General features: G+C 43.5%; 6 protein-coding genes across 12 annotated transcripts; 4 read left to right on the forward strand and 2 right to left on the reverse strand.

Annotated features, from left to right (window-relative positions):
* Positions 1–14,953: 14,953 nt before the first annotated feature.
* Positions 14,954–52,080, forward strand: Urgcp (upregulator of cell proliferation). 4 transcript variants are annotated; one of them, XM_057771113.1, is made up of 6 exons: positions 14,954–15,174; positions 33,180–33,201; positions 33,600–33,670; positions 38,530–38,580; positions 38,817–38,855; positions 42,330–52,080. In XM_057771113.1, the coding sequence occupies exons 4-6, from the start codon at positions 38,547–38,549 to the stop codon at positions 44,912–44,914; spliced, it is 2,658 nt and encodes an 885-aa protein (XP_057627096.1). In that variant the 5' UTR covers positions 14,954–15,174; positions 33,180–33,201; positions 33,600–33,670; positions 38,530–38,546; the 3' UTR covers positions 44,915–52,080. The 4 variants fall into 4 exon arrangements, with proteins under 4 accessions (XP_057627096.1, XP_057627093.1, XP_057627095.1 ...); XM_057771110.1 differs by having other exon boundaries at positions 15,082–15,174; positions 33,175–33,201; XM_057771112.1 differs by lacking the exon at positions 14,954–15,174 and adding an exon at positions 28,908–28,956 and having other exon boundaries at positions 33,175–33,201.
* A 1,100-nt stretch (positions 52,081–53,180) lies between these two features.
* On the forward strand, positions 53,181–59,152 carry Mrps24 (mitochondrial ribosomal protein S24). The gene is made up of 4 exons (XM_057771115.1): positions 53,181–53,294; positions 53,372–53,440; positions 53,527–53,638; positions 57,035–59,152. Exons 1-4 carry the CDS (start codon positions 53,256–53,258, stop codon positions 57,316–57,318), a joined length of 504 nt encoding a protein of 167 aa, XP_057627098.1. The 5' UTR covers positions 53,181–53,255; the 3' UTR covers positions 57,319–59,152.
* A 7,800-nt stretch (positions 59,153–66,952) lies between these two features.
* Positions 66,953–207,950, reverse strand: LOC130876329 (ankyrin repeat domain-containing protein 36A-like). Its single transcript, XM_057772858.1, has 29 exons — positions 207,742–207,950; positions 206,639–206,753; positions 206,131–206,304; positions 195,919–196,025; positions 193,493–193,630; positions 192,142–192,199; positions 187,559–187,662; positions 174,062–174,128; positions 161,629–161,751; positions 161,429–161,532; positions 159,251–159,308; positions 123,323–124,369; positions 121,706–121,799; positions 118,256–118,329; positions 115,217–115,582; positions 111,383–111,543; positions 103,320–103,490; positions 100,392–100,425; positions 99,902–100,022; positions 99,338–99,684; positions 98,210–98,309; positions 92,005–92,206; positions 88,790–88,964; positions 88,052–88,122; positions 87,549–87,642; positions 83,077–83,180; positions 77,134–77,263; positions 69,204–69,395; positions 66,953–67,207 (listed from the first exon to the last, which is right to left on the reverse strand). The coding sequence occupies exons 1-29, from the start codon at positions 207,948–207,950 to the stop codon at positions 66,953–66,955; spliced, it is 4,995 nt and encodes a 1,664-aa protein (XP_057628841.1).
* On the forward strand, positions 89,925–91,197 carry LOC130875972 (DNA fragmentation factor subunit alpha-like). The gene has a single exon (XM_057772324.1). It carries the CDS (start codon positions 89,994–89,996, stop codon positions 90,831–90,833), a length of 840 nt encoding a protein of 279 aa, XP_057628307.1. The 5' UTR covers positions 89,925–89,993; the 3' UTR covers positions 90,834–91,197.
* A 13,859-nt stretch (positions 207,951–221,809) lies between the features above and the next one.
* Positions 221,810–234,739, forward strand: Ccdc117 (coiled-coil domain containing 117). Of its 4 annotated transcripts, none has more exons than XM_057772569.1 (6): positions 221,810–222,154; positions 222,568–222,621; positions 226,544–226,606; positions 228,253–228,477; positions 228,856–228,993; positions 231,143–234,739. In XM_057772569.1, the coding sequence occupies exons 1-6, from the start codon at positions 221,973–221,975 to the stop codon at positions 231,378–231,380; spliced, it is 900 nt and encodes a 299-aa protein (XP_057628552.1). In that variant the 5' UTR covers positions 221,810–221,972; the 3' UTR covers positions 231,381–234,739. The 4 variants fall into 4 exon arrangements, with proteins under 4 accessions (XP_057628552.1, XP_057628553.1, XP_057628554.1 ...); XM_057772570.1 differs by having other exon boundaries at positions 222,571–222,621; XM_057772571.1 differs by lacking the exon at positions 226,544–226,606.
* A 2,298-nt stretch (positions 234,740–237,037) lies between these two features.
* Positions 237,038–241,528, reverse strand: Xbp1 (X-box binding protein 1). Its single transcript, XM_057773261.1, is given in 6 exon segments — positions 237,038–238,210; positions 238,536–238,619; positions 238,622–238,681; positions 239,516–239,650; positions 240,475–240,571; positions 241,272–241,528. Coding segments are annotated over 6 exon segments (1,140 nt in total). The 5' UTR covers positions 241,478–241,528; the 3' UTR covers positions 237,038–237,652.
* Positions 241,529–243,793: the final 2,265 nt, after the last annotated feature.

The raw sequence follows: 243,793 nt of genomic DNA on the forward strand, positions 1-243,793 counted from the left end.
ACTCTGATGTAGCCTCCTTAACTTGAATTCTTTCTGTAACCACATATATGTATATATGTTTGTGTATAGACATATTTACTATATGCTGTGTGATATGAGAGTTAATATTAGTAATTAGATTAGAATAAAGGGACCAAGATGATTTAAGGTTAAGTACCTGATATTCTAGTGTGAAGACAGGAACTCAGATCTCCAGAACCAAAGAAAATGCTAAGTGGGTGTTGCAACTATAATTTCAGCCTCAGAAGACAGAGGCAGATTATACACAGTCAAACTGACTAGGGAGGCTAGCCGATGTTAAGTATTTTTCCTTAAATGACCAACCTCTCTGCCAATACAGTAATCCCAATCAGACCAAATCAGACCAAATTAAAAGATGCCCAGGTTTAATGGCTGCCAGCACTCTCAGGTGGCCCCCAGGAAAACATGGAGAGGGAAAGAGGGAAAAGGAGAGACCACAGAAAAACCGAGAGACCATGTGTTCATTCTCTGGGGGGCAGTTTAGATAGCCTGTGGGAGTGGTCTTGACCTTCCCTGGGGAGGGGCCACCATTTCGTGGGCTTTCTTGACCCTCCCTGGGGAGGGGTCACTTTTTTTTTTTCTTTTTCAAGACAGGGTTTCTCTGTGGTTTTGGAGCCTGTCCTGGAATTAGCTCTTGTAGACCAGGCTGGTCTCAAACTCACAGAGATCCGCCTGCCTCTGCCTCCCAAGTGCTGGGATTAAAGGCGTGCGCCACCACCGCCTGGCGAGGGGTCACTTTTTGGTAGGCTTTCTTGGAGGTGGAGTTTGGACTGAGGCAACTCCCAGGGGAGGGAGCTTATACCAGGAGCTGGGGTGAAGCCCTCAGCCAAACAACCATATTGACCTGAGCTCTGGGTTTGATTGATAGACCTGCCTCCTTGAATAAAAATAATCGATGGTAATAATTTCTGACATCAACATCAGGATTCCACATATACACATGCATGCATGCACACATGTATGTCTACACATGCATACACACAAGAAAAAATATTGTCATGAAAGGACCTGCATTTGCCTTGGCTAGATTATCAATAACAGGATTATTTGGCTGCCACTGAAGCCATTGAATCTTGTGAATTTATTGATACTTGATAAAATTCTGACACTGTAGAGAGATACATGTTTGTCTGTGTTTCTGGCATAGTATGCTTACAGTGCTCACTATATAGTAGAGAATGACCTTGAACTTTTATTTTCCTGCTTCTACCTCTGGGATTATAGGACTTTGCTACCACATTCAGTTTTTCCCATTTGTAAGCTTTTTATTTTTCTGTAATAAGCTTTTTATTTTTCTGTAAATGGTTTTTGTGTGTGTGTAATTGGCTTGATAGAATTTTTAGTCCTATTCTATAGTATTAAACCACCATAGAAGTGATTAAAATAGGTTTCTCTCCCCTTTTCCTTCCTTCCCTCTATTTTTTTGTTTCTCCCTCTCTCCTTTCTCTCTTTCCTCTTTCTTTTTTCCCTTCTCCTTTCTTCCCATCTTTCCCTTCCCTTTCTTTCTTTCTTTCTTTCTTTCTTTCTTTTCTTTCTTTCTTTTCTTTCTTTCTTTCTTTCTTTGGTGACAGGGTCTCACTAGAAAGCTCAGACTTGTCTCAAACTCACTAAGAATTCCCCTGGCTGGGCTGTGAACACACAGTCCTCCTGCTTCAACCTCCTGAGTTGTGGGACTACTGATGTGAACTACCATTTAGTTCTGGAGACCTAACCCAGGCAGGCAGTGTCGGTGTTCTAAGAAGGTCACTCCAGAATAGAGTTCAGGCCTTCTGACTGCAGGGAGGAACAGTTTCTATGAACTTAACCCCAAACAGCTGTGCAAAGGCATATTTTTTGAAGACTTATTTATTTATTATGTATATAATAGTGTTCTGTCTGCACGTACACCTGCACACCAGAAGATGGCACCAGATCTCATTACAGATGGTTGTGAGGCACCATGTGGTTGCTGGGAATTGAACTCATTACCTCTGGAAGAGCAACCAATGCTCTTAACCTCTGAGCCATCTCTCCAGCCCTGCAAAGGCATATTAATTGTTACACTATTGTTGTTGGGTTTTTTTTTGGGGGGGGGTGTAAAACAAGTTCCTCATACGAAAACCCCTGATCTTATCTATATGTTTTCTGAATGAAAACATCACACCCTGCAACTTTAGTCATTGTTGTGTACTGTTTGCAGTACCCAATAATGCAGGATGCTCCTGGTGTGCCAGGACCGTCTTATGACCAAAGCCATGCAAAGGCTGTGCAGCTCCTTCAGAAAAACAGCTCTATAGCTAACAGAAAGCAATCATTGTTTTCCACAATGATTTCTTCAGGGTATAGGTACTTATAGAACAACTGTTTCACTCTAATGTTTACCCTAGATACAATGATTCTACTAGTTTTTCCTCTACAGGCAGTCTACAAACTGACTGTATTCCCAGCCTAGCGTACAATCCCTTTAATGTGCTGTTGGATTCAATTTGCCGGGTTTTTGTTTTATTTTTTTTAGACTTTTCACTATGTAGTTCAGGCTGGCCTCAAATTTAGGATCCTTCTGCCTCCTGAGTACTAAAATTACAAGCAAGCTACTACTCCTGAAGAGAGAGTGGAGAGGGGGAGAGAGAGATTGAGATAGAACCCAGAGCTTTACACATGGTAGGTGTTCCAGCTCATACTCATTTAACTAGAAACTATGTGTATGTCTGTGTGGGTATGTGCACAAGTGCAGGTGCCCATGGAGGTCAGAAGGTGGCACTGATCCCCTGGATCTGTGTTACAGGTGTTTGTGAGCCTCAGATGTAGGGAACCTCTGGAAAATTGTGCTGTGCTCTTAACTGCAGGCTCCAGCCTCAACCCAGACCATTTTTAAAAACCACCTTTTCTTTCTTTCTTTCTTTCTTTCTTTCTTTCTTTTCTTTCTTTCTTTCTTTCTTCTTTCTTCCTTCCTTCCTTCCTTCCTTCCTTCCTTCCTTCCTTCCTTCCTTCCTTTCTTTCTTTTCCTCCCCTCCCTCCCTCCCCTCCCTCCCTCCCTCCCTCCCTCCCTCCCTCCCTCCCTCCCGGCTGACCTCAAACAATCAGAAACCTACTTGCGTCTGCCTCCCAAGTGCTGGCCAGTTCAGGATTTCTGTAGCTAAATTCTGAGGAGTATTGGTCAATCGGTTACTCTCCTTATCTAGTTTTATTTTACCTCAATGCTTGTAGTAGGAGCTGTGGGCTGTGTTCCTGCCGCCCCATCTCCTGGTCGCCTGGCTAGCTTATGCCCTGAAATAACAACACACAAACTGTATTCTTTTAAACACTGCTTGGCCCATTATATCTAGCCTCTTCTCAGCTAACTCTCGCACCTGGACTAGCCCATTTCTAATAATATGTGTAGCACCCCAAGCTGCGCTTACCGGGAAGATTCTAGCCTACATCCATCCTGGGTCGGAGCTTCATCGCATCTGCCCTGGAGAGCAGAAGCATGGCATCTAAGCTCACTTCCTCTTCCTCCCAGCATTCTGTTCTGTTTACTCCACCCACCTATGTTCTAACCTATCAGGGCCAAGCAGTTTCTTTATTAATTAACCAATGACCTTCCTCCATCATTTCCCCTTTTTCTGTTTAAACAAAAAAAAAAGGAAGGCTTTAACTTTAACATAGAAAATTACATATAACAAAACAGTTATCAAGTAAAAATTAGAGTTACAATATTTATATCTACTTTATCTTTTACCATAACAAAGGAAAACTATAACTATAACTAACCATTCTTTAACTCCATCAAAGACTCCAGAAAGATACAATGTTACCTAAGCAAACAAGAAATAAGCAACTTCCAAACTCTAGAAATGACAGAGACATTTCGCTGCCTGGACAGTCACCCAAAGTTCTTTTGTACCGCTGGGGCATCCATCTTTGGCCTTCAGGCCCATAGTATCAAGAGACATTTCCATGAAGCAGGAAATTTCAAAGGCAGTTCAGTCACTATCTGTGTCCTGCAGAATGTCTCGCAGACTCTTTCAAGAATCAGGAACCCCGAAAGATCATCTCACCTTTAGGCAAGTTCTGCAGTCCTCTCTCTGTGGGTTCCTTGTGTCCAGTTTATGCAACAGTCCAGGCAAGAGCAGTTTCTTGCCCAAATGGCTATCAAACTCCATAAGGATCCTCTTTGATGCCAATCTTCTTCGTGAAGTAGATTGGTGCTGCCAGGAGCAGAGTGTCCCATTGTCATGAAAAGTCCTAAGTTATTAAAACATTAAATAGCATATTCCGTAGTCTTTGAAAGATATGAACAATGTCTATTTAAAATATATTTATGTACATATAGAAAATCTAACATGACTACAAACTTGACTATTATAGATAACTATTCATTAACAATTTATATATATAACATTTTTACATGAGCTACACAATCACAATACCTTAATCCATATCAGAAATACATATACATGTAACAAAATTGACCTTAAATTTAAATCACTAAAGCAAAATCCATATCAATGCAAATTATTCATACCTATATCATATCCCCCTTTAAATGTAAAAGAACATTTATAAACAATATTTGGGAATATGGACGTAGTTATTTCTCTCCAAACTGCTTCCTGCTGAATGGGGGCACTGTTAATCAAATATTTCAGGGTATAACCTGTGTGCTTGGTTCATCTCAGTCATCAACTGAGTGAAGTAATTTTTTGAAGGTGTTCACAGCAACCTTTTAGGAGGGCGTGGTCTATCATACCATATTGGGATGGAAGCAATCCACAGGGTGTCATCGTCTGTGAAAACAAAAGAAGAATCTCTTTTCCAAAGTATCATATCCTTAGATCCAAATTCTGAAGTCAAGGTATTTTCAAAATATCTATGTTGGATTAGTTCAGTAGCAGTTATAAACAAATATCTTTTAGCAGCTATTGCTCTTTCCTCAGCATTCAAATAATTCAAAGAGAGCATAATAGCGTACAGTGTCAAAATTCTCTGTTTATTTTCCATCTTTGTACGGCTTTATTTTAACTCTATTTTGTTTATTTTTACTTTTTGAGACAGGTTTTTTGTATATCTTTGTTCTGGAATAACTCTGTAGACCAGGCTGTCCTTGAACTCTCAGAGATCCCCCTGTCTCTGCCTCCCAGGCATTGGGATTAAAGGTGTATGCTACCACACCTTGAAGTCACAGAGTTCAACTCCGAGGTCAATCTACCTCTGCCTCCCAAGTGTTGGGATTAAAGGTGTGTACTACCACACCCAACTACTTTCTTTCTTTTTTTTTTTTACTTTTAAGAACTTTAACTTTTAGCTTGCATATATTTTTAACACACTGTAAATCATTTAAACGTTTTCTTCAACTTTGAATCTTTCTTTTACTGAATATCTCTCTTTTTGTGACCACATGAGTCTTTAATTTACTAAGCAATATCGGTAGGACTAAAGCCATAGCTTTGGCGGTTAGATCCAGCCTATTCCTTAGCTTTCCAGCCTCATGGCAGAGGTACCGCTGGAGCCATTTTTATTGCCACAACTCTGTGGTGTTTCAAGGTCCTTGCCAGCAAGCAAGCTTCAGCAGTGTGTGCTTGCAAACCACACTGAATCGCCTGCGTGAAAGAGTCAGAGTTTGCCCTGGCAGGACACCCCAGAAAGCCAGCATTTTAAAACAGCACAACTTTTTTCCTGCTACAGCTGAAAACTGAAAAGCATTCATTCAGCTTTTCATCAACACCGTTTAAGTGTTTCGTGGCAGGACCTCTTAAGAGAGCTGCAAGTTTTTACAGCTAAAGCTGAGTCAGGAAGCCTCTCTTAGATGAGAGCGCTTGCTTGCCTCTAGCAAGCAGAGCAGACCCAAGAAACTGCTGCTACCAAGAAAACATGCTTTATTCTTTCCCAAGCTTTCTCAGGCTTTCTGTGGATATAGTCGTCCACACATTGGGGGCCATTTGAAGTGGGAGCTGCGGGCTGTGTTCCTGCCGCCCCATCTCCTGGTCGCCTGGCTAGCTTATGCCCTGAAATAACAACACACAAACTGTATTCTTTTAAACACTGCTTGGCCCATTATATCTAGCCTCTTCTCGGCTAACTCTCACACCTGGACTAGCCCATTTCTAATAATGTGTGTAGCACCCCAAGGTGCGCTTACCGGGAAGATTCTAGCCTACATCCATCCTGGGTCAGAGCTTCATCGCATCTGCCCTGGAGAGCAGAAGCATGGCATCTAAGCTCACTTCCTCTTCCTCCCAGCATTCTGTTCTGTTTACTCCACCCACCTATGTTCTAACCTATTAGGGCCAAGCAGTTTCTTTATTAATTAATCAAAGACCTTCCTCCATCAAATGCTCCCTTTCTTTCTTGTATTCTTTATTAGAGTAATGCTGGCCTTATGCAGTGAATTAGGAACCTTTTCCTCTCTCGTCTGTTTGTTTTATTTTAGCAGGATTGGTGTTAATTTTCTAAAAATTTGGAAGAACTTCCTAGTGAAGACATTTGGTCCTAGACTTTGGAAGTTTTTGGTTAATGATTCGATGTTTTCATTTATTTACTTCATTTGGATTTTCAGGGTTTTTGTTTTATTTACACATGTTGGCATGACCATGAAGTTCAGAAAACAGCTAATGGGGGTTTGTTTTTTTTTCTTTTACTATATAGGTTCTGGGGATCAAATTTGGGTCCTCAGACATGGGAACTGGTACCTTTATCTGTTGAGCCATCTTGCTTGCCCAGATTTTCAGATTTTTGATTTGGTTTATATTATAATTTGAATGTGAAATCATCCTCCATGGCTTATGTGTTTGTGTACTAGTGACACTGTTTTTAGAGTTGTAGGATCTTTTGGAGACAGGGCCTGACCTAGCTGGAGGAGGGAGCTATGGAGTACTATGGTCTATAGCTTAACTTAGCTTCTGGCCAGTCTCATTGTTTCCTGATAGCCAATACATTGTAAGCAGCTGTCTCAATGCTCCTGATATCATTCTGTGTATGCCATGATAGACTTACTCTCAGACTATGAGCCAAAACAAATTCTTCCCCTCTTAAATTGCTTTATTTTGTCATAGTGATAAAAAAGTAACTAATAACTTCAAAATAATTTATGTTTCTGGGAATTTGTTCATTTCATTTGTATTATCTAATTTGTTGGTGGCATCCAGTCTGTTGATCGTTTTGATAATCTGAGCAAACAAACTCAAAAAATGAACCTTGACAGCATTGTGCTAAGTGAAACTCGTTGGTCATGAAGCACAGATTGATCCCATTAGAGAGAGCCCCAGAGAAAGAACATGCCAATAGCCACAGCAGAGTAGAGCTCATAAGCAGGGAAAGTGGGAATGGAGAATTATTGTCTAAAGGTTACATTTCTGTTCCAGATGATGAAAAGTTCTAAAATGAAAAAGGTGATAGTTACTTAATGTTCTCAATTTACTTTATAGCATGCTTGGGTTAGCATGGTAAAGAATGGATAAAAGTGATTTTTTAAAAAAATTGATTTCTTTTCATTACAGATTATGTGTATTCATACCTAAGATGTTACACTTACTCAGAAATTATTAGTGCAAACTGACACAATTCACATATAAAGACTTCAAGTGAAATGAAATGTCAAAAAAGAAACCATGTAAATATGAGACTGGGAATAGATAACTAATATATTTCTAAATAATGCTATTTGTCAATTAAAATGAATACTACACTTTACCAAATACCAAGATACTTTTTCATTTTATATTCTACATGAGATGTATAAAATGGGATGCTTTTTTTCCCTCGATGAATAACATCGTATGTCTCTTTTCTAGGCAATAGACATAGTTCTGAAGTTCTGACACAATTAAGAATGCAGCACAGGGACCTGGAGCTAGCTCAGTGGTTTAGAGCCCTGGCTGCTTTTCCAGAGGACTTAAGTTGGCTTCTCAGCACCCACGTGGTGTCTCATATTTGTAACTCTGGTTCCAGAGCATCTATGGTCTCTTTTTCCCTTTGAGGACACTGCACACATGTGGTAAGACAGACATGCATGCAGACAAAATAGTCATATGCATAAAAAAGAATGCAGTGAAAGAGCCTGAAAGATGAGATGACTCAGCAGTTGAGAACACATACTCTACTTGGTGAGCACCCAAGTTGTGTTCCCAGCACCCATGTCCAGCAGTTCTCAACCAATTATTGTGACTCAAGGTCAAGGGGGACACAATACCTCTGGCTTTCACAGCCATCTGCAATCATGTGTACATGCACCCACACAGATATATGTACACTTAATTACAAATCTTTAAGGAAAATCTTAAAATGAAAACTGGGAGTGGTGGCATGTTCCTCCAATCCTAGCACTAAAGAAGGTAGAACCAGTCAGTTTAAACAAAGTTTAAAAATTAAGTTAAAAAATAAATAATAAGTTGAAAATATGAGTTATTTTGTTAACTATTTCTGTTATTTTGTTTTATTTTTTTGAGACAAGGGTCTCACTGTCTAGCCTAGAATTCACTATGTAGATCAGGTTGTGTAGGTAGGGTCTCTGTGACCATGGCCAGCAGAGTGACAAGTGGACAAGGTAAGACAATTTGTTTCAGCAGGACTCAGTAGCCTGTGTTGGTTCAAACTTCTAGGCTCTGAATTTGGGTGGTTTATTTTAAGCATATGTAAGCACAACACAATTTGGTGAAAACTATCCTGGTGATGATTAACTCAATCCTGTGTACACAACAAAGTCTCCTTGAGGAACAAAGTAAGCTAAATACAGACCAGGCGAGAATACATCGAAACACTGTAAAGGACATAAAGATTGGCTAGGAGAGGGTTCCAGTGCTGGGAGAAGTTTCTGGCCACATAAACAGTGAAGCAGTCACTAGGCTAGGAAGCACCTCAGCTTTAGCCTTCTGAGAAGGCAATAGGTGCTGCATTCCTTCTCTTGAAGGAACAATCCTGGCTGCATAACATTCCAGGTTCTCATACTGCTCATCTGCCAGCACAAAGACCCCTATGCCTCTTATATGGCTATTCTTGAACTCACTCCTGCGTCTGCTCCTGAGTGCTAGGGTTTAAGGTGTACCACCACATCCCACATTTTAAAAACTTTTTTTTAAAGAATTTCCCTTTGTAAATAAATTTGTAAATTTTTTTTTTGGGGGGGGTGTTGTCGGGGACCAGCTTTGACAAGTATACCACTTACCAGGGTAGGGGCATGAGGATTAGAAAAATAATACAGAGAACAAAGAAGTGAAAATAATAAAATAGAAAATATAGGATAGTACTGGAAGGGAGTTCCAGTAAATACTTAAATTGCCTGTATTTAATTTCCATTTGTTTAAAATACCCCAACCCCAAAAGGTTGGAGTAAGATAAAAACAAAACAAAACATGCATTAGCATGATACAAGAAAATGAACTTACAGGCTACATTCTTAGTTAAACATTCTGTTGCTAGAACAAGTTAGGCTCACACCCTAGACCAAAACATTCTGTAGGTGGGCTGGAGAGATGGTTCAGTGGTCAAGGGCACTGCCTGCTTTTCTTAAAGGTCCTGAGTTAAATTCCCAGCAACCACATGTTGACTCACAACCATCTATAATGAAATCTTGATGCCCTCTTCTGGCCTACAGGCATGCATGCATGTAGAACACTGTATATACAATAAATAAATCTTAAAAAAAAAAATTCTGGAGGCAAACCACTCCATGGGTGAAATCCATTGTTAACTCCCTAAGGAAGTAGGAACTTAGTAGGATCCTTAGACTTTTGATTGGGGTAGAAACATCTTCTTCTCTATTTCTGAAATACAAGGTCTGGATATTAGCCACACCCAAGAGAGAACAGAAGCTCCAACTCTCTGACCTTTGGTCAGGGTGGAATGGCAACAACTTTGTACAAGCTGAAACTCTGACCTTCAGACAAGGTAGAAACAGGCTCACATTTTTGGGCCTCGTGTGTGTGTGTGTGTGTGTGTGTGTGCCTGTGTGTGCATTACTTGGGCTTAGAATTGGGAGAGGAGGGCTACTTTGGCTAAACCCAATATAACACACATTCTGGTCCTAAGTAAACATAGTTGATGTCTTATTTTGACCATCCTTGCTTAAGAATCCCTAGGAACAGTCTTATTCTGAGATTCCTGGAGGAAGGATCACCATTTCAGACTGAGGTAGAGGGCAAATCCAGTCCCGAGACCCAACCCAGTCCTGGGACACTGGCAGACCAGGACTGAGCCAACAACCTGACTCAGAGTCTGCGATCTCCACCAGAACCGGAGTGGGACTGAACAGCTACCTAGGACACAGAGAGAACAAGCTCCACCAGGAGCAGAAGCCAGGAGCAAACCCAGTCCCAGGACACAGGCGGATCAGGATTGAGCCAGCGACCAGATCCAGAGTCAATGATCTCCACTGGAACAGGTACAAGGGAGTAACTGCTGAACCAGTGAGCCAGAGACTGCTGAGGGTCTGGATGTGAATCCGGGACCTTCAAGGGAGTAGACCTAAGCCAACACCCCGGTGGGTCTGGGCGAGTCTAGGACCTCCCAGGAACTAGGCCTGAGCCAGGACCTCTGCCAGGCTGGGCGTAAGTGAACCTGGGTCCTCCGAGGGAATAGGCAGGAACCAGAGATCTTGGCAGGGCCAGGCGTGAGTCTGGGATCTCAGAGAGAGTAGGCCTGAGCCTGGACTTCTGTGGGTTCGGACATTGGTCTGGGACATCAAAGGGAATAGGCAGGAACCTGGACCCCCTGCGGGTCTGAGTGCAAGTGTGGGACCTCTGAGGAAGTAAGCAGGTCCTCTGCAGGTTCGGGCACATCCGAGCCTGGAAACCCACCCCCCAGGCATTAGACCAGAACCAGAAACCTTTCCAGGTCCAACTCCAACCCAGGGACTTCTGCAGGAAGGAATCCAGACCAGGGTTTACAGAAACAGATCAAAGTCAGAAGCCTAGGCCAAAGTAGGCCTGAGACAGCAAACTCCAAGGGAGCAGAGCAAAGCACAGGAACGCTGAGCTATCTCCAGGAACAGGAGTAACCAATGGGGTAACTAGAACTGTGACACTGACTGTACCACGAGGAACAACATCTGAGCTTTGGATTCACTGGCACCTAGAAGATTGTTCAACAGGAGAGATGGCTCAGAGGTTAAGAGTACTGACTGCTCTTCCAGAGGTCCTGAGTTCAATTTCCAGTAACCACATGGTGGCTCACAGCCATCTATAATGAGATCTGGTGCCCTCTTCCGGCATGCAAGCATACATAATAAATAAATGTTGTGTACATAATAAATAAATCTTTTTTTTATTAAAAAAAAAGATTGTTCAACAGAATCTCAGACAGCCCCAACCACACCTATTAGAAGAAAAGATGAGTAGAAAAGGTAAGATCACATGCTACACCACAAAGAGCAACACAATACCAGTAAAACCTAAAGGCCCTACAGTGGCAACCAAATATGGATGAACCAGAAGAAAATGATCTAAAAAATAACTTTAAGAGAATGTTTGAAATTCTTAAAGATGAAATGAGAAATTTCCTTAAAGAAATGAAGGAAAAGACAAACAAAAACTTGGAAGATATCATCAAATCACTTAAAGAAAACCAAGAAAAAGAAATCAAACATATAAAAAAAATTATCCAGGACTTAAAAACTGAGATAGAAAAAATAAAGCACAAATCATGAGAAAAACATCAGAAACTACAAATGTAAGCATGAACAGCAGAATACAAGAAATAGAAGAGAGAATCTCAAGTGCTGAAGATACAATAGAGGAAATACACTCATCAGTTAAAGAAAACATTAAAGCCGGGCGGTGGTGGCGCACGCCTTTAATCCCAGCACTCGGGAGGCAGAGGCAGGCAGATCTCTGTGAGACCAGCCTGGTCTACAAGAGCTAGTTCCAGGACAGGCTCCAAAGCCACAGAGAAACCCTGTCTCGAAAAACCAAAAAAAAAAAAAAAAAAAAAAAAAAAAAAAAAAAAAAAAAAGAAAAGAAAACATTAAATCTAACAAAAGCTTAACCCAAAATATCCATGAAATATGGGACACCATGAAAAGGCAAAATCTTAGAATAATAGGTATAGAAGAAGGAGAAGAAGTTCAATTCAAAGGCACAGAAAATTTATTTAACAAAATCATAGAAAACTTTCCCTACTTAAAAAAAGATATGCCTATGAAGATACAAGAAGCTTACAAAACACCAAATAGACTGGATCCAAAAAAAAAAAAGTCCTCTCGCCACATAATAATCAAAACACTAAACATACAGAGTAAAGAAAGAATATTAAGAGCTGCAAAGGAAAAAGGCCAAGTAACATATAAAGGTAGACCAATCAGAATTACATCTGACTTCTCATTAGAGACAATGAAAGTCAGAAGGTCATGGTCAAGCATTGTGCAGACATTAAGAGACCCGCCCATTAAAATCCCAGCAAAATTCTTCAAAGACCTCGAAAAAACGGTACTCCATATGGAAAAGCAAAAAATCCAGGATAGCCAAAACAATTCTGTGTAATAAAAGAACTTCTGATGGCATCCAATCTCTGACTTCAAACTCTACTACAGAGCTACAGTACTGAAAAAAGCCTGGTATTGGCATAAGAACACACAGGAGGACCAATGCAACCAAATAGAAGACCTGGATATCAATCCATACATCTTCAAACACCTGATCTTTGATAAAGAAGCAAAAAATATCAAATGGAAAAAAGAAACATATTTAACAAACGGTGTTGGTATAACTGGATATCAACATGTAGAAGAATGAAAATAGACCCATATCTATCACCATGCACAATACTCAAGTCCAAATGGATCAAAGACCTCAACATAAAGCCAGCCACACTGAACCTTATAGAAGAGAAAGTGGGAAGTACACCTGAACGCATAGGCACAGGGAACCACTTCCTAAATCCAACCCCAGCAGCACAGACACTGAGAGAAACAATTAATAAATGGGACCTCCTGAAACTGAAAAGCTTCTGTAAAGCAAACGACACAGTCAACAAGACAAAACGACATCCTACAGAATGGGAAAAGATCTTCAATAACCCCACATCAGACAGAGGTCTGATCTTCAAAATATACAAAGAACTCAAGAAATTGGACACCAAAAAAACACATAATCCAATAAAAAAATTGAATACAGACCTAAACAGAGAATTCTCAACAGAGGAATCTAAAATGGCTGAAAGACACTTAAGGAAATGTTCAACATCCTTAGTCATCAGAGAAATGCAAATCAAAACAACTCTGAGGTTCCATCTCACACCTGTAAGAATGGCTAAAACCAAAAACACTGATGACAATTTATGCTGGGGAAGTTGTGAGGAAAAGGGAACACTTCTGCATTGCTGGTGGGAATGCAAGCTGGTACAACCCCTTTGGATGTCAGTGTGGTGATATCTCAGGAAATTAGGAAACAACCTTCCTCAAGACCCAGTAACACCACTTTTGGATATATATCCAAAGGACGCTCAATTGTGCCACAATGACATGTGCTCAACTATGTTTATCAAAGCCAGAACCTGGAAACAATCTAAATGACCCTTGATGGAAGAATGGATAAGGAAAATGTGGTATATTTACACAATGGAGTACTACACAGCAGAAAAAAATAACGACATCTTGAATTTTGCAGGCAAATGGATGGAACTAGAAAACATTATTTTGAGTGAGGTAACCCAGACAGAGAAAGACAATTATCACATATACTTATTCATAAGTGGTTTTTAAACATAAAGCAAATAAAGCCAGCCTACAAACCACAATCCCAGAGAATTTAGACAATGCGGACTCTAAGAGAGACTTACATAGATATAATCTACATGAGAAGTAGAAAAAGACAAGATCTCCTGAGTAAATTGGGAGCATGGGAACCTTGTGGGAGGGTTGAAGGGGGGAGGGGAGAGACAGGGAGGGGAGCAGAGAAAAATGTAGAGCTCAATAAATATCAATAAAGTATTTTTAAAAATCCCTAGGAAAAGGAGCGTTGTCAGCTTTCCTTTGTAGATCTTTACATGTCTTCTGAACTCGGGCAGTAACTGTTAGCTTTGTTTTCCTAAAAGGACAAGAAGGCCCAGAAGCACTGCATGGGCTCTCCTTGGATGAAAGAAGGGAACGAGGGACTCCGGCCCTGGAGAGGCAACTTTGACTAGTAAATTGGTGGAGCCCAGTTCCAGCCTAGATATTCTGACAGCTGAACAAAGGGCTTATCTCTGTAGTGTTTGATATTCTTAGTGGTGAAGAGAATATTAATGTTGGGCCCTGCACCACACAGTGGTGCACACTTTTAATCTCAGCAGCCCGGAGGCAGAAGCAGGCAAACAGAACTCCTTGAATTCAAGAATATCCTGGTCTACACACCGAGTTCTTGGAAGGTCAGTGTTATACCGTGAGAACCTGTCTCAATAAAAATAAGAAAGAGAAAGAACATGAAGTTAGGAAGGTGGGGAGGATCTGGGAAGGAAAAGAATATGACCAAAATATATTGCTAGAAAATTTTTTTATTGAAAAAAAAAAAAAACCTAAAGCTATAACACAAAAATGCCACCAGCAACGGTTTTCATTGCATGGCCCAAAGCTTTTTATTAGGTATTTTCTCTTAGAAGATACTAGTTTTTGAAACTAATTTGGCAGGGACTGAAATCAAGGCTCAAAATTTTACGTGCCCAAGTATTTAGAGCTTGTAGGTGACGTTAGAAAATCTCACTGTACAAGTTCCAAACTCTATACTTCAAAGTAATGCTTAATATCCATACATTTTTTCAAAGGGGGTAACCAGTTCGGAAGCCAATCAGAACACCAAAACACCACCGCGAACTAGTAGCAGGAAAGACATTGTTTTCCTTAATAACAGTAACAACCTTTAGACCCCAGAGCTAGAGAAAGTGCTTTTCTTACAGAAACTAACATCAGAATGCGGGGGTTGGAGGTGAGCCCGCCGCTTGGCAGCCAGTCAGTGGCCCCGGGGCAGGTCGGGCTCCGCAGGTGAGTTCCGGCCTCCGGGCAGCCGGCCTGGCTAGAAACTGCTGTCTCAAGTCCTCAGGGCCCTGGGCGTCCTCTCCCTCGCTCCAGGCGCCGGCCTGCCCTCACCCCGAGTTCGGCCCGCGGCGCCCGACGCCCTAGCGGAGCGGGCGGGGGCGGCCTGCAGGCCCCTCCCCGGCGCCCAACGGCAGCCGCGCAAGCAGCGGAGGAGGCGGGAGCGCCCAGGCCGCTGCGCTCATGGCGTCGCCCGGGTAAGTGAGGCGCTCCGGCTGTGCAGGGGGCGCCTCTGGGGTGAGGGGCGGGCCGAGCCGTGCGTGTCCGCGACCCGGCGCCCCCTCTGCTTCAGCCTCGGCCAGACCCCGGGTGACCCTGTCCCGTCAGGTGCCTGTCCGCGACCCGCGGCCTCCCCCGCCGACCTTGGGCGGTCGTGGCCGGGCCAGGGTCTCCCCGCGGGGTCGCCGGTGGGACCAGCCAGGCCAGCGGCCGGTTAGGGCCCGGGAGCCCGAGAGATGGAGCCTGGGTCAGAGCAGTGGGAAGGCTGAGGGAGGGGACTCGGGGTCCTGGGTCTTTCCCGAGGCCGCAGAGAGGCTTAGCAGGCCTGACGTTTGTACTTGCTTGCGTTGGAAGTTGATGCTTGGGTTCACTGTCGTTAGAACATCCCCAGGATGTTCCACAACGTCAGGGTAAGGTGGACTCCGCTGGACCCTTGTCCAGAGTCGGAAAGCTGATCCGGGATCTAAGGCCCTGCCTGTGTTTGAGGGGGCCTTCTGTGGGATGGTTACACTTGTTCTGAATATTACCTAATTTCCTTTTTTCTTTTAAAAATAATGTTCTTTCTTAGGAAATTACAGTGACATATATAGTTTGTATTTATTTGATGAAAAACTACCTCAACAGTTGATTTCACTAGTTACTACTTGCAAGATCTGAAATGACAGAATTAGACTAATGGTTTTGTGTCACAGAAAGGAAAATGGGATTCAAGGTCATAGTTTTAGTTGGTAAACATCCTTTTTGACTGTACTCCGTCATTCAGAGGATCTTAGCCCCAATAGTACTGGTAGTAGTTGAATCTGTGGATCATCGCAGTTCAGAGGGCTTACAGGTGCAGGAGGACTTTTGGGTGGAGCATGTAGAAGTTAAACCTCCCACAAAGAGGTCTGCACTGTGCTGTGAGGTGATTTGGCTAGGCACAGTGGTCTGAATGAAGGTGAATGAAGCAATCTGAACTTGATCCAGGCCTGCAGGCGCCAACCAGATCATGGGCAATTTCCACCTGCCTAAAGCCTTTCTAAGCTTGAGGGCCAGCGGGCACTTCTGTGACCAGGCCTTTTCATTGCCAGCTCAGTATCTAGTACTTTGAGCTCATAAGGAGAATAAACAGTGACCCATCCTGGGAAGGCCAGGCTGATGGACCCAGAGGGTAAGGTCCCTGCATTCTTGACCTGCCTGTTAGGAAGGTGTGAGATAGAGCCTCTTGGAAGCAGCGTGGAAGTGTTTGAGCCTTTTGGGGCTTCTATTAGGCTTATAGAAATCATCACATGTTTCGTGTCAAAGCACAGTGCTTTGTAGACATGAATCAGGGGAGGGCCTAACTGTTGGATCAAAATTCTGTTGGTCAGTGATGCTGGAAACATGGTATGTATAGGGAGTGGTATTTGATGTAGTGATGCTGGAAACATGGTATGTATAGGGAGTGGTATTTGATGTTTGTGGTTCTAGTAGTTGCGAGTGACCCGGTGAATTTGAGGTGTATAGTAATTTGTAATTTCCTAAGGTGTGTCTATTAACAAAACTGAGGTCATAAAACTCCTAATAGACTTAAAAACTCTGTGCTTATTTGCTTTGATATGCATACACTTCCTGACTATAGTTCACGTCTCTAGATTTTACCCCCAACTGTCCTCTTTAATAGGCTTCTCTGTAGGTGACAGAATTGCCTCCTGGGACTCGTGACCTGTCAGATAGCTGCCTGTAATTTTTTTTTTAAGCTGGGGTCTGGCTGATGTAGTCATGGCTGGTCTGGGGCTTCAAGCTCACAGAGATGTACCTGCCTCCGATTGTTACCATTAAACCTCCTCACTACGTTAGATGTTTTAGAGAGCGAGGGTAGAGCAATGCATGGCAGAGATGGACAGAGCTGGTCATGGGGAGCGTATGTCCCCATGTCTGTTGTCTTTTGCTAAGTGCTGATCTGAGTGATTGGATGATAGAGTTAGAGGGAAGGGAAAAATGGGAACTTGTTTTTGAGGATCTTACAGATGTGGGGTTAAAAAAAAAAAAGATGTGCTTGAGAAATGACCCATAACTCACTGTGTCCTGAAAAAAGTAGAATCTAGACTGGTAGAGAAGGTGGGGACCATGGGCTTCTTGCCCACCACTGAAAGGCATTTTTAGTCAGCATGACCACGGCTCTGGGAGAATCCTCGGAGCAGCAGTGTAGAGTGGGAGAGGCACAGGAGACACGACACAGAGCTCGCCCAGCTGCCACCATCCTGCCCACTTCCTGACCCGTCTCGCCCCTATTACTAATCAGCTGGCTAGGGTCGTTTTGCTCTGCTGGAATAGAACTCAAATCTCTTCACGGGCTAGTCTTTGGCAACCTTATTTCTCTCTGTTTGGTCACAGCAATGGCTGCGGTTATGGCGGGGAGCAGCAGCAGGTAGTACCTTCTCATGTTAGAGCCCTGGGCAAGCTTTAAGTGTTGAGACCCTTATTCCCACAAGGGTATAGTATGTAGGCTTCAGAACTTAGGGTTCTTGGTGCTTAAAACCGCTTAGGCCTAGATTCTCATATCGTTGCCCCTTAAGATAGATCCTGGAACTCTGCTGGCAACCAGAGCCTGCTGTTTTTCTCCTGGCTTCTCAAGCCCTTTTAGCTTTGTCCAGTCTTCGTTCTTTGCTTTCCCTCTCTGCCTCCACTGCTCTTCTTCCTGCTCTGCCTGCTTCTTCATCTGCTGACTGTTGAGGTGTCGCTACCTCTGCTGCTGTTCTTTGCCGTCGCTGGTATTTATTCCTGTTACCAGCTCAGCCTAGACTATTGGAAATGGGTAAGAAAAGAAAATAGTCAAGGAAACCTTTTATTGAGCTTAATGTCACAAAAGCAGGGAGGCTGCGCTAGAGAGTGTCTGACTGCTAAGTGAGCCTGAGTGGCCTTCTTCAGGAAGAGAAAAGTGCTACTTAAAGAGTCACATTGCCCCCTCTCCCAGTGTCTTTATTCCCATGAAAATGAAGGCGTGCTCTCATGAACTTAAGGTTTTGGTTAAGCTAGAGTTAAGTTTGGTTGTAGAAGGCTTCCCTGGCATGTACAAAGTCCTGGGTTCAATCCTCAGCACTGCATAAAGTGGGCCTGGTGGCTCATGCTTGTAATACTAGCACCTTGGAAGTAGAGGCAGGAGCACAAAAGTTCAAGACCATCACCCTCTGTTAGAAGAGGTCAGCCTGGGATTCATGGTAACCTGTCTTAAAAGGAATTTAGTGATTTCAACAGTGCTTACATTTGTTCACTGCCCAAAGGAGAGGTAGTGGGATCTCTGCCAGCCTCACTCTCTCTCTTTCCATCTCTTGTCTTCACAGTATGCAGATTTCCACCTACCTAGATCTTCCTGTCTTGTCAGAGATGCTTCTCTTTGATGGTTGGAGTGTCCCCAAGGCTTTGTAGCCCATCTCTGCTAATCTCAACATGTATATATTCTGCATTGCCATGTCTGTTTTTGTGGGTTTAACTGTTGATTCACAATTCACATGTAGGTTTCTCGGAGTCTCTGTGGTCCTTGAAATTGTGTGCAGTGTTTTCCTGGAACCAAAATCTAGCTATTATGGGCTTCAAGGTGTGTAGCCCAGGCAGGCCTTGAATTTATGATCCTCCAGCCTCCGACTCTGGAACGCTGGGATGACTGACCTTCACCCTGTGCTCTACCCATCCTATTTTTAAAAGCGTTCTCACTCTGCACAGTGCTGCATCCATCCAGCCTGAATTCCCTGGTTCTTAATACTTTCTCCTTTTCCTCCTCCTCCTCTTCCTCCTCCTCCTCCTTTTTAGTTTGGGGGGTATTTATGCCGTGGGTTCCATAGGAGTCAGAGGAGAACTTCTTTCTTCTCTTTGTCCATTCTTTGCTTCCACTTTTGCATAAATTCTGGAATTGAATTCAGGGTGTCAAGTTTGCACACAAGCACTTCTTCAATTTTTTGTAGGTCTGACTCTCTCTCTCTCTGGTTTTTTGAGACATGGTTTCTCTATATAAGAGCCCTGGTTGTTCTGGAACTCGCTTTGTAGACCAGGCTGGTCTTGAACTCGCAGAGATCCACCTGCCTCTGCCTCCTGAGTGCTGGTATTAAAGGTGTGCATCACAGCGCCTGGCTAAGACTGTCTTTCTTAAAATAATAGTGCAAGGGCTGGAGAGATGGCTCAATGGTTAGGACCACTGACTGCTCTTCCAGGGGACCTGGGTTCAATTTCCAGCACCCATATGGCAACTTGCAACTTTCTGTAACATTTTAAGATCTGACAACCTCACACAGTCATACATGCAGTCAAAACACCAATGCACATAAAATAAAAATAAATAATTAAATAATAAAATAGTAGTGTCAGTTCCCCCATTATTTTGAGAGGATTTTTTTCTAAATCTCCAAAACTGTGGCGAATATCAATCTATTTGAGACAGGGTCGCATGCAGACTGGGCTGACCTCAAGCTCAATGTGTACCCGAGGATGACCTTGATGCACTGATTTTCTTGCCTCTATCTCCCAAGTACTAGGATTGCAGATGTGCGCTACCACACCCAGCCAAGACAGCAAACCTTTAGACATTTTTCTTTTTAGATTTGTTTCTGAATATTTTGCCTGCATAAGTATGTATGTATGTATGTATGTATGTATGTATGTGAACCGTGTGCATGCCTGGTGCCTAAGGAAGTCAGAAGAGAGCTTCAGAACCCTGGAAACTGGAGTTATGGATGGTGTGAGTCACTGTGTGGTTGCTGAGACTTGAATCCAGGTCTTCTGCAAGAGCAATAAATGCCCTTAACCCCTGAACCATCTCCCCAGCTTCTAGCAATTTTTTTGTATGCAGTTTTTCTTATACACAAACATTCCTATGATATAATTTCTAAATTGCTAACTAGTAATAAAAGTAAAACATTTGTAACAATATACTATAATAACAGTTTGCAATTGAAGTCATTAGTAAGTAAAATAAGAGTCACTTGAACACAAGCTATGATACTGTGACAGTTGACCTGGTAATCAGGAAGATTATTAAGTGACTAACCAGTTGGTGACATATGTCAAGATATGCTAGCAAAGGGGTGACTCATGTCCTGGGTGTAACCGGACTGGAGGCAGACCTTCATGCTATTCAGAACAGTATGAACTTTGAAGCTTAGGAATTCTTTTTCTTTTTTCTTTTTTTTTTGGGTCTTTCAAGACAGGGTTTCTCTGTAGCTTTGGAGCCTGTCCTGGAACTAGCTCCTGTAGACCAAGCTGGCCTCAAACTCACAGAGATCCACCTGCCTCTGCCTCCCAAGTGCTGGGATTAAAGGTGTACGCCACCACCACCCAACATATATATATATAGTACTTATTTCTCTTTTTTATTTATTGAGTTATTCTCATTAAATCCTGACCGATGTTAAATGGATTTTTTTTTCAGAATGAGTTGATAAAATGGTACCTATATTTTATTTAACTTTCACTTCTTTTTTTAAAATTATAAACTGATTGACCTAGTATCTCAGGTTTCTTATTAACTCTTATAACTTATATTAGCCCATAATTCTTATCTGTGTTAGCTATGTGGCTTGGTACCTTTTTAGATGAGGCAGTCACATCTTGCTGTCTTGCTTCTTCTACAGCTGGGTCACGACTGCAGACTCAAATATCCCTTTTTTGTTGTTGTTTTTTTCAAGACAGGGTTTCTCTGTAGCTTTTTAGAGTTTGGAGAGTACCCTATAAACTTTCCTTTTTGTTCATTGCTCGTTTTTTGTTTTTTTGAGAGGGGTTCTGGGGTTCAGCCCTCTGTCTGAACTACATCTTGCTTAGGTCTCTTTACTTTTTATTTTGAGACAGGGTCTCACTACTGTTCAGACTAGCCTTGAACTCACTCTGTCACTTAGGCAGGCCTTGAACTTGTGATCCTCTAGTATCAATACTGGAATGGGTTGGGTTACAGGCTTTTGCTACCCAGGCCTGCCTTTTAATCTGTCTGCATAAGAATGGTCATATTGTCATAGTGTTTTGTGTTTATTTTATTTGGCCAGCAATATGTCTTTTTATTTTTTTTCAAGACAAGGTTTCTCTGTGTACCTCTGGCTGTCGTGGAACTTGCTCTCTAGAACAGGCTGGCCTCAATCTCAGAGATTCTCCTCTGCCTCTGCTGGGATTAAAGGCATGAGCCACCACACCTGGCTAATAGTATGTCTTGGAGCCGGGTGGTGATGGCGCACACCTTTAATCCCAACACTCGGGAGGCAGATGCAGGCGGATCTTTGTGAGTTTGAGACAAACCTGGTCTACAAGAGCTAGTTCCGGGATAGGCTCCAAACTACAGAGAAACCCTGTCTCAAAAACAACAACAACAACAAAATAGTATGTCTTGGAATTCTTTCTATAAGAGACACAGATAGCTACAGTTTGGCAGTTGTGTTCTATTCTGTGGCATGGTTATAATATTCAGTTAAGAATGGTTAGGTAATGGGCTGGAGAGATGGCTTGGAGGTTAAGAGCACTGACTGCTCTTCCAGAGGTCCTGAGTTCAATTCCCAGCAACCACATGATGGCTCACAACCATCTGTAATGAGATCTGGCGCCCTCGTCTGGTGTGTGGGAAGCAGAATGTTGTACACATAATAAAAAAAAAAAAAAAAACTCGTTAAGAATGGTTAGGTAATGCTGCCCATCTGTACTCCTAGACAGTTCAAGAGCAGATACAAAGAATCGGTCTTTTTGCTGAACTGTGGTGGCACAGCATCCTTAATCTGCACTCTGGATGCAGAAGCAGGCGGATTTCTGAGAGTTTGAGACCAGCCTGGTCTACATAATGGGTTTTAGGCCAACCAGGGCTATATATTGAGACTTTATCTCACAACCCAACCTCTCCCCGCCCCCCCCCCCCAAAAAAAAGTTGGCTCTCTTGGATGGAGATCTTGGCCATTTTAAAATTGCTACCACCCAAGTAGCCTATAAATGGCACTATTTTCCTCTTTGCTGTTGATTTTCAGAGTTCCTTAGACCGCTGCACACGTAATAACCTCCCCAAGAAGTAGGGAGCTTTCTCCCTCGCCCCTTGCATTTCTTCAGTAATATTCAGTCCCAATTTATTTGATCTGATTGGCAACATTGAATTCTAAGCATTCATATTTCACAATACCCGATTTGCATGCAAATGAACTCATACTCCTCAACTTTTGATTTGTGCTGAGATCATCACACACAGAGAAAGGAAGCTATTCAGGCTGAGGAAGAAGAGGATGTGGATGTCAGGGGTACCAAGTTAGACAGGTGGAGGAGGTCCGGCTGAGTGGGGCTGTGTGAGGAAACTTAGCTAAGGCAGGAGTATGGTGTTCAGGGTGAGGTGATTTAACCGTGGCTAGGAACCCAAGGCTGGTGCCTGAAGAGGAAGGAGCCTAAGAAGGACTCTCCCTCCGTCTCTCCTCCATTATTCCTGTTCCTTTTCAGTCTTTTCTCTCTGCCTTTTTTTTTTTTTTTAAAGATTTACTTATCTTATGAGTATGAATGTTTGTTTGTGCACCATGGGTGTTAGACCCCTGGAACTGTAGTTACGCGGTTGCAAACTGCCCTGATTGCTCTTAATTACTGAGCTGGCTCTCCAGCTCCTCCTCTCTGCCTGTCTTATTCCTTCCTTCTTCCTTTCTCTTGTCCTTTTTCTCCCCTCCCTCCTCTCCTGCCTTCTTCCCGCCTCTTTCATTCCTACACTCTTCTCAGGTTCTGATCTTACTTGATCTTTGTAATCTCAACTGGAGACCATGTGTCTACTTTGCTCCCTCCCCCCAGGACGTCCTCACTGCTGAATCCTCAGAGCAGTTAAAAGCAGTTGCTTTAGCATTTGACTGGACATTAAAAAATACCTGGGGCTTTATTTTAGTCTCTTGTGCTTCCTAAAGATACTCAGTATGCATTTGTGGGAGTGGAAAGGCTTGTCTTTCCTGGTGCAGGCTGGATTGAGTAGGCCAGATATTGGGGGTTGGGGAAAGAGCAGAGAGACTAACTTGCCACACTTGGAGAAAACAAGATATTTGTCATGCTTTGAGGGAAAATCTAACAGGAACGCTTTTGTTGCACAGATGCTGGGTGAGCCTTCAGCATTCAGACTTGCAGTGGCTCCATGAACCTAGAATCCCCATATGGGTGCAGTTGGTGATCTAGCAGTGGGAGCGTAGGCCGGAGTGTTCTGGCTCTGCGGGGCAGTTCATCATCAGTCCTGCTGTTGGCCTCTCTGTGCCTAGAAACAAACCAGAATCCCCGAGTCAGGGACTTCACAGGCCAGAGAGTGCTCTTAAATTTAGATCAGGCCCACTTCCAGAAAGTGTGCTGTCAGGCCCTGTTCAGGATCTTGACTGTTTAATCTTCATAGCAAGCTTATGCAGTGGGCACTGCTACTGTACCCTTCCCACGGAGCTTTAAGGTAACACTTGATCCAAAATGAATTTGTGTGTGTGTGTGTGTGAGAGAGAGAGAGAGAGAGAGAGAGAGAGAGAGAGAGAGAGAGAGAGAGTGAGGTGTGTGTCTGTGCTCTGTGGAGGCCCACGGTTGATGTTGTGTTTGTTTCTTCAGTTGTTTCCTTCCTTCCTTCCTTCCTTCCTTCCTTCCTTCCTTCCTTCCTTCCTTCCTTCCTTCCTTCTTTCTTTTCTTTCTTTCTTGACAATGTCTCTCGCTGAACCTGAAATTCATCCATTCATCTAGGCTGCCTGGTCAGTGAACTTCAGAGATCTGCCTATCTCAGCCCCGATTTCCCTCCAAGGCTGGAGTTGCAGGCATGTGCCTGATGGACAGACCAAAGAAACGGGTTCACTCAGGTTTATTGGGTTAATGGCAGGACCATGGATGAGGGGCTGCTTAGAGGAACACGGGTGATTCAGGAGCAGCTGAAAGGTCCTGGGAGCAGGGGTGGGACTCAGAGCTGCGGCTTGTAGGCAACTCCACTTGGCACTCTCGTAGGTACTGCTTTTATTCTTATTTATTTTGTATGCATGTATGCATGAGTGTGTGTGGTGGTAGTGGGGGGCATGTCACAGGACACACATAGAGGTCAGAGGACAACTTGTGGAAGTTGCCTCTCTCCTTCCACTGTGTGAGTCCCAGGGACCGATCAGCTCGGGTCATCATGCTTGACAGCAAACACTTTTACCTGGTGAGCCCTCTCCCTGCCCCTTATTACACACATGCACATGAACACACGTTCACACACACATTACCATATGCATGTGGCATATGTGTTTTGTGGTGTATATGCATATATGTGGAGACTAGAGGTCCATGTTGTGAGTCTATTTAATCAACTCATTATATATATATAATTTCGTTATTTTTTAATACATTTTTATTGATATTTATTGAGCTCTATATTTTTCTCTGCTCACCTCCCTGCCTCTCTCCTCTCCCCTTCAATCCTCCCACAAGGTTCCCACATTCCCAATTTACTCAGGAGATCTTGTCTTTTTCTACTTTCTACTTTCCATGTAGATTAGATCTATATAAGTCTCTCTTAGTGTTCTTATTTTTGTCTAAGTTCTCTGGGATTGTGGTTTGTAGGCTGGCTTTATTTGCTTTATGTTTAAAAACCACCTATGAGTGAGTATATGTGATAATTGTCTTTCTCTGTCTGGGTTACCTCACTCAAAATAATGTTCCATTCATTTGCCTGCAAAATTCAAGCTGATGTTATTTTTTCCTGCTGTGTAGTACTCCATTGTGCAAATGTACCACATTTTCCTTATCCATTCTTTGATCAAGGGGCATTTAGGTTGTTTCCAGGTTCCGGCTATGACAAACAAAGCTGCTATGAACATAGTTGAGCACATATCCTTGTGGTATGATTGAACATCCTTTGGATATATATCCAAAAGTGGTGTTATTGGGTCTTGAGGAAGGTTGTTTCCTAATTTCCTGAGAAATCACCACACTGACATCCAAAGGGGTTGTACCAGCTTGCATTCCCACCAGCAATGGAGGAGTGTTCCCTTTTCCTCACAACCTCTCCAGCATAAGTTGTCACCAGTGTTTTTGATCTTGGCCATTCTTACAGGTGTAAGATGGAATCTCAGAGTTGTTTTGATTTTCATTTCTCTGATGACTAAGGATGTTGAACATTTCCTTAAGTGTCTTTCAGCCATTTTAGATTCCTCTGTTGAGAGTTCTCTGTTTAGGTTTGTACTCCTTTTTTTTTTTTTTATTGGATTATGTGATCTTTTGGTGTCCAATTTCTTGAGTTCTTTGTATATTTTGAAGATCAGACCTCTGTCTGATATGGGGTTATTGAAGATCTTTTCCCATTCTGTAGGCTGTTGTTTTGTCTTGTTGACTGTGTCCTTTGCTTTACAGAAGCTTTTCAGTTTCAGGAGGACCCATTTATTAATTGTTTCTCTCAGTGTCTGTGCTGCTGGGGTTGGATTCACGAAGTGGTTCCCTGTGCCGATGCGCTCAGGTGTACTTCCCACTTTCTCTTCTATAAGGTTCAGTGTGGCTGGCTTTATGTTGAGGTCTTTGATCCATTTGGACTGAGTTTTGTGCATGGTGATAGATATGGGTCTACTTTCATTCTTCTACATGTTGATATCCAGTTATGCCAGCACCACTTGTTAAATATGCTTCTTTTTTCCATTTGATATTTTTTTGCTTCTTTATCAAAGATCAGGTGTTTGAAGATGTGTGGATTGATATCCGGGTCTTCTGTTTGGTTCCAGATCAGCTCATTTTTATTTTAATTTTTAATTGCGTATATATGGATGGCAGAGTATGGATTTGTGCATGAATGTGGTGCCTGAGGAGGCTAGAAAACCAGGGTCCCCAAGTTTGAAGGTAAAGATGAGCCTCCCCATGTGACATGGGGACCTGAAGCCATCTCTCCAGCTTCCTTATCACTTCTCCCCGTACTTCAAGCCAGGATCTCTAACTAACCCTGGAGCTCGGTGATTGAGCTAGTCTGGTTAGAGCTGCAGTTTATTGCTTTTGTAGCTTGGGGAGGTCCTGTGGCTCTTGTCACTACCTGGGCTTCCTGAGCCTTGTAAATGCCCCTTCCCCCTAGGAGGGAGTAGACACAACAGATGTTTTTGCCCCAGACCTGGTGTAGGTGCTGTTGTATGTTCTCCCAATCAGATATGTTGAAGCCGGAGCCCCTGTGAATGTGACTTTGGAAACTGCATCCTTGTAGATGTGATTAGTTAAAATGAGGCTTCTACAGGATTAGGGCGGTCTCTGGATAGTATGACCATTGTTTTTATATGAAGCAGAGAAGAATCAGGCACATAGAAAGGGAGCTGTGAAGACTGAGGTGATGAGGTGACACAGCTGTTGAGCCACACATACACTGTGCTCATTTCCTGTGGCTGGTGTCACAAGGTACCACTGTTGTGTGATAGACTTTTCTTACAGAGATGGAGCACACATCTATACTCACCCCAGATCACGGAGCCCATGACAGACCAAGTACTGATCCCAAGGAAGTCCAATTTGATGATCCAGTCAGTTTTATTAGGGCTACGTACAGGAGCAGAAATGACTCAGAGGCAGCTGCATCACCACAGCCCATCCTGCATGAGTGACAGCTCACGGAGCTGGGACCTGAGCCCACTGCTCAGCTGCAGGAGGCTCCACAGATAAGAGTGTCCTTTGCAGCTCCAGGAAGCAGAGCTGGTCTCTGCTTCTGTCAGTTGCCTGGTCTGGTCTGACCCTCTTCTGGGATCCTGCATTTGCTCCCTGCTTCTTCCAGGCTGCTGGGCTTGTCTCGGAGTCTTCTGTGCTGCGTGGTTATCTTTACTGTTTATTCTTGGGAGGGAGGGGCCAAGTGAATCTGCTTAGTTTCAGAGACTTCCTGAATTTGTTTTGGGTTGTTTACTTTCTGTCGGTAAGGAGCTTCTCTGAAGGATGGGGTATTTCCCTGGCCCCAGAATAGTCTCCTTTCCCTTTACAACTGTGTCTTAAGAGCTTTCCCTCCAAGATGGGAGGTTACTGCTATGCACCAACTACAGATAGGTACCTGACAAAATGCTTGTTCTCACCATTCTGGAGACTTCCAAACCCAAGCGTTCTGGATGACTGTGCACAGTACTTGACTTTTCTTGACTTGCACGTGTGTGTCCAACTTGTCCTCTCTTCCTAGGAAACTGCTCACTCTGTTGAGGCCCACCCCACCCCATCATGACTTACTCATCTTCTCTATAGCTCTGGATGGACTTGAACTCACTAGATAGGTCAGGCTGCGAGTTCAGGCTGCCATCAAACTAGCCATAAACCTCCTGCTTCGGCATCCTAAGAGCTTAGATTACAGGCATGAACCACCTCACCTGACTGTGACCTTATTTTAATTTAGCTAATTAGGCTTGCAAGGATATTGTTTCCAAGTAGGGTCACAAACAGTTCAACCCACAGCACACATCCACAGGGTTTTTAAACATTTATATCTCAGAGCGAATGTCTTGGGATATTGTTTTGCTTTAGGTTGAGGTCCCCAGTTAGCACCAAAGGAAGAGAGGAACTTTAGGCTTTCCTATACTTTCTGGAAATGGAGGGCATAAGGGGAAGGGAACTTAAAAAATAGAGATGTTCTTTATTATCCAAAGCAGTTAGTAACCCCTAGTGTTTACAGTTGGTGAGTGGTTATCTGTGCTTACTCTAAGTCAAGCTTCTTTGTGCCCACTGTAGGCTAATTGGTACATGTGTTCACCATAGGCTGATTAGTACCTGTGCTCACTGTAGGCTGATTGGTACACGTGCCCACTGTAGGCTGATTGGTACATGTGCCCACTGTAGGCTGATTGGTACATGTGTTCACTGTAGGCTGATTGGTACACGTGCCCACTGTAGGCTGATTGGTACATGTGCCCACTGTAGGCTGATTGGTACATGTGTTCACTGTAGGCTGATTGGTACACGTGCCCACTGTAGGCTGATGGGTACACATGCCCACTATAGGCTGATTGGTACATGTGTTCACTGTAGGCTGGTTGGTACACGTGCCCACTGTAGGCTGATTGGTACATGTGCCCACTGTACGTTGATTGGTACACGTTCTGTGCCTGTACTTAGCTATGCTTGTCAACTCTCAGTGCCATAAGAAAAAAAAAGATGAAACAAAAGTTTTGCAAAATCAAAAAAGGAAGCAGCACATGTTGGGGTCCCAGCCATATTTGATAATGTGGGCACACTTCTCTGAGCCCTGCTTCCCTCTTTGTAGTTTGGTTGGGAGCCATATGAGCTGCCGTAAGAGGCCATAGACTGAATGCATCAGTCACAACCATTGGCTACTCTTCTCACAGATCTTGAGATAGCCGATTAGGTTCGTGAGATTTGGTTTTTGGTGGGGGCCCTGTTTCTGTGCCTGCAGGGGAGAGTGGCCCTTTTGAGAGGTCACCCATCCCGTCACATGAAGGCCTCACCTTGTAGCCTGCCTTGATCTAAGCTATTTATAGATCTCAAGTTCAGATATAATCACAGGGGGAAGACTGCAGCGTAAGTACTTTGAGGGGCACGACAGTCTGTCAAACTGCTAGAGGACATCATGTGTTTAGTGAAGCTGCAGATGGAAAGGCACTAGCAACAAGGCTGACTCTGCCTCCAGTTAAACCTGATACTTCAGGAGCAGCAGTGGACCTGCAAACCATGGTTTGCACATCCCAGTTGTGACATGGTTTGCCAGCAGGAATCGAAGCCCAGAACTTGCCAACAGACACTCTTCTATGAGCACGATGGCGAGGCCATCCTTTAACTGCTGCGTGCTTACCGTTTCCTTGTGTAGAACAGAAAGGAGTGAAGTCAGACTCCTGTCCTGAATACCGGACAGAATATATGTCCTAGGGGTGAGTGTCTAGGCTTGGAACATGGCTGGACCAAAGTCCTGAGCTGTAGAAACCTGCTGCCTGGCTTAGCCCTGCCTGAGATCCTCTGGCAATGTCTTTGAACCTCTGAGCCAAGCCTGCAGCTTCTGTTCTGAGTAACTGGGTTTAACCAGACACACTAAATTTATGTTTTGTTTAGTTAGTGTGTATGTGCACATGCATGAGTGCATATGTACCTGTGTGTACACCTGTAAGCATGCAAGCATGTGGAAGTCGGGACAGCTTGTTCTCTCCTTCCACCATGTTGATTGTGCTCAGGTTGTCAGGCCTGGCAGCAAGTACCTTAATCCTCTGAACATCTTGCTGACCTCCTGCATCCTTTCCCTCTGTTCGTTTTGTCTCACTTGTCGTCCTGCCCTCAGACCAGGGCCTTGCACATGCCATGCAAGTGCCCCACCACTGACCTACATCCCAGCCAGACTCTCTTTTTTCTCTTCCTTCCTTCCTTCCTTCCTTCCTTCCTTCCTTCCTTCCTTCCTTCCTTCCTTCTTTATTTTGAGGGCCTCTTTTGTTAATTAATAATCCCATTCTTGAGAGCTTTTCTAATCACCTTCCAAAACCCCACTCCAAATACCATCACGTTGGTTTTAGGCTTTGGGCATAATGAACTTTGAGGTACCAAGTACATTCAGCCTGAGAGTCAGTTGCTTTCTTCCTGGTACTTCCCCCTTAAGCCCTTCCATCTCTGTTTTCTAAGAAATAAGATATTTCTGTTATATAACCACAGCATAGTTAACATTGATTGGACCCATATTTCTTTCTTTCTTTTTTTTTTTTTTTTTGGTTTTTCAAGACAGGGTTTCTCTGTGGCTTTGGAGCCTGTCCTGGAACTAGCTCTTGTAGACCAGGCTGGTCTCGAACTCACAGAGATCCGCCTGCCTCTGCCTCCCGAGTGCTGGGATTAAAGGTGTGCGCCACCACCGCCGGCCCCATATTTCATTTTTATTTTGCTCCAAAATTTCTTCTTCAGGATATAATCTAAGATCAGCTGTTATGTTTGGTTTTCTGGAATGATTTCTTTGTCTTTGACATACATGTCATACTCTATCTCTCACCCTCTGGTATAATGCCATTTGCTTTCAGTTTATTATGGCCTGGTTTTGCCTTCCTGGACAGAACACTTAGAGGCCACAGTGGGTCAGTGGGTCCACACTAAGGCCTGACTTCATTGTTAAGATTAGTTTGGATCAACTCAGAAGCATCACGAGCCCTGTGGTAACTACTGTTGTTGTTTTCTCCCTGCAGCTCTCAGGGACACTCTAGGGCTGAGCAGACCTTGCTCCCCATTAGCCCTGCTGGCCCTTCACTTTTGCTTGGCACTACTCTGATTTCAGCAGTTGAAGGGTGGTACTGTTCCTTGTTTGTTGGTTTGTTTGTTTGGAGACAGGGTTTCTCTGTGTAGTCCTGGCTGTCCCAGAACTTATTCTGTAAACTGGGGTGGCCTCAAACTCAGAGATCCACCTGCCTTTATCTTTGCCTCTCAAGTACTAGGATTTAAGGTGTGCGCCATCACTGCTGGGCTTGATGGTACAGTTAATGTTGAAATGCTTCCACTTTTATTATTATTCTGTGAGTAAGAGTGCTTGAGCTATTTATTACCTATATGGACAAATTCATTTGCTTTTCAGGATTTTGTTTTGTTTCTCTTGTTTATTTCTTCTGAGACAGGATCTCACTATGAAGCCGTAGGCAAACTCACAAAGATCTCCTTGCCTCTGCCTTCTACATGCTGGGATTAAAGGCACGCACCCCCACTACTGAATTGGTTTTCAGTCTTTTTTCCTTTTTAGATTTATTTATACATATGAATGTTTTTCCTGCACATGTATATCATGTGCACCATATGCCTGCTTGGTGTTAGAAGAGGACCCCGAAACTGACGCTGTGGATGGTTGTGAGCCACCATATGGGTGCTGGGAATAGAACCCAGGTCCTCTACAAGAGCAATGTGTGCTCCTAATCACTGAGCCATCTCTCCAGCTCTGTCATTTTACTGATTATATTTTATTCTTTTCCTGGTCTTTTTATTCCAGTTTTGGTAAGTGGGAATTCCTTGAGTGTAGTTGGAGGCTGTTTGTTCCTGGCTGTCCAGACTCAAAATAATCACACAGAAACCATATTATTTGAAATACTGTTTGGCCAATAGTTTAAGCGTACTTCTGGCTAACTCATATCTTAAATTAACCCATTCCTGTTCATCTGTGTATCAACACACGGTCGTGGCCTATCGACAAAGTTTCGGAGGACTCCAGAGGAGGTGTCTTGTCTCCAACGGCAGCTACATGGCTTTTCACTTGACTCCGGCTACTCTCTCTATATATATATCTCCCAGCCTGGCTGTATTCTGTTAAGCCATTGGCCGAAAGCAGCTTCTTTATTAACCAATAAAAGCAACACACATACAGGACTTCCCACACCACTTGAGCAGCTGCATAAATTCAGAGACATCCCTAAGACTTTGTAGAGTTTCTGTTCATCCACACCTAAATGATTGGGTCCTCTTCTCTCCCTCAGTCAGTGTTAGCCAGCATCTCCAAGAAGTCCTGAGTTCTTGTGTGAGAAGTGACAGTAAAGAATGACATGCTCACTTGGGAGGCAGAGGCAGGCGGATCTCTGTGAGTTTGAGACCAGCCTGGTCTACAAGAGCTAGTTCCAGGACAGGCTCCAAAACCACAGAGAAACCCTGTCTCAAAAAACCAAAAAAAAAAAAAAAAAAAAAAAAAAAAAGAATGACATGCTCATAGCTCCGTCTCTGTCTGACACAGAGACAGGAAACACACATGTACAACAGACACGCATGGACATAGGCATGTGCACACATCTGAGTATGGATGCCCAGTATTCATGTGTTCATCTTCAGTCAGAACCTTTACCTTCAGGTTTACTTGTTCCCACTTTTCTTCTCTCTCTCTCTCCTCTCTCTCTCTTTTGTTGTTGTTTTCTTCTTCTAGGTTTCTCTGTGTAGCCCTGACTGTCCTGAAATTCGTTCTGTAGACCAGGCTGGCCTCGAACTCAGCTCTACCTTCCTCTGCGTCTGTGTCCATGCTGCCCTCCCTGCCCCCAGCTGGGATTAAAGGTGTGTACCACCACCGCCTGGCCGCTTGCTCTCTTTTTTAAAGAATTGTGTGTGTGCATGCATGTATGCACTTGTGTTTATATGTGTATGCATGTATGCATGTACGTGTGCATGTCAAGTGTACATGTGTGCTCATGGGTGTGTGTTATGTATGTGTGTGTTATGTATGTAAGGTACTCTTATGTGCACATGTGGAAGTCAGAGGACAGCTTTTCAGGAGTCTGCTTTCTTCTTCCATCTTGCTTTTGAGATGGGGTCTCTCCTCTGCTGTTGCTGTCCTTTTGGTTACCGTAGACTGGCTGGCCTGTTATCCCATCTCTGCCTTCAGTCTCATCTCTTGCCAGAGGAATTTTGGGGTCTAGGGGCGCTGCTGCATCTAGCTGCTGTGTGGGTTATCAGGGTGGAGCTCGGGTGCCAGGTCTGTCAGCAGTCCCTTTGCCTGCCGAACAGTCTCTGGCTCATGTTTGCTGTTCCTATGACACACCTAAAATGATTTAAAATTTTTATTTTTGAATACAGGGTCCATCTTTGTAGCCTTGTTTGGGCTTGGAACTTGCAATTGTCCTACCTCAGCTTCTGTACTGTTGGGTTGGGGGTTATAGATTAGTGGTAGAGCATTTAACATGTGGGTGGCCCTGGATTTGTACCTCAGCCACACACATCCACAAAATGAAAACAAACAGAAATGATCACCCTTTCCTGCCTACACTGTTTGTTTGAGACAGGGTCTTGCTGTCCTTGAAACTGAGATACTCCTCCTCAGCACCTTGAGTGCCGGGTTCCAGGTGTGTGCTACCACACACAGCTCTACACTATGGACATTTGGGGATGAACATTTCCAGATCTCTCTCTAAATGTCCATAATTTAATCATCTTTATATTACATTATCCTATAACTCATTCCCTACTAACTGGCATGCCTTTAGTGTTTTTCCGTAATAGTTCGCTTAATGCTGCTCCACTCACAAAAAGAAAATCGTAGCCTCTTGTGTGCTGATTGCAGAGCAGGACTGTAATTCTGTCACGGGGCGTTGGTAGCTTTTGCTATAGAATGGGGAGCTCACATGAACATCTTTGTAACTAAGTCTTCATTTTTCCCTTAGGATAGAAGTGGAATTACTGGTCAAAGGGTATGTATGTTTTTAAGTCTTTCCGAGTGGCCAGCAGCTCTGGTGGTATTTACAGGCTAGTGTGTCTCCATTAGACAGTACGTTGGAGTCATAGAGAATACTTCAAAAGCAGAGATGCCCAGGACCACCTCCCAGAGGGTCTTATTTCATGGAACTGCGATGGATCCAGAATTTATAGTTTTAAAAGATTTTATTCTTATATGTGTATGTGTGGGTGCTGGGAACTGAATTCAGGTCCTGCAGAAGAGTAGTATGTGTTCTTCACCACTGAGTCATTTCAACAGCCTGAGTTAGAGTTCTTAAAAGCTCCCCAAAAGTTATTTATATGCAGAAAATTTGATTAGGTGAAAGTGGTAGTATATTATTTTATTGATAATTTTCTTCTGAAAAATTTTCAGGCATTCAGATCTGGGAGAAGTGGCCCCAGAAGTAAAAGCTTCAGACAGCCAAACATCCGTGGCAATTGCAGGTAAACCAGACTGGACCATTCTAAAATAGCTGGGTTTCTTCTGTCTGTTGGGATTCTGGAGTCTGCACTCTTCCTGGGCTGGGTTACTCTGGACCTCTCAAACAAACTCAAGGCTTTGTTTCTCTCTGTAGAAAAGATTCCATCTTAAGATGTTCAAATCTCTGCATACTTCATTGGTGTTATTGTTTCTTTTCTTATAAAGCTATAAGTTGTGCAAATACTAGACCTTTACTGGAGACACAGGTACATAACATGTAAATATTTTGTCCCATTGTGTTTACCTCCCACTGTGTGTATGTCTCTGTGTTGTGTGTTTTGTTGTTGTTGTTTTTGCTGCTCGGACTCAAACCCAGGGCCTCAAAGTACAGAGTACTGTGCCATTGAGTACATTCCCAGCTCTGCTTTTACTTTTTTCAAGACAGAGTTTCTCTGTGTAGCTCTGGCCATCCTGGAACTCACTCTGTAGACCAGGCTGGCCTTGAACTCACAGAGATCCGCCTGCCTCTGCCTCCCGAGTGCTGGGATTAAAGGTGTGCACCACCACCACCACCAGGCTTTCACTTTTTATTTAAAAGACAGGTTCTCACTAAATAGCTCTGACTGGCTTGGAACTTACTTTGTAGACCATACTGGCCTCAGATTCACAAAGATCTGTCTGCTTTTGCTTCTGAGTACTGGAACTAAAGGTGTAGCCACAATGCCTGTCTGTTTTCACTTTCTCGATATTTTTCTTTGATGCACAATGTTTTTACTTATCTTTTGCTTTTGTCAACTGCCTCTTTATTTTTCTTTTTTTTTGGTTTTTCGAGACAGGGTTTCTCTGTGGTTTTGGAGCCTGTCCTGGAACTAGCTCTTGTAGACCAGGCTGGTCTCGAACTCACAGAGATCCGCCTGCCTCTGCCTCCTGAGTGCTGGGATTAAAGGTGTGTGCCACCACCGCCCGGCCAACTGCCTCTTTAGTATCACATCCTAGAATCCAGCATGAAGTCCAAGGTTATAAAGATTTACTCACATGTCTTCTAAGAGTTTCATGATTTTGGGGGGTGGGGTGGGGTTCAAGACAGGGTTTCTCTGTGTAGTTCTGATATATCCCAGAATTTGCTCTGTCTACCAGGCTGGCCCTGAACTCAGAGATCCGCCTGCCTCTGCCTCTGAGTGCTGGGATTAAAGGCGTGCGCCACCACCTGGCTTTGAGTTTCATGATTTTTAATTCTTATGGTTACATTGTTTATCCATTTTAAGTTAATTTGTTGTGTATGGTGTGGGACCACCTATGAGCTTTATTCTAACCAGCATTAACAGCCTTGAGGTGTCAAATGGTAGATGTTTATTTACTGCTTAGTAACAAATAGCCTATGTCTTGATGGAAAATTAGCAAGCATGTGTTAGGTACTGTAATAATCGGGAGAGAAGGATCACTTTGTTTCAGTGAGAATGCTTTAATACTCCACTGTCGAGGCTTATGTTGAGGGGCCAGCCACCCTAAACCTCTCAGGATTTAGAAAGAAAGCTATAGCAGGTGAAAACTGACTAAAAAGGCCTGAGGGTAAATAAATTAATTCACATGTGTTCTATTTATTTTTCCTGTGCTTCCTCCAGTGCTTTCTCCAGTGCCCTCTAAATGTTCCTCTTGATGTTTCTTGCTGTTCCCTTTCAATGTTTCTTCTCAATGTTCCTCCCAATCCCAACTGTTTCCAGTTTATATATCACACAGGCATAGTTAACAATTCTCTGGTAAATAATGGTGATGCTAAGTATGCATCTCTTGGGGCTAGCAAGATGGATGAAGTAGGCACCAGTTGTCTTACTATATGTCTCAGAGGGGGCGTGGCTATGGATACCTCCCCTATAGATACCGGGAGGATTAAGTCAGTACAGAATCCTAAAACGGGAAAAGGGGTTTGTGTACGAACTGGTTAGGCTACAAGTCTGTGATTAATAATTGTAGAGAAAAGTGACGCAGTGCTGCTGCACTTTTTGAGCACTTCTGTTTCAGTGGTGGCTGGGAACACAGTATTGTGGTAATGATGACAACCAGCATAAGCTGCAGAGGGAAAGCAGATGGCGCTTGGCCCCCCTGGGGCCAACAGGGTGCTGTGGGGTGCTGTTTCCTCCGGTACCCAGGTGAGAAGGAATTCCTTCCTCTGGGGCTGATTGAACAATCTAAGCTTTTTTCCTGTATTTCTAGGGGTGAAGGCACAAACAGCTAATTTTCTAGACTAAGATCTTGCGTCAGGGAAATGGAGGTGGAAGTAAGCACAGAATATTAGCAGCTTGTCAGGGTAGAGCAGAGACCAGTAGGTTACACTCTCCTGAGTCGGCTGTCGGAGATTCCAGGGCCGCCCAGACCTATCAATAAAGGTAGATGAGCTCTCCCCCTGCTCAATGCCTGTTCCGTTGAGGTGCCCATGTGGTCCAGAGCAGAGGTCCCTTCCTTGTCAGAAGTGCAGTCCGTGAGGTTTGGTTGAGTGAATGCTTTCACACCAGGGCCCTATCCAATTGCCAGTACAGAAAAAGTCATGTCTAAGGAATGATTTATACACTGCTGGGATGTCTCGGGATGAGCCCACTATGGAAAGGAGGAAGGCTATGGAATGATTTATACACTGCTGGGATGTCTCAGGATGAGTCCACTATGGAAAGGAGGAAGGCTATGGAATGATTTATACACTGCTGGGATGTCTCGGGATGAGCCCACTATGGAAAGGAGGAAGGCTATGGAATGATTTATACACTGCTGGGATGTCTCGGGATGAGCCCACTATGGAAAGGAGGAAGGCTATGGAATGATTTATACACTGCTGGGATGTCTCGGGATGAGCCCACTATGGAAAGGAGGAAGGCTATGGAATGATTTATACACTGCTGGGATGTCTCGGGATGAGCCCACTATGGAAAGGAGGAAGGCTATGGAATGATTTATACACTGCTGGGATGTCTCGGGATGAGCCCACTATGGAAAGGAGGAAGGCTATGGAATGATTTATACACTGCTGGGATGTCTCGGGATGAGCCCACTATGGAAAGGAGGAAGGCTATGGAATGATTTATACACTGCTGGGATGTCTCGGGATGAGCCCACTATGGAAAGGAGGAAGGCTATGGAATGATTTATACACTGCTGGGATGTCTCGGGATGAGCCCACTATGGAAAGGAGGAAGGCTATGGAATGATTTATACACTGCTGGGATGTCTCGGGATGAGCCCACTATGGAAAGGAGGAAGGCTATGGAATGATTTATACACTGCTGGGATGTCTCGGGATGAGCCCACTATGGAAAGGAGGAAGGCTGTGGAATGATTTATACACTGCTGGGATGTCTCGGGATGAGCCCACTATGGAAAGGAGGAAGGCTGTGGAATGATTTATACACTGCTGGGATGTCTCGGGATGAGTCCACTATGGAAAGGAGGAAGGCTATGGCTTCACAAGACGTTTACAGAATTGACAAATTCCATCAAAAGACGGGTGTTCCCGAAGCTCTGCAGATCGGGTTTCTCATTGGAATACACTCCCGTGAGTCTGTCTAGTGGTCTGCTAGCTGTTCTGTTACTGTATCATGCTTGTGGCTCACAGTGCCCCACTTTCACTTCCTCCACCTGGGCTTGGGACAGTTCTTATAGGATGTGAGTTCCGTGGTAGAGGCTGAGCCATGCTCTGCCCTTGTGCCCCTCAGACCTGCTATGTCAGGCTTACCCCTGAGTCACAGTTATACCCCCTCCTTGCCTTTTTGTTTTATTAAAACATAGTTTGTTAAATTGCAAATATTGGTCTGAAACTCAGTGTAATCCAATTACTCCTTTAACTTGCTACTTTCCCGAGGGGCAGCCTAGGATTACAGACATGTGCCATTGGGCCAGCCTCTTAAAAAACTATCAGTCTTACATAGTGCTGTACAGCTATAATCCCAGCACTCAGGATCCAGAAGCAAATGGAGCTCTGGGAATTTGAGGCCAGCTTCACCTCATAGCAAGTTCCAGGACATCCAGAGCTACATAGAGACCCTGTCTCAAAGCAACAACAACAATAACAACCCCCCCAAACCCCAATAAACAAAAAAATGTTTATTTTGCCTGCATTTATGTACACTATGTGTGTGCAGTGCCCACAGAGGCCAAAGGAGGGTATTGTTTCCCTGAACTGGGGTCACAGGCAGTTATGAACCACCTTGTAGGAATTGAACCTTGGCCCTCTCTGCAAGAGCATTGAGTGATTTTAACCTTGGAGCTGTCTCTCCAACCCCTATACTTGGCTATTATTTTCTTCTCTAGTTATTTTTTCTCTCCACACTACATTTTGAATTCTTTGGGAAAAAAATATTTTTCTAGACTCTTATTTTCACTTTGAGTAAGTATGTTTTTAATTTCTGGACATTGTGATTTGATTCTTGAGTCCTTTTGTGTTTTTATTCAAATCATCCTGCTTCCAATAGCCACCCCTCTTTATTTCTCTCTTTTTTTCCAGAAAAATTATCAAAAGAGACAGTTTAAAGTGTTAGATTTATCCCAGCAATTTGGAGGCAGAGACAAGTAGATCTCTGTGAGTTCGAGGCCAGCTTGGGCTACAGGACAGCTAGTACTATGCAGAGAAACCCTCAAAAACACAAAAACCAAAAAGGTTTATCTATTAATTACGGGAGATCATAAGATTGATTAAAAAAAACATATTAGAGCTGTAGCTTTATTTCTAGTCTTTGTTTCTGTTTAAGTTTGGCTTATTCCAGAATCTAACCTGGAGATACTTCTGCTCCTGAGTATGCTCACTGTAGTCCCAACAGTCGGCAGAGGCTGCTGCAGACTTCTTAGTAGAAAAGCTCTAACTGCTAATGAAGTGAACGTCTGTACCCTTTCTTTCTAGATTTGGAATGGAGAGAAATGGAAGGAGATGACTGCGGGTTCCATTATGGAGGTAGAGACTGTGGGACTGAGGACAGGCTGGGTTGGGAAGGTGAGGGTGTGAATGCAAGTGAAAAACAGCTAGGACGCGATGGTTTGTTTGTGTGGTTATATTTCTAGGAATTACAGCTTTGGTTTTTTAAAAAGAGGGTTTGGATTTGTTTCCCTTAATTTACTTTGTCTGTCTATTTGACATTAATTTCAAGTTATTAAATTAACCCCTTTATTTCCCTTTGTTTTTTCTCATAGATGGTGCAAACGAGGCTCAGGATAGTGACTTCCCGACAGGTCTGCCTTTTCTCCTTCTTTTCCAGCTTTCCATTCTATTGGAGGAGGGCACCCTATAGGTGGCTAATTCTTAAACTTGTCTATATCACATCAACTTGGGTATTTGACTCTAGACCCTTCTTGTCTATCACCCCTTTATGAACTATTAGTAATGTTGCTAAAAACCAAACCACTGGGAACTTACTATGGAGTAACCAGTTATTCCTTTAACTAATTTATACTGTCACCGTGAGTTACTGTCTTTGTGAGTGGAGGCTTCCTCATGTATCTTATTTTTAGCAAGTTCCTGAAGTGATTCTAATGTCCAGTTATCAAAATTTAGGAACTCTAGCAATAGCTTCATTTGCATATTGCAAACTTGGGCCCAGAGTTGCTGAATGGTCTGCTAAGGGTATGGGTACATATGTAGAATGAGTTTATTTTTTTGTGGTTTTCCCAAGTTGCTTTGATGATCATGCTGTTTAAGCAACAATGGTTGTTGTGTGTGCCTGGCTTCATTTGGGCATAACAGGGAAACCTGAGTAATAGTTATGTAGATTTTCTGCCAGCAAAGTATTCCTGTGTAGTTTTTCTGTTTTTATTTATTTTTATAATTATATTTATTTTGGGCTGGAGAGATGACTCAGTGGTTAAGAGCATTAAGAGCACTACTTGTTGCTCTTGCAGAGGACCTGGGTTTGGTTCATAGCACCAACTTGGTGGCTAATAGCTCTCTGTTACTCCAGTTCCAGAAGGATCTGATGCCCTCTTCTGGCCTCTTTGGGTACTGCATGCACATAATACACAGTCAAAATACACATATACATAAAAGAAAAATAGATTTTTTTAAAATTAAAATTTGAGGATCTGTTTTCTCCTTCTGCCATGTGGATACCAGGGATCAAACTCAGGTCAACAGGTTTGGAGGTAAGTGGTTTATCTGCTGAACCATATTACCAGGCTAGTTGTTCTGTTTTTAAAACAAATTTACAGCATCTACCCCCTCCCCCTGTAACTTCTCAGGTGATCCTTCAGCCATATTGCTGTAGAACTCAGAGCCCTGAGCTGGCAAGATGGCTCACAGGTAAAAGTGCTGGCTACCGAGCCTGATGACCAGAGTTGGCTCCCCAGGACTCCTGCAGGTTTTCTCTCACCTCTAGACATGTACCATAGCTCACCTGTACAAATAAGTCTAGAAGCCTGAGCCCTAAAACCAATGTTATTGGACACTTATGGTGTTATATGTCTGTAGTCCCAAGCTAGATGCAGAAAGATCGAATCTATTCACAGGTTTGAGACAAGACTGGGGAACACCATCCCCTCCTCCCCACCTTCTTTGTTAAAGAATAAGAAAAAGAGCTAGAAATATAGCTCAACGGTGAAATACTGCCTAGCATGTTGGTTCCATTTCAGTACTGCAAAATAAATAAATAAATACATATATAAATAAATAAGAAGTGAACCACTTACATTGGGTATGAACATTGGTAAGCTGCCAGGCCAAGATCTGGATACAGTTAGAATTTTATGATCATTAACTTATAAAGTTTGCATTATACAGGGTGACATTCAGTGTCTACCAGGCCTCAGTCAACACCAGATGTCTTATTGTCACTGCATTAGTCAGGGTTCTCTAGAGTAATGGAACTTACAGAATGAAGCTTTATATAAAGAAAGGGGATTTATTAGAATGGCTTGTAGGCTGTGGTCCAGCTAGTCCAACAGTGGCTGCCTATGAACAGAAGGTCTAAAGATTGACCAGTAGTTGGTCAATCCATAAGGCTGGATGTCTGAGTTTGTCTTCAGTATATGCAAGAATCCCAAAGGAGTAATTCTAATGCAAGTGAAGAAATGGACTTGCTAGTAGGGTGAGAACAAGCAGACAAACGGCAATAACTTCCTCCTTTTGTGTCTATATAGGCTTCCAGCAAAAGGTTTGGTCCAGATTGGAGGTGGGTCTTTCCACCACAAGAGATCTGGATTAAAGGTGTGTCTTACCACCTCAGACTCAAAGATCCAGATTAGAATGGATCTTCCCAGTTAAAATTAAGCAAAAATTCTTTCAGGTGTGCCCTCCATTTTTTGATTTTAGTTAAATTTCAGATGTAGTCAAGTTGACAACCAAAATATCCTTCACAGTCACCAAAACCCAAGTAATTATACAGGGAGTGATAGTTTACACATACACCCCTAATGGTTTTGAGTCTAGAATGTGTAGATGGAGTTTATGTTCTGCCCAGTCCCGCAGCCATTGAGTCCCAAAGAAACAACACATAGGCTTATATTAATTATAAACTGTTTGACCTACTAGCCCAGGCTTATTATTAATTAGCTCTTACAACTTAACCCATAATTCTAGCCAGGCAGTGGTGGCGCACACCTTTGATCCCAGCTCTTGGGAGGCAGAGGCAGGCAGATCTCTATGAGTTTGAGAGCAGCCTGGTCTATAAGAGCTAGTTCCAGGACAGGCTCCAAATCTATAGAGAAACCCTGTCTTGAAAAACCAAAAATAAATAAATAAATAAATAATAAAAAATTAACCCGTAACTCTCACTTATGTTTAGCCATGTGGCTTGATACCTTTTCTCAGTAAAGCATTCTCATCTTGCTTCCTCTGCGTCTGTGTGGTGATCTGCCTTTTCTCTTCCCAGAATTCTCTTAGTCTGGTTTCTCTGCCTATACTTCCTGCCTGGCTACTGACCAATCAGTGTTTTATTAAACTAATATTAGTGACGAATCTTTACAATGTACAAAAGCTTTATCCCACAGTAAGCATGAGTTACATAATGAGACTGTCTTAGAATATCAATGCTCATTGGGTGTGGTACTGTGTGCATCTAATCCCAGTGCTCAGGTAGATGTATAATTGTGAGACCCTCCCTCCCTTACTCCCTCCTTATTCTCTCTTTGTGTTTCTTTATTTTTTTTTCTCTCTCTTTTCTTTTCTTAAGATAGGGGTCTTTCTGTGTGACCATGACTGGCCTGGAATGCTCTGTGAAGACCAGGCTAGCCTGGAATTTGTAGGAGATGTACCTGCTTCTGCTTCCCTGGTACAGGAATTAAGGCATGAATCACCATGCCTGGCTGTAGATTCGGTTTAGTTGTGAGTCTGGGTGTATGGATGTGGATGTCAGTGCCCGCAGAGGCTGTAGGATCTCTGGAGTTGGAGTCACGAGTAGGGTGAGCTACCTGAGAAGGGTCCCAAGAAATGAACTCTGGACTTGTGCTCTGCTCTGGAAGAGCAGTATGTGCTTCTAATCATGGAGTCATCTTGCCAGCCCATCTTCCTTCCTACAGTTAGTGCCTTACATGGTTTTAGTTAGGTGGCACAATTGATAGAGGGTTTTACTTTCTACTCCAGTCTCAGCAAATCCTGGGCCCCTTGGGCCTGCACCTTGTTCTGAGGAATGTCCTTTCTGCTAGGCTTTTCTCCAGCTCTACCTTGGCCCTGACTTGAAAATGAAGGCTAAACATTTTTATTTCTTTTCCCTTCAGTGGAGAGAAGCAGGCTTCAGGAAATGCTGTCCTTGTTGGGACTGGAGACATACCAGGCACAGAAGCTCACCCTCCAGGACTCCCTGCAGATCAGTTTTGACAGCATGAAGAACTGGGCTCCTCAGGTTCCCAAGGACCTTCCTTGGCATTTCCTCAGGAAGTTGCAGGCCCTTAATTCTGAAGCCAGGAACACCACTATGGTGCTGGATATGCCTCCAGATGCCTGGCCTGCAGAGAAAGAGAGCCAGATGGAGGAGGAGATGATCTACTGGGACCCGGCTGAGGACATGGCTGCTGATGACATCTACTCCTTCTCTGAGCTGCCCATGCCTGACACACCTGTGAACCCCCTGGACCTTCTCTGTGCCCTCCTGCTGTCTTCAGACACCTTTCTGCAGCAGGAGGTCCTACTCAAGATGTCCCTCTGCCAGTTTGCACTCCCACTTGTATTGCCTGATTCAGAAAACCACTACCACACTTTTCTCCTCTGGGCCCTGCGGGGCATTGTGCGGACGTGCTGTTTCCAGCCCCCACGGGGCCTTGGGAGTTTTCGAGAAGACAGCGTGGTCCTGTCCAGGGTGCCCACCTTTGCCTTCGTGCGCATGGATGTCAGCAGCAACTCCAAGTCCCAACTGCTCAATGCCATCCTCAGCCCGGCTCGCCGGCAGTGGGACTGCTTCTGGCATCGGGACCTCAATTTAGGCACCAATCCTCGAGAGATTGCGGATGGGTTGGTAGAAATCTCCTGGTTTTTCCCCAGTGGTAAGGAGGACCTGGATGTTTTCCCAGAGCCTATGGCCTTTCTGAACTTGAGAGGTGACATTGGGTCTCACTGGCTGCAGTTCAAGCTCTTGACAGAAGTCTCCTCTGCTGTGTTTATTTTGACTGACAACATCAGTAAGAAGGAATACAAACTGCTGTACTCCATGAAGGAGTCAACCACAAAGTACTACTTCATTCTGAGTCCCTACCGGGGGAAACGGAACACAAACCTGCGCTTCCTCAACAGGCTGATTCCCGTGTTGAAGATAGACCACTCTCATGTCCTTGTGAAGGTCAGCAGCACCGACAACGAGAGTTTTGTGAGGCGGATCCGAGCAATTATATGCAGTGTGGCACGCTCTCCCTGCAGGAGGCTGTCTGTGGAGGACATGGCGCACGCGGCACGGAAGTTAGGCCTCAGAGTTGATGAGGACTTTGAGGAGTGTCAGAAGGCGAAGGAGCGGATGGAGAAGATTATCAGGAAGATCAAGGATGTGGATGCCTACAAGAGAGACGAGCTGAGGCTGCAGGGAGACCCTGCAAGGAAGGCAGCCCAAGTCGAAAGGGAGTTCTGCCAGCTGCAGTGGGTCTCGGAGCCCCCAGAGAAGCGCCGGGCTGAGCTGAGACGGCGGGTCCTGGAGCTCCGCGTGCAGCAGAATGGCCAGGAGCCCACCTCAGGGGTGCAGGAGTTCATTCTGGGGATAAGCAGCCCCTCCCTGGGTGAGAGGCAGTACTTCCTGAGGTGGATGGAGTGGGGGTTGGCTCGACTAGGCTCGCCAAGACCAAGACAGCCTCCAGAGACGCTTCTCACCCTGAGACCAAAACTTGGTGGGGCCTCAGACTTGAATGAGCCCTTCTGGCCCGAGCCCTTGGGAGTGGAGCACTTCCTGCGGGAGATGGGGCAGTTCTACGAGGCCGAGAGCTGCCTGGTGGAGGCAGGGAGGCTGCCTGCTGGCCAGAGGCGCTTTGCCCACTTCCCAGGCCTGGCTGTGGAACTGCTGCTGGGTGGGCTGCCGCTGGAGCTGGTCGATGGGGCCACCCTGAGCATCCCTGTTCGCTGGGTCACTGGGCTTCTCAAGGAGCTGCATGTCCGCCTAGACAGGAGATCTCGACTAGTGGTTCTCTCCGTGCTGGGGGTGCCAGGCACAGGGAAATCTACACTCCTTAACACCATGTTTGGCCTGCGGTTTGCCACAGGGAGGAGTTGCAGTCCCCGGGGATCCTTCATGCAGCTCCTCCCTGTAGCTGAGGGCTTCAGCCAGGACTTGGGCTGTGACCAGATTCTGGTCATAGACTCTGGGGCTTTGATCAGTGGGGCCTTGCCCTCTGCTGGAGACAGGTTTGAACTGGAGGCTTCCTTGGCCACGCTGCTAATGGGGCTAAGCAATGTCACTGTGGTGAGTTTAGCTGAGATGAAGGACATTCCACCAGCTATTCTTCATGCTTTTCTAAGGCTAGAAAAAACAGGGCACATGCCCAACTATCAGTTTGTCTACCAGAACCTTCATGACCTCTCTGTCCCCAGCCCCAAGCCGAGAGACAGGAGGCAGCTCCTGGATCCGCCCAGCGACCTGGGCAGGGCTGCTACCCACATGGAGAAGCAGGGCAGCAGCTTCCGGACACTGGCAGGCCTGGCAGAGAGGCAGCATGTCTGGCACATCCCAGCCCTGTGGCATGGAGCACCTCCCATGGCCGCTGTGAGCCTGGGCTACAGTGAGGCCATTTTTGAATTGAAGAGATGCCTGCTAGAAAACATCAGGAATGGCTTGTCCAACCAAAACCAAAACATTCAGCAGCTCATCGAGCTGGTGCGGAGGCTGTGAATGTCGTGAGGGTAGGGCCTCCTGCTGTGGCCTGTTGGGCCAGCAGCCAGCAAGGCTGTGTTTGGTACCTGAGGGTTGGCTGGTGCTTGCTGCACCTGAGAAGGAAGACAGGAGTTAAGGGCCTCTTCACAGTTTAAGATGCAGTCCCAGACTGGCTCAGAAATATTGAGAATAGAGGCCCAGGGCGGGGTGATCCAAGCAGTGGTGTTCTCTGTCCCTATCCCATGTCGAGGCTCCTGGGAGTTGGCCCTTTGGGTAGCTGCCCCTTCACTGGTCCCTGGAATTAGGGAACAGCTCCCTTAGTCACAGCAGGTGCTGGCAGACAGGGATGTTGTGGGTTGTTCTGAAGAAGCAAAAGAGGCTTTGCTTCCATTCAGTCCACCGGTCCTTTGTGGACCAGCCTTCAAGGTTTCGGTGATGCGGCACCCAAGTGCAAGGCGCTGCCGTGACACTGAGCTTGCGTACTGGTGTGTGAGGCGCCCTGACCCTTGCCCAGGAAGTGTTCGTACTGGTGTGTGAGGCGCCCTGACCCTTGCCCAGGAAGTGTTCGTCAGTCACCCTTTTGTGCTCCAGCACTTTGTCACACTTTCTCCTCAACACTTCATGGCACATTGTCACTTGTGTGTTTACTGTCTGCCCCTCGACTGTGAGCTGCTTGAGGGCAGGACCTAAGCACCATACAGCTCTGGGTCCCTAGGACCTGGCACACATAGGCGCTTAATAAATGTTTGTTGAATTAATGAGTGGAATGAATCCTCCAATGATAGTAGCGTGTAGGTTTTGCCTCTCTGTGCCTTCCTTGTCCTTGTGCTCAGGACAACCTTTCCCTGAGGAGGGGTCTGGGAGCAGGCTGTTGCCTGGGGATAATGCCATCATAGTAACTTTTCAGCACTTTAGTCCCTGCCCCATGTGCAGTTGACAGTAGAAAGTCCCAGACTGCCGTCCCTGCATGGCAGACATGAGTAGAGAGGACCTGCTTGCTGTGCATTTAAACCTTCCCCAGCATTCTGACCTCTCTCTGCAGCAAAGTAGCCACCCTGTGAGGGACGGCCTGGAGCTCGTCCTCTCTGATTCTTCAGCTGGAAAATCAGCCGTTACTCCACTGAGTTTCAGAGCCCCACTCCCCTACAACTCAGGCCTAGGAGCTTCTGCTTAACTGTGCCTTGCTGCAGAGGCTTTGGAATTTCTTTTGCTTGTTTCTTGTCAGAAGTCAGGCGGTGGCCTGAGAGCCTCCCCTGTGTCTTATCCCTTGATCCGGTGGTGGGTCTGGACATGTGGGCAGAGGGAAGCAGTCCTGAACCATGGCAAACTGCTATCAGACCCGGCTAGGAAAAGGGGACTCTGGCTCTCAGACCTTGAAACTTTGACCTGCCCAGAGCATTAAGATGACCGTACTGTGCTGATTCAGTTGGAAGTAACAAACCTTTCTTTACCTTAAGATTCACTTCTGCCAGCTGGGCGTGGTGGTGCACATTTTTAATCCCAGTACTTAGGAGGCAGAGCAGGTGGATCTCTGTGAGTTTGAGGCCAGCCTGGTCTACAGAGCTAGTTCTAGGACAGCCAGGGCTACAAAAAACCAAACAAAATCCAACTAGTAAACAACAATAAAAACAACAAAAACATCCTCCCCCTTTTCCTATGCGATCTACAGAAACATCCCTGGCACCTTCCCGCACTGCAGAAATTTCACCCAGCATTCCTAGCACCAAATTTACACTGAAGCACAAGAAATAACTCTCGGAATTGTTGTGGACAGAGGGCCTGTGCGGTAGCTCACAGGGCACAGGCACTTGCGGCAAAGCATGGCAACTTGGATTCAATCCCCGAACACACGTAAAACTGGAGGAGAGAACCCTCCATAAAGTTGTCCCCTGACCTCCACACATGCCATGCCATTGCCATGCCACCTCCCCCGGGATGCACATCACACATGCTAATAATAAAGCTAGGGCATTCACCTTCAGAGTCCCACTCTTCTTTCTTTTTTCAAGACAGGGTTTCTCTGTAGCTTTGGAGCCTGTCCTGAAAGTAGCTCTTGTAGACCAGGCTGGTCTCGAACTCACAAAGATCTGCCTGCCTCTGCCTCTCGAGTGCTGGGATTAAAGGTGTGCGCCACCACTGCCGAGTCAAGAGACCCACACTTAGAAGTTCAAGATTGTTGAATTTCAACCAGTATCCTTAAAGATGGTGTCATATTGTTCCTAAAGTTGAGACAAGGAAGTCAGGATTGATGACAGTTGAGAAGGATTCTTTAGCTGGGGTTATTGGTGCATAGCTGTGATGCCAGTGTTTGAGAGACAAGGATTTTCAAAGCCCAGGGTCAGTCTGAGTTATACAGCAAGACCCCCCATCTCCAAGAATATAAAGGTGTATACAGCAAGACCCCCCCCATCTTCAGGAACATAAAAGGTGTGTTTTACATGAAGTCTGTCCATAGCCTCGAAATAAAATTCAATCTGGATTCCTAAGATTTATATATATTCAGAGAGTTGTTAGTTTTATAACTTTCATTAGCGTTTCAAAGAGACAGTGTATGGGGTTACATATCTGTATTCTGAGCATTTGGGAAACCGAGGAAGGAGAGTAGTTCAAGACCAGCTTGGGTACATGGTGAGACCCTATCTAAAGTACCTCGACCACTCAAGAGGCAGAGGCAGGTAGATCCCTGTAAGTCCAAGGTCAGTCTGGTCTACATAGTGAGCTCGGACCCTGTCTCAAAACAAACCAAAAGGCTAAGTAACATTAAACGTCTTAATAAAGTTACTCCACCTATCATCAGGACCCAGCTGCTTTATGTGTCAAACCTGGACAACAAACTCGTCTTGGTGAGGCATTCAGGGGGCTCCCCTGCAAGCAGGACATGTTAGAATTCTGTGACTGTTAGCGAAGCCAAGAGAGACCATTGGAACAGAAGAGGTCAGCCTAGGCTGGGTGACTTCAGGAAGTCACTTGCCTGCTCCCCCTGCCTATTTGAAGGGCTGGCATTTCTAGCCCAAGACCTAGGAGAGGATTCAGGACTGCTCTTGACAGTCAAACTGCAGCTGGACCCTGAGTAATTTCCCGGACTTGGGCAGCAGGCTGTTCAGCCTTCCTAAGTGCCCTTGGCTCTGATGTCAGGGGAGAGCATTCTCGGGGCCCTGGAGCTGAAGTTAAGTGTGGTGTGTGCTAAACCGAGCCTCCACAGGAAGAATGAGGTAGGAGGCTGCACAGGCTTCCTGTGGTGCTGCTTTCTGCTTTAGCTTGTGGGCTTCAGTGGTTGACTTCTCAGGAAAAGTGCTGGGTTCTTGTTTACTGATTGGGTAAGAGGAATTACCAGGAAGCAGGCTTACAAAGTGAGTGTCAGCCCCTCTGAATTGATTTCACTAAGTGGTAAAGAACACCCAAGGCTGGATTGCATGGTTTGGGAGGCCAAGGCGAAATGACCATGAACTAGAGACCAGATCGGGCTCCAAGGGAGAGTGACAAGACAGCTTTCTGGACTCCCGTGACTCCTGTGTTCTTGGCTGGATTGTTGCTCTTGTACAAAGTCACCCCACAGCTCAGCCTTTGAACACTGTTGCTTATGCAGGGACAGACAGATCATTTTTAAGACATCTGGACTGCAGCTAGGGCCTTCCTCCACCTGGTGGACCGGGCAGAAAAGTGCTATGGTCTTTCCCTCAGAAAAGTGCAGATAGCGGTTTGGGTCATCCTCCCCAAAAGATGAGTTAAGACACTAGTTCATGGGCTGGAGAGAAGGCTCTGTGGTCGGGAGTGCTTGCTGCTGCAGAGAATCCGGGTTCTGTTCCAGCACTTACATGGTGGCTCATAACTGATGCCCTTTTCTGGCCTCCCACGCAGCACCAGGCACAAATACATGCATGCAGGCAATAATCACACACATCATCATCATCATCCCAAACTAGTTCACAGCTCCACTGCAAACTGTAATCTCTGAGGGGATTTCAGAAAGCACATGCGCCTGCTTTCTCACGGAGATGAGGCTGGTTGCGCTCTTGTCTTCTGAGCGCGTAGGCTACTGGCTGTCAATGCGAAGAACAAGAACTCATCAGAGAAAGCAATGCACCCCTCCAGCTTGGCCTTGAGCCTGGAGGGGTATTGTGGCCATTCATGTGGGGATCACTCCTAACTGAGGCTGCTCCATACCCAGCAGCCACTCACCTAGCCCCAAAGGCTGGGGTCACCCCCTCATACTAGCATGATTCTAAATTTTCACCGTACCAAAAGTGGTTCAGGAACTCCAGATATGTCAAGAGCACAGGTTCTGAACAAGGCCTGCACCCGGCTACTGTATCTGGAGCCTCCACCGTCTCATCTGTAAAGCATGATGTCTGGGAGGACAGAGTGCATAGGGTAACACAAGTGCATGCTGTAGAAGAAATATCTCCCTTAGAAAGTCCCCGCCTGGAGCTGGGGAGCTGGCTCAGTGGTTAAGTCCACTTTCTTCTCTCCCAGAGGCCCTGCACTCGTAGCATCCATACCAGGCAGCTCACAAGATCCAGGGGACCCTACATGCTCTTCTGGCTTCCACAGCACCTGCACACACTGGACATACCCTCATGCTCTTCTGGCTTCCACGGCACCTGCACACACCGGACATACACTCACAGACAGCACACACAAATGTTAAAAATGAAATTTCTACTGGTTGGGCTGGGGAAATGGCCCAGGAGGTAAAGAGTTGGCTGTGCATGAAGATCAAAACTGGGAGACCTAAAATCCTCAGAAAAGCTTGTCATCCCATTGCTTAAGGGAGGGAGGCGGGCCTGGCTTGGTGATGCATGATGCAGAGGCAGATTGCTTCTGTAGGCCAGTTAGAGCTTCACATCTCATCCAACAAGACAAAAGGAAAAGACAGGAGCCCTGGAGCAAGGCTTCAGTTAATACAGTGAGGAGTGATGGAGGAAGCCTCTCCCCCACCCCCCCAGCATGCTGGTGTCTTTAATAGAACACATTGAACTGCTTGGAGGGACACAGAAGCCGAGCAGTCTCCATGCCCTGCTTGCAGGGACACAGAAGCCGAGCAGTCTCCATGCCCTGCTGCCACCCGAGTGGAGTCTATGGCTTCACTTTTATGAGACTCAAGGCTCTGTTCTTTCTCTTCTTCAAAGGCCAAAGAGAACAAAAACAAAAGAAACCAAAGGCTCAGTCAGCCAGACTCAGGACACTAACGTCTCTGTGGGAATATGGTATTAATTTTTGCGTTTTTATTTTTTCTCTTATGTGCATCAAGGCTTTGCCTTCATGTATGTCTGTGTGAAGGTGTCAGATCCTCAGGAGGTGGAGTTACAGACAGTTGTGAGCTGCCATGTGGGTGCTGGGAATTGAGCCCAGGTCCTCTGAAGAGCAGCCAGTGCTCTTAACTGCTGCGCCATTTCTCTAACCCCCCATTTTTTTCAAGTGCTGGGGAGGAAGCCCAAAGCCTTGCACATGTGCTGTGGCACTGAGTTCCACCCCCCGCCCACAGTAACCATTACTGACCCCATTTTACATGTGAGGAAGCTTGGACAGAGGGAGCTTGTCCTTGCTCACGTTATACAGCAAGGAAGTGAGTTCAAGTTTGGATCTGGGTAGTTCAGATGATGGATACCATCTCTTACTCCATGCTGGAGCAAATTTATATAATTTGTCAAACTATAAAATCATCACACTTTATGAAAACTTTAAAAAGGAAAACATCTTAGAATTATTTATAAAAAATTACTAGATTTTACATTTGCAAGTGACTGGATCTAGAAAAAGGCCACGCCCCTGTAAGTCCATTACCCAGTATCTGAAACAGCTGGAGGCTGCAGTCTAAAAAACATCAAGAATAAAATACTCCCAGTGAGCTTCAGATGAAGGAACCAGATTCAGTGGTCAAAGAAATTTTAACCCTCAAAACACAGACGGGAGCCGACAGACTGGTTGCTCTGCCTCTGCCTCGCGGTCATCGCGGGCACTAACCATTTAACTATTTCCCACCCTGGAGGGCCAATCCTTTTCCCTCAGGAAACACTGGTGTGTGAACCCCACCAGCTGACCCAGGCATCTCCTAAACAGTTTCACACAGTTGAGGTGGACAGAACCAATTCCAGCTGCCAGTCATTAAATGCTCTCTTCTGTTTGTACATGACAATGGCCTTGAACTCAAAGCAGTCCTGCTTCAGCCTCCCAAGTGCTGGGATTATAGGAGTAAGCCATCATGCCTGACTATTAAAAACCTTCCTCATCCTAACAGCTCAAAGAAGTGGTTATTTTTTAAATTTTTGTATATGTGTGCATGTATGTGCATGTGTGTGTGTGCTAACTCAAGGGGCATGTGGAGCTTTGTGGGGTAGTGTCATAGTTTCTGTTCTATTACTGTGAAGAGACATCATGACCAAGGCAACTCTTACAAAAGAAAGCACTTAATTGGGGGCTGGCTTACAGTTTCAGAGGCATTTATCGTCATGGTGATGGCAACACACAGGCAGACAGGTACAGACACTGTGCTGGAGAAGTAGCTAAGAACTTACATCTGAACCCCAAGTTGCAGGCTGAGGTGGGAGCTAGTTGGGCTTTTGAAACCTCTAAGCCCATTCCTAAGTGACACAATGAGGCCACACCTTTTAATCCTTCCCCAACAATTCCACTCCCTGGTGATTGGAGCCTAATGGGGCCATTCTCATTTATACCACCACAGGGAGGTCCTCTGGTCCTTCTACCTTTACAAGGGCTCTGGGGATAGAACTCAGGGCAACAGGGTTGGGCAGCAAGTGCCTTATCAGCTGAGCCATGTCACTAGCCCTTATGGGTGAGATATTCCATTTCCACATAATGGAACCCAGGGTGAACTGTACAAATGTAACATGTTTGCCTCTTGGCGAGCACAAAGTCAAAATAAATACAGCCAAGATATAAGAGTAGAGAAAGATTTATTATTACCTGTGGCCAGACAAGGTGGTACACACCTAAGGAGTTGGAAGGCAGAGGCAAGAGGATCAGGAGCTCAAGGTTAGCTTCTGGTACACATTGAGTTCCAGACAAGTATGGGCTACAGGAGACCATGTCTTGAAAAACATTGCCTACCTGCCAGAGGCAAGGTAGCAACAGAGTTATTTCCAAAGCAGTGCCCTTTCTGAACAGGGAAGGAGTGAGGATTTTACCCAGAGAACCTGTACATGTTGTTATAGGAGTTGGCTTAATCGTAAGTACTATCAGGGGAGTGCATTCCCGACCATGCTCTTTTGGTTTAGTTTTGAGACAGGGTCTTTCTATGTAGCCCTGGTGGCCTGCAAATGTAGACCCATCTTGAACTCCTTACGAATCCATCCTCCATCCGCTTTTGCCTTGCAAGTCGTAAAAGTGCTCATGGCCACTCCCATTTTAAAATCCTGGTTTAAGAAGGAAAAACAGTAGACATTTATTTGGGTATGGTTAGCCAAAAGTCATGGTGCATAAACTTAAAAATGTAAAGTTTTGGATAAGAGAGATTCATGCACGCTCGGTTTGTTTCCTGAGCATTTATCTGAAAGAAAGGAAAGGGTGCCTCTTTTTTTCTTATTTTAGACAGGATTTCTCTCTGTAGATCACACTGACCTCCAACTCAGAGGTTTGCTGGCTTCTGCCTCTTGAGTGCTGGTATTAAAGGCATATACCACTAAGCCCTGCTGGAAAGGATGCCTTCAAGGTGCTGTTTAAAAGGAGTTCGCTTCTGAAGGCGCCTGCCATTCTTAGTAGATTTTGTTATATAATGAGAGCGAGACAGCAGAGTTCATCCATGTACTTACTTTAGAACAGTGAGTTCTAAAGTAAAATATCCACGGTGCTACCCCGCTCCCCGCGCCTTTAATAATTTCTGAATACTAATTACATCTGCACCGCTTTAGCTTGAGCATTCGCTGGCCCTGCCACATCCTCATAAATCTCCTTGCCCTTTAAAAACTGTCTTCCTTGTCTGGCTCTGCCGCTGAGACACACCTCAATACAAAGCCTCTCTTTCCCCTCACTTTAAAAGATTAGGAGTCAGCCCAGCCAGCAACCTCTTCTCAGGGATCTGCTCAGACGAAGGCCAACGACTGTATTCCCAGGCCAAGGGAGGCTGATGCTGGGGTTGCAGGCAAAAACGCTGGCTCGGGTGGGAGCACAGAAGGGCTGGCGCGAAGCCTCGCCTACCACCTGCTCCTTGAAGGTAAAAACCTCATGTTTTATATCATCAAATTCTCACATTTAAAACCCAACAGACTAGCGGGCGGCACCCCGACCCGCCCACGCCACGCTGCGCTCCGCCCCTGCCCGGGTTCCTCCTATTGGTTCTTGCCCCGCGGCGCCTCCTTCCCGCGGCTGCGCGTTGGCGCGTCCCGCTCTGCTCCAGTCCAAGATGGCGGCGTCCGCGTCCGTCCGCGGGCTGGGGCGGCGGGTGAGTGGGCCGCGGATGGGCGGGCTGGAGAGCTGGGGGTGCCGCCCGGTGTCCGCTCACTCTCGGTCTCTCCGCAGGTGCTGGCGTGCAGCTGGGAGCTGCCTTGCGCCTGGCGCGCCCTGCACACCTCCGCGGTCTGCGCCAAGGTGAGTGCAGCGGGCCGCCCCGCCGGCTGGGGGTCTGGGGGAGAGGGAGGGAGCCGGCTGCCCCGTGACCGCCCCTTTGCTCCTAGAACCGGGCGGCGCGAGTCCGTGTGGCCAAGGGGGACAAGCCGGTGAGCTACGAGGAGGCGCACGCCCCGCACCACATTGCGCACCGAAAGGGCTGGCTGTCGCTGCACACAGGTGAGGGCACCCGGGATGGATCACCACCCGGTCTGACTGAAACGGTGGCACGGGTGACACTTTAACCTGTTCTTTAAGGCAAAGATCCGAATTTTTGGGTAATGGGGCCAGACGTGATGGCAAACGCCTTTAATCCCAGCACTCCGGATAACTCGGGATTAGCCAGGGATACGTAGTGAGACCTTGTCGCAAGAAAAAATAAAGTTAAATAAAAGTAAAAGATAACGAGTTATGGGGCTGGAAAAATAGGATTAGTAAAGTGTCGCTCGCGCATGGGGACCCGCCCGGCTCCTCAATGTAAAACTGGTGGGCCTGCGCCTACAGCTCAGGGCTGTGAGAATGGTGGCGACAGGCCGCCCTTGGGGTCACTAGCCAGTCGGTCTCGAAAGAGCTGCTGTCTTGCCAAAAAAAAAAAAAAAAAAAAAAAAAGTAACAAGTAAATGCAAATGGAGAGCGACAGAGGATGCGTTGGCTGTAATCCCTGGTTTCCTTCATATGTCCATCGAGGAGCACACCTGCACGCATTACAGTGTGACCCACAGATTAGGATGCGTTCCTTGTTCAGTGAGAGTTAAGGTCTCCATTGAGCTTCCAGAGAAGGCAGTATCTGCATGCCTACAAACAAGATTCGACATTACTTATAGAGATGTGAAAGAACTCAGAGGCGAAGAGGTAGTGGAGTCTGCGCAGAATCCTAGCCCAGGGAAGAGAGCCCTAATAATGCAAAGCACAGACTGCGCAGACGCACCACACTCGGTCTTTGTTACTCACCCGTGCTTGCAGACGGCTGTTTTCTCACCCTCTCCTGCTTTTTATTTTTCTCAATTTACATTTCTGTATGCATTGTGTGTGTGTGTGTGTGTGTGTGTGTGTGTGATTTGTCACAGTCGGTTCTCTCCTTCTACCTTATGGGTCCCAGGGATCGTTACCTGCAGAACCATGTTACGTGAGTCTGGCGGTGCGCCTCAGGCTGCCTGGAACTCCCAGTGCTGTGCGTTTAGGTGTGCACCCTATCATCAGCCGATTTATTTATTTTTTAGATACTGGAGTTTCAACTCTCAGTCCTTGTGTGTGTGTGTGTGTATTTAATAATCTGTATATATGGTATTCATGTGTAAAATGTCTATACCTGTGTTTGTACATGTGTGAGTGCAGGTGTATATGTATGACGCTGCATGTATGTGAAAGTCGAGACATCTCAGACCAGTGCTTACCTTCATCATGTTTGAGACAGGTTTCTTTGTTGTCAGCAGCTGTGGGTGCCAGGCTAGTTCGCATGTTTCTGGGGATTCTCCTGCCTCTGCCCTCCATCTCACAGTAGGAACATGGGGATTACAGCTGCTGGTGCCCACTGTTAAGGCAACCTAGGTGTGAGTTCTGGGGATCTGAGCTCAGGTCCTCACAGTAGTACAGTAGTCTGTACCCCTCCCTGGTGAGCTGTCTGCCCTGCTCAGATTAAAATTCATCTGTAACCTCAAAGTCATTCAAGGTCATTCAGGGGAGTGGCAGAGCAAGGCTCACTTGTGGGTTCCCAGCTGAGGTAAAACAAGCTTAGGTGGTAAATGTGTCATTTTGGTCTAGAGCCATATTTCAACCATCACTGTACCCTATACTGGGGATACGACACTTTGACCCCGAAATGCTGTCTCATGTTCCTGTGAGCTCAAGATGACTGACATGCTTTATGGAGAAAATGTTTATTTAAACTTTACTTAGGCCTGGGTTATTAGAGCTCAATATTAGTGAGTCAACCATATATATTAGCAGTGCCTTTAAATAGAAGGACACATAAAATTAGTTATGTATTAATCTGTTGACTAGAGGCGTGTTGTACAAAGCTTGCTGTGAATGACCACTGGGGCAGTGGCTCAGAACTCACTCGCTCAGTGCGTAATAGTGTAGATAGAACGTAACTGTTGTGAACTAATGAGAATGTGTTCAGCATGTGCTCTCATCTTGAATTAACATTCAATAGGATGCACATGTAAAACATTTAAAATGCAGTTTCTTGGGCTCAATGCCCAGCCCTTTCCATCCCATAAAACATGTAAGATACACCTTTGAGTCCCTGAGGTCAGAGTCTTTGAAACTATACTGCATGGCTGCCGGTACCCAGGTGCTGAGAGCTGCCGTGACTATACACAGCAGATGACAGCTAGTATTTAACAAGTCGACCCACCAGACGTATAACTCCCTGTTGGGGAGCCTCACCTGGTGAAGTCCATGGGGTCACTGGCTGTGGAAACCGGTTGCTCCTGTCTGTAATTTTTCTCATGTTCCACTTCATTTCTTCCCTAAGAACTGTTGTGGGTGTTTTCCCACTGCTTGTGTGTTTTTCTCATGTATATATTCCATCTATTGGGTGTACATACAGCTGTGGATGGTCAGGAAGATGATTTCTGCTTAATCTTTGTAATTCTGACGAATAGAAATAATATTAGGACATTTTGCATTACTCAGGCTGACATAGGAGTCTCAGTCACAAAGATAATGTTTTACATAGACAGCTAACTTTAGACTCCGGAACAAATTCATAGCAGGCTGGTTGCCCCTAGAGACAAATGCACGAGGTCATTTCCCCTGGCATTTTGCTGATTCAGGGTCAGAGCTTGAAGCAACTTTAGTAGACAGCTCCTTGCAGCAATGGACTTTCTGCACGTATTTCCTACGACTCAAGGTCCAGCTAATTAACTGTTACTGTTAAGTCTTGGATTCCAGTGTCATTTTTTTGTCTGGGAAAGAGCTACATGAATGACCAAGCGTTACTCACTGGCCAGTCAATGTGACTTCTCTAGCCTAAGAGGAACTATGTGACTTACCATGTGTTGTGAGAATGGGTCAGGCCCCGAAAATGTAACCTAATTGTCCAGAGTTTGACAGAGCTGAGGAAGGGTTCAGGGAGAGAGAGAGAGATGGAGGGATATAGAGCTAAGTGGAGAAGCTGCCGTGTAGAGCAATGGCAGGGTGTCTGTCTTCTGTCTGCTGTGGCTTGTACTCCAGCCTCCACCTGTCACGTTGCTGTAAGAGTGCTGGGCTTGCAGATGTGTGCGATTGCATCTGGCGTTTTTGTGGGGAGGTGTGGACTAATGAGTTTAATGGATTACTTCATGGACGAGTGCACAGGGACTCAAAGGCAGCTACAACACTGAAAGTGCATCTGGCTTCTTAAGGTGTGCTTTGGGGCTTGAACTCTGGTTGTTAGACTTTCACAGCAAGCGTTTTTCCCTGCTGAGCCATCTTGGTATCCTTGTGCTTTGAATTTTAAGATGTTGGTCTTCCTCCCTCAGAAGAAAAGGGAAATGGCTGGGGCAAGGATAGAACTGAGTGTCCAGACCTGTTGAATGTCAGGTCTGGTGGATCTGCACCTGGCTGACTCTTCTATTGCATCCGCTTCAGGTAACCTGGATGGAGAAGATCACGCTGCAGAGAGAACACTGGAAGATGTTTTCCTTCGAAAATTCATGCTGGGCACCTTTCCAGGCTGTCTGGCTGACCAGATCGTTCTGAAGCGCCGGGCCAACCAAGTGGACATCTGTGCCCTTGTCTTGAGGCAGCTGCCAGCACACAAATTCTACTTTCTTGTGGGCTACAGTGAGACTCTGCTGTCACACTTTTACAAGTGTCCTGTGCGACTCCACCTTCAAACTGTGCCCTCCAAGGTTGTGTACAAGTACATATAAAGGCGCTGTCTCCTGATCAAGGTAGTGTACAAGTACATATAAAAGCGCTGTCTCCTGATCAAGCCGGAACCTGCAAAGATCCAGAGAGGTGAAATAGATCTCAGGATGGCGGCATCAGCTCCAAGCTGCTGTTGAATAAAGACCCTGCTAATGTCTTGTCCCTTTCTGTCTCTTTTAAAGATTTTACTTTTAGTTTTATGTGGGTTGGTGTGTCTGTGTGTTCATGTGAGTGGAAAACATTGGATATCCCAGGAGCTGGAATCACATGACTGAGCTGCCCAGCGTGGGTGCTGTGTTGGGGTCTACACTGGGCTGGAGACTGCCTGGAGGTCTTGATGTTGGGATGTAGGTGTTTTGTCCCTCAGCCAGGGTGGTGCCAGGGCCTGGGGGCCTGTAGTGTAGGAATTGGTACTTGGCACTTCCCACCTAGTTATGTGGTCAGATGCTCCATTTGCTAATCCGTGGTGAACCTTACTGAGAGGGAGCCTGAGATACCTGGGCTCTGGTCCTGTCAGATATCCTGTCTTCTGCTTCCCTGAGTGAGGGGTGTGAAGAGTTGTGTTGCTGGTAGCTCTCCTGACCCAGCTTTTGATTCCTGTCATCTCTGTTTTGGTCTTCAATCTTCTCCGTGGGACTGGAACTCTGACCCAAGTGGTCTGGACCAGTGCTGAGAACTGACCTGGGTCCTCTGCAGTAGTTCTTAGCTGACGAAGGAGCCATCTCTGTAGCTGTCTTTAGTGGGAGCGTGAGTGAGGGTCTCAGAGGCGCACAGGGTTTGCAGGGAACTTGAGGTGATGTGATATACTTCATAGACATCCTTGTGCAGGAACTTGACCTAAAGGGCCACTTACAGATTTCTACAGTGGGGCGAAACCTCCAAACCCTTAAAATACCTAAAAGGCAGGCTGGAGAGATGGCTCAGCGGTTAAGAGCATTGCCTGCTCTTCCAAAGGTTCTGAGTTCAATTCCCAGCAACCACATGGTGGCCCACAACCATCTGTAATGAAGTCTGGTATCCTCTTCTGGCTAACTGTATACATAATAAAAAAAAAATACCTAAAAGGCTCTAGTTTTAGATCCTTTTTCTTTTGGGCCTTAAGGAAACTGTAAGTTCTGGCTAAGTCTACTAAATGTTAAGTCGAATATTAAATAGGTGTGCTTCCGATATGAGTTGATGTCAACTATGTCCCGGGGAATGGGACCCCGTGCACTGACAATAGGTGACAGTAACCTACAGGGTTATGTACTAGCCTGAAGGCACATTTAATTTGTAATTTTATTATTTTAATTAACTTTTATGTGCATTGGTGTGAAGGTATCAGATCCCCTAGAACTGGAGTTACAGTTGTGAGCTGTCATGTAGTTGCTGGGAATTGAACCTGGGGTCCTCTGGAAGAACATCCAATGCTCTTAACCGCTGAGCCATCTCTCTAGTCCCTAATTTTTGAGACAGGATTTCAACTCCATAGTCCTGGCTGGCGTTGAACCAACAGGTCCTGCCTCTGCCTCACCTAGCACTGGGATTAAAGGTGTGTGCCACCACACCTGACTCTGGGATGCCCTTACTCCCACCGTCTATCTCAAGCATCATTCCCTCCTGGAGAAGAGGAAATGTGTTCATTGCATCTGACTTCAAGATGCTGAGTAACTTAGGATAGAATTGCTAGAAGGGAGATGTGAAAAGCAGGTCTTGCTGGGGTGGGAGTGAATGAGAGCTTTCCAGCCACTCGGTCACTCAAAGCTCCAAGAAGCGCTCACAGATCTGTACTCCAAGGGCCAATAAAAGCTGGGGAGATGCAGGAGTGGGAGGGAGCTTCAGGCTGTTGGATCTTGTCCAGGCTTTTCTGAAAGTCAGAGTGAACAGATACACTGAAGAAAATGTGACCACATGGATGTGACCTTATTTGTTTTCACCAAAGGAAAGAAATTGCTCTCGTTAATTTTCCGGAAAGCCGTCACAGTGTGCTTGTCCCAGATACATTCCAGTGTTCACAAACTACAAAGTGTGGCATTCAATTTTCAAATATTGAAGCTTTTCTAGAGATACATTTGTTGTTATAAATTGTATCTTCCAAAAGTATTTGAAGGCCAGGCAGTGGTGGCTCACCCCTTCAATCCCAGCACTTGGGAGGCAGAAGCAGGCAGATCTCTGAGTTAGAGGCCAGCCTGATCTACAGAGTCAGTTCCAGTACAGCCAGGGCTACACAGAAAAACCCTGTCTCATTTTTTATTTTTTATTTTTTTGAGACAGGGTCTTTAGATAACCCTAGTCATTAGGGAGGAAGCTTCCTGGTCAGTATCAACTTGATTTCTCCACATCCTCTGACCAAAGCTTGTCAAAAGAAATACTTTTAAATTTTTCTCTTACCCCCACTTCCTCCTCTACCCCCTTCTACTCTCCTCCCATAACCAACCCTCTCTTGTATGATAGACTTATGCAAGGAGGTTTATTTATTTAGAGACAGGACCTTGTTTTCAGCTGAGGCTTGCCTGGAAAGACTTGAGACCCTCCTGCCTCCACCTTCTGAGCTGTGTGCCTGGCTTACAAGCATGTGCTACTTACTAGCCTTCCTCCCTCCCTCCCTCCCTTCCTGTGTGTGCATGTGCGTGCGTGCGTGCGTGCGTGTGTGTGTGTGTTGGGGGGCTATCATGTGGAAGTCAGAGGACAGCTTACAGGAATCTTCTTTCACCGTGGGTTCTGGCACAAGCTCCACCCACAGAGTATCCATCCACTCTGCATTTTACTTTCTAGACTGCATTTATTTAACCTGTGTTTACACATGTGTAGACAATATTTAGTTTCAAAGACAAGGCAGCACCTGCTTGTTGAGACCATGAGCTGTATTTGTTACACAGCAAGAGGATAATGAAATCGAAGCTGGAGGGTTGTGGCCCTGAATGATTTTCTACACCAGGTGCTTTTCCTGAAGCTCTGCTCGAGGTTTCTTTTCAGCCACACAAACCCAGGTAAGGGCTGTAGGGTCACTTGTTTGACATCCATTTATTATGCCTTGAAATTTCTTTTTTAGGTCATCCTTGGTTGAAATTTGCATAGAAAATTTTATTTCTCAGAGGTGCTACTTATGGATATCTTAAATGGGGGGGGTATAGTAAAATACGGGTAAAATGAAAGTAGAGAAGGGGTGTGGACCAGGGAAGCCAGGTACTGGTGGAGGATGGAACCAAAAGGAAGGATGGACAAAGAAGCTGTTTGGGAACCTATGATCGTGCAACCTGTCTTAGTAATTTTTCTACTGTTGACTAAACACGGTGGCCGAAGAAGCTTAGCGTTTGATTTTGTAAAACTTTAAGACAATTCTGAAGTCATTTCTGACAATTCTGAACCCTCTCAGCCTCCATGCCTTAGTGCTTCCCCTCCTCCCCTGGGAACCAAGGACCTAACAGCTACACATGGACGTATGTTCTCCAGAAATTGGGGCAAGATGACCTTTAAGATGTTGAGTCAGTTCCTGAACAATTATTACCCATACACGTATGTTTTGATTCAGTCCCTGGGAAATGGGGTCAAAATGACCTCCTACCTCATCTGATCTGGCAACAGCTCTCCAGCCAATTATTGGTAATAGCCCTTTCGAATAAGCCAATCATAATGGTCAATGAACACCCCTTCCCCCCCCCCCCCCCCCGCTGCTTCTCCTTTAAAAGTAGCCTGTACCAGCTATTCGAGGTCTCTCGGCTTTTCGAATGCTGAGGGACCCTGTCATGACAGAGTTAATAAAATCCTCATGCTTTTGCATCAGCTATGGTGTGAGAGGTGGTCTCTGGGGGCGACTCCTCCTCGGTGTTTGGATGCTAGGGTCCAACAATTTGACTTCTGGTTTCAGAGGGTTAGAGTTCATGGTGGCAGACTGCAGGAACAGCTGAGAGCGCAAGCCTTGATCCACAACCACAAAGGACACACACACGAGAGGAGAGAGAGAGAGAGAGAGAGAGAGAGAGAGAGAGAGAGAGAGAGAGAGAGAGAGAGAGAGAGAGAGAGATGCAGTGGGGATGAAGTTATTTTGGAATGAGGGGAATGAGTGTTTTGAAACCTCAAAGCCCATCCCACACCTCCACAAGGCCAAGGCCATATCACCATATCACCATATCACCTAATCCTTCTCAGTTTTACCAACTGGGGACCAAGTATTCAAACATGAACTTGGTTGTCTAGAGCTGGTATTTAAAGAGCCTGGATATCACTGCCTTCTTAGGAAAATATCATCCAAATGAAGGCAAGAGATACTTTATTTTAAAAGTGAGCAAGAAGAGGCGTGTCAGAAACATCACCTGACTTCAAGTTACAGTGCAGAGCCATGGTAAGAAACAAAAGAAAAAAAAAAACCCAGCATGATAATGGCACAGAAACAAACATGTAGACCAGTGGAATAGAAACCAGATGTTAGCCCACAGCAATACAGCTGTGTGAGTCTCAACAAAAGCGCCTAAAACACACACTTTGTAAAGAAGCAGCAAGCATGCTGGGAAAAGTGAAGACATAAAGACTAAGATGACATCTCTATGGTCCACACTATGCAAAAAGCATCTCAAAGCAGAACAGATGTTAATGTAGGATCGGAACAGTGGGAAGGCTTCAGTGTAGAGGGATAGGCAATCTGTTCTGTATAGGATTTGAGGAGCTCAGGGCATTGCGAGAATTACCAAACCGGATTATGTAAAATTTAAAAGCCCCCACACACAGTGAGGGAAAGCGATTGTACAGAAGGGAGAAATACTTCCCAGATATTCAACAGAGGATTGAGACACAGTACATATAAATAGCTCAAAATCTTAATGCCCCCCAAACCAAACATTCCAATAAACACATGCACAAAACAAACAGAAACCTTTCAGTTGAGGGTGTAGAAACTGCCAGCAAATACAGGAAGAAATGTCCTCTCCTCAGTCACCAGGGAAACACAAATCAGAGCACATGGAGAGCCCATCTCTCTCCATTCAGAAAGGCGAGCATCAATAAAACAAGGAACAAGCAGCTATGAAAGTATTTGCTGGTGAGGAAGTAGGCAAAATATCCCTTCTACATACCGGGGGAATGTAAAGTGCTTTGTTTGCTATGCAAATTAGTACGGCATGCCCCTGTATATTTTATTATATTATATAGCATACAATCATACATTACATTATATAATAATAACCAGGGGTGGAGATATGGTTCAGTGGTTAAGAGCATTGGCTGCTCTTGCAGAGGACACAGTTTCAATTCCCAGTACTAAAGGTGACTCACAGCCAGTCCTAAGGGCTCTAATGCCCTCTTATTCCCTCGTAGGCACTGAACACACACACGCACACGCTTCACAAACATATGCACAGCAAAGCACCAATACTCATATAAATAACTAAATGAATACAAAATACATAAACAAATGTAGAACGATTGACAGTGCAGCCGTGCCTCTTCAGGGTGTGTACTAACATGAATAAAAACTGACAATACAGTACTTGCTTGCATCTGTCCACAGTGGCACCAATCACAGGACACAAGATACAGAATCCATCCAGGCACCTATCAACAGGTTCATTGGCAACTAAATACTCTGTATGAGCATGATAAAAGTTTCCAGAAAGAAAAATGAAACCATGGTGCTATTTATTTTTTGCAGGAAAACAGAAAAAATAGACTGTGATCATGCTAAATGAAATATACCCCAACAGAGGTATGCATTACAGGTTGTATTCCAAGTGTGAAATTTAGGTGCATGTGTATGTGTGTATGGGACAGTGAAATAACAGAGGACTGTGTATGTGTGTGTCTGCGCCTGTAGGACAGTGAGGTAAGGATGCAGAAGGGGAAAAGGATGAGGAGTTGCATGGCTGTATGATCGTGTCATACTAGACCTCAGTTGTTTGTACAATTATAGATAAAATTCAAATACATGCTAACTCAACTATCCAAATTGCACTATGTCAACAATGAATTTGTACAGTAATGACTGCAAAATAAGATAAAGTCGCAGTAGCATAATATAGCAATTGGTGATATACTTGTATTTAAAGAAACTGAAAAATAAAAAAGAATTTAGTTTTCTTTAATGTTATATGTGTTTTCTTACTTCATATAATACATTTATATCATTTTCATTTAAATTAAAACTACGTGTGGTTGTATGCTTGGTTGTGAATCATTTTCTCTGGTTGGGATGTCAACCCTTTTGTGCTGCTGGAAAACTGAAAGTGTCATGAATCACAACCGATTTAAATTACACAGACGCCAACACAAAGCATCACGCATCACTCCTCTAATTAGAGGCAGTGATACTCACTTCCTTGAATCAAATTTTACTGTAAGTTATATCATTGTCAGGGTCTGGTGCTAGCCTGGACCAGACCCCAACATGAACTATCTCTCTTATTAATTAACTATCTCATATTAGATAAACTATCTCTCATCATTTTTTCACTTGATTTGCATTTATAAATAAAGTTAACATTATTTCTTTAAATATGTTAAAATTGTTTAATTCTTTATTTTATTCCATATGCATGTTTGTTGTCGGTGGTTTCTGTCCTGCCCGGTTCCCACAGTTATTAGGTCCCAAAGAATCACAAAGAGGTCTACATTAGTTATAAACTGATTGGCCCATTAGCTCAGGCTTTTATTAACTATTATAACTTATATTAACCCATTATTCTTATCTATGTTAGCCACATGGTTGGGTACCTTTTTTAGTGAGGCAATCACATCTTTCTTCTTCTGTGGTTGAGACAGGACTGGGGCTGAATGGGCTTCCTCCTTCCCAGAATTCTCCTGTTCTCACTGACCTGCCTCTACTTCCTGTCTGGTTGTGCTGCCTATACTTCCTGCCTGACTACTGGCCAATCAGCATTTTTTAAAAACATAATTGATAGAATATAGACAATTGTCCTGCACTACATGTTTGTCTGCATGTGTGTACACACATGCATGAAGATGCCTGTGGAGACCAGAAGCGGGTGATAGATGTCTGGGAGCTGGAGTTACAGGTGGTTGTAAACCACCTGATAGGAGTGCTGGGATCCTCTGACAAAGCAGCAAATGCTTTTTGAAAAAGTATATTTTATGTATTTTTAAAAATTTCTTTCATAAAATATATTTTGATCATATTCTTTCCCCTTTTCTAATTGCTCTCAGATCTCCTCCCTCCTCCCAAACCACCTAATTTCATGTTCTCTTGAAAAAACCCCAAAACAAAAAACACAATAAAAAGCAAACCAAAATAACAATAAAAAAGCACACACACAGAGACATACACTCACACACACACACACACACACACGCACACACAAACCCATGCAATTTGTTTTGTATTGGCCCTTGTATCATAAACTTGCTACTTACATATGTATGTACATTCAACACAATTAAGATATCAACCTTTAGCTCTCTATAAATGTGTATTAATGACTTGATTCACATGATCCAGTGGGAATGTGATGGCTAAAGGAAATGCGCTCTGTGCTAGGCATCTGCCTTTGGTACCCACCAGTCATTCATCTCTGACTTAGTCCTTGGAAGATAAGTTCCTAACAACATTGACTCAGTGACCTCCACCATGACCATCTACTTGCTATGATATAACCAACTGCTTTTTTGTTTTGTAAATTTTTTACACAGATATCCAAAGATTATTTTGAGTCACTGTAGCCACTTAAACTTGGCAGAACAGACCAACTTTTGCTTGCTTGAAGGTCTTGTGGTTTTATAAAAGTTTTAAAAAAACCTTTCCCCATACCCCTCCTTCATGACATGCCCAAGATTCCGCTTTAAGGCTGTCATCTTGCTAGCAGCTAATCAGTAAGTCTTTTAACAATAATTGGACTGAGTCTACAGTTTTTCCCAGGGGTCACAAACTCCATAGCAATACTGTCACGAAGCTGCTCATTACAAGGGACTCAGAACAGGCTTTCCCTCAGAATGCTTGGCCAAACTCTGTCCTACTGGAGAGGTTGTGGACTGGCCACCTCCAGTCTCTCTAGTCCCATGAGACTGCAGACTTCAGAATGTATCTCCTTCTCCAAGCAACTCGTGTCTTAAAAGGAGTCACATGATTGAACAGAATTGTCATTTAGACAGTGCCTTAAGGGTAAAAATGCCACTATACACAACTATAGATTTAAAATTATTTTAAATAAACGTTTCTAGAGAGTTTCTGAACTAACCGGGGACTAACAAGTGAGAGAGACAACTTAACAGGAAGGTAGCACTGTGCCTTCTGGAGGGAAGGGGACCACTGACAATATTCTTGAACATGGGGCAGGAGAGATGGCTCCACAGTTAAGATCACATTACTGCTCTTCCGGTGGACCTGAGTTCAATTCTTACCACCCACATCTCAGGTTCACAACCAACTGAACTCCAGCTCAGGGGGATCTGACCTCTGGCCTCTGTGAATATCTGCACTCATGTGCTCTTACCCACACAAGTGCACATATTTAACAAAATTAAATTAAAAAGTCTTGATGATGCCATGAACATGTTTGTTTTAGGAATTTTTATTCCTTTAATTTTTATGCGTATGGGTGTTTTGTCTGCTTGTACGTTTGTGTACTGTGTGCATGGAGTGCGTTGGGATGCCAGGGGGAGGCACTGGATCACTTGGGACTGTGGTTATGAGCTGCCCCGTGGATGCTGAGACTTGAACCTGGGTCTTCCGGAAGAGCATAAATGCTGTTAACCACTGAACCATCTCTCTAGCCCTAATACTTGTACTTTAAGGAGTAAATTTATGTGGATGATGGGTATAATCGTCTGTTTAACTATAAAAACATCATGCTATACATACATTTATTAGTAATTATTGTGCTCTTAAGTATACTTAATTAAAAATAAAACTGAAAACCAATCTAGAAGTAACTTGTGTTTTGTAAATTGGCTTAGGACTTAAAAAAACCCTTCCTTGAAGTCATTTCACGCTTTTGCTTTTACTCTCGGCGCAGTTCACCTGAACCCTGGGCAAAAGTCAGTATTTGGCACTGAGGGATGGTTGAGAGCAGCAAACTCTGGGGGTGACCAGCGGGAGTGAGAGTGGCTCTCCCGAGTCCATTATTGTGACATCACCAAGCCAACCTGGGGGGTCCGTTCTTTCTGAGGTTCACACACCCCTTCAGACTGACCATGCGGTTATTTTGATGATTTTATCAATTTTTCTTCCTTCATTTGTGTGTTCCTTTCCTGTGTCATAAGCATGTCTTTATACCATCTAGAAAACCTGCCAATGACAGTTGTCAACAAGGACCCTTCAATAAATGACACCAAAGATCCCAATCCAGGAAAGTCTGCCCCATGTAAGAACATGGCAGGGGCATTTGTCATTACTCCTTGTCCATCGCTGTTAAGTTGTAACACTCCCCAAATAGTTACACATGTTAAGATTTCTATTCAATAAAATGGCAAAAAGTAGTTTAATAAGAACATAAATGCCGTATTTAGGAAACTTTAGAATATTAACCTAAAAGACTAATGAACCATGTTAGCTACATGAAAGCATTGGGGGCAAAAGGCCACAGAAACCCAGACTGAGAAGGGGAAGAAACGAGAGCCTCCCCTAATGCAGTCCAAGGGCACATTCATTCTCTAACTCCGAGTCTGGTCCCCGGTACCCGTCGACCTGTGGCAGAGACAAACCAACAAGCTCTGCTATTTCCGCGGACTCGGCTGGCTTGCTCGCCCAGCTCTCTTAGCAGGGGCTGTGTCCTGGCAAGGCAAGCTCTCCAGCACAGCAGTGCTCGGTGGTGCTCGCTCGGAGTCTCCTTCCCGGAGACTGCGCTGAGCTCCCCTCGTGGATTCCAGCTGAGATTCCAGGGTCTTAATTCTGAGTTCCATCTCACCTATTGTGACCACTTCATCCGCATCTCTTAAATCCTTAGTTTTGTTTTGATCTCTTGCTTGGATCTAAAGCAAAAAGTACAAAATTCCAAAATAATTAATCTTCGAACAACTACTTTGCTCTTGTTCCCTTTAGTTAAGAATCATCAACTCACAGGTAGTTGTAAGTATGTTAAATAAGATGCTGGGATTTAAAATTTTTATTACTAATGTCAACTGCATTATATTTAACACATAAAGCCAGCATGGTAGCACGTGGGAGACAGAGGCAGGTAGATCTCTGAATTTGAGGTTAGTCTGGTCTATATAATGAATGCCTGTCTCAAACAAAACAAAACAAAACCCAATTAAAGCCGGGCAGTGGTGGTAGATGCCTTTAATTCCAGCACTCGGGAGGCAGAGACAGGTGCATCTCTGTGAGTTTGAGGCCAACCTGGCCTACAAAGCAAGTTCCAGGACAGCCAGAGCTGTTACACAGAGTAAACCCTGTCTTGAAAAATCATACCCACACCCCCCCACAAAACCCCAAACCCCCAAACCAAAAACTATTAAAAAATTTAAAACATAAAAATAGTAAATTGTTTTCCTTTGAACCTGGAGCCCTGTGTTCTGAGTCACCCTCATGCTAGTTCCAATGTAGTTTCATAAGTCACAGAACAAAAGAATCAACTCAAAAACATTTTAAAAACATAACTGTAACTGAAGGAAATATTTAAGAGTGTGTTTTAATTTTCACATAGAACTTTTTTCTTCTCAATTGTCTTAAGACACAAATGATTGTCTAATTAAAATATTGTGGAAGATCAATAATTTTTGTAAATTTGTCTTAAGACACAAATGATTGTCTAATTAAAATATTGTGGAAGATCAATAATTTTTTGTAAATTTGTTACTAACCTAGACATATCTGGGACGGAGGAACCTCCCTTGACACATTACCTCCATTGCACTGGCCTGTGGGCAAGGAGATGTGGAGACCAAGCCTGCCCTGCTTCACTGGAGTTCCTGAGTTGGTTTCTTTCAGTGTGAGTAGGACCTGGAAACCTGTTAGAAACACGTTCCTCCTGTCTTAGGGTTGCTATTGCTATGATGAAACCCCAGGACCAAAAGAAGTTGTGGAGGAAAGGGTTTATTTGGTTTACATTTCCAAGTCCATCGTGGAAGGAAGTCAGGGCAGGAACTCAGGACAGGACCTGGAGACAGGAGCTGATGCAGAGCTCAGGGGTGCTGCTTACAGGCTTGCTCCCTATGCCTGGCTCACCTGCTTCCTTATAGAACTCAGGATCAGCATCCACAGGTGGCACCACCCCTAATTGGAGGCCAGCGGCCCTCCCCACCAATCACAAATTAAGAAACCCAGATCTTGTGGAGATATTTTCTTTGTTTTATTTTGTTTGTTTGCTTGTTTGAGATGGTTTCTCTGTGTAGCCCTGGCTGTCCTGGAACATCTGTAGCCCATGCTGGCCTCGGACTAAGAGATCCACCCGCCTCTGCCTCTCGAGTGCTGGGATTAAAGGCGTGCGCCACCCTGCCCATCTGGAGGTGTTCTCTTAACTGAGGTTCCCTCCTCTTCGATCACTTTAAGTTGTGTCAAGTTGACATAAAAGTAGTCAGTTCACCCCTCCCCTCGCTGTTTTCAGTCAGTGGTTTGTTTTTTGTTTTACAGCAATAGAAAAGCAAACCAGAACAATGACACACACTGAAAACTTTGAAGAGACAGACGCTGTTCAGAAATCTACAAAGTCGGGCTGGAGAGATGGCTCAGAGGTTAAGAGCACTGACTGCTCTTCTGGAGGTCCTGAGTTCAATTCCCAGCAACCACATGGTGGCTCACAACCATCTGTAATGAGATCTGGTGCCCTCTTCTGGCCTTCGGGCATACATGAAGGCTGAACACTGTGTACATAATAAATAAATCTTTAAAAAAAAAAAAGAAATCTACAAAGTCAACTGCTGTTATGGGAAGAGGAGGAGACGCAAGGGATATAGTCCACATTACCGCTGTGCTAAAATGAGTTCAAGCATGTCGCTCTGTTCGGGTTACAGGGCTCTCACCACCTACCGCGTGCTCCTGCATCAAGCTTCTGCAGTGAAGAACTTCTTCTTCTAAGTTCTTGTGGTTCTCGAGGAGGCGTCCGCACTTCTTTTGTTCTGTTTTTATCGCTGCTAGCTCCTGCTCCATGAACTGAAGCTTTACAACCGTGTGTAGATACTTGTAATATGTAGTTTCCCAAGTTTCTCTCAGCTTGTAGAGCTGTATGAGTAAAAAATATGGTTTCACGGTGAGGGATGTAAACTGAGACAGCTAGTCCAGGGCAAAGCCAGTGGACAACCGATGCCCGCTCAGCTAGTCCAGGGCAAAGCCAGTGGACAACCGATGCCCGCTCAGCTAGTCCAGGGCAAAGCCAGTGGACAACCGATGCCCGCTCAGCTAGTCCAGGGCAAAGCCAGTGGACGACCGATGCCCACTCAGCTAGTCCAGGGCAAAGCCAGTGGACGACCGATGCCCGCTCAGCTGTAATAAACTAAAGCTACACTCTATAACAGACTGTTAGAATGTACTCCATCTAATTAGCCTGAATTAAACCCAGCAGAATGACAAAAATATGCTCTTTACACAATCCTCTTCATCAGACACACCTGAATCAAGCCATCATTTTCCACGCCTAAGTTTATTCTTTCCTTAATAACATGGTAAGTTACACACCAGCAGTGCCTGTAATTTCTTTTCTTCCTCCCTCTTTCTCTCCCTCCTCCCTTCTTTCTTTTCTTTTACTTTGTGTTTTTTTTTTTTTTTTTTTTTGAGACAGGATTTCTCTGTGTAGCTCTGGCTGTCCCAGAAGTCGCTCTGTAGCCCTAGCTGTCCCTGAATTCAAAGATCTGCCTGCCTCTGTCTCCTGAGTGCTGGAATTAAATCCTCCACCACCTGGCTAGCAATATGTTTGTTTGTTTTTAAAACAAAAATATTCTGATTCAAGAGCACTGCCTTGCAAACTTTTGACTCATTTCACAAAACACTCATCGAATGACGATCGCGACAAACTGTGGTTGGCTGTATTGGGGTGATAGGAGAGCAGGATAAGTGGGGTCTAACTAAACTTCCCTTTGTTATAATAGTGGTCTGTGGTTGTGGTTTTACAACCCGACCCATGAGTGTGAGCTTGTTTTACTAACTGGTCTCTAGTATGGGTGGTTTGTTAACACAGGATCTCACTGTGTGTCCCTCATTAGCCTGGAACTCTGTGTAAACTGGTCTGGCCTGAAACTCACAGAGATCCATTTACTTCCCAAGTGCTGGGATTAAGGCTAAGTCTGATATAGCTAGCACATGGATTTCCCTAGGGGAGCAATACTTAGTAAGTTATTGCTATGATCATAATTTCCTTGCCATGTTCCCTGGTTACTACAGGATGTTTAGGGGCTGTACTCTGGACATGGGCTGACCTATTGCCCTGTAATCTTGGGTTGAGTGGTGCGGCTCTAGTGGGTTAGACACGAGGAGGTGAAAGAAGGAAGTGTGGTGCCCCAGAATGAAGTGGGTGCTGTGAAGAGGGTCAGCTTTGGTTCTAGCACAAAGTCAGATGCCAGGTGCTTATCACTTCCTCCTTGCTGGGCAAGAAAGAGGCTCATAGGGCCTGGGAAGCCGAGGAAGCCCACAGGCTCGGGAAACTCACTCAGATTACATGGTAGGCAAGGCCTTTCCCAGAGGTTTGAAAGCAGGAATTGCTGCAGAGAGATGCTCTCCAGCAGCGCGGCCTTCATGCTGTGAGGGGAATATGGGGGAACACCGCTGCCTTTGAATCACCCGTGTTCCTGTCAGTTACAGCAAATCCGTTAGGCTTGGGTAGAGCTTTTTATTTCTTTTTCTTTGTTGGTTTTTGAGATAAGGTCTTTCTCTTACGTAGTTAAATCTGTCCAGAAACTCACCATGTAAACCAGGCTGGCTTTGAACTCACAGAGAACCACCTGCTTCTACTTCGTGAGCAATGGCATTAAAGGCATGTGCCTAGCTTTGGATTCATTTTTTTTTTTTTTTGGTCTGTCATCTAGACCCCATCTCTCCAGAAAACTCACACAGCACCACATCAAAAGAGAATCTAACTGTCAGCTGTAAGAGTCGCTTAACTGAAGCTGACATCGTGTCCCTTAGTTGGTAAAACACGGATGTGAGCTAAAAGGAAGCGATACAACTTAAATGCTGTCAGTGAACTGGGTCCACAGATTCTGTGACCACGATTTGAGGAAATGAGAGCAAAGAGGGAATTATTAGGGGAGAGCCCAACTGTTTCAATGGAGAAGAGAGAAAGAACCAGCCATCTTTAAAGGCCAGATCTTACTGTGTTTCAGAATCAGCAAGGAATAAGCTGGGCACATTAACTTCGCCAAATAAAGAGCTTTCCATCCCTGAGAGCAAAGGGACTGAAGGGGGGTTAACCCCTCCTCAGCTGCATGCAGGGGAATTAACCCCTCCTCAGCTGCACCCAGGGGGCCTAACTCCTCTTCAGCTGCACCCAGGGGGCCTAACTCCTCTTCAGCTGCATCCAGGGGAGCTAACCCCTCCTCAGCTGCATGAAGGTCCTGACTTTTTACAGTCAGAGCCCCAAGTGGGATCAGGTCAGAAGAATAACAGGTGACACCATAGCAACTGGAGTTGCTGATAGCTTTTTGACTGCTCTTCCTTGATTGGCCCCATTTCTAACCTTATTTGCATGCCAATCAGGGCCCAGGGCCCATAATTTCTTATGTTCTGGGGCTGCAAGAACAGAAGGCTTGAGAACTCAAGGGTGGAGTCCGCTGCTACTCTGGTCTGTGAACTGCAGGCTTGCTCTGCAAGAGACTGTTCCTGGCTGGCACCAATGGTGTCTAAGAGCCTTCCAGCTGTGACATGTGCAGTCACTTGCTTGGCACCTAGAAGTCTGCTGAGGGCTTACAGCTGGCATACAACCAACCTTTCTCTGTGGGCATCCTGTTGCCATGGAGGATCTTGGAACTCTTATTTTCCCATTCATATTGTTATTCCCTCTTGGCAAATGTTACCCTTAATTTTCCTTTGCTGTTTTCCAGCAGAATAGGTGACAAGAGCAGGAAGGACAGTCTACTATGTCTTCTACTGTCCCTTTAAGAAGGTGAAGATCAACCAGACGAGCAAACTAAACACATCTATAAGAGCTGAAGAAATAGAAACAGTCATCAAAAGTCTCCCGACCAAAAAAAGCCCAGGACCAGATGGTTTCGGCTCAGAATTCTACAAGACTTTCAAAGAAGAACTAATACCAATATTCCTCAAATTATTCCACACAATAGAGACAGAAGGAACATTGCCAAACTCTTATTAGGCTACAATTACCCTGATACCCAAACCACAGATAGACATTACTAAGAAAGAGAATTACAGACCAATCTCACTCATGAACATTGATGCAAAAATACTAAATAAAATACTAGCAAATCGAATCCAAGAACACATCAGAACCATCATCCACCATGATCAAGTTGGCTTCATCCCACAGATGCAGGGATGGTTCAACATACGAAAATCTGTCAACGTCATCCACCATATAAACAAACTGAAAAATAAAAACCACATGATCATCTTATTAGATGCTGAAAAAGCTTTTGACAAAATACAACATCCCTTCATGATAAAGAACAGGGATACAAGGAACATACCTAAACATAATTAAGGCAATATACAGCAAGCCAACAGCCAACATCAAACTAAATGGAGAGAAACTCCCAGCAATTCCACCAAAATCAGGAACAAGACAAGGTTGTCCACTCTCTCCATATCTATTCAATATAGTTCTTGAGGTCCTAGCTAGAGCAATAAGACACCAAAGGGAGATCAAGCGGATACAAATTGGAAAAGAAGTCAAACTCTCACTGTTTGCTGATGACATGATAGTTTACATAAGCGATCCCAAATTCTATCAAGGAACTTCTACAACTCATAAACACTTTCAGCAATGTAGCAGGATACAAGATTAACTAAAAAAAAATCAGCATCCCTCCTTCACACAGATGATAAATGGGCTGAGAAAGAAATCAGAGAAATATCATTCTTCACAATAGCCACAAATAGCATAAAATATCTCGGAGTAACTCTAACCAAACGAGTGGAAGACTTGTATGACAAGAACTTTAAATCTTTGAAGAAAGAAATTGAAGAAGACACCAGAAAGTGGAAAGATCTCCCATGCTCTTGGGCAGGCAGAATTAACATAGTAAAAATGGCAGTCTTACCAAAAGCAATATACAGATTCAATGCAATGCCCATCAAAATCCCAGCAAAATTCTTCAACGACCTTTAAAGAATGGTACTCAACTTCATTTGGAAAAGCAAAAAACCCAAGATAGCCAAAACAATCCTGTACAATAAAAGAACTTCTGGAGGCATCATGATCCCTGACTTCAAACTCTACTACAGAGCTACAGTACTAAAAACAGCCAGGTATTGGCATAAGAACAGAAAGGAGGACCAATGGAACCAAATAGAAGACCCGGATATCAATCCACACATCTTCAAACACCTGACTTTTGATAAAGAAGCAAAAAATATCAAATGGAATAAAGAAAACATTTAACAAGTGGTGGTGGCATAACTGGATATCAACATGTAGAAGAATGAAAGTAGACCCATATCTATCACCATGCACAATACTCAAGTTCAAATGGATCAAAGACCTCAACATAAAGCCAGCCACACTGAACCTTATAGAAGAGAAAGTGGGAAGTACACTTGAACGCATTGGCACAGGGAACTACTTCCTAAATAGAACCCCAGCAGCACAGACACTGAGAGAAACAATTAATAAATGGGACCTTCTGAAACTGAAAAGCTTCTGTAAAGCAAAGGACACGGTCAACAAGACAAAATGACAGCCTACAGAATGGGAAAAGATCTTCACTAACCCCACATCACACAGAGGTCTGATCTCCAAAATATACGAAGAACTCAAGAAATTGGACACCAAAAGATCACATAATCCAATAAAAAAAAAATGGAGTACAGACCTAAACAGAAAACTCTCAACAGAGGAATCTAAAATGGCTGAAAGACACTTAAGGAAATGTTCAACATTCTTAGTCACCAGGGAAATGCAAATCAAAACAACTCTGAGATTCCATCTTACACCTGTAAGAGTGGCCAAGATCAAAAACACTGGTGACAACTTATGCTGGAGAGGTTGTGGGGAAAAGGGAACACTTCTGCATTGCTGGTGGGAATGCAAGCTGATACAACCCCTTTGGATGTCAGTGTGGTGATTTCTCAGGAAATTAGGAAACAACCTTCTTCAAGACCCAGTAATACCACTTTTGGGTATATATCCAAAGGATGCTCAATCGTGCCATAAGGACATGTGCTCAACTATGTTCAAAGCAGCTTTGTTTGTCATAGCCAGAACCTGGAAACAACCTAAATGTCCCTCGATCGAAGAATGGATAAGAAAAATGTGGTATATTTATACAATGGAGTACTACACAGTAGAAAAAAATAACGACATCTTGAATTTTGCAGGAAAATGGATGGAGCTAGAAAACATTATTTTGAATGAAGTAACCCAGACACAGAAAGACAATTATCACATGTACTCACTCATAGGTGGTTTTTAAACATAAAGCAAATAAAGCCAGCCTACAAACCACAATCCCAGAGAATTTAGACAACAATGAGGACACTAAGAGAGACTCACATAGATCTAATCTACATGGGAAGTAGAAAGTAGAAAAAGACAAGATCTCCTGAGTAAATTGGGAGCATGGGGACTTGGGGGAGGTTTGAAGGGGAGAGGGGAGAGGCAGGGAAGGGAGCAGAGAAAAATGTAGAGTTCAATAAATATCAATTAAAAAAAGGAGAAGGTCTATACCGGAATGAAGTTATCGCTTCCACCCCAGCAACTTGTCACAGAAGACAGCTGGCATAAGCCACACACTCCTGAAAAGAGTTCTCCCCTGAGAAATCGACTTGATTTGGTCCTGGCATGCGGGACCCAAAGCAAACTCCCGTGTTTATGATCAATTGAATCTCAACAAAATGCTGCAAAATCATTCTTAAGAACAATATTTTTAGCCGTGGTGGCACACGCCTTTAATTCCAGCACTCAGAGGCGGGCAGATCTCTGTGAGTTCGAGGCTAGCCTGGTCTATAAGAGCTAGTTCCAGGACAATTTTTTTCCAACAAGAAATGATTCTGGGGCAACTTGGTATCCACACGTGAAAAAAAAAAAAAAACAAGTGCTGGTGACTATGAAACACCACTAATAAAATTCACTCAGAAAGCAACATTAAAAGTATGAAATGAGATGCACAAATTCTAAGAAAAGTACATGGGCACACGTCGTCGTGACTGAATCAGGCAAAACTTTGTGTTAGGACATTAAAGCCTAAACAGCTGAGCAGACTCCATCACCATGCGCCAGTGTGCTTCAGAGACACTGCCAAGGAGTGCAAAGGTGAGAAGAAGAAAATACTTGCGCGTTCATGTGCCTGATGAAGAGTTCACATCCAAGACATACAAAGGACCACAAATACCAGTGAAAAGTTAACCAATTTAAGGCCGGAGAAACAATCTAGCTAGACCTCCTCTATGAGATACACTAGCGGCCAATAGACCCGTGGAGACCCCTGTGCTCCACACATTAGGGGAATGTAGATGTGACCCACCCACCATGTCATGGAAACTTGGTTTAGTTAAAAAGATGGAAAAAGTCAGTGCGGTGGTTCACACCTTTAATCCCAGCCCTGCAGGGACAGGGGCAGGGGCAGGGGCAGGGGCAGGGGCAGGGGCAGGGGCAGGGGCAGGGGCAGGGGCAGGGGCAGGGGCAGGGGCAGGGGCAGAGGCAGGTGGGTTTCTGCAAGTTTGAAGCCAGCCAAGGCTGTATAGTGAGACCGTGTTTCAAAACAAACGAACAGAAGTAAAAAGATGGAGTGAGTGTTGGCAAGGAAGTGGAGAAGTTGTAGTGTCCTTCAGGACTAGTAGACAGAAGAAGGCAGTCACTGCAGAAGGCACACACTGCTGGTGGCTCCCCAGAAGAGCAAGTGCGCCATCACGTGACTCAGCCAGCCAAGAGAAAGGAAGCCGCTTCGTGCAGAACTTGGGCTCCGCACTGCCAGAGCACCGTTAATAATCAAAGCTCAAAGTGGGGACAACCCAGAGGTCCATTGATTGGTGAGCATGTAAACAAAATGTACAGCTTACCCATATAACGGGACGCTATCGGCACCGAGAGGAAACGAAGTGCTGACAGATGTTCCAATGGGCGGAACAATGAAAGAATGAAAGGAGCAGGATGCCCAGGCAGCCAGGATGCAGACTGTGAGTCTCTCACACACCGTTCAGATAGACGACCTTGACAGCAGTTAAGTGTACTGGGTTCCTTAAGTCTCAGCATGAAACAGCAATTGCTGAGAGGTTTAGGGCATATTTGGATGATAAAAATACTGAAAAATTGAGGTGATATTTGTGTATCTGTGAATATACACCGTGTTACTGAATTGTAACACACACTTCAGCTGACTGGCTTTCCCAGGCTGTCAACTACAGCCCATAACGCTGCTGGCAAACAGAACCAACAAAGGTGCTTATGATTGTGACATTGTAACAGTAGACTGTTTGTTGGTAAGTCATCTGCCAGCATTGAGAGGGGCTGGAGAGATATGGCTTGGTAGTCAGGAGTCCTTGTTGCTCTTCCAGGGAACCTGAGTTTGGTACCAGGTATCCACATGGTGGCTCACAATCATCTGTAACTCCCTGCCCTTTTCTTGCCTCTGAGGGCAGTAGGCATGCATGTGGTATATAGACAAACAATAAAATAAATAAATCTAATAAATAAGATATAAAGAGAATCATCACAACTCACCTTTAATAGAAAAAAATCCATTTTATTGATTTCAAGTCAGTGAAGCTGTTTTTTTTTTAAAATCTTTTACTGGCCACTGAATATATTTATCCAAAGCAAGAGATATTGAATCTTACAGATTATTGAAATTACCTCATGCCTTAGTGTACTAATTGGGATATGCATATCAAATTGGCTGGTGTTTAAATCTCCAGGACCACTGAGTTCTCTGCCTTCATGCTTATTTAGCTTCTTTTTTGTCTCCTCAAAGAGTTTCTTAAATCTGTAAGAATGTACAGAATTGGCATATGAGTGTTTCCAGCATCAATATTTAATAATTTAAGCAGACAATATGCAATATCATAAAAGGAGCAAAACTGTAAGTTATGAATATCTCATTTGTCTCAGCCTAAAATGATTTGAAAGCATTTAATGAAATTATAATCTTTAAGTAAATTTTTTTGTGCACGTGTGTTTTGCTTACATGTATGTATGTGCACCACATGTGTGCCTCATGTTCATGGAGGCTGCAAAAGGATGCCCAATCTCCAGGCCTGGAGTTACAGATGGTTATGAGTCACCATGTGGGTAGTAGCAACTGAACCTGTGTCATCTGGAAGAGCGGCAAGTGCTCTTAACCATGGAGCCATCTTTCCTGCCTGAAATTATAATCTTATTTTTTAAAATTAAAATAGAATTACATAGTTTTTCTCCTTTTTTTCCCTCCCACCAACCTTTCCCATGTACCCCTCTTTCTCTTTCTTAAATTCATGGCTTCTATTTTTTTTAAAAATTGTCACATGTATTTAGTTCTAAATATATACATATACCTGCTCAGCACATCTAATGTTACTTGTATTGGACAGCCAGGTGGAGGGCTCTTCCCTGGGGAAGACTGTTTCCTCCACTCCCAGCATTTCTTATGGCCTGCAGCTGAGGCTCTACAGGCTCCCTCTTCCATGTTAGTGTGTCATGCTGACGAGAGTTCATGGCTGCAGCTTGTTGACACTCCATCTCACAGCAAGCTCCATGTTCCTTTGTCTCTTATAGCCTTTCCACTCTTCCTCTGCCCTGATTCCTGAGTCTTAGGTGCGGGAGGTAAGTTAAGATGCACCAGCTGAAACTGGGCACCACACAATCACTTGCTCTTTGCATTTTGATCAGTTGTGAATTTTTTTGTAATTGTCTCTGTTTATTGCAAAGAGACATTTCTTTGAAGAGGTGTAAGAGCTACACTTATTTGTGGGTGTAAAGAGGAATGTCCAGAACATAGTAAGGAATCACACTGGTTTAGTAAAGTAGTGGTTGTAGGTGTTCCTCCAAGATCCATGACTTCACTTACCCTGTGTGATTGCTTAGGTTTCCATACCAGGCATGATTCCCCTTTTGTTGAGTGGGCCTTAAGAGAACTGTTGGTTTCCTCTAAAGTAGTCATACCACTACTGCACCCTTACGGATATTGTGTTGTGCGGGTTGTTGTAGTTCATAGGCATCCCAGCTAGGTAGGATTATTGTTGTTCTCCCTCCTTGAAATCTTTCATAGCACCTTCTGATACCAGAAAAGATAGGGAGGAGGCATTCAGGTCAGCTCCAGCTCAGGGGTTCCTGGACCCTGTTGGTGTGGGAGTTCCTTCTGTCTATGTGTTGTTTTTATTGGTTAATAAATAAAGAAGCTGTTTTGGCCAGTGGCTTAGCAGAATAGAGCTAGGCAGGGAAAACTAAACTGAATGCTGGGAGAAAGAAGGCAGAGTCAGGGAGAAGCCATGTAGCCCTGCTGGAGACAGATGCCAGAACTTTACTCAGTAAGCCACAGCCTCATGATGATACACAGATCACAGATTAATGGAGATAGGTTAATTAAAGATATAAGTTAGCCAGAAATACGCTTAAGCTATTGGCTAAACAGTCTTGCAAATAATATGGTTTCTGTGTGATTATTTCAGGTCTGAATGGCTGAGAACGAACAAGCAACCTCCTACAACAGATTGGTGCTCCATTGTGTACTAGCTAAATCCACATAAAACCTGAGAGGGCTTGGAAAGGAATTCTAGACACTAAAAAACAAAGTTTAGCCTCATTTTTTTTTTTCGGGATGGGCTCTGTTTGCTGGTCATGGCTCCTTTAAGAGAGGTTTTCCTGATTCAGCAGTAGAAAACAAAAAAACCAAACTAAAACAAAAAGCCCCACATGATTTTGAAACTGTGGCTTCCTGGGCTTGTTGCCACCTGAACTCTGGCTCTTTCAGGAGGCAGAGCATTTAAATGGGGTTTGTGAGCAATGTGTTACAAACCACTTAACGGAGTGACATAGACCCACTGCATACTTGGAGCTGGGGCGGTGTGCACAGCTAGCAGAGATGGTGAACATGCCTCCAACATGTTGGACTGGGCAGAGCCAAAAGGCAAAGCATCCTTGGCCCTAACATTTTAAGAAGCCTTTCTGGTCAGAAAAGGATTACAGATACACAATAAGGATAGATTCAGACATAACGAGCTCTAAATGAGACACAGTGTGTATAAAAAATTTAAGTAGGCTTGGGAGAGAGAAGAAAAAGAATATAGAGTTATAAAAAGAAGAAAATGGTTAAAAAAATAAAACAGAGTCTTTAAAGAGACAGAGTAAACTTGTAGAAAAAGTAATAAAAATAAAGAAAAATAAGCCATGTAAAGATGGAATATATACAGAGAGTCTGGATTATGTATATTATTGTGTTTTCTTTGAATTTTTTTTTTGACTGCACAGAGACATTTGATTCTGGGGACTGCTAAGCTAAAATAACATATATTTTTAAAAGGTTTTTTGACTTCAAAATTTGAGTCTAAGGATATGTTGCTTTGGAAAAAAGGTTCTGCTTTTGTTTCCACAGAGGATGAGAACCTGTGGATTAATTCTATACTAATGTGGTTTGATGGACCAAGACCCCCTGAAAGGTTGCCTTGAATACCCCCAAGAATTATTTTCCTCAACGAAAAGCAGGAAGCAGTTTGGAGAGAACTACATCCATATTCCCAAATATTGTCCATAAATGTTTGTTTACATTTAAAGGGAGATATGCTATAGAGATTTGCATTGGTATGGATCTTGGTTTATTGATACAAATTTAAGGTCAATTTTGTTATACTGTGTATATGTATTTCTGATCTTGATTAAGGTATTGTGTTTGTCCAGCTCATTAAAAAATGTAATGTATAATTAATAAATATAGGTTAATAGATAGTCATCTATAATAGTCAAGCTTGTAGTAATGTTAATTAGGTTTTCTAGATGTACAGAGATATATTTCAGATGAATAGAGATTCTTCAAATCTTTCAAAGATCTTCAGAATATAGTATTTAAGATGTTTAATAACTTAGGACTTTTCATGACAATGAGACACATCTGCTCCTGGCAGCACTAATTACTTCAAGAGGACAATGGGCATCAAAGAGCCTTCTTATGGAGTTAATTAGCCATTTGGGCAAGAAACTGCTCTTGCCTGGACTGCTTGATGTTATGCTGTGTGAACTGGATATGCAGGACCCACAGAGAAATGATTGATGAATCTTGCCTAAAGGTGAGACAGTCCTTCAGGGATCCTGCTTCATGAAAGTGACTGCCAGACATTCTGCAGGACACAAAAGAAACTGACTGACAAACTGCCAATATAGGCAGAACTGTCTTTGAAATTTCATGCTTCATGGAAAAGTCTGCTGGATACTATAGGCCTGTGGGCTGAAGATGGATGCCCCAAGGGTACAGAAGAACTTTGGTGACTGTCCAGGTAGCGAGATGTCTCTGTCAATTCTAGAGTTTTGGAAGTTGCTTACAATGCACTTCTTGTTTACTTGGGTAATATTATATCCTTCTGGAGTCTTTGATGGAGTTGAAAAATAGATAATTATAGTTTTTCTTAGTTATGATAAAAGATAAAGTAGATATAAATGTTGTAACTGTAATTCTTGCTTGATACCTGTTTTGTTATAAGTGATTTTACTATGTTAAAGTTAAAACCTTCCTTTTTTATTTAAACAGAAAAGGGGAAATGGTATGGGAGGTCCTTCTGTCTATGTGTTACTTTTATTGGTTAATGAATAAAGGAGCTGCTTCAGCCAGTGGCTTAGCAGAATAGAGCTAGGCGAGGAAATAAACTGAATGCTGGGAGAAAAAAAGGTGGAGTCAGGAGAAGCTATGTATCCCCACTGGAGACAGATGCTGGAACTTTGCCTGTAAGCCACAGTTTTGTGGCAGTACACAGATTAAAGGAGATGGGTTGATTTAAGTTATGAGTTAGCCAGAAATACACTTAAGCTATTGGCCAAACAGTATTGCAAATAATATGGTTTCTGTGTGATTATTTTGGATCTGAGCAACCTGGAATGAACAAGCAACCTCCTACAACACCCTGTGTTTGAAGTGCTTGGTGTTTTCCACAATAGAAACTTACTTATAACCTCTAGGAAATATCCAAGGTCAGTATCCACAGTCTATACTGTTTTTGGAGTCTCTTGGATAACTCTGACCAACAACTCAAAAATGGGCTTCCTGTGTCTGGTGTTAGGGTTTTTGTTAGATAGTCTATGACTCTTGGGTAAATTATAAACTTAATAAATAATATTAAGAAAAAAAATTCATGACATTTATATCACATGAGGAATAAGTGTTAGAGCAACATTTGTGTTTTTTATAATCATTACTATCCATTTTAGCATGAAACACACACAAGTTATTAAAGATTATCTGTAATGCAGAGATTAGTAACTGGGGTAAAGCAGAAAAACATACTTATATACAAATGCCACTGCGAGATGCAAATACACGCTGGTAGTTGTTTACTCTGGTACACGAGAAGAAGAGGAAGAGCACGCAAAAAGCCCTGAGGGAGGACGGGAGTTTAAGCGCAGTGGTTGAAGGAATGCTCACTATTCAGTAGTGTTCTGCTCAGTGCCCACGGATTTGTCAAGGAGCTGCCATTTCACTTCCTACTGATTTCAAGTCCATTCCATTGTGATCCCGAAAGAATCAAGAAATCATTTTGATTTTTTTTGTATTTATCAAGATTTTCTTTTCTTATCTTTGGGAATATGATATGGGCGTCTAGATAGTCCACAGTTGTTAGTGGGAGTATTCTGCAGGAGTCTCTTAAGCCCATCTTGATCTACCTTTCAACTTAGCCCAGTTTTTAGGTTTATTTAAACTGTGAGCCTGGGCATCACATGCACGTCTGTTTACAAGTGTTCTGTATTCTTGAAAGAGAATTTGTTAATTTGCATGGTCTTTGCCATCTCTTCAAATTCGTCTTAAATACCACTCAGTCAGATGAGCATTTAGATGCTCCTAATTGTTTTCCAGCTCCCATTTGCTTGCTGTATGTCCCCCATCCTTCCATTCTCAGTATGTATATTTGACTGTACTATGTTTCTTATAGATGGTAGGACTATTGCTATCCTTACTAAGGTCAAATCAGAAGGGTCACTCCAGCTTCAAAGCTCTTCAAACTGACTTTCACTGAAAAGTTATCACAGATCTACCGAGGCAAGATCCCCCAATACCTCCATCTTTTATTGATAGACAATCCCAGGAACAACCTTGACAATCTACAAGCAGTTTGTAGAATAGCATCCAAAGAACCCGACTGAGATGTAATCCAAGGGCTGGAGAAATGACCCTAGGCTTAGGAGCTCTCCCTGCTCTTGCAGAGGACGTGAGTTTGGGTCCCAGCATTCACATAACAGCTCACAACCACCTGCAACTCCAGTTCCAGGGGAGCCAAGACCCTCTTCTGGTGGGCACCAGGCATGCATGCAGACATAACACTCATATACATAAGTTACAACACCAAGTGCTCATCCCTAAAATACATGCACAGGAACAATATGAAGTGAACCCAGGAGGTTGTATTTATACATACATACATACACACACATATGTAACAATAAAAATAAAAGAAAAAGAGGCTATGAACTTGGGAGAGAATTGGGGGACAGGAGAGGAGTCAGAGGAAGGGAAAATAAAAAGCAAATATGGCACTCATATATGAAATCCTCAAAAATATGAAATAATAAAAATTATGACAAAACTAATTAATGACTGAAAAGATTTAAAATTCAAGATCTTACCCAGTTAGCTCTATCATCAATTCCTCACTTTTATACATCTGTTTTTCCAGAGCACATTCTAGAGATTGTGTCTGCTGAACGAGCTTCTTTGTTTCATCTCCAAGCTTTAAAAAAATTATAAAAATATTAAAAAAAATCAGGAGTCTTAGTCTTATTTTATAAAATCATCTTTTATAAACTTATGAGTAAAATGCTTTTGTACAAGTCTGTAGCATTCCACTTAGGGTCAAATCAAAAAATAACTTCTCAAAAGCGGCTCTCATCTATTTATATATTTATCATTAATTTTTAAAGAAATTTATAATTTTTTACTTGCCCCACCCCATGTGTGCTCATGTGTATGATGCATGCCACGTGTGTGCAGGAGCCTGCAGAGGCCAAAAGAGGGCGTCGGAGGTACTGGAGCTGCAGCTACAGATCGTTGTGAGCCACCAGAGTGGGTGCTGGGAACTGAGCCTGGATCCTCTGGAAGAGCAGCCAGTGCTCCTAACTGATGAGCCATCTCTCAAGTCCCCCTCATCATTACTTTTTATAGAATTTACATTTTTTTGGTGTGTGGTTTTCTTTTTCTTTTTTAAAAGAAAACAAACTATCTTTTTTTTATTTTACCTACCAATCCCAGTTCTCACTCCCTCCCCTCCTCCTATTCCCTCCACCTTCCCTCCTACCCCACCTCCATCCATTCCTCAGATAGGGTAAAGTACAGTACAGTGCTTTGAGGAAGGACCAAGGCCCTCCCTACTATATTTAGGCTGAGCAAGGTGTCCTTCCAAAGAGAATGGGTTCCAAAAAGCCAGTACATGCAGTAGGGGTAAATCCTGGTCTCACTGCCAGTGGCCCCTCAGTCTGCCTCAGCCTCCAACTGTCACCCACATTCAGAGGGTCCAGTTTGGCCCTATGCTGATTCCTTCCCTGTCTGGCCAGAGTTGGTGAGCTCCCATTAGCTCAGGTAAGCTGTTTCACTGGGTGTCCCCATCATGGTCTTGACCTCTTTGTTCATATCCTCACTCCTCCCTCTCTTTGACTGCACTTTGGGAGCTCAGCCCAGTGCTTCACTGTGGGTCTCTGCCTCTGTTTCCACCAGCTGTTGGATGAAGGTTCTGTGGTGACATTTAAGATAGTCATCAATCTGATTATAGGGCAAGGCCAGTTTGGACACCCACTCCAATATTGCTTAGGGTCTTAGCTGGGGTCATCCTTGTGGATTCCTGGGAATTTCTCTAGTGCCAGGTTTCTTGCTAGCCCCATAATGGCTCCTTCAATTAAAATATCTCTTTTCTTGCTCTCTATCTGTGTCCTTCCCCCATCTCAACTATCCCATTCCCTCAAGTTCTTCTTCCCCCTCCCCTTCTCTCCTCCTCCTCCCCTCCCAACCTCCCTTTCCCCCCAACCCCCGTGCTCCCAATTTTGTCATGAGATCTTGTCTATTTCCCCTTCCCAGGGGAATCCATATATATTTTCCTTAGGGTTCACCTTGTTGCTTAGCTTCTCTAGGATCATGAACTAGGTTCATTATCCTTTGCTTTACAGCAAGTATCGACTTATAAGTGAGTACATACCATGTTTATCTTTCTGGGTCTGGGTTACCTCTCTCAGGATAGTGTTTTCTAGTTCCATTCATTTGCATGCAAATTTCAAGATATCTTTTTTATTTCCCCCACTGAGTAGGACTCCATTATGTAAACGTACCACATTTTCTTTATCCATTCTTGGGTTGAGGGGCATCTAGGTTGTTTCCAGGTTCTGGCTATTACAAATAATACTGCTATGAACATAGTTGAATAAATGTCCTTGTAGTATGATTGAGCATCCTTTGGATATATGTCCAAGAGTGGTATTGCTGGGTCCTGAGGTAGGTTGATTTCAAATTTTCTGAGAGACCATCATACTGATTTCCAGAGTGGTTGTACAAGTTTGCATTCTCACCAGCAATGGGGGAGTGTTCCCCTTACACCGCATCCTCTCCAGCATAAGCTGTCATCAGTGTGTTTTTGATCTTAGCAATTCTGAGAGGTGTAAGATGGAATCTCAGAGTAATTTTGATTTGCATTTTCCTGATGGCTAAGGATGTTGAACATTTCCTTAAGTGTCTTTGGCCATTTGAGATTATTCTGTTGAGAATTCTCTGTTTAGATCTGTACCACATTTTTTAACTGGATTAACTAATTTCTTGAGTTCTTTATATATTTTGGAGATCAGTCCTCTGTCTGATGTGGGGTTGGGGAAGATATTTTCCCATTCAGTAGGCTGCCTTTTTGTCTTATTGACTGTGTCCTTTGCTTTAGAGAAGCTTCTCAGTTTCAGGAGGTCCCATTTATTTATTGTTGCTCTCAGTGTCTGTGCTACTGGTGTTATATTTAAGAAGTGATCTTCTGTGCCCATGCATTGAAAGCTACTTCTCACTTTCTCTTCTATCAGGTTCAGTGTGGTCAGATTTATATTGAGGTCTTTAATCCATTTGGACTTGAGTTTTGTGCATGGGGATAGATATAGATCTATTTGCATTTTTCTACATGTTGACATCAAGTTATGTCAGCACCATTTGTTGAAGATGCTTTCTTTTATCCATCATATAACATTATATAATTTCAGCTTTTGTCAAAAATCAGGTGTTGATAGTTGTGTGGATTAGTATCTGAGTCTTTGAATTGATTCTATTGGTTCACCTGTCTGTGTTTAAGCCAATACCAGCAGAATTTACATTCTTATAATTTGTTAAGTCATCTCACCTGACTTTAGGAAGAGAAAATATTCATTCTCTGGAAGAATTCTCCTGGAAGTTTGAAATTTTCTTCTTCACTTACTATTTTTCTTTAAGAAGTGTCTTCATGCTAACACTACACAGTATAAAATTCTGCTTGATTCCTCGGGATTCCCTACCATCCTGACTTAACCCTCCCAGTGGGTTCCAAAATTCCTTAACACACAATCTATCTAAAAATCTTTTTGTCATCCAGCACCTTCTACTAACTTAAAATCTGATTTTAAAAAGGATTTGTTTTATTTTATGTACATGTGTGAGAGTCTGTATGTATGTGTGTGTACCTGATACCCATGGAGGCCAGAAGAGGGCATCAGTTCCCCTGGAACCAGAGTTACAGATGGTTGGGAACACCACACAGGTTCTGGGAATGGAACCTGGGCCTCTGTATGGATTCCATCGGAGATGCTCATGGTGTTCTAGCCCAGTCCTTGTGGATTACCACCCATCATCCCCTACTGCACGGATTCCGTCGGAGATGCACATGGTGTACATTTCCTGCTGGTTTTGGTTGGCACTACTTTGAAAGCCACACTTTTCAGACTTTGGCAATGTGGAGCTGTGGTCCAGAATCTCTGCCTTGCTTCTCTTTTTAGGTAGTAGACAGTTTTAGATGGATAGATAGTTTTCATGCACACATCACCAGCCGTTTCCCTTTCTTTTCCTTTGCTACACTGACAGCCTGGGGTAAATGTTCTGAAATTCCCTTTCAGGTGGAAACTAAACAACTATATAGCTGGAGGCCATTTTCCACCCACCCCAGACAATTTGCACAAAACTGTTAAATTGCATATGTAAAATATCAGCTCTGGTAATCTCTGGCATATTGAGGACACTCTGGGTAGTTAATGGCTGCTGATGGAGCCGGGGGTAAAAGCTCATCTATTTTTTGAGTTATAGTAGGCCTCCCAAGAGGCTATTGTTTCTAAGCCTAATTCCTTATACATTTTGGGGCAAACCTGTAAAATATGCCTCATTTTTAAAGGTTTATTTTACTTTATGCATAGAAATGTTTCGTGTGTACTGTGTGCATGCCTTGTGTCCCTGTAGCTCGGAGATGGTATCAGATCCCACAGAACTGGACTTACAAGCAGTTTTGAGCCATCATGTGGGTGTTGGGAATGAAAACTGGGTCCTCTGAAAGAGCATCAAGTGCTTTTAACTGCTAAGCCATCTGTCTAGCCCCTGCCTCATTCTTTTTGAATAAGCTAAATAGGCCTGAAATCCTGCTATACAACTCTCAAACTTCACTGTTTCAATTCAGTACATTTCTGTCCGACACTGAGTAGAAGGATGTCCTTGGCATTCTCATACACAGAAGACCCTTCAACATATTCTCCTTTCTGTTGTGTGAAAAGCATCGGAATAAATGGGGCCAGTTTCTAAGAAATCTCGAATTACTTTTCAGTGCCCCTTCCTGATGTGGAAGACTGAGAGCCCCAGTTTCTGTGATGTTGTCACTAACAACGGACCCACACAGCACCTGCTTTTCAGAGTTACCAGGTTACAGGGGCTCCAGGTGGCATTCACGCTGTCGTCATGTGATGGTGAAGCTGGGAAGGCAGCTTGGGAATCAGGAGGGAATCTTCTGTCTAGGATTCTACTTGAGTGATGGCCAGCGAGGGCTCTACTACCCAGACAGAAGAGACTACAGCATGAACACCCACCTAGAGAAGACATTTTTAGTATGGCAGAAGGAAACAAGACTCACCAAACCTTCGTGCAGCAGTTGATTCTGAATCTGTTCAAGCTTTGCTGATTGCTCCCTCAGTGTAATTTTTAACTTGGAAAGTCGAATTTCAAGCCTAAAATGCATTTGGTACTGATTTGCATATATAGTTTTAAAAACATCACAATTCCTGAACTAATATCTGAAAGAATAATTTCATTATTAATGTCTGAAAAGCATGTGGTTTGGAAATTTTCATCTTCTTCCTGCTGTGTTTTGTGGATAATGTGCATAATACTGTAAATTTGCACATTTATTTTTTGCAGGGTTTGGAACTAAACCCTTCAACTTGGTACACACAGACATACCAAGCTGTCCAGCTGAGCTACATCCAAGACTTAAACAATGCATTTCAACCATCATAATTCTGAACGAGTTTCCTGGCTTCCCCAAAGGGCATTCATTAGCATAAGGGTTAGAGTTCCTATACTACACTGTTCTTTCTGCAGAGCTCACAGGAATCCATGCGCCACCCTGCTTTATACCTTTGTAAGCTGGCTTGCGTCTTCCCAGAACTCTGTGCTGTCTCTGAGAGTTGATTCTGTAGTCCCTGCAACTAAAACGAGCAATAAAAGAGGAAGCTGTTAAGACCATCGGTCTGCCCTTTACCCTGAACACTGCCCATGGGAACGTCTGCTCTGTAACTGTAGAATTAACTGAGTTGTAACAGCAGGACTTTATTTCTACCATGCCCAAATCAATATTATCTGCCATCTACAGAAAATTAACGGATGTTTACTCTAACACTGAGGCACGTATTATTGGGTATTACTGGATATGCAAATTAATACAACTGGTAAAATATGGAAATTTGTATGTCTGAATTTCCAGAAATACCTCAAAACCCATAATTTGGAAAACTGACTTATATATATGAATGATCACAGGAATATATATGCTAGTGATGATAAAAACTAACATGATATTTTAGATGAAAACAAGATGTTTGTTTTAGGAAATGATTTGAGAGATGTTCTGTTTTAGCTATAGTTTGGGATAACTATTTAAATTTAATCTTCCTACTTTTAATTCATTGATGAGGTGCAAGTCTCAAGTTGGTGTAACCGCATGCTTTCTTATTTTCAGTGATGAATTGGCAAGCAATACTTTTTTTTCCTGATAATTTTCTGCTAGTCACAAGTATCTAAAACCACATAAAACTGAAGCAAGCCAACTAATATCAAGCCCTGAGAAATATCGACTTTTACTCACAATGAATTTACCTGTCTCAAATCGTTTTCTATGGCCTTTGCGTCTGCAATCATTTTCCCGATTTCTGGCTGTTGGGCCTGTTCCACATCTTCACTGTATTGCTCCTCTCTTCTGCTCAACTGCATCTTCTCTTGTTGAAACATGGACGCAGCATGTTCTAGCTTCTCACCTGGTTTCAAGGGGAACCTGAAGTATTAAAACATATTACAACTAATTTTTAGGAAAAACGTTCATCGTGGGATGTGATTTTATTTTACTAACAGACCAACTTATTGATTTATTACCTTTCAAAATAACTGAGTAAGTTGACTTGAAATAAAATGTCATCATCATACAATGTGCCAGATGTGCCTCACCAGAATTGCCTCACCAGATGTGCCTCACCAGATGTGCCTCAAATGATTCTCATTGCAAAGGAGAACTTCCAGATGTTCATACACTGGGCTCTGTCTGTAGCCATAACCCAAGACTCAGAGGAGGAATTTAGTATCCGTCATCTCTCATTCTGTTTGTTGCTAACACTTTAAGCATATCTCAGTATTATTTATTGCAAAGGAAGCTTGATGATCTTTTGTGAACAATACATGACCTCCTCATTCAACAGCATTGTAGTTCATAGAAATATGAATTAATTTTATCAATGTATGAAAGAGATATACTTAATAAATTAACCAGTGATCTCCACTTTCTTTTTATTTTATTTGTGTTAAAAGTACAGATGGGGCCTAGGGTTAACAGCCTCTAGAGGGCCTGTCATTCATGACTACCGTTGTTGGATCCCTAGCAATGTAAATAAGTAAATAATTCAAGAGTATGTTTAAAAATATTTGAGTTGAGCTTTTCCCTTCTCTCCCTTCACTGTTGCACACGCTGCAATAAACCTCGCCACGAGGGTTTTGTTGTGTCTTGCGTCCTCCTTTCGTCTCCGAGAAGAATACTCCCCTGAGAAGAAGAAGAACAGGCCGCGGAGAAGCACAACACTGACGAAGATGGAAACACTCCAGAACACTCCAGAAACCACAGGACTCCGGTAGTGCCCTGAAACGCACGCGATTAGCCAGCACTACATCTCCCGGCGTGCCTTGCTCTCATGTCACTTGTTGTGGCGAGAACTACATCTCCCGACAGGCCACAGGAGGAGGGGTGCCCGAGACCTGGAAAACGGCTCTGGACTGCCCGCGATTTCCCAGTCTATCAGGTTGCACTTTGAGGAGGATGGCACTGTCGCGGGGAGCCAGCAACACGGACCCGGTCCCGGACCCGGACCCGGACCCGGACGATATCCGGCCTCTCAAGCCGTGTCTGCTGCGCCGCAACCACAACCGCGATCAGCACGGCGTGGCGGCCTCCTGCCTCGAGGAGCTGAGGCGCAAAGCTTGCGAAGTACTGGCCATTGATGAGTCCCTGACACCAGTCACCCTGGTCCTGGCAGAGGACGGCACAATAGTGGACGATGACGACTACTTCCTTTGTCTCCCTTCCAATACCAGGTTTGTGGCATTGGCCTGTAATGAAAAGTGGACGTATAACAATTCGGATGGAGGAACAGCCTGGGTTTCCCAAGAGTCCTTTGATGCCGACGAAACAGACAGCGGAGCCGGGGTGAAGTGGAAGAATGTGGCCAGGCAGCTGAAAGAGGACCTGTCCAGCATCATCCTGTTCTCAGAAGAGGACCTCCAAGTGCTCATTGACATCCCGTGTTCAGAACTGGCTCAGGAGCTTTGCCAAAGCTGTGCCACTGTGGAACGGCTCCAGGACGCGCTCCAGGAGGCGCTTGACCAGAGAGAGGAGGCCCGCCAGTCCAAGCAGCTCCTAGAACTGTATCTCCGGGCCTTGGAGAAGGAGGGCGCCATCTTCTCCAACCAGGAAGAGCCCAAAGCCGCCCTCGGTGGAGAAGTGGATGCGGTGGACACGGGCATCAGCAAAGAGATGGCTTCCGAAGTGGCACTTACAAGCCAGATCCTCACTGTGCTGAAGGAGAAGCCTGCCCCAGAGCGGTGCTTATCTAGTCAGGATTTGGAGGAATGTCTCGGTGGGGAGGGATCCTCTGCCTGAGGAACAGCAGAGCCCCAAACGCCCCAGACAAGACCCCAAGTAGCTCCACCGGAAGCACGCTTTGCTGAGGAAGCCCTTGGTTTTGTTAGCAGTGAACAACCTCCCTTCCCACTGTACTGCCTCCGCGCTGCTCTACCTCCTGCCTTCCAGGATGCTGTTGTAGCAGAGGTGGCCACGCCCTCCAGAAAGGCCGCTCAGTGTCCTTCTATGTAGGGGAAGCCCCCCCAGCCAATCACCTTGCTTGTAGGGCGGGGTCCCCTGAGGATATTTCTTACTAATAAATATTCCTGGTGTGCTCCCCGCCTTCCCTTTTGCTTTCCTGTTCTTCGCCGGGAACCTTGGTTCTGTAAGTCTTTTAATTATTAAAGCCTAATATTATATTATAAAAAAAAATATTTGAGTTGAGAGATGATTCTTTCATACTCTTTGGCTGGAGCTATCAATAAATATTAAACTTTCTTTAGAACAAGTAACTGTATTGATCCAAGCCTTTAAAAATGATTCCTATACTTTGAACAAGTAATTATATATGGATGATTTTTCCAAAATATTTAGAAATTTAGAAAATAAAGTCCAAATGGTATTTCTTATAGCATCAATTGTAACAGAAAGTTCTGAGAATGATCACAAATTCTCAGTCCTGAGTGAATAATGGAACTCATCATAGCCACTTGAATTTCAGTTTTAAAAATTGTGACTATATTTATTTAAAATGCGCATACCTAAATGAGTTGGTTCCACTTTCCCCTATAATTCTACACTCCACAGGACTGAAAATGTTCTCCTCCTCTAGGGCACTAGACCTTACGCCAGCAATGAGAATTCTACTTCAGATCTACAACACAATATGATGGCTCAACTGTTTCTGCAAGACTAAGGTGTCACAGGGCTGGAGAGATGGCTCAATGGAGAAAAACACTGACTGCTCCTGCACAGGACCCGGGTTGGATTGCTGGCCCTCAGAGAGTGGCTCAGTCATCTGTAACTCCAGATCCAGGCAATCTGATGTCCTCCCTCTTCTGGCCCCTGGGGGCACTGCATGCCTGTGGTACACAGATGCACATGTAGGCACACACACACACACACACACACACACACACACACACACACATATATACATATAGCATGAAAATAAAATTTTTAATTAAAAAAACAAAATAAGATACCATGCCTCAAAGTGCAGAGGTCTTCCCATTCTCCTCCTCTATGCGGTAACCAGGATTTTGTTTCCGTTTGTTCTCTCTGCACTCCGCTAGCCCTGTTTTCCATGTTCTCAAGTTTTCTTGTAAGCAGTTCACAGTGGCTGTTCTTAAGCTCCATCAGTCTTTCATACGAATGAATCATATCCCAGAGTTTCAGCAGGCTGCTAGAGTCTGTATGAGAGAGGACAGCTCGAGAATAAATTACACACGGGCATATTTTGTACATAGGGACCACGTCTTCACATCAGCCACTCATACGCTGAACAACAAGCACCATGTGCCTCTAACGTAGGCTGGAATCCTGCAGATAAAACAAGCGAGACCTTGTGTGGTGCCCCCCCCCCCCCAGCAGCCTGACTACATCTGGGGTTGACTAAAAGCCAAATCAGTAGACACACCTGTAGCGTTTTTCTTAGTTAAATAATTTAGAAGTGGGAAGACCTACTTCTAATCCAGACCTTCTGAGGTGGGAAGATGCCCCTCTAATCTGGACCACACCTCCTGCTGGAAGCCGATAGGAAGGATGTGGAGAAGGAAGCCTGCTCTCTCTGCCTGCCTGCTCTCTAGCAAGTCCACTCCTCCACTGGCGTTAGAGCCTGCGTCTTCAGGGTTCTAGCATATGCTGAGGGCCAGCTCAGTTCATCCAGGACTGAACAACCACTGGATTCCTGGACCTTCTGTTGGTAGACAGCCATTGTTGGACTAGCTGGACTACAGCCCGTTAGTCATTCTAGTAATTTCCTTTATATAAATGTATTCTTTCTATGAGTTCTGTCACTCCAGAGGACCCTGACTAATACACCTCATTTTTGTTTAGTTTCAAATCTAGAGGAGAAATGACACAAAATGTGCATTATATATTCAGATAAATGAATGTTATATATTTAGATAAATGAGCATTATATATTCAGATAAACACTGAAAGAGACAGTCCTATGATCACCTATGAAAATTAATATAAAATGAGCTCAAGGCAGATGTGTCAAGGAGGAAAAAGCTACCCTGAGAAATGGAGGATGAGCTGGAATCTGACACGGAGAAGGTGAAGCTCTCTAGCTGGTCCGTTCGTTTATGGAGATTCCATTGCAATCTACTTCCAGTCAAGGTGCTGTAACAGATACGGATTGCATTTCAACATGAAACAAGAAAGCCAAAACAGCCAAAATATTTTCTTTGACAATTTTTAAGATAATGGATTATGATGATAACAATCTATGATTGACAGAAAACAGATGAGAAAGGTCTCCCAGTGTCATCTCTCCCTGTAAAGTGAGGGTCCAGGCAGAAAACAAGGATACCGAACTGATGTCGAGTCTCCTGGATTCTCTGTGGTGAGGGAGGTGAGTCTGCAGAGATCACAGGGCAGAACGCAGGAGGGAAGAGAGCAGTGTGGCAGGACACTGCAGATCTGCGACCCCTTCAACAGCAGAGGATGACAAACGCTGGTGCAGGAAGCATCTGCAACTGATGGAAAGACCTGGAAAGCTTCCAGGGAACTGCAGAGCCCATGGACTGCCTGGAGAGTGTCCACTTCCAGCAAACAATTGAATAAAATCTTAAGTTAGGGTACAATAGGTTAGCAAAAAGGTTCTGTCCACATTGCAGAGAACTGTGAACAGGATTAGGAAGGGTGCAGCTGTTTAATGTAACTTAAATGTAGCTGTCTTAGTTACTTCTCTATTGCTGTGATAAAACACCATGATCAAGGCAACTTATAAAATTTTAATTTGGGGCTAACTTTCAGAGGGTTAGAGTCCACTGACTGTCGTGGCTGTGAGCACAGCAGGAGGCAGGCACAGTACTGGAGCAGTATCCCAGAACTTACATCTTGAGACAAAGCCAAGAGGCAGAGCGAAAGAGACACACCAGGAGCAGTACAGCTCAAACAAATCCAAATCAACAGGAACTAAACATCACGGCTGTGAACAAATTTAACTACAGTTTACACTTGAACAAGGCATGTTCAAACAGTGTTGGTCTATGTACACATTGTGTTTTTTGAAATGCATTGAGGTTTCACATAATCTGAAAAATTCACAGAACCACATACCATAGGAATATTGAAAAAACTTAGGATGCATGTCATGAATGTATAAAATATACATTGAAAACAGTATATCTTATAATCTGTTAATAAAGGAAACATAGGCGGCCATAGCAAGCAGTTGACTGGAGTTATGAACATACTTCTGCCCCTAAGGGGAATGACCTGAGGTCAAGACATAAAAACTAAGGTAACAAAGCCATGTTCTCCAACTGCACTGCTGCAGTGACCTAACACTGCCTCCTGCTCTTCCTGCTAAGCCCCATGGGAGGGCATTTGCACACTGCGGAGGGCACCTGTCTAGAGAAGTTTGTCTAGAGCAGTTTGTCTCTCAGATTGGCGATTGCAATCCAAAGGACCTCTCATAGCTCTCCCACACAGAAGCTGGGTCCGCCGGCCATTTGTGTTATCGCTAAGAATTCCGTTCAACAACAGTTCCCTAGGAGTTCTATTTTAGAAGCCTAAAGATGCTTGTAAATTTTGAATTGTCAGTGGTTGCTACTTCTATGTCCAGTAAAATGTTATTGAAGACTCAATAGATTCAAGTAATTATGTAGAATGAACATGATTGAAAACTTCAGAAAGACAGATTGTCAGGCTGAATAAAAAGTAAGCTACATCTTTACCCTGTAACAACAACAGCAACAGACAACAACAACAATTACCTAAGTGCTAGAGAGATGTTCAGAGGTTCAGACTACTGATTGATTTTGCAGAAGGCCTGAACTGGATTCCCAGCACCCACCTGTAACTCCACTTTCAGGGGATCTGATGCCATCCTCTGGCCTCTGCTGGTACCACACACACATGGTGAGCATACATACATTCAGGCATGCACACATACACATAAATTCAGTTTCAAACTGCAATGCAGTGCAGGGCCATGAACTCACACCAACCCTGAATATCTGCATAAGACCTGAAGAAAATCAAGACAGTCAACATTCCAGCATGGATGGGGAGGATACAGCCAGGAGGTTGTGTCCTGCTCAGTTTGTGCATTCAGGGACAGTTTACAAACACAAGACACAAAATTTGGTCACAGTGCCCAAAGAAATTCACAGACACCATCTGAAACCCGCCTACTCAGTAAGGGATTAGAGCAGACAGTCCGTGGGACAGTGTGGAGCATAAGTATGTCTCCTCATGTCAATACACCCACTAAGACCAGAAGAAACTGTTACAGGCTTATTAAGTCAAAACAATTTAAGCAATGAGAAATGTGTTCCCTGAAGATAAAAAGATCAAATTGGAATTTAATGATTAAAATTTAATAAACATTGACAAAAGTATCGAAAAGACAGTTTATTAAAGAAGATAAACAATTCAGGCCTAATGTGTGATTAGTTTCTACTGTAAACTTCAGATAACGTAGACTCACCAGGGAAGAAGGAACCTCAGCTACGCCATCAGACTGGCCTGCGGGCATTCTGTATGGCATGGCCTTGATTGCCAATTGGTGCCGGATGCAGAGCTTGCTGTGGCTTGTGCTGTCCTAGACAGGCAATCCAGACTGTGTAAGAAAAGCTAGCTGAGTGTGAACCCATGAGAGTCAGGAACATTGTTGATGGATTGGGATCTAGAAGTGTGAGCTGAAATAAATCCAGGTGCTTTCATTTGCATGGGACATCAAAGTGACAAAGGAAACCAGTACCACAGGTCTGTAATCCCAGCTACCCAGGAGGCTGGGGCAGGAGTAGCAAAGGTCATTTAGTACCTGAGCCAGGCCGGGAACTCAAGGTCACTTGAGAAACTTTGCAAGACTTTCTTTTCTTTTTAGATTTACTTATTTTATGTATGAGTGCTCTGTCTGCATGTACAAACCTTACTCCAGAAGAGGGCATCAGATCCCACTGTAGATGGTTGTGAGTCACCATGGGGTTTCTGGGAATTGAACTCAGGACCTCTGGATGAGCAGCCAGTGCTCTTAACCTCTGAGCCATTGCACCAGCCTGACCAAGAGTCTTTCAAAGTAAAACAGTAACTAGAGTTGGAGCTATAGCTCAGTGGTACAGCATATGGCTCGCGTGCACAAGGGCCTAGGCTTAATCCCCAGAACCACACACATGCACACACAGAAAATAAATACATGGAAAAGAAGCTTAACATTGAATCTAAAAATAACACTGATGGGGGAGGTGACAAAGCCCAACTAGACACCCTGTGCTAACAAATAAAAATCTCCACATCAGGAATAGGTTACCTCTTTTTGAGTTGTTGGCCAGTGGGGGCCTCTATTGCCAATACTCTTGGCTTGACAGTAAGACCATATTGCTGAAGACAGCACAAACTTGAGTAACAACATGGACAAACCAAGCTGGTACTCAGCTGGAGGCCTCATCCCAATGGCTAGCTTTCACGGTACTAGAAGGCGCCATGCGTGCGACTGGAGAAGTGTAGTCATTTCACCCAGCTGTGAACCCTGCAGCCTGCAATGACCGGCCTGACAGATGTGCCTACTGGACAAACAGTGGCATGAATGTCATTGGATGAGCCAACCAATTTCTGATTGGATCTAAGGTTTACGCCATGAGGTGGAATCAATACCTGGCACTGTTAAAGGCACCAAGAATCTGCAGCTGGGTAGGTCAGAGGAAGAATCTGAAAGAGGAAGGCCCTAAGGAAGAATCTATAACTATTGCTCTGCTAAAGGAACATAGCGTTAAGACGACCCCTAATGACTTACTGCTGTGCACATAAATCAGAGCATCTCTCAACCCTCATCAGAGAAGTTCCTCCTTGCAGTAGATGGTGATTAATACAGACTCTCAGATAGTCAACATGGAGGGAGTGTGAGACTGTGGAGAGCTTGGCTCCATGGGGGCACACACATCACACCCCTCCCCAGGGGTCTTTGAGGAAGAGTGACTGGAAAATCCCAAGAGGCAGAGACTGTGGCTAACATCAAGGCCATAGCAGGGCAGTTACACATATGAAGCCATAATGGTTGTCATGGTATGCAAAAGACACGCACGACCTCAAGCAGAAGAAAAATCTCAGCATTAGGAGAAAGCGAACATATGATCCCACTGCTAGCTCAGGAGCTACTGATGTTTGATAGTGGTGGGGAGAGAAAGAGAGTCAGTTTTCTTTAATGATGGGACCCCCTGGCAGGTCACAAACATGACAAGGCAGTTCCCAGCCCCAAGACTAACTGGGCATCATGGGGTAGAAGGAGCAAAACCCAAAGCTCGGGGGAAATGGAGAGGAGGGTGGTTTATGCAAGGAGCTGGGGAAGGATGGGTAATATGACCAAAATACATCATATGAAATTCTCAAAGAAGTACTAAAAATATTGTTTAAAAAAACGACACTGATATTCACAATAGCCACTTACTAGAATGGTGGAAATAAAAAAGGCCCATGATAATACTATGCAAAAATACAGAGGAATTTAAGTCTCCTATGTTGGTAATGAAAGTAGAAAATGATTCATGTACTTTTCAAGATAAATTAGTAGCTTCTTAATAGGAAAATAGAAGACAATTGAAGAAATAGCGGTGGAGGAAGATACATTGTTACCCATGTTGACAATGGTGGTGAAGTATGTGTTTAAACCTTCAGACACCTAACACATGGCACATGTAATTTATGTACATGTAATTTATTTTGGTCAAGAAGACCCCAGCAGAGTGACTGAAAACACATGGCTCTGGGACTGTAACAAACATCTAAGGGTAGTGGACTGACAAGAGACCCACAGAAAGCTAGAGCAGTCAGGGAGAGCGACCTCTTGGCCATGAGAAGTGACAGCATATGACAGGTTCCGAATTTTCAAAATAGAGAGTTCTAGGGGCAGATGGATCAAGTTCAAAGAGGTGGAGTTCTACAGTTATTACAGCCCGCTCCACTGGCTGCAGATGCCTCTCACAACAGGTGCGGCGCAGTGGGCGTCCACAGAGCTCTTCTGCTGGGATTTGAGGTGGTTCTCTGTCTAGAATGGTAGAGAGGGCATCGCCTAGGGACCCAGAATACAGACACTTCAGTGTTCTGTGACTCAGGACTGAGGGATGCATAAATAGGACCCAGATGCAGCAGATGCCTCCTGTTCACACAGCGCCCTGTCTCATGCTCCTTCACAGCGCTCACTGAGCCGCAGATGGACTCACGGCAAGCACGGGGCTACTCACCATTTCCTGCGGCTGTTGCATTTCCTGCGGCTGTCGCAGAAGGCTGACTTCGGCTGTTGACTTCTTTCATTTCATTAACTTGATTTACTTGGGTTTCCATCTGTAAAACAGCACTATTTCAAAACGTCCCTGAATTCCTGGAGTATGTAGTAAATACAGAAAAGTGGTGGCTTTAAACTTTGACAAAATGCATAAGCAGAAATGTAATTCTAGATAAAATTGATTTTGTCAAAGGAAACTCTGAGTAACATCTCCTGGTTATTAATAATTAATCATTTTAGAGACAGGATTTTACTATGGCCTAGAACTTTCTATGAGATCAAACTGGCCTTGAACTCACAGAGATCTGCCTGTCTCTGGGATTAAAGGTGTATGCCACCACACCCAGCCTTTGCGTCTCCTGTTTCTTGATTTCTTTTTTCAAAAACATTAACTCCTTTGCAAAAGTCTTTTTGAGTTACCTCCCTAATATATTTCAGTTGATACAACATTATATTGTCTTTGATAACCTATCTTTTTAAAAAGTTTATTTATTTTTAGTGTTCTGCCTGCTTGTATTCCTGCAGGCCAGAAGAGGGCACCAGATCCCATTATAGATGCTTGTGAGCCACTCTGTGGTTGCTGGGAATTGAACTCAGGACCTCCAGAAGAGCAGTCAGTGCTCTTAAACTCTGAGCCATCTCTCCAGGCCTTAAGCCAAGTTAAGCATTTAGGACAAATTAGGATTAAGTATAAACAATCAAAGCCTCACAGCATACAGAGAAAGCTGTTATTTCTAGCTATCTGACTCACAGGACGGTTTCCCTTCACTTCTGCTGGAATCTCACTTCCTGTCTTGTTGGTGTTAGACTAAGAGGGGCTGTGTAGAAAGGGTAAGCCTGGCTTTACCTAGCCAGTCAGCTGGACCTGCAGAGCTGGTGAACAAGCTCTTTTGCTCTTTGCAGTCCTGGTTTGGGGATCTCTGGGCATCTGTGTTCTAACTGAAGTTTCAACAGGATGGATGAACTTTGCGGTGCCTACCAACACAGGGTCTCATTTGATTCCCTTCATCTTCTCCATTGCCTTTCTCTCTGTCTCAGGCAAGGGGGAGGCTCCTCAAGAATCATGGCCTACATTCCAAGTACATACTTGGGTCTCCCTGTTCAGCTTGTTCCTCTGTACCCTGGTTTGTAGCACCCCTCCATTGCTCATCCTTGCGCAGTGGGCTGGGATACTGCAGTGGACGTCCTGGGGTGACCAGATGCAGAAAAGGGGATACTGCAGTGGACGTCCTAGGGTGACCAGATGCAGACACTGGGGCTGCAGTGGACGTCCTAGGGTGACCAGATGCAGACACTGGGATGCTATAGTGGACGTCCTAGGGTGATCAGATGCAGAAAAGCGGATGTTGTAGTGGACGTCCTGGGGTGACCAGATGCAGACACTGGGATGCTGCAGTGGACGTCCTAGGGTGACCAGATACAGACACTGGGATGCTGCAGTGAATGTCACATGGTTACAGATGCAGACACTGGAAACCTTTGCCTGACTTTGGGCTTTTACAGGCTTCTTCAGTCAACTTTGGGAACATTCTCCAGCTCCTCATTTCCCTCCCCCCAGGCTCATGATTCTGCTAATTTTGCAGGTAAATTGTGTGAAGGAGCCTGGGCCACGGACAGTCTCTAGAATGGATAAGATCCGCTGCGTATTTACTGCCTTGAACTGAAACTACCAGGACCTGCAAATCTGCAGCGATCATATCTCTTCCTTCCTCAGCATCAGTCTCCACGGCCTCCAGGGAGGAGCGACTCCCTGGGTTACCCTTTTTGGCAGCCTGGCACACAAAAACATAGCCACACTCCTCTGGTTGAAACTCTTATTGTTCACACAATAAAACCCAGCTTCCAAAACCTTCCTTGCCACGATGATGTCTGTGGGACAGACACTACCCTTGTGAGGACTCACAGGCCCGACTCACTACCAGACACCCATGGTGCAGGCTTGGGGTGGGCAGTCCTGGCAATGGGCACGGGGAGGCTGCAGGTTCACATCCTCACTGCTCAGGGTTGTGGTGATGCCCATGGCAGGTGTGATAGCTGTAGCTCCTCCAGTGTGATGTCACTCAGCCTGCAGTCCAGGTTCCCTGGTCTGCTTTCCTCCCACAACCAATCAAACTACATTTCTGATTATTCGTTTACAGTACCTTGTGCTTCTCTTTAGCTTGTCTCTTTGTCAGCCTTAAAAAAAGGATAAAAACTTTTCAGGCAAATGTTAAATATATAAAACACAAACACTGTTGTTTTATATAACAGCCTCTACAGTTATATTTTACTTCGCATATCCATAATAGTTATATTTGATTTAAAGTACAATCCTTTCCTCTAAAGTGTATTCAACTATAAACAGAAGTTAATCTTAAGGGATGAATAATAATAGTTAGTTCTAATTATCAACCTGACACAACCGGGGTCACCTGAGGTGAGACTCAGTGGGGATTTCTAGATCAGGTTGGCCTGAGGTCATGTCCATAGTGCACAGTCCTGATTAAACATTAAATACTGTGGGAAAACTCAGTCCATGGTGGGCAGCACCATTCCCCATACAGTGGATCCTAGACTGTAGATGAATAGAGAGGGGGCTGAATATAGAAACTGCACATGCATTCCTTTCTGCTCTGGACTTTGGGTGTCATGGGACTAGGTGTCCAGGCTCCTAGCACTGTGATAATCCCTCAGTGATGCAAAGTAGCCTGGATAGGGAGATCAAAATTAACCCTTTCTCCCTTAAGTTCCTGCTGCCTGGGTATTTTATCCTAGCAACAGAAATAAAACTAGAACACTACTAATATTGTAATGAAGAATTACATTTGGATCAAAGTTTTTCAGTAAAGCCAAATGGAAAAAAATTATCATTTCAGCACAAGGTTTCAGTCTTATTGTCATAAAAAGACAAAACCAGAATTACAGACAGTAAAACGTATTTAGAAAGCATTACTTAAGTTCTCTTCTAGAGAAATCCCCTTTTCAAATATTTATTTAGTTATTTATTCAAAGCTCATGAATGGTCTGCCTGCATCTATTTCTCTACATGTGTGCCTGGTGCCCCCAGAAGCCAGAAAAGGGCTTTGGATCCCTTGGGACTAGAGTTACAAACCGTTCTGACCTGGAACTTAAATCTGGATCCTCTTGCCTACTTACTGAGAAGCCCCTCCCTCCCTACTGAGCCATGCCTCCCACCCAGAGACACCCCTCTTCATAACTGGAGTTACTGTTCTCCGTCTACTATGCAGTTGGTGCACGGTACCCTAAGCACTCTCTGTGTGTCTCGGCTGTTCTTTCCCTCACGACCTGTGTGATGCTGAACTAGATAATTGTAAAGGGGATGGAGGTGGGGAAGGCAAGCCACCATGTGAGTGTACACTGAGAACCGATTGGTTCAGAAGTGAACCTCGGAACTGCTGGGGTTGGACGATACTGTTTAAATTATAAATGCCACGTGCCACGACACGCTGTGGAAACAACAGGAATTGTGAAGTAATATACCAGCGAAGGAATCAATGTTTGCTTGCCATTTGTGGTTAAAATTACAAATAGTAGCTTCATTATCTTGCAATTAACCACAAAGGCTGAAATCTGCATGGTGTCAGAGGCTTGTAAACTCAGCCACACATTACAGCGTGATTTCCAGGTCAGTCTGGGAGGCTTAGAAAGACTGTTTAGTGGTTAAAAAACAAGTCACAAGATACATGGGACAGAGCTCAGTGGCAGAGGGCTTGCTTAGCAAGCATGAGGCCCCAGGTTCAATACTGCCATCAAAGCTTGAAGAATATGAATAAATTAACAGAATTCGGGGGTGGGGGAAGGGCAAATTTGTCATTCTGTTTTCAATGAAATTAAGTTACATCTAAAAAAATAGTTCAATATGTGTCTTACTGCTCATGGCCCCTTAGCCTCGCTCAGCTCTCAACGCACAGCAGCAGCACTGTTTGTACAGCTTCATGAAAGACAGTTCCGCATGCACTGACTTTATTATTCAACAACAATAATCCCTGCCACACCGTTAACGGTTTACTTAGCTACTGCACACAAGGAACATCTCTGCTCATCTCCAGAATGTATACAACAACCTTTAAACCGAGAAACTTCAACCAAGGGCAGCCGGAAGCCTACAAAACCAAGGTTCCTCATGATGATTCTTAAAACACACGGAAGACGATTCAGTTCTTAGCATGCCTTGGGTGTCTCAATACTCTGTTATTTTATAGAAGTTAGAGTTGCTTTATAGCTGTTTTATAACTTCCAGCCTTATTTTAACATCTGATGATATATATATATATATATGTGTGTGTGTGTGTGTGTGTGTGTGTATGTGTGTGTGTGTGTGCCCAAGTGTGTCTATGTGGGGTATGTGTACGTGAGTGCTGGTGTCCAAGGAGGTCACAGGAGGGCACCTGACACCCTGGAGCTTGAGTTACAGGTGCTGTAAGCCCCCACCTGTGTGGGTTCTGGAAACCAAATTTGGGTTCTTTGCATGAGCAGCCACTCTTAGTCACAGAGCCATCTCTCCACCTCCACAGCCTCGCTTCACGGCGTCATTCCCATTGGCAAGTAGAGTCACATTCCCTTTCTGATCGTTTCTGCATGAATGATCTCTTTCCTCTCTGTCTCTCTCTGTGTGTGCACACAGGCATTTACATTTATACAAGCTCAAATTACAGTTTACTCTTAGCGTGATACAATGTATTAAGATTTCAAATACTTTGTCATACAAATTTCAGCTATATTCCCTGCCTTCTACACTGGATCTCTTTCATCTTCGTGCAAAGATCTCCTAAGACAGGGTCATTTTAAGAGGGAAAAGGAAAAATGTTTTTAAACTCCACCCTCTTCTTTACCAGTTGCCACCCACTTCTCTGTTACTTTTCTGAGGAAAAGCTCTCCAGGGACCTGTCTCTCCTGTGCACTGTCTGGCTTCGTTGACAGCCATTTATTAAAGTCACATGTCTGCCCCTTCATCTTCCGGCAGCACGGGCAGGGAGGTGCGCCTTATCCCTAGTGTGATGACTGCTTTATTTTGGAAAGGGAGCCCATTAGCATTCCTTCACAGGAGGTGAAGAATTGACAGATTTTACCTTCCTTCATCCCGGCCCATTTCACTCAGATGGTGGCCTTCCTTCGCCAGCAGCAGGCCAGCAGCTTCTGGAAGGGACTTTTCAAATACTGGTGTGATCGCGGGTTGTCTGGGGGTCCGTGTTTCCCTTCTAGTTTTCTTTATTTCTTTCATACACAAGTCAGAAACACTCCTTTGAAAAAGTCAAAAACATCAACATTTCTAGCACACCTGCGCAACATTTTAGCTCTTCTCCATCCGAATCTATTTAGTAGTTGTAAAAACAGAAAACACCAGGTAATGACGAGGAAAGTCCTAGTCTTCTTAACATAGGCAAACCTAGGACTATGAGTTCATGAATCAAGAGTTACGTCTGAGCATATACAAGGCTTTTTGTAAAAACAAAAGAGCTCATCAGGCATAAATTGTGGAAAAACTAGTTATAGGGACTTTAGAAGGTGAGAACTCTTGTTGCTTCTGCATAAGACTCAGGTTTGATTCCAAGCACCTACATGGTGGCTCACAACCACCTATATCTCTACTCCAGGGGATTCATCACCATCTTCTGGTTCCCATGGCACTGTACATCCATGGCACACATATATGCAGGAGAACATCATACATATAAAATAAACAAATTTAGAAAACAAATTCTAGTCATGGGATAGAATGTAAGCACAGAGACTAGGCATTAACTATAAACTTAAACAGGAAAACCTAAAACACAAAGACATAAGCTAGAGATGAATACCACATTAACAGGAATGCCATGCTAAAAGATTGATACTCACAGGAATTATGCAGGTGCTAAATTAGATTTTGCTTTAAAATATAATAATTTTAAATATCACAATACCACAAGACATATAAGATAAAGTGAAAAACTGAGGAGCTATCTTTGGGGGCAAAACCTTAATTTGAAAATACATCAATATACACAGTTCAAATATCACAATATAGTGATTTGTTTTCATTTTGTGTAAAATAATTTGACTAATTTTGTACACTTCATGCCAAGCTTCTAATCCTATTTAAAAGGGCTGCATTTGTCCATAGACTGCCGAAATTCTCTTTTCTACGGACTCTCAGACGCTGTGACTGACACACACCTACAAACATTTATCAAGACGCTGAGCTTCGCACTGGGATGTTCTCACTAATAGTATGTTCTAGTCCTGAAGGTTCTAAAGGCAAACCTCAGGCGTAATTTTTCTTTATGAAGATTTTGTGTAGCTCACTCTTCTGATAAAACCCAAATCCCTACCTATAAGACCAGTAGAGACTCAGGAGGGCGGTCATTAACTCATTCAGAGCCGAACTCCAATAACTACTTGTGATAAAAGCAGGCACTATGATTTTCTCTTTGGAAAGTTTATTGAAAAGAAACCAAATAAAAAATGTCTGGCTAAGGTTTCCTCAAACATCAGGAAGGGACCAACCTGTTTACCACTAGCTCCGTAAGACAGTTTGTCCTCTGTTCAGCCAGCCAGAGCCACTGACTCCTTGCCAGTCATTGCTATATTACCTGCCAACCAATCAGCAGGCTGAAAACCCCATGTCCCTGCAGACGCCAGCCAGTCCCCCTTCTCAGGATTGGTCTCTAAATGCTGACTGAATTCCAAATGCCATCGGCTACTGCCATCTTACAGGCTGGCCAAGCTGTGAAGGCCACCCTTCCCCAGAGCCTGTAAATTAAGCCAGATACCCTGGCAGCAATCGCTGTCCTCAACTGCACAGCTGCTCTTTACTAATGAAGGTGGTAGGTTCAAATCCCCAGTTTCTTCAAGATATTCAAGGGGTTAGTGCTTTCACAATAATTTAGACTTCATTTTACTATTGTTATACTTAGCTTTAAATACTTATTTATTATTGCTGTGTATGTGCATGTGTGTGCATGTGCCACGGAGCATGTGGAGGGAGAGGACAAATCTGTAGCAACTGTTCCCACGCCCCACCTTTACGCAGGCTTCTGGGTTGAACTCTGGTCGTCACGCTTGCCGAGGAAACACCTTTACCCACTGAGCCATCTTGTTGGCCTTTGGTTTTAGTAAAATACAAACAGATTTTGGAATTTATTCAACACGGTTTGCCATAGTGGAAACTATCATAAATATCAGCCAAAGAATCAAGACTCATGGCTGCACTGTTGGATCTTCCTGTGAGAAAATGGTTTAGTGTGAAGGATATGGGCCACCATGCCGCAGAACAACTCACAACGCACATGTCTGCAAATTTAGATGATAGAAACTGACCCAAGGGAAGAATTTTGAAAATACAGTTAATCAAATGTTTAAAACAGTCCCAGGGGAAATGTCATTCACTGACTTAATAGATGCTTATTGGGGAACAACTTACTGTACGCTATTCCGTTTGTACTCAATGCGTTTGTAAAATGCTGAAAAAGAAATCAGAAAAACAATCCCATTCCAATTGCCTAGAGGGATACACACCTTTTTAATGAGAAGAGCAGCCCAACAAGAAGGAACAAAAATACGACATAAGATGGAAACAAAGCAGGAGAAACTGGAATTAATATGTTGATGTTAAAAGGATCCACTAAACTTGCTTAGGAAGTATTGAGTCACACAAAGTGGAATTGGCCAATGGAGAATTCCTAGGTCTCTTCCCAGTGTGATCCTGCTGGGCAGTAGGATGACCCTGGTTAACATCTGGGTGTGAGAGAGGACCCTGGTTAACAGTTGGACCGGAGGGAGGACCCTGGTTAACAGATGGACAGGAGGGAGGACCCTGGTTAACAGATGGACAGGAGGGAGGACCCTGGTTAACAGTTGGACAGGAGGGAGGACCCTGGTTAACAGTTGGACAGGAGGGAGGTTACTGGTTAACAGATGGACAGGAGGGAGGACCCTGGTTAACAGTTGGACAGGAGGGAGGACCCTGGTTAACAGATGGACAGGAGGAAGGACCCTGGTTAACAGATGGACAGGAGGGAGGACCCTGGTTAACAGATGGACAGGAGGGAGGACCCTGGTTAACAGTTGGACAGGAGGGAGGACCCTGGTTAACAGATGGACAGGAGGGAGGACCCTGGTTAACAGATGGACAGGAGGGAGGACCCTGGTTAACAGATGGACAGGAGGGAGGACCCTGGTTAACAGTTGGACAGGAGGGAGGACCCTGGTTAACAGTTGGACAGGAGGGAGGACCATGGTTAACAGTTGGACAGGAGGGAGGACCCTGGTTAACAGCTGGGCAGGAGGGATGACCCTGGTTAACATCTGAGCAGGAGGAATGACCCTGGTTAACAGCTGGACCTGAGGGAGGACCCTGGTTAACATCTGGATGTGAGGGAGGACCCTGGTTAACAGCTGGGCAGGAAAAACAGCCCTGGTCTGTCTTGGGATGACTATGGCAATATTTTTTACATTGTAAATCTTCCCATTTTTCCAAATAATCAAACCTTGAAATTTCTGTCTCTATAGAACATGTTTCATTACTCAAAGTGTAACTTGGGGTCATGAAACCACAGAAGTTGATGTTGTCTTTTTTTGTTGTTGTTGTCGTTTGTTTTTCCAAGACAGAGTCTCTCTGTGTAGCCCTGTCTGTCCTAGAACTCACTTTGTAGACAGGCTGACCTTGAACCCATAGAAACACGCCTGTCTCTGCCTCCCAAGTGCTGGGATTAAAGCCCTGTGCCACCACTGCCCGGCTCCAGTGGGTTTCTGTGTGGTGCTTTCTGTGCACTCTGCAGATCTAGCGGTACATGAGTATTAGAGTTTCTCCTTTATTGATCTTTAGGTTGTGGAGTGATTTCTCATTGGGAAGACATATTGTTTCCATGCAGAAAGACCCTCTGTGTTTCTGGCAGTCAGTAATAATATTGTGGAAAGGGCTGTATGACAGGAACTACGGACATATAGATTTGATGCAGTCTCAATACAATTTTTAAGATGTTCTTCACAGAAATAGAGAAAAGTTTAAAATGATGAGGAATCAGGAAATACCCTGAAGAGTAAAACCCTGAGCAGAAAAGGTGATGCTGAAAGGATCACAATACTTTACTTCAAAACATACCATGGGGCCACAGCAGCAGGAAAAGCACCAGACCGACAATGAAAAAGAAAGATAAACCCCACGGAATAGAATGAAGGACGCAGAAGAAACCCTAGCTACTACCACCTGAGTGCTGACAACGGTACCCAAAGTAGCCATTGGAGAATGGAAGTTTCTTCCATAAACAGTGCTGTGGCAATCGGGTTTCCACCTTTAGAGGAAGGAAACCCACGTCTCCCCTGCACAGCATGCAGTCAAGTGACTCAGACACCCAACCAGGAGGCCTGGCATGTCTGAGGCAGCCAGAACAACAGAGGAAAACAGGCATTTCTGAAGAGACTCTGATGGCGCAGTCTCATGAAATAGTAACAAGAACTTACAGCTGGGGTTGCTTGAGATTTGCAAGTGTCTGCACAGCAAAGCAAACTGTTAACAGAGTGTGGAGCCACATCCAAGAAATGAGGACTCCTGGAGGCTATCCTCTAACCTCTGCTCACATCAGGACAAGCACACACACACACACACACACATACACACACACACCACACATCACACATGCAATAATATTAAGTCAAATTTAGCAAGTTTAATCACACATGGACAAACAAACTGATCACATTGCTCTAAAAGGAAGAGTAAATGGCCAAGAATTATATAAAATTTATTTATCATCCTTACCCATCAACAAAATAAAACTCACAGACTGGAGATGGCTCAGCACTTAAGAGCACTTGCAGCTCTTGCAGAGGACCCAAGTTGGCTCCCAGCACCCACATGGTGAGTTATAACCATATGCAATTCTATTCTTGGACATTTAACACACTCTTCTGGTCTCTGAGGGCACACACACACACACACACACTATACTACACTCATATACATGCAGATAGAACACCCACACACATAAAAATAAATAAAAAGAAACTCATAACTACATTGACAGCTCATCTCACCCAAGAGAGAACTGCTATCATCAAAACAATAAACAACAATCAGTGCCAAAGACTAAAGAAAACCCCGCCCCCAACACTGTGGGCGTGAAAGAAAATTAGAACAGCCACGCTAGAAAGATCGAGGCAGAGGCTCCTCAAAAACTGGAAATGCGAGCCATGGATTTTTGTCTTAGTTAATGGTACCAGGAATGAGTTCCTTCTTAGGGAGAGAGCTCTAAATCCCGTTATGTCAGCAGTGTTCATGCAACGATGGCGCCAGCGGCGCTCTCCAGGCCAGCTGGTGCTGTAGCTCCAGCTCTCACAGACGGGCGAGACTGCTGATTACTCTTCCCCATGGTAACGCAGACAGAACCTTCCAGCAGCATGCAAGCGAGCTGTCGGGATAGATACTCCAGACGGGCAACACCTAGGTTTCTCAGGGTTCTGTCACTCAGTATGTGGTGTCTTAGCAGCAGAGTCTCACTGTCAGGTTCTGGAGGGCAACAGCGCAAAGGCTCCAGCCAGAAATATCGGGGAAGGGAGTCTGCCTGTCACCGGGATGTTTTCTAACAGCCTATGGTGTCTGTGAGGATCATTGTCCCCCATTATAGAGTAACTCCATTTAAGCTTTTATATCTGTACATGCATATACTTTAGGGAGCTTCTACAGTAGCTGGTTTCCGTAAGACATTTTCAAAGGCCCTCCCCACAGCCCTCTCCCCCAAATTACCCTGTCACATTATCAGGTGAACCAGGCAGTATTACTTTGCTAAAGATGATATAGCATTAAACTGCCCCTGAGTTCTTTTTTATGCACTGATTTCTCAAGCCTCATTAGAGCAGTAGGTGGTCAGAGATGCATGTCTGACCAACGTACAGAAAGATCGTGGAGTGCCCAGCTCTAAATGCGACATCTACCTCATGCTTCCTGTCCCCAAGGCTTAGGGGTCATTGCAGAAGGGGGAAAAGACAGATTGTAAGAGTCGGAAGGCGTGGACACCTACAGGAAACAGTATTTGCTGGACATGACAGGACCGCGCCATACATGAATTCACACTGCCAACTGTGCAAAGGACCTGTACAAAGTCAACCCAAGCACAGTCCCAGCATGGATTGTGGGGGAAGATCATGGAGTCCCATGCCATGTCGAGAAGCTATTGGCTGTTGATGGCTTCTGAGGGAGGAACAGTTAGCTTTCTTCAGAGGTACGGCCCCCTGAGAGACTGCCCCCTCCACGCTTCAGCAGATGGTGCCGCACCCATGCACATATAGTCGGCTCTAAAGAGACTCAGTGATTTTAGAGAGAGAGGGAGAGAGAGAGAGGGAGCGCACATGGAGTTGGGATATAGTCGGCTCTAAAGAGACTCAGTGATTTTAGAGAGAGAGGGAGAGAGAGAGAGGGAGCGCACATGGAGTTGGGAGAGAGAAGGATGGTGGCTAAGATAAAGACTCCATAACAACAAGTTACAAGTAATTCTGAAAACAAAATTCAACTTTTATGAATTTTTCCTGCAGTCACTGAGATAACACAGTGATAGACACTGAAATGAATTTTCTTTAAAAGGGATTACAGATGGGCATGGTGGCGCACACCTTTAATTCCAGCATTTGGAGGCAGAAGCAGGTAGATCTTTGTGAGTTTGAGGCCATCCTGGTCTACAGAGTGAGTTCTAAGATAGCCAGAGCTAACACAGAGAAACCCTGTCTCAAAAACAAAGCAAATCAAATCAAAGCAAAACAAAACAACAAAAAAGGGGTGATAGCACGCCTGGAGGTACTTTCAGAAACAGGGTCCAGAGTTTTGACTGTACCTTGTTTCGCTTAAATACACATCAACAAATTTGCTGACGGGCAGTACCCATGGCACAAGGAAGCTGGTCTTTGGTCTTTGGGTTTGATGGCTGCTTCCTTTGCTATGCTGGGAAGTCAAATCAGGGCACCAAGTACATTAGGTAGAACTCAGTCCCTGGGTCATTCCCGCACCCCCTAAATAAAGTTAGTGAGGAACAGAGCCACCCCCACTTGCTTATCATCCACAGCAGATTCCAAACTATTGAGGCAGTAGAGACACATGTTCCATCAGGTAGAAAGAAGTATTAACGTCTTTTAGTCCCAATGAACATATTAAACACACTTTAGACCGTTTATTGTAGCTTCTACCTGGTACAGTGACATGCTACGTGTGCAATCCCTCAGCAGCACTCAGACTCAGATGAGAGTCTGGGTGGATCCCTAACATGTGATGTGTAAGGAAGGGAAACTCAGTGGCTTATGATGCTGCCAACAAGGCAGGAGACCAGTAAACACGGTGGCTTCGCCATTCAGTCTAACAACTCATTTATTTTAAGTGTGTTAGTGTTTGCCTGCATGTCTATCTGGGCACCACTTGCATGCTTGGTGCCAGGGAATGCCAGGATGCTGTGTCCCCTGGAACTGAAGTTACAGACAGTTGTGAACTGCTGTGTGGGTGACGGCAATTGAACCTGGGTCCACTGTAAGAGTAGCCAATGCTCTTAGTTGCTGAGCCATCTCTCTGGTCCAGAGCTCATTTCTTAAATAGTTACATACTACAGTATTTTGTGAACATAAAGCTATAAATGCATCCTCATTGATAAGTACACTAGCAAAAGCACCCGTACATACTTACAGATATGCAAAATATTTATACAAACATTTTAATACATATGTCCTGTGTGTTCACATTATATAATGACTATGTAGCCACCTATTTGTGTTGTATGCAATATGTAGTAAATATGCATTTAATATGTAATAAAGTTGTATATAATATATAAGAAATAAAAAACATGGTTTTTATGTGCTTCTAAGCCATATTTTCCGGTCTCAGAAGGACCCTGCTCTAGAAATGAAGAAATCATCAAAGAAATACTCAATTGTCCTAATTACTGTACCCAGTCAGGTCACTAAACAACAGTGTGCAAGGATCATCATTCATTGTAGTCATCCCTTTCTAATTAAAAAATGCCTATCAATTTAACTGGATAAATAGTATCAAATTACTTATGTACTTCTGAGAACCATGCAGAACCTGAACAGCAGCAGTAGAAGTTTAACCTGAATCAGGGTTAATTTTCAGGAAAGAACGAAGATTAACTATGGAGCATTCCTACAGTCTCACTTAGCAAGCTCATCTTTCTCTTCAGTAGGAAGCAGCTTCTCGGTCCTTCCGCCTTTCCTTCTGACCATCAACCCATCGTCTCTACAGTCAGTGACCATAAGACACAGAGTCTCTGAGACTTCCAATTCCAGACTCGGCCGCTCCTTGCTCATTTCTTCAACCTTTGAGGCAAGTGTAAGCAAGGAGAAATGTTACTGTTCAAGAAAACTAACTTTTGTTGTTTTCATCAGGTGGCTCTTACTTTCACTGCATGATTTTAGTGCATAAGAAGATTTTTTGTAGGGCTGGAGAGATGGCACAGGGGTTAAGAGCATTTGCTGCTCTTGTCTTTGGTTCAGTTCCCAGCACCCACCCACATGGCAGCTCACAAAGTCTGTAACTCTAGTCCCGAGGGATCCAGCATCCTCTTCTGTCCTCTGAGGGCACCACACACACACATGTGGTGCACATATGTATGCGAAGGCAAAATATTTATAAAGTAAAAATAGATATATCTCTTTAAAAGACTTCTGCTTCATTTAATTTAGCATTAAAGACTTGAATTTTTTTTGTAAATTCTGCTTTATTTTTTCTGTTTGATCTAAAAAAAAACAAAACAAAACAGATTTTTAAGTTCTATACTACAAACCCTGGACAGGAGTGAAGCAACCAGATACCTGTGACTGGTATCCCAGCTTTCTCAGGTCCCCCAAGACTCTGATGTCCACAAATCAGCAGGAAGCAGTCTTGAGAACTCAACGCCCCCACCCCTTAACCTATCATGCCTAACTCCTCGCCCTTTTATTATAAGAGAAAGATGGGAATGTTAAAATTATAAATCTGCTGGCCTTGCCTGTCACCTAGTACCCTGTCCCTTTAAGAGACAAACTCTGCTCACCCCCAGTCTCCTCCTTCCCACCAGAGGCAAGCTGATCTGGAGCCTCCTCTCCTCTTTCTGTCTTTCTTCTGAAGAGGCAGCCTCTGCCACTCCCTTCCCCCTTCCTCTTTCTTTTCTTTCTCTGTCCCTCTCTCCCTCTTTCTCTCTTCCCCCCATAACCCCTTACCCTTACACCCTTCCCAATACCCACTAAATAAACTCTATCCGCCCCCCCCCCGCCCTCCACACACACACAATGGGCACTCTTAATTCTCTGTCTCAGTCTTTTCTGTCTAACATTTGCATTGCCTGTTTGATGTGGAAGAACTGTAAATGACAGGGGAAAACACGCCATCTTTAGGGTTTACTGCTGGGATGGCACATGGACACTCAGATTCTGAGAATGTGCCATCATAGGTGTAAGAAGCAGAAATGAGCGTCTCCTCGCTGCATAGCCATTCTCTCCCCCTTTAAAGTTGACAACATTCTTTGTAAAAATCACTTGGAGACTGGGGTAGCAAAAGACGTGAAGCTGCTGACTGAAATAGATGAGCCCAGTTCTGCTGCTGAGCAGTAGGCGAGGCTGCGAGCTGATTGGTTCACACTCTGGAAAAGATCAGTCTCGCAAGCGGGACAGGTACCAACTGTGATATTTCACGAGTGGGATGTACCTGCCGGTTCTACTTTAGCTGCGACCGTTCATTCTAAGCTTTTAAGGGCCACCGTGTAGCACTTCACACCACCACCAGACAGTGCAGTCCCACAGTGCTCCTCTGGTAAGTGACCCAACAACTCAGTCAGCTGGATGAAAGAGAAGCGAACTGTGTGAGAGTGGAGGAAGCCCTGAGCGAATGAAATCCCGAGTGAATCTGCGTGGTGAAAGTGTACTGTAGACACCGGCATGCCATGTCCAATGTCTCAGGCCACGGGAGTGACAGAGCTTCCCCGGGCTAGGCTCGGGATGGCAGACCTCCCTGAGGAACCTGAATGTGAATGTTGACAGTGAGTCAGTCGCCACAGCGCCCTCCTCAGACGGCCTGGAGACGCTCCCTCCAGAGCCTGCTCTTTGAGCTAGCTAAACCGGCCTCCTTGGCCCACCTGTGTCCTGTAACCCTGACTCTCTGTTTATCTGAGTAATCCGCCTCAGCTGTCTGCAGTAACCCTGCCTCCTTGTCCAAGGGTATCGTAAACACACTAAACAGCCAGTGCTTCGGCCTCTCCACCCTTTGGGATTTGGTGGCCAATCCACCAGATCCCAGATTCCCTGTACCCGTCTTTTCTTCAGTCCCCTCCCTGCCCCAATCAGGTCAATCCTGGGAGCTGCACGAGGATGCTGCCAATTTACAAAAATATTTTAATATTTTCTAGGAGGGAAAATGTCTACATTTATTTTTTTTCCAACATATCTCCAGATTTTTACGAATCTTTATCCATCTCAGAACTCAGCATTTAATCTGGATCCAATATATTTTTGGCTGATGACGCATGTTTGGATATGGATATAAGAGCATGCTTTCTGAAGCCAGCTTTGCTAAATAAATACCATGTATGGGACACTTTAACAAGGACAGTTTTTGATTCATGTGAAGCTGTGGACATGTATATACCCGCTCTCAGTTTCCCCAAGTATTTATGTGGGAATTCCCGCTTCCGACAGTCTGAACAGAAACGTCCAGCTTGCACACATCAAATCTCAAGATGTGCTGGTGTGAATTTGTCACCCTTAGAGACATTGTTATTTCTTCTCATTCATTGCTTGGTTCCCACCAAGTAACTTATCCTCAAGCCAATGCAAGGACATCTGTCAGAATCCAGACAGTATGGTAGAACTCCTGTAGGTTTATCTTAAGTCAAAAGATCACATGACATGGGATACACTGATTTTCTAGAAAGATTAGAATTGATTGGTGAGAAATCATTCTGAAAATATTTTCTTTAACTTTTATTACTTAGCTAGTAGAAACCACCTCTACTTAGCCTCTCTCTATAGCCCTGGATGTCCCGGAACTAGATGTGTAGACCAGGCTGGAATCATACTTGCAGAGACTGTCTGCCTCTGCCTCCCATGTGCTGGGTAAAAGGCATGGACCACCATGCCAATCTATACAGAAGCTTTTCACCAGCAAAAATAAGTGAAATCAAGTTTTGAAAATAAGATTAGCAGCATCGTTTTGAAAATGAAAATTTCCTTTCTTTTTCTTCTTTAAGCGAGGGTCTATTTCTGCAGCCCCAGCTGGCCTTGACTCACAGAGATCCACTTGCCCGCAGCAGTTGGGCAATCCCTGAATTATTATATTATCTTACCACTGTCTTTAGTTGCAGAAACACTGTGACTAAAAATTATTATGTTATGTTTATGGGTATTGTGTGTATTTATTGCTTGCATGTGTGTCTGACACCCAAGCAGGCCAGAAGAAGGCATCAAATCCCTGGGAACTGGAGTTACATATAGTTGTGAGCTGCCATGTGGGTGCCGGAATCGAATCTGCATCCCCTAAAAGAGTAATCAGTGCTCTTGACCACCAAGCCATCTCTACAAACCCTGTGTTCTGTTTAATTTCAGTCAGGGCTCATTTCTTTGAAGTATGTAAGCCTCTGCCCTTCTGGTTTACTAGGCTTGGGCTCTGTCTCATATTTCATTCCCAGCTCCTGCTTTTAGCACGCCAGTATCAAGCATGTACTTCCTTACATTTCAGTTCTAACACTTCCGGGGACTTTATAGACTTGTCTTCCTGAATCACAAGCACCCCCTTGTTTGCAAGCAAAATGTATTTATTGTTTGCTTCTAATCATCAAACGCGCGGGACGGCTGGCAAGCGCACGCTCAGAACAAGGAGGCGTTGGAGCCGGGACGGTAGGGCGTGCTCAATGTACTTGTTCTCAAGGTCGGGAAAGTCCACGCAGCTTCAGATGTGCCCTCCAGACACACCTTTACCCTCACATTTGGCAGATTATTTGCTGAGGTTACAGGTAATTACCTGGAACTGAGTTCTTCCCCTACAGCTACCCGGAAGTGGTTCTTTGTCAGGACAGATGTTTCCAAACACATCCCTAGCTGTGTGCTGTAACTCACAGCTGTGTTTGTCTGGCTCTCCATTATTCCCTGTTAGGTCTCGAGTGATGGACGCTTTCTCACGGGCTTTCCCTGCAGGAACTTCCGGATGGACAGGCACACACTCTCCATCAGATTTCTTGTTTATTTCGGGCTCTTCAGACATTTTCTCCAGATGCAAAGTGGGAGGATGGTTTTGTGTGCTTTCCTTCTGATACTGAGGGTGGGTTGGCCTGGCTGGATCTGCAGATGTGTTTTGTGTTTGGGGGCATGTCTTTGAGAGGACTTTATGCTTCAGGAGCCACAGGATACAGATAAAAAAAATAGTTAGAAATAAATATATAGTTTACATTTAAATTTCTTAACATATGTCTAGATATCAGAAATCACTGAGCAGTAATTTAAAAAGAGAAAAATAATAATTTACTTACCCAATATGAACTGAAAAAGTTATGTTAATCACTGTTGTTTGGACAAAACAATTATGAGTTAAAATAATTATTAATAATCCTCTGTGGTGTTAACTTACCAAAAATGAATTACTCATTTTTAACATTACAAATTTGTCCTCATAAAAATATTTGACCTAGGGGCTGGAGAGATGGCTCAGAGGTTAAGAGCATTGCCTGCTCTTCCAAAGGTCCTGAGTTCAATTCCCAGCAACCACATGGTGGCTCACAACCATCTGTAATGGGGTCTGGTGCCCTCTTCTGGCCTGCAGGCATACACACAGACAGAATATTGTATACATAATAAATAAATAAATATTTAAAAAAAAATATTTGACCTCACTGGGCCTCAAAAAGAGAGCATGCCTGTAGCCTCAGGTCACTGTCTGACAGGTAACAGGAAGCCTGAGATTACAGACGGACCCAAAGCTTTGCCTTACTAAAGCCTCAGCAGTAACACCATCACACAGAAACAAATTACCAAGTTGTAATTTTAATCGCATAGCAACATGCTGTTGTACAGCCTCATGGGCTCAAGTGTCAAGGTTTAATATGCTCTAACGGCCACAGAAGACAGTGAGTAACACAGCCTCCACTGCACTCTAAATCTCTATGCTACCCACGGACAAAGCCACTCTCAGCCTTTGTCAGAGGAGCCTGTCCTCAGGACGAACAGTGGGTGATGCCGTTGAACCCTGGAGTCCAATCACCGAGGAGTCGCCCCAGAGACCACTCTCACGCCGCAGCTGATGTAAAAGCAGAGGATTTTTATTAATTCTGTTATGACAGGGTCTTTCAGCATTTGGGAAGCCAGAAAGACCTTGAATAACTGGTACAGGCTACTTTTAAAGCAAAAAGTCACAGAAACAAGTGGGGAGTCTGGGGGCTGTTCTTTAACTATTATGATCGGCTTATTCAAAGGGCTATTACCAATAATTGTCTGGACAGTGGTTGCCAGATCAGGTGAGGTAAGGGGGAACATCTGTGGGTTACTTTGACCCCTTCCCAAGGACTAAGTCAAAACATCTGTGGACATCTGTGGGTTATCTTGTCCCAATTTCAGGAATGGAGCTCTATTTGAAGAACACTCACAAGGACATAGGGAGATGGAAAATTTCCAACATTTCAGTACGTGCATGTGTAGTTGCTAGGTCCTTGGTTCCCAGGGGAGGGGGGAGCACTAATGCTGAGAGGCCTCAGAGTTGTCAGAAATGGCTTCAGAGTTATTTTAGAGTTCTACAATGCAAAGGTTTCCCAGGGTGCTGAGAGTAAGTGGCTGCAGAGTGCTCAGCCATAAACAAGGCATTCATAGCGGCCCCTTCAAGACTCGGGGAACACTGTGAAAGGGAGGCAGAAAGAATGTAAGGCTGAAAGATAGGGTGGCAACTACGAAATGTCATCCCAGACTGAACACGATTATCAATCATTAACTTGCAACAGCTATGGCTGCCTGCATTGGGCTTACACAAACCTGACCAGTCAATGATCAGTCACGGAATGGGGAGGGTCTCAGGGAGTCTACCATTTACTGCTAACTATTGGGAGAAGGGAAATCATGGTCTTTACTTGTGTACCCACAGCTGAGCCCACCGAGAATCAACAGCTCTGGAAACATGGTCATGCAGACACCCCTTGTAAAACTCAGTGGGGCACAAAACAGCATAAATAGACTTGGATGTGAGAGATTTTGGGGAATGGTGGTAGATAGGGGTGGCAGGGAGATGGGAGGGTGGGGGGGCAGTAGGCATTGTGAACATGAGGGAAATGTTCTAAAAACAGATTTAATAAAAATGTATCACAGCATGCATTTGGCACCAATTTGACAACACAGAAAGGGGCGATTGATACAGCGTATACCCTAACTACCGTGAGCTGTCTCCCAGCAGTATGGGCTTATCGTCAAGCCTCTCTCCTTCAATACAGATGCTGAAGACAGTTATCGACCAAGAGACAGCATTAATTCTTTGAATTTCCCACTAGCTATTGCAGATATGATAGAGTAAATTTAAGCCACAGGGAATGATCTCCAACAGTGGCCATCATTGTCAGGTGTGTGGAAATTCAGCTACACAGGTCTGTGGCTCAGAACTGACTTCTCTCTATCCCAAGAGGATGCTACACACAGAAGCAGGGAAAATATTCAGAAAAATCCTTGTTCTCAAGCAACATGTTTTAACTGACCATACTCGGAGAGTATACTGCTTTATAAATAGTTAAAATGTTTCAAAAATTAAATGTCAAATATGATATAAAAATTTCTTCTGAGCCAGATGTGGTGGCACACGCCTTTAATCCTAGCACTGGGGAGGCAGAGGCAGGTGGCTCTCTGTGAGTTTGAGCTCAGCCTGGTCTACAGAGGGAGTTCAAGGACAGCCAGGGCTACATAAAGAAACCCTGTCTTGAAAAACAAAAACAAACAAAAATTGCTTTTGAAAGGCTATTATGAAGTTTGGAGTATGGCACATTATTAACACAAAGGAAACACGAACGAGAATTTATATTAAAATTGCGCATACTTGCAGCTGGGTATTTTCAGTGTCATCAAGACTCTTTTGTTCTGACTGGGTTGTCACCTCGGAGTCCGACTCTGCTGTAACACATATACAAGTCTCTTAAAAAACTATTCACTTAGAAGAGCAGCACTTAAAAATAGATGAGAAGGATAAAATACTAAAAGAATAATGGTTATTGTCAATTTCCAAATTAAAAATTTAAATCAAGCTTAATACGCAGGTGGCTCCTTTATTAGAAAATATTTTATAAGCAAACTATTCTATGCACACATGCATGTGCACACACACATACACACAAACACGCAAACACATGAACACACATACACACGAACACGCATACCCACGAACATGCATACACAAGAATACACATTCAGAGATACACAAAGACACACTCACACACACCCCCTTTTGTGATATTGGGCTTGATGAAGCCTTCTCCTAAATGGCAAAAACTGTGACTACCCCAAACCCGACAACAGCTGTTCGGGGGGGGGGGGGGAGCGTCTTCTCATCAGCCATGCTGGAAAGATTCTACAAACCCAAAGCTTTGGCTTTGAGAACAAAATCCTCAGAAGCAAACATTAAAACAGGAGAGTGGGAAACACACAACCACACCATTTTTGTCTTAACATAATACATTTTAGACAACCCGTGTTATCAATCACGGATTCCAAAATTAATAGGATGTTTCTGCACATTTATATTTGAAGACCCTATTCCTTATATCACACGTGTTTTTGTTCATTTCGAGACAATTTCCCTTTCTTCGCTGCAGCCCAGGTCCCACAGATGACTGTACAGATGAACAGGTGTCCTCCCTATGAGCCCCTTATAGTTTGTTTGTCTCCAATAGTGGAACAAGTTATTAAGTAGTACTCAATTCCTGAGTTAGCTCAGCTGGTAAAGGACCTGACGAGCAAGCACAAGGACCTGAGTTCAAATTCCTGGCAGCTACTTAAAGCTGAGTAAGGTTGCACAAGTCTGTAACCTAGCATGCTGGCCAGCCACTGTGGATAAGTGATGAACTCTGGGCTCAGTGAAAGATGATGTCTCAAGAGATAAAGTGGGGCCAGGTGATGGTGGCGCATGCCTTTAATCCCAGCATTCGGGAGGCAGAGGCAGGTGGATCTCAGTGTGTTCAAGGCCCTGGTCTACAAAACAAGTTCCAGGACAGCCTGGAGAGAAACCCCATCTTGAAAAACAAACAAACAAAAGAGAAAGAAAGAAAAGAGAAAGTGTGGGTGAAGTTGGGGCAGCAAGATGGCTTAGTGGTAAAGGCATCTCCTCTCAGGTGATCCCTGACACTCATGTGATATAAGCAGGAAACCAACTTCCACAAGCTGTTCTCTGAATGTGTGTTATGGCACATTCCTGTGTGTGTGTGTGTGTGTGTGTACACAAGATAAACAGGTATTAAAGAGAAAAAGAAGATGAGGTAGGAAACAATAGTGGAAGTTGTTACACATCAACCTTTGGCCTTCACACTTGTGGTACACACACATATAACATACTTAGTCACACACCACAAACATGTGTACACACATTTGTTTTAATTTCTTTTTAAAAATATTTTTATTTATTTATTATGCATATGAATGTTTCATTTGCTGATGTGGGATTCCCCTCTGTATGCTGTGAATATCATTGGTTAATAAAGAAACTGGCTTGGCAGAGTAGAACTCGATGGGGAAAACTAAACTGAGTGCTGGGAGAAAGAAAGCAGAGTCAGGAGAAGCCATGCAGCCCTGCTGGAGACAGACGCCAGAACTCTACCCAGTAAGCCAGAGCTTCGTGGTGATACACAGATTAATTGAGATGGGTTAACTTAAGATATGAGTTATCCAGAAATACACATAAGCTATTGGCCAAACAGCATTGTAAATAATATGGTTTCTGTGTGGTTATTTCGGGGATGAGCAGCCAGGACAAACAAGCGGCCTCCTACATGTGTGCCTGGTGCCTGTGAAGATCAGAGAGGGCATCGGATCCCCTGGAACAGGAGTTACAGGTGGTTTTGAGACATCATGTGGGTGCTGGGAATTGAACCTTGGTCTTCTGCAAAAGCAATTAGTGCTCTTAACCATTGAACCATTTCTCCAGCCCCTTGTTTTATTTTCTATCCCATGAATTCTTTCTTTTTTAACTTTTGAGACAGTGTCTCTCTATATAGCCCTGGCTGTCCTGAAACTCATGATGTAGACCAGGCTGGTCTCGAACTCACAGAGACCCACCCACCTCTGCTGGGATTAAAGGCACGTCCCTATGCTGTTTTTTTCCATGAATTTATACAAGCTTCAGGCACTGAACACTCAAGGCTGAAACAGACTTTACAGACAACTGCTGTGGAGCTGATGCTTGAGTCCGGATTTCAGAGAAATAAATGATCTGCCCAGAGAACAGCAAAGGGCAAGGCAGGACCAGGAGCAGCAAGACACACGCTTGCCTAAAGACGAGGGTCAGAGATCCCAGACAACAGGGCAGAGGTGGCAAGGCTAGACACTCTCAGGAAGATTTTAAAAGCCTTGCATGTGTTTACCACTGGCATGGGGACTTGTGTCCTCAAGCTTCACAGCACTCAAGAAGGCACCGGATTAACTGATACGCGGGTATATGCAGTGAAGTAGTCAAACAGACCGGGTGTCGGGGAAGGACCCCGACTGATGGATAATACAGTCCCACATCTGCTGGTCAGCATGTGCACGCTCGCACGGTTCAGCCTGGGGACTCCAGAGATCGGCCACCTTGGAACCAGAGGCCTGCTTCCAAAGTGTTCACTGCTCCGTCTGGACTCCGGCCTCAGGCTGCCCTGATCAGACAACTCACATTAAGATTGCCAAAGGAATTTTAAACTCTAGTAAGATATTAAAGGCCTATGTCTTTTTCTGATTTCTTTATGACTGATCCTATGTTTTCTTCTCTTGAGCCTCTGAAATGAGGAGAAAAACAGTTTCCACGACACTGAACTGTGTACCTACGTGGCCAACCACACACATTTAAATTTATTTATGATTAAAACTGTAAGACAACTATGTGACCTGGCACCTTAGGTCTCTGGGGGACTCTCAATGGCGGGAAAGGCAGGAGTGAGAGAACTTGGTTCTGTTTGAGGTCTCTGTCTTCGTGAAGAGAAGGGTTCCAATTCCCCACCCTTCACTGGGCAGGAGAGCCTGTGGCCTGCATCCACACCTGCCCCACTGGCCTTTCCTTTCCTCCCCTTTTCCCTCCCATTTCTTAGTCCTAACTTTCCTCAGATCTTAGAATATCTCGACATGGAATTAATAATGAGTATTTAGTTGTGCTCTTGGTTGTTGAAGGATAGACACCCGTTCCCACTTTTATTGTCCTTTCCTTCCTATGCGTTTAGTTGGTACATTGCTTTGGCTGCAGGCCACATTTCTGTCACTCAGCGGGTGAACACGATTTCCAGTGACTTTCAGGACGAGCTGCTCTTACCTCTTGTGTGCTCATTTTCTAGATAGTTCCCCCTTTGACCCGTGGCATCAGAAGAGATCCCCTCACACTTGTTTGGTAGATTCTCAGAGACACTCTGAAAAAATTAATATCCATAATTATTCTGCAAAGATCCAATCGTTTCATAAGAAGGTATCTGAAGTTTTCTTATTAATTTTTTTATATTTTTCCTTTGTTATTAAAAACCATTGGCAATAAAAATATCACACACCAAAATTAACCAGATCCAAAGACAACAAAAGTTAATAACTTCTTAATGAAGTTCCTATCTCAAAAGACATTGTTTTAAAATTAAATATATGTTGAGTTCCAGAACATCTCTGTACAGCATCTTCTGTATGGTTTGTAGATCAAGCTAATACTTTTTCTTTATATGGTGACCAAGTCTTGCATATTAATCATGGGGCCCATGGTCATCACATATATGAACCAGCGTGAATGGTATGCACACCTCAACAAGTGATATAGGTGGGTCTTCTGTCTTAGGATCCCAGCTTCCAATTTGTATTTGCAGTGAAATTAAATGTATATAGAGAAATTTTAAATAAAATTTTATATGTATATTGCCTTTAATATAGATGAGGGCAGAAAAAATTCTATATCTTTGAGGCATACACACACACACACACAATGTATAGTGGTTGGTGACCTCATCACACTGCATACTTACTTCACCCCTACCAAGTGCTTGGGTCACTAGCCTGTGCATAACCATACCCAGAAAACCCCCGACCCTGCTCTGGTAGTTAAGCTCCGTATTTGCTATGATGAGAGGCACCAGATTGTATCCTGGTGGACATAGCACAGGGTGGAGAACCTTCATTTAGACAAACAAGAGCTTAGATGACCTAGGTATACAGGGAAAAATTGACTAAAATGTGAAAAAAAACCTTTATGTGAAACACCCCTAAGAGGGGCTGGAGAGATGGTTCAGGGAGTAGGAGCCCCGCTGATCTTCCAGAGGAGCCAGGTTCAATTCCCAGCACCCGTGCTGTAGTTCACAACCTTCTGTAGCTACAATTAGACATATGTGTAGGCAAAACACACACTTAAAATAAAAATAAACCTAAAAAAGACTATTATGCAAATATCAAACCTGCCATGAATTCTTTCTTTGTTACATAAAGACCACAAAGTATTTCAAGTCTAGAGAAAATGAATGTTAGGAACAATTACTTCTACACAGCTTGGCGGCACATGCCCTTAATCCCAGCACTCAGGAGACAAAGGCAGGTGTATCTTTGTGAGTTCAAGGCCAGCCTGAGATACACAGAGAAACTCTGTCTCGAAAAACCAAAAACCAAAGCAACCAACCAAACACAACAACAACAAACAACAGTTACTTATTAAATATTTACAAAATGCCAGGTGCTTTTACTATCTCAAGTGACACTCAAGGTGGTTTAGGGAGCTGATGTCATGGCATTGTCTTCCATTGCTTAGGAAATAGAGCAGTCTACATGGCTATGAAATATCATGCATAAATAACCAGATATATGGCTAGGCAATATCATGCCTAAATAACCCGGTCTTTACTAGTGAACAGTTTTCACTAAGAGAAAATCAGAATGAAACTCATGTCAGCAAAAGAGCAACTACCTGGTTTTCAAGGTTTACTTTCTCCCAGGCCAGGATTTCTTCCTCTAATATTTGGAACTCACTGTTGGACAGCCTGTCCTGACTATCTTCATCCGCCAAAGCGCTTGCGGTCCTGCCACCAGGCGGCGCGGCACTGGCGGTTCTCACCGTTTGCGCCCGGGGCTTCTGGGTCAGGTCTGGTGTGCCTTTACTTTTCTTGTGAGTGTCGAGAAGGGTAGAATCACTCCAACTGTTAAATTCGCTCGTGTGACTCCTTTCTGTGGATTCTGGAAGCCTTTTGGAGTCACTGGATTTCGACATGTGTCTGCTATCCAACTGCCAGGCCATGCGTTTTGGTCTCAGAGTTTTTTGAAACTGGCTCTTGAATGCACAGCCGTCTTGCGTTCTGGCCACACATACTTCTGGGCATTGGCCTCTACTCTTTCCACCTTCTGTAGTTTTAGAAGATTTCTCCTCGCTTTTATGAAGGGATTCTTCTATTTCGGACTTGTTACTTTCATAGTCTAATTTATGTTTCATTAAGGGAGATTTAGTAACTGACTGGCCACTGTGTTCCAAGGCCTGAGAGAAAGAGGGAGACGGAAAGATGTTTCTAAGGCCACCTTCCTTCTGTCTGGGATAGGTCTGCAGTGTTACAGCGGCCAGTGCAGCAGCGGTGTCTCTGTCCTCACAGCCAAGCATATCCCAGGCCAGTTTAGGGGTGGCCGACTTCAGGGATGTTTTTCCTGTAGAGTCATCCTGTGGTCGCTCTTCCTCATGGTGAACAGTAATTTTGACAGCTTCACAGATCTCACCGACCTTCTGGCCTAGCTTATTTGTGGCAAGCTGTACAGTATCTTCACCTTTCAATCTGTCTCCTTCTAGTAACACTCCCTTGAGCACTTGCTGCTTGGCAGATCTTGAATACCCATCTTCTCCATCAGAAGCCGTGCTCCCCTCTGGCTCCTGGTCTTGCTCTTGGAGTTGTAAAGGTGGGGAGTCCCTCTGCTTGACTTGATGCTGGGACGCTCTCTGTGCCAAGGAATGTTTCTCCAGCTTATCCTTGTCCTTGGAAGTTATAGGGCATGAACAAAAATCATTAAATAATTTAACACGTACCTTTAGCTTTTCATAATATACATTTAGTTACACAAAAATCACAACAAGCAAGACTAACAAATAAAACTAGTTTAGGGCTGGTGAGATGGCTCAGAGAGTAAATAAAAGTGTGTGCCACCGAAGACTGACAACCTGAGGCCAACCCCCAGAACCCATAGGGTAAAGAGACAACCAGGACCCCTGTTGTTCTCTAATCTTCTTGGGGTGCTGAGACATGTGCACGTGCCCACACATACAGTAAATATGTATAAAAAATACCTCATTTACATTAGTCCTCCCAGGAGACTTAACACTATCACTACTATTTAGACTAATCCTCACTCGGTATATGTTAGGTAATTTTAAATACTACAAGGACATTCTCACATAAAAAGATTTTATTTCGAACCAAAAGCTACGGAGAAACCCTGTCTCGAAAAAAAAAAAAAAAGATTTTATTTCACCATTCTTTAAATATTGAGCCCTGATGTTCACTGACATTTAGTCTCTGAAAATCACTAACTGAATAGTCTGAGAGCTAAGATATTCACCTTCAAAACGTGACACCGTGCGTGCAAAACCAGATTAACATAGAAGAAAGCCAATTTCAACATGATGTTTGAATAGCCTGCAATTGTGATGGTTTCCTAAGTTTTCCTGGGCAAGATACAGCTTAAAGAAGAATGGCAAGCCTTAATAAAAACTCGAGAATAATAGAAACTCAAGAACACTGATTTATCAAATATCTAAAACAAGCCAGGTCCTTCTCTGTGCTTTTTAGTATGAGAAGAAAATAACTTTGGAGGTGACGGTCCTACCACCGGCTTCCCTCTTCTTTCAGAATAGTGAGAACCAAACTATGGAGGGCTGGGGAGATGCTCAGTGGTTAAGAGCACTTCTAGAGGACTGGGGGCTTGTTGGGGTCCAACGCCCCAACAAAAACTGTCTCTCTGGACCGGTGTGGAGGCGCAGGAATAACTGAGACACAGTTCACACAGCAATATCAGAAGGGAGTCTCAGGGTTCATTCAAATCCTGAAGATCACCCGTGTTCATTTTCCAAACATCTTTTATCCCCCAAGGTAAACTGAGGGGGAAGTTCATTAGCATTCTGTTTCCGGGGTAGCAGCACTAAAGACACATCCATGGTGCTGTCACTAGCTTGGAATTGACAGTTCTTTGCAGGCGACCTCCATAGTTACAAAGGAGGAGCATCACAACATCAGCATCCTGAGCTCAGGATACAGCCAGTCTGAAGATGCTTTTAGCACCTCTGCTGCTATTGTGGCTTGAGAGGCGGGTTGCTGATACAGTGCAGAAATATGTGGCCTGTATAATATTGCCCCAGAGGAGTTCAATTCTCAGCATCCGCATGGTGACCCCAGTTCCAGGCCTCTATGGGCACTTCATACAGGTGGCCCCCAAACATACAAGCAGGCAAAACACCCATAGACATAAATAAAACTGATAATAAATAAAACTGATAGTCTGAACTTCCTTTCTGAATCTCATTAGGACTCTTACACAGCAAAATATGCCAAAGAATCATAGTAACCTGGAATCATTCTTCAGACTGTAGATAGTAGTCACAGCCCATAGTGATCCTCGCAACTTCTACGGCCGCATTTCTGTACCCTATATATCATAACGGTTTTATTAAAATGAATCTTACACAGTGACAGAATTGTCCTAATCATCAGTCACCAATCCCTAGTACTGAGGTAGCAAGCACACACTACCTGTTAATTCTACAGGAGGGACATGAGGAAATAATTGTGGGCAGAAATGTCACTGTATGTATCCTAGGCTGACTACCTCAGCTCTGTGTGGTGGGATAACAGGCACACCGGTGTACCTGGCCCCCTTTCATGCTGTAACACCACGCGATGTTTATTTAGAAATAATAGTGACATTAAGAAAGAAAATATTTCAGAATCTCAAGGCAATTCTTCGTCTGTCTCCTTGACTAATCCTAACATACATGTGATATCTATAGAATGGACTCACAAGTCCATGAATTACAACAATTATTACTGTGATTTGAAAAGCATTTTTGACTAGCTCCAGTCATCTCAATGAAACGAAACAAACAGCAAAAGAAAACCAGAGATTTGAAACCACTTCAGAAAGACGGTCAGGCTACAAATGAAGATGGCAAACAAAGCGTGCAGACAGATGGGCCTGTTTCTCACAAGTTTGTCTGCTCTATGAATGATGGTTCCTCTGCTGTACGAAAGCTTTTCAGTTTCATGAGGCTCCACTTATTTTTGGTCTTTGTGCTTGTGCTGTTGAATCCTGTTCCTCATCAATAAGTTTAAGCCTATTCCTTGCATTCTCCCCCATCAGTTCCAGGGTATCTGCCCTTAGGTTGGGGTCCTCGACCCATATGGAGCTGAGTTTCTGCAGGGTGATAAATGTGAATCTATTGCATTCTTCTACATGTGGCTGTCCAGTTTGATGAGCACCATTTGTTGATGATGCTGTTTTTTCTCCAGTGTGTATTTTTGGCCTTTGCTTTTAGTAAAAATCAGGTGTCTGAAGATGTGGACTTGTTATGTGTGGTTCTTTGTTTTGATCCCTTTGATAAGTGTGTCTGTTTTTAGGCTGAAGATAATTTCTTCAGTTTCTGTGAAGAACTGTGTTGGAATTTTGATGGGAATTGCATTGAATCTGTAGATTATTTTTGGTAGGATGTTCATTTTAATTATATTAATTCTAATCATTCATGAGTGAGGGAGGTCCTCCCATCTTCTGATGTTTTTAATTTCTTTCTTCAATGTCTTAAAGTTTTTATTGGACAAGTCTTCCATTTGCTTGACTAGAGTAATTCCAAGATATACATTTTTAAAGTTGTTCAGTTGCCATGAGTTTGTATACTTTCTGCAGTTTCTGTTGTTGAGATCCAACTTTTATTCATGGTAGTTAAGACAGGATTCAGGACACTATTTTAATTTTCTTATACATATTGAGATTTGATTTGTGTTCCCAGCAAGTGATCAATTTTGGAGAAAGTTCCATGAGCTGCTGAGAAGAAGGTATATTCTTTTATGTTTGGGCAAAATGTTCTCAAGTATCTGTTTGGTCCACTTGGTTTATGATGTCATTTGTTTTGGCATTTCTCTGCTTAGTTTGTATCTGGATGACCTGTCCACTGGTGAGAGTGAGATATTGAAGTTACCAACTATCACAATATGTGATTTGAGGTACAGTAGTGTTCCTTTTACAAACTTGGATGCTCTTGCATTTGGAGCATAAATATTTATAATCGCAGTATCTTCTCGGTGGCTTTTTCCTTTGATGAGTACGTAAGTATCATCATTGTAATAGCGCCTGACTTCTTAATGGAGACTTTGAAAGCCAGAGAAGCCTGGGCAGATGTTTTACAAATCCAGAGATGCCAGACTAGAATATCCAGCAAAAACTACCAGTCACAATCAACAGAGAAAGAAAAACATTCTGTGATAAGACCACAGAAGTTTCTATCAGTCCAGTTCACCAGAAGATACTAGAAGGAAAACAGTCTGAAATGGCTAATCACACCCAAGAAAACACAAAGAATAACAATCCTAAGCCAGCAAAACAAAAGAGGGGGAAAACTCCCACAATAACAAAATCAGGAATCAATAAACAATTGTTTCCCTATCCCTTGTGATTAGTCTTGGTTTGAAGTCTATTATGTCAGATATGAAAATGGTGACTTCTACTTGCTTTTTGGGTCCATTTGCTTGGAATACTATTTTCCATCCCTTTATTCTGAAGTGATATCTATCCTTGTTGGTGAGGCGTGTTTCTTAGATGCCACAGAAAGGTAGATCCTGTTTTCTAATACAACCTATTAGTCTGTGTCCTCTTTGTGGGGGATTCTTTTTAATACCTTTTTTATTAATTAATTAATTAATTTAATTATTAAAGATTTCTGCCTCTTCCCCGCCACCACCTCCCATTCCTCCCCCCAATCAAGTCTTCCTCCCTCCTCAGCCCAAAGAGCTAGCAGGTTTCCCTGCCCTGTGGGAGGTCCAAGGACTACCCACCTCCATCCAGGTCTATTAAGGTGAGCATCCAAACTACCTAGGCTCCCACAAAGCCATTACGTGCAATAGGATCAAGAACCCATTGCCATTGTTCTTCAGTTCTCAGTAGTCCTCATTGTCCGTTATGTTCAGCGAGACCGGTTTTGTCCCATGCTTTTTCAGACCCCGGCCAGCTGGCCTTGGTGAGTTCCCGATAGAACATCCCCATTGCCTCAGTGTGTGGGTGCACCCCTCGCAGTCCTGAGTTCCTTGCTCATGCTCTCTCTCCTTCTGCTCCTCCTTTGGATCGTGAGACTTCAGTCAGTGCTCCAATGTTGGTCTCTGTCTCTGTCTTCTTTCATCGCCTGATGAAGGTTAATATTCAGGAGGATGCTTATATGTTTTTCTTTGGGTTCACCTTCTTATTTAGCTTCTCTAGAATCACGAATTATAGTCTCAATGTCCTTTATTTATGGCTAGAAACCAAATATGAGTGAGTACATCCCATGTTCCTCTTTTTGGGTCTGGCTTAACTCACTCAGGATAGTGTTTTCAATTTCCGTCCATTTGTATGCAAAATTCAAGAAGTCATTGTTTTTTACTGCTGAGTAGTACTCTAATATGTATATATTCCATACTTTCTTCATCCATTCTTCCATTGAAGGGCATCTAGGTTGTTTCCAGGTTCTGGCTATTACAAACAATGCTGCTATGAACATAGTTGAGCATATACTTTTGTTGTATGTTAGGGCATCTCTTGGGTATATTCCCAATAGTGGTATTGCTGGGTCGAGAGGTAGGTTGAACCCGACTTTCCTGAGAAACCGCCACACTGCTTTCCAAAGTGGTTGCACAAGTTTGCATTCCCACCAGCAATGGATGAGAGTGCCCCTTTCTCCACAACCTCTCCAGCAGAGGCTATCATTGGTGTTTTTGATTTTAGCCATTCTGACAGGTGTAAGATGGTATCTTAATGTTGTCTTGATTTGCATTTCCCTGATTACCTAGGAAGTTGAGCACGATCTTAAGTGTCTTTTGGCCATTTGAACTTCTTCAGTTGAAAAGTCTCTGTTCAGCTCAGTGCCCCATTTTATAATTGGATTGATTAACCTTTTACGGTCTAATTTCTTGAGTTCTTTATATATTTTGGATATCAGACCTTTGTCAGTTGCAGGGTTGGTGAAGATCTTCTCCCAGTCAGTGGGTTGCCTTTCTGTCTTAGTGACAGTGTCCTTTGCTTTACAGAAGCTTCTCAGTCTCAGGAGGTCCCATTTATTCAATGATGTCCTTAGTGTTTGTGCTGCTGGGGTTATACATAGGAAGTGTTCTCCTGTGCCCATGTGTTGTAGAGTACTTCCCACTTTCTCTTCTATCAGGTTCAGTGTGTTTGGACTGATATTGAGGTCTTTAATCCATTTGGACTTGAGTTTTGTGCATGGTGATAGATATGGATCTATTTTCATTCTTCTACAGATTGACATCCAGTTTTGCCAGCACAATTTGTTGAAGATGCTTTCTTTTTTCCATTGTATACTTTTAGCTCCTTTATCGAAAATCAGGTGTTCATAGGTTTGTGGGCTAAAGTCAGGGTCTTCTATTCGATTCCATTGGTCAACTTCTCTGTTTTTATGCCAGTACCAAGCTGTTTTCAATACTGTAGCTCTGTAATAGAGTTTGAAGTCAGGGATGGTAATGCCTCCAGACGATCCTTTATTGTATAAGATTGTTTTGGCTATCCTGGGTTTTTTGTTTTTCCATATAAAGTTGATTATTGTCTTCTCCAGATCTGTGAAGAATTTTGATGGGATTTTGATGGGGATTGCATTGAATCTATAGATTGCTTTTGGTAGAATTGCCATTTTTACTATGTTGATCCTTCCAATCCAAGAGCAAGGGAGGTCCTTCCATTTTCTAGTGTCCTCTTCAATTTCTTTCTTCAAAGACTTAAAGTTCTTGCCAAATAGATCTTTCACTTCCTTGGTCAGAGTTACCCCAAGGTATTTTATGCTATTTGTGGCTATCGTGAAAGGTGATGCTTCTCTGATTTCCCTCTCTGCTTCCTTATCCTTAGTGTATAGGAAGGCAACTGATTTTTGGAGTTGATTTTGTAACCTGCCACATTACCAAAGGTGTTTATCAGCTGTAGGAGTTCTTTGGTAGAGTTTTTGGGGTCGCTTATGTATACTATCATATCATCTGCAAATAATGAAAGCTTAACTTCTTCCTTTCCAATACGGATCCCCTTGATCCCCTTATGTTGTCTTATTGCTATTGCTAGAACTTCAAGCACTATATTGAAGAGGTATGGAGAGAGTGGACATCCTTGTCGTGTTCCTGATTTTAGTGGGATGGCTTAGAGTTTTTCTCCGTTTAATTTAATGTTAGCTGTCGGCTTGCTGTAAATAGCTTTTATTATATTTAGGTATGACCCTTGTATCCCCAATCTCTCCAAGACCTTTATCATAAAGGGGTGTTGAATTTTGTCGAATGCTTTTTCAGCATCTAATGAAATGATCATATGGTTTTTTTCTTTCAATTTATTTATATGGTTGATTACATTGATAGATTTGCGTATGTTGAACCAGCCCTGCATCTCTGGAATGAAGCCTACTTGATCATAATGAATAACTTTTCTAATGTGTTCTTGGATTCGGTTTGCCAGTATTTTATTGAGAATTTTTGCGTCGATGTTCATGAGTGAGATAGGCCTGTAATTCTCTTTCTTGGTTGGGTCTTTGTGTGGTTTTGGTATCAGGGTAACTGTAGCTTCATAAAAGGAATTTGGCAATGACTCTTCTGTTTCTATATTGTGAAATACATTAAGGAGTATAGGTATTAGCTCTTCTTGGAAGTTCTGGTAGAATTCTGCATTGAAACCATCTGGTCCTGGGCTTTTTTTGGAAGGGAGATTTTTGATAACTGTTTCTAATTCTTCCCGACTAACAGGTCTATTTAGATTGTTCACCTGGTCTTGGTTTAGGTTTGGTATATGGTACTTATCTAAAAAAGTGTCCATTTCTTTTGCATTTTCCAGTTTTGTGGCATACAGGCTTTTGTAGTAAGATCTAATGATTCTCTGAATTTCCTCTGTGTCTGTGGTTATGTCCCCCTTTTCATTTCTGATCTTATTTATTTGCGTGTTCTCTCTCTGTCGTTTAATTAGTTTGGATAGGGGTTTGTCAATCTTGTTGATTTTCTCCAAGAACCAACTTTTTGTTTCATTGATTCTTTGGACTGTTTTCTGTGTTTCTTCTATTTTGTTGATTTCTGCCCTCAGTTTGATTATTTCCAGTCTTCTACTCCTCCTGGGCGCGTCTGCTTCTTTTTTTTTCTAGAGCTTTCAGGTGTGCTGTTAAGTCCCCAATGTATGCTTTCTCCGTTTTCTTTAAGTGGGCACTTAGTGCTATGAACTTTCCTCTTAGCACTGCTTTCATCGTGTCCCATAGGTTTGAGTATGTTGTCTCTTTGCTTTCATTAAATCAAGGAAGACTTTAATTTCTTTCTTAATTTCTTCCTTGACCCAGGTGTGGTTCAGTAGTTGACTGTTCAGTTTCCATGAGTTTGTCAGCTTTCTGGGGGTAGCATTGTTGGTGCCTTCTAACTTTAATCAGTGGTGATCTGATAAGACACAGGTGGACACTGATATTTTTTTTGTATCTGTGGAGGTTTCCTTTGTTTCCAAGTATGTGGTCAATTTTCGAGAAGGTTCCATGAGCTGCAGAGAAGAAGGTGTATTCTTTCCTATTTGGGTGGAGTGTTCTATAGATGTCTGTTAAGTCCATTTGATTCATTACCTCCAACAATTCTCTTAATTCTCTATTAGTTTTCTGTCTGATTGACCTGTCTATTGGTGAGAGAGGTGCGTTGAAGTCTCCTACTACTAGTGTGTGTGATTTGATGTCTGCCTTGAGTTTTAGCAATATTTCTTTTACGTAAGTGGGTGCTTTTATATTAGGGGCATAGATATTCAGGATTTAGACTTCATCCTGCTGAATTGTTCCTGTTATGAGTATAAAGTGTCCCTCTCGATCTCTTCTGATTGATTTTAGTTTGAAGTCAGTTTTGTTAGAAATTAGTATGGCCACACCTGCTTTTTTCTTAGGACCATTTGCTTGAAAAACCTTTTCCCAACCCTTTACTCTGAGTAGATGCCTGTCTTTGTGGTTGAGATGAGTTTCTTGCAAACAGCAGACTGTTGGATCCTGTTTTCATATCCAATCTCTTAGCCTGTGCCTTTTTATTGGTGAATTGAGACCATTAATATTAAGTGATATTAATGACCAGTGGTTGTTAACTCCGGTTATTCTTATTGCTTTTGGTAGAAGAGTTTGTGTGTCTCCCTTCTTTGAGTTGTGCTGTTGAAGGGTCGCTAGATGCCTGGGTTATTGTAGGCAGTGTTGGCAATGTTGGATTCCTTGGGTTGTGATTTTCCTTCTATTACTTTCTGTAGGGCTGGATTTGTGGCAACGTATTGTTTAAATTTGTTCTTATCCTGGAATGTCTTGTTTTCTCCATTGATAGTGAATGATAGCTTGGCTGGGTATAGTAGTTTGGGTTTGCATCCATGGTCTCTTAGTTTCTGTAGTACCTCTATCCAGGAACTTCTGGCTTTCATGGTTTCCATAGAGAAGTCAGGTGTAAGTCTGATCGGTTTACCTTTATAAGTTACTTGGCCTTTTTCCTTTGCAGCTCTTAATATTCTTTCTTTAATCTGTATATTTTGTGTTTTGATTATTATATGGCGAGGGGACTTTTTTTTTGATCCAGTCTGTTTGGTGTTCTGTATGCTTCTTGAATATTCAAAGGAATAGCTTTCTTTATGTTGGGAAAGTTTTCTTCCATAATTTTGTTAAAAATGTTTTCTGGACCTTTGAGCTGTGCCTCTTCTCCTTCTTCTATCCCTATTATTCTTAGGTGTGGTCTTTTTATTGTGTCCCATATTTCCTGAATGTTTTGTGATGAGAATTTGTTGGTTTTGGTGTTTTCTTTGATCAGTCCATTTATTTTCTCTATGGTGTCTTCAGAATCTGAGATTCTTTCTTCTATCTCTTGTATTCTATTGATTATGCTTGTTTCTGTAGTCTCTGCTCGTTGACCTATATTTGCCATATCCAACTGGTCCTCAGTTTGTGTTTTCTTCCTTGCTTCCATTTCAGTTTTCAATTCTTGGACTGTTTCCATTACCTGTTTGATTGTTTTTTCTTGGTTTCCCAGGGTATCATTTACGTATTTACTCATTTCTTCAAACTTTTTGTTATACTTCTCATCCATTTTTTACATGTTGTTTAAGGGACTCTATTGCTTTCAAAAAGTCAGTTTTTTTCCTCTTCTCCTGTGTTAGGGTATTCAAGTCCTTGTGTTGTAAGATCATTGGGTTCTGGTGTTTTCATGTTGTTTTTCAGATTGTTGGGTGAATTCTTGCCTTGGCTTCTGCCCATCTCCTCTTATCGATGCTATCTATTGGGTTTGATTTAATTGTAGCGGGGCAATCTGCTCTCAGTGCGGGCTTCACTGTTTCTTGCCGGCACTATCCCGCATCCAGTGCCTCCATAGCCTGGGCCCGCCTGCCCGCCGGTGCCTCCGCTGCCTAGGCCTGCCTGCTGGTGCCTCCGCCACCTGGGCCTGCCTGCCGGTGCCTCCGCCACCTGGGCCTGCCTGCCCGCCGGTGCCCTTTGTGGGGGAATTGAGACCATTTATATTGAAAGTTACTAGTGAGCATTGTTTCTCTGTTGATTGAGACTGATAGTTTTACTGGGTATAGTATTCTCGGCTGGCATTTCTGAGTTTGTTAAACAAGTCTCCGTTGAGAAGTCAGGTGCCACTGTAATGAGCCTGTCTTTATAGGTGGCTCCTTTCCCCCCTTCTTTGTTCTTTACATTTAGTGTCTTTATGGTTATGTGTCATGGGGACTTTCTTTCCTGGACCTGCTTATTTGCTGTTCTGTATGTCTCTTGTACACTGATAGGCATCCCTTCTTTAGGTTAGGTACATCTTCCATATTTAGTTGAAAATATTTTCTGTGCCATTGCCCTGGGTTTCTTGTCTTCTTTCCTTGCTATTCCTAGGTGTGGTCTTTTTTATAGTGTCTCAGATTTCCTGGATGTTTTGTGTCTGAATGTTTTTGGATTAATTTTTTTTTTTTAAAAAAAAAATAAGCTACCCAGTTCTTCTATCTTGTCTTTAATGCCTGAGAGTCTCTCTTCCTTGTCTTTTAATCTGTTGGTGAGGCTTACCTCAGAGCTTCTTGTTTTGTTTGACATGCTAAGTTTTTCATTTCCAGTTTTATTTCAGTTTGGGCTTTCTTAGTGATTCTATTTGTTAAATTCTACTTTCATGGTTTATGTTGTTTTCATTATTTCTTTCAACCATTTGCTTGCATTTCTATGTATCCATTAAGACATTTACTAATATTCCCTCTAAGGTCTTGAACATATTCATAATTGCTATTTTGAAGTCATTGTCTTGTGCCTCCGCTAAATTGCTTTTCTCAGGGCCTATTGCAATTGGGTTGCTGGCTTCTGGAAGAGGCATATTGCCTTGAATGCTTGTGTTTTTGTTCTGGGGTCTAGGCATCTGGAGTGATGATATTTGAGGTGTTACTTGGTGTAGATGTCTGGTCTCATTTTTGTTGGTTGGATGATTGATTCATTGGTTGCTGTTGCTCGCCCTGGGTCCTGGGTGATGGCTGTGGAATCCATGTGTTTCTATGGGGTTGAGTGTTTCCATGGGTTGGTGGGTAATATAAAGGCATGGAGATGAGCGAGAAGAAAAGGGTAAGGGGGCAGCAGGAAAGAACTAGAGGGACCCTGGGTCCCCACGAAGGGGTGGAGTCCCCAAGAAGTGGAAGTGAGGTGTGAGGAAGGCTTCTGCCGGAGAGAAGAGGATGACAGAGTTAGGGAACCTGGATCAGCCAATTTATGTGATGTGAGAATGGAAAACCTTATTTTAGAATCCCTGGTTTTCCTAATTCTGTATCGGCAGCAGGCACACAGTTCCTACTCCCTAGCTTTGTCATATGCCATGGAAGGTAACAACTTGACAAAAAGCTACTAAAATCATTCAAATCTTCGATTTATAAGCCTTCAAATACTTTCCAGATACTGTTCAAATTCTGGAAGCTTGGGCCCAACGCTGACACACTTCACTGCTCAGTTACACACTCAGCTGTGGCAACGCTGACACACTGCACTACTCAGTTACACACTCAGCTGTGGCAAAGCTGACACACTGCACTACTCAGTTACACACTCAGCTGTGGCAACGCTGACACATTGCACTACTCAGTTACACACTCAGCTGTGGCAACGCTGACACACCGCACTGCTCAGTTACACACTCAGCTGTGGCAACGCTGACACACCGCACTACTCAGTTACACACTCAGCTGTGGCAATGCTGACACACTGTACTGCTCAGTTACACACTCAGCTGTGGCATTCACAGATGCTAAATCTCCAAACGTGGGTTCTTTGGGGTCAGGAGAATATAACTGTGAGGGTTCCTGGGTTTTAAAGCTGGCAGAGTTTTATGTTAATATTTAACTGTCAGTATTGAGGCGCGGTAGCCGTGTGGTGGAGCACTAATTACAGACACTTGGGTCTGGGCTCTAACAGCCCAATTAAAAGGGGGAAATGCAATAAATACTAATGTCAATCACGCTTTTTGCGAGGGTTACCAGGTGGCTTTATTAGAGGAGACCCTTGAAAATGCAGACGGGGCTTTCCAGAGAGGTTGTAGACTCTGTTGCTCATCTTGCTTTCATTCTTTGATGACTCTTAGAACACACCACGACCCCTAAGTGGTCACTGCATATCCTACATGTCTTTCTGCAACATGGTGGCATTATTAGGAGAAGACAAATCTGAATTGCACACAAAATACAACATCTACATTTTAAAATGTTCTTTCTTTTCGAAGTGTCGCAGATGAAGAATCCTGTCCAGTGTGGCTCAGGAGATGGACTTCCTACCATGCCCTGAAGATAGATTGTAGGAATACAGCCGACCCCTTCATTACTACGCTGCAAATGATGCTTGTTTTTCTTTGATATAATTAATTTTCCTACAGTCCCACAGTACGGGCTAGAAAGATGCACTGGGCAGTTAAGAGCACTGGCTGCTCTTCCAGAGGTTGGTTTCCCAGCACCCACACAAAGCCCCTCACACAATCCACACACAACTGCCTAACTCCAGCTCCAGAGGATCTAACACCTCTCTCACCTCCATGGAAAAGAGCACACGGTTACACATATGCACGCTTGCACATACACAATATAATAACAAATCTTTAAAAAACTCTACATGCTAATAAAACAAAAAACATTGAAGTAATAAAAATTTACATGTCTCTGCTAGGTAGTTAGAACATGGGACACCAGAAAAATTCTTTGATCACTATGATAAGTGACTATATTAAAATTTTTTATTTTTTTATGTGTATGAGTGTTTTGTCTGCATGCATGCCTGGGCACCATGTGTGTACCTGATTTCTATTGAAGTCAGAAAAAGGTTGCTGGGAGTGGTGGTGCACTCTTTTAATCCCAGCACTTGAGAGGCGGAGGCAGTTGGATCTCTGAGTTTGAGGCCAACCTGGTCACAGAGTGAGTTCCAGGACAGTCAGGGCTGTTACACAGAGAAACTCTGTTTCACAAAACTGAGGGGAGGAAGAGAGAGAGAGAGAGAGAGAGAGAGAGAGAGAGAGAGAGAGAGAGAGAGAGAGAGAGGAGAGAGAGAGAAAGAAGAAGAAGAAGAGGAAGAGGAATGGAAGGGAAGGAGGGAGAGAGGGAGGGAGGGAGAGAGGGAGGGAGGGAGGAAGGGAGGGAGGGAGAGAGGAAGAAAAGAAGGAAGGAAGGAAAGAAGAAAGGAAGGAAGGAGAGAGGGAGGGAGGGAGGGAGGGAGGGAGGAAGGAAGGAAGGAAGGAAGGAAGGAAGGAAGGAAGGAAGGAAGGAGCATCTGAATCCCGGAACTGGAGTTACATATGGTCGTGAGCCACCATGTGGTGGTGGGAACCAAATCTGGGTCTTTTATAAAATCAGAAAGTGTTCCCAACCACTGAACCAATTCCCCAGTTCTGTGACTACAATTTTTGTAAGCAAGAGGACAATAAGAGTTGTATTGGTGTCATTTAGGAAATGGCCCAAAGGTATATTTGTCCCAAGAATCCCCCCAATTTTAATTATTTTATTGTGGGGGGGACATTTAGCTAATTTAAAATTCCCATCCCTGTTTTTCCTACCATTTCAACCCCCACTGTCACAGAGTACTTCTCTTCCTTTGTGAGGGTTCCAAGGACAAACCAATTGACTAATTCTAATTACGGAAGCTATTTTCTCTAACTAACTTTCAATATAAAAGGATAGTAAGTAGATTATTATTGAATTTAAGAATAAATGCTAAAACAATCCACACTCAGAACAAAAAGATTAACCTCAAAGGATCTTACCTTTGTTTGAAAACCACACCCTTTCTTTCCTGCTGTGGTCTCAGGGTCCCTGGGGTCTCGTCTGGTGGGGAGCCTTCGGAAGGAAAATATGGAGCAAAGAATGAGTTCTGGTTCTTTGGAACTGGCTCACCCCACCTGTGATAGTGTCAGGCACACGAAACTGTGTTGTGTAGAAAACCTACTTCTCTATGCTGAGGTTCAACAGCTCATTCTACACTATAGCCATTCTGCTTTTCTCAGAGAGAAGCTAGCAGTGTTTTTGTACTGGTCTTATGAAGAACCTATGTGATTTGAATGTTTATCAATGACAGTCTTCTAATCCATTTTTAGGTAAACACATATAAAAACATTTCTCTTTAATGAATGAACAGGTTAAAAACTATCCATTCGGTAGTTTTTCATAGGAACCAGGGAATGCTATACTAATAATTGTATTATTTGATTAAAATAAAATGTGGTTGGTTATGAAATGTAAGAGATAAAAAGGTCATATTTAAGAGTTTGAGAAGAGTTACTGAGTGCAGGAGACTATATAAAATTTAATAAATATGTCCCAAATTTTTGATTCATCATGAATATGATGATATAGACCCCAAATATTCTAAACTCATCAGCGTTACTAAAAGCAATCTGATCCTCCCTGCTTGGTGTCTCTATCCTTGGAAATGGCCGTGAATTTGCCTTTTAATTACACTCTCATCTTCAATGGCCTTCAGGATTCTCCTGTACACACTTCATCTTTAAAGCCCTGACCTCCAGAGTGATAAATAAAGGCTACTGTCCTTAGCCCTAAGAACATGAGCTCAGATTGCATTGCCGCCACTTACTGCGCTCAGTCCCTAAAACTGTGACACCACATGGACTTTCCATAGGGTCGACACGAGCAAAGGAAAACACAGCTGTAGCAAATGAAGACAAAGTAAAGCAGGAAAACAAGAGCATCAAGTGCGCTCACCGTTGATGAGAGCAGAGTAGATAAAATTTAAGGAAGTGGGCAGGAGTAGTAACTCCAGGGAGATACAAACAGGGAGTCAGGAAAATAAAAACCAAGGGCGGCGGTGGCACACGCACACCTTTAATCCCAGCGTGTAGGAGGCAGAGGCAGGCAGATCTCTGAGTATGAGGCCAACCCAGTCTACAAAGTGAGTTCCAGGACAGCCAGGGCTACACAGAGAAATGCTGTTAAAAAAAAAAAAGAGAGTAATTCAAATAGCTTCTGGACAGATTTAAACACTGATAGGTGAACATTCTCTACATGTAGAAATGATTTACTTCCAGGAAAATAATTTCTCTCCAGAAGCTGCATGATTTTTTTATGTATAAAATTGATGGTACTATGGCCACAGGTTTGAGATCTGCCCTCAATCCTTCAGAGGTGAAAACAGGCATTGGTTATGACTGCAGCTGTAAAATTATTAAGACTGGGATTAGAGTTCACTAAGCTTGTTTGGAACACTCTGTGCGTGAGTTGATGTTATATGAAGCAGTTTCTTGGGTCTATTGATTATGAGGAAGAGCAGGAAACACCCAGAATGTGCACAGGCCAATCACATGGGTCAGCTTCCTGGTGGTTACAGAAGCCACCTACTGGGGGAAATGGGTTATGACAGACAGCATGCATACTCTGCAAAGGAGCCGGGATGACTGAAATAGTGCCAGGCAGGTCACGTGGCAGGAGCCGGAGAGCACTAACAAACACCAGTCTCTTTTTCTGAGCTCAAATAAATCTTTAAAACCCTACCTTAGGATCGAGTAGGATTCAGTACTTTCAACTGATTCTAAAGGTAAAGGAAAAATACATTGTTAGTCAGCAATATAAAATAATAGAAAAGAGATGAGTATAATGTATTAAAAGTGTATATCGGATGACTGGGAGTATGATAAATTTGGAGCCATACATCAAGAGAATTCTAGTGACAGGCAATCCACTCTTCAAAAGCCTAGGCTTCCACCCGTCTGTGAACTTCAAAGCAAAAGAGGAAGAACCTTGTCAGTGCACAGTGACCATGACTGTCACTGCACACCACCAGACCGACAGACATGACATTATCAGAAGAATCAGTGTGAGAGGCTGACAGTGTCAAGCAAGTAATGTGACTGCCCTGGACTAATGGCACTAGGACCAGTGCTAAGGGTGTGTGCTTTTTTATTTTTAAATACTTTTTCATTTTTATTTTACTTGTGTGGATGTTTTGCCCACATACAAATCTGTGCACCTCCTGTATGTCTAGGGCTTGCAGAGGCCTGAAGAGGGCAGTGGATTCCCTGGAACTTGAATTACAGATGTTTTTAAACCATCATATGGGTGATGGGACTTGAACCTGGATCCTCTGGAAGAGCAGCCAGAATCACAACTGAGTCACCTTTCCTCTTTGTGAACTTGTTTTGGTATCACACAACACAGCTACTGCAGGGCTTCCAGGGAAACTTTTCAGCTTCCAATAAAAAGCCCTGCCATAAGCAACACTTGTAAATGGTCGTGGTCCTGTAGCTTTGCAAAATGTAACGGGCAGAGGAGGAACAAGGATCCTTTTCAGTCTCCAGACTCCAGCAGAAGGAAAGATGGAGAAGCATCAAGACACTGCTCTTGTTTGGGAACGCTAACAACTCTCTCAGTTCTAGCTGTATCCTCTACTGTGTGTGCGGTGGAAATGGCTCAGTTGTCTGCCATGAACTATCTCACGGGAAGAACATTCCTTGACAAGCAATTCACTTCTTACCATACTTACAGCCAGAGATAGACTTAAGATGTACCACTGAGGGAAGAAAGTTGTTATCTGATATGAAAAATATAGAAATAAAATCATCTCATTCAGGCTTCAGAATAGGTCAACATAGGGCTCTCTGTATATAAAGAAAACTTTCTTTACATCATCATGAAAAATAAGTAGTGAAACTCTCTCAGCTTTTCCCCAGGACGTATGATCTACTACACTCATAGACAAGTAATATATACTGCAGAGTGCAGTGTGTGTGTCTCTCTGTGTGTGGTGTGTGTGTGTGTGTGTGTGTGAAGTATGACTTCCTTAGCGTGTTGTTAGCTGTGATGGTCTGAATGAGAATGGACGAAGTTTGAACACTTGGTCCCCAGGTGGTGGTACTGTTTGGGAAGGATGAAGGAGTGTGTCCTTGTTAGAGGAGGTGTGTCAGTAGGGATTGACTTTGAGGTTTCAAAGGCCCGTAGCATTCCTAGTTAGTTCTCTCTGTCTCATATTTGTAAATCAAGATGAAAGCTCTCAGCTGCTGGTCCAGTACCACGCCTCCCTGGCTGCTCCCATGTCCTCTGTCATGATGGTCATAGACTCGAAACTTCTGAAACTGTAAGTCCCAAATAAACTCTTTCTTCTATAAACTGCTGTGGTCACTTAACATCAGTAAGAATGTAACAAGACAGGTGTTAAGTTCAAGCCCCATCACTAGGAAATAAAACAAAGATGTTAAAATGTAATGATTTCTAAAGGAACTTCACTAGGTTATAAACTTACAGACTGTGCTCACGTTCATCCCTTGCATTTTTCACGTGTAACAGAGTGTCTCTTATTCAGATTTGTCCTAGTGAGTGTCAGCTGTCAACCTGACACAACCTGGAGTCTTCTAAAGGAGTCTCAATTGAGGAATCGCCTACCTGCGGCCATGTCTGTGAGAGACTGTCTTGTTTGATCACTGATGTGGAAGGGCCCAGCCTACCGTGGGTGGTACCACCCCTGGGCAGGTGGGCCTGAGTTGTGTAAGAAACCTAGCTGAGCATGAGCCAGGGAGTAAGCGAGTAAGCAGTGTTCTGCTTGAGTTCCAGAAGAGCAAAATAGAACAGACCCTAGCCTTATTTCCAAAGGAAAGATAGACATAAAAGTCACCATGATGACCATTTTGTAAAGTACGACTTCCTAAGAATATATTCTCCAACTTTTGCCATGGGTGACGGGATGTAATTGAGCAGGATGGCCACACTTCTCCTGGATATTACAGCATAGAGACATTCCTCTCAGCCGTTCTCATCCTATTGCATATCTCCAAAGAAATCAAGTTCTTGACACATATGAAAAGCATTCCATCAAAGTTTACATCTATAAATAATAATAAAAGAAACTATAGAAGGCAGGCGCATTTCAATGGGACAGCACTTATCCAGAAGTGGGGAAGCCCTAGCTTCAACCCAGGACCACAAAAGGAAAACAATGTTTTCAAGTTACACTGTTTTAGAAACCAAAATATATTTAATGATTAACTCATTTAAACAGTTGTAATTCTAGACAAATAAGCAATTTAAAAATACAAAAATCAGAAAAACCCTGTCTAGAAAAAAAATACAAAAATCATTTTACAGGTTCACTTTGTAAATGCCACTATTATGATTTTATTTACTTCTTACTTTTTTTAAATCAAAAAAACATTATCTAGAATAACTTCTATTCCAGGTCTTACCTAGAATGCTTTCTTGACAACTTTCAAGTCTCTTTTCTTCATATTCTAAAACATCTTGTCTTTTTCTATAAATAAGAAAAATGATAAGCAATAATTACTATTTTAGTAGAGATCTGAAAATATGTAGCACAGACTTTAATTTCTTTAAAGAATGTTCATTAAATAAGGAGAAGTTGTCACCTATATTTCAAATGTATAAACTCTTAAAGTTTTGTGGCATTTGCAATTAAACAAATGGATAAAGACAAGAATAAGACCAACTGATACAGCCACTAACCAATGTCTCAAGGTCACACACCTACCAAGTGTAAAACCTAGGAATTGAATGGACTCTTGTGTGAATCTAAAATCTATGTGTTCTTGTTATCATCCACCTATTACCTATGTTCACTGATGAATGGTTAATGCAAATAAAGACAGTTTACCGCAACTTCCTGTGCTCACTACATGTAAAGTCTAAGATACTATTTTTAAAAAAAATGTAAAAAGACCTAAACTGATTCTAGTAGTCACAATCAAATGTCACTCAGAAATACCATCAGGTGAACATCCCTCAGAGACAGTACTCTGAAGCATGGTCATCCAAACAAGAAAGCGTTTCAATTCCTGTTATGTTTAACAATGTACTTTCATAAGACATGCACATTAGAAGCAACAATGAAAAAGAATAAGATGTTTATGCTCAATATTGAATAGAATATGCACAAGTCTATATTTACAAAATAGTAAGACTAATGTGGAATCCTTTAGCATCATGTAACATAAGACCATGCTGTGAATAACGAGCACCATGCATCATTAACAAAAGTATCAATTATTTTCAATACTTCTTCTTTGTGCCTGTGATAAATAGTTTGTTTATAAATTAGTTATGCTTTGAATGATAGTTTGAATGTAGTTGGCTCCCATAAACTCATAGAAAGTGATACTATTAGGAGGTGTGGCTTTGTTGGAGGAAGTGTGTCATTATGGAGGTGGGCTTAGAGGTCTCAGATATGCTCAAGTTACATCTAGTGTCTCAGTTCACTTCCTGTTGCCTGTGGATCAAAGATATACAACTCTCAGTTCCTTCCCCAAAACCATGTCTGCCTGCATGCTGCCATGTCTCACCATGATGATAATGGATCGAATCACTGGACTGTAAGCAAGCCACTACAATGAAATATTGTCCTTTATAAGAATTGTAGTGGTCATGTTGTCTCTTTACAGAAATAGAAACCCTAACACTAAGACACTTTGTTTTGATAACTATGTCTCATAAACTAAAAATGAAATTTGTTTCTCTCTATTTAGTTTTTCAGATCTCAGCACTGACTACAACCACCCCAGAGCACAGTAAGGCTGTTACTCAGAGAAAAGAAGAAGTGGGGGTACCTCTCTAGCTTGACAGCTTCAGTTACTGAAAATCCTTTTATCTGTGATTTGTTTTCCTCCAGAGGAGCTATAAATGATACGAGTTCATCCTGTACAAAACCAAAAACAGTAACTCAGTAACTCATAAAATGACACATATTCAACATAATTAAAAATCTCCTAACATGATAGTGTAAGGAAGATAGAAAATAAATGATATCTCTTCCCTCCATTTGGGCCTTCACCTGTGCAGTTCTTTCCCTGTGAAATGCTGCTCCACAACTGGGGCCATCACACCTTCTAGACTCAGTTCACAAAGGAATACGAAAAAGTCTGTATCTCAAACAGAGGGAAGATGTCACAGATCGCCAAGTGAAAGGAGGGAAAACAAAGAGCAGAGAGAAGTAGAGGGAGGGGAAGCAGAGGCCACATCCAAAAGGCACAAACCACAATCCTTACCAGCTCAAACCTAGTGGAGGATGTAGGTGAAGCAGCGACTCTTCTATGGACAGGTCAGTTAGTGATGAAGAGAAATCTCATGTGTTGTTGCTACATGAAACATGGAAAGGCAAGGCGATAGATCATCGCTCTTTAGACAGCAATCAAAGATACTCAGATGTGTAGAATACCAGAAGAGTGTAACATTTTCTGGCAACAACAATCGAAGAACTGAAGACGAATGCAAACGGGCAGATGCGTTCTATTCAGGACTCTCAGGTATGAGTCAGCAGCTCACAGAAATAGTCAGCAAGATGGCTGAGAAAGTCAGACATGTGGATGACAGGGTCACCAACATGGACATACAACTCAGCAGGAAACTGAGATTATTTCCCCACCAGAAAACACTTAAGCTTGATAAATACTTTCAGCAAATTATCAGGATACAAAATCAACATATCAAATTCAGTAGCTTTTCCACATGCCTATAACAGACTAACCTGATGTGGGATTCCCCTCTGTATGTTTTATTACCATTGGTTAATAAAGAAGCTTTTTTGGCTAATAGCTTTGCAGAGTAAAGTCAGACAGGAAATCTGAATAGAGATATAGAAAGAGAATAGATGATGGAGTCAAGGAGACGCCATGTAGCTGCCGAAGGAGAAAGATGCTAGAACCTTACCAGTAGGCCACAGCCTCATGGTGATACACAGAATAATAAGAAAGAAGTTGAATAAGACACAAGAAAATAAAAAGATCTCCTGTGCTCTTGGGTAGGTAGAATTAACATAGTAAAAATGGTAATCTTACTAAAAGCAATCTACAGATTCAATGCAATCCCCATCAAAATCCCAGAAAAATTCTTAACAGACCTCAAAACAACAGTACTCGACTTCATGAAAAAACAAAAACAAGGATAGTCAAAACAATTCTGTAAAAAAAAAAGGAATGTCTAGAAGCATCACAATCCCTACCTTCAAACTCTACTACAGAGCTACAGTAGTGAAAACAGCCTGGTATTGGCATAAAAAGAAACATGTAGACCAATGGAACCGAATCAAAGACCTGGATATCAATCCACACACTTAGAAACATCTGATCTTTGACAAAGAAGCAAAAAATATAAAATGGGGAAAAACATATTCAAGAAATGGTGCTGGCATAACATTCTATCAACATGTAGAAAAATTCAAATAGATCCATATCTATCGCCATGCATAAAACTCAAGTCCACATGGATCAAAGACCTCAATGTACAACCAACAACATTAAACTTCATAGAAGAGAAAGTGGGAAGTACACTTGAATGCATTGGCAAAAGAGACCACTTCCTAAATAAATCCCAGTAGCAGTGACACTGAGAAAGAATTAATAAATGGGATTTCCTGAAAATGAGAAGCTTCTATAAAGCAAAGAACACAGCCAACAAGACAAAATGGCAGTTACAGAATGGTAAAAGATCTTCACCAACCCCACATTGGATAGAGGGTTGATCTCGACAATACACAAAGAAGTCAAGAAATTGGTCATCAAAAGAACAAATAATCCAATAAAAAAATAGGGTACAGACCTAAATAGAGAGCTCTCAACAGATGAATCTAAAATGGCTGAAAAACACTCAAGGAAATTCCCAACATCCTTAACCATCAGAGAAATGGTAATTATAACAACCCTGAGATTCCATCTTACATCTGTAAGAATGGCCTAAGATCAAAAACACTGAAGAAACTTATGATGGAGAGGATGTGGGGTAAAGAGAACACTTCTGCATTGCTGGTGGGAGTGGTACAGCCCCTTTGGATATCAGTATGGTGATTTCTCAGAAAACTAGGAAACAATCTACTTCAAGACCTAGCAATACAACTTTTGGGTATATACCCAGGGATACTCAATCATACCACAAGGACATGTGCTCAAGTATGCTCATAGCAGCATTATTTGTAATAACCAGAACCTGGAAACAATCTAAATGCCCCTTGACTGAAAATGGATAAGGAAAATGTGGGACATTTATACAATACAGTACCTCAAGCAGAAAAAAAAAATAATGACATCTTGAAATTTGTGGTCAAACGGATGGATCTAGAAAACTTCATATTGAGTGAGGTGACCCAGACCCAGAAATAAAAATATAATATGTACATATGTAGGGGTAGCCCCAGCCATTCACCTTGCTTGTAGGGCGGGGTCGCCTGAGGATATTTTTTACTAATAAATATTGTTGGTGTGCTCTCCCGCGGCCCTTCTGCTTTCCTGTTCTCCACTGGAACCACAGGTTCTGTGAGTCTTTCCCTAATCAAAACTGAATATATTCTTATAATTTCTGTCTGCCTTCATTTACGCCATTACATACATAAAGGAAAGAAAGTCAGCCCACAAATCACAATCCTAGAGAACCTAGACAACAAAGAGGACCCTAAGAAAGACATACATGGATCCAATCTACATGGGAAGTAGAAAAAGACAAGATCTCCTGAGTAAATTGGGAGCATGGGGACCGTAGAAGGGGAGCGGGGAGGAAGGGAAGGGAGCAGAGAAAAAATATAGTTCGATAAAAAAAAACAACAAAAAATTCACTACAAGACAGGTGTAACACTTTTAACACCAGCATTGGGAAAGCAGAGGCAGGAGGAATTCTGTGAGCTTGAGGCCAGCCTAGTCTTTATAGTGAGCTCTCAGACATCAAGGACTACATAGAGCTGTGGTTCTAATCTTCCTAATGCAACTCTTTAATGCAGTCCCTACTGTGCTGACCACAACCATAAAATCATTTTTGTTGCTACTTTATAACTGCAGTTTTGCTACTGATTTTGAATTGTAATGTAAATATCTGAGATGCATATATTTGATATGCGGCCCTGTAAAGGTGTTGTTGAACCACAAAGGGGTTGTGGCCCACAGGTTGGGAAATGCTGATATAGAAACACCCTTTCTAAAAACAAAACAAATCAACAACACAAAACTCACATAGGAAGGTTTTCTCTTATGAGCTCTCCACATAAAAATGGTAATAGAGAAGGCACTGCATAACTTAGTATAAATACTGAAAAAGCTGAAGTTAGGACAAAAAATTAATCTAGTAAAGCAGCATTTTACCTTAGCATCCTCCTCTTCTGTAGGATCGGAATCATTAGTATCAGGTTCCTCGAAAACCCTTCAGAGTGAAAACATACAATAAGACATGAGTTTGGGTCTTTGAAAAATCCTGGAGCATGATCAACTGGGTATACTAAATGTATTTTTACCTGTATACTTTAAAGTTAATCTTTGTTTTGAAAAAAGTAAAGACTTTAGTGTCCTCCTCTGCCTCCACTTCTCTCTTCAAAGAGTGACAGACAACCACAGAGTTCCCAGGGGTTAAGAATGATTAGAAACTGGGTGGGCAAATTTCCTCTCTCCAAAGCTGACTAAAAAACCAGTTACTGGTTCACATGCTTTTTACTACATGAAGTGGGAGACACTAACATAGTAGGGAAGAAGGTGGAGAGAGACATGGTCTCATCTTCATTGTCTGTCACTGATTAAACAGTAAACTACACAATTAGAGATGGCAACTTTGGCTCTATTTATAGAAACAATGTATTTAAAAGACCCTATTGCTTATCTTCAACCCTAAACAACACAGGACATTCCTAAGACTAAATGTTGGAAAACTGTGTTGGGTATTTTATGTCATCTTCACACAACGTAGGGTCATCAAAGAGGATGGAACATCAATTGAAAGGACTCCTCTGTGAGATCGGGCTGTATGCAAGCCTGTAGGGTATTTCCTTAATTGATGATTGATGGAGACCCAGTCCATCCTTGGTAGTGCCATCACCCCTGGACTGGTGTTCCTGGGTTCTATAAGAAAGCAGGCTGAGCAAGCCACGAGGAGCAAGCCAGTAAGCAGCATCCTTCCATGGCCTCTGCACCAGCTCCTGCCTCCAGGCTGCTGCCCCATTTGAGTTCCTGCTCTGACTTCCTTCCGTGGCCAACAGTGATGTGGAAGTGTAAACTAATAAAGCTCTGCAGTAGATGGGGACAGAGCAACTCGAGAGCAGAAAGAGACCTTGAGCACATGGCTTGAGCTTAGAAAAACTCAAAATGGCATTGTTTTAAATATGTAAATCTCTTTACAGGATCTCCCCTTTTCTCATTTGATAGGGAAGACAGTACGTTTAATTTACATTTTCCACACCAGACAGAGTTTTAAAAGTGTCAAGAATGTCATCAGACTGCACCACAAATATCAGGGTTCTCCTGTATGGTTATTTCTCTCCCATTCTGATTTCAAAATATTATTCAGGTCCAAATTAAACATGTAAAACCATTTACAGAAAATGATAATTTTAATTAGAACAATTATAATATTAGTCTTAGTAAATCCAATTAATAATGAAGATGAGAGTGAGGTAGACACTGAACAAAATGTAAACTTATATCAAATAATAATAGTCATATTCCCTTTCACATTACAGCACGTTCAAAGGCTGGGGAGCTGGGGAATCAACCCCAGTGTCATGTGACTTTAAACCTGACTCTCCTCATCACCCACGTGATTGATCTTCACTAAGGAAAATATATGCACAGAAAGCGATTTTATCCATACTTTCCAAGCCAAATAAAATGGAAACCTTCACAATTCACTACAGAGGAAGAGGAGAAAAATACTGACTGGAGTGTGGCAGTCACGATTAATGGTCATTCAGAGATAAAGTAACAGGGATAGTCTTCAAAGACAGCAACTCACAATAGGGTTGTGCAACGAAAAAGTATACTCAGCAGTGTGGTGGTGGCGCATGCCTGTAATCCTAGCACTTGGGAAGCAGGGGCAGGTGGATCTCTGTGAGTTTGATTCCAGTCTGGTCACAAGAGCTAGTTCCAGTACAGCCAAGACTGTTACACAGAGAAAGCTTGTCTCGATAAATCAAAACAAAATGTATAGTCAGCACCAATTTGTATTTAATGACTCAATTTTATATAAAAAATAAAAAATAAATAATTTGTATTTAATTTACAGGAAAATGTGCATTAGAAATTGGGAGTCAAAATAAAGCACAAAATTTAGGCCAACATGGAATTGAACACAATAATGCAAACTCTTTACAAAACAGGAAATTAATCTGAGAATCACTTTTACTGTTGATTTAGCTTTGTTTTGATAATTCACACTGTATTCTCATCACTGTGTGCTAAATTTCTCCTATAACTCTAATGTGTCCAGTGCACGTGGCTCTCCCCTCTTCTGATCACCACTAAGCTGGTTTTACTTAGAGAAATGAATACCTGTACCTGGCTGGCTGCTTGTATGTCTGTACGTTTGCCTCATTTCCTGTAAAGAATACCACGGGATGTGTGTTTTTCTCCAAAGAAACTGACCGGGATTTCATGTCTTCCTGTATTAAATAGTAATAATAATTTTAAATTATTTTAAAAACACAACATTATATACTTTTCAGCTAAGCTTAAAACCTTGTTAAAACACACTTTACCCTCCATTCGATTGGGTTGTAGACTGTTGGTTGCCTGGAGAACTTCATGGGTTCAGGCCAATCTTTTGGATACCCAATCCAGAGGCTGGATTCAGTGAGCAGGGGTGATGGGACCACTGGAGACTGTACAGAGAAGAAGTGTGGCGGTGAGCATGAGAGAATCAGCTCCTGACACCCACCTGCCATCCCTGCCACTGCTTGGAGGAGGGACACTGCTCCAAGGAAGTGCACAGCACAACTGGCTGCAGTATCCTGACATCACAAACGGTGAACACAGGGACTGAGTCTTCCACATCACTTAGAACCCTGCTCTCAGAAAGCATCGTGCAGACAGGCGGATGACCCAGACAACAAAGATTGGCAGGTCTGCATCATCAGGCCAGGGACACCTGTAATGATATTGTGTTTGTATTTTAATATATAAAGCTTGCCTGAAGACTAGAATGCAAAACAGCCACACTAGTCAGCCATACAGGCCAGCAGGTGGTGGCACACACCTTTAATCCCAGCAGCCACACTAGAGAGCCATGAGGCTGGGTGCTGGTGGTGCACGCCTTTAATCCCAGCTCTAGAGAGGAATATAAAGTGGGATGAGTCAGGAACTTGCTCTCTTTCAGTCTGAAGATTTCATAGATCTCTCTAGTGGCTTGGCAGCTTTGCTTTTCTGATCCTCAGGCTGAACCCTAATATCTGTCTCTGGTTTTTATTATTCATGCTACATTTGTTGTACAAAGTTTGGGGTACAAATTCACAAGAAAGCCGTTTGCCTGAAGATTTTTTGCCACTGGCACAGGCTGCAGCTCCATGGAGGCCTCTAGCTACACCAGGGTAGGCTTTCTTGTCTTTTCTCCCCAAGTCTTTGAGCAAGTGTGGGCTTTTCCTGTTGTAGCCTCTCTTAAACAGTCTCCAGCTGTCCCCCAAACTCCAGAAGCACCTGGGCTCCAAACACAATAGGACTCACGGGCCCTAGGCTGGTTCAGGCAGTCCCCCCACCACACGGGCTTTTTCTGAACAACCCCCTGTGTATTTTTCAGACAGTCAAATCTCTCTCTCTCTCTCTCTCTCTCTCTCTCTCTCTCTCTCTCTCTGTCTCTCTCTCTGTCTCTCTCTGTCTCTCTCTCTGTCTCTCTCTGTCTCTCTCTGTCTCTCTCTGTCTCTGTCTCTGTCTCTGTCTCTCTCTCTCTCTCTCTCTCTCTTTTCCACTGAGGATTTTGGGCTCTCCCTGAACCTCCTCCTTGGGCTGCTCCCAAGGTAGGTAGCTGCCTTGAAAGCCAGCCAGGCTTTTACTGTTCTATGCAGCAGCAATAATTTTCATATCTTCATCAACATCCTCAGTAGATTTGGTAAGACAAATTGGTGGTGTTGGAGGTCCTTCTATCTATGTGTTGCTTTTATTAGTTAATGAATAAATAAAACTGCCTTGGCCTATAGCAAAGCAGAACTTAGCTAGGTAGGAAAAAACTAAACTTAACCCTGGGAGAAAGAAAGTGGCATCAGGGAGAAGCCATGTAGCCCCACTGGGAGCAGACACTGGAACTTTACCTGGTAAGCCACAGACTCATGGCAAAACACAGATTAATGGAGATGAGTTAATTTAAGATATGAGTTAGCTAGAGAAATGCTTAAGCTTTTGACCAAACAGCATTGCAAATAATATGGTTTCTGTGAGATTATTTCGGGGCTGGGCAGCCAGGAACGAACAATCAGCCTCCTACAACAAATTAGGAATAATTAAAGGGAAGAATGATTTGAAAGAAAGAACTTTTCTCCAACATTAAAAATGGGAAAAACCATTACAATGGAAGGATTTGAGTGTCTGTATAATAATATGCTATATTGTTTGAAAATGGAAAAATTAAATGAGAAGGTATTTAATTTAGAGATTTATGTAATATCAATTGTAAACATTATCAACCGTATCATTTTTGTCTTATCTCTAAAGAAGTTGGTTAATCTGTGTGCTAAGATACAGACTTAAAAAAGCCTAATGAAACAAATCACAGAGATATTTAAATCCAGATCAAGGAATTTCATGGAGAACCAATGTCAGTGTTGCATGATAAGAATAGAAAGGAACAGCCTAAAGTTTCAGACAACCAACTTTAATATATCCAGTAACCTTACAGAAATTGCCAAACGGCAGAGGCTCTCTCTGTTACAGTTAACTGGACTGCTGAGCCAATGTTAGATTTCAGGAGATTCAAGGAAGCAATTGTCTCATATGGCATGCATTCACCTTTTGTGAAGCAAATGTTAAATTTGTGGTTAGCTTGCAACAGAATTCCCCCTAAAGTCAGGACAGAATTGGTTAACGGTGTTTTAGAGCCTAGTCCACAATTACAGTGGAGTACTTGGTTCAGAGAAGAGGCTAAGATTCTTGAACAATGGGGTAAAGCTAGAGGTAGGGAAATCTCCCAAGATCAAATTCTTGGAGAAGGAGATTATGCTACTACAGAAAGGTGATCTGCATATGATGACTACTCCCTGAATTCATGTCATGCAGCAGCTTTGAATGCCTGGGACATAATTGGAGAAATAGAAAAGAAAATGGAGTCATTTTCTAAAGTTATACAGGTCCCAAAGGAAACCTTTATGGATTTCTTACAATGATTGACTTCAGCAGTAAATACAATGATATCAAATTCAGAAGCTAGATAAATAACAATTGAATCTCTGGCTTTCAGCAATGCCAATTCGCAACACAAAAGGATAATCAGGCTGTTAAAGGCAAGGTCAGGGCCTCTGGAAAAATGGATTTGAGATACAATTAATATTGAATCTCAGGACCATGATGATGCATGGATAGCAGAGGTGATTTCCAGAGGTTTGTGAAAAAATTGAAATGTCAAATGTCATAATTCTGACAAATGAGATCATCCTAAATGGGACTGTAGACAGGGCATTCTTAGAAATAAACAAAGATAAAAATTAAAAATATGAATAAATGATGTTGTTGTTCAAGGTCTAGTAGACACAGGTGTAGATGTATCAATAATTTCATCAAAATCTCAGTATTTAAATTGTCCTCTTCAGGACGTAAATATTCAGTTTTTAGGGACTTGAACTCTCAGGTAAAGCAGAGCATGACATGGTTAAAACGTGTGGGGCTAGAAGGACAGAGAGGAATATTAAAATCATATGTGACTAATATAGAAATGAATTTGTGGGTGTGTGATTTGTTACAGCAATGGAATACTCTGATTAAATTCCCATTTCTTAGAAACAAACCATAAAAAAATATGTTGCTGAGAAAAGTATTACAAGATATCATAAAGAAGTTACCACCATTTAGGTTGTACAAGAACAAGTACAATAGGCACTGATATTTCAACAGCACCAAGAGCCCTACCTTCAGAACAGTTGACAGACAAACCTGTATGCGTTAAGCAATGACCTTTAACAATAGAGAAACTGCAGGCTACTTTTAAATGTTTTACATTGGATTGGACTTTTGTATATTGTATATAAATTTTATATATTGAGGTTGATTTTGTTAGAACACACTACATATACATTTTTACTCTTGTTCAAAGTATTGTACCTATACAACTATTGAACAATATAACACAAATTTCTAGTCCTTGAAAATTATTATTACCAGCTGCTTAGGATAAGGAGGAAATTCATGTTAGTAGTTAAACACCTGTTATAGTTGAACTTGTAGTCACATTAGATATGTTTTCAAGGTTAAACAAAGTATATTTTAGATAGACAGGTCATCTTCAAACACTTCAGAGATATACAGAACATGACATTTAAGATGATTTAATAACATAGGTTCTTTTTTTTTATGACAATGAGATTTTTCTGCTCTTGGCATCACCAATCTACTTAAAAGAAGATAATGGGCATCAAAGAAACTCCACATGGAGTTTTCTTTCTTTGTGGAAAAAGTAAATCACTGGGTAAGAAAATGCCTTTGCCTCGACTGCTGACAGTATGCTGTCCTAATTGGACAAGCACAACATAAAAGAAAGTGGCTTCCAAACACTGTCAGGACAAGGAAGGACAGCCCTTCAGATTTTCTTGCTTCCCAGGAAAGTCTGTTGAATATACTAGCCCTGTAGGCCAAGGATGGATGCTCCAACCTTGCAGAGGAACTGTGGGTGACTCTCCAAGCAGCCAGATGTTTCTGTCATTTCTCACATTTTTTGGAAGCCACTTGCCTGCACATCCTGCTTACTCAGTTAATATTATTTCCTTCTTGGGTCTCTGAGTGAGTTGAAGATAAAATAGCTATAGTTTTTCTTGTTTACCTGATTTAGAAAGCAAGTTATGATAGAAAGTAAATGAGGTACAAGACTTTGGACTCACCTAAATATAATGGATATGAAGTATTTTCTCTGAATTTGTCAAAAGCAAATGAACTACACATTGTTGGTGTATTTATTGCCTGTATATAATGAATATAGTTATTGCACTTATTGTATATAATTTTTCTTATATTAGTTGTAGCCCTTCTTTTGAGACAGGGTCTCTCTGTGTAATAGTCCTAGCTGTACTGGAACTAGCTTTTTAAAACAAGGTTGGTCTTGGACTCAGTAGATCTTTCTGACTCTGCCACCCAGCCAGTTATAGCCATTTTTTATTTTAGACAAAAAAAGGAAAAATGTAGTGGTATTCCATTTGTAATTTAATAAATAATGTTTGCCTGAAGATCAGAATGCAAAACAGTCATATTAGTTAGCCATGCAGACCTGGCAGTGGTGGCACACACCTTTAATCCCAGTAGCCACACTAGTTAGTCATAGAGAAGGTGGTGCTGCATGCTTCTAATCCCAGCACTAGAGAAGAATATAAGGCAGGATGAGACAGGAACTCACCCCGTTTCAGTCTGAAGATTTCATAGAGGTAAGAACTCTCTAGTGGCTGGATGTTTTGCTTTTCTGAATCTCAAGTTGAATTCCAATATCTGCTTCTGGGTTATTATTATTCGTGCTACAGACACCAATAGAAAGAACACTTTGGTCACAGAACTCTTTCTCATGTGGGTGGGTGTACTGTCATGTGATCAGGTCATGCCTCCACCTGCAACTTCTGAAAACAAATGAAGGGGAAGAGGAAGATGGCCACCCTAGTGTAATTAACACTGACTGTAGTAACAACAACACCTTTCATTGCTATTTTCATTTTAATAGTTTCTACTTTAACCTTTTAGAATGCATACTTTTGGACTTTGTTTCATGTTTTGTTTTAGAAATTTTGTGATTTGAATAGGTATGGCCCCATAGGCTCATGTGTTTGAATGCTTAGCCCATAGGGAGGAGCACTAGTAGGAGATTTGGACTTGTTGTAGTAGATGTGGCCTTGATGGGGAAAGTGTGATAAAGCTTTGATGGCTCATATGTTCAAGTTGCTATCCCCAATATAGGACATTGTCTGATTCTGCTGCCTGCAGATCAAGAGGTGGAACTCTCAGCTCCTTTTCCAGCACAATGTCTGCCTGCACATCACCATGTCCTGATGTGGGATGTCCTTCTCTATATATGTTGCTTTTATTGGTTGATGAATAAAGCTGTTTTGTTCAATGACTTAGCACAGTAAAGCCAGGCAGGAAAACAGAACAGAGAGAGAGTAGGTAGAGTCAAAGAGATATAATGAAGCCACCAAAGGAGAAAGATGCCAGAACATTACCAGTAAGCCACAACTTTGTAGCAAAAGATTAATATAAGCGGATTAATTTAAGATGTAAGAGCTAGCTAGGAATATGCCTGAGCCATTGGACGAACAGTGTTGTAATTACTATAGTTTCTGTGTGATTATTCGGGTCTGGGCAGCTGGGAAATAAAAGCACACTCTCCACTTACCATAACCCACCATGATGATAATGGACTATATCTCTGAAACTATAAGCCAGCCACAATTAAATGTTTTCCTTTATAAGAATTTCCATGGTCTTGGTGTCACTTCGGTAATAAAATCCTAAAAAGACATCTCTATCCTAAACATTACCCAGGACATCAGTGATAACCACTGAGTGCTGGCATCCCCACTCTGTTTTGTGGATGTGGGGACAAGGTACGTTACCATGGCCTCCAATGGCTATGGGAGACTCCCTTGGAGAGCTGGGTTGGCACATTTTATTCGGTTTGGCTTGGCTGGCAGTTTTCCTTTTGCTGGCTATTATGCTGGAATCTCAAGTCTGCTAATAACTCTCTGAAAATCCTGTTGGCAGGTCCTAGATTTCTCCTTGGACCACTGTGTCCCTCTCCTGGTGATGGAGTTTAGGTGACAACCCCTTCCTCCAAGAGATCTCTCTATCTGCCATTCCAGAAACTTGGGGACATACTTGTTCTGGACCTTGGCTCCCAGTCACCACTAGCAAAGGGGATCAGCTCTTTGCATTCTGACTGATATACTCCTGGGATGTCTCCTAAAGACTCCAATTCACACCCAACAGTACTTATGCATCTTAGCACTCAGAAAATGATCCTTATACTTCCTTAGATAATCAACAAAATTGACAACCTTTACAATTTTGAGGGCAGATGGACCAACAGAAGGAGATACTCCTTCCTCCCTGCCCCACCTCTCTAAAAATTTCCTATGTCTCCACCTGCTAAACCAATCCCCAAGCTTTCCCTTGCACTCTCTGTTCCTCATCTCATGTACTATTGGCCATCACAATCTCATCTGCCATGACTAACTGATGGTTCAGTGGTCTGGGTCCACCCCCTCAGTCAGTCACCACCCCTCCAGTGTCTCCCTGCCTCCCTGCTACCCACATGCAATGCTGCTGCTGCCACTGCTGCCATGGCCATGCCTTTTCCCTCCCCCAAACCCTCCCCTGCCGCTGTCACCACTGTTGCTATTGCACAGAGTCAATATCCATTGTTAGCCCCCCCCCCCAGAGCTACCTCTGCTCCCTTCGGGCCCTGAAGTCACATTCTCCACCATTGATAAGCCCCTCCTTACCTGCACCCAGTACCTCAATCACTGGCCTTTTCAGATCCCATCTTCCACCTCCCTCCCCCATCTCTACCTCCCCCACCCCTCATCTTCCACCTCCCTGCCCCTATCTGTACCTCCCCCACCCCTCATCTTCCACCTCCCTCCCCCTATCTCTACCTTCCCCACCCCTCATTTTCCACCTCTCTCACCCCATCTTCTACCTCCCCCACTCCTCATCTTCCACCTCTCTCTCCCTATCTCTACCTCCCCCACCCCTCATCTTCCACCTCCCTCCACTTCCCTAAGAACTGCAGTTCTGCCTGCAGGCTATGCTGTCTCTCAGCTCTTGCCTGAGTCTTCCCTGCCTGCTCCTGCTCTCAGCACTCTCCAATAGTTCTCTCTCCCTCCTAGGAGCTGCCTGCTCCATCTTTTCCTCTGCTCAAGCTCCTTCTGCATCTTACACAAGCCCAGGATCCCATCTCTCTTACATCTTGCTCTCTTATACAGTTCAAAAAGTCTCTTACTTCCACTTTCAACTCTCTTTTCACTACTAACCTATAAACTGTTAAGGTGAAGCCTGAGTTAGACATACTAGATAGATGGTCCACAAACTTTTCACAGATATCCTGGATATGGCATTAAAATATTTGAACTTAGCCGGGCGGTGGTGGCGCACGCCTTTAATCCCAGCACTCGGGAGGCAGAGGCAGGCGGATCTCTGTGAGTTCGAGACCAGCCTGGTCTACAAGAGCTAGTTCCAGGACAGGTTCCAAAACCACAGAGAAACCCTGTCTTGAAAAAAAACCAAAAAAAAAAAATTTTTTGAACTTTATTTAAGAAATAGTGCTGGAATAACTGTATATCAATATGTAGAAAAATTCAAATAGATCCATATCTATCGGCAAACACAAACTCAAGTCCAAATGGATCTAAGACCTCAACATAAAATCAACCACACTGAACTCATAGAAAAACAAGTAGGAAGTACACTTGAACGCATTGGCACAGGGAACCTCTTCATAAATATAACCCCAGCAACACAGGCACTGAAAGAAACAATTAATAAAAAGGACCTCCTGAAACCGAAAAGCTTCTGTAAAGCCAAGAAAATGGCCAACAAGACAAAATGACAGCCTGCAGAATGGAAAAATATTTCACCAAACCCATATCAGATAGAGATCTGATCTCCAAATTATAAAAAGAATTAAAGAAATTGGTCATTAAAAGAATAATCCAATAATAAAATGGGATAAAGACCTAAGCAAAGAACTCTCAACAGATAAATGTAAAAATAGCTGAAAGACACTTAAGGAAATCCTTTAACCATCAGAGAAGTACAAACCAAAACAATTCTGAGATTCCATCTTACACCTGTAAGAATGGCCAAGATCAAAAACACTGATGACAACTTATGCTGGAGAGGATGTGGGGTAAAGGGAACACTCCTGCATTGCTGGTGGGAGTGCAAACTGGAACAGCCCCATGGATATCAGTATGGTTATTTCTCAGAAAATTATGAAACAATCTACCTCAAGACCCAACAATACCATTTTTGAGTATGTATACCTAAATGATGCTCAATCATACCACAAGGACATGTGTTTAAATATGCTCATAGCAGCATTATTTGTCATAACCAGAACATGGAAACAATCTAAATGCCCCTTGGCTGAAGAATGGATAAGGAAAATGTGGTACATTTATACAATGGAGTACTACACACCAGAAAAAAATAATGACATTTTAAAATTTGTAGGCAAATGGATGGATTTAGAATCTTCAAATTGAGTGAGGTAACCCAGACACAGAAAGAAAAATATAATACGGTACTCACTCATAAGTGGCTTTTAGATACAAAGAAAAGCAAACAAGCCTACAAATCACAATATCAGAGAACCTAGACAACAAAGAGTACCCTAAGAGAGACATACATGGATCTAATCTACATGGGAAGTAGAAATAGACAAGATCTCCTGAGTAAATTGGTAGCATGAGGACCATGGGAGAGGTTGAACAGCAGGGGTGAGGAAGGGAGGGGAGCTGAAAATATATATTTCAATAAAAAACATTCAGTATAGGCCAGGTGTGATCAGACAGACTTTTAACTCCAGTGTGGGGAAAACAGAGACAGAAGGATTTCTGTGAGCTTGAGGCCAGCCTAGTCTTTATAGTGAGCTCTCAGACATCAAGGACTACATAGAGCTGTGGTTCTAATCTTCCTAATGAGACTCTTTAATGAGTCCCTCCTGTGCTGACCACAAGCATAAAATCATTTTAGTTGCTACTTTATAACATTAATTTTGCTACTGATTTTGAATTGTAATGTAAGTATCTAAGATGAAGGCTATTTGATATGCGGCCCTGTGAAGGTGTTGTTCAACCACAAAGGGGTTGTGGCCCACAGGTTGGGAACTGCTGATACAGAAACACCTGTGGGGCGGTGGTGGCGCACGCCTTTAATCCCAGCACTCGGGAGTCACAGGCAGGCGGATCTCTGTGAGTTCGAGACCAGACTGGTCCACAAGAGCTAGTTCCAAGACAGGTTCCAAAGCCACTGAGAAACCCTGTCTCGAAAAACCAAAATAAAATAAAAGAAAAGAAAAGAAAAGAAAGAAAGAAAGAAAGAAAGAAAGAAAGAAAGAAAGAAAGAAAGAAACACCCTTTCTCAAAACAAATCAACAACACAAAACTCACATAGGAAGGTTTTCTCTTATGAGCTCTCCACATAAAAATGGTAATAGAGAAGGCACTGCATAACTTAGTATAAATACTGAAAAAGCTGAAGTTAGGACAAAAAATTAATCTAGTAAAGCAGCATTTTACCTTAGCATCCTCCTCTTCTGTAGGATCGGAATCATTAGTATCAGGTTCCTCGAAAACCCTTCAGAGTGAAAACATACAATAAGACATGAGTTTGGGTCTTTGAAAAATCCTGGAGCATGATCAACTGGGTATACTAAATGTATTTTTACCTGTATACTTTAAAGTTAATCTTTGTTTTGAAAAAAGTAAAGACTTTAGTGTCCTCCTCTGCCTCCACTTCTCTCTTCAAAGAGTGACAGACAACCACAGAGTTCCCAGGGGTTAAGAATGATTAGAAACTGGGTGGGCAAATTTCCTCTCTCCAAAGCTGACTAAAAAACCAGTTACTGGTTCACATGCTTTTTACTACATGAAGTGGGAGACACTAACATAGTAGGGAAGAAGGTGGAGAGAGACATGGTCTCATCTTCATTGTCTGTCACTGATTAAACAGTAAACTACACAATTAGAGATGGCAACTTTGGCTCTATTTATAGAAACAATGTATTTAAAAGACCCTATTGCTTATCTTCAACCCTAAACAACACAGGACATTCCTAAGACTAAATGTTGGAAAACTGTGTTGGGTATTTTATGTCATCTTCACACAACGTAGGGTCATCAAAGAGGATGGAACATCAATTGAAAGGACTCCTCTGTGAGATCGGGCTGTATGCAAGCCTGTAGGGTATTTCCTTAATTGATGATTGATGGAGACCCAGTCCATCCTTGGTAGTGCCATCACCCCTGGACTGGTGTTCCTGGGTTCTATAAGAAAGCAGGCTGAGCAAGCCACGAGGAGCAAGCCAGTAAGCAGCATCCTTCCATGGCCTCTGCACCAGCTCCTGCCTCCAGGCTGCTGCCCCATTTGAGTTCCTGCTCTGACTTCCTTCCGTGGCCAACAGTGATGTGGAAGTGTAAACTAATAAAGCTCTGCAGTAGATGGGGACAGAGCAACTCGAGAGCAGAAAGAGACCTTGAGCACATGGCTTGAGCTTAGAAAAACTCAAAATGGCATTGTTTTAAATATGTAAATCTCTTTACAGGATCTCCCCTTTTCTCATTTGATAGGGAAGACAGTACGTTTAATTTACATTTTCCACACCAGACAGAGTTTTAAAAGTGTCAAGAATGTCATCAGACTGCACCACAAATATCAGGGTTCTCCTGTATGGTTATTTCTCTCCCATTCTGATTTCAAAATATTATTCAGGTCCAAATTAAACATGTAAAACCATTTACAGAAAATGATAATTTTAATTAGAACAATTATAATATTAGTCTTAGTAAATCCAATTAATAATGAAGATGAGAGTGAGGTAGACACTGAACAAAATGTAAACTTATATCAAATAATAATAGTCATATTCCCTTTCACATTACAGCACGTTCAAAGGCTGGGGAGCTGGGGAATCAACCCCAGTGTCATGTGACTTTAAACCTGACTCTCCTCATCACCCACGTGATTGATCTTCACTAAGGAAAATATATGCACAGAAAGCGATTTTATCCATACTTTCCAAGCCAAATAAAATGGAAACCTTCACAATTCACTACAGAGGAAGAGGAGAAAAATACTGACTGGAGTGTGGCAGTCACGATTAATGGTCATTCAGAGATAAAGTAACAGGGATAGTCTTCAAAGACAGCAACTCACAATAGGGTTGTGCAACGAAAAAGTATACTCAGCAGTGTGGTGGTGGCGCATGCCTGTAATCCTAGCACTTGGGAAGCAGGGGCAGGTGGATCTCTGTGAGTTTGATTCCAGTCTGGTCACAAGAGCTAGTTCCAGTACAGCCAAGACTGTTACACAGAGAAAGCTTGTCTCGATAAATCAAAACAAAATGTATAGTCAGCACCAATTTGTATTTAATGACTCAATTTTATATAAAAAATAAAAAATAAATAATTTGTATTTAATTTACAGGAAAATGTGCATTAGAAATTGGGAGTCAAAATAAAGCACAAAATTTAGGCCAACATGGAATTGAACACAATAATGCAAACTCTTTACAAAACAGGAAATTAATCTGAGAATCACTTTTACTGTTGATTTAGCTTTGTTTTGATAATTCACACTGTATTCTCATCACTGTGTGCTAAATTTCTCCTATAACTCTAATGTGTCCAGTGCACGTGGCTCTCCCCTCTTCTGATCACCACTAAGCTGGTTTTACTTAGAGAAATGAATACCTGTACCTGGCTGGCTGCTTGTATGTCTGTACGTTTGCCTCATTTCCTGTAAAGAATACCACGGGATGTGTGTTTTTCTCCAAAGAAACTGACCGGGATTTCATGTCTTCCTGTATTAAATAGTAATAATAATTTTAAATTATTTTAAAAACACAACATTATATACTTTTCAGCTAAGCTTAAAACCTTGTTAAAACACACTTTACCCTCCATTCGATTGGGTTGTAGACTGTTGGTTGCCTGGAGAACTTCATGGGTTCAGGCCAATCTTTTGGATACCCAATCCAGAGGCTGGATTCAGTGAGCAGGGGTGATGGGACCACTGGAGACTGTACAGAGAAGAAGTGTGGCGGTGAGCATGAGAGAATCAGCTCCTGACACCCACCTGCCATCCCTGCCACTGCTTGGAGGAGGGACACTGCTCCAAGGAAGTGCACAGCACAACTGGCTGCAGTATCCTGACATCACAAACGGTGAACACAGGGACTGAGTCTTCCACATCACTTAGAACCCTGCTCTCAGAAAGCATCGTGCAGACAGGCGGATGACCCAGACAACAAAGATTGGCAGGTCTGCATCATCAGGCCAGGGACACCTGTAATGATATTGTGTTTGTATTTTAATATATAAAGCTTGCCTGAAGACTAGAATGCAAAACAGCCACACTAGTCAGCCATACAGGCCAGCAGGTGGTGGCACACACCTTTAATCCCAGCAGCCACACTAGAGAGCCATGAGGCTGGGTGCTGGTGGTGCACGCCTTTAATCCCAGCTCTAGAGAGGAATATAAAGTGGGATGAGTCAGGAACTTGCTCTCTTTCAGTCTGAAGATTTCATAGATCTCTCTAGTGGCTTGGCAGCTTTGCTTTTCTGATCCTCAGGCTGAACCCTAATATCTGTCTCTGGTTTTTATTATTCATGCTACATTTGTTGTACAAAGTTTGGGGTACAAATTCACAAGAAAGCCGTTTGCCTGAAGATTTTTTGCCACTGGCACAGGCTGCAGCTCCATGGAGGCCTCTAGCTACACCAGGGTAGGCTTTCTTGTCTTTTCTCGCCAAGTCTTTGAGCAAGTGTGGGATTTTCCTGTTGTAGCCTCTCTTAAACAGTCTCCAGCTGTCCCCCAAACTCCAGAAGCACCTGGGCTCCAAACACAATAGGACTCACGTGGACAACTGTTTTGAGTTTGGAAAAGACTAATTCAGTATCACACATTTGCTAGAAGTTATGGTCATCATGGGTATACCTGTCTAAATAAAGACAGGCAATGTTCCAGTATATGTATCTAAGAAAATGAAACAATTTTTTGCTTATTATAATACAAAGCATATTACCGGTATACCACAAAATCCTATAGACCAGGCAGTTAAAGAAAGATCAATTCAAGCTCTAAAATATATGCTAAATAAACAGAAAGGATGATATATAACCCCAAAACAGATTGAATAATGCTTTATTATTTTTGAATTTTCTAAATGCTAATGATAAAGGAACAACAGCTATGAAGAGACATTGGATAGTAGAAAAAACTACAGAATTAAATCAGCCAGTATACTTTAAAGATGTACTGACCTCAGAATGGAAACCATGACATATGTTACATTGGGGAAGGAGTTTTGCTTTTGTTTCTACAAGTGAAAAAAAACTATGAATACCATCTGTAGGCAGAAGCCACTTTTTCATTCCAAGCTGCCCAGATCACAAAATAATCACACAGAAATTCCAAAATAATCATACAGAAACTATATTATTGCAACACTTTTGGCCAATAGCTAGATAACTCTAATATCCTAAACTAACCCATTTCATTTATCTGTGCATCACCACAAGGTCGTGGCCTACCGGTAAAGTTTCAGCAGGCTCCAGCAGAGATGTCTGTCCCCAGTGGTGGCTACATGGCTCCTCTCTGACTCCGCCTTCTTTCTCCCAGCATTCAGTTTAGTTTTCCCACCTAGCTCTTTCCTGCCCTATCACATGCCAAAACGGCTTCTTTACTCATCAGCCAATAAAAGCAACACATATATAGAAGGACTTCCCACACTAACCATCAAAATCGATAAAGATTCTACTTGAACAAGAGATAACTCTTAATTAGAAGAGATGATAGTTCATCAAACAGCATGATTGCTTAATATAAACTAATCTATAAAACTAAAAAATGCTTTGCATTTGATCAGATATAACTTGTCAAAAGAAAATCTCTCCAAAATTAGGATTGGGGAAGGGTTTTGTTTCTGTCTTTTCAAAAGAATAAAGGTATCCTGTTAGAGAATCTGAAGACCACTGGACAAATGAGACATCTGAAGAAAAAGGACAAATCATCCGGAAAAAAAAATTGTCGTAAATTGGCCTATTGATATATCATATTTCTAACAGGATAAAATCTCATAAATCTTTCCAAATGTTTGTTTCTGCTATCCTCTACCAACATATAATGCAAATGATCTTTTTGTAGTCCCAGCCATTTAAAGATTAAAGCTGGCTTTGGAGTTGGAGTGTGGCTCTCTCCTTCTCTAAACCCACGCATGTTTATTAAAGTAAAATCCAAAAATCTCAGTCTCATGTCCCCTGATATGGGACAGAAGAAAAACAAAAATTTAAAGACTATTTTATTGCTACTAATCTCATAGTTCTTTGGTATTATATTGACTCTTTAACAGCTTTTCTTAAGGAGTAAGATTTATAAAATTAATGTGTATATATATGTATATGTGTGTGTGTATATATTAATGGTCATATAAAGTACTAACTAATTTTACAAAAATTTTTTATCTACCTTCCTGTACATGATGTCAGTTTTGAGTCTCTATCAGTTTTCTGCAGCGAACCATGAGCATACCTAACAATGACTTTTGAAGTCTCCATAAGGAGGATGGGACCCCCACAATGATGATTCCTCCAGGACTATGATAGCACCACAAGGTGAAAAACACCACCTAAAGATTGACTTTGGACTACAAACTGCTCAGAACAATTTTGAGGTGGCTAGCTGAGATGATCTAGCCCAATAGACTACTCTGGCCAGGACTTGAGACAAGCTCAGCACGTTCTCATTATTCAGAGACTGGACAAAGGATGTTCAATCATACCACAAGGATATGTGCTCAACTATGTTCATAGCAGCATTATTTGTTATACCAAGAGCCTGGAAACAATCTAAATACCCCTTCGACTGAAGAATGGATAAAGAAGGTGTGGTACATTTACACAATGGAGTACTACACAGCAGAAAAAAATAATGACATTTTGAAATTTGCGGGCAAATGGATGGTTCTTAAAAATATCATATTGAGTGAGGTAACCTAGACCAGAAACACAAATATAGTATGTACTCACTCATAAGTGGTTTTTAGACATAAAGCAAAGAAAAACCAGCCTACAATTCAATTCCAGAGAACCTAGACAACAAAAGGACCCCAAGAGAGACATACATGGATCTAATCTACATGGGAAGTAGAAAAATACAAGATCTCCTGAGTAAATTGGGAGCATGGGGACCATGGGAGAGGGTAGAAGGAGATGGGGGAGGAAGGTCAGGGAGTGGAGAAAAATATACAGTTCAATAAAAGCATAAAAATTTGAATTTTCCATTATAGAGATATGCCGATTCTGATAAAAAAAACATAAACTTTTTAATCTGCAAAGAAGATAGGACATAATGAGAGCTCCACCTGAATTATGGTAACTCTAGCCACTGAGTGAGACTGCCCTGTGCCTCACCTGCTGCCAGGACTCTGCACTAACTAAACACTTTGGGGTTGATTGTTGTACTTTGATTGGATGTAGGCCAGAGGTAAAAAGGCAGGAAGTATGTCAGAATGTATGCTTACCCACTACTTCTTAGAGATGGTAAGGCTAATATATCTAAAACTTGTATGCCTTTTTGCAAAACAAAACAATCATGTAAGCTTCAGAGAACCTAGGGAGTCATAAGACTTGAATCCATCTCTCCCATGTCACAAGGACTCCAAGTAAGTACAGCCCAATTTCCCCACTTGTCTGCTTCTGGTGGTGGCATATCTCTCTCTCTCTCTCTCTCTCTCTCTCTCTCTCTCTCTCTCTCTGTCTCTCTCCTCGTCTTGGGACCCCACCCCTTCCCCAAATACTAGGGCTATGGGCCCGAAAGTTCCAAATGTAAGATTTTCCTTTAGATTCCTAAATTCTAACTTCTGCCCTTAGTCTATATCTGTCTTATCAGATTTCCTCTTGTCTGACAGACATTACCCAAGTATGGCAGGCTTTCTTGGGCCACCAGTCCCCAAGTCATGACATGGAGATTTATTATTTATTAGGAATGCTCGGCCTTATCTTAGACTTGTTTCTAGATAGTTTAACCTAAATTATCCCATTTCTATTCATCTCTGTCCTGCCCCAAGGCTTGTTAGCTCATCTGCACACTGTCCATCCTGCTTTCCTGCTTCCTCCGTGTCCGCATGGCTGGCCCCCCGGTTGGCTGGTTTCTCTTTCTCTCTGCCCACCAGCCCCACCTATCCCTCCTTTACCTAGACATTGGCCAGTCAGCTTTTTATTAGACCAGTCAGGTATCTTAGGCAGGCAAGGTGAAACAGCAACATTATCTTTATATAGTTAAACAAATGCAACACATCTTTACATAGGTAAACAAACCTTTTATTCCACCACATCCAAGCATCAGCTGCCGACTACAACCTGCTCCAAATGACTGTGAGCCCTGGACTTGCTGAAAGCTGATGTGGACCAGTCTAGCCAATGTGATTGCCCCTGTCATTTCAGTTGGATCAGCGAACCAGACTCTTCTGATGAATGGCCCATTGCCTGAATCCCCCCTTGCCTTTGACTACCATTCCAGACCTCCTGCACCCTGACAACAATGTCCTAGCTTCAGCAGGACGTAGTTACAGAAGAGAGAGTATGCCATCCCTTACCCCCAACAGGCTGGAACATTAGATCATAGGGGACAAAATAACCTACATGCCTATTGCCATACCAGAAAAGGTGCCTGTTGAAAACAAATAGACCCAGCTCTATCAACAGGGAGATTCATTAGCTGAAACAGTTCTACAATATGATAGGACACTCAACCTTCTCTATGTAAAACAGGGAGGTCATTGTATGGCTTTAAGAGAAAATTGTTGTTTCTATACAAACCACTCAGGAACCATTCGAAATAATCTGGTCATACCTAAAAAATTATTACAGCTGTGTGCTGGCGGCTTACACCTCTAATCCCAGCTTTCAGAAGACAGAGGCAGATCTCTGTGAGTTTGAGGTCAGCCTGGTCTACAGTGTGAGTTCCAGGAGAGCCAGAGCTGTTACACAAAGAAACCTTGTTTCAAAAAAAAAAAAAAAATCATTGCCAAAAGGGGGACCCTGATATGAAGTAAGTAACTAGTCCCCATTTTCATTTCCAGGATCCTTCTAGATAGTAACTCTGATGTGAACTATCACAGGGCCTTTGGTACTTCTGCTAATTACTGTTGGCTCTTGCATTAGTGATGTCTTAACTAAGTGATAATTCCTGTCTGGGTACCATTTGATGGCTATTAGAACCCAATATAAACAGGTAGCCATAACAGAGTCCAAGATTTGACTCAGGATACAACTCAAGGGGGGAGTGTGAAAGCCCAAAGTTACATTTTCAGCTTTAATTACTATTCCTAAGAGAGCCCTGGAACAAAAATGCCTCTGATCTGCAAGCCCCTTGCCCAAGGACAGATAGTTCCTGAAATGCCAGAGGCGGTTGTTTATGGGAGATAGCAAACCCACACGTTTTCACTCCCCTAAACAAGTTTATTTGACCCTACACCATATATGTTTAATCATTTGTGTGCAAGAGGTTTACGAGTAGGAAAAAAGTCAGGATATATGTTTGCCCCTGATTATTACATACACTTAGACACACACAAATAGGAGATATTTGGGCTGTGGAGATGCCTCAGATGTTAAGAGCACCGGCTACTCCTGCGGAAGACCTCAATTCCATTCCCAGCTCATACGCACTGGCTCACAACTATGCATAATTCCAGTTCCAGGAGATCCAGCATCCTCCTCTGGCCTCTCAGGGACCAGGGCATTCATGCGGTGCACAGACAGACAGACACACACACATGCAGACAAAGCAATCATATACATAAAAAGTGATAAATAAATCTATTTTTTCTCAAAAACAAGAACTATTTCTGAACGTGTCTGAAATTTCACAGCCTTAGGTGTTTGAGTGTGTCCAAGAGAGCGAGCATAGGACTCTGACCGGGAGTGTACGTAGGGTTCTGAGATAAAGCCTAACGGCACTGAGAATGTTTTATGAAACTAGAAAATGTCTAGAACCTCAACAAATAAATAAATATCAAAATATGAGAGGCATTTATAACTACAAATAGACCATAATTTCTCCAGCTGCTGGGTTCAATACCTTCTGGTTTTGTATTTGAAAGTATACCCATCCATCCACACATACATGTATGTGTGCGCTCAAACAGATACACATACATGCTCATGCAGATACAGACACACAGATACACATACACTCAGACACACACAGAGATACTGACAGACACACACAAACACAGAAACACACAGATACAAACACATACACAGATACTGACACATGGACACACACATTCACACAGAAACACACACTCACACAGATATAAACAAACACACACTCAACACAGATGCACACACACACTCATGTACATAAATAACTGATAGTTTCAACAACAATGCAGATGAGGCAGGGGAGGTTGTTCGGTGAGTGCAATGCTTGCCTCACAGGCATTAGACCCTGATTTAGATCGGCCAGGACCTATGCAAACAAGAAGGTGCAATGTGCGTTTGTATTATACGCCAGTGCTGGGGAGAAAAACAGGACGGTCCCAGAGCTTGCCAGGCAGACGGTCTAGCCAAATGGAAAAATTCTAGGTTCAGAGCTGGAAAACTCCCAATATCACCTCAGCTTTCACAGGGAGCACACACATGCATCTAATTCCTCCCCTGGTGACTAGCCTCGAAAACCCTGATCTTGGCTGGGAGATGGATCAGTTGGAAAGTGTTTACTGGACCAGCATGAGGACCTGAGTTCAGACCTTAGCACCCACCTGAAAGCCATGAGGACATGGCAGAAGGCACTGCCACCCAGTACTGGTGGAGTGGAGACATGAGGATCCTGGGGGCAGGCTGGCCTGCCAGGCTGGCTGACACAGTGAGCGCCACTTCACTGACAGAGAGAAACTCCAAAGACAATGGAGAGCAATAGAAGACAGCCAACACTGACCTCCTGTCTCTGCGCCCGCCCCGCGAGCACGCGCGCGCGCACACACACACACACACACACACACACACACACATCAAAACCAAAAACAACCACTCTGAAGGACCAGAACTCAGCTGTCAGCTGTTTATAAGGAATACAAAGCCCAACCTAAGACACCCCAAAACTGATCAATGAGTGGGCTCAAGCTATCAAGTGCGCAGACTCCTTGCAGCACCAGTGTAGCTGGTCTCACAGCAGGTAAGAGGGATGCAAGCCCCAGCTCACTAGGAGGAGAAGAGGGGGCAGGCAGCGACTCTTCAGGAAGATGGAAGAGGCATACACGTTAATATGTCGAATATTAGGACCCTCATTGTCATAAAACAAACACTAAAGGCACGGAAGAACAGGTAGGTACCAATCCAGTAATAGTGAGAAACTTCAACACCTGACTTTTGTCTTTAGACAGAGCGTCTAAACTAAAAAGAAGAGATTCCAGACTTAAATCATACACAAATTGATGTATATCCCACCCAGCCCTCAGTAGGGAACGTATTCTCTTCTTGGTGACTAACAGACCAAAACGAACCACATTGGAGACCACAAAGTAAGCCATTTTCAAATAAAAATACAAATGGCCAATAAGCGTTTTAAAATGTGTTCAGCCTCTTTAGTCATCAGGGAAGTCCAATTTAAAACTGTTCTGAGATTCCTGGGACACTAATCATAATAGCAAGCATCAAGGAAACAAACGACCAGAAATGCTGGCGGGGATGTGGGCAAGGAAGAGCTCCGGTGACGCCAGGGGAGAGGGAAGGGGCGCGGCCTAGGGGGAGAGGGAAGGGGCGTGGCCTAGGGGGAGAGGGAAGGGGCGCGGCCTAGGGGGAGAGGGAAGGGGCGCGGCCTAGGGGGAGAGGGAAGGGGCGCGGCCTAGGGGGAGAGGGAAGGGGCGCAGCCACACTAAAAGGCAGCAGTAGAACCATACATGATCCAGGAGAATCTCTTCTTTTTATCAGTTTTTATTTTTATTTATTTTACATACCAACCACATTTTCCCCTCTCCTCTCTTCCCATTCCCTCCCCCAACTCCCATCTAACCCATCCCTCATCTATTCCTCCTCCATTCAGAAAGGAGCAGGCCTCCCCTGGAAGTCAACAAAGCAAGTCATATCACCTTTAGGCACGACCAAGCTCCTCCTGCTGCATCAAGGCAGGACAAGACATCCCAGCGTGGGGAGTAGGTTCCAAAAAGCCAGGAGGAGCACCAGGGAGAGATCCTGATCCCACTGCTAGGGGCCCCATAAACAGACAAGCTACACAACTGTCACCTACAAGCAGAGGGCCTCGTTTTGGTCCTATGCAGGCTCCCTAGCTGGCCATGAGCTCCCACTAGCTCAGGTCAGCTGTCTCTGCGGGTCACGATCTTGACCAGCCTTGTTTGTACACTCTCTCCTCTCTCTCTTCAGCTGGACTCGCAGAGCTCCCCACATTGAAAGAACTATTGGTTCACTCCTAACCCACAGGTTCCATCCTGCAGTCTCATGCTCTCAACAGTCAGGAGTTTGAGACGGGCAGGGAAGGCCGGCTTTGTTGCCAGGGGAGCTGGAGTTGAGGGTTCGCCAGCTTCAGGGGTTCAGCATAGTTTACTGAATGCCTTGGTTCTTAGGTGGGAAAATGGACACACAGCTAGGAAGGGGCCAGGAAACGGCAGGTCCAGTGTCTTCATGATCCTCCTGATGTGTGACATTCGAGGCACCCAGACGGCTTAGAGGATACAAGTGACTACTTCCATTTGGAAATGGAGTTACTTGAAAAGCACATGGGATTAAGAACACTGATTTGTGCCAGGCAGTGGTGGCACATGTCTTTAATCCCAGCACTTGGGAGGCAGAGGCAGGTGGATCTCTCTGAGTTCAAGGCCAGCCTGGTCTACAAAGCTAGTTCCAGGACAGCCAGGGCTACACAGAGAAACCCTGTCCCAAAAAACAAACAAACAAAACACTTATTCACAAAATATACTCAACTGAAAAAATTAAATAACACAATTCTAAATAAAACTAAATGTTAAAAATGAAAATAAGGTAGAAAAAGATAGCACTGGTGTCAGTTAAGCGATCCCACACACCAGGCACCATCGAGGGCAGAGATGGTTTACAGTAGCATGTGCAGGTCATCCCTCATTTCTGTGCCCTGGTACACATAACTAAAAGATCTCAATAGAAAACATGATTGAAAATATTACAAAACCACAACTTTTTAAAAAGAAAACGTGACAAGAAGGCCCCTTTTGAAAATAATTCCCAAATGTTTACATTCTGGGTCAAGGCTGGCGCCGCTCCTGTAGGCCAAGCCATTGCATGTGCGCAGGAAGGTTGCTTGAGCCAAATGGATTTTTTGTTTTTAAAGATTTAAAATGTTTAAATTTTATGTGAAAGTGTTTTTGCCTGCCTGTGTGTACACACAGCATGTATGTCTGCTTCCGAAGAGGGCAGAGGAGGGCACCGGATGGCCGCATGTCTCTGGGACGTGAACAGCAAGCGCTCTAAACCGTTGCACAGTCTCTACAGGCCTGAGCCAGACAGGCTAAGGGAAATATGGGCGACATATTGAGAGGTTTAAGATCAGTTTAAATACAAACATGGCGGTAAACCACGCTCTCCCAGTGCTCCGGTGTGATATAACACAAGGCCAACACAAAACCATTTTAAAATCACCCTGGTGGTCCTTTGCTGAATCAGCATCCTGATGGAGTGTAGCTCCTAGCTGGACCACACGCAAATGTGGTTTAAAACTGGACAAACAATCTAATAAATGGCATATATTTGCCGCTGTTAAGACTGCAGATGTTAGTCTTCACGTACTTAGCAAATCCTTAGCAATTTGCACCCAGCAGCTGTACTGGGAGTGAATAAGGTGGCAAACGCAGGACTGGGTTGACAGACTCCAAGGGAAAAGCACGTCATGACACCACTGATTTACATACTGCTAATAATAATTGTTGTTCTTTCTTTTCTCTGCTTTTGTTTTTTGGGACAGGATTTCTCTGTGTAGCCCTGACTGTCCTGGAACTCACTCTGTAGACCAGGCTAGCTTCAAATTCAGAGATATCTCTGCCTTTCTTTGCCTTCCAAATGCTGGGATTAAAGGTGTGTACTACCGCTGCCTGGCAACAATTGTTTTTCTTAAGCTAAAACCACTTTTGTATATACTGCAATGATAAAAGGTTCATTTTATTACTATGAAATGAGAAATAGAGTTAGGGGACCAAAACTGTCCACTCCAGAATGAAAACGGAACCATTTCTAATAGAAAGACTAGTTGGGAAAAAAAGTATTGCTTCAGCTTTTTCTTTCTTAAAAAATATTTACTTATTTATTATGTCTATAGTGTTCTGCCTGTATGTCTGTCAGAAGAGGACACTAAATCTCATTACAGATGGTTGTGAGCCACCATGTGGGTGCTGGGAATTGAACTCAGGACCTCTGGAAGAGCAGTCAGTGCTTCCCAACCTCTGAGCCATGTCTCCAGCCCCTTGCCTCAACTTTTAATCAAGCAAAGTTATTGGTACTTAGGATACTAGACCGCAGTGTATATATGAAAATACATTTAATAAAGAAGACAAGAGCTGAGATGCTAAGAAGCACTCATTTAAAGCCCCAATCTAAAGTCAGAGTTGGAGGACTCCGAGGAGCCAGCAAATTTCTGCTATTTCTTGCCCTCCTCTAAGTCATTCCCGTCTCCTTTATGACAGCGCTCCTCAAAGAAAGTCACCCCAGAGTACACGCCTGAGACACCAGCGAGGGTAATGAATTTAAGGTGCATTTAAAATATTCACTACAGTTAGTTGCTAGTTATCTTCCTGTTTTTCCTTCACATGAAATATATTAAGATGCTGTTTATGTGTGAAACTTCATTCTAGGAACTAAGTGTGACCCACATCAGGTTGGTTTCTTGCCCTCCGCTAGCTCTTATGTGAAGAAGACTTCAGAAGAAAATGTGAGCAAGTAAAAGCCTTCTAAAATGTAAAGCCTTAGAGTGTGAAACTGAGAACATGAGCTGATATTAAAACTAAGCACAAATATTCAGAAATTATATTTTTCCTTAATAGTTGAATCTCTTCTTGTACAGTTTGTAGCTATTTGGGCAAAAAATGTATTATCCAGTTCTGCAGACTTTTTATTGTTTTGTTGAAAGTAGATTCTTCTCTTATACAATACATCCCTGCCAGTTTCCCCTCCCCTTCACTCCTCCCAGCCCTCCAACCTCCCACTCCCCCAGACCTATTCCCCATCCTCTTCCTTTCAGGAAAGAACAGGCCTCCAAGACACAACAACCAAACATGAGAAAACAAAATACAAAAAGACAAGGCAAAAGTCCTCACACTGGGGCTGTGCAGGCCACCCAGGAAGAGGAAAAGAGTCCCAAGAGCAGGCAAAAGAGTCAGAGACACCCAGCTCACCTAACACAGAAACACTCAGCTAATAGTAATGACATATGCAGAGGGCCTGATGCAGACCCTTTAGGCCCTGTGCGTGCATACACTAAATTAAGTCGATAAAAAAAAATACAGAAAAATTGCTAGTATAAATTTTGATAGGCTGTAATGGTATAATTTTTCATAATCTCTTATGTTATTTCATATAGAAACAAGGGTTGAAACCAAGAACACATTCTATCAAAAACAATATGAAATGAATACAAAGTTTGGGAGGAAAAAGAAGCTACGCCCAATGACAGTTCTGAAGCCAAAGTGATCAATCAAATGTCTGATACATTTTCAATTTCCTTACAACTCTGAAACACGAACATAATGAAAGTCACACCAGTAAACTCTTCATTTTAAATTCGTTTTACATTTGTTTTATTTTACATGTATGAGTGTCTGCCTGCACGTATGTCTGTGCACCCGTGCGTGCATGGTGCCTGTGGAGGTCACAAGTCTTCAGATTCCGTGGTATTGGAGTTACAGATGGATGAGAGTCACCACGTGGGTGCTGGGAACCGAACCTGGGTCCTCTGCAAGAGCAACAAGTGCTCTTAACCACTGAGCCACCTCTGCAGCCCCCAGTAAAATAAATGAAGCCACAATAACGTATATTTATCCTAAAGTTCGTAGCTCAGATTTTAGATTTGCTTTACCGTGAAAACTGTTCCTCATAAATGCTTTCCACTCCGTGTTTTCAGACCTGAACCCAAGCCCACCACTTCAGAGTTTTTACTACCTCCGGCATTTCTCAGAGTAAAATAAAGAAACCAAACCCCAAAGCCCAAATGGTCATAACCACATAAAGGTTTTCTCTGGTCAACATTTGAGATGCAGTGATAGTAGACCATTGCCGAGTTTAAGAATAAATGATAAAAAAAATCCAAATTCAGAAAGAGAAAATTAATCTCACAAAGGGGCATTTTACCTTGGAGCCGACGCTATTTTCATCTTCTTCTATTGTGGGCTTGGAAGTTCTAGGTGTGGGGGCGAGGCTGAAGAATAAAAATGGACAAGAAGGGAGCATTTCAGCTATCAGTTATCTGTACACTAGATGCCATTTCTTTAAGAGATATTTAAAGTTGATCTCTGTTTAAAAAAACCAAGTGAAGCCGGGCGATGGCGGCGCACGCCTTTAATCCCAGCACTCAGGAGGCAGAGGCAGGCGGATCTCTGTGAGTTCGAGACCAGTCTGATCTACAAGAGCTAGTTCCAGGACAGGCTCCAAAGCCACAGAGAAACCCTGTCTTGGGAAGAAGAAAAAAAAAAAAAACCAAACAAGTGAACACGCGATTGTTTGCCTTTCTCCTTCATCTCTCTACTTATTATTTATGGGGACTTTTTCATATATCCATGACAAAAAATAGTAGACCTTATATTGGCAGAGCCCCAGAATGATTTGTCTTCACATATTTCTTCTCTTGAAGGCTGAAATGAAAACCCAGCTATTGGGACACCTATATTGTAAAAAAAAAGAAAACAAAAGAAAAGAAAACAAAACAAAACAAAACAAGGCTCAACCATATAGTGTTCCTTCTTCACTGTCTCCTGTTTAATTCAGAATTGGGCATCTTGAGTCTTCACAGTTGAAACCACAGACTGGAAGAAGCCAATGCTTCGCATAACCTTAAAATAGCACAGAGTCTCCCGGACAGAACCTCTGAATCGGCAGAAAGACGACGGACAACAAAGAACATTGTCTACACCATCACTGCCATATTCTCTTCAGATGCACTTCATTTCAGCTCTTCACAGACCAGCAAACAATAAAAATCCCTCGGGCACATTCGCACTAGAGGGGGGACTGGGGGAAAGTGGAGCCGTGTGAGGGAGCTTCCAATTTCCCATGAATAGCTTCCCTCCAATGTCAAGTTGGGAGGGGTCAGGATTTGGAGTCCAGACCAGGCCTGGGGGCTGGGATAGATGCAAGGGACTGGGGCCTTCGCTCCCAACTTGACATTCCAGACTCTTTGGATATAGGGGTGACAGAAAATTGGAATGGTAATTATGACAAACATTTAGGCTCTCTTGGGGGGGGGGGCATATTTCTAGCATGAGCTCCCTGCCAACGCAAAATTCCCAATCAAGCCGAATCAAAACAAGCCGAATTAAGAAATATCCAGGTTTAATGGGAGATCTGCGCTCTAGGGTGGCCTGGAGGGGGAACCAGGAAGCCGCAGAAACATGCGACCCCCGGGAGGAAGAAAGGGAGACCACGAGTTTCTCTTTTGGGAGATCACTTAAGTACCCTGGGGAGTACCCTGGCCTGCTGGGATTTGGAGTCCAGACCAGGCCTGGGGGCTGGGATAGATGCCAGGGACTGGGGCCTACGCTCCCAACTTGACACTAAGCACTCACATTCTAAGATCCTCCTTCTTCAGGGCTCAGACATAGTCTCTGGGTCAATGCATGATGATAAAAATATCCCTTACATTCGGAAAGATGAACTTCCACTGGACCTCGTAGCCAGAGTTAATACGCCCTGAGGTCATGTGAGCACTAAGACTGCTGCCCTACTGTGTACTCAGCCTTTGTTTAACCAGGGGCTGGAGAGATGGCTCGGCAGGCAAGAGCACTGTCTGCTCTTCCAGAGGACCTGGATTCAATTCCCAGCAACAATATGGTGGCTAACAACAGTCTGTAACTCCAGTTTCAGGAGATCTGATACCCACCTCTAGCCTCCAAGAGAACTAGGCACACACAGACATACATACAGACAAACCATTCATGCACATAAAATAACATGTCACCCCCTCCCCCTAAAAAAAACCCATATGAAAATCTCCCTCACTTGGCTTGGATTTCCCATATTAGCAACTTTTACAACCTACACTAAAGCATAGCTATAACCTTAAATTATATACTACCTCATACCCCTGTGCACCAGCGCCTGGGGTGTAATGGTTAGTGCTCTGGACTCTGAATCCAGAAATCTGAGTTCGTGTCTCAGTGGAACCTGCTCCTTGAGGGAAGAGACCTGGTCAGTCATCCTCATCAACTCAGACCTTGAAACCCAATATAAATGTGCTGGGGCATGCTTCCTTCCTTTCCATGCCCCCGGCCCAGGTAATACATGGGTCTTATTTGCTGAAAGCAGCAAATACAGAGTGTTGTGGGAGCTGCAGGCTGCTTCCTGCCACCCAGCTCCCGGCTGCCTGGCTAGCTTATGCCCCAAAATAATGACACACAAACTGTATTCTTTTAAACACTGCCTGGCCCATTATATCTAACCTCTTCTTGGCTAATTCTCACGTATTAATTTAGCCCATTTCTAATAATCTGTGTAGCACCCCAAGGTGCACTTACCGGGAAGATTCTAGCCTACGTCCATCCTGGGTCGGAGCTTCATCGCATCTGCCCTGGAGAAGAGCGGCATCGCGTCTGAGCTCACTTCCTCTTCCTCCCAGCATTCTGTTCTGTTTACTCTACCTATCTAAATTCTAACCTATGAGGGCCAAGCAGTTTCTTTATTAATTAACCAATGACCTTTCTCCATCAACAGAGGTTGAAAGCAATCTTTGAAAGTGAATATTTAGTGCTTTTTAGGGGGAGGGGGTTACTTGTTACTTGTTATTTTATGTGTGTCGATGGTTTGTCTGTATGTATGTTAAACATGGCATTTGGATATTGGTTGGTAAATGTTTGTGTACTAATTGTTGTCTGGGTCAGTCAGTCAATGACTTAATCTCTTATAAGCCCTGTTAAAGATTTTTGTATCTCATTCTTTCCTCATGTGATGCTTTCTGGGTTCTTCAATAAAGACAGAAAAAAATAGTTTTGAGACACACACAGGGGCATGAAGCAGAGAACTCAAATATGGGCCATTCCTGGTTGAATGTCTCCAGAGGGAAGTGTTTTCCCTTCTCTTCTCAAGGGGCCACCAGTGCATTACTGGTGGCCTGCAGTCAATCACCAATGCATTTAATCCATACCTTCTCCAACTTTACACCTCAGGCCTGTGAAAACGCGGGCTCCTGAGGTAAGGACCGGCTGAAGCTATTGAGATTACAGGCCTTTTTTCCTGAGCTTGCCAAACACTTTGGGATCTCAGTGCCCGGCCACAGGTTGGCCTGATATGATTTCTCTCAGACATTAATTCAGTCTATGTTTTCCTAGGTGACCATGTATAAATTAACAATGAAGTGGGTGAGAGAACAATGCTACCTGGTACAGACTCATCGTCTACCTGAAATCACTCGAGCATCATTTAGCACAAACCTTGAGCTTTTGTCGGGTTCTGCGGTCTAATAAAAAAGAGCCTTTCCCTAGAACTCCCGCATTCGTTATTCCCATATGCTCTCCTATATTCTCCAACATTCTGTGTAAGGATTTCCACATTATCACCATGCATGACCTGTTCCTTACCAACCCCATTCTGTTAACGCTGCTGGGATAGATAGCCCAGAGTGAGCTCTTTCTTCTTTCCATCTTTACCCTCTTCACTGGGATTCTCTGTCCACCTGCCATCTCACTGAGACTCATCACTACTGAGGGGAGCTCCTGGCCATAGACTTAAGGGTCTCATTGACATGCGTCTCATTGCTGCTCTTAGTATATCCAAAGGAGTCATTGCAGAATCTTTCCATTTCAGGTTCCCCAACACAGCAGCCATGTGGAGAAGATTCTAAACACAGGTTAACTGTGGGCAGCTTGATTAGTCTCCAGCCACCCCTAAAGTTAGGAAACTGTACAGGCAAAGGAATACTTAGCATCCAGATATAAAAAAAATAAAATAAAAGAGAAGTGAAAAGAAATAATCACTCATAAAGGTAGTATATTTGCTGGAAAAGAAAATAGACTGGAAAAAGTGGTAGAGGAACTAACCTGATATGGCAGCTCATATCAGTAAGTAGAAAAGTCAATGAAAATATCTTCCAAAGAGATTATGAATATTACTTATAGAGCATGCAAATATTCTTCACTTCTAATAGAATAATTATGTATCAAAACTATGTACCGTGGCCACACGTCATTGAGAGCTCTGCTACAAGCAAGGCAAGGCTTCCCAATACAGTGTTACATTAAATTACTGGATTATGATGGAGCATGGAAAAATGTTGTGTCAAAATTGACTTTCTGAACTGGTGTTATATAGACCTGTATTTTTGCCCTTTCATCTACGCAGAGGAGCAGGAGACCACATCATATAGCTAGGCAGGCCATTAGATCATAGGTCAGGAGACCACATCACATAGCTAGGCAGGCCATTAGATCATAGGTCAGGCACACACAGAGGAGCAGGAGACCACATCACATAGCTAGGCAGGCCATTAGATCATAGGTCAGGCACACGGCAATGGTGGGATTAGGAGCCAGTAAGCTGTCCTTCAGATGGGAGTAGCCAGTTATTGGGAGGAGGAGGAGTTTTATCTGTCCATTTGTTTGTTTGTCTTGGAGACATTCTTTTCCTGTGTCGCCCTGACTGTGCTGAAACTCACTCTGTAGACCAGGCTGGCCTTGAACTCATGGAGATCCACTTGCCTCTGCCTCCAGAGTGCTGGGACTAAAGGTGTGTGCCACCACTGTCCAGCATGAGAAGTATGCTATAACTGGACATTTTGCATACAATCTGTGATTTCTCTGAGATGGCAAGTGGTATGTACATTATATTGCATCTAGCCCAGAGAATACACAACAAATATTAGTTTCTTTTCTCTGCATCCACTAAAGACTGCCTTAAATGATTAAATTAGTCGCATCTTACCTTGCTTTAGAGTAGCATGCAGGACATGTATCTGCTTCTGAAGATAAAGGAAAACTGTATTTTAACTCAACAAAATGGAGATAAAGAAGAAAACGGGGAAGTACAATCCTTACATGGTATGACTGGAGCATGAGCCTCCTTAGAGCCGTAGCTGGCTGAGAGTTCCACCAGGAAGATCACTTAGACCAGTGGCTGGAGGTTAATGCATTGGAGTTCTTAATTTTACTTTTGAGACAGGATTTCTCTATGCAGCCATGGCTGTCCTGAAACTCACTTTGCAGACCAGGCTGGCCCTGAACTCAAGAGATCCTCCTACCTCTGTCTCTGCCTCCTGAGTGCTAGGATTAAAGACATGTGCCACTACCTCTCAACCTTAATTTAACTTCTCACATATTTCAAATGAAAGCTGGAAGAGAGAAACGTCTCTAAATGTAATTCATGAAAGCAAACACCTCTGCCCAACCCCACAATCACAGGTGAGCCCTGCCAGACTGACAGCAAACGGTGTAGCCTGTGAAAGCAGAAACTGGATGCCTCAAACGGCTCTGTGGTCTTCTGGACCGAGACACTGGGGACAATTCTGTCCTTAACTTGTTATTACAAAACACGGCCTCTCTAGCTTTTCGTTCAGAACCGTGCTGTGTAAGATGGCGAATAGTGCCACAAGGAGGGCCCATCTGCGGGCACTGTGTGACGGGGCAGGGGACAGGTTCTCTCTGGAGTCTTTCTCTCCCTGTGGCTGTCCCGGGAAGGTGCTAACAGCCTCTTCCATTTTGCCTCCAGTGGAAAGGTCTCACGGGAAGAACAACCCTTTATATTTTTATCCACTCTTAACCATAAGCAACAGATACCTAGAAGGGCACGGCAGAGACCAAGAAAGCTGGCGTCTAATGGGGAAATTGCGGAAATAAAACTACTGGAGCCAGAGGGTTGCTCAGCAGTCGAGAGCCCTGAGTCTCCTCCAGAGGATCTGACTCCATTTCCAGAACCCACATGGCAGTTTAGGCAGTTGTGATTCCAGTTCCGCGGACTCTGGCGCCCTCTTCTGGCCGCTGGGGGCACAGGGTATGCAGAGGGTACACAGGCATCTGTGCAGGCAAGGCACCCGTCCATAAACATTAATTTAAATTAAGACAAAATTTAAAAAGCTATTATCTCGCTTAAGCTTCTAGAATATAGCAGTAATACCGTGCCGGTGGCTTTTAATTGCCAACTTGACACGACTGATGGAGTATCTCAGGGGGGGATTGTCTAGATTAGGTTGTCCTGTAGCAACATCTGTGGGGATTACCTCTGCTTTGTTACCTGATGTGGGAGACCCTACCACTATGGGTAGCACCGTTCCCTGTGCTGCAGATTCTGAACTCTGCGGCAGTGGATGAAGGAGCTCAACACAAGCGCACATGCATCTGCTGCTCTCTTCTGACCACAGACTTGATGTGACCAGTTAGCTCAAGTTCTGGCTGCTGCTGGCTCTAAGAAGGACTTGTAAGCCAAAATAAAGCCCTTCTCCTCTAATTTGCTCTTTTCAGGGTATTTTTAATCCCAGCAAACAGGAAATGAAACTAAATCACATGAGATCTCTATAACCAGAGAACCTCCCCCCCTCCACTTTACTGAAGGAAAACAAATAGTTGGGCTTTTTGTTAGTGTTTCCCCAGAACAAAAAAATCTACTATAAAAGAAAGGTCAAGGATTCAGATCAACAATAGAGTAGCATACACACACACTCACGCACGCACACACACATGCACGCAGACATACACGTTCCCACACACACGCGCACGCACACACACATGCACGCATGCACACACACACGCATGCACACACACACATTCACGCACGCACACATACACACAAATACAGACTCAGTTTGAACAGTGATTTCATAAGCATTGCTTTGGGGATCAGTCTCTTCTACTTTATTTTCGCAAGGCTAGGTGGGTCTGAGCTAGTCCGCTGTTGAGAACTTACTTGAATTGCAGTCTGCACAAGGCTCATGCTCCTCCTCTTGGTTTTCTAAAGTAACTTGGCTTTTGCCATGTGTGATAAAAGAAGAAACAAAGTCAATATTTTAGTAGTTATATGCAGAAAATCAAACAAGGATGTTAAAGCATTGAAGGCTTGTTTTCTACGCCATGAGAGTGAATATTATGAGGCTCAGCACCAAAAGTTACTAAGTTTCCAAATGAAGAAGATGCGAAAATGCAAACAAAAGCCTGACATCACAGAGAGCACCCAAGGCTGCTTTCCTAACAGACCAGTTTCTTTGTTTATGCTCAAGTTCTAAAAATAAGAACTTAATGCTGGCTGGTGGTGGCGCACGCCTTTAATCCCTGCACTCGGGAGACAGAGGCAGGCGGATCTTTGTGAGTTCGAGGCCAGCCTGGTCTACAGAGCGAGTTCCAGGACAGGCTCCAAAGCTACAGAGGGAAACCCTGTCTCAAACAACAACAGAAAAGAATTTAATTGGCTTACTTTACTAAGGAATTTCCAAGATGTGAGACGCTAAACAGGGCAAACAGAGAAGACAGTAGCAATCATTTTGTTCACCTAGGTTGAACTACTTTAGAGTCCCGGAGATTGTTGTCACCGGTTCAAACAACGAATGGCTGCACTTCCCAGATAAAATGTCTTAAATTAGATTATCACCTGTTTCGTTTTTGTGACAGGCAATTAAGAGGAGATAAAATAATCATCTGTAACCATCAAGTCTCATCACCTTAACACGACTGTCAGTAATTATAGTGCTAATGAATCCCGACAGCGCATGGAAAACCAGTGACTGCCAAGACACACTCAGAGGGACGACCACACTTCCTTCATACTTAACTAACCACATCATTTGTCAGTTAGCTGGCTACTCATTTTGAGAAAGAGTCTCTCACTCTGTAGCCTGGCTTGGAACTCACAAAGGTCCGCCTGCCTTTGCCTTCTGAGGGCTGGGGTTAAAGATGTGCACTGCCAAGCCAGGCCTCTAACGGAGATCCTGACACGCAAAGCATGTCACCTCAGAACGATGCTTCATCTCCACAACAACCAGGTAAGCGTCCTGGGAGAGGTTCATTGCCACAGACAACACATCAACTGAGGGACCAAATTTGGCAGCTGCCTTGGAGAAGGGTACAATGGGGCCTTTCCAACACCTGAGACTGAAGGGTATTGTTTCAAAGAAGACCAGAGTCTCTTCCTGCAGCCTTATCTGACCTCTCAGATTTATAAAGAAAGGGCAAAGGATCAATCCATGCTGTTGCCATGGATGCATAGGCCCATGTGGACTCCATATGACATTTGGAGTATGGATCTGTGTGCTGTATGTGTGGCTACATCTGGGAGCCCTAGCTAGCTACTCAGAGAGTGGCTCCTTGCATTCTTTTTATTGCTGTGATAAACATCACGGCCAAGGCAATTTATGAACAAAGTGCTCAGTGGAGCCTATGGATTCAGAGAGTTAGGGCTCATGACAGCAGAGTGGAGGCATGGGACCAACAACAGCTGAGAACTCACAAGTTTGGTGTTTTTTTTTTTTTTTTACTTTTTTTAATTTTTGAGATTATAATTACAACATTTATTCAAACCTTCCCATATATCCTTCTCTATTCTTCAAATTCATGACTTCTTATCTCATTGTTCTTGCCTCCAAGTGCATGCACGTGCATGCGCTCTCTCTCTCTCTCCTGGATATAACCTGCTCCATCCTTATAATGTTTCTTGTATAAATGTCTTCAGGGCTGTGCCATGGGCCATGCCAGGGAGCAGCGAGCTGCAGTTGAAATCCCCGGTGTCAGCCAGCAGAAAGGAATCCTCCCATGGGTCGATCTCATTTAGGCAAGGCCACAGGACTACAGACCCTGGAATGTCTTTTGCTTCTGCTGTGCATTTACATGTTTGCTGCGGCTCTCTTTCTCTGGTATCTAGCATGGTGTGAGTGGACCTGGGGAGATCTCCACTGCCTGTAATATAGTGAGTTTATCTCTTGGAAATATCCTGTTCTACTGGGCATTTTTACCTGTGGATTGTCAAAAAGATGACCCCTCCCTAAGCTGTAATTTGATAATAATAATGATAGCTTATATAGATTTTTGATGAATAAAAATAAATACGAGGACATGTTTCACAGCCAGGGTCTGTGAGTCTCGCCTAAGGAGCTGCATGGATTATAGCTCAAGTTAATGGCTAACAGTGGAGTCCCAGTAGCCCAGGTAGTTTAAATTCTTTCAACCTTAATGTCGGGAGATGTGTTCACAGGAGTGTATCACAGCTGAAACAAAGCTTTGAAAATAACAAAGTTAGACTAAGATTTTTTGTTAAATAACTTTGAGGTGAAAACCCAAGAAGACAAACTAAAGTTTTGGAAAGACACATAGTTGAGTGAGGAACTCTTTCAGGTCAGGGAACAAGAACAAGGCAGCCCAGTTATTACTGGCTGACATACTCTCCTTGCTAGGTTTGGTTGATGACCAAAGGTGATTATTAATTCCTTATACCCATTTCTGCCCTCAATCCCTTGATATAAAAAATATATATTAATGAGTGGGTATGCACCCTAAAGTAGAGCTGACTGATTCTTTTTTCTACATAAAAGTTTAGGTTTGTGATTCCTTTGCGATTCCTTATAAGATTACCTTTCAAGATAAGTAATAAAGTATTTGACTCCTTTCTTTCTTTGTAACTGCAAAATGCAGCCTGCCAGTAAAAGACCTGACAAGAACACCTTGCTTGCCCAAATGGTTAATCAATAACAAGTCGCTTGGGTATGAATGCATGTGGGTTGTTGGGATAATTTGTTTTTGACCTGTAACACAGAAAATGTTTAATCATGTGAGGGAGATTAAAAACAGTTTTCACCTATAATCATTCACTTGAGAAATGGAATGCAGCCATTTTGACTCTTGTACTGCCTGGAAGATTCTCTTGAGAAAAAAAGCTATAAAACAACATGAGATAGTGAGAGAAAAAAAGAAAGAAAGAATAAAGAAGAAGACCATCAAGAGTTTGTGAGTGCCTTGCTCCCTAACCCCCCTCAGATAGAAAAGATTAGTTTCATGGATTCTGTGGATTCCGGTCAGGATAATCAAGAAGACTGCCAGGGAAAGAGGCGGCTCTTCTCAGGGAATTGCCAGAGTGCACCAGTCCTCCTGACGATTGTCCAGAAACCAGAGGCAATCCTCTAATGGTCACCACGGACAGGAGCTCACGGAGCTACAGTCCACTGGCCATGGTCAGGAAGAGGGTGAGGAATCACAGTTCCTTAGTTTCCCTGATGTTTTTTTTTTTTTTTTTTGTCCTTGTGTTTGTCTTTCTCTCTGAATGGGTCAAGCAGGATCTTTTTTTTTTTTTTAACTATGATTCAAAGACATGAGTTTACGGCCTTTTCTGTAATATGGATTTCAATACAGACTACATTGGCATTGGTTACTCAGGAAAAATTAATCAAGCATTAATAGAGTAAATGTTCCAGAGAAAGTCATTTTGAGAACTCTCAGCTTTGCTCTGTCCCCCATTTTTAAACTGGGTTATTAGTTTTTTTGATGCCAAGGTTTTGTGTTTGTTTTGTTTTCTTCAGTTATTTATGTATCTTAGATGTTAGTCTCTATCAGACATGTAATAGGTAGAGACCCCCTCTGTTCTTCAGCCTGTCACTGTGTGTGAATGACAGTGTCCTTTGCCATACGTAAGCTTTCAGTTCCATGAGGTCCCGGGTATTTATTTTAGATCTCAGTGCCTCTGCTATCAGTGTTCTGTTCAGGAAGTCTTTTCCTGTGCCCACGAGTTAAAGGCTGTTTAACTTTCTTTCCTACCAGATTCATGTATCTGGCCTATGTTGAGGTCCTTGATCCATTTGGAATTTTGTGCTATTCAGTTCTGATGTAGGTGGGTCTTCTGTCTATGTGTTACTTTCATTGGTCAAATAAAGAGACTGCCTTGGCCTTTGATAGGACAGCAGCTTAGATAGGCGGAGTAGACAAAACAGAATGCTGGGAAGAAGGGAAGTGAGTCAGATGCCATGCCTCTCCTCTCTGAGACACAGGTTAAGATCTTTCCCAGTAAGCCACCACCTCGTGGTGCTACACAGATTACTAAATATGGGTTAAAGCAAGATGTGAGAATTAGCCAATAAGAGGCTAGAACTAAAGGGGCCAGGCAGTGTTTAAAAGAATACAGTTTCCGGGTAATTATTTCCGGGGCTAAGCTAGCAGTGCGGTAGCTGGGCAGGACGAAAAGCAGGCCTGCCAGTAACTCCTTCAACACAGTTAGACCAGCACCATTTGTTGAAGATGCTCTCTTTCCCCCAGTGCGTATTTTTGGCTTTTTTTTTTTTTTTTTTTTTTTTTTTTTGCCAGAACTCAGGTGAGTGGACTTACATCTGGTTCCTTGATTCAATTCCATTAATCTACATATCTGTTTTAATGTAAATACCATGCTATTTTTATTGCTCTACGTCTGTAATGCAACTTGAAATCTGAGGTGGTGAGACCTCCAGTGGTTCTTTTATTATTCAGGATTGTTTTAGCAGCCCTGCTATTATTGTATGTGTGAGTATTTTCATATGAATCTGAAAATTATGTTTTTCAGTTTCTGTGAAGAACTGTGTTGCAATTTTGATGAGGGTTGTGTTGAATCTATGGATTGTTTTTGGTAGGATGGCCATTTCACTATAATAATTTTACTGATCCATGAGCATGGGGGATATTTTTGATCTTCTGGTGTCTTCTTTAATTTCTTCAATGTCTTGAAGTTTTTATTATACAAGTCTTTCACTTACATGGTTAGAATTGCCCCAAGATATTTTTGAGGCTATTACTAAAGGCACTGTTTCCAATTTCTTTCTCAGTCCATTTATCATTTGTATATAGGAAGGCAAGCCAGCCAGCCTGTTGTCAACCTGACACACAGACTAAAGTTATCTGAAAGGAAGGAGCCTTAATTGAGAAAAATGCCTCTATAAGATCAGCTGTAAAGCATTTTCTTGATTAGTGATTGATGGGGAAGGGCCCAGCCCATGGTGGGTGGTGCCATCCATGGGGAGGTGGTCCTGGGTTCTATAAGAAGCAGGCTGAGAAAGCCATGAGAAGCAAGCCAGGAAGCAGCATCCTTCCATGGCCTCTGCGTCAGCTCCTGCCTCTGGGATCCTGCCCTGCTTGAGTTCCTGTCCTGGCTTCCCTCAGTGATGAACAACAATGTGGAAGTGTAAGCCAAATAAACCCTTTTCTCCCCAACTTGCTTTATGGTCGTGGCGTTTCATTGAAGCAATGGAAACCCTAAAACAGAAGGCTACTGACTTTTCTGCGTGCTAATTTTGTATCCAGCCACTTTGGTGAAAGTGCTTATCAGCTGTAGAAATGTCCTGGTGAAGTTTCTAGGTTCCTTTGCGTATGAAGCCATATTACCTGTAATAAAGGTACTTTAACTTCTTCCTTTCCAATTTGTAGCCCCTTGATCTCCATTGGTTAGTTGTCTTACTGCTCTAGCTAAGACTTCAAACACCAGACTGAATGAGTGTGGAGGAGGGGAGAACCTTGTTTTGTTCCTAATTTTAGTTTCTCTCCATTTAAGTTTATGTTGACTGTGGGATTGCCTTGAATTGTCTTGTTATGTTGAGACATGCCCACTGTATCTCTAGTCTCTCCAGGACTTTTATTATGAAGGGACATTAGATCTTGTCAAAGACCTTTTCTGCATCTAATGGTATGAACATGGATGTGGTTTTTGTCTTTCAGTGTGTTCATGTGGTAGTATATTTTGGTTATATTTGGGAACTTAGCTGTCCCAGTAGAATTGAAAATTCACATATAGGAACAAAATGAATAACTTGGGAGCTTTATTGTTAAGTATTCATTCTACAAATTATCTTCAAAGCTACAAACAGAGACAGATAAAAGAGAAAGGCTCTCAGCTCACCGTGTACCACAACCTACTTTATATTAATCAGAGGGCTTTCCATGGATAGTACCTCTGCTAAAGCTATTCTGCAAGTGATCACTGTGGATTTGTGTGTGTGTGTACGCATGCGCGTGCCTGTGTGCACGTGTATGTGTGTGTGTGTTTGTCTAAGTTGACTAGAACAGCCATGGTGCTTTCAAGTTCTCCACACAGGTCACGGGTGTGGGGAGGATGCAGGCCAGTGCTGCAATGGAAAGTTCTGTGGGACGAGTTGTGCTGGAGGTCAGGTTTTTCTGCAGAAAAAAACATGAGTAACAATAACAGAGCAGTGAAGTCACTGGCACCGATAATCTGGGAGTCAGCACTCACGGAAGCAGCGGCTTCTAGCGCCACCGGAAAGGGAAACAGTTATAAATGGTCCCAAGTCACACACCCAGGAAATGGGAAGGCTGGAAACTAACTAACTCTTTCCTTTACCACACACCGATGACTTTTATCCAGTTAAAGGGTTTTCTCCCCACAAATACACACCAGAGGGAGAAAGTAAAGAAACTCTTGGGGATCCCTTTACACTGGACTGAGCTCATAACGTCAGTCAGGCTGCAAATGGCAAATATTAGGCAGTTTTAAAGGGAGCCTAAGTTACTGTATTTGGTTGTCTTGTTTTTCCCACTCTAATAATGGCTGCTACCATTAGCCTATGCTTTAGTGGCGTGGTTTTCAGGAACTACCAACACTTACAAACAAGTTTCTTCTTATCAGTTTAATGTTACAGAGTCACCATCTCATACCACCCTGGTGCTTGTTTTAACTAAGGGAATGTGCAGGCAGCTGTACCTCCCCAGCTTGTCGGCTGCGCCTCTGTCGCCCTCTTCCCTCGCTGGCGATTGTGCCATCCTTTCCCCGTCCTGGGTGGAGTGTGCACAGGATAAGCAGTCTTCCTGTTAAAAAGAAAGAGAAAAGGCCAAGAACTCAACAAACTGCATATTTCTCAACTGCACTGGCACTTCTGTTTGTTTGTTTGTTTGTTTTTTGGTTTTTTTGAGACAGGGTTTCTCTGTGGTTTTGGAGCCTGTCCTGGAACTAGCTCTTGTAGACCAGGCTGGTCTCGAACTCACAGAAATCTGCCTGCCTCTGCCTCCCAAGTGCTGGGATTAAAGGCGTGCGCCACCACCGCCCGGTTGCACTGGCACTTCTGAATGGACCTGTGACCAGAGCATGGGCACAGGGTAAGCAATGGTCCCTCTCCCTCCAGATGCCGCCCCTACTGGGGAAGGTCCCCTTACTGACCACCACCATTGCGCAGGCTTCTCCTTCCATGCCTCCCCTTTTCTGGGACCTCTGCGGCCATCGCTTTTGTCACATTTATCATGACACTTGTTTCCATTTGCAATAGGGCTCTTTGATTCCATAGCTAGAATTCTAGGATTTAGATGGACTGTTTATTGAATTCATAAGCCGGCTTTTCACTGCTAGAGCCGGCTTCCTCAATTCCTGTCCCAAAGTGTTTGACAACATTACAAAACTGTGCATTGTGCATGGAAGAAACTATTTTAAGTTCATATCTAGTCAACAGGAAAGCAACTGGCAAGCTGCGGTGGCAGCTTCTTCCTCGCTGGTTCTGTTGACAAGGCTATCCGTACATGGTCACTACACCTGTTCCACAAGGGTGGCCACTCCCTCGCCTGCTGTGGCTTGCTGCAGGTGGTAACACACTGGCCCACTATGGTGGTATCTAGTCTCCAGAGCGTTCCCTTCTGAATGAGACAACCATGTTGGTCAATGTGCTTCAACAGGCTGTTAGAGGAACCAGCCAATAGATGCTCCGGGGTTTTTTGCAGTCTCTAATGGTCCAAACCACGTACCATTCCTGCTCACGTCTCAAGATTCCCTGTCTCTTCTGCCCCATGTTTTGTGACAAATGTTTAGAGTTAAGGAAGCCAAGCTTCAGGGGCACACAGTGAAGATCTTTCCAATGATGTCAACATTCCCTCAAGGTTATGGAAAATACTCACTTAATTCAATTGTATTTAAGGTGTCAGGACCCCTGGTGCCAATTCCTGGCACCCACGCTCCCAGTGGGACACTGGGGAAATTTACCTGTTTGCTTGTTAAATGTTGTAATGTGTTTGCATGGTTTAATTACATGAATTTCTTCTTAGGAAAGTCTAGACATTTGTCTTTCAGTAACTTCTTCCCTTGGTTAGTATACTGCTCATACTACTTTTCTTATACATTAATCTTTCTATAATCACCACATAATAAAAACATCCATTTTATTACTAAAAAGAAGTAATTCTGCAAGCCAATCAAAGTTATCTATAACTACCTGAAAAGTATGACATTTCTAATGAAACACAAATTAGGAAAAAAGAAAAGCAGTACCTCCTCACTCCACTTTGACAAAAAAAATGGCAATCAGGATTTCTAGACAATAACGTACAGTGTGCAAAGCTGCACTGATGAACGGAAGGCACCATTTATAAAGCTCAAGAAATACCAAGATTCCTAGTCTAAGGCCAGAGTTGAAGGACACTAAGATGCTCTTTAGCCTTCTTTCCTATTTACAATGTTTTCTTGCGTTGTTACCTATTATTTATGATGTAGTACCTCCAAACAAATCATCTGAAATTACATACTTTAACATTGAAAAGGATGATCAACTTAAGGAATATTTTCTGAAAGTCTGGAGCCATCCACGTTTCTCTGGTGAAGCTCCTCATTTCTGAATCCAGGACTCCTTATTTAAAGACTTGTGTAGAAATGTGTTGATGGAAATCCCCGAAGCTAAAGGCATTTTTACCGTCAGCGCCAGCTTGGGAATTGCACTAGACATGGCCTAAGGATAAGTTGTTATGTCTGGAATCTCTCCTAAGTTATAGGACATTGGCAAACACATTGGTGAAGATAAGGAAATGGCTCTGATATCTCTGCAAGAATTAGTTATAATCATTCTAACCCAGAAGCAGCGAGGGCATGGGCCACCCAAGGATGCAGGCGATCTGAAAATGGCCAGGGGACTCCAGAGAACACAAGATCCCATTGCCTCGGGGAGACCAAAGGAAACAATCATGATTCATGTTACCTGAGAACTTTAGCAATTCCTCTCACTAATGACTTGGGGAGGACTAAAATCTGCATCCCCCAAACCTCATATGAGCCTGTTGCTCAGTCTCTACTATAGCACCCACACTTGCTTCAGCCACTGCGGAGAGCACAATTAGATTTTACTCAGAAGCATCCACGCCAAGAATATATGTATCTGCTGATACCTTAAGGGTACACCGTGGCCTGCTCTCCCCAGACCGGAAGAAATCAAGTTAGTGTAACCTTATTCCAGAACGAAGTCTGTTCCCTCTGAGTTTCCAGAGCCTCAAGAACCACCTTAGGGCAATGCCAGTTTACCAGCAAAACATGTTAAGGCTGCAAAGTCTAAAGCAAGAAAAGATCTCGAGTACAAAGTCAAGTCCAGCTATAGCTCTATCCACATTTATGACCTCCCCGTGGTTAAACTGTTCATTGCAGCTATAATCAGACACAATGACTACAGCTTCACTGTAGTTTTCTTTTCATTTGTTCTGATGCTAGATTACTCCTTGAAATTTTTGTTGTCTTAGCCATACTGTTAGGATATAAGCATTAATATTTATTTTCACAAATCAAGGGTCTCAATCCAGAAAGCCCTTGAAATACTAACAGAAGTACTTAAGACAGCTTGTGCCATCATTAGAAGACTCTGCACACGTTCCTAACAACTTGGGCAATACGTTCTCGGTCCTCTGTGATTTACACATCCAAACTGATCTTAGGCCCAGGCACAGCATACTTTGACATCCTGAATAAGAACATCCTCCCCCCAGATTCACAACCTTCATGAGGTTCTATTCCATCAACATGATCAAGATTTTTGAGTCCCTGGGTGGGACAGGGCCTGCATCCTTGCTCAGCAGCGAAGAGGCTTCCTATACAGTTCTTTTGTTTGTTTGTTTGTTTTGGTTTTTCAAGACAGGGTTTCTCTATATCTTTGAAACCTGTCCTGGAACTAGCTTCGTAGACCAGGCTGGCCTCGAACTCACAGAGATCCGCCTGCCTCTGCCTCCCAAGCGCTGGGATTAAAGGTGCCCACCACCATCGCCCGGCTCATATACAGTTCTTACAATCAAGGGAGAAATGCCTCAGATAAAGGGTACTAAAGGGGAAATTGAGGCAGGATATAAAGACAGGGAAATTAGTGGAGCAAGCAAAGGGAAAGGAAGCCCTGGTCTGGACTCTCACGAAATGGCAGTCAGGTGACCCAGGTCTCCCAACACAATCAAATCAGTGTGAAGATTGTTTATAGAGAGACAGGGTTTTGTACAGACACTTCAAATAATACTGTTCACATAGCGATGAACCAAGCTTAGACCTAAACGAACGTGAGCTTCCAGTTTACCCTTCCCGTGTCCCAGCTGTTAACCTGCAGCTCTGAGAATCTCACAGTTCCATGAACTTCGCTTATAGTCAAAGTGTATTTCTCAACTCCCTGTGACCTGTCAACAGGGATTCCTTTGACCTTGTGACTTAGAGTGTTTTCAGATCAGCCTCCAATCTGCCCAATCACAGCCAGGAGCTATTCACTTAAGATTCACTTAAGATCTCATTTACAAAAGATGGGGAAAGTATTCCTTACCAACTGTCTTAGATGGGATTTCTTTTGATGTGATAAAACACCAAGACCAAAACTAACTTGGAGAGGAAAGTGTATTTCATCTTACAGCTTGCAAGGAAGCCAGGGCAGGAACTCAGAGACCTGGAGGTAGGAACGGAAGTGGAGACCAGGAAGGAGTGTGGCTTCCTAGCTGGTCAATCCCTGTTGCTCCATACATTTTCTTACATACTCCAGGAGCTCTCGCTCAGAGGAAGAGCCACCCACAATGGGCCGGGCCCTCCCCTCCCACACAAATCATCAATCAAGAAAATGTCCACAGATTTGCCTGTAGGGCGATCTTATTTTCTCAATTAAAATTACCTCTTCCCAGATATGTCTAGGTTTGTATCAAATCGACAGAAACCAGCCAGCACACCAAACCCCTGAACAATGTCACCTCAGAAGCCACCAAGATTGTATATAGGGCTATTTGTAAAACAAGTCTGACTCTTCATTGAGAAAGGCCACACACATTTTCAGACTATTGTTCCGTTGTTCCGTCTCCTAACCGACCCCCTCTTTGAATTAATGTTTGCGCATAAAAATCTATGTTAAAGCCTCTTCCTAAGTCAACTTTGCTATTAGAGTACAGAGAGAGAGAGAGAGCACATGTCCCCCACTCGGAGCTGAGGACCAAACCTAGCCCTTATACTAGCCAGGCAAACACCCCACCACTGAGCCAAATCCCCAGAGCCCCAAATCAAAAAGTCAGCATGACAAATCAGTTTTTTACCTTGGCATCAGAATTATATCTGTCCTCTCTTGTTGTAGAACTGGGGCCTTTGGAAAGCCTGCAGAGCAAAGTACAGTGAGAGGCGAGCTGGATTTTTTTTTTAAGTCCTAGGAAAAGTAAGCCATCTAGTTTTTGTTTTATTTTGGTTTGGTTAAGTTTATTTGAGACAGGGTTTCTCTGTGTAACAGCCCTGGCTGTCCAGGAACTCACTCTGTAGACCAGGTTGGCCTCCAACTCTGAGATCTGCCTGCCTCTGCCCCCTGAGTGCTGGGAGATTAAAGGTGTGCACCACCACAGCCAGCTATATGGCAGTTTTTATTTGTTTCTATGTCAACTTCTGAAACAATCAAGCTTGCAGGTTCCTCTTTCTGCTTCCACCTCTCTCAGTCTAGAATGTTCTCAAGGACACTCCCTCTGGATTCCACGGTCAAGAGCGACAGGATAATCTATTTGCACAATGTCCTCTCTTTAAAGATGAGCTGAGGGTTCAAGGACTGGTTCTTGTTGTTTTTGCTGCCTGAATTGCCCCAGCTGAGAAAACCCTTGAAAACATTAATCAGAAGTCTAAATGTAGAAAAGTCAAAAGAAAGTCTGCCCATTGTTATTGGGCATCTCTTGCCAGAAAGAAAGCGTCAAACATTAAAAACTATAAAAGCCAGGGGCTGGAGAGATGGCTCAGTGGTTAAGAACACTGCTCTTGCAGAGGACCCAGCTTTGATCCTAACAGTCACCTGGCAGCTCACAGCTGTGTGTAACTCCAGTTCCACCCTCTTCTGGCCTCTGTTGGCACTGGTCATGCAAGAGATTCATAGATATACATGCAAGCAAAACACCCATACATATAAAAATAATATTTAAAAAACTGAAAAAAAGAACAATATTGAGGGAGAGAACTCAGGAGAAGATAACCACATTTTTCTGCTAAATTTGACATTAAAAAAACTCAAACAACCAATAAGACCACTTAAAGCCGGAACACTACCTATACACCTTGTGTGGGTCTTACTATTGGAATGGAAGAGTGGTGCTCTGATCCTAAGTAAAGGACTTAACCCTCCTGAGACAGGGCCTGGGGGTCTATCGCAGGGGAGACCATACCTAGCAGATGAGAATCTCAGTTCAGTTGCCAGTGCTGCCAAAGTCAAGGATCTAAGATAGAGAACTCTGTACCCGTCACTCCTCCAACCTAGTCCAGTGTTTGCTTGGCTTCTGGTCCATGATGAAGTCCACTAACTCATGGCCATGCCACAGACTGAACTGTGAAATCTCATTGGATATATAAGGATGGGGTGGTTATAACTACTAAAAATATCAATTTGAAGCTAGCCAGTATTGTAATATAAACACTTACACTTGAAAGGTTTCAAAAACAGTGTAACTCTGTGCAGTTGCTCCGTAGATATCCACCAAAGACACATCTGCACCCTGCTGGAGAAGAAAGCTGATCATGTCTTTAGACTGAGCTCTCACAGCATGTATGAGGGCAGACCTGAAAGAACAAATGTAATGTTACCCTGACACACTTCACTTTATTAATTTGTTCGTCTGTTTATTTATTTATTTTGAGACCAGGACTCTCTACATAGCCCTGGTTGTCCTGGTACTTATTAGGTAGACCAGGCAAGTGCCACCAACACCGGGCTTCCTGACACACTTTATTAAAGTCATACAAACAACTGTCTGAGTTCCCCTGTAGCCTGTATGTTAGAGTAGTCGTCAGCAGTTAAGAACAGACAAAACCATTGGGGGTATGTCATTCACTGATCTTTGTTACCTCTAATGCTAAAGGGGAGAACCCAGAGCCCTCCTGCGCCACTGCTGTGCTGCTCAGTAGAATTCCGTGCCATGCAGGGGCCAGTGCTATGCCTCGATCATTTACCTGAAGGGGGCGAAATTAAATGAAGATGTCTCCATGACTTCCCTAGCCTGATGTAATAGACCGTAATTCATAGTCAGCAACAGGCCAAACAAGGAAAAGTTATTGGTGTTATTTCAAAAGTTATTAATATAAAATATTAGTAGTAAAGATAATAGCAGGTTGGAGAAATGGCCCAGTGGTTAAAAACACTTGTTTGTTCTTGCAGAGGACCTGGGTTCTGTTCTCAGCACCCACATGGGGGCTCACAACCATATTAGCTCCAGCTTCCAATGATCTGACACCCCCTTCTGACTTCCTTGGGTACCAGGCATGTATGTGGTACACAGAAATCTATGCAGACAAAACATTCATAAACATAAAAAATAAATAGAACTTTAAAATTAAAGATAATTTTTGGTAACAGTGATTTGGTTAATGGGGCTGACTGCCTTGAGCTAGGTGCTGACAGCAATGCTATACAGACATGGAAGAATATTACCCTGATTTTGGCAGACTAGAGAGCAGTTCCGTGGCTAAGAGCACTTAAGGCTCTTGTAGAGAAGGCCCAGTTTCAGACCCAGTTATGATGGTGCAAAGCTGTGACCCCAATTCCAGGGAATCTGATACCCTCTTTTTGTCTCTATGAGCACTAGACAGACAAATGGTGCACATGTATCCATACAAGCAAAACATTCATGCATATAAATAAGATAAATGATAAAAAGGAATATTATCCTTATGCTCATCTCAGAAAATATACGTGGTGATAAATACTTGTGAGGCCATGCATCAATCAGGAAGACACAGATAAGCCCAGTCTTGTGAGGAGGACTAAGTCGCCTTTATCCATCTCTTATAGCCTACTTTCATTACTGGAACTTTACTCAGGTGGAGTTAGGTGAGTTCCTCTGTACATGCCAGTCCAATGAGTAGACATCGGCTGAAGTTTTAAGGGTTGAGGAGTTGGCCCGAGGAGGTTGTACCACTGAGGTGATTAGATCACATGGGTGCTAATGGCATCTGTATTTTAATTCATTTGTGAGATTGTTGCTAGCTTGTCTATTAGGATGCGGGTTCTGGGGAAGGACCTGAGTCACTAGGCCGTGTCCTTTGAAGGGTTTGCCTTGTCAAGGTACCCTTCTGTTTTTCTGTGTCCTGGCTTTAAAGAGATGAGACCTTCCCCTGCTTCATGCTCCCACTTCCTTTCATAATCTACCTAACCTCTGGCTCCAAGGTAACTCTAGCCCACCGTGGATTGGAGCCCATGAAACTGTGACACAAAATAAATTTTTCCTCCATTAAATGGTTTCTTCTATGTATTTGGTCAGACTAGTGACAAGCTGAACACATCAACATAAATCAGAAAAGGACGGGGAGATATTGATTAATAATCTAATAAGACACAGTCTAGTCATTTGGAGATAATCCAACACTGATATTCTTCAAACAAAGCAACTCAAAGCAAAGAGCCATCAAAGATATAAAGCAATTTTCAAAAGTATTTCTCACTAATATAGCATTTTAGAGGAAATGTATGCAAGAGTCAGAGGTGGGAAATACTGTAAAATTGTTAAGAATTTCATTGGAATCTTAAACTAGCAGTTTACATTTCTAAAAATAAGGCTAATATGAAACTATTTTAGTTAATATAAAATCATATGACTAAAAAGTTGACTTCAAGTAACAAATATCAGACAATATTAGGAAATGTGAGCCCTGCCATACAGTTTTGTGTGTGTGTGTGAGAGACAGACAGACAGATAGACAAAGTTGAACAGTTAATTTCTACCTACCTGTTAATTTGTTTTAATGTGTTTTCTATGAGCGTGAGCTAAATTCTTATGAATTTAGTATTGATGTTTTAAATTATCGCAACCACTCTAGAATGTTGGGAGGATTGGAAAGGGTTTTGAAGGTACCTCTTGTAGTTATCCAGGGCGTTTATATTGGCCGCGGCCCGTAACAACAGCTCCACCATCTCCAGTTTGTTTTCCAACACTGCCAGTATAAGCGGTGTGTAGCCGTTCTGTGAAAACAGGAACAGTTGATAACTCCCGCAATTACGTATTTCTCAGTCAGCTGCAACTCTACTAAGGCCCTGTGAAGTCAACTGTCTGGGCTGGTTTTGTGTGACATCTTGACACAAGCTGGAGTCATCAGAGGAAGGAGCCTCTGCTGAGGAAATACTTCCTTGAGATCCAGCTGTAAGGCGTTTTCTCAGTTAGTGATCAACGGGGCAGGGCCCAGCCCATGGCAGGTGGTGCCATCCCTGGGGCTGCTGGTCCTGGATTCTATAAGAAGATAGACAGCAGAGAACTGGACGGAGCTCCCAAAGTCCAGTTGAAGAGTGGGAAGAGTGGGGATATGAGCAAAGAGGTCAAGACCATGATGAGGACACTCACTGACAGCTTACCTGAGCTAATGGGAGCTCACCAACTCTGGTCGGACAGGGAAGGACCAAACTAGACCCTGTGAATGTGGGTGACAATGTATGGTTGGGGCACACTGCAGGGCCACTGACAGTGGCACCAGGATTTTTCCCAATTGCTGGGGCAGGCTTTTTGGAACCCATTCTCTTTGGATGGACACCTTGTTCAGCCTAGATATAGCAGGGAGGGCCTTGGTCCTTCCTTAAAGCAACATGCCTTGCCCTCTCCGAGGAGTGGATGGGGTGGGGGAAAAGGTGGAAGGAATGGGAGGAGGGGAGGGAGTGGGAACTGGGATTTGTATGTAAAATGAAAAAAAGACAGTCTGTTTCCTTTTTATAAAAAATAAAATAAAAATTGTCATGAGTCTCAGAAGAGACTTTGGACTTTTAAACAGTGTTTGGACTATGAAAGAGTATGAGAATTTTTGAATTTGAACTAAATGAATTTTTTATTATGATATGGCTATAAACATGGGAGCCAGGGAATGGAATGTGGATGTTTGAATAAAAATGACACCATAAACTCAAAAAAATAAAATAAAATAAAAAAAGAAGGTAGACTGAGCAAGCCATGAGAAGCAAGCCAGTCAGCAGCATCCCTCCATGGCCTCTGCATCAGCTCCTGCTCCAGGATCCTGCCCTGCTTGAGCTCCTGTCCTGACTTCTTCCTTCAGTGACGAGCAGCGATGCTGAAGTGTGAGCCTAACAAACCTTCCTCCCCAACTAGCTTTTGGTCTGGTGTTTCGTCAGCAAAAGAAACCCTAATGCAGACAGATTGGTACCAGAAGCACGGTATGGCTGTGACAGACCTGACCATGTTTTGGTGAGGTTTGTGGAAGGAATTTGGAACTTTGGGCTAGAAGTTTGAGTGTTAAGAGTTCTGTGGGGTGTTCTGTGGAACTTGGAAGATAAGAATGTTGAAAAAAGTGGAGAAAATGGAGGCCTGGCCTGTGAACTTCAGAGGCAGTATTAGAGACTCTACCAGGGCCATTTGCTGTTTTGAATTAAGATGCTGTGGTTCTGGTTAGCTGAGGCTGAAGAGTCAGCTGAGATTAACATGATACCCGAACTACTGAAGCAAAATTTTGCTGTAAAGGGACAGTTGATGATGGAGCTAGCAAATTAGTGGTGATTGAGACTAGCTTCACTGAACTCTTCTGGTGAGTGTTTCCTGAGAGCACAGGGAAGCTGTGTTCCAGAGGTGGCCAAGGTTGTACCACATGTTGATAGCCAGACTTGGTAATGTGTAAGGATCACCCAGATGATACTGGTTTTCAAGGCATGAAGGGGTCATGGAGAGCAGCTGAGACTTGGCACTGTGAGAGGCCATTGTTATAGGTGCAGCCTCAGTGCAGTCGAAGGCCTAGGCTAAAGAGGTCATGCAAAGAAGTTGAAGCCTTACACCATGAAGACAGCCTATGAGAGGCTATTGGTGAACGTGCAGCCCAGTTGCCGCAAGGGGCTCCAGCACTGTAGAGATGACCAGTACCATTGGAAGACCAGCAGCAGCAGTGGAGTGGAGCTAACGAGCCTAGAAGATAAACTATGTGTGTTGCAGAGAGCAGAGCTTGAGAAGTGACCCAGGCCCTTTGGAGGAATCCAGAAGATCACCAGTGAAACCCAGATAGTTGGACATTGAATTGTTTATGCTGAAAGACTTGAACTTTTAAAAGAGGTTGGCTATTTCTTATTTTATTTTATTTAAATAATTTTTTTATTTATTTTACATACCAACTGAAGTTTCACCTTCCTCCTCTCTTCTGGATCCCCCCCCACTTCCCATCTACACCCTCCCCTTCCATTCCTCCCCCATCTCCATTCAGAAAGGGACAGGCCTCCCATGGGCTTGCACAAAGCATGGCACGTCAGGGTGAGGCAGGACCAAGCTCCTCTCCTTGCATCAAAGCTGGGCAAGATAATCCAGCATGGGGAACAGATTCCCAAAAGACAGGTCCTGATCTCTCTACTGGTAGTCTTACAAAGAGACTAAGTGACACACTGTCATACACATGCAGAAGATCTAGATTGGTCCCATGGAGTCTCCCTAACTGTTAGTCCAGAGTCCATGAGCTCCCATGAGCTCAGGTCAGTTATCTCTGTAGGTTCCCCCATTATGACCACCTGGCTCATACAATTCCTTTTCCCTTTCATCAGCAAGACTCGCAGAGCTCAGTCCAGTGCTTGGCTGTGAATCTCTACCTCTGCTTCCCTACGTTACTGAATAGAGTATCTCTGATGACAGTTAGGTAATCAATCTGATTATAGCAGATGGCCAGTTTAGGTACCCACTGTAGTATTGCAAGGATTCTTAGCTGGGGTCATCCTCATTACTTCCCCCCTCCATTCAGCCTCCAACCCAGCTCTTGCTCCCTCAAGTTCCCATCCCTCCACCTCCAACCCAGTTCATCCAGGAGATCTCTTCTATTTCCCCTTCCCAGGGAAATCCACGCATCCCTCTTTGGGCCCTCTTTGCTATGTAGCCTCTCTGGGGCTGCAGATTGTAGGTTGATTGTGGAAGTTCACAGTGACTCTATTCCCATCTTGACTCAAGATCAAAGAGTTCAAGTTTGCCAAGGCCAAATGACAGGATGTTTAGCCAAAGGTGTGGTCACTAGATGTGTTTTGACAATTAAGGAGATGATTGCTTTTGTTTGTTCCTGGAACCATAGTAAGGAAGTCTTTTGCCCTCCCCTTTTTTGGGGTATAAAAGGACAATGAGAAATAAATTCGAGGTGGCTATAGTATTTACTGAGAGCCCTCCTGACTCTATCTTCTGTCTCTTGTCTCTTTCTCTTCTCAGTCCTCACTCCCCATTTCAGGCATGTTCAACAGGTCGGCAGGTCCTGACAAAGGAGACCTAAAAACAGGGACGAAGTGAGGGACAGCAGGGGGGAAAGGGGCTCAGATAAGAGCAAAGAGGAAGCGCTGTGAGGAACTTGGAGGAAAGATGTAAATATGGGGAGGGTAATATCAGCCAGCTGTTTATATATTTGCTTAAAGATATTTTAAAAGCCAGAGGAGCTGAAGTAGAGCAGCAGCAAGCACAGAAACTTTCCGAGTTTGTAGAGCAGGTGTGCCTTTAGCTTCCTGAGCACGGGACCTTGGATGCAGACACGCGAGAGAATTGGAGTGAAACTCCAACAACATGATGAGTGTGATCTGGAGGAGTCCCAGTGGATGCTGAGTCTGTGGGCACTCATGCGGCACAGTTTGGATTTGTGCCCTGAATGGCAGGAGGTATTTCACAGTTAGAAGTGAAGCAAAACCCTCCGCACTGCCAGAGGAGCTGTTTGGTGATGATCGGTTTGACTGCTGGGCTTGAGGAAGAAGCCCTCCCTCACTTCTGACCATGGATGATGAGAGGTAGAAACCTTGTGGTGAGATTGAGCAGGAGTTAAAGGGCTTGAGAGATGTGGTACTATCCTTTAAAATAAAAATGAGATTCTGCAAGTCTTTTCGGAAGGGCACTCTTCTGCCTACCGTAGCGGCTGGTTTAGATCCACTTAGGGGGCTGTCTATGTTGCAAAGACCTCCTGGAACACGGCAACACTCACCGTTAGTCAGGCATCTCATCCACAAGCTAGTATTAGAGCGGCAGTTAGCAGAGAGGATGTGCAAGGCTTCTGATGGTTCCAGTGATGGAGCAATTGAACACGCAGGGAAATTTAGTCAGGGTGCACGTGTCAATCCCATTTAAACAACTCAAGGAATTTAAAATAATCTGTTCTCCATATAGGCCCCCTGCTCCTTTTACACCAACTCTGTTAGAAAACATGGCTGTAGAGACCTTGCCTCCCGGAGATCAGAAACAGATGGCCAAAGCTTGCCTGTCAGGCAGGGACTACCTGTTGTGGAAAACTGAATTTGCTGAACAATGTCAAGTCACAGCTGGTCCCAATAAATTCCCATTACTTTTGATATGCTCGCTGGAGAAGGCATTTATCAGGAGACAGATCAGCAGTTAAATTATGGTGCGGCAGTGTAAGATCGGTGCAGCTGCCACGAAGGCCTGAAATAAGTTTCCATCTTCTGGAAAATATACTGAGGACTTGTCAAAAATAAGGCAGGAACCTGATGAATTATTTTAGGTCTTTGTCTCTAGGCTAATGTCAACAACGGGCTGATGAATTGGGGATGGAGAATCTAGGCCTTTGCTAAGGAGCTAGTGTATGAGAATGCTAATGCTGCCTATCAGGCTGCTTTGAGACCTTTTAGAAAGAAAGACAACATCTCTGATTACATTCACCTTTGTTCAAATACTGGGCCCTCATATAGTCAGGGCTTAGCCATGGCTGCTACATCACAGGGAAAAATAGTTAAGGATGTTCTCTTCTGACAAAGAAATCAAGGCCCAGGGAGAGGGAGAACTAATATATCTCCTGGAAGTTGCTTTGGGTGTAGTCAGATGGGGCATGAAATCAAGCAGTGTCCTGATAAAGGAATAAGCCTGGGGACCAAAAACAGAGAAAAACATTGGGCTAATAGATGTAAATCAAAAAAGGATGGCCAAAGGAATCCCCTGCAGGGAAACTGGCAGAGGGGCCTTCCTCAGGCCCCTCAAAATGTTATGGGGCAATTCAGCAGTCTGGCCCTCTACAAGGAAATCCATTTAGGGTCTCAGCAGAGCGACCCCAGACAGCACAGTATTGGGTATCAGCTCTTCCATCTACACAGTTTTAACTCCCCAAATGGGGGTGCAAGCTCTCTCCACTGGTGTTTATCTGTCTTTGCCAAAAACTAGGGAGAAGCAGGAAGCAGTACTACCTTGGCCATTCTGACAGGTGTAAGAGGTATCTCAGAGTTGTTTTGATTTGCATTTTCCTGATGAGCATTCCTTAAATGTCTTTTGGCCATTTGAGTTTCTTCTGTTGAAAATTCTCTGTTTAGACCCATACCCCATTTTTAAATTGTGTTACTTGATATTTTGTTGTCTAGTTTCTTGAGTTCTTTTTGGAGATTAGCCCTCTGTCAGACGAGGGTTGGTGAAGATCTTTCCCATTCTGTATGCTGTTGTTTTGTCTTGTTGACCATGTCCTTTGCTTGCAGTTTCGAGAGGTTTCATGTATTAATTGTCGACATCAGTATCTGTGCTACTGGTGTTATATTTAGGAAGTATGGTCTCCTGTGCCAATGCATTCAAGGCTACTTCCCACTTTCTCTTCTATCAGATTCAATGTAATTGGATTTATGTTGAGGTCTTTGATCCACTTGGACTTGAGTTTTGTGCAGGGTGACAGACATGGATCTATTTGCATTCTTTTACATGTAGACATCCAGTTATGCCAGCACAATTTATTGAAGATGCTTTCTTTTTTCCATTGTATAATTTAGGCTTCTTTGTCAAAATCAGGTGTTCATAGGTGTGTGGGTTTGTGTCAGGGTATTCAATTTGATTCCATTGATCCACATGTCTGTTTCATGCCAATACCAAACTGTTTTTATTACTATACCTCTATAGTAGATCTTGAAGTCAGGGATGGTGACACCTTCAGAAGTTCCTTTATTGTACAGGATTGTTTTAACTATTTTGGGTTCTTTGGTTTTCCATATGAAGTTGAGTACTGTTCTTTCAAGGTCTGTGAAGAATTGTGTTATGATTTTGGTTGGTATTGCATTGAATCTGTAGATTTACTTGCTAATATTGCAGTTTTTACTATGTTAATCCTACCAATCCTTGAGCATGGGAGAGCTTTCCATTTTCTGATATCTTCTTCAATTTCTTTCTTCAACAATTTAAAGTTCTTGTCATACAGGTCTTTCACTTGTTTGGTTACAGTTACCTGAAGATATTTTATGTTGTTTGTGGCTATTGTCACACTTGATGTTTCTCTGATTTCTTTCTCAGCCCATTTATCATCTATATATAGGAGGACTACTGATTTTTTTTTAATCTTGTATCCTGTTACATAGCTAAAGATATTTATTAGCTATGGGAGCTCCCTGGTAGAATTTTGGGGGCCACTTGTATATACTATCATATAATCTGCAAATAGCAAAAGTTTGACTTCTTTCTTTCTAATTTGTATTCCCTTTATCTCCTTTTGTTGTCTTATTGCTCTAGCTAGAACTTCAAGTACTGTAGTGAATAGATATGGAGAGAGTAGACAGCCTTGTCTTTTTCCTATTTTAGTGGAATTGCTTTTGAGTTTCTCTCCATTTAGTTTGATGTTGGCTGTTGGCTTGCTGTATGTTGCCTTTTTATGTTTAGGAATGTTCCTTGTATCCCTGATGTCTTCAAGACCTTTATCATGAAGGGGTGTTGGATTTTATTGAAGGATTTTTCAGCATCTAATGAGATGATTATGTGGGTTTTTTCTTTCAGTTTGCTTATATGGTAGATTACATTATGTTAAACCATCCCTGCATCTCTGGGGATGAAGCCTACTTGATCATGGTGGATGATGTTTCTGATGTGCTCTTGGATTAAGTTTGCCAGTATTTTATTGAATATTTTTGCATGAATGTTCATGAGGGAGATTGGTCTGTAATTCCCTTTCTTAGTTGTATTTTTGTGTGGTTTTGGTATCAGGGTAACTGTAGCCTCATAAAAAGAGTTTAGCAGTGTTCCTTCTGCTTCTATTGCATGGAACATTTGAGGGGTATCAGTATTAGCTGTTTTTTGAAATTCTGGTGGAAGTCTCTGCTCAAACAATCTGACCCTAGGCTTTTTTGGGGGGAAGGCTTTTGATGACTATTTCTATTTCCTTATGGGTTACAGGTCTATTTAATTTGGTTATCTGGTCTTAATTTAACTTTGGTATGTAGCAGTTATCAAGAAAATTGTCCATTTCTTTTAGATTTTCCAATATTGTGGAGTACATGTTTTTGAAGTATGACCTGATGATTCTCTGATTTCCTCAGCATCTCTTGTTATGTCCCCTTTCTCATGTCTGAGTTTGTTAATTTGGATATTCTCTCTCTCTCTCCCTCCCTCTCTCTCTCTCTTTGGTTAGTTTGGATAAGGGTTTGTCAATCTTGTTGATTTTCTCAAAGAACCAACTCTTTGTTTCTGTAGGGTGAAAGGGTCAACTGGAGCAGAAAACCAACCAATCCCTGGCACCCTGACTCTGAACCTAGAGCCAGTGAAAGAAACACAATTTGACCTTGAAATCAGAGCCATCTCTTCCCCTAACCAACTGACCAACTGAACCAACTGATCCCTGAGCAGGAAACTAACCAAGCACTGAACACCCTGACTCTGAACCCAGAGTCAGGGAAGGAAACATACCCTGCATCTGAAACTGAGCCAGGAAAAGAAACACCCTTAGCCTTGAACCCAGGACCAAAGAAAAATGCCCTGACTCTGAAACCAGTGTCAAAGAAACAAACTTTTTTTCCTAGAATCAGAGCCAGTGAAAGAAATATTCCCTGGCCCTAAGATTAGAGTCAAAAGGCTAAAAAGGACAAGTGAAAGAAGCACAGTTTGGCCATGAAGTCAGAGCCATCTCTGCCCTTGACCAGCTAAACTAACCAATCCCTCTTCTTCATGGGAAAACTCCACCCCAGCTTCCAGAGCTGTCCTATTGGGGCCCTACCCCTCCAGAGATGTCACATTGCAGCTCTCCCCCTCCAGAGCTGTCCTATTGTGCCTGGCTTCCCAAAAAGTCGGGCTATCTTTGCAGCTCCAGAGTTGTAGCGCTCACACTCCCCTACAGTTTCATTGATTCTTTGTGTTGTTCTCTTTATTTCTATTTTATTGATTTTAGTTCTGAGTTTGACTATTTCCTGTTATCTAGTCCTTCTGGGTGACTTTGTTTCTTTTAGTTCTAGTTTTAAGGGGTACTGTTAAGTCACTAGTGTGAGATTTCTCCAGATACTTTATGTGGGTACTTAGTGCCATGCCTTGCTTTCATTGTGTCCTGGTATGGGACAATGGTTTATATTCTGTCAATTATATTTTAAATAAATGCTTATTGGCCAGTATCCAGGCAGGAAGTATAGGCAGGACAACAAGACAGGAAGTAGAGGCAGGTCAAGGAGAACAGGAGAATTCTGGGAAGAAGGAGGTCCTAGTCTAGAGTCCTGGCCCAGACACAGAAGAAGCAAGATGTGACTACCCCACTGAAAAAGGTACTGAGCCATGTGGCTAACATATACTAGAATAATGGGTTAATATACGTTATAAGAGTTAATAAGAAGCCTGAGCTAATGGGCCAATCAGTTTATAGTTAATGTAGACCTCTGTGTGATTTCTTTGGGACTTAACGACTGTGGGAACCAGGCAGGACAGAAACTCATTCAACAGTGTCTCATAAGTTTGGGTATGTTGTACATTCATTTTCATTGAATTCTAGGAAATCTTTCATTTCTTTCTTTCTTGACCCAGTAGTAACTCAGTTGAGAGTTTTTCAGTTTCCATGGGTTTGTAGGCTTTCTGTAGTTTGTGTTGTTGAATTCTAACTTTTTTCCATGTTGATCTGATAAGATACATAGGGTTATTCCAACTTTTTTGTATCTGTTGAGGTTTGTTTTGTGACCGAGTATGTGGTCAATTTTAGAGATGGTTCCATGAGGTGCTGAGAAGAAGGTATATTCTGTGTTTGGGTGGAATGTTCTATAGATGCCTGTTATAATATCTGTTAGTTCCCTTATTTCTCTGTTAAGTTTCTGTCTGGCAGACCTGTCCTGGTGAGAGTGGGGTGTTGAAGTCTCCCATTATTAGTGTGTGGGGTTTGTATGTGGTTTCTTTTACAAATGTTGGTGCCCTTGCGTTTGGAGTGTAAATGTTCAGAATTGAAACTTCATCTTGATGGATTTTTTTTCCTGTGATGTGAAATATCCTTCCTCATTTCTTTTGATTAATTTTAGTTTAAAGTCTATTTTGCTAGAATTAGGGTAACTATACCAGCTTGAGTCTTAGGTCCATTTGGTTGTAAAATCTTTTTTCAATGCTTTACTCTGAGGGAATGCCTGTCTTTGAATTTGAGGAATATTTCTTGTATGAAGCAGAAGGATGGATCCTGTTTTGTTTTTTTTTTTTATCCATTCCATCAGTCTGTTTCTTTTTATAGGTGAATCGAGTCCATTGATATTAAGAGATATTAATGATCAATGATTGTTAATTCCTGTTATTTTTTGTTTTGGTGATAGTGTGTGTGTGTGTGTTTCCCTTTTTAGTTTTGCTGAAGTGAGATTATTTATTGCCTTGTTTTCATGAATGCAGCTAACTTTCTTGGGTTGTAGTTTCTTTCTAGTACTTTCTGTAGGTACTAGAGATGTAGGTATGGATTTGTGGATAGGTATTTTTAAATCTGGTTTTGTTATGAAACATCTTGTTTTCTCTGTCCATGGTGATTGAAAGTTTTGATGAGTATAGTAGTCTAAGCTTCCATTCATGGTCTCTTATTGTCTGCAAAGCATCTGTCCATGACCTTCTGGCTTTCAGATCTCCACTGAGAAGTCAGGTGTAATTTGATAGGTCTGCCTTTATATGATATTTGGATTTTCCTTTGCAGCTCTTAATATTCTTTCTTTATTCTGTATGTTTAGTGTTTTGATTACTATGTGTTAAGGGGGGGGGGTTTGGTCTAGTCTATTTGGTATTCTGCAAGCTTCTTATACATATATTAATACAGTTTTCTCAAATAATTTTTATGGATATATAAACCATTTTTAGTTAAGGAATGCTCACTTTAGCCTCTATATGTGTTATGGTTCCAGGAGAATGCCTTTAATCTATCTGGGAAATAAAGATGGGTGTTACCTTTGCCTTAATTTCAGTGTCTGCTCTGAACTCCAGAAGTTTGGCAGCTATGGAGGTGCTGTTGTTGTAGACCGCATAGTGGAGAGCCGTGTTTTGATTTGCATCAATGGCATTTGTGTCAGCACCATTTTCCAGGAGAACCTTTACACATTCCTCGTGCTGGCGCTGTGCTGCCTGTAGATATTGTCCCAAGGGAAAGACTGTCAGCTAAAGAAATTCGAGATAATTTTTCCACAAGTTCCACAAAATAGTTACATTTAAATGTCAGAAATTCATTTTTATTCAAGTTTTAAAAAAAAAAGTTTTGAGACTGTGTTCTCATGTATCCCAGGGTGTAATGAAACCTGCATGTTCTGGGTTTGTGTGGCACAGTCCTCAAGCCTCTGCCTCCAGTACTACACGACACGGGCCCCATATCCGCCTCCCACATGGGGTACAGGCCTCCCACACCTGGATATCCGGGAATTATACTCCTCCGTCTACGGCTGCACCTGTTGGCCCTAATTACCTTGATCAGAGCTGTACTTTCGTCGCTGTCTCGGGCTTCAATGTTGCATTCATACCATAGCAAGAGGGTCGCCATTTCAGCCTGGCCGTGAGCGCAGGCGTAGTGCAGAGCAGTCCTGTGAGAGAGAGCACGCCCGAGAGCTACTGTACAGCGTTAAGACGGTAAGATGAGACAGCAACAGGGACAGCCCTCACTTTTCCTCCAAAGCAGAGGAACCTATTGGAATTTCTTTCTTTCTACTCAGCAGTGCTGAGAATAGAGCACAGTTAAACCTGGAGGATCCCAGCGGGGATGGCATCACAGCAGAGACAATGGGAGATTTGGAACGGCTTGTTGACTGAGGTCTGCCTGGAGCAGGGACCACACTGACAAGCAGCACGGCTTCCATAGTCTCAAAACTGAGAAAGTCTGGAGGGAACAATCCGCTTCAGCATCAAGGAAGCAACTGAAGCTAGTGGGGCTCTTGTGGGAAGTTGAGAGCGTCACGCACCCTGTGATGAAGACCGCTGCTAATCAAACTATCCCACTTAGGAACCAGAAGGACTAATAGCTGATCAGCAGATGATAAGTGAAGATGGCCACGCTGAATAACCGACTCTGAAGATAAACTAGCGTCTCGCTTCAGCTGCCATGTGAGGTCCCTCAGGAAGTAACAGGTAATCCCTGGTTCCCGGGAGATAAAATGAATATGGGATTTTATTGAATGAAATTTTGTCCTGGGACTCCACAGCAACTAGCAGTTTGTTCATGTGCACATTTACAGAAAATGCTGTGTATCTCAACTGTGTGGGGGAAATCACATTTAAACTGTCAGTAAAGCGCTCTGAAAGCAGAATATTATGGGGGTTGGAGACCAACTAAGAAGGAAGTAAGCCTTCTTTCTCTTCTTTCCTTCTCATTAAGAATGCCTAGACTCTAGACCCATCCACGGTGTGCATGTTTCAAGTGCTGAGGAGCCCGTGGTGGGGAGAAAGCCCAGCGTCCCCTGTGAAAGCAGGCCTCGACCTCCTTTCTCCAGTATTTAGGGGCCAAGACCTCTCCTAGGACCCTCCTGCTGCTCACTCATACCTGTTCCGGGCCACCCCCACCCTGCGCCCTCTGACCTTTTCTTCCGGTCTGTAACGTTCACGTCCACATCCCCAAATTCGAGCATCCTCTGCACTTGGGTTATGTCTCCCATGCTTGCAGCTTTGTGTATCTTTTTCACAGGTATGTAGCCTGTGAGGTACCTGTGCCATTCCTGGTTCTCAGCATTGGCATTTCTAAAGCCCAGGAAGCCCCAGGGCAAATGACCCTTGAAGATCTTCTTCATGACTCAGACTGCGGCCCTTCACACTGGACTCTTGCTTGTATTGCCTTCACTTCTCCCGTAAACAGCCTCAGTGCAGTGCTCACAGGAACCCAGTACGTCCGGGTCCCAATCTTAGCCTCTTCCAGTACTAATGCAGAGCCGACCAAGTCTCGGAATCTCGCCAGGATGCGCCCACAGAGAAGCCCCAAGGTTTAACATCCCTCCACCTCTTAGGCAGTTGGCAGGACTGTCGTTGCCAAGTAACGCCGTGTGCGCATGCTCCAGAGCTGACCTCGGGCACCAATCACCTCAGGCAAACGACAGTGCTCAGTGCGCATGCCAGGCTCATGAACTACTGGGCATTCAAGTGTCAACATGTGCACCACCAGGAGGAGGATCCAGATGCTATACTCAAGGTCTGCTCGCAATCTTGGAATGGAGCTCCCTTAGAGTGGATCTTCATGCGGCTGAAGACTCATCTCCAAGAAAACCTTCCTCAGAATTCTAACTTTGACGAGGGCAGTATCTTGAATGCCCTGCCAGCCTGGGTGACATAGTGAGATCCTTTCTCAACAAGCGAACAAATCCTCTCAGAATCTCCATTTGGGCCGATTATGCCTCCCCACCATCTCCCTACCACCTCCCCACCTCCACCAGAAGTTGCGAGAACAGAATGCTGTTTTGGTGTTTTCATAGATGATGCTGATGTGTGTCATCAAGTACAAGTCTATGTGGAGGAATCTGCACTCTCCAGATGAAATGAAAACAGACCTCTGCTGCCTCCTACCCCACTTATTTGACCCTTGGGAGTATGGTTGCTGTGTTCATTTTTTCCTTTTAAATCTGCAGGGTTTATTTGGATCATAGTGTAATAGTTAAGAACTTTACCTTTTAATTGACCACTGTCCCGGACATTTCTTTTCCTAATTATGTTATAATGCCTTTTTAAGCAGCTGGGTCCTGGTGTCACAGCCTTGCCCCATTGCCTACTTTCTCTTCTTCCTCCCCCCTCCTCTTCTGTAAGCATTACAGCTCAGATGGAAAGGGCTCCCGGCAGCCTGGAGCCAAAGAATATCACAAAATCACCATAAGCAACAGAGTAGCTTGCACCTCTGCTCCCGGGAAAGGTTTCCCCAATGTAACAATTCTGCTCCGGCAGGGGAGGCTTTCCCCAGGGAAATAGTAACAGATCTGCTCAGGTCCCCCAGAGTGTAACAACTCTACTCCCCAAGGTGAAGGTTTCCCCAGAAGTGTTACACTTCTACTCTGCTCTGCTTCAGCCCTGGGGAAAATTGCTGTGCCTCTGTTCCACTAGTTCCAGTGAAAGAAAGTCTCTCCCAAACGTTATCCAAGAGATTTATTGGGAAGAATCCAGGTGGGTGGCTGCCTATGCCAGGGTGGGGAAAAGCAGAGCAAACTGAGCAGGTGCAGGGCTTTTATAAGCTTCTTAGGGGCACAGTCTTTGCAGGGCGAAGAGTTTCAGGATGGGAATTAGTCAGATTTCAATCCCTGAATTTGGACAAGCTCAGAGATTGGCTGGATTTCGTGTTCAAGGATTGGTTTTCCTGCTCAGTGATTGGCTGGTTTTTGTGCAGAGTTTGTCAGGGGCAGAGTGTGTTTTTTGGCTCTGGTTTCAGGGTCAGGGTGTGTTTCTTTGACTGGCCCTTTTACCCTACATCTTCCTCCTCGTCCTCCATGTCCTCTTCCTTCTTCCTCCTCTTCCTCTATCTGCTTTTCTTCCACTTCCTCCTCTCTTTCTCCTCCTGCTGTTCACCCACTTCCTCCCCCTTCTCCTCCTATTTCTATGCTTCTTCCATCTCTCTGGCCACTACACACTAACTTTTCAAGTAAGCCTATTAGTAGCAGTTTCCAGCCAGGATTTGACTGAATCTCCAATTTTTCTTTTTTCTTTTCTTTTTCTTTTTTTTTTTTTTGAGGATTAATAAAACCTGAAGGAAATTTTATTTCTCTTCCCCACTGGGAGCTGACCCATCTTTCTGAGGTTGAACACTCGGTTCCCAAAAAACAAAGGAGTCGGAAAATTCAGATCCGAAATATTCCACCTCAGCTCCGATGGGAAGTGCTGGACAGCCTGCTGGCCCAGTACGGTACGGTGGAGAACTGTGAATAAGTGAACACAGAAAGTGAGACGGCAGTGGTCAACGTCATCTACTCCAACCAGGAGCAGACCAGGCAAGCCATGATGAAACTAAACGGTCATCAACTGGAGAATCATGCCCTGAAAGTCTCATACATACCTGATGAGCAGATAGCACAGGGTCCTGAGAATGGGCGCCGTGGAGGCTTTGGCTCTCCGCCCGCGCCTGCCCGTTCGGCCTTGCCCGGGACCGCATCCTGACCCGCCACCGCCACCATGAACAAGCTTTACATCGGCAACCTCAACGAGAGCGTGACTCCAGCCGACTTGGAGAAAGTATTTGCGGAGCACAAGATCTCCTACAGCGGCCAGTTCTTGGTCAAATCCGTCTATGCCTTCGTGGACTGCCCCGACGAGCACTGGGCCAAAGGTCTCAGATTCACAGGACTGGCAAGGCCTTCCCCCAGTCCAGGTATAGATGTTGACAGTATGTACAGAAAGTCTCAATGACAGCTATCTCTTTCTGGGTGACTGCAGCCTGAGACGACGCCCCTCAGAGACTAGCTAACCTGCCTCCTTGTTCAGCTAGTTGTAATAAACACGCTGAGGGTCTTAACCAGCATTCTATTGCTGTGAAGAGACACCATGACCAAGGAAACTCTTATGTTAAAAAAAGCATTTAACTGGGGGCTTGCTTACAGTTTTAGTATCTTAACTCACACATCTGAACATTCAGTGCGTCTTCTGTTTGTATGGCAGGTCTAGGAATCAAGGGAAAACACGGCCTTCCTGTATACACAAGCGGATGCCCAGTTTTCCATATGAGGCTGATGTAAACCCAGTAGGGATAGTGACTACAGAGTCTTATCCCCGAGTAGATGCCATTGTGCCTCGGGTCACTAGAGAGGTGCCCTAGTTGAGATTCTGAGGGCACCTGGGCAAGACAGATGCAGGGATTTTAAGTTGGAAGAAAAGAAAGGCATTTCATGCAAGGATGAAAGCCGAGTTGCGACTCAGGAATAATGAACAGTGATGTGAGCCCAGCAGGGTTGCAGCCATGCACTGGAGCCCCCAAACTGGCCTGTCCTAAGGAGCTCAGAACTAATCCATCAGCAGTGAGAACATGTTGGGAACCAGCTATGACTTTGTTCCACCTCAGAAAGCCAGCCAAGTAGAACAGGAAGGACAGAATTTGAGTGTAAACAAGCTACAGACTGAAAAACTGCCTTGACAATAGGGATGTTTGCTGCTCTTCTGGAAGACCAAGGTTTGATTCCCAACAGCTGTGTAATCGCTATCTCTTCCTCTTTGTCTCGTCAAATGCTATTGGAATTAAATATAATTTTACTATGTTCATTGTTGCTCGGATTTTTCTGCCTGAAGGTGTCTAGACTGGTAGCTCACAACTGTGTGTAATTCCAGCTTCAGGGGTCCAGTGCCCTCTCAGCCTCTGGGCACCTATACACATGTAGTTTACCACCCCTCAACACTCACTAAACAAAAATAAATCTTTTTATTGAAAAAGCTTTCCATACAATATATTCTGATTACACTTTTCCCCTTCCCCAGACCCCTCCCACATCTTCCTCACCTCACTATTCACCCAATTCCAAGCCTTTTCTTTCTGTCTCTTTAAAAAACAAACAATAAAAAAAAAACATGAAACACACATACAAAGACCACAAAAACAGAAGCCAAAATATACAAGCAAGGGACTAATAAGACAAAAAAATGTCCAAAACAAAGCATATGAAACAAGTCTACAAAATTATCATTGAGTCCCTTTGTGTTGGCCGACTACTGTGCATGGGGTCTACCCTAAGTGTGGTTAACAGACCCAGTGAGACTCCACGGGAGAAAAATTATTTTTCCTTAGCAATAGGATATTAATTGTAGATAGCTTCTTTGTTAGGGGTGGAAGCCCATGTCTACTTCCCACTTGTACTTTTATATAATTGACCCCCCATAGGGCCGTAGTGACTCTGTTGGAGTAGGTGTGGCCTTGTTGGAGGAAGTGTGTCTGTCATCTTGCTTCCTCTGTGTTTTGCTGGTGACTGTGTCTCCACCTTTCTTCTTCCCAGAATTCTCTTAGTCTGTTTGCCCCATCTATACTCTCTGGCTGGCTACAGGCCAATCAGTGTTTTATTAAACTAATATGAATGACAAATATTTACAGCATGCAAAAGCATTATACCACAGCAGTTATCTACTCTCTGATCCTACCATATCAATATCCCCCCCTTTTTTTGCAAACAAGAATCTCCCTGCTGTGGCTCCACTCACTTGTGGGTCCTGAAAGCCTAGCCTAAAGTTCTCGGGCAGGTTGGAGGTGTGTGGCCAGGAACTGAATTCAGCCTTCCTAGCTATAAGAATATGGTGCCTGTGCTGCCACAGTGGGTCTTACTCAGCTTGTTGTTTCTGGTTAGCACTGCCAGCTGAGAGGCAGCACCTCTTAAAGGAGCCGGGGCCTTTTTCCTTTTCCTTTTCTTTTCTTTATTTTTCATATTTCTCAGGCCCTACATGGAAATACGGGCCCCATGTTGTGCACCAAAATATTTTTTTATTCTTTATTCTTTGTTCTTTGGAGGGACTTGCCACCCAGCTCCTGAATAAATACACACAGAGTCTTGTTCTTACTTATAAATGCCTAGCCTTACCTTGAATAATTTCTAGCCAGCTTTTCTTAACTTGTCCCATCTATCTTTTGCCTCTGGGCTTTTACCTTTCTCTTTCTTATTCTGTGTCTGGCTGTGTAGCTGGGCGGCTGGCCCCTCTTTTCTTACTCCTTGATCTCTCCTGCTTCCCCATCACTCTTTTTCTCCTTATATTTATTCTCTCTGCCTGCCAGATCCTCCTATCCGTCCTCCCGCCTTGCTATTGCCTATTCAGTGCTTTATTAGACCAGCAGGTGTTTAGACAGGCAAAGAATCACAGCCTCACAGAGTTAAACAAATGCAGTAGAAAAGAATGCAACACATCTTTACATCATTAAACAAATGTTCCACAGCATAAACAAATGTAACACATCTTCAAATAATAGTCCACAACACTTAGGGGAATTAAAATCATCTCTGCACTTGATGGGGCAATCCCTGGTTCTCACCCTAATCATTACCAAAAGTCTAAATATTTAAAGTCTGCCTAGGTTGACAAGGAATGTGATCATCAAGCAGACAGTATAAGAAACAGTGAACTGAACTAGACTGTTGCCACAGTCAGTGCTGCCAGTGACACGGCCTTGACTCACTTAGACAAGCCTCTGGCCCCATGACAGGGAATATCCAAGTTACACTAATAAGAATAACAAGAAAAAAAAAAAAGCCAGGCAGTGGTGGCACATGCCTTTGAACCCAGCACTTAGGAGGTAGAGGCAGGTAGATCTCTGTGATTTCAAGGCCACCCTGTTCTACAAGAGCTAGTTCCAGGACTGCTAGGATTGTTACATCAAGAAACCCTGTCTTGAAAAACCAAAATAAAATAAAATAAAATAAAATAAAAAACACCCAAAAGAAAACAAAAAAAGAATTTTGTGGAGCATTACTTTAACTATGTAGAGATGTGCTATATTTCTTTACACTGCATCTGTTTAACCATGTAAAGGTATTACATTTGTTTATGCTGCATTTGTTTTTTTTTGTTTGTTTTTTTTTTTTTTGGTTTTTTTTTTTTTTTTTTTTTTTTTTTTGGTTTTTCGAGACAGGGTTTCTCTGTGGCTTTGGAGCCTGTCCTGGAACTAGCTCTTGTAGACCAGGCTGGTCTCGAACTCACAGAGATTCACCTGCCTCTGCCTCCCAAGTGCTGGGATTAAAGGCGTGCGCCACCACCGCCAGGCTTTATGCTGCATTTGTTTAGTGTGTTGCTGTTTCACTTGCCTATCTAAAGCACCTGATTGGTTTACTAAAACCTGAACAGCCAATAGTTAGTGCTGGCAGACAGAATAAGTAGGAAGAGAACTCCAGAGAGAGGGGAAGAAGCAAGAATGAGGGAGAAAAATAGGGAGAAGACCAGGGCCAGGCAACTGCCAGACAACTAGACACACAGTAGGACATACAGAATGAAAGAAAGGTAAAAATCCCGAGGCAAAATGTAGATAAAGAGAAACTAGTTTAAGTTTAAAAAAAAAAAGCTAGCCAGCAACAAGTCTAAACTAATATATATTATATAACTAATTATATAACTAATATAACTAATACTAAGTCTCTGTGTCATGCTTTGGGAGCCGGTTGTTGGCCAACAGAAAGCCTGTTATACCCATGACAGGGAATATCTAGGTTAGACTAATAAGGTGAGGCAGCCTCCCTCAAACTGGACTCCACCGTTCCCTGTGTGGGGAAACTTACTCCTAAAGGAGAAAGGGAGCCTGCCCTGAGCATGCATCGCCCTCTGCTGGCCTACGGCATGCCTGACCAGCCGGCTGCTCAAGCGCTGCTGGGAGCTGGGCATGAGCATGCATCGCCCTCTGCTGGCCCGACGGCATGCCTGACCAGCCGGCTGCTCAAGCGCTGCTGGGAGCTGGGCATGAGCATGCATCGCCCTCTGCTGGCCGACGGCATGCCTGACCAGCCGGCTGCTCAAGCGCTGCTGGGAGCTGGGCATGAGCATGCATCGCCCTCTGCTGGCCCGACGGCATGCCTGACCAGCTGGCTGCTCAAGCTGCTGCTGCCACCATGTCTCCCTCACCATGATGGTCTGTACTCTGGAAAGGAGTCTAAACAAACCTTCCTGAAGTTACCTTGCCAGGCCCCTTAACACCGTCAATGACTATCACAGCTGTGTCTTAGTTGAGGTTCAGATAGCAGGGTAGTTAGCCAGAGCCACCAAGAGAACAGAGACTATACCAAGTTTTTCCCCAATGATTGCAAGGTTTCCCCTAATTATTCCTGGTCAATTAGCATAAAAACAAAAGGTTTCTCCCCAAGCCATACCTAGCTTCTTTTATCTCATGAAAATTGAAGATTCTCCAACTTTGTAGGCCCATTTCAGTCATGGAGCCTAACTGTTGTTTTAATTCAGAAACAAAATTTTAATATCTCTTGGTCCTGACTAACCTGTCTACTCAGTTTGGAAAGTATCGGAAGAGGCATGTTTAGTCATCCATTGGTTCATGCCCACCAGTCAGGCTCGGCGATGTTCCTGTCCAGACGAAGTAACCGGTAAGACAGAGTACCTGGCGTCAGAGGAAGGGGAAATGTCTAGGTTTGGATATTAGAAAAGGTGTAGACCCTTGTGAGTCCTCTAACATTAATTTAGGCTGTCCCCAGTCGCAATGATTTTGTCAGTCACCGATGGTCTGCTCAGTTCCTTCTATTCCTACATGGTGTGGGAGCCAGGTGTCTAGGCATAACCAGCAATCCTGGCTGGTTTTTGAGTGGGAATGATTAACTCTATCTCAGGGTCCCTTCCTGTGGCAAAGAGTCTGATTCCCCAGGTTTTCCAAAGACCATACTTTTTTAAAGGAATTTTTCAAGAAGCCTTAATTTTACAAACCCAATTTTTGCAATGGAAACTCGCCTGTTTCTAGAACTAGGGGGCCCAGCCACAGGGCATGCATAGAATTGTAAACTCTATATTCTATCACAAAAGATGATAAATTCCCATATCTTTGCTTTTTTCCATACAACCACTTAGAATGGCATCCGTAAGTAAAAGTCAAGGTGGAATATGGGTTTCTCAGTTTCCAGTGCAGGCCTGAGGGTGGTGGAGATTAGACCATAACCCAGTACTCATAGCCAAGGTGCAAAACACAAGATTCGGAAGGAGGCAGTGGTTCAGGAAGGGGAAAGCCCAAAGGCCCAATGAAACCTTAATATCAATGGGTCCATATTCCAGAGACAGCCCATTTGGAGCATCTGTGGCTTCCACTTTCTTGACCTGGGTGTGTTGGATCCGTGGTGTAATGCCAGCTACCTTCACAGCCACTGGAGTGCAGGGAACTACCGGGTAAAGTCCTTTCCAGGCTGGTTTCCGTGCCCCTGTGGCTACCAGCCTGACCCAGACAGCATCACCTCTTGTTCCAGTCCAGTGATGCTGTCTCTATCGTCTCTAGGATAGTCCAGAGAATAGCTTTATGGAGGACTCGAGTGTTTGTAGTGACTTGAGAAGGGATGCATAAAGAGTGCTTGTTTAGACAGTCCAGATGTTAAAAATTTTCCTAATGTGAGCTCTCTGCTGACGCAAAAATCCCAATCAAGTCAAATCACAACAAGACAAATTAAAGGATAACCAGGTTTTAATGGGATTCCTGTGCTCTCGGGTGGCCCCGAGGGGAACTGGAAATGTGACCACCTGGTAGGTCCATGCTCAGCAAGAGATGTAGCTGGAAAGGCATCCTGTGTACTGTCATCCTGGAGACACCAGGCATCTGTTCCTTGGTTGGGGAAGGTGAGAAGGCAGGTGTCGTGTGAGGTCCTGTCCATTGAAGTTCAAGAGACCTAGGAGTTAGCCAAGGATATCTCAACCCCGTAAAAGTGCACACGACCACACCAGCACACCAGGACTTTCTGGGGGGCAGTTTAAATAGACTGGGGAAGTGGTCAAAGTTTTGGCAGGCTACCTGGCACCTCCTCAGGGGAGGGGCCAAGGGTTGGCGGGCATAGGGACAGGGCCTCCAAAGATGGAGGCCAGAAACCGGGACTTACACCGTTCTCACCTGTAGTGTGATTTCTAATTGTCTAGATGTCTCCAGGTTTAGTTTCCATTTCATGTAAACCTTTTGTCAGCTCCATTCATCTCAATTCATTCCTAGCTATCAAGACAAACATGTTTCAACTCAGTATGACAACCACAAAGTTGCAGGAAGATGACCACATAGTACCCTGTTCTAGAATTTCTGTTTGATACATAGAATCTCTCTATGCCCAGTGTGACTACCTAATAGTCTTAAGTAATTAAGATGAAGAATGTGTTCTTTGGATGAGTTCAGCACTGGTGCACCTGAAGCACACAGACTTTGAGAGATGTTACACTCTTACACCTTCATGTCCCCTGAGATAAAACATAGGCCTCAGAGACACAGAGGGCACACACATTTGTGCACAAAATATCTACATATAAGCACACATATAGCCGGGCGATGGTGGCGCACGCCTTTAATCCCAGCACTCGGGAGGCAGAGGCAGGCGGATCTCTGTGAGTTCGAGACCAGCCTGGTCTACAGGGCAAGTTCCAGGACAGGCACCAAAGCCACAGAGAAACCCTGTATCGAAAAACCAAAAAAAAAAAAAAAAAAAAAAAAAAAAAAAAAAAAAAAAAAAAACCAAAAAAAAAGCACACATATATACATGTACATTTATGTACTTATGTACACATAGACTCACAAGTTGGCACATTTAAATGAATATACCTATGCATTGGACACAGAATATACACAGGCCCACAGATACATTCACGGACATATACACACAGAAAAATGTGGACATAACTTATAAACATCGTACATAGACACACATTTTCAAATGAATGCACGCATATGTACATATAAGCATGCAAGGGCACATGAACAGACAAGAATATATGTGTGCAAACACAGATATAAATATACACATATGAAACAAGTGAATATGTAAGTATAAGCACATATGTGTACACACACATCAATATGTATACATGTATCAATACATAGAGACAAAAGCACACATGTGCCTGCTCACGCATTTATGTTTGAGCACACATATATTCGTATGCATATGCATACATATGGAAATCATCGTATGTTGTGGAATAACCTTTTTATACACTGTGAAAATTTGTCTTCACCAAGGCATCTTCTTATTGGTTTAATAAAAAGCTAAACAGTCATTAGCAAGACAGGAGGTATAGGCAGGACAGCCAGACACTGGAAGAAGAGAGGCAGAGTCGCCAGGAGATGCAGAGGGAGCAAAACATGCTGGAAGACAGGTAAAACCATGAGCACATGGCAGCCCATAAATTAAAAGAAATGGGTTAATTTAAGTTATAAGAACTAGTTAGAGCTGGGCAGTGGTGGCACATGCCTTTAAACCCAGCACTCGGTAGGCAGAGGTAGGCAGATCTCTGTGAGTTTGAAGCCAGCCTGGTCTACAAGAGCTAGTTCCAGGATAGGCCCCAAAGCTATAGAGATACTCTGTCTCGAAAAAAAATAATAATAATAAGACCTAGTTAGAAACAGGCCTAAGCTATCAGCTGAGTTTTCACAATTAATAAGTCTCCATGACATTATTGGGGATGCAACATTCTGATGAAAAGTCCACCTATAATCCCATATATTCATACATACTTGCATGCGTACACGGTTGAACAGAGCACATAGTATGCACAGGTAAACTGTGTTTCCCATAGATAAATATCTCATCCAGAACTATAATACGGTGTTAGCTTTCCCTAGACTGGCCCAGGTTCTCATCAAGGCTAAAGACATCTACCAGTCACCATGACCAGAAGCACCAGACCATGAAAGAGTGGAAAGAAGTGGTCCAAGTCCCGAAGACCTCTGCTTATCCCTTAATATTAAGGGCGTAATATTTCTCTTTTATTAGTTAGGCCATCTCTACATCATCCCTAGCCTCTATCTAAATCCTTCAGTTTCTCTGTGTGATGGCTAATCTTAGGTTTTAGGTTTAAATTACTGTGTTTAAGAGACCTATAAAACAAAAATGCCTCCAACATAAGCCCCACTTGACCAAGACAGGCAACGTCCCAGAGTGCTGGGGGCTCCTGCCCCCTCCCTGCTGTTTGCTGTTTGTCTCACCCTAAAATTCTCTAAAATGGATCTGTTTTCCCTGTGCTTTCGCTCTAACCATGTAGTGCTTTACTCCTTTTGTTCTGGTTTTCGCTTACAGCATCTGCTAATCTGGACCAGCTCTGTGTTTCCCTGGCTTCTACTGCCTATCTACGCAGGGGTTTTTAAGCTGGTCAGCTGAGACAGGTTTCTAAACGTGTTTTGTCTGTCTGTTAGAATAATGTGGCCACAGTATGTCTGTGTAAATATGTGAGTATGTTTTCATATTATGCTCAATTTATGTTTCTGTGTGCATGTATGCTTGTTTTAAAATCAGTAAAATTTATAACTCCAGGCTAAAACAGCTCTGGAAAAATACAAAACACATGGGTAATCTTCATTTTGAGCTCTCTGCCATCTTGGGTAAAAATACCCACATGTGCTAGTATTCTTTGACTTACATTTACTAGCGTTGGTAAACTGTAACTAATTGGATTTAGTTTATATGCCCAGTTTAAAATAACAGGTAATAAATAACCCAATTCTCAAGTGCCTTTACAGATCTGAGAGTATGGCATTTAACAAAAGAGCTTCTAACTCAGACACATGCCAGCTTCTGCAGTACCCTATAGCTCCTCCAAGAAGATGCATGGTTACAGAAGACCTTCTGCCTCCAGCCTTGCCTTTGGGTTTGGCAAAGCCACCCAGAAAAAAGCAGCCTTCCACCTCTTCAGCTTCCTGGATGCTACCCAGGGAATCTATGTTCTCATCCCACCAAGACAGGTAGACTAAATCCTCCCCCACCCCCCCGCCACCACAGGAAAATCTTTGGGCCTCTTGTACTCAGCAGCTAATGGCAAACACTGCTTCTAGGCTGTTCTTCAAGGACTGGGAAGAGATTTGGGATTGCCTGCGTAGCCAAAAATCTGTCTCATTTTTGCACATTTACCCCTCCCAGATCTGTCTAATGGCATTTGATGACTTAAGGTACTGGTAACTCATTACTTTATTAAGTTTCCTGCTAAAATACAGACAGGTGTGCCTCTTTCACAGGCTTCATAGTCCAGGATTAAGAGGTTTCCGGTGTATCTTAAAAATCCAGAGTTTCCAATTCCCTATAATTGTCTTCTAAAATGTTTATACCTTTTAACCTAAAGCAATAGCCTTTTGCTATGACAGCAAGATGTAAATCTGTTTCAGTTGTCTTACAGATACCTACAAGTTCTGGGAAAAAGTTCTGCTGCATTATCAAAAAAAATCTGGGGGGCTGGAGAGATGGCTCAGTGGTTAAGAGCATTGCCTGCTCTTCCAAAGGTCCTGAGTTCAATTCCCAGCAACCACATGGTGGCTCACGACCATCTGTAATGAGGTCTGGTGCCCTCTTCTGGCCTTCGGCATACACACAGATAGACTATTGTATACATAATAAATAATAAATAAATATTTAAAAAAAATCTGGTCTGGTAAAGGCTAACAGTCTCCAGAGAGTGTTTTAACCACTCTCATTTTCAAGCATATTTTACAAGTCACTCCTCCTATCTGGGCCAAGACCAACTTACAAAGCGCTACCCAGACAATGCCAAACACCTGCACCAGCTCCTGGGACTTCACTATTGGTACAACTCTCCTGGATCAAGGACACCTACCAACTAAAATCTGGTTGTATCTGATACACCCGAGCCTCACCTGTAAAACCAGGGCACTTCTCTGTTCCGTTCTTCCTGGCAGTTAATGACTTCCATGGCTAGCCCTATTCATATTCATATTCAATAGTTTTTCTTCTAGCCTCCTGCCTTCTCATCTCCCTCAAAAAGCAGCTGCCTGAGGATTCCAGGATGACAGTAAACTGAATGCTGCTCCAGCCACTCCTCATGTTGAGCAGGAACCCACCAACTCCCAGCTCCCCATCCCACCACGCCCCATGCCTGCAGGAAGTAACCAGACTTGAGCCAATGCCCCTATATCCAAGAACTCTGGGATGTTTGGTCAAAAGTGAGACCCCAGACTCTGATACCCCTATATCCAAGGACTCTGGGATGTTTGGTCAAAAGTGAGACCCCAGCCCCTAGCATTTATCCTTTGAGCATCAATGGAGCAGGAAGCTTCATTTCAAGCCCCCTCCCCTGGGAGTCTCCTTGGTCTGGACTCCACCTCTGGGAAAGCCCGCCAAACAGTGACCCCTCCCCAGGGAGGGTCAGGACCACTGTTTAGGCTGCTGCCCAGAAAAGGAACAGGTGGTCTCCAGGTTTCGCCTGGCCTTCCCTGCTCTCTTCCCCTCGCCACGCTTTCCCGGTGCCACCCGGGAGCACTGCATTAAAAGTGGGCATCTTTTATTCTATCTAATTTGGTCTGATTGGAATTATTTGCATCGGTGGAGAGGCTCGTCTTAAGAATATTCCTAACACACATGAGAGCAAATGTATGTACCTGAGGGTGGGGAGCACACCAAGGCCCACGGGTAGAACAACAACTTTGTGGAGTTGTTTTCCATCCACCATAGGTTCTAGAATAATACTCCGGTGGTCAGGTCTCACCATTAGACATTTTGTTTTGTTTTGCTTTGATACAGGGTCTCTCTAGGTAACCAAGGCTGGCCTGAAACTCGCTATGTAGACCAAAGTGACCTCGAACTCACAGAGATCCTCCTGCCTCTGCCCTGGAACTACTATGCCCTGCTGCACCTTTATTTTTTTAAAACTTATTTACTCCTCACCTCAACTCTGAAAACACTTTCATTATCCTGCTTTACTACAGAGGAAGTAGAGGCATACATACCCCCCCCCCTTTTTTTTGGACCGGGTCTCAAAAAAACCAGGCTAGCCTAGACCATGCTACATAGTCAAAGTTGGCCTCAAATGTTAGATCATCCTGTCTCCACCATATAAGAGCTGGGAGGATAGTGATGAACCACCACACCTAGCTCAAAGCTCTGTGTCAGGGATTAGGACTCTGTCATCCTAGGCGCCTGCGGGGCGACCTGACCTCCAGCGATTCGCCGAGAACATCACCAGCCATCTTACTTGTAGTCCTCAAGAACCACAACTCCCGGCATGCCTCACGACAGCGGCCCACTATACATAACAAATCCCGACGTGTCTCTGGGCGGTCTGGAGTGGAGGGTTCTAGAAGGCGTGACGTGGGGGGTCGAAGCGGGTTCGGAGGCGGGTTCTTGTGGGCAGCGGCGGTGGCCGCCACGACCTAAGGATACACTAGCGACTGGGGTGGCGTACGCAGCCTAGTCTTGGAAGCCATGGCGGCGCTCGGCCGGCCCTTCAGCGGCCTCCCTCTGAGTGGCAGCGCGGACTTCCTGCAGCCGTCGCCGGCCTTCGCGGGCCGGGCCTTCCCGCCAGGAGCCACCGGCCCCGACCTGGCCCCGCGGCCGGGCGCCCGCGTTGCGCCTAGCGGCCCGGGCGGGAGAGCAACGCGCGGACGGTGAGGAGCAGGTGGGGCGGGCCCGTTACCCCGCGGGACGTTAACCGTGAGTCCCGGGTCGCCGGCTTGGCGACCCACCGAGGGTCCTCGGGCCTGGCCGCTCCCTCTACACGCGCGGCCGCCAGCCGGGACAACTTTGAGAGTCTCTGGGACACCGCGATTCCTCATCGGCACAGAAATGGGACCTGGAGCGAGTGCAGAACTGTCACTACCCCGACAGAAGTGACAACTTCAGATTTCCTAGTCTGGTTATTTAGAGTCCTCCGCAAGACATGACTGATCTTGGGCACAGAGAAGGGATATGCAGTTTGTGGCGGGAGATCCCGATAAGTAGAGCGAGAACGACGGGATGCAGAAATCTTATATATTTAAGTTACTGTCTTGGTTGACTGATTTGTTTTTGTTTGTTCCAGCAGTGTTTCCATTCACTGTAGAAAGAAACACAAGCGATTGGCGGAGGATGAAGAGTAAGTTTCGGGACCATTTGTCCTCTTTATGATCGCTGTTAGCTTAACACACGTATCCTAATTTAAGTGAAAAAGGTGAAGCATATGTATCTCTTCTAAACTACTGACATTGTGTGCCTTTTAGGGGCAGGAACTGGGTAGCAGTCAGGTAGAGAAAAACTCACTCTGTAACCAATGTAATGTTTGAATTTTAAACTGTGTCATTATAGACACAGAATTTAGGGGGGTGGGGGAAGGAACATCAAAAGATATAAATTGGAAAGAGTTTGTGTTCTTGACAAGAGGTAACCTTGTAACCTGTTTCTTCTCCTGAGGAAAATAGAAGTCCAGAAACTTTATGGCCATGTGTGTTTCAGTTGTTAACTTTTGTAGCTAGCTGCCCTTTCACGCTGCAGTGGTGGGGGCTGTGCTTCCTTTTACTCTGCTATCTTGCAGCTTATTCCAAATGAGTGTGTACAAGGTCTACTTGTTGGGTTTCGCTTTTAGAGACAGCCTCACTATGTAATCCACCTAGTCAGAAACTCATTTTGCAGAGCAGGCTAACCTCAGACTTAGAGATCTACTTGCCTCTGCCTGTTGAGATTAAATGCCACCACGCCTCAAGATCTGCTTGCTTGCTTGTTTTTTTTGTTTGTTTGTTTGTTTTGTTTTTTGTTTACCCCCCCTCCCCCCAGTCAGGGTTTCTCTGTAGCTTTGAAGCCTGTCCTAGAACTAGCTCTTGTGGACCAGGCTGGCCTTGAACTCATAGAGATCCGCCTACCTCTGCCTCCCGGGTGCTGCTGGGATTAAAGGCATGTGCCACCACCGCCCGGCTCTTTTCTTATTTTTTATTATTGCATATGTGCACAAATGCCATGGTGGGTATGTTAGAGAACAACATTTGGAAGTTGATTCTCTCCCACCATGTGGGTTCTAGGATCAAATTCAAGTTGTCAGTTTGGGGGCAAGCATCTTTATTTACTTTGTTTTTCCTTAAGCTCTCCCCCATTGAGCTTCATTTATCCCAAGCCCTGTCCTGGAGAGTTTACCTGCCTGTATGATTCTACCCCCACCCCTTGTAAAAACCGAATTCTTTTCCAACATTCTGAGGGTGAGATCACAGAGTGTGAGGTCAGCCCTGCACTATATAAAACAAACAAAAGCCAGTAATCTCAGCTCTTTGAGGAAGATGGAGGCAGGAGGATTAGACATTCAAGACCATCCTCAGTAACAGATTGACTTGCTGCTTGCTTGGACTCTGGCTTAAAAAGAATTTTAAAAAAACTTTGAATTGGCCAGATTTGTTGATGCTTAGACTCATAATTTTAAAAAAATGCTTGAAGGTTGCTTATTTTTATGAATAGTGAGTAAAGGTAGACTTGGGGTACAGGAAGCAGAAGTAGATCTTGGATGTTGTTTCTTAAGTATCATTCACCTTTTGTTTGTTTTGAGACAAGGTCTCATTCTGCTGTCGAGTATGTGGAGGCCAAAGGTTGACATCAGGGATCTTCCTCAGTTGCGCTTCATGTTATATTTTGAGACAGGATATATCACTTGAACCCAGAACTTGCATTTTGCTTACTCTGTGAATCCCCTCTCTCCTGTGCCCTAAATTACAGTGGGCTACCATACCTACCTGTCATCCAAGTATATTCTCTTTTTCATTCTGGCCAGCATGTGTTTTATCCATGGAGCCATCCTCCCTAGCTGCCCATCTAGTTTTTGAAGCAGGGTTTCTCACTGGTTTGGAGCTCACCATTAAGCTGAGGTGAGGGGGGTCAAGCAGATCCCAGGGGTATTGTTCTCGCTGCCCCTCTGGTGCTACTATTACGAGTCACCATGCTTGACATTTTTTATGTTGGTTCTGGGGCTTGAACTCAGGTCCTCATACTTTCATGACAAACACTCTTCCCTCCGAACTGTTTACCCCAGTCCAAAACATTGCCTTAAATCAATTCCTAGATGGGGGGGGGGGTGTTTGTTGCCTTAGGGTTGCTTTAGAAAACACAAGAACCTTTTTTGTTTTTTGTTTTTTCGTAGTACTCTAGATTGTTCAATTATTGATTCTAGTGTTTGCTTAAAGTGTACAAACTAACACACTTTTAATCCCAGTGCCTGGGAGGTAGAGGCAGGCAGATCTCTCTGTGTTTAAAGCTAGTCTGGTCTGCAGAATGAGTTCCAAGATAGCCAGAGACACAGAGAAACCCTGGGGGTAGGGAGGGGACAGAAACTATCAGTTTAAAAAGTTAACTACCTTTGATTTGTGAATGGAGAGATTGAGGCCTTGAGGGAGATGGCTTAGACATTTGGATGTGTGCCCAGATATGCACTGCTGAGTTTGCCACCTTTATTGTTCTTCTCGGTATCTAGAAGCCTTTCAGTTGTGTTTCAGTTTTATTTGTGTGTGAATGTGCATTCACGCACGTATGCTGATGCTCAGAGCCCGGAAAGTGGTAGAGTCCCCGGAGCTGAAGTTTCAGGTGGTTGTGAGCCACCTGATATGGGTGCTGGGAACTGAACTTGGGTCTTGCAGTGCGGCGCATACTCTTAAGCCAGCTCCTAGATGCCTTTTAGTTCATGTTTTCTTAAGAGCTTAACCACCATTGATCTTCAGTTACTAGCAGAGCAAGCCTACAGTCATGAAATAACCTAAAAGTCAAAGAACTATTTTGTAGATAAATTGTTACTCTGGGAAATTGCCTTTTCTGTCTCAATTTATGCTTTTTCTCGGCTGGTATTTCACAGGCATGCACTACCACACCCAGCCTAAAGCTTCTTCTTCTTCTTCTTTTTTTTTTTCTTGACAGCATTTCATGTAATTCTGGCTGTCCTAGACATTAGTCAGGGACAGACAGCCAAAGGCAAGAAATTTGTGCTAATGGTCTGTTCTTATGGTACTTGAAGCATACGTTAGTAGATGCATGTGTTTACTCTAAGGAAATATAGGGTGACTGCCAGATACTTTCTCATGTGGGTCAGGGAATATGATGCAGCAATGTTAAAATGTAGCTGGGGCAGAATTGCTTTGTCTTTTCAATATGTGTGGGTGTTCTACCTGTGTTTATGTCTGTGCACCAACCAGGTATGTGCCTGGTGCTTTTAGAGGCCAGGACAGATATTTGTGGGTACTGGAAATTGAACCTGTGTCCACTGGATAATGCTCTTGACTGCTGAGCCACCTCTCTAGCCCTACTTTGTCTTTTTTGTTGCTTTGCTTCCCACTTGATCTTTCCTACAGATTTTTTCCTTTAAAAGGTTAAAGTCTTGGAGGTGTTGCATAAATTAGTAAAAAAAGAAAAAGAAAATTTCTCAGAGAAGCTATGAAGGGAAAAAAGACATGATATTCTAGCTGTAGAAAAAAACTAAAGATTTTTAGATGTAAATGGAGACTGTGCTTTTATTTCCCAGCTGCCCAGACCTAAATAATCACACAGAAACTATATTAATTACAATACTGTTTGGCCAATGGCTCAGGCATATTCCTAGCTAGCTCTTATATCTTAACTCATTTCTGTTATTTTATATCTTACCGTGAGGCTCCTGGTTTGTTACCTCACATTGATTTCTGAGAGGCAACATGGTGCCTGCCTGACTCCACCTTCATTCTCCCTGCATTCAGTTTTGTTCCCCCCCCCCCCCAGCTATATTCTGCCCTGCCATAGGCCAAAGCAGCTTCTTTATTAACCAATGGTGATAAAACATATTTATAGAATACAGAGGAGAATCCTTCATCATCTCCCCTTTTCTGTGTAAATAAAAGGAAGGTTTTTAACATAGTAAAATTATATATAACAAAACAGGTATCAAGCAAGAATTACAGTTAAAATATTTAGTCTATTTGTAGAAAATATTCTGTCATCTATTTTATCTTTGTGAGTCTAAAGTTTCATATCTAATTTATCTTTTTTTTTTCTATTTTTTTTTCTAATTTATCTTTTATCAGAACTAAGGAAAGCCGGGCGGTGGTGGATCCCAGCATGTGGGAGGCAGACACAGGTGGATCTCTGTGAGTTTGAGGCCAGCCTAGTCTATAAGAGTTAGTTGTAGGACAGGTGCCGAAGCTACAGAGAAACCCTAGTCTCAAAAAAACAAAGCAAAACAAAAGCATAATTAACGAAAACTGTAACTCTCTTTAACACCATCAAAGACCCCGGAAGGATATAATATTACCTAAGTAAATAGGAAGTGCATTGTAAGCAACTTCCAAAACTCTAGAATTGACAGAGACATTTCACTGCCTGGACAGTCACTCAAAGTTCTTCTGTAACGTCGGGGCATCCATATTCAGCCTACAGGCCCATAGTATCTGGCAGGATTTTCCATGAAGCAGGACATTTGGAAGACTGTATTGGCAGTTTGTCAGTCATTTTCTTCTGTACCCTGCAGAATGTCTAGCAGACTCTTTTTTTATGAAGCAGGAACCCTGAAGGACTGTCTCACCGTCTTTTGGCAAGTTCAGCAGTCATTTTTCTCTGGGTCCTATATGTCCAGTTTATATAGCATACTGTCAAAGCAGTCCAGGCAAGAGCAGTTTCTTGCCCAAATGGCTAGACTGTCACATTGAAGGCAGATTCCATAATGAGTTTTTTCAATGCCATCGACCTCTCTGAAGTAATTAGTGCTGCCAGAAGCAGACTCACCGTCAGGAAAAGTCTTCAAGTTTTTAAAACCTTTTAAATTCCATATTCTTTCTGTAGGTCTTTGAAGTATTTAAAGGTTACCTACCCATCTGAAATATATCTATATCTAGAAAAACCTAACTAACATGACTGTAAGTTTAACTGTTATAGACAACTGTTAATTTGTATTAACTATACATCACATTTTTAAATGAGCCGCATAAACATACCTTAAACAAGGTATTACTTGTTTCCCTCCACCCAGGCCCAAATAATCACATGAAAACTATATTAATTACAACACTGACCAACAGCTCAGGGGTATTTCTAGCTAGCTCTTACATCTTACATTAACCCATTTCTATTTTATATTTTACCACAAGTCTGGTGGTTTGTGACCTCACATCTTGCTCTTGAAAGGCTACCTGACTCCACCATTGTTCTCCCTGCATTCAGTTTAGTTTTACTGCCTGGTTACAGTCTGCCCTCCATAGGCGAAAGAAGCTTCTTTATTAATCAGTGGCAATAAAACATGTTCATAGCATACAAAGGGGAATCCCACATCATTTATATTTAAGAATTTGAAAAGATAATAATAATAAATTGGGACTGCAGAGACAGCTCAGCACTTGTTCTTGCAGAAGACCCTCAGATTGAATTCCAAGCACCCACATAGTCACTCACAGATGTCCATAATTCCAGTTCTGGGTATCTGAGACCTCTTCTGACCTCCACAGGCACACATGTGGTACACATACATGCAGTCAGAACACTCAAACATAATAAATAGATCTTTTTAAAAACTGAATAAATTGGAACTGGGCATGGTAGCTTGTATCCTTAATCCCAGCCCTCCAGGCAAAGGCAGGCAGAACTCTGTGGATGAGGACAACCAAGGACACATAGTGAGAATTTATCTCAAGAAAAAAGAATTATTTTTAATTGACTAGAAAAATGTCTTAATTTCATCTGTAATAGGGTTTTTAACTTTTTTCCCTTCTTTTTCTTCCTACTGCTTTCATCTTCCTCCTAGGTGTCCATTAAGGAAGAAGCGATTGACTGAAGCTGAGCTCTGTACAGCTGCTAATGAATGGGCTCTCGACACACACCAGGGTGTAGAAGATCATGGGGTAAACACGTGTCCTAGTGGCCTTTCTGTACCCAGCATGCTAGATGCTGTCTGTGAAGAAATGGATCAGACAACCACAGAAGCACAGTGTGAAGTTGCCCGCAGGAGGCTTCAAGAGATTGAGGACAGGTACTGACAGTGTGTCCCAAGGCTTGCTGCGGCTCCTGAGTCCCAGCCCTCTTAAGCAGTCGGGGGCATCATTTGATGATTCTAGAGAGCAAGGTATGAGAAATACTTCGGGGTGGTAGAGCGAGCTCTTACAGCTCAGCTCAGCAGTTGTCCAGGACACATTATTCAAACTTAACTCCATTCCAGAACTTTGTTACATGAATTACTGAACAACTCTTCCCACCGAGGTGGAAAAAGTAGCCTCATTTGGTCACTTAATCTCTTACTATAACACCTGTGATTTTACTCTTTGAATTTTAAATTTTGGTTATTTACTGCAAGAACATATAATACTTTGGCTAATTTTTTTCCTTTCTCTGTTTCTACTTCATTATTTAGGATAATTGACGAAGATGAAGAGGTTGAAAGTGACAGAAATGTTAGCCACCTCCCAAGTCTTGTCCTTTCAGACACCATGAAAACGGGTTTGAAGAGGGAATTTGATGAAGTCTTCACAAAGAAGATGATTGAGTCCATGTAAGTTACTATGCATATCATTTCCAATACCTGATCCAGTACCTGGGAAAGGGTCAGTATCAAAGCCCATCAATTCTTACAGGAAGACTAGGAACTTTGAAACTTCTGGTTTATCTGGTTTTCTTAGTTACTCAGATACAGCATGGAGACCTAGGAAAGTGATGTGTCAAATGAGTCCAACAATTAAATTAGTTATCTCAAAGCCTACAAACCGTAGAATAGCCTTTTGGGGCCATTTTAGAGTATTTAGCTCATTTTGTTTTGGGGAGTGGAAATGTTACTGTGTGGCCCAAGCTAGGTTCAAATTCGCAGCCTCCCTGCTACCACTTCTTTTGTTTTTGATTTAAAGCATGGTTTAAGCTAGGCATGGTGGCTTACACAGGTAGCCTCAGCAACATTAAAGAGGCAGAGATATTAGTTTCTGATCTACATAGTGAATTCCAGGCCAGCCAGGACTACGTAGTGAGATTTTTGTCTCAATAAAAGGGGGGAAAAAGGAATGACAAAACATAGTTTTAGGATGAATGTGATAGTGCAAAGCCAGACTAAGAGGTCTGTGTCTAAAAAATAAATAAATGAATGAATAAAATAGTGGCTAGGGCTCTTGGTGGAGTACTTGCCATGCCCTAGGTTCCATCCTTAGTGCCACAAAAAAGAAAAACAGAAAATAAACCCATAGTTTAATGAGCTCAGTTAACTGGTTTGTCATGTGTTCAGAGTAGAAGCAGCAGGCGAGAAAACAGGCAGGCTTAGGGTAGGGAGTAGTGACTAACAGGAGACACTAAGGAAGGAAACGGTGGCAAACACAAGCCTGCCAAGCAAAGTGGCTGACTGGAGAGAGCCCGGCCTAGTGTGCAGGTCTCAGTCCTCATTGTCTCCTGTGCAGGGTAACAGGCAAGCTGTAAAGCACATGGAAGTGCCGCCTGGGAAACCTGGACTTAGTACTCACTGAGTGTAAGTTAGGCTCTGAAAAGGGCTCTTGGGACCCAGACCCCTATAGTGCTGGGTATAGAGAAGTGGAAGCCGTTCAGCTACTGCTTGGTGGGAGAGCCAGAAGGTTTTCAGTCAGGCCCTAGCTTACGTTTATAATTAACTACTCGGGCCTGAGGGTGTGTAAATAGTGTAGCCACCATGTATGCAGGTCACATCGCCCTCCTGTTCAAAATAGTGTCTGCTGCTCATGGTAGTTTTCCAAAACTGGGCCTTTGAGAATAGTCTTCGTTGTTATTCTTATTTATTTCTGGTCCCCAGATGATTTTCCTAGAAAATCTACTTTGGAGATCAGATGGGTTCTTATGTAACACAGACTAGCCTAGAACTTCTGGCCCTCCTGCCTGTACCTCTCTGAAGTGCTGGGATTACAGGCGCTACTCGCAGCTGTGGCTAGTCTAGTTTGTGCATATCTAGTATAATTATTTTGGTTTAACTGCAAAACATTCCACTTCATAACAATATGAAACAAAAAGCCTCAGAAATTAATATGCTGGTCCAGGATTTCATTTTTATTTATAATTTAATATATGACCGTTACCCACGGGGCTAGGGAAGTAGTGTAGTACTAGAACAGTTGCTCACTTTACATGAGACTCAGTACCACAATTCAAAGCTTAAAAAACTGTAGTCATGCAGATCTGCTCATTAAAAACGTCCTTGTATCATGACTAGTGATGTAGCTCAGTTCCATCGCCAGCACCCCACTTCAAGTTACAGCATTAAATTAAATCTAAGAACCAGTTTTTCTTTTTTTGTTATTGAGACTTAAATATATATATTTAAACCCAGTTTGAATTCTCCTAAATATCTCTAGCTCTCTTTTAAAGCTAAACAAAACAAAATGTAGATAGCTTCACGTTTGTGCATCCTTGTACAGTGGCCATGCTAACACCTGTCGTTCCAAGGTTAGTCTGTCTGCTGCTGAAGTGAACTCTTGTTTTTAATTAAAAGATTTAAATGTATATAATGAGAACTGATGAAAGACATCAGGATGAAGATAACAGTGAGACTGTGGCAGTAGTTACGTGGGTAGAGATACAAAGGAATAGCAGGCCGGCACTTTGAGGACCACTAGGTCTTAACTGGAGGGTGTGGAATAGTGAGATTTGCATGTCCTAAAGTTTTTTTTTATAGACATCTGTATTTAACTTCCCAGGAGCCGTCCTTCAATGGAGCTTGTGCTCTGGAAACCTCTCCCTGAACTCCTTTCTGAGAAGCCAAAGCCATCTTCTAACCCTAAGAACTACGTGGGAGAGAGCCAGACGAAGCGTGCAGCTGCCAGCACTGCCTTTCCACAGAGAACTGAACTGCTGCTAGAACCTCGGCACACAGACACACCGCTTTACCACGCTCTGGAGACAGCTGCTAGCACAGAGGAGGAGATGGAGCTCTAGAGACCAGTTTCTGCTCCGACTTGGCAAGTTCTAGAAGGCTCCTGTGTTGAGTAATGAGCCTGCCTGTATAGTATAGGGACCTGAAAGTTTTATGAAACGGGTGTAATATCTCCACCTGTGATTTGGGGTGGGACTGTCATTGTGGGTAGCCATTTATTGAATTCAACTTTTTGCCAAGGAAGCTTATCTCAAGGGAAATACAGTTTTCTAACAGGCTTATCCAAGAAATGTTACAGTCTCTTTAAAGACAACCATAGACGCTGAATGTGTTACAGTGACTTAAGTCATCTGTCACATTGCTGAAGCCATTCATTCTTAAGATGATTTTATAAAGAGGAATGCTCCCAATTGCCACTGTACCCTTACAGCAGAGTATTGAGCTTCTTGTAGTGGTAACTGTACGCTTGGGGAGCGGGAGGGGAAAAAGCAATAGTTTGGGTCTCTTGCAAAGGACTTGAAGGCACAAGGAAACTTGTGTTGGAGGCAGGTCGGTATAGCTGTTATTACTCAACCAGTAGCCCTTGGTCTCCTCTAATGGCTGATAAGCTCAGTTGCTCAGTAATGTTTACACCTCAGTTAACTTTAAGTCGTTGATTAAAAGAATGTGAGGTAACCCTTGTGTGACTCGCCGATGAAAGAAAGGTCTTTTCATGAGGATGTGCAGTGACAGCTAAACCCAGCGTTGGTAGCTTCTAGAGTTTAGAAAGGGAAGCTTACACTTGTATTAGCAAGTTGAGTTTTTTAAATGTTGGTTTTGAAACAGTGAATTAGCTGAGAATAAATGGGCAAGTGTCTTGAAGATTTAATAGCTCATTGTCCGGTGCTTAAGCTATTGTACAGTAAGCCTAAAAGTAGGAGATGGCTTCCTGCCAGCAGGAAATCTTTACCCTTTGAGTACCCGAATCAGGCTCAAGGTGTTCTTTGGGAATAACCAGGGTTAAAGTTTTTAATTTCTCAGGAAGAGCTCTTCAGCATGGCAGGACATGTAATGAAGGCTTGGCAGCTCCTTCTGCGCTGTAGAGCAGTCTGTGTAAGGTGGTGGCTCTTTTCCACAGCAGAACACCTCAGTTTTCATTTTCTGGGGTTCTTCTCCCTTTGTAAGGAGAAGAAAAGAGAAAGATTTATGCCGAGTAGAGGTGAATTTTTAGAAACTAGCTTCCAGGCATTTTTGCAACCCATGCTGAAATCCCTCCTGTGGACGGCATAGAAGTCACAAGTCTGTCCGGTGGACTGTTTCTTTTGCCTATTCTTGCTCTCTCTCTTTCTGTCTGGATGTCAGGAAAAGGTGTAATGTTTAATATTTAAACAAAATATTTATGTCTACACAATAAAATTACTCCAGCTTCAAACCAGTATTGAAACCAGTTGGAAACCAGCTAATTGTTTCTTCACCTCAGACTCAGAGGTGAACGAAACTGTCTTCTTCTGTTGAAATGTGCAAATGTTTGGCTCATGTCATTTGAAAAACTCCTGACTTGTTTAATGGGACCAAGGTGTAAAGTTTATAGCCTTAAAGAAATCTCTATGCTAAGACATCTTAGTACAGTTTAGAAGCATGCAGGGACTGCCCAGAGTTTGGAGTTAGCCAGTGTTAGAGTGGGAAGGAAGTGACAGCTTTCCAGAGGGCACAGACACCAGGGCCACCTCTCATCAAAGGCCTGAAGCGGCTTTGATGCATTTGGTAACTACTGAAGAGAAAGAAAAGGCGGCTTTTAACGAAGACACAAACAGAACTTTTCAGGAGCCCTTATCTGACATGACCCTTATTTCTGCAGGAAAGTGATGTTTCATGCTCCTTTGTGGACTTTATCTTCTTGCACATGTTTGTACAAAAAGTCTTGTTCATCCTTGTGGTGCTGGCTCATCTGTCTCCACGGCCCCAATGCCTCTGCGTCCTGTTTTCTTTTCTAGCATAAGGCTTTGGCTTTGCCTTAAGGTTTTCCTAGGGAATTAACAGGTCTTTTCATCTTGTATAGTTTTTGAAGCATGGATCAAACATTGGCTCTGTATGCTAATGTGTGAAGGTCAGCAATTATCTAAAGCAGGTGAGCGTCAATGAACAAATGTGTGTTTCTCTGAGTTTGAGTCAGGTGTGTTGGGGTTTGTTTTGTTTCTTTTTGGATTCTTAGTTTGGGTTTTTGTTGTTCTTAATATGAAGAAATAATGAGAATCCAGTTCTCATAATTTAAATCATTCAAAAACTGCTCATTCTTGAAAAGATAAAATATAAAATTTAAAAACAAGTAGGACAGGACTTAGACTAAATAACTGCAGGGGGAACGTTAACCAGCAGGTTCATTTGCTACTCTGGATCTGGACCCTAACTTTAATAGTGACAAGAATGGTACAATACTAAGAACATTCTGGAAGATGGTGTCAATTTTGATTTAAAAGTGAGACTCTGGTTTTTTCTGTATGTTACTGTTTTCAATAAAACTCAAGTGTTTTGAACTTTTTAAAGTACCTTAATCTTGTACATAAGGAAATGAAATAATTTTTTCTTGCTTTCCTTTAAATTTTAATTAAGGTAGCATTCCTATCAGTGAAAAACTCACACTTGTCCTGAACTTAGATACTGTTGGGTTAAAAGTGAGCAGTTTCAAAAATAGACAGGCTGTTTTGCCTTTGTAAATACACCTGCAGCCTGCTTCTGCCTGAGCAGGTCACTGCTGGGGTCCTTGTGATGTTGACCCTTGAGACTAATCCTTCAGTGCTCATATGTGAAGCTGAAGGGACTTGGAACCTTAGAGGTACTGGCTTGGCGGTCTGTGATGTTGGTACATGATGTTCTCGGCTAAGAGCCAACAGTCACTGGGTGGCAGTATTGCCTGCATATTTGCAATTATTCTTTGATAACTGGATCTCTTACTGGTGAGGCAAGTAGTTTAGCTTTGGGTTGCAGTTGCAGAAAACAAGACACTGTTTTATTTTAATCAAACTTTGAAAACCACGGTAAAAGTTATCCAACATAACTGGTTGGAAACTAAGATTAGAATAGATGGTGACTGTTCAGTATCTAACCAGCTCAGTGGGTCCAGGATTTAAGTACAAGATGAACAGATACTCAGGGAAGTGCAGGTTTGGGTATATTGGTTTGGTTCTGTTAGTCCTCTAGTTCCTCATACTAGTGGTGGCATTTTAGAGATGCATTTTGAACAGTGCTGATACTGATGTTGACTTTTCAGCATTGGTTTGGTGGGTAAGCCAGTCATCCTACTTCATGAATGACAGAAGTCAAAACGGTTGCTAGGGAAGGGAGAGTCGTTTTCTTCAGTGGTGTAGCCACTGGTAAGTTGCCCATGCTACAGTAAACCTCTCCACCCATGCTCATACAAGCAACCTTAGTTAAACTCAGTGGGATATACTCATACAAGATAGAAGGGGGTATTATTAGGAAGAGGGGGTCCAGTGGGAGAGAGATGAAGATAATGGGGGTGAATATGATTAAAACACATAAATAGGAGATTGCCAAAGAATAAAAAATTTTAAGTCTCAAGGGTAAAACATGGGGTGATACAGTCCTCTAATCCCAGCATTTGGGGAGGTAGATGATGGAAGATCCCAAGTATAGAATCATTTGTCTGCTCCATATTGAGTTTGAGCTCAGCCTGGGCTGCATGAGACCCTGTCTCAAACAAACAGGGTCTGGTGGGATGGGTCAGTCAGTAAAGTACTTAGCTTGCAAGCAGGATAACCTGAGTTCAGATCCCTAACGCCCATGTTAAGGGGTGGAAAGTGCGTATCTGTCATCCCAGCACTTGGGAAGGCAGACATAGGAGGATCCCTGAGGCTTGTTGGCCAACTAGTCTACCTGAATTTGTGAGCTCCAGGTTCAATTTGAGATCTTGTCTCAAGATGGATACTGATTGCACCAGATATGTGATGTTGACCTCTGACCCAACACCGTACCTTTGGGAATGTATACCTATATATGGACATGTATACAAAAACATAGATACCATCTCTAAAGTAAAGAGTAAAGATTGAGTTTCTTAAGTTTCTAGGAGACAAGAGTTGAACTGGTACTTTGAAATACCCCTAGAATAGGGCCATGTGTCTGCTGTTTTGCTCCATCTCATCTAATAGAAAAGCAAGGAAGCAGGTGCACAGCTGTTTTGTGAGTCCCAGGGATTTTGCCTGCAGCCATCGCTTGCACCTTTGGTATGAAATTTGGAGTAACACTACATTTTAATAGAGTATTTGGTTTCATAGAAAAAATGTTAATTTTTAGATCTAGTCAGTTTGGTGTTTCATTATGAACATGTACTGGAAACAGGTGTTTCTCAAAGCTAATCATGTCATTTTTGGCCATCTGTGCAGGAAATGAAACCCTGAAATCTTTGCTCTATTCTCTCCTGTTGGCATAGCAGCAGCTTCTTCGATGTGATGCCATTAAATGTAAATGACTTGAGTCTTAACCTACAAATACTTGTGCTCCAGTGGGTAGAAGCAAACATACCTGCCTGTATAAACCTCAAACAGATTCCATTTTCAGTCACAGGGCAACTGCAGGCAGTCCTTATGTTCATAACACTGGCACTCAGCCTAAGCGAGCTTGCTTTGCTGAGCACTAGATTGGGCTGTGACGGGCTTACCAGCCAAGTCCCATCCAGACTTGCCCCAAGTGTGCATGTGGAAATCTCTCCTAAGAGTCAACACATGACCTTGTCTGTCATGTGTATGACATGTCTGCAACTGTAGCCTGCTTGACCCCACTGACTGCACTGTCAGAATTCCTCCTTCTATTTGTAAGTTTACTCTGATCACCCAAAGTAACCTTAATAGGGAAGATGTATTTACTAAATGGGGGTGAAATGAAGTTCTTTGCCATCTTAGACTCTCCAGGACAGAATGCACAGTAAAGGGTAATGTCATTATCTCTGGAGTTTGGTAGCTGATTTATATCTATCCCCAGGCCTTTTCTTCCTGAATAGATTTGCTCATTTGTTTTGGTGTTAAGAATGGAACCAAGGCTTTGTGCATGCCATACAAGCACTGTACTGAGCTAAACCCCCAGCCCAGTCTTGTGAAATAAGCCACTATACTAAGATTCCATGAGGGATTGAAACCTTTCAAAGTGGATCATCATGAGATAAACTGAACTTCCCAGTGCATAGGATGACACCTGTCAGCTGTGAAGTGCACATAACTCAAATCTTGTTCAGTCTTTGAGTAACACTGTCCCTCTTTCCAGGTTGTAATTATCTGTCCGCCTGGGTTACTCGGGTGAAAAGTGTCAAGAGTTGACGTCAGGGAATCTGGTACTCCCTGATCATAGCATTTCTTGATATTTGATGCCCAAACAGTAGTTAAGGAGGTTGGGCTCTAGCTCAGTGGTATAACACTTGCCTAGTAGGTAGAGATCTTAATACCCAGTACACTACCTATCCATCTACCACCAAGGGGGTGGGGAGGGTGAGGACCAGAAACAGTGGCTAGGGTTCTGTCTCTGCCACTTAGTAGCTGTGATAGTGATCAACGGTCTGAAGAAACTGTCTCAAAATAAGAGATAGTTATGACAGTCGGGAGTTGAAGCAGGTGGTAATCAAAGTGGAAATGCTTTCAGTGACTTTAAAAAGTGCTGTGCTCACTTCAGACTCTCCCCTAGCAAACAATAAAGAGAAAATATGGTAGCCCTAGAAATCACAGAACAAGGATGCTGCGTTGCTTTTTTAATTGCATGGGTAGTTTTAAATAAATGGAGAAAGCACCTTCCAGAAGCTACACTAGCAGGAAGATTCCATCAAGCATTTACATAGTAAATTTCTATAATGTTACAAAGATTCTTGATCTTTACTTGAACTGTACATAAGGAAAAACAAGCCCCACAGGTTGGTGTTTGTCTGCTTGTAGAAGTACACTAAAGAAACCTGGGAAGCCGAGAGTGGGGAAGAGAAATGGTCAAAGGACATGTCACAAAACAGGTGTGGAGGTGTACACCTGTGTAAGCCCAGCACTTGGGAGGTGGGGGCAGGAGGATCAAGAATTCCAGCCTAGCCTCAGATGCATAGTTTGAAGCCAGCCTGGGAAATAACTGTCAAATGACCCTCCTTTTACGTGAGGCAAAACTACCACCTGTAAGATAAAACAAGAATCTCAAAAGCTGTAGTTCTGAATTACAATATTTTTGAATACCTTAGACAGCTGGGTGTTTAAAAACAATACTTGGATGTCGTCTGTGAAGTTTTAAAAGAATACTCTAGAGGAATTTTTCCTCTGCTATCCCCTAGGCAGTGTAATGAGGAAGGGAAGGGGCAGTGCTGGGTGGCTTTTCAGACACTAATTAGCTGGGGAAAGAGTTCGTTGGCGAAAGTGTCCTCCCAAGAATGGTCTGTACCAAGAGGAGAAGACATGTCGCTGAAGGGAGAAGGGGCGCCCTCATAGCCACAGTCACTGTGAGCATCCAGCAGGCAGGAAGATGGTTTCAGAGAGTGGCTGGATGAGAGCAGGTTTGAGATGCCCAGCTCTGGAATGGAGTCTTCTTCCAAAGGTTCTTTCTTCACTGAGACGATGAATTCAGGGTGATCCTCCTCTGAAGAGCTGGGAGGTGCTCCCTCTATTTTCACTACCACATTAGTTTGGCTCTCTGTCTCAGAGGGGATCTCTAAGACTAGAGGCTTGGTGTATACGTGGTCAAAACGAATGAGTTCATTAATGGCTTCCAGCTTGGCTGATGAGGTCCCCACTGACAGAGAAAGGGAGGCTGGTAAGGAACTAGGTCCTTCTGGGTAGACCTCTGGGAGTTCCTCCAGATCGGCAGACTCCGGGGATGGACACTTGAAAAACATGACAGGGTCCAGCTTGTCCAGAATGCCCAAAAGGATATCAGACTGCAAGAGGTAAAACAAGAGTTCACTATTAGAATGACTGTGACAGTCTACCAGGATCACTTAGTACCGAGTTCCACAATGTCAACTAGGCCTATGCTCTCAGATCACAGGACCCTACCACTACCACCACCAGGACAGCTTCTCCCCACTTCATGACCTAAACTATTGGAGATAGGAAAGTGACTGGTGCTCACCCCCTAACTCTACCAACACTAACTTCTCTTTCTCCATTTGCCTGACTAGGCAAGCCACACATATGGCAAGGCAAGCCACACAGAATGAGCCAATCTCATATAGCACTGTAGTAAGGCAGAATGAGCTCTACCTCTGAATCTGAAGAGTCAGCAGTGTCAGAATCCACGGGAAGATGTTCTGGGGAGGTGACAACTGGGCCTGCACCTGCTGCAGAGGTGCACGTAGTCTGAGTGCTGCGGACTCAGCAGACCCGGCCACCGGCCTTACTCCATTTCCCTGGAAGGAAAGACCAAAGTGAGGAAATGCACACCAGGCAACTATGAGTCCTGCCCTTCAAAACACTTTCCAGAAAGGATCTGGGAGGTGCTCAGAGCATAAGCTTGTCTGCTGTGCAAACGTGGACCAGAGTTCCGCACCAGTGTAAGTGGAGCATGACAACCTGTGCCTATAACCCCATACAAGAGGACCACCGAGGTCTGCGGGCTACCAGCCTAGCTCCGATTCAATGAGGCATCTGCTTCAAAGGAATAAGGTGGAGAGTAACAGGGCAAAGATGTCCAGCATCCTTTCAGTTCTGTACATTTGCACAGGTGTGCACAAACACCATTCCTATATAACTACACCAAATAAAGAAGCATATGCCTGTAATTTTAACCCTTGGAGAGTGGAGACAAGAGGATTATCAGCTACATACCAAATTTGGGGCCAACCTGGGCTACATGAAACCCTATCTCAAAAAAAAAAAGAGAAAGAAAAGGAAAAGAAGAGAAGTCCAGGAAGCAGGTCACTTATAGTGGCTCATGCCAATAACCCCAGCACTCAGGCAAGAGGATGAGTGCAATGCCAACCTGGGTTACATACAAAGACTCTCAAAAAACAAGACAGGGCTGGAGAGATGGCTCAGAGGTTAAGACTGTTCTTCCAGGTCCTGAGTTCAATTCCCAGCAATCACATGGTGGCTCACAACCATCTGTGCCCTCTTCTGGTATGCAGGTGGATATAACAAGCAGAACTCTCAAAAAGGAAGGAAAAGAGAAAAGGAAGACTTGATCAGAAAGTTCAAAACACAAACACCATCTGCTCACATCACAACGGTTCTCGGAGATTTACCTTGGACTCCGTCTCTGGAGTCTCTTCAGAAGCCAGTGCATCCATTCCCAAGCGAGTTCTTAACTCCTGGTTTTCAATCACAAGGCCATGAGTTTTCTCTCGTAAAAGCTGATTTTCTAATAGAAGTTTTTGGTTCTGTAAGAAAATCCAGAAGAGGCAACTAAAATGTGATCTGCTACAGTCGGTACCCTCAGTAAACTGATAAATCCTATGTTTATGCAGTTCATAATTACTGTATACCGGTGGCTAGTGGTACAGATCAGTTGGTAGGACTTGCTGTGCCACATATGAAGCCCTGGGTTCAACCTCCATTTCTACATAAAACTAGCATGGATGCTTCACGCCTGTAATCCCAGCACTTGGGAGATGTCAGCTGGAGGAACAGAAACTCGGAGACATCCTTGGCTTTACAGCAAGTTATAACCCAGCCTAGGACACGTGTGGGGAAAATGGCAGGGAAGAACAATCAACTAAAACAAGCTGTCTGAAAATGTCCTAATGATACCTATTACTCTGCTGAATATAAAATAAAGTGGGGGTGGTGGGCTATACCTAACAAGATAGTTCTAAAAAAAAGAAAAAGAAAACCCTAATGATATGACCCACATTTTTTAAGAACCAGCTGGTGATTAAAACTTTCAAAAGAACAATAGCCCGTGCTCAGATTAGATAACAAGAGAACCCTAGAAGGAAGGGCAGCTCTAGTGGGCCTTTGGCAGAGCCAGGAGTGCTAAAGGTTAAAGCATGATCTATCTGACCAGGCTAATAATCTCTGAGCAGTCTATCGCTAGTATCAGCTGCCAGGAGTGTCTGCCTTCACCACCTATCTGCAAGGCTAGTTAAACTTTAAATCGCACTTTGAGTTGTATTCTAAAGGGTTGCAGCAGCTTAGGATGGGCAGGGAACCCTTGGGCCTGATGTGGAAGGGAAGACAGCGAGTGTGGCCTAAATCGCTTTACCTCTTCTTCCAAATCCACCACTTGCTGCTCCAGCTCGCTCATCCGGGCTTTCTTTCGATCTCGGGCTGTCTGCGCTGCTACTCTGTTTTTCAGTTTCCTGAAGGAAGACAAGGAATAACGAACTGAGTCATCGCCAGCTTTCTGGTATCTTCATTTGTAAATGTGGCCAGCTGGTGCTTTCGTTGACTTAACAGAATAAGGCTAAACAGTGGTAAACACATTGAGACTCCTCAAAAGGACAAAACCACAGCTTTCTGTCCGTGGGCCTTGAAGGCTTGCTTGAGTCTCTCCGGTGTGGGTCTCATTTTACCACCGGGCTGACACATTCCCGTTGCGTCATAAGCATCTTCCCTCCTCCCCCGCGGCTTTCTGGTTCCAATTCCGTCCAACAGGCTCCGTGCTGGGGCGACATCCGTGAAGGCAGCTGGGGCGCTACCGACCGTCCCTCCCCCAAGCTCAACGGGCTGCCGGAGGCTGGTGACTCGGGTCCCAGTGTTGAGTTCCCAAGCGGCTGCAGTGACAGCCAGAGTGGACACTGCCCCGCGACCACCGAGAGCAAGCATTCGCAGAGGACTGTGCGTCAGGCACGTTCTGACCAGTGTCAACCTCCCCCCGACACAGACTGAGCTCCAGACCTTCGAGGGGCTGCCACCTCGGCTCCGCGCCTCCCTCCGGGAATAGGTACTGGAGACGAACCTACGCCACCCTACAGAGCCCTCCCGACGGGCACACGCGAGAGGGTCCCACGCCCGGCCGTGCCACCCCGCGCCCCGGCGCCGCCCGCCCGCCGGGCCCACCTCCGCAGCGCCTTCTCCTCCGGGCTCAGATGCGTGAGGCGCTGCCGCTTGCGAGCCTGCGGCGCCCCGCTCTCCTCGGACCCTGCTGCCCGCGAGTCCGACACCATGAGTGGCAGTGCCCGGCCGCCCGCGGCGGGCTGGCCCGATAGGAGCAGTACTTTCGGGGCTGCCGCGGCCGCGTTCGGCGCCGCTGCAACCACCACCATGGCCAAGAAGCGTCTACGCCAGCACCGCCACCGCCCCGTGGCCGCTCGCCGCGCCCAGCCTTTCTAGGGTCGTGGCCGTCTGCGATAGGTCCGCGCCGCGTGACGCGAGGCTATTCCCGGAGCCTATTGGTCCTGCGGGCCCAGGGGCGGACCGAGTGCGGGCGGGGCTGGTGTCCAGCGTGGCTGTACAGCTGTCCTCCGCCTGGCGAGCTGGGCCTGAGGACCAGTGAACGACAGAGGCCAGGTTGCCGGGGTCCTCAGCAAACGCGTCCCCTCCCGTGACAGTGGGAATGTCGGGCTTTTCTCGCTGGCCAGATCTCCAGACTGAGTCTCACAGATCACTACCCCCGCCCGACCACCTTTTAGTGTCCATCGCCACGTCGACAGCTAGAGCAGCGGAAAATCGAACTGGTGGCATGTCCGGCTTGGAATTAGCGGGGACACACACGGGGAAATTTGCAAAATGAGTTTTTAGGAAATGAGATAATTGCAAAGCTAAATGTAGTCTGGCGTGATGGTGCTCGCCCATAATCTCAGCTCTTTGTTGCCAGTTTGAAGACAGTCGGGGCTATTTTAAATAATAATAATAATAATAATAATTTTTTAAAAGACAAAACTTCAAAAGAAAACGCCAGAACACTGTTTACACATATTTACACATAGTAAGAGATTGATAAATAAATGTCTGCATAGTGGGAATACATGTGGATTCCTTTTTTTTTTTTTTTTTTTTTTGGCATTTCTAAACCCCCTTATGTGAGCTCATACAACCCGTTGTTACCTTTGTCTTGCCGTGCTGGAGCCTGACCCCAGAACCTAGTGCTCTACCCTCAGCTATTCCTTCAGCCCCACTTTCTCTACGAAGTTAGAGATGCTCCTGAACCGTGTTCCCAGTATTTCTTCTGTTGGGGATGAGGCAGGGAAGATAGGTTACGGGGATGTTAGGTGTCCTCCTCTTGCCCTCAGCCTTGTTCTCTTGAGACAGTGCTTACACACACACACACACACACACACACACACACACACACACTGTACTTGAAGCTTGCTGTGGGGGCTTTGCTGGCCAGCCATCAAGCCTCCATGATCTTCCTGTCTTCTCTCTCCAACACTGGTGTTACAAGCAGGCTCAGCCACGCCAGACTTTTTGCCGGGGTGCTGGGATTCGAACTCCAGACTTCATGTTTGTGCAGTAAAGCATTCATACCCATGGAGCCATCTGTCCAGCCCCGATATTAGTATTGTTTTTATGATGAGAAAATAAAATGTTCTATGTGGAAACAGAGTTAGGCTTTACCCTGTATCCCTTGGCCTGTGAGAAAGCCCAGGTGGACGGCTAACCCCCACACACTTTTAGACCTGTAGTGTTTGGTCTCACCCTAGGCATCTGGGCTATCTAGTCTCTGGTTCTTGGCCACCAGAACCGTCAGGTGGCTATAACTTGAGGAGAGCCAGGTTCTTGTGGAAGAGGAGTCGCCAGGCAGCAGCGAGAGAGCAGTTTAGACTCAAGATTAATAAATATGGAGAAATGCGAGATGCTCACAGCTGCATGCTCATTTCCTGGAGGCAACAACAAGTGTTAGGTTCCCTGGATCTCTGGATTACAAAGCAAGACCTTTGAAGTAGAGACACTACTTCCTGCTCAGTACCTGGCACACCTCTGGCCCTAGGAGGGCAAAGGTGAGTAAGATTGGAAGTGGCAACTGGAAATTATGCCAGACCTCAGAGTTCTGAGGGAAGGCTCAGGGGTGTGAAGTCAGATTAGCTCCCCCAAACAATAAATTACTCCTCCAGAGAGGAAATCAAAGCAAGGTCTCTCTCATCCACCCTTTAAGGCAGTGGTTCTCAACACTTCCTAATGCTGCAACCCTTTAACCATAAAATTATTTCATTGCTACCTCCTAACTGTAACTTTGCTATTGTTATGAATATTAATGAATAGCTGATCTGCAGGATATCTGATATTCACCGGTGTGAAAGGGTCATTTGACACCCACACACCCTGAGGGGTTATGGCCCACAGGCTGAGTAGCACGCTTTAAAGAAAACACAGTTTCTGTTGTTCCCAGAACTAGGCTATGAGCCTTTTGGCTTCCATTTTCTCTGTCCTTATTGATTAGGGAAAACCAGTGATCACTCCTTTAAACGGGCAGGTCCAGCTCAGGAAACCTGCATCTTTGGGGCTGTGAGCTGCTGGGTCCTAAAGTGCCTCCCTCCAGTGACAGGAGGCTCACTGCCCCGGGCTCTTTCCAGAGAAGCTTTGGAGGTGTCTCCTGGTAGGGATGCACGTGAAAGGACCTCACAGATCTGTGAGAGGCT

Source organism: Chionomys nivalis, chromosome 6, assembly GCF_950005125.1.
Source record: "Chionomys nivalis chromosome 6, mChiNiv1.1, whole genome shotgun sequence".
NCBI lineage: Eukaryota > Metazoa > Chordata > Mammalia > Rodentia > Cricetidae > Chionomys > Chionomys nivalis.

What these genes read in the sequence shown, in the direction of transcription:
- Urgcp (XM_057771110.1), top strand. An exon ending in AACATCCGTGGCAATTGCAG is followed by an intron (nt 33,671 to 38,529) that starts GTAAACCAGACT and finishes CTTTCTTTCTAG; the next exon opens with ATTTGGAATGGAGAGAAATG. An exon ending in GGATAGTGACTTCCCGACAG is followed by an intron (nt 38,856 to 42,329) that starts GTCTGCCTTTTC and finishes TTTTCCCTTCAG; the next exon opens with TGGAGAGAAGCAGGCTTCAG.
- Mrps24 (XM_057771115.1), top strand. Translation starts at nt 53,256, where the DNA reads ATGGCGGCGTCCGCGTCCGTCCGCGGGCTGGGGCGGCGG. An exon ending in TCCGCGGGCTGGGGCGGCGG is followed by an intron (nt 53,295 to 53,371) that starts GTGAGTGGGCCG and finishes GTCTCTCCGCAG; the next exon opens with GTGCTGGCGTGCAGCTGGGA. An exon ending in CTGGCTGTCGCTGCACACAG is followed by an intron (nt 53,639 to 57,034) that starts GTGAGGGCACCC and finishes CATCCGCTTCAG; the next exon opens with GTAACCTGGATGGAGAAGAT.
- LOC130875972 (XM_057772324.1), top strand. Translation starts at nt 89,994, where the DNA reads ATGGCACTGTCGCGGGGAGCCAGCAACACGGACCCGGTCCCGGACCCG.
- LOC130876329 (XM_057772858.1), bottom strand. Translation starts at nt 207,950, where the DNA reads ATGAAGAAGATCTTCAAGGGTCATTTGCCCTGGGGCTTCCTGGGCTTT. An exon ending in ACACTGAAATTAAGGCAAAG is followed by an intron (nt 196,026 to 206,130) that starts GTAACACCCATC and finishes CTGTTTTCACAG; the next exon opens with AACGGCTACACACCGCTTAT. An exon ending in GTTTTTGAAACCTTTCAAGT is followed by an intron (nt 192,200 to 193,492) that starts GTAAGTGTTTAT and finishes TTTGCTCTGCAG; the next exon opens with GCTTTCCAAAGGCCCCAGTT.
- Ccdc117 (XM_057772569.1), top strand. Translation starts at nt 221,973, where the DNA reads ATGGCGGCGCTCGGCCGGCCCTTCAGCGGCCTCCCTCTGAGTGGCAGC. An exon ending in GGGAGAGCAACGCGCGGACG is followed by an intron (nt 222,155 to 222,567) that starts GTGAGGAGCAGG and finishes TGTTTGTTCCAG; the next exon opens with CAGTGTTTCCATTCACTGTA. An exon ending in CGATTGGCGGAGGATGAAGA is followed by an intron (nt 222,622 to 226,543) that starts GTAAGTTTCGGG and finishes ATCTTTTATCAG; the next exon opens with AACTAAGGAAAGCCGGGCGG.